Raw genomic sequence first — 288,358 nt, forward strand, 5'->3', positions numbered from 1 at the left:
ATTAGAGACGGAGCGCAAGCTCGGGTTAGGGAAGGATTGGGAAGGAAATCGGCCGTGCCCTTTCAAAGGAACCATCCCAGCATTTGCCTGAAACGATTTAGGGAAATCAAGGAAAACCTAAATCAGGATGGCGAGTCCAGTGTGCTAACGAGACATTTCCCACGACGCCGCCATTCTTGCATGGAGGGCCATCCGTGGTGATACGGAACTGCGATTCATCGCTGAATACAAGGAAGTGCCACGCAACAACAGTCCTTGCTCCTGGTCAAGTCACCACTTCAAGCGCATTCGTTTGAGTTGTGGTGTTGATGGCAGCCTACGGATAGGACGGTAATTCCCTCGTCCGGCTGGTGCTAGTCTGCGACCAATGGTGCAGAATAACACAAAGTGTTATAGGGAGTTCATTTCTTGCTTTTGGATAGTAGGGGTGTATGTAAAGGGGTTACGACATGCTTTGTTCGCAGTATGACGTTCCTGTCTACGATGGTGAGACGTGAGCGACCGGTACCTTGACTATTAGGGCCAATGTAACATCCGAATACCATACAAATCTGTATTTTGCACGATGCAGGTGGCCGGCATCTCCGTGTTTTCACAGTGATCAATCAACATCTGACGCTGTTCATCCTTGTATACCCTACCAGGCTTGGTAACGATGCTAAACACAAAAGAAGGTAAAGCACTCTAGCGGTCATCCTAACTATAACAGAGAATTGCAACTCTGATGATTTGCACACACGCCAGTGATGTGTGCGTGTACGAAATTACGTTGACATCCGACCAGGACTAATGGGTACTTGATTTTTTGACAGGAAATGTAGCTTTAGTTACTGCTTGTCAAGATTTTGTCTGGAGTCGAGTAGTCGGAGCAGAAGTGAAGTAAATTCGAACGTTACCAAAATGAAGTTTTGGCTTGTGAGAAACAAAAGAAAAGTTTTATTCTTTTTTTGATCGCCAAGACGTGTTTCACGGTCTATGTGTACAGAATATTTAGCATAACTTCGAAAGCTTCAGCTGTGCACTTAAAATAGCACACGTGCGTCTGTATTGTTGTTGTTGCTTGTCTTAATACATACCACTTATACGTCAGCTTATGGTATTAGTCAGCTTGTGAGTACTGACAGCGTATAATCTGTAATAAAGCTATGAAATAGTGCAACTATTATTTTTCCTCAAAAACAAATAATTTCACTAAGAAATTTAAATTTCTGTTAGGTTTTTTTTGTGTGTGTGTGAGAACATCTTGCCGTATAAGACTGTGAGCTTTAGTGTTAAAATTGTATCTTTCTATCTTTTAAAGTGCTTCCTACCTCTTGCAACTTCCGTATTTTCCACTTTAGAGTGGTATATTGTGTTTGAGAGTGTATCTACTCTATGGAGACCTCTTTGTGAATGTTCATCATACAGTGGGTCTTGATATTCTTTATCGTAACTATGGTGTGTTCTTCCTCTCCTTTCTGTTCGTTGTGTTTTACGTTTTTATGATGTATCCGCTTTTTAGGGATGATTTCTTTAGATAACTTTTAGCTCTGTTGTTATCGAGTTTTCTTAAAGACTTTGAGTTAAAAACATATAGCGTGAATGGTTATACGTTCGTGACTAATATAGAGCGGCTCAGCACGTTTTGTGGTTATCGAGTTCCAGTGCATAACACCAGTGTTTCTTCCGTGCATCCGTAAAATTAAGTTTTGTGTTTGATTATGCCACGATGGAAAAATGTGTTTTGTATGCTGGTTATGTACGAGCAACTTGGATTAGGTCACTAAAATTAAATGATTGGTTCGATCGAAATTAAATAAATACAAATGTATGACATGAAATGACGTGCTCCAGCTCATCCGTTTCCCTAGTGGTGCTATTCTATGCCCATATATCCCACGGAAGAACTTATATTAGTAGTGTTCGGAAATCATAAGCGGAAACATCAGTGATAATGGAAGTTTGAGTCAGAGCTCGAGACGTGCTCAGATCATCTAATGGTTAAAAAATAAATTAAAAGTGTAAAAAATAAACACCAAAAAATAAAAAAATAACTAAATAAACGATAAGTAACACACAAAAATGAAAATATAAAATTATAATAAAAAAAGTGGTTGAGGCGACTGCTCGAAAAAAGCAGGAAATCCCAGTTCGAGTCCTGGTAAGGCACAAATTTTCATTTGCCACCACATATTCATTGTATATATACCAGAGTGTGATTTTTTTTCGGGTTTTTGTTTCTGCTGCTAAATAATGTCAGCATAGTAGCACCAGAAAATTAAAATATAACTTGAATAATATTCTATTTTTAGCGTAGGCTAGAAATATATTGCTAAACAGGTAGCTAGTGCATGAGCCCATGTTTAAAACACATTCATATGGGTATAGCTTACTGTTCAGTGCGAAATAGTGTCTTTCAGAAGTTAAATTTACAACGTCTGGTATTTCATGTGAGTGTCTCTATGGAGCCTTCCCCCGTTCACTCAGTTCTTCTACAATTACGGTAGTGCTTTTGTGTACATGGACGTGATATCAAACATATGTTAAATGTGCTATTTCCTTTAAGTTACGGTTGACTGTGGAAATATACAGCTTGTATGTGTATGTGTGTGTGTGTGTGTGTGTGTGTGTGTGTGTGTGTGTGTGTGTGTGTGTGTGTGCTCATCTTAGAAACTCATATGGATGAGTATTTTTGAGATTGACCATTATCTTGGAGTTTTTGGTTTTTCTCTATTTGGCTAATCTTGCGCTAATTTTGCATGCTTTGGAGTTTTTCTTTCTTCCTTATTACCAAAAGGTGAATGAGGATGATGAGACGAGTTCTGATAGCGAAGAAATAAAAAACATTACTATGTACTTGGGGACGGATGGAAGAGATATCAGTGTTTGTTGAAGATGTTGGATGCAACAGGAATATGAAGGCGAAGCACTTGGCATACAGGAGAATGAAATTGAGAGACCGATAATACCAAAATGTAACAGGGCGATGTGGTGAAGAGGTGGGAACAATGAATTTCTATTCAAAAGGTTTCACAACGTCCTGCAGGTTTTCCAATATCATTTCCGGGGAGTGTTAGGATGCCTCTTCCGAGATGGAGTCTTGGGCCTCACTTATCCGCCTGAACTGGAGATTCCCTCCTTCTTATCACCTCATCCTAAACTCAATCTTATACTGAAAACTTTTTGTAATCACAGTAAACAAGATGTTTTCAAAATTGAGGATTGATCAAAATGTATTTCCCTTCTGTCGAGTAGTTTGTGTCTTTTATCTAGTAAGTTTTTTTCATTATCAGTGTGAAGAGAATGGAAACATAACGTTAGGATCCTGTCTATGTCCTCCATAAAATATTCTTGTAATATACTTTTCTGAAGAACACTGTGAATTGCATACTCACCAATGAGAGTCAGGAGTAACGCGATGACCCGACACTGGCGTTCTGGGCGAGGTCCTGTTGGTAGAGTAGTTGGCTTGCCGTTGAGTTTCACCTTTCTGTAGAGAAGTGTCGAGTGTTGTGGATGAGTGTGGTATGAGCAATTGCAGCATCAAATAGTGAAGATGACCTTTTTCTCCTCCACTAAGATTTGAAGCGACTACATCTTGCCCGTAGAGCCACATAACTAGTTGCATCTGCGGCCGTAATTGCTGGATCGCTTTTTCGTATCACATAAATAAACACTGCAGTAGTGCGGAATGAAGCGGAGAAGTGAGTTTCAGGTGATGACCAAATCGGCCACCATAATAAGATACTGGATGAGAAAATATGTATGTATGGCCAGACTAATCAAGCAGCTTTGCACTTGGTTTGGGATCCGGGAATTACGAAAACTCTTATTCACTCTCAGAAGGAACCCATTTATTGTAACACTAGTAATACTGTATACACAAACTCTACACAAAAACACCGTACATTGTTTCTGAAGAGTTGGATGTTTCTGCATTACGAATGCAGTGAGAGCTTTACACATTAACGTGATGATTACTGACTAAAATAATTTAAATAATAAACATAAATAATATTTCTAGGATGTTGTAATTACAACTACTAATTTTTTATACATTTTGACAAATAATAACTTATATTGAAAACACTTTTATACGTCCGTTAGAAAATATTAAAATTTCAAATTTTTCACTTAATTATCGAAGTGAAGTACATTCTAATGTATGACAAAAGTTAGATGTACTGAAACTTAAGTATACCTTCAATTTAGATATGGAATAACATTTGAGAAAAATAATCAGAATGGAGGTAAAGAGATCAATGTTCTTATAAGAAATACATCCATTGTATGATTGTAGGAAAGCATGTTATTTCGTAAATACAGAAATAAAATCTTAAAGGAAAGACGATTTTCGACAGTAAGTGCTTTAAAAATGTTGTAATGGGCAACATCTGAAATACGGCAAAATGTCATCTCCGTGCTTATTGCTTCACGGCAGAACTATAAGGTTTCCTTAGTCTTTAGCCGAAAGGTGCTACTTTTTTGTGGCCGAGAAACCCGACAAAAGGTTGTAGAAACAGCCTTCACTCAATTGAATTATGTATTTCAGAAGTCTAATTCTGCGTCCGTGTCAAAACAGAGAAGGGCCTCCTGCTGTCTGAAACCTCTCACTGGATGTCTTCGCAACGACAACTTTGTTCGATAGAGGAAGTCACGATACGGAGATCTAAAGCAAATTCTATGAAGTGAATGGTCTTGCTAGATTTTTAAGTCAGCCATTGTTAACACAAGCGATATTATGATAGAAACTTTAATTATCTGTGCAAAATGAAACGTCGCTTGCAACAAAACGGGGGCAAAATGTATCCCATTGAAAGTTTGCTGAAACAAAAAGGTTATTGCGTGATAATAAGAAGACAACGTGATTCCAGGAATGTGATTGGACTGCTAGCTGTCAGTTTACAGAAATATATATTGCGTCGACACCTTAAAGTATCTCCGTAAACGCTAAAATTATAGTAAAACCCAGCTATAACCCGAAGGATATCTGCTTCTGTAGACATGCAGTTTACTGTCCACTCAGTTCGTACAACCGAAACGACCACTACTCTGTCTGCCTTTCACGAACATTTTTATCACCGTTGGGAATCTTAGAGAATACAAAAAACATTCTGAGCAAAGCATTTGATTGAAGGATCATACAAAATCTCATAAAGTGGTGTTTTTGTATGTTAAATATTTTTATTAACCACAGCGCACATTTTCATAGAACGATTTACAGATAGCCTTGGGGAATCCCTAATATTCAGAAATAACAATGCTCTCGAGATATTTTATTGAGCTATACGTTAACAATGGATTTTATGAGGCATTCTTGACAACGAGGTAGCCAAAAGAAACATATCTACAACTCCCTTGGAGTCATGTTATTTCAGTATGTAATGTAATTCCCTCAAATCACGGTGAATGTGTCCAATCTTGACCTGCGCATGTTCTGTTTATCGCGAATCCCAAAGCAACAGATTGCCGGCATAATAAGTGCAAATCTTAGTACGCTCTATGGAGACATCCTTCATAGTGTTTTGGCTTAACGATCTAAGGGCTGGGAATATATTGTGCCCTTGTGTATAGATTTTTTTTGGATAATGCTGCAGTCAGAATTATTGGAGTACAAACCTCTGCCATGAAGCCACAGAACTTGGTTTTTATTGCCACGTACTTAGAGTTCTTCCAGAAGGGACTTTCAGGTCATTAGATACACTGGGACGGTATCTGTAGATGATCGACCAACATATAGCACAACTTTTATTTAGTTTTTGTGGAGAAGCACGAAACCAGGCGTTTGCGAGTTTACGTAAGTAAATGATTCTGCAGACAGAATAGTGTCAGGTATATTCTGAAACTTAAAATAATTATCGAAAAACAATAGTGTACTCTGATGTTGCGTGTCCGCCAATCGTGCTAGTTGAAACTGGGCGACATAAGAATGACGGAAATGTGTGAGCAATGAATAAACTCTGCCGAAAGACATCTTTACTCAGCACGAAAGAAACTTGTAAAACCTCACAATATACAAACCTTGCACATCGACTAGTAACTAAGGCATCACATCCTTTCTTCCGCCCCCCCCCCACCCAAAATCACCCACTGACTGTGCGAATATACATCGAATATGATGGAACACAGCGAATCATGGATTTCCTTTGCTCTGAAGAAATACCGTTTTACAGTTTACAGATCGTAGCTGTCCAAACTAGTAACTAAGGCACCACACCCCATCTATGATGTTGGGAAGAACTCCGCTAACAGCAGGTACAATTGTTGTAGGTGTTTATTAAAAACAAATGGTTTCCGGCTTAAAGCCTCATCATTACGGCCAACAACGTTAAAAGATCATAGGCATACCCATCGCTCATAGTCAAAATTTACTGTCTAAAGAATATCGTAAACACCTTGGCGAGCGAAAGGCAAAGAAGGCTTGGGAGCGATAGTTATGTCTATGATCTTTTAACATTGTTGCACCTGATGAAGCGGCTTAAAGCTGCGAAACCGATTATGTTATAATAAACAACAATTTTACCAGCTGTTAGCGGAGTTCTTCCTAACATCGAAATTACACTAGTGTAACGAAAGTAACATGCTCTTTCTTCACCCGCCTTCTATGTAGGTATAAACTTTAGTATTTTTATTTATACTGAAAATGTCTTCACCCATGTCCTTCTGGTTAATATTGAACTCGCTAAGCGTTGTGTTCTCATTACAACTGGCACTATAGAAAAATTGTGTTGTAAGACGTAAAGTACGTCTCTTTCCATTTGAATCTTAATTATTACTATGATGTCGGTGCTCAGAGGACATGAAGGAAATCTTCTGCGATGTCTATGACATTACCGTATTAACGTCGTAAAACAACTAAGTCCTGAAAGTGACAGCAGAGCACTGGTAGTAATGAGACTACGGACAATTCAGAAAACCAGGGAAATATGCCCCTCTAAAATGTATTTCAGTTATAAAAACAGGAAAATAACCAAGGACTCCATGATACCTATACATAGTTCACTTTGTGTCTGTACGGAATAGGTATTCAGACGTGGATAAGTTTGTACAAGTCTATTTGTTTGGCAGTTGTTGATTTAATGGGGTAAAATTCACGTCTATGATTACATTACAGAATTATACGCCCAATATGTTTCTGGTTCCCACCCGCAAGTGGTTTGGAGTGAAGGACCTCGTTGGGAAGAATAACGCACAGAGCTAATTCACACGTGTCCTACGACAAAATCTGTCGTACTAAGTATTCTTCGCGCTCCCTATTAGGTTCATAGTTGGAGGATGTATTCATCAACTTCACAAAGAAGTGAAACACCAAGACAGTACAACTGGGGAAAATTCCTCTACAGTAAGCTCATCATTATCACTTGCGATTATAGACTTTTTTGTTGTAAACATAGAATAATAGAGTCATTCGGAACCACTGTTCACGGCAGACAGTTTCTTCTGTTTGACCTATGTATATTGATTTCTCGCTAAAGTAGTGCTTAGTTTTCGTAAGTGATGTATTTTTTAGTGTTACCACTTTCTGTGATGAAACTTGCATCTTTGGTATTATATTCACCTCCGTCCAAAAATTACTACAATATAATTATTTTCGCTCCAAGTGCACATTATAAAGTGTTTATTCTGAAGTTAGTCTTTTTTGGAAGTAAGCAGCGAGAGGCGGACGCAAAAGATCGTGGAAAGTAGCTGATAATGACCTGTTTGTGGGAGAGGGTGGAGTGATAAGAAAGGAACCAGTACACACTGATGAATTAAAACTAAAAAGTATTAATACTGACGTTAATAAAATGAAAGTTTTCCTCACACCTGCAGGATACGATGGTAAGCTGTTACAGCTAATTAGCGATGTGGTTGACCATTACGGATGACTACCATTATTTTTACGCAAGTGGACGGACGTATCATGGGTTTACATATAAGCAAGGACATTCAGGTGAGAGACTAACACAAGAAGTCAATATTCGAACATTCGTGTATAGAATTTGTCATTAGTATCACACTATAGGTGTCTCACGCCGTTTTAAGATACGGAAAAATTATTTTGTAAGAGATTAGACACGTTACTTTCCGTCTGTCGCTCATCTGAAGTAGAAAAATGTAGGTCCTCAGAAGACATCAGAGAAATCTTGTGTGACGTCTACAAAGCTACGTTTGGATAATGTACGTCACCAGTCAAGTATTACGGTGGTAAAGCGACGAAGTCCTGACTTTAATTCTGTGCACGCCATTTACTGCCACGATGAGGCTAATTACTTCTGGTATTCATAAAATAAATTGCCAGAGGGCATCCCAGTTAACAGTTTTCGTTCAACCACTTCTGCATCTAACACCTGACGCATTCAAATAGGGATGTTTTCGAAATATCGTGGAAGGAAAATGGGAACATCAAGCCGGCTGATAATCACATAGACATGATAGTCGTTATTTTCGCGAAGAAAGCTAAAAGATCACAATACATAATTTTTGACACATTAGTATGGTGCTGAACGTGTTCCTATCCGACACCGAGATCTATGCACACACTTCGAAATGTTTCAACAAACGTGGTGGCTTGGGTACATGCTGTACGAAATTTTATGTTACGCTAGCCACTGAGCGACCGTGTTTTGGTTTTGGTTTTCATTGGAAAGTTGTGATTTATTCGCCGTTGTTGCTTTACTCTGCGTTTTTCTTATCAAATTGAATGGTAACACTTAAGGAATAATCCACACATTCCTAGCCATGCGGCTGAGAAGTAAGTTACCTGCTTCGAAAGGGTATTAGAACGTTAATGCATCGCGCGTCTCTGAATTATTAGAAACCTGTGGAAAGCAGATGTGAGGATTTGCCTACGGAGAAACGTGACGGTGAGCACGTTAGATAATCAGTGAAGATCTCGAATACATTGTATGTATTTAAGAAAGGGCCTTTGCGTGGGAAGTACCCCTCTAATTAGTGCGACAAGACGCGTTCTTCTTGTGGATTGTCGAGCGGCTCTCGGACACGCTCGGTTCGCAGTGGGGCGAGTACCGTCAGAGGCGGCGTCGCGTCACACACGACGACCTCGCAGCGTGCGCTGCAGGGACTGCGGTCAGCAGAGACGGGTGGGACTCCGGCGCGGCGTCACTTGCAGACGGTGACCCACTCCTCGATGGTGCAGTTCTGGCAGGCTACGCGGCAGCACCAGTGGAAGCGGCAGTGGCAGCGGTCGACGCGCCGCTGCCGGAAGACGTCGTAGCCGCGGCCGCAGCACAGCGAGGCGCAGCTGTCGGTTCCCGTCGAGGTGCGGTTGCAGCGCCGGCCCACCGTGCCCGGGAAGTCGACGGAGGGGTCGCGCTCGCAGAAGGTGGGCGACCGCTGGTAGTAGAGCAGGTCGCGCGACAGCTCGCCCAGCGCCGGGAACTTGCGCCGCCTCCGCCGACGCTTCCGCCGCCCCCGCGACCTGCCACCCCCGCCGCCGCGGCCACCCGCCGCCCCCGGTTTCGCCTCGTCGCTCCGCTCAGCGGACGACGGCCGTCTCGTGTTGTCTTCGGCGATCGTGAGAGGAGAACTGTTGTGGAAAATACTTAATCAGTTATGAGGTTTCGATACATCGTCTTATCTTCAGACACTTAAAGGAGCTTTTCAATCTCAAACATCTCTGATGTAGACATGTGGAATAATCGGGTCTGCTGCCGGATGTTTGTGTCGCTCTGGCACAATATTTCGGCCACGTAACTAGTTGCCTTCTTCAGGTACTACCTGAGACTGCCATGTTGACATGAAATGGCTGGATCTATACCCATGATGTGTTTGAAGAACCAGCGTCCTTGAAAACGCTCTGTCTTACGAAATGTTCCTCGGTGGTGCGGATTCGAGGGTTATACGGTATTGGCTAAGGGTCGGTTTTCCCCTGGGTTAGTGGAGGCGGCGTCGATGATGATGAAGTTTTATGTTTGCGTATGAATACGTATGACTATCGCCTGAATTGGTGATGGATGGTAGTGATTGGTGCTCTCTGGTCAGGGTTTTCATTCCTTCCCAGAGAGTTGATGAGTTGGTGTGGTGATGCGTAGGATGATTCATAGAATTTTAATGATTTTTGCTTTATGAGATGATAGAATGAGGGCTGTCCTAACATTGCTCTTATCTCATCATTGCTCGAGAACCACGGAGCGTCCGCAACGATTCGGAAGGCTTTGTTTTGGGTGATTTCCAACTGTTTGAGACTGGTGTCTGCTGCCATGCTCCACGCTTCTGATCCGTAGAGTATGGCTGGCAGGATGATGGTTTTCCAGATTTTGAGCTTGGCAGGTACTGTGAGTCCCCTGCCTTTTAGGAGTGGATATAACTGAAAGAGCCTGGTGGAGCCCTTGTTTCTAGCCTCTCTGATGTGATGAGTGAATGTTAGATTTTTGTCCAGTATTTATGCCTAGAGGGCTCTGGGTGCTCTCTCTGCCGTCCGCGCCCGCCTGGCGTTGCTTGTAATGTGTTGTCTCTTCCCCAGTGCTCCCTCGGACGTCCGCGCCCGACTTGGGCGCCATCTGTGGCAGCTCTCTGAGGCCTGTCCTGTGTCGGGCGTTCCGTTCGCGGTCCGCGTCCGCCAGGTGCTGCTCCTGATGTTTTGGCCCCTCCCTGGTGCTCCCACGGACGTCCGCGCCCGGCTCGTCCACCATCTGTGGTAGTGGCACCTGTCTGGGGCCGGACCCGCGTTTGGCGTACCGTTCGTGGTCCGCGCCCGCTTGGCGCTGCTCCTGAGGTGTTGGCACTTTCCTGGTGCTCCGACGGACGTCCGCGCCCGCTTAGTCCACCAAATACTGGACAAGATCCTCCAACACAGCTCGCTCTGCGCCTACCGAGGCTCTATTCGACCGCTCGGCTACACCGGCAAACCGTCATCCCCTTCCTCCGCGACCGATTTAAACAATCGGCGCGGGTCTTCTGCGAGCAGGCTGTACGGTCCGACAATAAGCTCATTAGGGACTTGGGCAATCCTATTCACCACAGGCCAACCACGCGTTGGCCTGACATGTTACGAGAATAGTATCTCGCGACAGAGAAAGGACAACTCCCCCTCAGAAAACACCTCAGGCCAATTCGGACCGTGAGGAAGCCACTCCACAGATTTAGGATTATGCAGGAATAGCAGCATATGCTTAGCCTGCTCCCAACACGAGTCAGGGCAGACTCGTATGGATAAGTGACAGTGACAGCCCCTCCCTGGTGCTCCCACGGACGTCCGCGCCCGGATCGTCCACCATCTGTGGTCGTGGCAGCTGTCTGGGGCCGGACCCGCGTTTGGCGTACCGTTCGTGGTCCGCGCCCGCTTGGCGCTGCTCCTGAGGTGTTGGCACATTCCTGGTGCTCCGACGGACGTACGCGTCCGCCTAGTCCACCAAATACTGGACAAGATCCTCCAACACGGCAGTTTCAGGTAGCACCTGAAGAAGTCAACGAGTTACGTGGCCGAAATATTGTGCCAGAGCGGCACAAACATCCGGCAGTAGACCTGATTATTCCAGATGTCAAGATCTCGCCGGGGAAGCCTGAAGAGTTACATCTATAATGTATATATGAAAACTGATGTGAAGAAGGGAAAATTTGTGCCAAGACTAGGATTCGAACCCAGGTCTCGTGCTCACTTGACAGATGCCCTAACCACTACGCGACCTTGGCACATTGGCTTTGCACCGCTGCACAGACTTCCTGGCACGGCTCCCTCCTCAAACAATGGGAGTACCAAATGGGCTGAGGGGTGAATGGGAATTTGGATGGAGGAAGGAGGCGTAATAGTTCAATCCATGCAAGTTATGCAAAGCCACTCAGCCAGAATTGCAAAGTGGTTAGCAAATCTACCTAGTGAGCAGGAGATTCGGCTAAGAATCCTGGGCTTGGTACAAATTTTCATTCCTCTCTTCAATCTGCATATGCAGGGTCGTCCATTGATAGTGACTGGTCCAAATATCTCACGAAATAAGCGTCAAAGGAAAAAACTACAAAGAACGAAACTTGTCTAGCTTGAAGGGGGAAACCAGATGGCGCTTTGGTTGGCCTGCTAGATGGCGCTGCCATAGGTCAAACGGATATCAACTGCGTTTTTTAAAAATAGGAACCCCCATTTTTATTACGTATTCGTGTAGCATGTAAAGAAAAATGAATGTTTTAGTTGGACCACTTTTTTCGCTTTGTGATAGATGGCGCTGTAAGTCACAAACGTATAAGTACGTGGTATCACGTAACATTCCTCCAGTGTGGACGGCGTTTTCTTCGTGATACATTACCCGTGTTAAAATGGACCGTTTACCAATTGCGGAAAAGGTCGATATCGTGTTTATGTATGGCTATTGCGATCAAAATGCCCAACGGGCGTGTGCTATGTATACTGCTCGGTATCCTGGACGATATCGTCCTAGTGTCCGGACCGTTCGCCGGATAGTTACGTTATTTAATGAAACAGGAAGGGTTGAGCCACAAAAAATGGTTCAAATGGCTCTGAGCACTATGGGACTTAACTTCTGAGGTCATCAGTCCCCTAGAACTTAGAAGTACTTAAACCTAACTAACCTCAGGACATCACACACATCCATGCCCGAGGCAGGATTCGAACCTGCGACCGTAGCGGTCGCGCGGTTCCAAACTGTAGCGCTTACAACCACTCGGCCACTCCGGCCAGCGTTGAGGCACATGTGAAACGTCAACCACGACCTACAACAAATGATGATACCCAAGTAGGTGTTTTAGCTGCTGTCGCGGCTAATCCGCACATCAGTAGCAGACAAATTGCTCGTGAATCGGGGATCTCAAAAACGTCGATGTGGAGAATGCTACATCAACATCGATTGCACCGGTACCATATTTCTATGCACCAGGAATTGCATGGCGACGACTTTGAACGTCGTGTACAGTTGTGCCACTGGGCACAAGAGAAGTGATGGAACGATGACAGATTTTTTGCACGCGTTCTATTTAGCGACAAAAGCGTCATTCACCAACAGCGGTAGCGTAAACCGGCATAATATGCACTATTGGGCAACGGAAAATCCACGATGGCTGCGACAAGTGGAACATCAGCGACCTTGGCGGGTTAATGTATGGTGCGGCATTATGGCAGGAAGGATAACTGGCCCTCATTTCATCGATGGCAATCTAAATGGTGCAATGTATGCTGATTTCCTAGGTAATGTTCTACCGATGTTACTACAAGATGTTTCACTGCATGACAAAATGGCGATGTACTTCCAACACGATGGATGTCCGGCACATAGCTCGAGTGCGGTTGAAGCGGTATTGAATAGCATATTTCATGACAGGTGGATTGGTCGTCGAAGCACCATACCATGGCCCGTACGTTCACCGGATCGTACGTCCCAGGAATTCTTTCTGTGGTGAAAGTTGAAGGATATTTGCCATCGTGATCCACCGACAACGCCTGACAACATGCGTCGACGCATTGTCAATGCTTGTGCGAACGTTACGGAAGGCGAACTACTCGCTGTTCAGAGGAATGTAGTTACACGTAATGCCAAATGCATTGAGGTTGACGGACATCATTTTGAGCATTTATTGCATTAATGTGGTATTTACAGGTAATCACGCTGTAACAGCATGCGTTCTCAGAAATAAGTTCACAAAGGTACATGTATCACATTAGAACAACCGAAATAAAATGTTCAAACGTACCTACGTTCTGTATTTTATTTTTAAAAAATCTACCTGTTACCAACTGTTCGTTACAATTGTGAGCCATATGTTCGTGACTATTACAGCGCCATCTGTCACAAAGCTAAAAAAGTGGTCCTACTAAAACATTCTTATTTCTTTACGTACTACACGAATATGTAATAAAAAATGGGGGTTCCTATTTTAAAAAAAACGCAGCTGATATCCGTTTGACCTATGACAGCGCCATCTAGCGGGCCAACCATAGCGCCATCTGGTTTCCCCCTTCAAGCTAGACGAGTTTCGTTCTTTGTAGTTTTTTCGTTTGACGCTTATTTCGCGAGATATTTGGCCCTCTAACGATTAATGGACCACCCTGTATATGAAGTCTGATGTGACGAAAGAAAATTTGTACCAAGACCAGAATTCGAACACAAGTCTCGTGCTCACTTGACAGATGCCCTAACCACTACGCGACCTTGGCACATTGGCTTTGCACCGCTGCACAGACTTCCCTGCCACGCCTCCCTCATCAAACAATGGGAGTACCAAATGGGCTGAGGGGTGAATGGGAATTTGAATTGAGGATGGAGGCGTAGTAGTACAGTCCATGCAATTATGCAAAGTTACTCTGTCAGGGTGGCGAAGTGGTAAGCAAATCTGCCTAGTGAGCAGGAGATTCGTCTAAGAGTCCTGGGCTTGGTACAAATTTTCATTCGTCTCTTCAATCTGCATACATACTTCCATCACTTGATACGAAAATTTTTTGTAAATTAACTGTATTTTCCGCCGATGCTTCAAAGAGTATGATAGTAATATTAAATTGGAAACTCTTTTCTGATGTAAGCTCGTGGACTTTCACGGCCACTCTCTAAATGAATGAAATTGGGTGTTAGGCCTCGTCAACGTTTCCATCGTCTTTGGAACGGTTGACTGCTAGAGTCTGGGAATGGCCTTCCCATACACAAAGTTTTCAAAGATACTTTCACAAACTTTGGGGACAGGTTCCTTACACCAAAAGAAGGAAAAAAGTTCACGTAAACGTATGTCCGTAAATCCTTCATTTTCGCGTTATTACAGAAAGTTGACAGTGAGCAGCTTTCCAACAATTTCACTTATATAAGCACCCGTTTGTCTAATTGTATAATAGGTGGCGTTGCGTTATCAGTTGTTTACATTCTCCATTAGTCTCTTGTCAACGTGTCCATTGTGTTCATGTACTACAGTTAGTGAGTTGCCTGAAAGTACTCCGTTCAAATATGGCAGGCTATTCATTTCTTGAGCAGGCAGACATGATTTTTATGTGTATTTTTATGTGTATTTTTATGTGTAGCCGCACCAATGGCAGTGGACATGAAGCTGCATGACTGTATCAGAGGGCGTTTTCAGGCCAAGGCAACTGTATCATCCAACCTCTGATACCTCTGTATCGTCGCTTTACCGAGTCAGGATCCGTAGCGCCACAGACTATTGACTGAGGAAAACTGCCTGTCGCTCGTACGTCTGATTAGGAAAAGCAAGTTCTACGGGCTGTCCAAAATTAGGCAGGCATTAGAGCAAGACAGGTGACCCTGGGACTTGGTACATCTCGAAGTTCAGCATGGAGGTAACTTCACGAGTACCTCATGTACCTTTACGCTCTTCAGCGGGTGGAGAGCCTCACCACTGCCTATCAACCACCATGGAAGAACTTTTTCCGATGGTTTGTTGCACAAACTGTCAATCCGTCGTTTACAGACGAGGCAACGTTTGAAAGAGAGAGAACAACAAATTTCCACGTTCAACACGTGTGGGCCGATAGCAATATTCATGCTAAAGTATAGGCTAGACATCAGCATCAGTTTAAGACTAAAGTGTAGGATGGAATTGTAGGTGACTGTCTGATACGGCCATACGTTCTGACAGCACGTGTTACACACGCTGTCTACAGAGACTACATTCAGAACAGACTGCAAGACCTACTGGAAGAGGTGCCCCCGTAAATAAGAAGAAACGTATGGTTTACGCATTATGGAGCTCCAGCACATTTCAGTCTGAGTGTTCTAGATGCACTGAATAGTATCTACCATGGAAAATAGGTAGGTAGAGGACAATCAGTTCCATGACCTACACGTTCCCCCGACATCAGTCTTTGGGTTTATTATCTCTGGAAGTACATTAAACCATTGGCCTATGCAGCAACTATCCGAAAACTTGCGAAAACATTGGAAACCGTCAGCGAGTATTTGAAAGGCTGTGACAGTCCATGTTTCGACGAGTGCATGCTTGTTTAGAAGTAAGAGTACTGTATTTCGGGCACTTACTATGAGTTTATGCGTTTATGAGCTCCATACACTTAAACTGCAAACGTCAGTCTGTTCAGTGAGGGTTTATGAGACACGAGGTACCGGTCCCTTCGGATACTCGTTGCTGAGAAGGGGTGCGTTGCTTGCCTCAGCGACACTGGTTGTTGCACTGTAGGTGCAACCGGAACGGAGAGGTTTCTATCGAGAAGAAAGACAAATCTCTATTTTCCGAAGAAGAGAAGCATCCTTTTTAGTCGTCGTACAGCAATAATCTGATTGATTCACTGATGTGACCTTATTATGCTTAGCCAACATGGCCTTGCTGTGTTGGTACTGCAAACGCTGGAAGCAAGAAAGCTGAAGCTGATATTTTTTCCAAGGACGTGTAGCTATGTATCTATAGCTTAATGGCATTCTTTTGGGTAAAATATTCCGGAGATCAAATAGCCTCCCCCCCCCCACCCCCCCACCCAATTTGATCACCGAGCAGTGGCTACTCTTAGGGACGGCCTCAACGGGAAAAACAAAACTGGTGCTCTTCAGAATGTTAGATGATAATGGATGAGTAAGTCTAATAATGATTAAGAAAAGAGGATTGCGAGAAAGCTACTTTGAATAGCATATTGAACGCATTATAGTAATCAAGGTAGACACGTAGCCGATACCTAAAACAATAGTACGTCTACTAGATCGACAGATGATGAAGAGAATGAAACAGTTAATGATGAGATAAAAGAAATTTCTCAAATAGTTAAGGAAGCCAAAGTTCAGTTGCGTTGGGTGACTGAAGTCCGATTGTAGGGAAGGAAGAAAAAATGGTTGGACCACATGCACTGAGAGAAAGAAGTGAAAAAAGAATCCATCTAGTAGAATTTTGCAATTTAGTAATTGCTAACGATTTTAGAATCATAAAAGGAGGTTTTGTACGTCGCAAACATCTGAAGAAAATGGAAGGTTTCAGGTTGATTTGTACAGTGGTAGTTCCAGATAAATTATATAATGGCAAGACAGAGTTTTAGAAACCAGATTTTAAGGTGCAAAATATTTCCAGTAGGCAACGATCGACGGAGAAAGAAAAACAACAGAAAACAAATCGGAAGACGAATCGGTATCTTTGGGAGCTGAAATAGTGAAGGCAGCAAACAGTCAAATTGGCAAAAATAGAAGCACGAGAAGAAAACCTTGCTAACAGAAGAGGTTTTGACTTTAACTGATGAAAAGATAAAATATCAAAATGCGGGGAAAAAATGGAAATGTCGTGTGACTAGGCCCTCCCGCCTGGTGCGGGTCTTTCGATTTGACGCCACTTCGGCGACCTGCGCGTCGATGGGGATGAAATGATGATGATTAGGACAACACAACACCCAGTCCCTGAGCGGAGAAAATCTCCGACCCAGCCGGGAATCGAACCCGGGCCCTTAGGATTGACAGTCTTTCGCGCTGACCACTCAGCTACCGGGGTGGACAAAATGCGGCAAATGAAGGAGGTAGGTATGAATACAGGAAAATAAAATGTAAGATTGATGGATAGTCCAAAATGGCTAAGCAAGTATGCCTAGAGGACAAAGGCATCGCTGTAGAAGCGTGCATAACTAAGGAAAAGATGGGTGCCACATATCGAAAAAATTAGAGAGGCCTTTGGGGAAAAGGGAAACAGCTGTATGAATATTAAGAATTCAGATGGGAAGTTAGAACTAAGCAAAGAAAAGAAAGCTGGAAGATGAAAAGAAGAATGGCAATGGGTAGAAAACATTTGTATAAAATAGAAATTCGTTAACAACGAATCTATCTATCGCTATCGCTTGCGCCTTCGTCCCGCATTTTGCGCGGGGTTGCCGCGGTTAAATCGGATTTGGCATGTTAATTGGAAGGGGTGGCCAGTTGCCTTTACTCCCGCCATCCCATACCCCCCGGGACAGAATCAGAGTACCCCATCTGTGTACGTCTAGTGTAAATCATGGAAAAGTGCGGATGTGTTGCAAATGTCTGTGAGTCGTGTAACTGAGGCGGAACGGGGGACTATCCCGGCATTCACCTAGAGGGATGTGGAAAACCGCCGAAAAACCACATCCAGGCTGTCCGGCACACCAGCCCTCGTCGTTAATCCAGTGGGCGGATTCGATCTGGGGCTGGCGCGCCTACCTGAGTCCAGGAAGCAGCGCATAAAAGCTCTTGGCTAACCTAGCCGGTCAAATTCTTTAACAACGAATATAAAATTTAAATGTTAGTATGTCTTTTCTTAAGGTATGTGCGTGTAGTGTAGCCTTGTAGGAAAGTGAAACGTAACAACAAACAGTTGAGACAAGAAGAGGTTAGAAGCTTTTGAGGTGTGATGCTACAGCAGAATGCTTAAGCTTGGATGGGTAGATCGAAAAAATAATGAGGAACTGGGCAAACCATTATGCCACACCTGACTAAAAGAAGAGTCGGTTGATAGAACACAACCTGACTCATCAAGAAATCGTCATTTTGATAATGGAGGGAATAACAGGAGGCAAAATAATTGTGGAAGGCCACTAAAGCTGGAACAGAGTAAGCAGGTTTCAATGGACTTTCGCTACAACAGTTACACAGAAAAGAAGAGGCTTTGCACAGGACGGAGAGATGCACAAACCAGTTCCTCCGGACTGAGGACCTCAACAACAAAAACAACCCCTTTAGGTACCACAGCAGAACAGTGCTCACAGTCTATTCGTTTTCCACCTAAAATTATAGCTACATTAACGGGGAGGATTGCCATTTACTACAAGGACGTCCTCTCTTTTCATTCGTATTTTGTGAGCTGCTTCCTAACACGTCAGCTAAAAGTGGTTCAAGTCCAGAGCTGAAGCGTTTTGCACAATTTCATGGTGCGAACCCGTGATCCATGAAGAGGTTGAGTCACCGTTCTGCAGTACTGTGTGGCATCGTGCCAGTTTTCGTTGCTTTGCTGAAGGCTGATTCCAGTTTAGCGTTGAATAACTCATTTGTAAACAGGTCTCTTTCAGGGCGCCAAACTCACTCAAACATCAGTTTCAACCCCACAAAGTTTAGGCGTTCCCCTGTTTATTCGACAGATGGCATCTACCGATGGTTTGTTAGGATGGTAATAATGAAGTCTCGTGTATTAGATGTAAACGTACACAATTTCTTTAGTTCACTACATGTTTTGCAGCAAGCGCGCCCAGCGGAGAAAGTAATGCAAACGCTGTAGAATAAACTGCTCCTTCTTCAACAGCAGTGGAAGCGTGTGTCTGTGTGTAGGATACCGGGTCACGTGAGAATGTGGGGAAGCGAGTGAACAGACTAAGCGAGCAAAGAGACCTGCAGAAAACACAATGCGACACAATATATCAATCCCTGCAGGCTGTCACTGTTCAGAAACACAGTGTCTGGTCGTGAAGGACAACGAGCTCAACTCGATAGAACCAAGTGTGCTGTCTTCGCATACCTCATAGTCGTCCCTTTGATGGGGTAAGGTGACTTGACCATGCTCTGAATATGACACTGTCCATTAACTAATGGTGTCATACCACGGTGGGAGGACAACGTAGTATCTGATGCCTACAACATGTCACATTGTAACTTAATGAATTTTATATTTTTTCGACAGGGTAGAAGAATTTTGCACAAAGCATAAATTAATCATAGCTAACACTTGGTTCAAGAATCATGAACAAAGTATGTACACTGGAAGAAGCCTGGAGATACTAGAAGGTATCAAATAGATTATATAATGGTAAGACAGAGATTTAGGAACCAGGTTTTAAATTGTAAGACATTTCCAGGGGCAGATGTGGACTCTGACCACAATCTATTGATTATGAACTGTAGACTGAAACTGAAGAATCTGCAAAAAGGTGGGAATTTAAGGAGATGGGACCTGGATAAACTGACTAAATCAGAGGTTGTACAGAGTTTCAGGGACAGCATAAGTGAACGATTGACAAGAATGGGGGAAAGAAATATAGTAAAAGAAGAATTGGTAGCTTTGAGGGATGAAGTAGTGATGGCAGCATAGGATCAAGTAGGTAAAAAGACGAGGGATAGTAGAAATCCGTGGGTAACAGAAGAAATATTGAATTTAACTGATGAAAAGGGAAAATACAAAAACGCAATAAATGAATCAGGCAAAAAGGAATACAAACGTCTCAAGAATGAGATCGACAGGAGCAGGGAAAATGGTTAAGCAGGGATGGGTAGAGGGCAAATGTAAGGATGTAGAGGCTTATCTCACTAGGGGGTAAGATAGATACTGCCTACAGGAAAATTAAAGAGACCTTTGGAGAAAAGAGAACCACTTGTATGAATATCAAGAGCTCAGATGGAAACCCAGATCTAAGCAAAGAAGGGAAAGCAGAAAGGTGGAAGGTGTATATATTGGGTCTATACAAGGGCGATGTACTTCAGGAAAATATTATGGAAATGGAAGAGGATGTAGATGAAGATGAAATGGGAGATATGATACTGTGTGAAGAGTTTGACAGGGTACTGAAAGACATAAGTCGAAACAAGGCCCCGGGAATAGACAACATTCCATTACAACTACTGACAGCGTTGGGAGAGCCAGTCCTGACAAAACTATACCATCTAATGAGCAAGATGTATGAGACAGGCGAAATAACCTCAGACCTCAAGAAGAATATAATAATTTCAATCCCAAAGAAAGCATGTGTTGACAGATGTGAAAATTACCGAACTATCAGTTTCATAAGTCACGGCTGCAAAATTATAACGCGAATTCTTTACAGACGAATGGAAAAACTGGTAGAACCCGACTTCGGGGAAGATCAGTTTGTATTCCGTAGGAATGTTGGAACACGTGAAGCAATACTGACCCTACGACTTATCTTAGAAAATAGATTAAGGAAGGGCAAACCTACGTTTCTAGCATTTGTAGACTTAGAGAAAGCTTTTGACAATGTTGACTGGAATACTCTCTTTCAAATTCTGAAGGTGGCAGGGGTAAAATACAGGGAGCGAAAGGCTATTTACAACTTGTACAGAAACCAAATGGCAGTTATGAGAGTCGAGGGACATGAAAGGGAAGCAGTGGTTGGAAAAGGAGTGAGACAGGGTTGTAGCCTCTCCCCGATGTTATTCAATCTGTATATTGAGCAAGCAGTAAAAGAAACAAAAGAAAAATTCAGAGTATGTATTAAAATCCATGGAGAAGAAATAAAAACTTTAAGGTTCGCCGATGACACTGTAATTCTGTCAGAGACAGCAAAAGACTTGGAACAGCAGTTGAACGGAATGGACAGTGTCTTGAAAGGAGGATATAAGATGAACATCAACAAAAGCAAAACAAGGATAATGGAATGTAGTCGAATTAAGTCGGATGATACTGAGGGAATTAGATTAGGAAATGAGACACTTAAAGTAGTAAAGGAGTTTTGCTATTTGGGGAGCAAAATAACTGATGATGGTCGAAGTAGAGAGGATATGAAATGTAGACTGGCAATGGCAAGGAAAGCATTTCTGAAGACGAGAAATTTGTTAACATCAAGTACAGCTTTAAGTGTCAGGAAGTCATTTCTGAAAGTATTTGTATGGAGTGTAGCCATGTATGGAAGTGAAACGTGGGCGAAAAATAGTTTGGACTGGAATAGAACAGAAGCTTTCGATATGTGATGCTACAGAAGAATGCTGATGATTAGATGGATAGATCACATAACTAATGAGGAGGTATTGAACAGAATTGGGGAGAAGAGGAGTTTGTGGCTCAACTTGACTAGAAGAAGGGTTCGGTTGGTAGGACATGTTCTGAGGCATCAAGGGATCACCAGTTTAGTATTGGAGGGCAGCGTGGAAGGTAAAAATCGTAGAGGGAGACCAAGAGATGAATACACTAATCAGATTCAGAAGGATGTAGGCTACAGTAGGTATTGGGAGATGAAGCAGCTTGCACAGGATAGAGTAGCATGGAGAGCTCCATCAAACCAGTCTCAGGACTGAAGACCACAACAACAGAAGAAAATTTTAGAGGAGACTCGGCCTCCACTTTCTGTAATGACATCTTAAGAGAGGCAATACTTTTAAAATTTTTCGTAAAGTCTTGACTCTCGCTGAAACATTTACACCGTCTGATCAAAAGTACCCGGACACCACTATGTATTGCGGAATTGTCCACTATTGCCACGAGACGCGGGCCTGCCAATACAAAAGCATGTGGGGAGTAATGTGTTGTCTGCACAGCAGTAGTAACAACAGAATAGGTTGGTCGGAAGAGCTCACCTGTGGAAGATCTCAATTAGGCACATTCAACCCTTGCAAAGCTGCTCAAGTCGCCTGTTGATGATGTGACGGTGAAGTGGAAACACGAAGGACCAACCACACCTAAACCGAGACTAGACTGACTTCCTGTACTGACATATAGGGACTGCCGAGAATTAGAGAGTGTGGTAGTAAAAAAAGTCTTACGAAATCAGTGGCAGGAATTACTCTTGTGTTCCAAAGTGCTATTATTAGTCCAGTACGGACTTAAGAAGTGGAGTACGATGCTCGAGCTGCTCCTCATAAACCACACATTTCTGTTGTCAGTGCTAAGTGACGCTGGAGGAGGAGTAAGGGTGGCAGTGTGAAGGAATGGTTTGAGGTTTGGTGAATGCATGGAGGACGTTACCTGCCGCCATGCGCAGTGCGAACAGTAAAGTATGGAGGAAGCATGAAGTATGGAGGAAGCAGTGCCGTGGTATGGAGGTGGTACTCGTGGTTATGATGTGGTCCACTTACTGCGCTTAAGCAAAGGCTAAATAAGGGAGGATATGAGCACAGTTTACAGCACTGTGTACTGTGCACAGCACAGCAACAGTTCGTAAGCGATGATTGTTTGTATAATGACAACAATGCAACGTGTCACAAGGCAGCATCTGTGAGGCAATGGTTTGTGGACAATAACATTCCTGAAATGGACTGGCTTGCCCAAAGTCCCGACCTGAACGCAACGGAAAACCTTCGAGATGAATCAAAACATCGACATCACTAACTTCTCTCAACCTCAGTATCTTGAGGAGGGACTGGCTGCCTTTCCTTCACAGACATTCAGACATCTCATTGAAAGTGTCCCCAGCAGAGTTAAAGCCGTCATAAAGAGAAAAGGTGAACGGACGCCATATTAATGTCCACTAACAGATGTCCTTATTCTTTTAATCTGATAGTATGTAGTGTAAACTGGAGGTTCCAATGTGCTGCAGAGTGGCTGGCTCATCTCATTTTATCAAGCAATCAACCAGCCACCCTTATCTCTTTTACTGTTTTATATATTTCTTATTTTAGTTTTGCATTTATTTCTCCTGCAGAATTAGGGCTCTGTGTTTCTCTTTTACATCTAACTGAACATTAAATTATATATTGTACATGTTCAATACATACTGCTACTACTACTATACTACTACTACTACTACTAATACTACTAAAATAATAATAGACACAGCAACCACTGAGCAAACACAACCGCAGACCTAGCCGTGGTGAGGTCTTGCTAAGTCACGTGGCCAGATACAAACACGTTCCACTTCAAACTTGTGCAGAAACGGCCAATCGAAAGATACAAGTGAAAATCTACTCAAGTTCTGAGGCTTGCGCAGCGCGCAAACTAAGGGACCCAACCTCCGAAGCCTGAGCACAACGTACGGTATTCCCACTGATTACCGCCCAGTACCCTCAGATAATTTCCAGTGTTGACGTAGTAGTAAAACCGCAAGTATTTCAAATACTTCAAATCCCATGTCTACAGTACAGTGATAATGAATTCTGTTAACCCGCATAAGTTTCACAAGCTGCTACGTGTACAACAGTTCACAATGGCGGCCCAGAGCGCCAATGGAGGCATGGCGTCGTAGCTCTAAGTCTGTCGTTCCCGGTCTAATATTCCCGGTCGCGTCGCAAGCAGCGAGCATTCTTTCCAGGAGATCTTTTTCTGTCTCGAAAGGCGTCTCGTACACAAGACTCGTCACATGGCTCCACGAGGAGAAATCAAGTGGGGTGAGATCAGGTAAACATGCCTGCCACGAAGCAGGACCTCTTCTGCCCTTCAGTTTTTCAGAGGATGTCTGAACCAGATATTCACGAACTACTCAGTCGAAAGTGAGGTGGAGCTCTATCATGTATGAACCACATCCGTTGACGAATAACAAATTGGGTATGTTCTAGGATCATGGGTAGTAGGTCTCTGACAAACACTGAGTACATTGGTGCGCTTAACTGGGGAGGAAGACGACACGAGCCTAGATCGTAACCATTAACTGTAACTGCCCACACGTTGACTAATAATCTCCGTTGATGGCTCTTCACAACTGTAGCGTGGGGATTCTTGTTGGCCCAAAACATGATCAATACGACTATTTAGCATTCCACCTCGGCTGCAAAGTACATACGCAGGAAATTGAGGATCGACTGTAAGGCGCTGTAAGAACCGTTGGGCGAACACGACACCATCGTGCCTCAGAGATGGTAACAACATCACGGGATCACCCTGTTCATAAAATTTTTTAGTGTGATATAACTTTGTAGTGCCCAGTGGACGAAATTAGATAACCTCTAAATCAGGGCTTCACAACACACGTGCTCGCGGAGCAAGCTGTGAGCAGCAAGGCGCGAGCACGGAGCAGCGCGAGCACGCTACCCCCACTACCGGACCAGAGCGGAGAGTGGGGAAAGTCACGTGGGGCACACAACAGCTGCCGCCAGTCAATGTAAATCCGCGGCCACCTGCAGGGAATTCACTCACGAATTATTATTGCGACAAATGAAGCAAATAAAGGAGAATGTACACATGCCACGTAATTTTATTAGCTTAGAGTATGCCTCTACATTCGTATTAATTTGTGAACTGTTACACAATAAAAGATGTCACTGAAGTGTGGGATTCTCGGTTATCTTGTACTTTTTGCCCTTTACAATTGCGTCTATGTTCGGAGTAATTGTTCTTGTGCATTTTAGGCGCAGCGTGCAGTTTAAATTTCGATCAGGCAATGCGTTTCTCAGGCGCGTCTTGTTACATATCATTGCAGAGAACAGTTGTTCACAAACATACGTGGAACCGAACATTGATATTATTGTAGCCGCCAGTTTGTGCAAACGAGGAAATCTATCCTGAGGGAAGTGTCTGTAGAATTCCAAAATGTGTTTCTTGTTCTGAAATGTGTCTCTGTATTCTCTGTCACATTGCAGGTCAATAATTTCTTGCTGCAGCTCAGGACGAATCTCTTAAATATTCGCTGAATATGGGGAGAACAGATCAAAATCACTGTCTAGTGCTGTCAGATCTTGAAAGTACTGATCAACTAAACTATGTGAAAAACGTTCACAGTCTTTGTGAACATCTTGCACAGATGATAATTTAGGAAAATGAGCTAGGTTTCCTGTTTCCAGCTGACTCACCCAAAGTGTCAGTTTCATTTTAAAAGCTCGTATTCGATCTATGAAATGAGTAATTAGCAGATCTTTACCTTGTAGTAAAATGTTCAAAGCATTCAGATGGCTAGTTAAGTCTGCTAAGAACGCGAGATCACATTCAAACGTGCTCGCGCATTTGCCCTCCCTCCCTACTCCACGATCTTGCACCTGCTCGCGAGCAAGTGCCTGAGCAGACGCGAGTACTCGCGCTCGAAACCGGCCAGTTGTTAAACCCTGCTCTAAATTATTAAATAAAGTGTTTATTTTAAAATAAAATAAAAATCCTCATAGAAGAATAATGTCATAGAAATAATCGTTTAACCTCGTCTCAAATATAGAGTGGTTCTGCATTAGACATCAGGCACTGGTTATTTTTTCCACAGTCGTATGGCTGAAATGAAGGATATGGAGAACGACTGAACCCAAACGTAGGTACAACCAAGATGCTGGTCGTTTGTGTTACAGTAATATACTGATGGTCTCTATCTGATTTGGGAGGAGATTTGTTGAGGACACCAGTGACTAAGCAGTCATTGCAGGAAACAGGATGTGTAAAAACATCGTCGCCTGTCCGGTCGCATCCACTTTAGATGACCACTGAATTTCCCTTTCTCATTGTTAACTTGAGAACTGTCTATATGCATGGTTTTAGTGACTTCCTAAACTTTCCCGCAAGTATAACTTGTGATAATCTTCATGAATTTGCAGCTGAATCTTTCATTCAGGTAGACACAATATTTCGACGGTCCACCTGGCCGTCATCTTCAGGTGAGAGCCTACTGCGCGGAGTCTCGTCGAGCTGATGTTATTTCGGATCTGGCGCCCCTGTGTAGGCCAGCAGCGTACGCTCGACACGCGACACTTAGTGAATCCACTGCGTTTAAATACGGGCTTTAAGTATTCAATTTGCTGTGGTAAACTTTCCGCGTGGGATAGAGTATACGCTCTTCGAATCAGCGTGCTAAGGATGCCAGTGCGTTGATGTGGTGGGAGGCAGTTAGTCACTTGCTGACACCCGTGAGTATGTCTAGGGCTGCAGTAAATGCTCTGCCACAGAGTATCATCATTGCTCTTTTAAACGAGAATTTCCACAAATGGGAACTTTCCATTATCTTCACTTCCATTATAAACTTAATGCTGGGATGAATAGAATTGAAATGTTCCAAATGTTAGATCCATTTGGTTCCGTGCCACTGTGGTAAAGCGTTCATTGGTCATTGTGGAGGACTGGTGTGTGGGACGCCGGAACCACATACGGTTACAACAGTCTTAAAAAACCGCGGTTGCAGAGCATTGCTTACGTGAGGGACACGCAACGAAATACACTCCTGGAAATTGAAATAAGAACACCGTGAATTCATTGTCCCAGGAAGGGGAAACTTTATTGACACATTCCTGGGGTCAGATACATCACATGATCACACTGACAGAACCACAGGCACATAGACACAGGCAACAGAGCATGCACAATGTCGGCACTAGTACACTGTATATCCACCTTTCGCAGCTGTGCAGGCTGCTATTCTCCCATGGAGACGATCGTAGAGATGCTGGATGTAGTCCTGTGGAAAGGCTTGCCATGCCATTTCCACCTGGCGCCTCAGTTGGACCAGCGTTCGTGCTGGACGTGCAGACCGCGTGAGACGACGCTTCATCCAGTCCCAAACATGCTCAATGGGGGACAGATCTGGAGATCTTACTGGCCAGGGTAGTTGACTTACACCTTCTAGAGCACGTTGGGTGGCACGGGATACATGCGGACGTGCATTGTCCTGTTGGAACAGCAAGTTCCCTTGCCGGTCTAGGAATGGTAGAACGATGGGTTCGATGACGGTTTGGATGTACCGTGCACTATTCAGTGTCCCCTCGACGATCACCAGTGGTGTACGGCCAGTGTAGGAGATCGCTCCCCACACCATGATGCCGGGTGTTGGCCCTGTGTGCCTCGGTCGTATGCAGTCCTGATTGTGGCGCTCACCTGCACGGCGCCAAACACGCATACGACCATCATTGGCACCAAGGCAGAAGCGACTCTCATCGCTGAAGACGACACGTATCCACTCGTCCCTCCATTCACGCCTGTCGCGACACCACTGGAGGCGGGCTGCACGATGTTGGGGCGTGAGCGGAAGACGGCCTAACGGTGTGCGGGACCGTAGCCCAGCTTCATGGAGACGGTTGCGAATGGTCCTCGCCGATACCCCAGGAGCAACAGTGTCCCTAATTTGCTGGGAAGTGGCGGTGCGGTCCCCTACGGCACTGCGTAGGATCCTACGGTCTTGGCGTGCATCCGTGCGTCGCTGCGGTCCGGTCCCAAGTCGACGGGCACGTGCACCTTCCGCCGACCACTGGCGACAACATCGATGTACTGTGGAGACCTCACGCCCCACGTGTTGAGCAATTCGGCGGTACGTCCACCCGGCCTCCCGCATGCCCACTATACGCCCTCGCTCAAAGTCCGTCAACAGCACATACGGTTCACGCCCACGCTGTCGCGGCATGCTACCAGTGTTAAAGACTGCGATGGAGCTCCGTATGCCACGGCAAACTGGCTGACACTGACGGCGGCGGTGCACAAATGCTGCGCAGCTAGCGCCATTCGACGGCCAACACCGCGGCTCCTGGTGTGTCCGCTGTGCCGTGCGTGTGATCATTGCTTGTACAGCCCTCTCGCAGTGTCCGGAGCAAGTATGGTGGGTCTGACACACCGGTGTCAATGTGTTCTTTTTTCCATTTCCAGGAGTGTATAATGAGACACAGATGGATGCTGTCGCTTTTCTTTGCTGGGATTGTGTTCTGAGGCATTTATTGAAATTAAACTGGCTGATAATCTTTTTAATTGGAACAAGAGCTATCCTCTAAGCAAATCGTGAAACCGTGCGCTGACATGCATAACATACGACGTTCTTTGACTGAAACGGCAGCATCTTTAAACGATTAGCTGCGACAGCGATGTTTCGTTTCTGTTTGCCATCACCGCCTGCAGCACTGCTGGTGTGTTTCGCAGTTGGGACAGTACTCACGCCACTTGTCGCATGCGCTGTATACTTTCAGATACCCTACACGGGGTATTTTCCTGTTATAGGCACAAAGAAAAGGGGCGAGAAGAGGACAATAACACAAGCAAACAATCCTAATAAATTTTGGTCCAGGCACAACTGCAGGAGTGCAGTCACGCCAGTCTTACAACACTTTTAATGTCCAACAATCTGGATGTTGTTCTTAATGGTGAAATGTGTATGTGATACATGCATGATGGTGCACCGTTAGAGTTTCATGTTGCTGCTCAGGAACACGTAACATAGCACGAATCTTCGACAGCGATTGTACTGGGTGTTCAAAAAGTCTCTCCGCAGTGTCGTATGATTGTCAGCCGCGCGTGCCGTATGCCGCAGTGAATATACCGAAATGAAATTCAGTGAAATACGAGTTATTAATTTATTGAATATTCATTTTCACATTAAATGTTGTAAGTGTCTCCCTTGATGTTGAATACACAGTTCAATTCGTCTAATCATGTCTCCAAACGCAGGCTGTAACATTTCTTCTGTTAACAGAAGCAGTGAAAGTGGATATTGCAGTTTTAAATTCATCGATGGATTTTGGACAGTTTTTATACACAGTTGCTTTCGCTGCACCCCAGAAGATAAGGTGAAATTATGCGATCACCAAAAACATCAGCAAGCAGTTGCATTGAAACGCGAACTGTATGCGCGGTTGTACCATCTTGTTGAAAATAACCGTTCAGTACTTTACTTAACACAAGTTCTCCCATGATTGGGCACATAAGATCACTGCAGTATCGTTGTGCGTTTATTGTTTCGTTGAAAAATATGGGACTCATAATCCGACGTCTAGAAATTGTAACCCAAACTCCCATTTTCACAGAATGAAGTGGTTCCTCATGAATACACAATGGATTTGCAGTACTCCATATGCGAGAGTTTTGCGAGTTCATTTACCCGGATAAATGAAACCACTCCTCATTAGTGAAAAACGTTTCATTAAGAATATCCCTTCCATTTTTGTTAAATGAAATTTTTGAAGCATTGACAATAATGCAGTCTCTTGCTATAATCAGTATTTTTCAGTTGTTGCACGATTCTCACTTTGTATGGGAAAAGTTCTAATTTTTTCCTTACAGCTGTGTGGGCCGTTCCGACACTAACATCGATTTCCTGGGCGAGTTTTCTTACTTGTTCGAACTCATAGACATTGTATCGGAAGTATCGAGTAGTTTATCCGCAGACAAAATGCTAGGACGACCACTTCTCGGTGCATTTGTCACTGAACCCGTACTTCGAAATTTGTTAATCAAATCTCGCACACTATCGCGATGTGGGAGTGTTGTCTCACAGAAAACTGAATTAAATGAGTGACGAATTGAAACTGAGTATTTATCTCCAGATTTGAACACTTGTTCGACCAAAAACACACGTTCTTCAATGGTTAGCATTTTAACAGTGACAAAAACGAAACAGACGAACAAAGGAACTAAACTTAAACGTTCACGTCAACACGTAACGACACGAACCAACGATACTACTGAGTCTAGCTGAGATAATCGAAGAAACAGTGAATGTTGGGAGAGTCCACATGAAGGGAAGTAACCCAGGCAGGCGAACAATCATACGGCACGCGCGGCTAACAATCATATGACACTGCGGAGAGATTTTTTGAACACCCCGTATAGGCTGTGCCTGTTTATTAGAGTTGTTTACTTCTTTCATTGTCCTCTACAAGCCTCTTTCATTTGCACCTATAGCAGTCTAACACCCTGTAGCGTTAGATCAACGAGACTGATCAATAGCAGCACCCGAAGATGATGGATGGCTTGGACCATCAAATGTTGAGGCGACTTGAAGACCCGGCTGTAAACCCAGGAGGAGTATCACACGATGCAAGTTTGTGTGCGCGAACGCGCGCGCGCGCGCGCGCGTGTGTGTGTGTGTGTGTGTGTGTGTGTGTGTGTGTGTATGCCAGCATGGCATTTAGTGCATATTTATATTTCATTTGTGGTTTTTTTTTAAGTTTTACCACTCTGAAGCAGACTCGTCTCACAAAAGATGTGACAACAGTTGTCGCAGTGGAATGAAGGCCTTACCCGCTGCCCAGGTTGGACTGGTCGACGAGGACTGCGGTGCGGAAGCGCGCCATGAGCGCGTCGCCGACTCGCCGGAAGTCGGGCACGGCGCGCCAGCACGTCTTCAGCTCGCAGCTGCCCGACATGCCGTGGCACTTGCAGCGCAGCACCGTGTTGCTCGACAGCGCCTGCAACAGCCGCAAGCCCGCCGCGCGCTAAAGTTGGCAGACAGTCTAACCGTGAGCAGAGCACAACTGGTCCTCTTTTCATCAGTCTAGATACGTGGGCCGGACAGAAATATGGAACACTACACATTACGAAGCCATCGGCATTCAAAGGAGTTTCCAGTCGTACCTAAAGGGAAAAATGCAGGTCCTTCATGACTTTCAAGGGAACCTTATACCATTGTTCCTGCAAAATACACTACTGGCCATTAAAATCGCTACACCAAGAAGAAATGCAGATGATAAACGGGTATCCATTGGACAAGTACATTATACTAGAACTGACTTGTGATTACATATTCACGAAAATTGGGTGCATAGGTCCTGATAAATCAGTACCAAGTAAAACCACCTCTGGCCATAATAACGGCCTTGATACGCCTGGGCATTGAGTCAAACACAGCTTTGATGGCGTGTACAGGTACAGTTGCCCGTCCAGCTTCAACGCGATACCACAGTTCATCAAGAGTAGTGACCGGCGTATTGTGACGAGCCAGTTGCTCGGCCACCATTGACCAGACGTTTTCAGTTGGTGAGAGATCTGGAGAATGTGCTGGCCGGGGCAGCAGTCTAATATTTTCTGTATCCAGAAAGGCCCGTACAGGACCCGCAACACGCGGTCGTGCATTATCCTGCTGAAATGTAGGGTTTCGCAGGGATCGAATGAAGGGAGAGCCACGGGTCGTAACACATCTGAAATGTAACGTCCACTGTTCAAAGTGCCGTCAATGCGAACAAGAGGTGACCGAGACGTGTAACCAATGGCACCCCGTACCATCACGCCGGGTGATACGCCAGTATGGCGATGACGAATACACGCTTCCAATGTGCGTTCACCCCGGATGCGACCATCATGATGCTGTAAACAGAACCTGGATTCGTCCGAAAAAATGACGATTTGCCATTCGTGCACCCAGGTTCGTCGTTGAGTACACCACCGCAGGCGCTCCTGTCTGTGATGCAGCGTCAAGGGTAACCGCAGCCATGGTCTCCGAGCTGATAGTCCATGCTGCTGAAAACGTCATCAAACTGTTCGTGCAGACGGTTGTTGTCTTGCAAACGTCCCCATCTGTTGACTCAGGGATCGAGACGTGGCTGCACGATCCGTTACAGCCATGCGGATAAGATGCCTGTCTTCTCGACTGCTAGTGATACGAGGTCGTTGGGATCCAGCACGGCGTTCCGTATTACCCTCCTGAACCCACCGATTCCGTATTCTGCTAACAGTCATTGGATATCGACCAACGCGAGCAGCAATGTCGCGATACGATAAACCGCAATTGCGACAGGCTACAATCCGACCTTTATCAAAGTCGCAAACGTGATGGTACGCATTTCCCCTCCTTATACGAGGCATCACAACGTTTCACCAGGCAACGCCGGTCAACTGCTGTTTGTGTATGAGAAATAGGTTGGAAACTTTCTTCCTGTGAGCACGTTGTAGGTGTCGCCACCAAGCTTGTGTGAATGATCTGAAAAGCTAATCATTTGCATATCACAGCATCTTCTTCCTGTCGGTTAAATTTCGCGTCTGTAGCACGTCATCGTCGTGGTATAGCAATTGTAATGGCCAGTAGATTAATAGCAAGTTCAGGTAACGATGAGGGAGGTACATAGCGATCATGCAACCTATTTCAAATGTACATCTACATCTATGTAGATACTCTGCATGCTAGTGTAAGGTGCATAGCTAAGGGAACCCTGTACCACTACTTGTCATTTCCCCTCCTGTTCCACTCGCAAATAGAGCGCGGGAAAAACGACTGTCTGTACGCCTCCGTATGAGCCCTAATTTCCTTTATCTTATCTTCGTGGTCCTTACGTGCGATGTACGTTGGCGGGAGCAGTATCGTTCCGTAGTCAGCTTCAAATGCCGGTTCTCAAAATTTTCTCAATAGCGTTTCCCGAAAAGGACGCCGCCTTCACTCCAAGGATTCCCATTTGAGTTCCCGAAGCATCTCTGTAACAATTAAGTTTTGTTCGAACCTACCAATCCAGAAGCTCTCCTTTGAATTGCTTTGATGTCTTCCATTAATCCGACCTGGTACGGATCCCAAACACTGAGCAGTACTGAAGAATAGGTCGCACCAGCGTCTTATATGCGGTCTCCTTGACCACAAAACCTCAACAATGCTGAGATATGGTGAGGGGAGATGCAACAATTCATCCTCGTGCTCACAAAACAAGTCGTGGACGATGCGAGATGTGTGAGCAGGGGCTCTGTCTTCTGGGAACAGAGAATCACCACTGGGGAGCAAACATTGCAGCATAGGATGGACCTGGTCAGCCAAAATGGTCGCATAATCCTTGGCAGCAATGCGGCCTTTCGGAGTAACCATGCAGTCCATGAAATACCACGATATGGCTGCCAAAATAATCACTGGACCTCCACCATGTTTCACTCTTGGAACGTAAACTTGGCCAAAATTTTGAAACGGTATGAGACAAGACTCATCCGACTATTTTTCAATAATCACAGTTTGATGCCTTCGGCAGCACGTTTTCCTATTATGGAGATTTATATCGCTGATGAGTAGTTTTGAAATTCTACCTAGCGCTACAGTTCCCTGGAGCTCTCGTTGTGATGTTTTGGTACTAACAACGTTCACGAGTGCTATATTCAGTTCTTCAGTGACTTTTGCAGTTACCGCCCTGTTGTTTTTTCGTCACAGAGTTTCAACGTTCGCGCTTGGACTTAGCGGGGGATGTTTCCCACTTTTCTTGTATGTGGTATAAATCTTCGACACGGCACCTTTTTGAAACACCGAACATTTCGGCTTCCTTGGTTAAAGAAGCATTCACCATACGTGCACCAAAAGTTTGCCCACGAATGAACTCACTGAGCTCCGACATAGTGATCTCACATCTACACAAAACACTTTTCTCAACACAACAGACATTTTCAACGTATTGAGGACATTTCACAGGTGCAATTCGTGATCAAATAGAACAGCGCAGCCTGCAGGCACGGCTAACATCTGCATTCATGTTCAAGCATGCACTTCCCGCCATGTTTCATTTCTGCGTACAGTCCCTGTAGCTGTATTACAGGCGCCACTAGAACGGTCACACAGTCACTTGCATTCAGCGGCAGATTGCCTTCCAGGGGCAAAGAAAAATTGATTTTCGTTGTTTCATATAATTATTTATACAATTAAAAACTGTCTACTCATTAAGACGTATAAACTTAAGTCAAAGGTTCAACAAAATAAATTAAAGTTGGAAACTATGTATGTGTCTTGAGACAGAGGAATATACAGTTTGCAAATTACCCCGGCTATATTCATCCATTATTTGAGAACTGAAGCAGTTTAAGACTTCCAACAAACTTACACATAATTTCAAACGCTTTGAAAACATTTTCTCCCAGACAACAGCTACCAAATAATGAAAGGAAAAATGTGTATTGCTTAGTACATTTTGCTGTTTATGCAGTAAAATTTCAGCATCTGTATGGCATTTTGGCTGATCAGTTCTTCGCTACTAAGTCGATTCGCAACCCGTTATGCTGACAGTACTAACATACACATATCACTGAAAGTACCAGCAGAATTGTACAACATATAGTTCAGGACATATGACGTCATAAAAGTTTTGGTTTTGGCTTTTCCGTTAGCCTCTGTATGAATAATCCGAAACTAATAAAACTAAGATAATTGGGGTTTTGCGTTTTCAGCCATAAAGGTTTTACATATTTAACTTTAAATATTCAACTCATTATCTCTTTTGAAAGATAGACATCTGAAGCTGTTTTGTACATGGAAGTTCGATTCCTCAGATAGTCGTAGGGGGGGGGGGGTAGAGGGGGGGGGGGGTGGAGAGAGTTTGGGGAAGGGGGTGGAGAGAGTTTACTGGTAGCCTAATAACTAATATGCAAATGATAGCTCAATTCTAAGCAACAAAAAGTAGAATATAGAGAGTGGGAAAGAGCTCTCTTAGTTTAATAAAAGGTTGTATGAGAAGAGGCACGATTAGAAACGATACAGTATCAGAAGAGCTACATATAGTCTAATTAAAAGAAAGAAACAGAATAGTTTGAGGTGGAATGAGGGTATCGGGAGAATGACCACATCCCAGTGCTATCTCAATGTTTTCTACTTCTTTTGACGATGACGATAATTTTGATCATTTCCTTTTCTTCTGGATGTTACCCTTGACTAGTATCCTTTCATCCTCATACTCCACTACCATCTTCCCTCATCTGCACGTGATGTTTTGTTAATGAGCCTAATTCTGTCCTGGAAACGTATGGCAGTTGGAAGTCTGAGTTTTTTATCTGAAAAGCAATCTGTTTTAAATCTCTGATTCCTGAATTCCCATTTCTCCCTTTGTATTTCTTGAATCCAGCGTTTTGCTGCTGATAGGAAACTTCTTTATCTAATGCGTTACCCTGGCCTGGTCAATTCTACAGACGTGGACGAAGAATATGGTCCCTTTCCTGACGGTGTCCGACATCCTTCCTACATGGATATACGGTTCTTGGTTCGCTCGGCTCCTGCTCTTCGACGTTCCAGTATTTTCCCAAGAATCCTCCGTTCCACAAATTCTGATCCTCTAAGTAATCTTGTTCTTATAAGGCTTCAGGGTGGTTGACTGTCTGGTAATTCGCAACTTTTCAGTTGTTCGAAAAATTCTTCTTCTTGTAAATCATAATGAGTTTGTTTGCGAAATTGATTTTGTTTATTCGTGGTCCCATAACTCTTTTCGTATCATACAAGTTCCTTTTCATGAGCACCTTTTCCGCGTTACACTCGATTTTGCTAAAAAGTGGCTCTTGCGTGTCACATTTTATCATAATATTGTACTGAAGTGAGAAATTATTAATGATAATAGAGTGAGGTGTTCCAGCAGAAAGCACACTGCTCATGTTTGTACCACTGAGTATTATACAAAAACATGAAACAAAAACAGTCCAGAAGTTGAACCGGTTTCACAATACAGTGCCGCACTGGTCACCCAGTATTACGAGCTGAGAATCAAGTATATAGACAACACGCATCTAAACACCATAAAGTATTCGGCCTCCTGTCACGAATCTCTTGCCCAAGTTTAAGCTCTCCAGAGCACCATTACCTTAGTCTTTTTATGCATGTTCTTGTTAGCTAAAATACATAATATTTCGTTAAAAACGCGACTCACAGTCAGTCTCTGTTCACTTTCGACGACCACTGCCGTGTACCAGCGAAAGTGATCACGCTTTTTTTGTCTGTGAAAAACAAATCAGACATCGCATTAGTCTTTCTTTTCCGTCATTGCCTGTTCTATATAGACTGCAATTAAATACTAGCGGTGACAATGAATAGCCCTGCCCTTCTTATCCTTTGTCTGCTTTCGGCCTCTCGTGCTGATTATTCCAGTCTACTTCTCATAATGAGCAATTCTGTAATCGATCGCTCTGGTACCAGGAAGGGAAGCAGAATTTTAACGTAGTTTGGGAGTATTTTTAACTTTTTAATTTACGTTCTTCTTCTTCGCAAGAACGATTATGTTCGTCAGAAGTCTGAATAGCCACTTTTTCAGGGTGGACCTCTGCAAGATGTGCAGGAAGAGAATCACTGATGTTCTGGGTGGAACGGACAGGGATGTGGAAACGTATCGACTTCTGTGCCATGTCAGCCGCGCTAGGTATTTATCTTACTGCCCTTTCCAGGATGCCCACACATCCTGACCACCCCGCTGATTGCAGGAGAGTTAATTACAATGGTAGCTTTCACCTTACAAAACAATACATATTAGATACACTGACAAAAAATAAAGATCACTTGTAAGAAACCCAATAATTGTCTATCATTGAGACTCATAAGTTTGAAATTTGGCTCAGAGATGCCTAGAAGCTTCCCGTGTAATGGTGTAAAGGCGTGGTGCCCTGAGACATCGCTATGGGGCTCGGCAATGCTTAAATGAGCAAGGTGTCGACACATTTAATTCAAAAGCAAAGGCTCGGAAATTCACGTGCGGTTGAGGTGGGTTAACAAAGTCACATCTCCACCAAATTTCACCACAATTCTGCGCAACGGCACCGCGGACATGTCATACGATGCTGAGGTCGTCACTCGCCGTCTTACCCACATCTCACTCCTTCTTTTGACGCCTGTGCTATGAAGGTCAGTACCACGACACCAGCCGTTGAAAGCACGCGGTTCTCTTACAGGTAACAGAGGAAAACATTTCAAACACACCCGCCTCAGAATCGACACGAAAGGCACTTAGGAGGTGGCATAAATGGCTTCTATGAAACCTTGGGGCATTGGTTCTCATGTATTTCTCTGTCGGAAATGACAATTTGTAGTATGATGGGGAACAGGACGACATTATCTACAATTTTCGACTCTACTGGCAACACCCAGGCAATTCCAGCAACACCAAGGACATCATAGGACTGATACCCTCTTGAAAACGATCGGATCCCTTTGGGGGTTAGTGCGACCACTATTTTTGCACTGGTATAAAGGGTGGAACCACTGGGGACCGTTCAGAACCATTCGTTGATATTTGAACGTGATTCGAAGCAGCAATACGTGATTATGCTTTTTCAGCCCTCTTGTTTCGCGCGTTCCTGTGGCGTGATCACATTGACATATGGTTGAATGAAATGGCAAAGGGTCCCTCTGAGACCACTCAGATTTGCAACAGCCTCGGTGCCACCCACACAATTGCTGACCACGTTAAAAAGTACCTGTATAGAGACTTCATCTCCCATCCACCTCAATGGCGATTCACTGCTGCTCAGGCGCACAGCAACCATCCCATTCGACACCCCTTCGATTCTGAAACTAAACTAAACCACGAGGTGGAATCCAAAATTTTCGGGACTGGTGTTGCCATCTGGAAAGTAGGATTACTAGATCTTTGCACCGCTAGGTGGCGAGAACTGCATATCTGATGAGTCAGTGTGCGGAATGGCATTCAGCTGGGAGGACGTGTTGCATGTCCATAGTGATTTCCGTAATATTCTGTGTTTGGTGTGTGGCGATTTTATGATGAATCCGCGAAACAGAACAGCGCGTGATGAAGTGTGCACGGGCCTTCGTCAGACCACATCTGATGATCCGACCTTCTTGTCAAGGGTTATCACCGGTGAGGAGAGCTGAATTTACGATTATGACCCAGAGACAAAGCGACAATCGTCCCAGTGGAAGAGCCCGGCCTCTCCAAGACCCAAAAAAGTGAGACAGGTGAAGAGCAAAGTGAAGAGCATGATCATCGTTTTCTTTGATACCAAAGGAACTGTGCACAAAGAATTCGTCCCACCCAACCAAACAGTGAATTCCGCGTACTACCGTGACGTTTTGAGACGGCTTTGTGGAAACGTGCTGCGACGACAGCCCGAACTTTGGCGTCAAGGGAACTGGCTGCTGCATCACGACAACGCGTCCTGTCACACGTCCTTGCTGACCAGGACCTTTTTGGCAAAAAACAACATGGCGGTTGTAGCCCACCCACCGTACTCTCCAGATTTGGCACCTTGCGACTTGGCACTATTCCCAAAACTGAAACTCAAGTTGAAAGGCCGTCGGTTCGATACTCTAGAGAGGATTCAAGAAGCATCGCTGGCTGTGATAAACACGCTCAAAGAACAGGACTTCCAGAAAACGTTTGACCAGTTGCAGAAGGGCTGGGACCGGCGTGTACGTGCGGATGGGAACTACTTCGAGGGTGATGGTGACCATTAGTCCAAAAGTAAGGTTTTCAACAGATGGCAGTACCAGTCCTGAAAATTTTGGATAGCAGCTCGTAAACTCCGTCCTAAAATGCCTCGGAAGGCCCAACGGTACCAAACGACCGCCGTACCATGCTCAGACGACAGTCGTCACTGAATTCGGATATGGAGGAGTATGTGGTCAGCGCCGCGCGGGATTAGCCGAGCGGTCTAGGGGCGCTGCAGTCATGGACTGTACCGCTGATCCAAGCGGAGGTTCGAGTCCTCCCTTGAGCATGGGTATGTGTGTTTGTCCTCAGGATAATTTAGGTTAAGTAGCGTGTAAGCTTAGGGACTGATGACCTTAGCAGTTAAGTCCCATAAGATTTCACACACATTTGAACATTTTTATGTGGTCAGCACACCGCTCTCTCAGGCGCTGTCAGTTTTCGTGACTGGAGCCACTATTTCTCAGTCAAGTAGCTCCTCAGTTGGCCCCAGAAGTACTTAATGCACCCCGTTTGCAAGCTCGGCAGACACGGACTGCCGCTGCTAGCAAACCCCGAGAGCGCTTAGCTTCGGTGATCTTACGGGAACGGATATTACCACTGCGACAATGCCGTTAGTCCTCAGGAACTGCCAAAAAGAAATTTAAAAAATTGTTCTTAGTTATCTATTCAAATGTATTCTCTGGAATTCGAAACAACAACGATATTTATAGTATGCTGCCGAACTTATGTTTACCTTTTCTGCACAATACTTCGACAGCCAACCCATCCATCTTCTGCTGTAGCTGCTAGTTCTGCTGCCGTGAGTACGCGCTACCTGGACTTCAACCAGGCTGTGAGCTACTGTTGGTCTCGTGCGGCTATTTGTAGCTTAGTTCGATTCCCGACGTCGACTACGCACTTTGATGCTCTGTTGTTTCACAGAGCTCGCACTGATATTTCGTGAGATGCAAATTCTCTGAGCATCTTCCCACTCTGGGACCCATGCGTTATTTACATCGAAACATTCGTCCCCTTTATCACGTTTTCAGACATCTTTATTTCTATAGGGTCCTTAATTACGCTGTCGCAGAAACGTGGCGTTTGCTCCACCATACTGGTCGCATGGTATTTCATCTCACGATTTTATGCGAGGCAGTGCTCGGTGACAGCTGATTTGCTTAGTTGTTTTAGTAGTGTGCGTTGCTGACGTTCCTTACGTCTCTCCTCGACTGTTCTGATAGCGCGCCCCACGTCAGAGACGCCATATTCGCACGGAATGCGATACAAGTCTGGCTTTCGGAGAAGAAGATTTTTTATGTTAGCTGATGTAAGCGATGCCATATTTCCGTAGGAATCTACCGATCTTTCTTTATATTGGACCAGTATAAGGTAGATAACCGACTTTTGTCTTGAGAATGAGATTTTCACTCTGCAGCAGAGTGTGCGCTGATATGAACCTTTCTGGCAGATTAAAACAGTGTGCCCGACCGAGACTCGAACTCGGGACCTTTGCCTTTCGCGGGCAAGTGCTCTACCATCTGAGCTACCGAAGCACGACTCACGCCCGGTCCTCACAGCTTTACTTCTGCCAGTATCTCAAAGGTCCCGAGTTCGAGTCTCGGTCGGGCACACAGTTTTAATCTGCCAGAAAGTTTCATATCAGCGCACACTCCACTGCAGAGTGAAAATCTCATTCTGGAAACATCCCCCAGGCTGTGGCTAAGCCATGTCTCCGCAGTATCCTTTCTTTCAGGAGTGCTAGTTCTGCAAGGTTCGCAGAAGAGCTTCTGTAAAGTTTGGAAGATAGGAGACGAGATACTGGCAGAAGTAAAACTGTGAGGACCGGGCGTGAGTCGTGCTTCGGTAGCTCAGATGGTAGACGAATTTTGTCTTGTTTACCTCAGTCTCAACATCAACCTCTTTCTCAGGCGTTCTCGGTTTAAACTGCATCGCCTGTTCAGTTTGACGAGTTGGGTACCTATTTCTCCGGAACGCATTTTGCAGGTATTGTAATTCTGCGGCAAAACTCTCCTTGTCTGAATTTGTTCGATCGCAATGGGCCAGGATCTCGAGTCAAATTGACGATCAGTAACCAACTAACTGAATAGGTCTCTGACTTCAGCTATCTTGGATACAATATAAGGGCATAACGGGTATAAGTACAGATGTTTTTATATATGATACCTTAATCTGTACATACATCAGTATGTTGGACGTGTTTTCCCTGTGTCGAATAGTCTTCCGACAAGCACGTCACGCTTTACGACCTGATGGTTTCTGCTTGGCCGTACGTGGGGCGCGAAGTGAACGACGCCTGACAGAATAGATTATCCATTTTGCGTTCGCACGTCCACAGTTCGACGCCTGACCTGCCTCCCGATGGAAAAATCAACAATAACGGCTAGCTCTTACCACATATATGTGGAGGTGCTGACGAACCTAAAAACTTACGACTGTAACAGTTGTAAGTACTAGTCTATAAATGACATAGATTCTCCTGTAATGTTGTTCACTACAGCGTTCTCAATTATTAGTGGAAATATCTTCTCTTACACCTGTTACCTACTGTATCTTTTGACGACAACAGAGACACAGATATTAAATTAATTAAGTTCCAAATGATATGCGGCATCATAAAGGGACATTAAAATACGATTCTCAGAATGACACCCTGCTCAGCTTCTATACTGAATGACTGTCCCTATGTTGCTTTATGGAAGTGGGTAATGGATAATGCGTAAGAGAGATGAAAGCAGAGCAAATGAAATTTCTAAGGTTGGTAAAATGATGTCCTAAACGAGATCAATTTAAAAATGAAGAGATTAAAGTAGAGTTGTAATTGTATAACGTAAACAATAAAAGACAACTACATAATACCAATATGGGAAGACCAACTAGAAAAGTGGGTCCCAACCTTTCTGAGACCATTATCCCTGAGTGTAGTCAGAAGTCAGCCGATGCCCCCGCCTCTCCCAACATCATCAACATTAGCGCCTAACTAAACTTTAGAATCGAAAAGAATTTTCTTTGAAAACTATAAGTTTTTAAATGACGAAAGTTTAATGATATTTAATTTTTGTATGTGTTTTAATAAACCATGAATTAATTAGTTCAAAAAATGGCTCTGAGCACTATGGGACTTAACTTCTGAGGTCATCAGTCCCCTAGAACTTAGAACTACTTAAACGTAACTAACCTAAGGACATCACATACATCCGTGCCCGAGGCAGGATCTGAACCTGCGGCCGCAACGGTCGCGCGGTTCCAGACTGTAGCGCCTAGAACCGCTCGGCCACACCGGCCACGAATTAATTAGTCAGTGAGACAATTGGTTCTGCTTATTTCTAATAACCTTTTGTTATAAAATGATGAATCAGTTCTCCTTTCCTTCAGGAGAGTTATCTGCAACTCTTTCTCAGAGAAGAAAGATAACTATCCACATTGAGGGTGTACGCTTAATACAAAACATGTTTTCTCTGCACCACTCCTCTCTCTAGCGATACTTGCTTCAGCCGCATCCTGCACCCTCATTTAACAACACATAGATTAAAATGTGTGTACTACAAAAGTCCCGTGTAAATCACTTGACAGCTGGCCTTCTTGCTTATGAACTGGAAGGCGCCAGGTTGCCCAAGCTATATATCTGACCATTGCCACTAATGATAAATATAATACAGTGTATAACATAGAGCAGTGTCACCGCTGGTAATTGGGGCTCTTTACGAAGCGCGACTCATCACTGAAGACATGAGGTTCCAGGCCGAAGAGGTGTCTGGAGACACCCCAGACGACGGTGGGATAGCAACCCGACGTCTGACCAATTTAATGCCGGACACCCAGGAGTCTGTGATGCCATTTACTTTCGTAACAGAAGCCCTTTGCTTATCATCCGTGGCACGCTTTCAGCACAACTGTACGTCGACGGTACTCCTCGACCCGGTTTGTTGCCCTTCATGGCAAGCCGTTCTGGACTTACGTTTCAGCAAGATAATGCTCACACAAACATGGCAAGAGTTTCTACTGCTTGTCTGTGGGCTTGCCAAAACCTACCTTGGCCAGCAACGTCACCAGACCTCTCCCCAACTGGAGCGTTATGGGCAGGACCCTCCAACCAGTTACGGATTTTGACGAACTAATGCGCCGGTTGGGCGGAATCTGATACGATATCCCTCAGGAGGACATGCAACAACTCTGTCAATCAGTGATAATCCAAATAACTGCTTGGCTACGAGCCACGGGTGGACAAATTCTTTATTGACTTGCTCAATTTGTGAAGTTCTTCCTCTCGAATAAATTATCCAGTTTTTCAAAAATTGTTATCATTTGTTTGTACGTGTGCATCACATTTACAGATTTCTGTCTCTACACCATCCGTCCAAAAAGTTACGTGATTGGTTTTATTCTTGGCGTATAAGAGACGTAAGCGCACCAAGGTGGCAGCTTGAACTAACGACTTTACAATACAGCTGCGCATTCGACCAGTCACACCGAGCGAGGTGGCGCAATGGTCAGCACACTGGACTCGCATTCCTGAGGACACGGGCGTCCTCCTGCCATCCTTATTTAGGGTTTTTTTTCGTGATTTCCTTAAATCGCTTCAAGCAAATGCTGGGATGGTTCCTTTGAAAGCGAACAGCCAACTTCCTTCAACCGACATTTGTTTGACCGATACTTAAGTTTTTCTCCTGTCTGTCGCAGACTTTAGGAACACGTTTTGCGCTTGCGTATCATGTCCGTCTCGAAAAGAGATTGTGTGATGAACATCAACAAAAGTAAAACAAGCGCAATTGAATATAGTCGAATTAAATCAGGCCCAGAGAATGAGAGACTAAAAGTAGTAGGCGATTTTTCCTATTTGGGCAGCAGAATAATTCATGATGGATGAAATAGAAAGGAAATAAAATGGAAGATTGGCTACAGCTAGGAAAGTGCTTCTGGAAAAAACAGAAATTTGTATTTCATACAAATTACTACATCTACATCCACATGGTTACCCTGCAATTCACACTTAAGTGCCTGGTAAAGTGTTCATCGAACCATTTTCATACTACTTCTCTACCATTCCACTCTCAAGTGGCGCGTGGGAAAGAGGAACACCAAACTCTTTCCGTTCGCGCTCTGATTTCTCTTATTTTATTATGATGACCATTTCTCCCTACGTAGGTGGGTATAAACAAAATATTTTCCCATTAGGAAGAGAAAGCTGATGATTGAAATTTCGTAAATAGATCTCGCCGCAAAGAAAACCGACTTCGTTTCAGTGACTGCCACCCGATCTCTCGTATCATATCAGTGACACTCTCACCCCTATTGGGCAATAACACGAAACGAGCTGCCCCTCTTTGCACCTTTTCGGTATCCCCCGTCAATCCTACCTGGCAAGGATCCCACACCCAGCTCAGCAATATCCCAGCATAGGACGGACAAGTGCAATGTAGGCTGTCTCTTTAGTGGGTTTGTCGTATCTTCTAAGTGTTCTGCCAACAAAGCGCAGTCTTTGTTTCGCCTTAATCGTTGGGAGGTCATTCCTGAAGGTATTTGTCTGTAGTGACTGGATTGAACTTTTCTCAGTGTGCATAAATAACATAGTTGACAAGATCGGAGGCTACATGAGACTGTTCGTAAAAGTACCATCGCTGCGAACACTAGAGCACTGTAGCGAAATGCGGATGTGTCTGGAAAGGATTGACGCTGGGTGCAAGGATTCGCAGTTGAGTCTCAACAAACACATATGTAATGTACTGTGCATAAACAATCGAAACGAACCACTGTCGTTTGATGACACTATTGCTCAATAATAAATAAACTACTAGCTATTAAAATTGCTACACCAAGAAGAAATCCAGATGATAAACGGATGTTCATTGGACAAATATAATATACTAGAACTGACATGTGATTACATTTTCACGCAATTTGGGTGCATAGATCCCGAGAAATCAGTACCCAGAACAACCATCTCTGGCTGTAATATCGGCCTTGATACGCCTGGGAATTGAGTCAAACAGAGGTTGCATCGCGTGTACAGGTACAGCTGCCCATGCGGCTTCAACACGATACCACAGTTCATCGAGAGTAGTGACTGGCGTATTGTGACGAGCCAGTTGCTCGACCACCATTGACCTTTTTAATTGGTGAGAGATCTGGAGAATGTGCTGGCCAGGGCAGCAGTCGAACATTTTCTGTATCCAGAAAGGCCCTTACAGGACCTGCAATATGCGGTTGTGGATTATCCTGCTGAAATGTAGGGTTTCGCAGGGATTGAATGATGGGTAGAGCCACGGATCGTAACACATCTGAAATGTAACGTCCACTGTTCAAAGTGCCGTCAATGCGAACAAGAGGTGACCGAGACGAATACACGCTTCCAATGTGCGTTCACTGCGATGTCGCCAAACACGGATGCCACCATCATGAAGCTGTAAACAGAACCTGGATTAATCTGTAAAAACGACGTTTTGCCATTCGTGCACTCAGGTTCGTCGTTGAGTACACCATCGCTCCTGTCTGTGATGCAACGTCAAGAGTAGCCGCAGCCATGGTCTCCAAGCTGATAGTACAGGCTGCTGCAAACGTCGTCGAACTGTTCGTGCAGATGGTTGTTGTCTTGCAGACGTCCTCATCTGTTGACTCAGGGATCGAGACGTGGCTGTACGATCCGTTACAGCTATGCGGATAAGATGCCTGTCATCTCGACTGCTAGTGATACGAGGCCGCTGGGATCCAGCACGGCCTTCCGTATTACACTCCTGAACCCACCGATTCCATATTCTGCTAACAGTCATTGGATCTCGACCAACGCGAGCAGCAATGTCGCGATACGATAAACGGCAATCGCGGTCGGCTACAATCCGACCTTTATGAAAGTCGGAAACGTGATGGTACGCATTTCTCATCCTTACACGTCACATCACAACAACGTTTCACCAGACAACGCCGGTCAACTACTGTTTGTGTATGAGAAATAGGTTTGAAACTTTCCTCATGTCAGCACGTTGCAGGTGTCGCCACCGGCGCCAACCTTGTGTGAATGCTCTGAAAAACTAATCATTTGCATGTCACGGCATCTCCTTCCTGTCGGTTAAATTTCGCGTCTGTAGCACGTCATCATCGGGGTGTAGCACTTTTAATGTGCCAGTAGTGTAGAAACAATCATGCTCATTTAATATCTGGAGTATGCGTACGGAGCACAACCACATAAAACTAAACGTTTGAAAGGTAGTTGACAGAATGAGACGCACTGGAATTATCCACAGGAATGGTAATGCACCCACGAAGGAGATAGCTTACGGATCACACTGTACTCGCATTCGGAAGTACGATGGTTCAAACCCGCATTCGGCCAACCAGATGTAAGTTTCCCGTGATTTCGCTAAACAGCCCCAGACAAATGCCGGGATGGTTCCCCTGAAAAGGCACGGCCGATTTTCTTGCATATCCTTGACACACTCCGATCTTGTCCTCCATCTCCAATGACCTCGCTTTCGATGTGACGTTGAACCCAATCTTCCTTCCTTTCTACCTTCCTTCCTTCTACCAGTCGCACGTGAGCAGACAGTGCTATGTAGTGGACGCGAGACAGTAAGAGTGTCAACGCTGTTGTATCACAAATCGCAATGGAACAACGTCATTAAATCGCGTGTGCAAGACATTCTCCTGAAAGAGAAAAGTGTGTGCAGATCTTGGCCCTCACACCTTGACTCCCGATCAAAAACAACGACACGTCAACGCCTGTCGCGATTTGACTGAAATGAAAAACGCGGACCATTCTATTCTAGGAAAACAATCATCAGGGATGTCGAGACTTGAAGTTATCAATACGAAGTCCACCAGAAAACAACAAAGTGCAGAAATTCACACGAAGGGTCACCGCTTTGACTACATAACCGATATTCAAGCCTATGTGACGCTTCAGTTGAACAACATCGTTGGAAGTTTTCTCATAATTCCACATGGTTGTATAAACCTTATGTGAGTTGCACTGATGTGGAGGAGACTATGAATAATACCTAAAGCATTAAAACCACAAACTTAAAGTTTCTCTTTAACCTAGTTTCGAAACTTTTTGGACTGACCAAACGGCTCATTATCAGACTTAACTTACATAATCTTCGAGAGTGAACTCCTTTTGAGTCAGGGATGGCTGTTGGGGCTGAAACAACGGTTTGCGGTTATACTGTTTTTTCAACGCCGGTTTAATAGGACTGTGAAAACTGCTCAAAATAACAGGTTCCTGAAATAACCGGTTTTCAGTTATTTATTTCCTATTATTTCCTGTAATAAACGTAAAAATCGAACAAATATCGAAAAATTTTGAATACCTTAATTTCGAAACACATAGGATCAAAATATTGAATTAAAAATATGCAATAAAATAGGCAAATAAAAGAAAACGTAGACTATCCACCATGCGCTGCTTTTGTCGGAACGTGTTAAGTGGTTGACTACTATAAAATATCATCGTTATTGTTCTATTGATTTTAATTTTTTGAAACTCTGCTCACAAATCAAGCTGTAATCGAGGATCATAACTCTATGTGGACGTTACGCATAGCAGTGCTAAAGGGTGAAAACTGAGGTCGGAGAACTTTATTTTTCATATTAATTTGCCCAGTTTCAAGAACTACAAGGAGATGAAAGCACGTTATGTGGATACAGACAGTAGATCGGCTGCTTTCTATTTTTACGGTAAACTATGGATGAATTGTTAAGCTTTAAGTTTTCTCCTTACATTATGTCATAAGTTTGTTGTGGCCTCTCCCGTTTTTAATCTTAAAAAGCAAATGGAACGTTGAACTCACTGATAATCGCACTTCATAAAATACTTCCAGACTAGCGATCTTGTCATTCAGTAATACAACTGATGTCTGACGACGACAGTGAGAAATTACTATACAGACCAAATGGGGCACGTTTTGTACACTACAGGTACGAGCGTACTATCTAATAGGCCATATCACATGGTAAAAGGCACATTACTGTCTCAGCAATGCTGTACCAGTACTTATACCATATGTTTGTAGCTCGTTTCTGTCAGCATTGTTATCAAAATAGCGCTGATCGCTTTTCCCATTTTCTATAATAACGCAATATTTCAAAGCAATGGAAGTTTTACGAATAAAAATTATTCGCTCTTTAAAAAAGGTTTGTTTAAGAACGAACCTAGTGCTACGGCTAATTGGTATTTCGTTGTTTTACCAACGAATTACTAGCACATATTAAAACCTGTTGTAACTGAGAATAAACAAATAGCAAAAAATACCGGTTATTCGGAAGAAAAACACCGGTAACAGTATATTCAGTCAGATTTTCTCATCGCTGCTCTGAGTTCGTCGCGTAACTTCCACTAATCCTTTAGAGCTTAAATATAAGAATAAGTACAGGGCAAATATAACTAAAGACTACTTTTTTTTTTACAAGTAAAAATATTATCATGAATGGTGATTACAGCAAATTGTTTCATTTCGACGGTGATAGACCAGTACAGCTATATGACAAGTACATATCTGTGTGGTGAGTAAAAGAGTCGGTCATCGCACCAAAAGATTCCGATTCGCAACCATTCAATGATTTAGCTACCTACTGCGTCGTGCTGCAGTGTCTTAGCAGTTACAAACCGCTCCGCCAGATGCCACCACATTCTGCTACCCGCTAACGCTTTAGTTGCCCACATCACCGTTGGGTGGCACATGGTACACTATTCCATGCCATTGACTCACTTGTAGCCAAGCTTATTCAAAGATGCCTTAACTGCCGACATGAAATCTTTTTTTAAGATCATTTATTGCTGTACATCTTGTGAGAGATAAATAACTGTTTAGAAAGTTTCTGCGTAGTCTTGATGACAAGCAGTGTGGGAGCAGTAGGTGTGTTACTGAATGGACTGTTATTATTCTCTGATATGTTACAGTGATTTTGGTTAGCCATCACTGTCGCCGTTATGGGACGACGCTATTTTCGCTTTAGAAACGTGGGCTTCCGCGAACATTGTCGACGACGATTTAAGTTGTTGGGTACTGGTACAGCGACATTCTTACAGAATCTCGCTGTCTTTTTCTTTAACGGCGAGGTAACAAGATTTCTGCACACGCAAAAAACCTTTACTCATACCATTAATACTTGCATAGGAATAAAAGAGACGACTCACCGAAAGATAGAAGTGCTGCGTCGTCGATAGGCACACAAACTACATACTCTCACTCATGTGCATACGCCTGTCTCCCTCCATTGTGCTCAGTCGATTGCCAGCTCTTGAAAGACAGCAGATTTAACTTCTCTCTCTTCAAGAAAGGGAAATGCAGTGACTGCAACGTGGCATGAATGATCTAACACTGCCTACAAACTATACTCTCAGACAATCAATAACGCCATGAAGAAATATCACAGAGGCTGTTATTTCTGAGTAACAAAACGAATTTAGATCAATTTATTCGTACACGAAAATCGTATTTGTAATTTAAAACATTATAAAAACATAGAGACTTCAGTCGAAAGACCCATATGGCCTTTACCGTCTTTCGTTAGTATGCACCGTAATAGCTTATTGAAGACTGTGTCTGAATGTGGGTATCCCTACGACCTAATTGAGGTTTTTATATCTTTATAAAAACACGTGCATTGTAATAACCACAGATAGAAATCAGCTGGAAGAACATGACATTAACAAAAAGAGACTAAGGCAAAGGTATCGACAGGTAATATAAATGAAAAAAAATAAAATCAGTCCAAATTTGCAAATTTTACTTTTTTTATTCACTCGATCAATATTTTCGGGCGGATACCCATTTTCATATCATCGTAACATAGTTAATAATGGTATTTCCGAAGAAGTGAAAACCACGTCAAAAATGTGCAACGAACAGTTAATGCGCATACAGATGCGCTGTAACTAATCGTTGCACATTTTTGACGTGGTTTTCACTTCTTCGGAAATACCATTATTGACTACGTTTTGATGATTTGAAAATGAGTCTCGGCCCGAAAATATTGATCGAGTGAGTAAAAAAAGTAAAATTTGTAACTCTGGGATCGTGTTTCGTTGTACTGGTTAACAGAAGTTGCTGATCCGCAGCTACTCCAGCACGCTGGAAGTTCGTCAATAGATACTATTCTTATGTTCTAAATATTTCAATATTAAAAAGGAAGTAGAATTTTCTGTATTATGAGTTGGATGATGACGGTAATAATATTATCCGTTTATATCGTCTCAGAATATAAATGTTACTGATACTGAACACATATAGATTGAAAACATCTTGTGATTGATTTCGATATATCGATATTTCTATGTACTGCAGTCTCATATCTTAAGACTAGTCTGGTGTAGTGTTATATCCCTAGCTTGATTTTTCTTGCTGTGTCCGATAGAACCTGAATGTGACTGAAGGGCATAGATTCGTCACTGAACGGTGTTGTTGGAAGTAACAAGGCGTGATAGATAATCGCGTCCTGTATATGGTGTATGCGTGACTGTTGGCTAGATGTTGCAGGGACAGGCGGCAGTCGATGAATAGAGGAAGGTGGCCGACTTCTGAAGACCTGTCACTGAGAATTGAAAGCACTGTGGACTTTAAAAAAAAGTCCTAATGAGGTCGACCAGAGAGCAGTGAGTTGACACGCGATGTGATAACTCAGTATTTTGGCGCCACAAGTACTCGTAATGGTGTGGCAGTGCCATTCGTAGCGGATATTTTTACGTATTTTGAAACTTCACAGGAAACAATCCTACATGCATTATTTACCTCAGCAAAGATCAGCAAAATTCTTTCAGAAAGAAAGGATATTTGTCATATCTAAAAGGCAAGCTAAGTACAGCGTGTTTCGTGGAGATTAATCGTAGCCTGCAGGACGATATCTTTTACATAAATTCTTTGGAGGTAGTTCCAAGGAGCCTCTAAGATACAGCCAGCTGGCACCCTCATTCATCAAACAATTGCGCAAACATGCCGAAAATTTCATTTTCATCTGACGGGGCATCACCACACTGGCGCCTGCTTGTAAGAGCATTTTTTAAGAATGAGCTGGCTCGACGCTGAATCGGATCTCACATTGCACTATTAACCCTAGCAACAGTAACGCATTTTCCATAAAGTGCTTTATCTACGGTGGGGTGGGGGTTAATTTATGCCCGCCCATAAACATTTTTAAAAAATCGTTAATTGTTGTCGATTTATATTAACAACATTCTTTTTAAAGCGATACTGGTTTGTAAGTGAGGTCCAGAACCTGAAAGTATCTTTCAGCACACCTTTACCAACATTATCGCTCTTTCATTATCGCTCTTTCCACCGACGGGGGTGGACTTTACGCCCAGCGTAAGGAAAAAAGAAAAGAAAATGCAATTTCGATTGTTGTTGTTGACTTTTACTCACAACATATTTTTAAAGAGATAATGATGAGTAAATAAGACTATGAACCTGAAAATATAAAATATGACATTCAACGGGAAAGTGACATCTACTACTATGAGTTAAATTTTTGGGTTAAGTTTAAACGAAAAATTTAAAACAGTTATGGAATATGGTAGAAGAAATCATTAAAAACGATAAATATTTTAAAATACAAAGTAACTGACTAGGTCTTCGTATTACGACGGTTAACCTCAAAGGTCGCCTGATCTTGCGGTCTGTGTTAGCAGTAAATGTAGACATGCTTGCAAAAGTACGGTACGAGTTTGACTATTATCTGGACATTTGTCATGCGTACTGAGAAGGGCACACTGAAAATCTGTGAAAGATAAAGGAAATTTTTTTATCATATACATAATTGTAAAAAGTACTACAAGCTTGTAAGTGCATGCATGTAAAATATATACCCTTGTAAAATGGGATGGTCCTTTTGAAAATAAAGTTTATTATACATTTCCCTCTTCATTAGTGTGGCAATGTTCGTATAACTTATGAAGCCATACCGTTTTTGAATCATACTGTGAGCTACCAAAAGAATTCTTCTTTTTTATACTCCATCACAGATGTGAAATATTTTTGGTCCACCACAGACGTGAAAACCAGTGCCGCACTGCCTGATGTAGGCTTCCACAGAGACGGTGTCAGCGAAACTATGTAGTCTGTTTGTACTCTGCACAAAATATATTTAACTTGATTCTACCTCATCACACAGGCTTCATCATTAGATGATTAATAGATGTGAATGAATCCTAATAGTCTACGTCTGCGCATGATTTTGCATTTACTCACATTTCAGACAAGATGACATCCGGTAGCCCACGTTAATTCCCTGTCCAAGTAATTCTGAATAAACCAAAGAGTGTAGCCGTTCTGTGCTGCGTCACGGGCGGTGTATCAAAGTACGTTGCTCGTACAACCCTGTAGGCTGTTTATATGGAGTGTTTCTAGAAGGGTCTAGTACACTATCGATAAATCGCTGGCAATCTGGGCAGCGATATCGCCGCAATCGGTTGCTCGGTTCGACCCCGCTACTCGTACAAACCAATTTCAATCTGTATTTCGTCCAGAAGTACTACTATGGAAAGTGAATTTCTGTGTGAGCGGCTGTAGCAGCTGGTCTCCGCATGTCGGCAAACGCTTACGCACAAAAAAAGGAATTGAAATTTATTAAACTTGTTTTGGAACGCTTCTTGGTAAATGTCGGCTAAGATCCAGAATACATTATATATTTCAATGACACCAAGTTTGTTGTGTAAATCTTTCACAAATACATTTTAAAACCCTCAATTCCTTCTTCATTTATTGCTGTTATAACATAACTACAAGTAATAAAGCAATTGACTTCCAAACTCGGTGAGCCTGTAACAATTTTCTCGCTAGCAGCGCTGCTGGCTTCCATAACTATTGTTGTATGCTGTATGAAGGATAGATAGATTGCATGAAATGGTAAGGAACTTAAGTAAAGCTCTAGAATGGCTATGCCATTAAATATTTAAAATGAAATTTACACATAATATTACCTAGTGCTGTTTACGAGTTAAAACGTTTAATTACACATATGATTCTACGGTTTGGATAGCCACAGCTTAAATGCATGAGAGATATGTTTTAATTTTTTTTAAAAAAAGCTTAAAATATTCTAAAAAGCTTTCTGGTACCCCGCATTAGCCGTTAATAGTTTCTTCCTTACAGTGTCATGAACTATATGGAATGAACCTGCGTTTGGATGGAAAAAATTAAAAGACTCACCAACAATGAAAAATCAACCCATGAACTGAAAAGCATATGATGGAGACGTGGTTGTGCCTGAAGCAGAAAAACCAGGCCTCCAAACAGTCCCGTGGACGTAGTGTTATTGAAACTGCCGGCGATTAGTGAGTCTTCGTCACTGCACCCTTTAGCGGCAAATTTCCATACTTACTGTTGGCCGCTTCTCTCGACCCCAATACGCGTCGGCTGTTTCAATAACACTACGTCATATGGGTTGTTTGGTGGTCTGGTATTAATACTTCTGGCATAGCCACGCCTCCACCATGTGGCTTTTGCGGCAGTCTGTTGGTTTTTAATCAATGGTAAGCCTTTGTATTTTTCTATCCAAATGCAGGTTCATTTCGCACCGTTTTCTTCCAGGGTCTTGTTTTAACTCCTTTTTAGGTCCATACTTGGGGCTCCTGATTTTTGCCACCATACAATTTAAGCGGTTCTGGCAGTTCGAAAGCTATACGAACATTGGGAGACATTGTATCTTTATTAACCCAATGGGAAATTAGTTATGTGAATATTTATTTCCATTTCTTTCTGGTTTAATTACCTTCTTAGCACTGTTTTACTTTTTAATTCTTATTCTATTTTTCTTAGATGCACGAGTATGTAGCTGGCAACGCGATTAAATCATCGCAAAGCCGATCGTGTATGATCCTGTAATAAAGGAACTACTAACAGCGAAACCTTTTTAGAAGATAGTTTAATTGCGCGTCAGGCTGTTTCATCAGTATATAAAACCGCCTGTTAAAGCCCTGTATATTGTGATTACTACTACTAACATAAATTTCTACTTCTACTGGACAAGTTTCCAAATGCTGATGACTGAAAAATCTGTAGGTACCGATGTTTTTACATGTGCATTCCTTCTTAACGTACTACGTGACAATTCATGTTTTGACTTCACTTTTCGTAGAGCTTCATGCTTCCTGAACAGCTCTCTAAATTCTGGCATCAAGTCCTTCTTCCAGGTAACCATAGCTAAACGAAACAAATCACACGATCACGTTTAATAGCTAGACAAAAGGATCGCAACCAGCCAGCCGTACTGCAACACATGATCGCTAGCGATCGTCAGAATGATCGGGACTTACGAGTGATCAGTGATCGATCACTTCACTCTGCGATTTGCCCATATATGTGGGAAGTACGAGCAGGCGGCACGACCATGGCCGGACTGCTGAGATCCGTCGATCATGCGTTGCGTTCTCAACATTCCAACACACACACTCGGACGGTAGAGTTGGGATCCAATAGGTATCATTATCAGCAGAACAAAAGTTCTGCCTCCTTCTTGCAGGATCATACACAGCCCAGGAAGAGATTCACTGGGGTTCTGGAAGGCACAGATATGGATGTGGAGCCATACCGATTCCAGTGTCGTACACAGCTGCGCTAGGTTTCTCGGTTGAGGATCCGTGGTATGAAGCCTGATTGAGGTGGTCGCACAGATTCTAGATTTGGTTTAAATCTGGGGAGTATGGTAGTCAGGGGAGTACGGTAATCTTACCCTGGTGCTCTTCGAACCACGCACGTACACTGTGAGCTGTGTGACACGTTGCATTGTCGTGCTTGTAGATGTCATCGTGCCGAGTAAAATCAAACTGCAGGGGTGGACATGCTCCTCAAGGAAAGGCGCAAACTTGTGTTGGTTCGTTCTGCCTTCCAGAATGACGAGATCACCTAGGGAATGTCCCATGGTCGTTACATTTCAACGAATGTTACAGGGAGTTTGCTTTCAGGTGTTTCACACCGTACACGCCAAGGGCCATCTGTCCGATGGAGCCTCAGTGGACGTCTACTTGTGGTATTGGAGTGCAGATTCCAGCCTTCGTCACCCATGAACCGCACTCAGGTGGTTGCAAGAACCAGGTGCCTGCCGCGGAGACCCCTACGCTGCACTGTTCGCTGAATGGTCGTTGAGAAGACGCTTTTGGTAGCCTCTTGGTTTATCTGGGCGGTCAGTTGCTCAACAGTTGCATGTTCGTTCCCCGGTACACATCTCCGCTGCTGTCGTTCACCCCTGTTATCCATCTACATCTACATCTATATCCATACTCCGCAAGCCACCTGACGGTGTGTGGCGGACGGTACCTTGAGTACCTCTATCGGTTCTCCCTTCTATTCCAGTCTCGTATTGTTCGTGGAAAGAGAGACTGTCGGTATGCCTCTGTGTGGGCTCTAATCTCTCTGATTTTATCCTCATGGTCTCTTCGCGAGATATACGTAGGAGGGAGAAATATACTGCTTGACTCCTCGGTGAAGGTATGTTCTCGAAACTTCAACTGTGGTGTCACCGCCAGACACCACACTTGCTAGGTGGTAGCTTTAAATCGGCCGCGGTCCATGGCGGAGCCGCGTGTCGCCACTGTGTGATCGCAGACCGAGCGCCACCACAAGGCAGGTCTCGAGATACGGACTAGCACTCGCCCCAGTTGTACGGACGACTTTGCTAGCGACTACATGGACGAAGCATTGCTCATTAGCCGAGCCAATAGTTAGAATAGCCTTCAGCTAAGTCAATGGCTACGACCTAGCAAGGGGCCATTAGTAACATTGCATGTATCTAAAGAGTCTCACTTGTATCGCCACAATCTCCAGATGTACCAAAAGGATCGATTAAAGTTAAGTATTCCCAAAGCTACGTACTTTTCTTTATAGCCTTCATTACGTATCCTGTTTCAGACCTCACGCATCCGGCTTTAGCTTAGCGCGTGCCTTTCGGCTTCCTCTCATTGTGTCTAGGCTGTCTTGCCTAGACACAACAACAACAAAAGCCCGTACCGAGTTACTGAGCGTCTCTCTTGCAGAGTATTCCACTGGAGTTCATCTATCATCTCCGTAACGCTTTCGCGATTACTAAATGATCCAGTAACGAAGCGCGCTGCTCTCCGTTGGATCTTCTCTATCTCTTCTATCAGCCCTATCTGGTACGGATCCCACACTGCTGAGCAGTATTCAAGCAGTGGGCGAACAAGCGTACTGTAACCTACTTCCTTTGTTATCGGATTGCATTTCCTTAGGATTCTTCCAATGAATCTCAGTCTGGCATCTGCTTTACCGACAATCAATTTTACATGGTCATTCCATTTTAATTCACTCCTAATGCGTACTCCCAGATAATTTATGGAATTGACTGCTTCCAGTTGCTGACCTGCTATATTGTAGATAAATGATAAGGGATCTTTCTTCCTATGTATTCTATTCTCCATTGGAATATGTTGTAACCAATACCTTCTGTTTTAATGTGTCGTCGCTGCAGAGATACCGAAGTATTTTTCGTAGAGTTACGCATCTATCCATACTAGCGCACCGTGAAGCCAGCTTTAAGCTTTTTCACTGTCAAAAAAATTACGAGCCGAGTGCCGCAAGTGGCTGGCAGAGTTCGGCCTGCAGCATTGTCCACCGTGCGCTCAGCGGGTGTCCAGAATACAGCGGCCGTTCCCACGCGGCCAGGCGGCGGTGTGATCGATTCCGGGAACGGGGCGGCTAAATCAAGCGGGCGTGGCGCGCCGTGGGAGGCGGCGGGCGGCCTCTCTCCCAGCATCGAGGCGCGGACGTAGACTGCGCCGCGGGGGGCCGCATCACAGCCGCCGCCGTTGCAGCCAAAGCCTCGCGCTCATCAGCCGGTGGACGCTGGACGCCGCAAGCAGCCAGCGGCCCGACAAGTGTTCCCTCCAGGGCTGAGCGGCCGTCGCCTGTCACAAACAGTATGGCCACGTCACCGACACACTCGATGGATACCGCCGCTCTCTTCTCTCGTATTGCCGACTTTCTGTTTTTCTGTGTATACATTTACTCTCGTATGGCGCTCGCATGCTGAACTGGAGATTCGAGAAGGGATGCAACCTTTCGCTTGAGTAGTTGCATCTGTTCTTTATTTACAGTGGTGACCAGACAAAACTACAGTCGTGTGGCCATAGCTGTGTGTTCTTTGACTGCTCATCTGAACAGTAACATATGAAATATTAGTTCACTTTATTACACGAATTATAAATAGATATAGGGTAATTCTGGGACAGTTGGAGCACTTTTTTCCTTCGACATAAAATTTGTGTGTTTTTCGACATTTTTTGACTTATGAAAGCGTGTTCGTATAGAGTGTCATGTAAACTTAAGTACGATATGTTACTGAGGCATTACCACTTAAAATACAGGAGATATGGTAAAATGAAAATGGTCCATCTCACGCATAGGTGTATGGGTGAGGTGGACCAGTGCATTGGGAGAAATGGCTGTACATGAAGAACAGAGTCAATTCCAAATTTCCTATTCTCCATTGGAATATGTTGTAACCAATACCGAATTATACTATTAAATATTTTATTCCAAAACAGTTTTATCAGTTTATTGTAGATCTGGATTGAGCACTGGCTGTTCTAATGAGTTGTCGGTTTTGCTCAAGCGTTAACCTGTCTTTCTCCCACCACAAAAATTACATTTATTTGCAAATGTTGAACAACATACATGTGACCGTCGTGAACAGGAGATACACTGAAGACAATCGTTTTTTTATTAGTTTCTTATAGATTTCACCACACCCAAAACACTCAATCCATTCATCAAAGTTATTTTTGTAATCTTCTACAATGTCTGCATCTGATGAACACGGTGAGCTAGTTGCAGTACTCTTTTTTTTTTAGCTTCTTCGTTCTGTTCTTTCTTCCTTTGATGTTATTTTTTTGCCTTTTTTCTGTTTACTTCCTTTTCTTATCCCTCTCTTTTCATTTTCAATATTTTCAGCAGAGTTTAGCCCTTTGGTTACAGTTGGTGCCTTCCTTTTAAAACTCATGGTTTTCTCAGGAGCGGGAACAACTGACATTTCTTCCAAAAATTTTGTCTCTGTTGGCTTAGGAGTAATTAGTTTTGAGGTGATAAACTTGGAAGTTTTGGGTTTAGTAGGAGTGGAATCCGAAGCTGCTTTTTTATATTCTTCGGATCAGCGGGTCGTTTGATGAGCTTTGAGGTGTTTGGTTGGTCTGTGTGTGAGAGGTTGCCATTCCATCTGTTGGCACAGACATATCTTCCGAAAAATGAGCATAGTCTTATACTGCGACCCTTTCCAGTGGGAGTATTGCACATACCTTGAAGATAAATTTAACTGTGCTCCCTCTCTCTCAAATTAAAACAAGTGGTCCACCTCTCCAAAATAATATTCGTTCATCTCTCTCGACTGCCTTGGAAAGATGGACCACCCCGCCTACTACCTGTAGGTAGCTAACTCCATTGTTATTTTAGGTTAGTTTCATGCCAACACATTGGTCAAGCTTGCAGTAAAAAAATTGCATCTACATTGTGCAAACTAAGCTTTAATACTAAAATAATTTAGCTACATTGTCAAACTTTTCGGTTTAACAGAACAGGGAATGTGATTTTTCTTCAAACTAACACACTTGTTCATAATGAGCTCCTTCACAGGTAGCAGGAGCTTGCCTCATGAGGTGCGTTTAAAAAATACGCCACTGGTCCGTCTCACTCAGTGGTCCCACTCTCCCGGACTTATCCTGCTTAACCTGATAAAATTCTTTTTCCATTGTTGTGCTTGATAATATACACCTGTTACTGACTATTAAAGCATCACTTGATGCATACAGTTACAGCTCTTCTCTTGAAGTATAATGTTCAACGTTTACAAAAGTACGTTTTCATCTGAGACTTGAATAAGTTTTTAATCCTACTCGATGATGATGATGGTAATGATGATGATAATGATGATAATGGTGGTGGTGGTGGTGATGATGATGACTGCTTTAGCTAAGGTCACGAACTGGGCAGAGCGCTTCCATGCTCAGTTCTATATTGATCTTCGTTCGAGGGTGCTGCTGTGCTGAGAAAGAGGGGGTGTTTTCTGTAGCTCCGCCCATTTGTCGTTGCAGACAGCAGCATGACATCGCTCATGTCTTTGATATCAACGTGCGTTGCCTACTTTGGTGTGGCACCGCGATCTCTGATACCACATTTGCCATTTGGAGTTAGCATTGGTTATTTATTTATTTAGCGTATGGCTCATAACATCACAGTAAAAATTACTGAAACAACACGATTTACAAAAAAAATCACATATGTATAAACAGAGCAATAAATAACAGTTTGTATATAAGGACACCGCCAATTGTAAATTTACACTCACAGACGTCCAGGTTAGATAATAAATAGTCGATTGCCTCTTGGGTCGCCATTAGGAAATCCTGTGGGTCACCCTCGTATGTCCTTAGTGGGCATTCCTGCACGATGTGTTTGACCGTCTGTCTCTCAGCGCCACAGTCGCAAGCGGCCGAAGGAAGTTTACCCCATCTGTGTAAGGAGTCGGCGCATCTCCCACAGTTGGTTCTGATGCGATTAAGATTTGACCAAACTTTGCGAGGGCAATCAAATCCTTTTGGTTTACTAAAGATGCATGGCATACTGTGGCAGTTTACTGCTGTTCTGCTCTCCCATTCCTTTTTCCATCGGTCATTTATTTTAAAGTTGGTTTGGTGCAGAGCCTGTGCGGTCTTTAGTGGAGGATGGGGTGTAAAGTTAGTTCGCCTCCACGTGGTGCACCCTGGGTAACGCTAAATGAACTAACACAACTGGCCGCAGACCGAACGAAGAATTCCTGTCCCACATCACAGTGAAACAGAACGACAGACAAAGCGCTATGCAAGATACTTACAACGGTCCTTTTAGGGACCAACTGACAAAGGATCTCGGACCATGCATCCGAATCTGCCATTTCAACATTGAGGGCATAAGCAGAGCAAAATGTCAAGTATTGCAGAGAATTTTACACGATAACGACATTGACCTGGTAGCCATACAGGAAACTCATGCTGAAAAAGTAGCATTGGTGTTCAAGAGGGAGAGAGGAACAGGATGTGGCTAATGCCCCCCATGCCGTTACATTGTCACTGAACATTTGGTGTTATACCACGCCCGACCACCGCTTCTGATAACAAATGGCACATAATCAAAGTGATACCATACCGAGTGGGTTTGGAGGGACCTTAGTTGATCGTGCTTGCAACCGTATCACTTTGATAATTGATTGATCGAAGCTAATCTTGGTGATTTATATGAACAGGAGCCACAAATTCGACTCCGCAACTGCGACGTAATCTGCACTGAAGATTTACGAAGCAACATGAACCGAATATTAAGCACTGAAAGCGAGAGGAAAGACAGCACTAGAGTTCAGTTTCAAGCTCGAGGATTATCAACCATAAATTAAAATTTCCAAGCACACACCGCAAGGGGACTGTGGAATAGTTCCACTCAAAAGTAATCAACACAGGCGTTAGGACATTTATTCCATGATCGATTTCTGTTTCGCAGAACGCTGTCGTCCATTGAAGGATCCACAACTGCATCCATTCTTGCAATTCCTTGTTCGACCGAAACCGACATTTGCGCATGTCCTGCTTCATGACGCGAAAGACAAGAAAATCACATGGTGAAAGATCCGGGCCGTACGGAGGATGTTGCAGTGTGTCCCTGGCAAATTGTTCAAGTGTGACCTTCGTTCTACTGACAATGTACGTGCGGACGTTATCGTGCAACACGACGATTCCACCCGTCAGCATTCTAACAGGGCTAAGGTCAAAGCCTACAGTGGAAACATCCCACGACTCGTCCTCCAAAGAGACTGAAATCTGTTCACAGCAGTTCCGGTAAGATCATGATAAATCTATTCTTCGACTGCCTGGGCCCTCTTCTCGTCGGGTTCCTCGAGCGTGGAGCCACAATCAGTGCACAGCGGTATGAAAATGCTTTGCAGAAACTGTGATGCGCTGTTAAGTCAAAATGCCCAGAAATGCTGTCGGACGGGGTCATCGTGTTGCACAATAATGCTCGCCCCCACACTGCCAATCAGACGAAGGCTACGCTTGAGCAGTCTGGTTCAGTCGAAGGAGAAACTGCAAGAGACCCGTATGGATGTGCATCTGTTAGCACCCGACCGCCTTCTACAAAACAGAAAATGACTGTCTCGATTCACCGTGGGATAAATGTCTTAACTCACGTGGTGATTACTTCTGAATGGAACTGTGCCATAGTCCATTGTGGCGGATGTTCGGTTTTTATTTGACTGCCTCTTATACAATCCATGAACCGCCTATAAGCTTGAGACTAGCGAGAGACAGAGAGAGAGAGAGAGAGAGAGAGAGAGAGAGAGAGAGAGAGAGAGAGAGAGAGGGAAATGATAACAATGAGCTGAAAGAGTGGAGCTTGAAGGCGCGTTACCTAGCTTGTAGCCCGCATCATCTCGCCGTTTTATGCCGCCGGAAGCTGACTGTCGACCACGAGGTCCTATGTGACGGAATCCACAGGCTGACCGCTTCAGGACAGCGACTAAGGTGAGCCTGAGTGAGCCGGCTGGCCCCTGTTTAAAAACTCGGCCCCAGCGATATAATATCAGACTGGTGTAAGGGTAGGCAATATTTTCTGTTGACACCCTAAACTGCCGTTCCTACAAAAAGCTATCGGTCTTGTCCGCTAATTTTGGGGCATCTCACCATATGTGTTATGTTGCCATTAGCTGGGTGGACCTAACCAAAAATTTTCAAATGTGTGTGAAATCTTATGGGACTCAACTGCTAAGGTCATCAGTCCCTAAGCTTACACACTACTTAACCTAAATTATCCTAAGGACAAATACACACACCCATGACCGAGGGAGGACTCGAACCTCCACCGGGACCAGCCGCACAGTTCATGACTGCAGCGCCCTAGACCGCTCGGCTAATCCCGCGCTGCTGGACCTAACCGTTAACTACCTCCCAGGAATATATCCCCACGCTCCTGCCATTCTTCTTCAAACCACGGAACTTGTCTAACGGTCGACGCCATCTTGGAGATCACCAATAATTATATCGGGTGTTTAAAAATGAATATCGGGGTTTTAACGTTTTGTAGCATTTATTGCAGTCAGCTTACAGTTATAAATAACACCTCAAATGAAAAAGCAACTCAAATAGATTTTCTTACAAGTGTTCAATTGGAGCACCATTCGTCACACTGCATACATCGAGTAGATAGGCGAGTTCTTCCCAAACTTTGATCAGATTGTCAGGCGTTACTGCTGCAACAACATCTTCAAGCCTGTTTCTTAGCTCGGACTGATCAGCTGCTAGCGGTGGCGCGTACACGAGATCATTTATGAATCCCCAAAGGTAAAAATCACGTGGCGTCAGATCGGGTGAAAGTGGAGGCCATACGAAACGTTTTCTGTCATCTGGCCCCTTGCAGCCAATCCAGCGGTAGGTACATCGTCGTTTAACCAATCACGCACTGATTTACGCTAGGGGGTAAGAGCACCATTTTGCTGCCAAATAAAGTTATGTGGTTCAGCTTCTTGTAACTGAGGAAAGAGACATTGTGCAAGTGCATCAAAGTAACAAACATCACTTACAGTTGCTTCGCTGAAAAAAAAAAAAAAGGCTCTGAGCACTATGCGACTTACTTTCTGAGGTCATCAGTCGCCTAGAACTTAGAACTAATTAAACCTAACTAACCTAAGGACATCACACACATCCATGCCCGAGACAGGATTCAAACCTGCGACCGTAGCGGTCGCTCGGTTCCAGATTGTAGCGCCTAGAACCGCACGGCCACTACGACCGGCGCTTCGCTGAAAAAAAAAAAGGCTCTTGAAATATCCACCGGGATAGAGAACAAAAAATTCAATTTATGGGAATCTCGTTGCAACTGTACCATCTCGTGGGGATTTACTAACCCGCAGATGCGCACGTTATGTGCGTTCACATTTCCGCTTAGGCGAAATGTCGATTCATCACTGCAGGCGACACATTCCATTATCTTGCAGCAACATTTCGTTTGCAAAGTTGGCACATAAACCGTAGTCTGTATACTTTACAGTTCGTAACAAAAACAAACTATAAGGACCTAGTTGCAAGCTTCTCCTTAAAAGTCTTCGCACAGACACCACTTGAATTAATAATTTTTGAGAACATTTCTCTTGGAGTACAGCGGTTTCTTTTACTACTTAAAATGAACATGAACAGTCATAACCGCAAGAAACTTTTTTAATGAGGTTACCGGTTTCGGTCTGTTTTAGACTATCTTCAGGCCTCATACCATGTTTGTAGAAGGTGGCTCTGAACGGAGCAGGTACTACCACTCCACGAACGCTAACTGTGAGACGAAGCGCCTGCTCCGTTCAGAGAGTCTAAAACGGACTGAAACCGGCAAGCTCATCAAAAAAGAAATTTCTTGCGGTTGTGACTGTTCATGTTCATTTTTAACCACTTGAATTGCTAATTCTCTGCCAGCCTTCTGAACTGATTCCTTGGAGATATGCGTGAATGACACTTTCATTTGTTTAACATGTTCTTCAGTCTCAACTGTTTGGATTGCTCTTTCGTTTGATGTATTATTTATATTTGCAAATTCAGTGTCATAAATACTACAAAGTCTTAGACCCCGATATTCTTTTGGAACACTCGTTAAAATTAAACAGGCCAAAAATTACTCCTGAACACTTGGACTAAAGTTAAGTAATTTCCCTCCCTCTCTACGTGATGACTGGGTGTTGTGTGATGTTAGTTAGGTTTAATTAGTTCTAAGTTCTAGGGGACTGATGACCATAGATGTTACGTCCCACAGTGCTCAGAGCCATTTGAACCAACCCTCCCTCTCTAGAAATGGGGACATATGGAGAATCGTGAGGTGGGTTTTTCTTTTATTTTTGACTGAAGATACCGACAGCAAAACAGAGTAAAATACACCTGAATCACGTTGCTGTTCCTGTAATGTATTTCATGCAAATTCATTCAACTGCAGAACACAATTAGTTAAACGGGAAACTTGGGGAAGCGTTTCATTGCTGAGAGAGGCATAAACATTCAAGTGATGTGTCATCCAAAAGATAGCAAGAACAGAAAATCTCAGTCTTTTATTAACTTCTGTTCCAGGTATTTTTTTTCAGATACCTGAAAGAGTTATATCATAGAATTTGTCTCATCGTCATTTTATTGCTAATTATCAAGCCACATCCTTTAGTTTCATAAATTTCAATACTTTCTACGTAAGAGTCATCAATGAGTAAAGGACTTTTACTTAGCTCCCCATCCCACCACGTCTTAAAGTAATCGTACGGACGCGTATGACATTTAGTGGAAGAGGCAGCCAAACGAAAACGAGGCAGATAAAAAAATGTAAGTAAACTGTTTATTATTCGAAAGGAATTTTGCATAATTGTTAATAAATTTATCCCGCTGCGAGACAAGACTGTCTTCATGGAAAAAAATACCTATTGCCCTCGGAACCATGACTGCAGGTAGCCGGCCGCGGTGGTCTTGCGGTTCTAGGCGCTGCAGTCCGGAACCGCGGGACTGCTACGGTCGCAGGTTCGAATCCTGCCTCGGGCATGGATGTGTGTGATGTCCTTAGGTTAGTTAGGTTTAAGTAGTTCTAAGTTCTAGGGGACTGATGACCTAAGATGTTAAGTCCCATAGTGCTCAGAGCCATTTGAACCATTTTTGCACTGCAGGTAACTGCAAGCATTTTTCCACGAAGGCATTGACCGTCTCATCTCACAGTTGGATAAATGTACTGAAAATTACGGCGATTACTTTTGAAAGAATAAACCGTTCGCTTACTTTTTTTCCATCTGTCTCGTTTTCATTTGTAGAAGAAGTGGCGCGTGACGAGGGCCTCCCGTCGGGTAGACCGCTCGCCTGGTGCAAGTCTTTCGATTTGGCGCCACTTCGGCGACTTGCGCATCGATGGGGATGAAATGATGATGATTTGGACAACACGACACCCAGTCCCCGAGCGGAGAAAATCTCCGACCCAGCCGGGAATTGAACCCGGGTCCTTAGGATTGGCAGTCCGTCGCGCTGACCACTCAGCTACCGGCGGCGGACCGTTTCCATTTGCTGCCCCTTCTAGATCATACTCTGGTCAGCCAGAACATGATGACCACCGACGTACTATAGATATAAACCCGTCCAAGCGACAGCAGCGTCACCCAACGATAGATAACTGCTAGTCAGACACACGGAGGGTGCATGTAGTATCAGAGAGTGTGCGGTCCGTGTGTAGAATGGGAAAGCCAGCGATCTATTTGAGTCTGACCGAGGGCAGACTGTGATGGCCCACGGGCTCGGCACGAGAATTTCGGAAACTGTGCGGCTCGTCGGTTGTTCGAGGAGTGCTGTGGTGAGTGCTTTCAACACGTGGAGCAACCAACGTGAAACCAAGCCCAGACATCGTGGGGATGGGCGGCCACTACTCATTAGAGATGTCGGACGTCGTAGGCTGGGCGGACTGGTAAAACAGGACAGGCGGCGAACTATGGCGGAACTAACAATAGACTATGCTGCGCAGAGTGCAAGTGTGTCTGAACACACAGTGCACCGAGCACCCCTAATGATGGGTCACCGCAGCCGACGACTCGTGCATGGGCCAATGTTAAAACCATGACATCGGTAGCTACGACTGAATAGACAAAGGAATTTGGTGCAGAGGCATAGCAGTGCATGATCTGATGAAAGCCGGCACCTTCTTCATCATGCCGAAGAGAGGGCGAGAATCCGTCGTCTTCCAGGGGAGCACCTCATTGATTCCTGTACTGACGGATACAAGCTGGCGACGGCTACAGTACGCTCTTTGGAACAATCACCTGGACATCCATGGGTCCAGTGGAGCTCGTGAAAGGCACCCTGAGGACCAAAGGGTATCGTACAATGGTTGATGATCACGTACAGAGCGCGGGGTAGCCGCGCGGTCCGAGGCGTCTTGCACGGTCCGAGCGGATCCCTCCTTCGGGGAAGTTCGAATTCTCCCTCTGGCATGGGTGCGTGTGTTGTCCTTAGCATAACTTAGTTTAAGTTAGATTCGGTAGTGCGTAAGCTTCGGGACCGATGACCCCCGCAGTTTGATCCCATAAGACGTTACCACAAATTTCCAAAAAAAGAGATCGCGTACACTCCTTCATGACGATCATGTTTCCTGACGGCAGTGCCATTTTTCAGCAAGATAGTGCGTCATTTAACAAGGTCATGAGTGTAATGGAGTGGTTGGAGGAACACAGTGGCAAGTTCTAATGACGTGATGATCCCAGACTCGCCAGATCTGATTCGATAAAACACGCATGGGATATGGTTGAACGTGGCATAAGAGCTAAGGCCCCCACCCTCCCTGCCCCGGAATTTTCGGGAATTAGGTGACTCGTGTGTGCAGATGTGGTACCAATCTCCTCCAGCGACTTACCAACGCCTTACTGCTTCCAAGCCGCGTCGTGTTATTTGTCCAAAAGGTGGACATAGGGGCTATTAGGTAATTAGTCATAATGTTGTGGCTGATCAGTGTACAGTGGTCTGGTAATATAAGAAATGGTTCTCCTCTTACTAGGCGAGGAAAGCAATGTGTGAGAAAAACACTGCTTGGAAGAAGGAACAGGTTGACAGGACATGTATTATGATACCAGGGAATAACTACGAAAAGGCAAAAAAAATTTAGCATATCGACAAAATAATTGACATCGTTGGTTTTAAGTGCGACTCTGAGACGAGAGGTTAGCACAGGTGAGGAAGTTGTGGCGAGCCACGTCAAACCACCCGGAAGACTAATTTCCCCGAAAAGAATGAATCAAGATGAAGGGTGCTTCTCATTCATAAACTTGAATTCTTAGAAACGTCGTAACAGGAAAAGATGAGTCCCACTGCACGATTAGGCGATAGCTTCTCGTCTGCAGAATATAAGATCGCGGTCGCACCAGATTATTTTGTATAAGCGGTCTAAATGAGGAAAGCGTATACGGTTCTGACCTATTCGGTATTATATGTTTTCAGCCACGGTTCCTCAGCCGCGTTGTAGCACTTTGCGTTTGGATATATTCCGAAATTTATACAGGTATCATTTCTTATGTCAAGTTTTCATAATATAAATTTATTCTTAAATATTGTATTCTGGAAAAAAAGGATACATAAAAATTTCGACAATCCAGTTCTTTATCACTACAGACCTAGTGAGATCGTTGATAGAGGAGCTGTATTTCTTTCCTTAGCAGACTGGACTATGGCGTGTGGTACATGTGTTCAAAAGATTTCATTTATCTTATTTTCGCTCTAGTATGAGTGATGAAATATTATTGATTACGTATATTTCCGTTTTTATAGTGCTTCTTTCGGAGTTAATACAAACGCAGCACTAATACTAACACAGTTGTGACTAGGATTATTCACTTTGTGCCTCTAATGGGACCAAAATAATATTGTCGTATTACTACCAAAATTGCAAAATATTTCTAAAAGTTTTGCTCCAAGATAGGGATGACCCTTGATGGAAGTCATACTGAAGACAAAAAAAAATGTCATTCTGACTTTTTTCAAGGTTCGTTTCGAACTTGAAAAAGAATGACGTGAATGCTTCGGTGCATATTAGTTTTGCAGGCACCTGCATGGGTTATTACGGTGTATTTCTGTTAAGAAAGTGTTTATTTCGATGGACGGTAGATTTAGAGAATGCAATATCAGCTTCTGAAAATTAGCCGACATGTTTAGCAATTCTGGGGAATACAATGATGCAGTGTAACGTAAAATGCATGTCTTCAATTTTGTGGGAAGGCACAGGAAAGTGTCAAATATATCGAAATAATATGCACTTTGTTATATAATTCACAAGTTTAAATCGAGAAATGCTGTTACGCAGAAATAGGGATGCACTCAATTAGTATAATCCGTTTACATTTTTGTTGCGGAAAGGCCGTAATACGGTTTTCGATCTGTATAAATATAAATGCTTTCCAGAGCTATAAACCTACATTTTGTGCTTTGCTTGCGCGATTCTTTGGTGATGCCATCAAGTAACTGTAAAGTTCGATTGCACTACCAACGGCGAGTAATAGAATCGTATCGTTTACGAGTTATAGTTTTCCTGTGTCGCATCATCGTTGGATCCACTAGTTATAGTAGTAAGTCATATTAAGACTTATTTTTAGCATAATAGAACTAATTCCTGGAAGAAAATTATCTAAAACTGAGTGTTACCATTTCATTTAAAAATTACAGAAGCCACTACGCCACATACAGAAATGTGGGTTGTCAACAAGAACATTTACAAATCATTTATCGAGCGTCCGTATCGCAAGTTCATCATTCACCAATAGTACAAAGTACAGATGAGATGACGTAAAAGTATGTGAATGCCTCTGTAGGAATAAAAACAATTAAGGAACATAAGCCACTTAAGTATCAAGAACAAGAGTCCATGAATGCAAACTAAAGTGAAATGAAAGGTTCGAGAACGCCATAGAGAAATGTTTCATTGACGCGCGCTTTCAGAAAAAAGATGTTAAGACATGTATTTTTAGATATTCGCCAATAGAAACAACTTACTTCAAGAATAGAGGAGGAGGTCATTGTCATAAAGACGAACAATCAGTGTATTTCCTATGTGAGGCCGACACATATTGTGTATACTGATTTTATGCCAACGAAAAAAGAGAGAAATAAGTTAAGTGTAAAAAATCAACGTACTGTCCGATGCATGACTTGCGTTAATCAGATACAAGACAGATAAAAATTCAGTTGTGAACAAACTTGACGAATGGACTGGCAAAGCGGAACGTCCATCACGATTTGGCTACAATTGCCTCATCTTCCATTGGTATTCATGAATGATGGAATAACATAAATAAACTTGAAACTGAAAGAAATAATTGTTTGGTCCAATACGTCAGTTACGTACAAGGTTACCGAATTAGCTGCGCTTTTTTTTTAGAATTTTCTTATATTCCTGAAACGATGGGAAACTACAGCAATCACTGTAATCGACTGCAGAATAATAGTCCTTCACATTCAAAATGTTTGGTTCAAAACGCAAAATATGGCGATTCAAATTCAGAAGTTAAAATAAAATCCGTTTCATGGGTCCCTTCACGTTTCATCTGCTCATCATGTCTAATCATTTGTCTGGTCCAGAATTACACATTACTCTACGCATCTTGTCGATTTGAAGTTTCACATTCACTTGATATTCATCAAAATTAATAAATAAAAGGAAGGAAAATCTGCCTGGGGAGGAGTTTTGCGATCATTGAAAACTAAAAGTACGCTGCTAATCTACTGTGTCTTTGGCCTTTGGCGTCCTGTGACACTCTTTGTACATGTGGTTTTGTAGCGAGGTGTGGTTAATCGTGTGTTCAAAGTGGAGCCGAGCACGGGCAAGAAACGTGAGAGGGGTATAAGGCGGGAAGACAACATCGATCAAGTGGAGAGACACCTGGTGATAAACAATTTCACGTTCCCCTCGGATGCTATTACGTGCCGAATTAGTTCGTGGGTCGACACACAGATGGCAGCCGTTTGCTCAATACCCAACGGCTCACACACTCATCGAGTGTGCTAGCGATTCTCCATGGTCTCACAACTTCCATAGCAACAAGACACGCTTCTCAGCAGGCAATTTGGAGCACGATGGAAGCTTTACTGCCGGAAACTATTTTTTTTTCACGTGCTGTGACAGCGATAATGGGCTGTTAGAGACAAACACTTTTGTTATTTCACTTCGTGGTTTGCAGCGAGGTGAGAAATGTGTGTCAATCTTAATGTACTGTTAACGACTTTGGAAAGCATTTGAAATACAAAACAAAAGTATTGATATTGTTCTCCTGAAATGATTTATTAATTATAATTAATACTAGATAAAATCGTGAAAGTAGAGAGAAGAATAGATGGAAAATGCATAAATAATAAACATCAAAAAGGTGGAAAATAACGAAAAGTGCCAAATGAAGTGGTGTGCAGGGAACTGGGGCCCAGTACAGATGCTAAACGGAAGAAAAGGATCTCTGTTTGGTCACATTATGAGGACACTAGAAATCAGGTTACCAAGATAACTTGTAGAGAAACTTGGAAACATGAGGCAATAAGTAGGGAGGACACGAAGCAGCTAGAATTAAGACTAGATGATCTGCAAAACAAAACAGAAAATTTAACCCTTAGCTCACGATCGGTGGGGCATCCCCGACCATGTAAAGACGGCAATAGACTATCACGTCTGGCGTCGCCCAACAGAAACCACAGTTCGCTCTAACTCGTATGTCGGGGCTCTCACGCCGTATTTCTCGTATTGAAGTATTCTGACATTTGTCAGTAAACTATACAACTACAAGGAAACGCATTTGTCGAACGCTATTGTTTGGAACAATTCGCAAAGCCAGAAGTTATTTGTCACTATAATAAAAAGATGGCTGGAGTGAATATATTTTATCAGTATTGTGAATCCTATAGTTTCATCAGGAGATCAAAAAAATGGCTGTAAGATGTGTTTCTGGCTGTTGGTGGTAGCAGTAGTCAGCAGTTTTATTCTGTAGTATCTGGATGGTACTTCCAACCAGAAACCAAAGTTGAGGCGCAAAATAGGGCACTTTCGAAAGCTCTGATTGTAAATGTATGGAACAGAAACGTAAGAAAGACTGGATGACCACCTACTTTCGATGACCAGGACAGATTATCAAAGCAGCCACACTTCATTTACTCCAATGAAAAAACTAACAGTAAGGATTTTGCTGTCTTCAGTAACAGGATGGTAAAAGGTGGTAGAAGGGAAAATATTTACTACTGTAATACAAGTTCCAGGAAACCAGCACTCCATCTGGACGAATCTTTGAAAAGTACCACTCCTTAAAGAAAGACATGAAATGAAAGACAAAATATGACATGTTTAGTGTTATAAGGTATGTGTAATTTTTTTATTGTTTTGTTTATAGTTAGCCTTGGCATAATTTCATTATATGTAATGGAGCTTACTTTCAGTGCAAATATTACAAGTGCAGTGGCAGTACAGGGTGAAAAAAAATCGAGTGGAAAGGATTAAAAAAACTGAAAGAAATGTTTAAACCGAAAATATACAAACTATGTACAATAAAGAAGAGTAGTTACAGATGAAGAACGACAAAAAAGATCAGAACGAATTAAAAGATACTGGGCAACTCGGAAACAAGACTGTGGTGTCACCGCCAGACACCACAAAGACGGCCAGAAAATGGCTGACTAAAGTCATCCAACGAGGTCCTAAAAGCAGCAGCAGGAGAAGAAGACGAAGGATTTGTACTACGCTGAAACACAACTTCAAAATAAATTACGTCGAGTAACAAGAACTTCAATTGTGAAAAATCTAGCATCTAAATATAGACAATTGGTCTACAGACAAATGTAAATAGACAAATAGGGCGCTGAAATAGAAGAAATGTGGTCTAATTATGTCGTGCAAAATCAGAATGCGAAATTCCATAAAATAATGACTTTCTTGATTGAAAAATCAGGACCGTTATCAGTTTGAGATCCGGGGAACTTTCCCGTTGACAAAATCGTACGGGACGACCGGCCCGCCACCCTCTTCCTCCCAGTGTCACAGGAAACGAAAGAATGCACTTTACTACACTGTGCCGGCAGTCAGCCAAGAAGCACGTTCATGGGTTGAGCGCCAAAGACTGTATAATTCGCTTAAAATAAGTGTCATCAGAGAAACTCAAGCACCGGAAATAGACACGATGGTAGAAAGACATGACCTGTTCGAGGTTTAAATGTATTTGATGGTCAGTACAAAATTAAAGTGTCAATTACAATGAAATAAAATGAATATCGTCAACAAAAGGTAAGAAAATTTTCCTTCCTGTTCCTTAAGATAAAAGTAGTGTGCACAGTCATACTTTTCTACAACAAGTAGGGCTAGCACTTATCGGTTGATATTTACTTAATTTTGAAACGTACACATTTTCAAACTTTCGAATACGTGATGGAAACTTATTGCAGGATAAAATCGTATACTAAAGACAAAAACAGGTCGGAGGCAAACTAAATACATCCTGTTATGTTGGTATTTGGATTCGATATTTTTTAACTGATTTAATTATTCACATTAGCAGTCTTAGTTGTGAAGATAAATTTTAGGAAAATAATATTTCTCATTATGGCTGTATAACATACTAGCGTAGAATTTTTCCTAATGTTAGAAGTGTCTGATTTTTTTTTCTGTCTTCATTTTGCGTTATCGAGTCATAGCAGTCCTAAAAACATTCAGCGCCAGTTTAGTAGTTGTTCTTCACCAATTTACGGTTAACTTTTAACGTTTGTTTCACACTTATTGGAGAATATACAGTTAGAGAACTTACACATAAGTTCAATGAACGTTGCTCCTAATATGCCTACCATCCTTCAAATGTCAGAGTAAAATAGAAGAGCGGGCTTGCAGAAAACTTTATCATTGATTTTTGTATTCTAAATGTAAATCGTATTTTAGAAGGATACCATCACGCTATAACTTTTCTGAAGATCATAGGAATTTGCTTTCGTTCGGTTGTAGGACAATAGCAAGCTGCTGACAAGCACTTATGTCCTCCAGTTTATATCTAAATTTGATCTCATCAGGTGACAACCGAGTACTCTTCACAAAGACGCTAATGAGCATGAATTGAGAAAAACTCTGAAAGCTGAAGAAATAACTGAGTACAGAGAACCCTTTAATTGGGGGTAGAAGACACTACATCCCTGAAAATACTAAACAATATTGTGTATCTAACATTGTTGTGAGTAAATTGCAATCAGTGATAAGTGGCTAATAAGTAAACTACTACCCACTAATCAGTATGTGGAATATGCCTTTAACGAAAGTTTACGTTATATTATGTCAGCTACAGGCCCTATGAGGTAATTTATTCATCCCTATATGCATTTTTGAGACTGATGTTAGCAGACAGTATTTCTAAAACAGTGAAATATGTCAACTAAATTTCTGGAGGACATCCAAATAGCATATGGCAATCCATGTGCTATCATCATGATAGATTTGCGACCCATTCGGCGCATAAAATAACAGAAATTCTTAACATATCATTTGGAGATCGTTGGGTTGGTCGTTCTGGAAATAAAAAAATGTCCTGCACGCTCACCAGACCCCTGACGTTTATGTGTTGGGAAAATCAAAACAAGAAAACACCGACATCTCCATAAGATAACAAATACAATAAAAGAAGAGCCTGTGCTGCGATAAATCCGGATGAAATCCATCTCTATGCCCGTCTATAATCGGCTTATAGATTGTATCAATACTCAAAGTAAACATTTTGACTACCTGACAGGAGAGTTACCATAACACACGAAGGTATCTGAGTTACGTGGTTGCTTACAAAATGTGGAACAATTGGGGCAACTGTTTGTGGCGGTGTTACTTGTAACTATTTGATCAGCTTCCACGGAAGTTATGTCGTTGAAGTCCACTTCGAAGGTTTTTCGAATTCCACAGAAAAAAATTACGTGATTCCGTTAAAAAAAAGTTTTGGTGTCATAATGGAAGACATTGGGTATAAACAAAGTCAAAGGAAAAGTTGGTTGTTGTGTGATATCACACAGTGAAATTTCAATAAAATGCCATAAGTAGGATATTTCAACTAAATCTCTTACGATTTTTTAATTCAGATATGTTATAATTTTCAAATATTTCTAGAGTAACGACATTTTTTAAGATGGTAAACTCTATCCGTAATTTTATTCTTAAAAGTACGTCAATGGGCACTTACTTGGAAACTGAGTGTACTTAACATGGATTAGCATTGACTTAACACTGTTTACTTGCTGAGTGAGTTAACTAACCAATAATATGAAACGTGTCAGAAACACAAAACTTAAGGTTCGAATTGTTTCACTTTATGATACTAAAATTTGCATTACGGCCAATTTTTTAAATAATGTAACAATCTCAAAAATCAGTCTACTGTTGTTGTTGTTGTTGTTGTTATTGCTGTGGTCTTCAGTGCAGCGACTGGTCGTATGCACTTCTCCATGCTACTCTATCCTGTGTAAGCTTCTTCATCTTTGAGTAACTACTGCAGCCTACACCCTTCTGAATCTGCTTAGTGTATTCACTCTTGGTCTTCCTCTATGACTTTTCCCCTCCACGCTTCCCTCCAGTACTAAATTGGTGATCACTTGATGCCTCAGAATGTTAATTTTATTGCCACCTTGCTACAGCAGTTAAAAATTTTAAGAACGACTCATAAGAGTTCTGTAAATTGAGGGTGCAACGGAGGGTGGAGGGGGAAGGTTTGGGGGTGGCGGGGGAAGGAAAGGAGAAAGTCAGGAACTAATGATATCAGGTACATCAGGAGTTTATGCGGAATCACCAGCAACGAGTGAAAATATGTGGCAGATGGGGACTCTGCTTATAAGGCAGTAGCGTTAACCGCTGCGGATCGTGGACACTGTGTTTATCACAAATGTGCGGACTGTTTCGCACACTATCTGGCTGACTCACATTCCCACCTAGCACTTTATGGACTCTGTCCATGTCCTTCAAGTTCGCTACTTCTAAATTCCCGCTGAAGGTCGAACATAAATGTGTATCCACAAAGACATGTCCAAAAGAACAAACACCACGCATTCATACAACTGATTCGCCTCAATGAGCAATGAATCCACAACCTTCTGTGATACGCATATTTGCGTTCGATCTCCAGTGCGAATCTCAGTTTAATCAGCACGGAGAACATCGACTGAGACTGCGGGCAGGTGGCGCCAGGTTAAAAATGTGTCAGCTGAGGAGCATGCTGAGATAAACCGCCCATTTGTAATAAACACACTGTTCGGGTGGGGCAGTGGTTAATGAGACTGCCTAGTAATCAGGAGATCTTAGCTTGAGGCCCGTTTCCGCTGGTTGCAAATAAAGTCCTGATTCAGCTGATAACATTAGTTCCCTCCCTTTCCTTTCCTTTCTCCGCTCTCCCTCTTCAGTTTATATAATATGCATCGCAGTTGCGGATTCCGCGAGGTGTGTGTTCCTTCCGATATGTCTCTGCGAATAATATTGTTTACATGCTTAAATAATTATTGATATTTATATGATTACAAACAATGCTTGAAGCGCATTTGCATTCAGGAGCATATACAGGATGTTTACCTGAGTCGTAACTATCCACACAGCCTAGGATTTGTGCAGACTGTCCCTAAAAGCATTTTTCTGGCGGGAACACCGCACACATTACTACCACAACTAGCTGCCATGTTTGTGGCATTTACTGTTGTTTATATGCAGACATCCTGAGACAAGTGTTATCAGTGAGAATCTGAAATTACAGACAGAGCTGCCAATTCTCAGTCTATAGTGAAACTTAACTAATATGTATACAGCAAATGACGTGCCATGGTTTATACGCATAAAGACTGTTTCTCGTCGACTGTCTCTCATCATTGTTTACATCCATTATCAATCTGGCAATAAGAAACGTTAAAATTATTTACGTATGTCATAAAATTTGTCAGATTGTCCGCTATAGCTCAGCAAAACCGCACCTCGATGTGTTGTATTAAGCCGTTATGGATATATTTAGCTGTCGTGTCTTAGCTGACTCGTACCCTACGCTGTTTACGGACGACCGAGTGTTTGATTCATTAAATTTCGTGCATGCAGGAGCATAAACCCTATTTCTTCTCCTAATATTTCGGTCGTAAATCTTTTGGCCATTCAGAGTGACTACTCGCTCCACCCTTTTAAATGTGCAGGTGATTGTCGTCGAAGATGAAGCAGTCAGAAGTTACTTGTTTAGAGCATTAGTGCCATAAGAACAATCTCAGGATTTATGCAACGTGTGACTAACAAAATAACATCAGCATCCTTTATGTACTTGGATAAAACGGCAGATTCCATATAAATTCAAACTGTTTTCACTAGTACCCCAGTGCCACGATGTCAGCATCTATGTGTACGTGGCGTTACGAATGCCAGATGTCCTTCTTTAGTCGGACGTATTTACGATCGCATCTGGCCAAATGTACAGGTGGGTTCGATTCCCGGCGGGGTCAGGGATTTTCTCTGCCTCGTGATGACTGGGTGTTGTGTGATGTCCTTAGGTTAGTTAGGTTTAAGTAGTTCTAAGTTCTAGGGGACTGATGACCATAGATGTTAAGTCCCATAGTGCTCAGAGCCATTTTTTGAAATGTACAGGTTGAAGAAAAATTCGCGCGTTCGGACTTCGTAGTTCGATTCCTCACATACTAGCAATACAAAAATGTCTGTAAGAAAATTTCGTTCTGGGCATATTTCGGGCAGTAAATGAACGTTAAAGACTGGCTATCTGACAATTCGGATTCGGATTCGATCCGGGGCCGGCGCGCCTACCCGCGTCCAGGAATCAACGCGTTAGCGCTCTCGGCTACCCTGACGTAAGGTAGCCGTTGAGAAAGAGACATATCGATCCCAGCCACGGTATGGTACACTTCTTAACCGGACACGGACCTTATCCCACGCACTTAAACCGCGTGAGTCTGAGGCAGACACCTACATGCACATGCGACGAAGAAGGTTCCCCAGAACACACTATCCTTTTCTGCGGGAAATTCGCGAACAATAGACATACACTACACTTAGACTACACAGATACAGTCACAGATATATGCACAGCAATAAGACACGAAGAACAATGGGCACAATTAAACGCACTGACAAACAGTATTTGAAAAACAACACATGAAGAGTACATGCGGACACGACATTACAGACATGCCTATGTGCAGCGTAACAACAATCTCCAGAGGATGGACAGAGATACCCACAGTGACAGCGAAAATAGTGAGAATGAGGAGGAACAGGAGGAGGAAGCTGAGATGTGACAGTAAATAAACAAAAGTGCTGGCAATGTAGCCACTAAAACATCAAATGCTGTACATGGATGGGCGCCTAAAGTAGTTAATACATAGGATTAGTAATAAATAGAATAAGCAACATTATTTCTCTACTAATAACCATTTGTGTGTGTGTGTGTGTGTGTGTGTGTGTGTGTGTGTGTGTGTGTGTGTGTGAGTGACTGGCGGTCAACGGCTCGAAGAAACCATTCCGAGGTATTCACCGTCAGTCACATTCGGTGATGGTACTAACAAATCTCTTATCTATCCTATCTTCCTTTTATTTCTTCTTAAAAAACAACAAAATTTTATTTATATTTCAACCTTAAATTATTGTTATTTTGAAAAGTATCATTCTTTGTAAATGTTGTAGATAAAACAAAAGATCTGTAAAAATATGAAAAACGAAAATTGTAAGATGTAATACCTGTTTTATACTTCAGGTAACAGGTCTATAATTTGTCAGTAAATAAATAAATAAATAAATACCCTCGCGGGTCTTTTAGGGAAGAATGTCCAGCTAAATATAAAGTCGAGTCAGTCTTTTGTATTTTTGGACCCGACAGCCCTATTTGATGTAAAGCATAAAGTGCCCATAAACACCCACCATCTAAACACGGGTATGCTGTAGCTCTGAAGCTGTCTTTTTTTTTTACGGTTTATTTTACGCATTACAAAGCGACTTGTCGCAGGGCCAATACAAAAGGCACACTTTCAGCAGTTCCAACACGCAGGATGAAACGGTACCGTAGTTTCCGCTCTATAAGCAGCAGGTTTCGCTGCTCGTTCGCACCGGAAAATAGAAACAGAGGCGGCTCCGCAGCCAATTTTATTGCACGACGCGGCCAGCCGCGGGTGCAACAGAACCCATGTGGACGGGTAGAAAGAAATGTGTCAGGCTTCATAATACGTATTTATATGTGTCGTGTATTATGCATTTCTTGTACGTGGATGTGAATCTGCAAATGAACTTTCCTAATCCTCCTCACACCTTTCCGTAAAGCGTGGCCAAATCATTGTTGGGAGGTAGTTCTGTAGTATAGTAGTGCCAACCTGGCTAGGGGATCAGAGAGACAGCACAGGCAGGTAAAAGTCAAAGACTTTCCAGTGTCACAAGATCTGGGGTGGAGAGGTTGGTCACGGCCAAGTGGTTCGACCACCCCCTCCACCGGGGCCCGCCATATTCTAGGTGGGTGTTACAGAAGACGGGTAAGTTCAAATGGTTCAAATGGCTCTGAGCACTATGGGGCAACTGCTGTGATCATAAGTCCCCTAGAACTTAGAACTACTTAAACCTAACTAACCTAAGGACATCACACACATCCATGCCCGAGGCAGGTTTCGAACCTGCGACCGTAGTGGTCGTACGGTTCCAGACTGTAGCGCCTTTAACCGCTCGGCCACTCCGGCCGGCAGACGGGTAAGTGAGCAGACGTGGCCTCAGTGCGTCTGTCTCAATGATCACGCATGGAAGAGAGGTATTTGAATATTTGTACTAATTCTTTTATTTCCAGCTTCGGATTGTGTAAGCTAATGAATGTGCTCGCTTAATTCCGGGAATTTGAACCCCTGTGTTAAAGTATCTGGTCCCCAGTTTGCCCGTTATCCTCCTCACATAGTGAATGTCCTATGTAAAATATTGGGAGACTTCGGTGGTATACATTTGGCCAACGCAATTCCGTCTTGCCCGTAGAAATGTGCGTGCAGATTAGTACATAATATTCCCGAGCTATAAGTTGTAAAATTGTTGTATCTGTAAACTTGGACAATTGCTGCTATCGCTGTAAGGTCGACTGATAATGTTTAAAATAAATAGGAAATCAACTGACATCAATCTTTAACATACCTTAAAAATCACAAAGAAGTCAAGTTAAAGGAATTTATTTGAAATAAAAGCTATAGAATGCAGGGACCCACACATCGGCGTGTGAGCCCTCCAGTCCCTTGCCTAGTATCGCACAGAAAGGACACGCTCTCTAGGTAGCGCTCTCAAACTCCTCTCCCCAGTTATCCGTTGCGCAATTTTGATTCAGGGCCTGACGACATCAACTTTCATCTGGCGTCCCTAGGCAAGGAGATAAGACGGTAAGCTTTCAAGGTATCCGGCGCTACCGAATCCACGTGCCTAAGCGCGGTCCGTGTGAGGTCTGGGCCAGTGGTGGAGGCTGCGATGCCCCCGGCCCTCGAAGTCGGTGCCGGAGCCTGCGGTCGGAGCCGGCCAGAGCGCGGGTGGTCCCTGCGCTGCAGCGAGCTGCGGCCCAGGCCTTGTTTATATCCCTTTGTGGGGCCCCGGGGTGGCGAGAGTGGGCGTGCTGCGGCGCGCCGCTCCAAAACTAACAATTTCGGCGGCTCTCGGCGCGCATAACGCCGGCCCGGCCGCTACCATAATTAACGTTCCCCGCGTGTGAAGCCGTGGGGAGGGGAAGGGGGAAGGGGGGGCGCCTTAAAAAAGGAACAGCCGGCCGGTCCGTGGAGGGGTGCCTCATTGTGTGCCGGCGTTATATTACACTCCGGCTCGACACCCGTGTCCAATCGAACGTGAGATTGCGGCGGGTCGCTTGTCCGGATTGGTGGCGGAGCAGGGGCGTAACGCTAACCTACATAGCTGCGTAGCCGGGAGTAAAAAAGGGACCATTTGACCCCCCTCTACCCCCCCCCCCCCCACTCCCCTCACGAGAACCACGGCGCACGTGGTGGTCCTCCTCGCCTCGGCTCTCTTCGGGGTCTCTCCGCGGCTCCTCCTGGACGGCAATTAGCGCACACACGCATCACCTCACAGCTCGTGTTACTTGCCTGCTCCGGGCGCGGCTACAGACCACCCGGAAAAGATCGACTGAAGGTGGTCTCCACAACCTCTGCTACATCTACATCAACATCCATACTCTGCACACCACTTTAAGTACATGACAAAGAGTACCAGTTACTAGGGCCTCTTCCTGTTCCATTCACGTATGGAGCGCGGGAACAACGAGTGTTAAAACGTCTTTGTGTGCTCTCTAATTAATTTTGTCCTGACGATTCCTACAGGAGCCACACGGATCTTTTCCACTGAGGTGAAAAAAAAATCGTGGGACTTCTTTCAATATCGTGTCGGACCTCCTTTTGCACGGCGCAGAGCAGAAAATCGATAGGACACGGACTCAGGAAGTCATCGGAAGTCCTCTCCAGAAATATTGCCACTGCCTCCATAACCGTCCATAACTGTTGCTGGTCCAAGATTTTGTGCGCGAACTGACCTCTCGGTTATGTCCCAGAAATATTCGATAGGATTCATATCGGGCGATTGTGGTAGCCAAATCATTCGTTCGAGTGGTCCAGAATGTTCTTCAAATCAGTCGCAAGTACCTGTGACCCGGTGGCTGGAGATGGTCTCCAAGCAGCCGAACGCAACTACACTAATGGCCATTAAAATTGCTACACCAAGAAGAAGTGCAGATGATAAACGGGTATTCATTGGACAAATATATTATACTAGAACTAACATGTGATTACATTTTCACGCAATTTGAGTGCATAGATCCTGGGGAACCAGTGCCCAGAACAACCACCTCTGGCCGCAATAACGACTTTGACACGCCTGGGCATTGAGTCAAACACAGCTTGGATGGCGTGTACAGGTACAGCTGCCCATGCAGCTTCAACACGATACCACAGTTCATCAAGAGTAGCGACTGGCGTATTGTGACGAGCCAGTTGCTCAGCCACCATTAACCAGACGTTTTCAATTGGTGGGAGATCAGGAGAATGTGCTGGCCAGGGCAGCAGTCGAACATTTCTTGCATCCAGAAAGGCCCTTACAGGATCTGCAACATGGGGTCGTGCTTTATCCTGCTGAAATGTAGGGTTTCGCAGGCATCGAATTAAGGGTCGTAATACATCTGAAATATAACGCCCACTGTTCAAAGTGCCGTCAGTGTCAACGTGACCGAGATGTGTAACCAATGGCATCCCCCACCATCCCGCCAGGTGATACGCCAGAATGGCGATGACTAATACACGCTTCCAATGTGCGTTCACCGCGATGTCACCATCCACGGATGCGATCTTCATGATGCTGAAAACAGAACCTGTACTCATCAGAAAAAATGACGTTTTTCCATTCGTGCACCCAGGTTTGTCGTTGAGTACACCATCGCAGGCGCTCCTGCCTGTGATGCAGCGTGAAGGGTAACCGCAGCCATGGTCTCCGAACTGATAGTTCATGCTGCTGCAAACTTCGTAGAACTGTTCGTGCAGATGGTTGTTGTCTTGTAGACGTCCCCACCTGTTGACACAGGGATCGAGACGTGGCTGCATGATCCGTTACAGCCATGCGGATAAGATGCCTGTCATCTCGACTGCTAGTGATACGAGGCCGTTGGGATCCAGCACGGCATTCCGTATTTCCCTCCTGAACCTACCGATTCCATATTCTGCTAACAGTCATTGGATATCGACCAACGCGAGCAGCAATGTCGCGATACCATAAACCGCAATCGCGATAGGCTACAATCCGACCTTATCAAGGTCGGAAAACTGATGGTACGCATTTCTCCTCCTTACACGTGGCATCACAACAACGTTTCACCAGGCAACGCCGGTCAACTGTTAGAAATTTTCCTCTTGTCAGCTCGTTGTAGGTGTCGCCACCGGCGCCAACCTTGTGTGAATGCTCTGAAAAGCTAATCATTTGCATATCACAGCATCTTCTCCCTGTCGGTTAAATTTCGCGTCTGCAGCACGTCATCTTCGTGGTGCAGCAATTTTAATGGCCAGTAGTGTATTTCCAGTCAATGATCGATTCAGCTGGACCACAGGATCCAGTCCATTCTGTGTAAACACAGCCCACACCATTATGGAGGCACCACCAGCTTCCGCAGTGAATTCTTGAGAACTTGGGTCCATGGCTTCATGGGGGCTGCGCCACATTCGAACCCTACCGTCGGCTCTTACCAACTGAAATCGGGAGTCATCTGACCACGCCAGAGTTTCAGGTCGTCCAAGGTCCAAGCGATTTGTTTGCGAGTCGGAGAGAGGCGCTGCAGGCTATGTCACGCTGTTAGCAAAGGTACTCGCCGAGGCCGTCTGTTGCCATAGCCCATTAACGGCGAATTTCGCCGCCTTGTCTTAATGGATACGTTCGTCCTACGTCCAACATTGATTTCTGCAGTTTTTCACACAGTGTTGCTTGTTTGTTAGCACTGACAACTCTACGTAAAAGTCTCTGTTCTCGGTCATTAAGAGGAAGCCGTCCACCACTGCGTTGTCAGCCGGCCGCGGTGGCGGAGAGGTTCTAGGCGCTTCACCCCGGAACCGCACGACTGCTACGGTCACAGGTTCGAATCCTGCCTCGGGCATGGATGTGTGTGATGTCGTTCGGTTGGTTAGGTTTAAATAGTTCTAAGTTCTAGGGGACTGATGACCTCAGATGTTAAGTCCCGTAGTGCTCAGAGCCATTTGAACTGCGTTGTCCGTAGTCAGACTACTGTCTGAAATTTGGTATTTTCGGCACGTCCTTGACAGTACTGATCTCTGAATCTCGAATTCACTAACGATTTCCGAAATGGAATGTTCCATGTGCCTAACTCCAACTACCATTCCATGTTCAGAGTTTATTAATTTCCGTCTTGCGGCTATAATCACGCCGGAAATCTTCTCACATGAAACACCTGAGTCCAAATGACATTTCCACCAAGGCACTAACCTCTTTGTACCTTGTCTACGTGATACCACCGCCATCTGTTCAAAAATGGTTCAAATGGCTCTGAGCACTACGGGACTTAACATGTGAGGTCATCAATCCCCTGGAACTTAGAACTACTTAAACCTAACTAACCTAACGACATCACACACATCCATGCCCGAGGCAGGATTCGAACCTGCGATCGTAGCAGTCGCGCGGTTCCGGACTGAAGCGCCTAGAACCGCTCGGCCACCGCGGCCGGCTATAGTTTGCAATAAAGAGTTTTTCCGTCTATGTACTCGCAATACGTTACATTTGTTTACGATGAAGGTCATCTGTCATTCGCTGTACCAAGCCGATCATCTATAGGTCTTCATGCGTTTCGTAACAATTTCGTAGCGTCGCAACTTCTCTGTACACAACAGTACCATCCACGAAAAACCTCATGGAACTTCCGCCGTTATCTGATAGGTCATTACTACATATTGTGAAAAGAAGTGGTTCTATAACAATCTCATTTGACACGCTCGAAGTTACTTTTATGACTGAAGACTTACTGTCGTTCAGAATGACATATTGTGTTCTGCTTCCTAGAATCTGTTTAGTCCAATTACACAGTTAATATTCCATACGCTCGTATTTTGTTCATTAGGATGCAATGCAGAACTGTATCGAATGCCTTCCGGAACTCAAGGAACGCTGTATCTCCCTAGGCGCCTATATCTACTGCCTTCTACGTCTCATGGACGAGCAGAACAAGCTGCGTTCACACGCTCGTTGTTTTCCGTACCGCTGTTGGTTCCTACAAAGGAAATTTGCCGTCTCCAAAAATATCATCATGCGCGAGTGTAGAACATGCTCCAAAATTCTGCAACAGATCGACGTCATAGATGAAGGCCTTGAAAACGGGAATTACTTGTGATTTTTTACAATCATTAGGAACGTTTCGCTCCTCAAGAGACCTGCGATACAATGCTGTTAGGAGAGGGCCAAGTTCTTTTCGCATACTCTGTGTAGAGTCGAACTGATATCCCGTCTGGTCCAGTGGCCTTTCCTCTGTTGAGCGATTTCACTTGACTTTATGTCCCTCTGTCAGTTATTTCGTTATCGATCTTTTTGTCGTTCGAGTGACGATTTATAGGAAGAACTACAGTGTGATCTTCAAGTGTCTGCCAGTTCAGTTTCTTCAGCGTCTCAGTGATACTCTCACATGGGGCAAACACACCTGTGACCATTAGTGCTGCCCTTCTCCATATACTGTACGTTGAATATCCACTGTCATACCTATTTGGTACTGGTTAAACACGGTTAGCAATATTCTAGAACGGTCGCACAGGCGATCTATAAGCAATCTCCTTTGTAGACTGATTGCATTTCCCGAGTATTCTACCAACAAAACTGCCTGCTCCATCTTTACCTCTAATTGAGCCTATGTGGTCATTCGACTTCATATCTCTACAAAGTGCCACACCCAGGTATTTGGATGAGTTGATGGATACCACTTGTGACTTGCTAATACTGTGGTCATGGGATACTACGTTTTATCGTCTGCGAAATCTATAGTTCTACCTTTATGAATATTTAAAACAAGTTTCCAAGCTTTCAACCATATAGAACCAAGATCCTATTAAATATTTGTACAGCTTCTTTCGGGCAGTACTTCACAATAGATGGCTGCAACGTCTGTGAAGAGTCTACCGTTCTAGTTTATTATGTTACCTGCGAGGTGGCCGGCCTCTGTAGCCGAGAGGTTCTAGGTGCTTCAGTCCGGAACCACGAGGCTGCTACGGTCGCAGGTTCGAATCCTGCCTCGGGCATGGATGTGTGTGATGTCTTTAGGTTAGTTAGGTTTACGTAGTTCTAAGTCTAGGGGCCTGATGGCCTCAGATGTTAAGTCCCATAGTGCTTAGAGCCATTTGAACTGTTTGAACCCGCGAGTTCATTAATATACAACGTCGACGTGAAGGAACCCACCACACTCCTCTGGGACGCACCTAAAACTACTTTTACGTCTGTAGGTTACTGCCCATATAAGAATGACCTCTTAAGTGCCCCTGTGAGGGCTATAATTAGTTTCAACCTGTCTTCAAAATCCCTACGGTTGTGTTAAGAAGACTGGAGTATATTTCTAAATTCCTCGCTTAATACTACTACTTAATACTAGTACCTTAAAATTTTCACAGGATTGTTGACCTTTTTCTTCAAGCGTTTGTCACTTCAGATTTTTCAAGATTGTCGTGACGCTCTTCTGTGAGACTGTGAAATCTCTGACAATTCGCAAAGCCTTTCTTTATATACATTCAGTGTAACTTACCCCTGGGTCTCACACACTTGAGCATCATTCTCAGACTGGATGAACAAATGATTTTCAACCGTCTTCTTTCTACAAAATGTACCAGGGGAAATGGTCTATATAGAGAGTCTATATAGGAGTGCGACAGGAACGCTCTTTTCAAGAGAAAAATTTCTTATGGGACAACACTACTTCTTCAAGACTGCATGGAAATCCAGCACTTCCGTGTGCATTTCTTTTAATGCTCAGACTTTGAGAAAAACACTACAATTTTACTGTGATGAACGATCAGGACTGCCTTTATGGACTGTGAGGAAATTTTAGCTTTTGACCAACATTGTATCAATAAGTGTATGCATTTGATTTCTTTGTTATTGTAATTATGAAATTTTTTTTCAAATCTGCATTGGCCACTGCCCAAAACAATTTGTAACATTTTTTGTGGGGAGCATGGGGGCTATGTAAGTAGGCTGTTTAGGTTTTTATACTGGTAACGCCACGTAGCGCTCTGTATGAAAATCACTGGCTGTGCTGTGTGCAGTCTGTGGCTGGTTAGAATTGTTGTAATATTCGCTATTGTAGTGTTGGGCTGTTGGCTGTTAACAGCGCGTAGTGTTGCGCAGTTGGAGGTGAGCCACCAGCAGTGGTGAATGTGGGGAGAGAGATGGCGGAATTTTGAGAGCGGACGATCTGGACGTGTGTCCATCAGAAAGAGTAAATTTGTAATATTGGATATCATGGACTGATATATACATATTATGAATTTTGAACACTATTAAGGTAAATACATTGTTTGTTCGCTATCAAAATCTTTCATTTGCTAACTATGCCTATCAGTAGTTAGTGACTTCAGTAGTTAGAATCTTTTATTTAGCTGGCAGTATTGGCGCTCGCAGTAGTTCGAATAACGAAGATTTTTGTGAGTTAAGTGATTCATGAAAGATATAGGTTATTGTTAGTCAGGGCCATTCTTTTGTAGGGATGATTAAAAGTCAGATTGCGTTGCGCTAAAAATATTGTGTGTCAGTTTAGTGTTGATCAGAGTAGGTAAGGAGCGGAATGTCTGAGTACGTTCAGTTATGCTCAGCTGTTTGAAAATCAAATAATGTAAGAGGTTTATCAGCACAGTAATTCATTAATTTTTCTAAGGGGACGTTACAAGAGGACTGGAGTATAATTCTAAATTCCTCACTTAATACTACTACTTAATACTAGTACCTTAAAATTTTCACAGGATTGTTGACCTTTTTCTTCAATCGTTTGTCACTTCAGGTTTTTCAAGATTTTCGTGACGCTCTTCTGTGAGACTGTGAAATCTCTGACAATTCACAAAGCCCTTCTTTGTATACATTCAATGTAACTTACCCCTGGGTCTCACACACTTGAGCAGCATTCTCAGACTGGATGAACAAATGATTTTTAACCGTCTTCTTTCTACAAAATGTCCCAGGGGGAATGGTCTATATTCAGGAGTGCGACAGGAACGCTCTTTTCAAGAGAAAAATTTCTTATGGACATATCCCTATTCCGAATTGTTTCTGGAAAAGGACACGTTTAGTATACATTTGTTCTTAGGTTAGCGGCGCGCACGTGTTCTTACTCACCCAATCTCTTCGAAGTTTTATTCTAGACGAACTACCTCGTCGCTTTCAGCTACTTTGTTCGGGCTGTCGTTCTGCAACTAAACCAGCTGGTTGAGCGTGCAGTCGTGCATTCTGTATTGTGAGTGAAGTAGTGTGAGGGACTGAGAGTGTACCAGTGTGAAGCAACGGTTAGCTGTGTCTCTACGTCCGCAAACTATAACGCCACACATCTACTTTGTAAAATGAATGTTGTAATGTTTACTGACTATTGTACACGTGTAAACCTTACAATGTATTGAATAATACATAGACTAAATCACACTGTATATCAAATATGTTCCTCGGAAACCATTGGGAAGTGGCTATAAGCGCAGATGAATTTTTTTGGTTCAAATGAATGTTCCTGAATTTCCTGAATATTGACCATTCCTCCTGGTACACCATGTAGACTGACAGCATTTTCGCTGTATCCTGTCAATGCAAATAAGTCTTATGAACACTGAATAAGTATTCAGCTGCCAAGATCCCTAAAATCGTTTATTCATATTGTGGCAACTCTCTGTTGCCATCTACGGATCTGCAAAAAATAAGACCGAAAATGCAATGATACAGCAACTGACATAACAGCACACATAATTATATCGATGATTTTCAGTACATAGAGTAGCAACGTACCTTTGTTAACATAATTACACAATCTTCTCCTTCAGTACAGTAAGTGGTCCTGTACAATGAATTTCCATATTGGTATCGTAAGCTACACTAGAAGTCGGCATGTCAGCATTAAAATGACCGCTATGTACATGCATGTTATTGCGCCAATTAAAAGTGCTCTCATTCATCACCACTTAACAACTGACAGAGTTCATCGTAAACATTCATAGTTATACGTAAGTTCATCAGATAAGGCAGCGCTAGTACGAATCGATATTATCATCTCACACCAGATTAAGGCATGGAGCAACTATTCCATATAATTACATATTCCTAAATTATTGTCATAACACGTAAGCCAATTCAGTATACTAAATTTCAAAAAAAGCAGTCTATAAAATCATGTGCAACATTCATAAAACATATTTTATACATAAAACTTTTTATATCATTATATAAAATTTTTAAAAACATTTTATAAAAATTATTAATAATTTACCAAATTCACCAAACTTCATATAAAATCACATTGAATATGACAACCTATACCCACTTAAAAGCTCTCTATGTACAGGTAATGTTATCGTACCTACGTTGATTTTAATACATGGAGCAATAGCTCGATATGTACGTTGATTTTAATACATGCAGGAATAGCTCGATATCTACAGACACATATACGATATTTCATCAAAAGTAGATTCATCATATGTGTACCAGCAATGGAGCTATTTGTCGTCTAAAGGCTCATGTGAACATCGTAGTTAAGAACAAAAGCACAACTATTAAATAGTTCCGTTGTTGGTACACATACCATGAATGTATTCTTGAAGAAATATGATGCTTTTGTCTGTAGATATCGAGCTATTCCTAGGTGTATTAAAATCAGACTACATATGAAACGATTAGCTGTCCGTAGAGAGCTGTTAAGTGATTATAGGTGGTCGTATTCAATATGATTTTGCGTAAGGAAAAATTTGATAAAGGATTTTTATTAATTTTTTTTAATTTTTCTAAAATTATATGAAAAGCTTTATGTATATCGTATGTTTTATGAACGTTGCATACGATTTTGCAGACAGTTTTTTAATAATTTAGCATACTAACTTGGCTTATATGCTACGATAATAATCCTGGAATATGTAATTATATAGGATAGTGGTAGGTGCCTTAATCTAATGTGAGATAATCATATCGATTCGTACTACCACTGAATCATCTGATGAACTTAAGTGTCACTAAGAATGTTACTCTGGAATCTCTCAGATGTAAAATGGTGATGAATGTGAGCACTTATAATAGGCGCAATAACATGCTAGTACATAGCTGTCACTTTATAGTTGACGTGTCGATTTCTAGTATAGCTCACGATAGCAACATGGACATACGTTGTGTAGCACCACTTACTGTACTGAAGGAGAAGATTGTGCAATGAGGTAAAAGTAGGTACGTTGCTATTCCATGTATTGCAAATATTGGATATAATGGACTATACTGTTATGTTAGTTGTTGTATTCTTGCATTTTCGGTCATATTTTTTTGCAGATCCGAAGATGACAACAGAGAACTGACGAAACCGAACACCTACATGAATAAATGATTTTAGCGATCTTCGAAGTTGAAAATTTATTCAGCCGCTATGCTGACGATGTCAAGAAATAAGTCTGCCACCTGCCTTACCGACAATTGAGTCCATGTCATCATTTCATTTCATGTCCTCACCTAGCTATTTGTATGAGATGCCTGATTCTGACTGTAAATTATTGGAATCGCACTGCAATTTTATGAAATACAGTATTTTATATTTATATGTATTTAAAACAGTTTGCCAACCTCTCACTACTTTGAAATCTCATCGAGGTCAGATTGAATATTTCAGCAGCTTTTTTAGGTTCTGAGGGTTGTTGTTTTTGTAAAAATACGGGTTGAACCCGAAATTTGGAGGCTGTCCAGAAATATGTTCCAAGTATTTTTTTTTTAGAAGGGACTCGTGGTCTCTAGTGACTAGTTACAGAGTAATAATGTTAATACGATACGGTTTCTTAGCCCCATTACCACTCTTTATGCGAAAATACTTTCACAACAATGATAAATCTTTCAACATGCCACCAAAAAAAAAAAGTTAAGTGTACAGATGCAGAATTACTGAATGTGACATCGCTGTGGGAAGAGCGCATCACAGCCTCGGTATGCTGCTCTCCCACTTTATTCAGAAAAGCCAAACATAACCTGCCAACTCCTCATCAATAAACATACACATATCGCTATCCATCCCTGTCACAGTGCAACTACAGTTGCGCTCTATGAAAACTACAGTTCGGTAGTTTTGGTATAGTTCATAAATGACGTAATAAATGATAGGATTACCAGTAATATGGGTAGCATTGGCAGGGGAAAGAAAACATTAATGAACGTGTGAGAGAGGAATTGGGAGTCGATGACTTCTCTTTGTGTTTTGTTTGTTTGTTTTGCACATAACCAGAACCGCACATCATTCAGCTTTAGTCCATAGTAAATTTTACATCCTGACAAAATATAAATTGCATTTTATAAGTAATAGCAATTAATTTACCACGTAACACCTGCGATTTTATGTAACAAATGCAATTACTTTCGATGTAGGTGCAGCTTATAGCACCAAAAAAATCTATATAATTATTTTTGTTATTCTGTACCCAGTGGAACGTCCTTCATCACCGTTAAAGGCTGACGTTTCCTGTTGTTATTGATACGAGGCGTATTCGGAAATTAAAAATATTTTATTTGCAACAGTTAGCTACAAGTTCCAGCTACTTACCTAAATAGTCGCCGAACCGACTTAGACGTTTGTCGCAGCGTTGTACCAACTTTACAATGCCCTCGTTAGAGAAGACAGCCGCCAGTACTTTCGGCCAGTTCTCTATGCTGGTCTACAGCTCGCTGAATGTCCCAAAATGTTGTCTTCGTAGCCAACGGTTCATGTGAGCAAAGATGAAGCTCAGAGGGAGCCAGTTACGGCTTGTGTTGTGGATAACCAAACACTTCCCTTTGAAAACGCTGCAGGAGCATCTTCATTGCCCCTGCAGAATGCGGCTGAGAATTGTCTTGAAGAAGAAAACGCATGACAGGTATGTGATGTGGGCAGCATAGCTTCAGGCGAAATGTCTCACCAGGCCCTTGTATTTCACGGGAGACACTATTTTCTAGGCATCTTTATGTGCTCACTGTGCACTCCAGAACTGAAATGAGCCACGTGATGCGATCGATGGGCGTACTAGAGACACTGCCCAACACATCCGTGGCAAGATTCGTCGGATTTTCGGGGTGGTTTCCATTTCGCGACCGATCAGACCTTACTTTCTGAATACGCCTCATAGATACGAAACTTATTGTATAAATAACAGAAACTTATTTTATGCAAGCTCGACAAAGTATTGAAGCGATGTTTGATATGTATTTTTGCGTTTTTTTTTAAATACTTTTCTTGAGGAAATCGCGTTTTCCAGCTCTATATCACATTTTTTTATTTTGGCTACAACGTTCCTCTGTTTCATGTTACAAAAAAATGGTTCAAATGGCTCTGAGCACTATAGGACTTAATATCTAAGGTCATCAGTCCCCCTAGAACTTAGAACTATTTAAACCTAACTGACCTAAGGACATCACACACATCCATGCCCGAGGCAGGATTGTAACCTGCGACCGTAGCGGTCTCTCGGTTCCAGACTGACGCGCCTAGAACAGCTCGGCCACACTGTCCGGCTTCATGTTACAGTTCAACATATTTCGAAAAGAACATAAACTGAACATTGACAATTTTAGTTTTGCTGTAAATACTGTTCATTTTCAGTAACAGACAATAGGATACTTATGTAGAACAAAGGTGTTTCGCAGGTTATGTGGTCCTTAATAGCTCCTCACGGCTTTCGGTTTCTAGGGGATCTAACTGCACACTGATAACGTACACAAACAAAGCGATCGAAATGAGGTAACGCCCGATAGTATGCCACACACCTAACGTACAGGTAATGCTGTGACCATCTTAACTGATAAAAGCTACTAGGAAAACTATTGAAGTCTATATTTACTTATGATAGCGTACGACAGTTTAACGACTCTACGTACAACTAAGACTGCCGGAAAACAAACCCGAGACAGAAGCGAATAGTACTGAATGCACGCTCGCGGACGTAGTGTAAAGTGGACATTGCTGTAGTCAGCAACAAGTACTGTGAATAAATGGAACAAATGTGTTTCCAGACAAGAGACACAGAGCATGTCGTCGACTTTGGCACTGTTGTGCAGATATTTTTAGTGCTAAACAAATACAAAGATAAATGGGGTAAGAAATCGAACGAATTGCAATTTTTCTGTAATGACTCAACGGTTCACCCTGTTAAGAGGTAGATGATGATGATGATGATGATGATAATGTCCCATACTCCGAGGAGCGTAGAGAACGCTGCAGGAGACGCGAACCGCTGACTAGGGAAGGTCCTAGCGGAGGTTGTTTGCCATTGCCTTCCTCCGACCTAATGGGGATGAATAATGATGATGATGAAGACGACACAACAACACCTACTCATCTTGAGGCAGGGCAAACCACTGACCCGCCGGGAATCGAACCCGGGACCCCGTGCGCGGAAAGCGAGAACGCTACCGCAAGACCACGAGCTGCGGATGTTAGACACAATATTAAATCAAACGAAGAGCTGCACGGTACCTTATAAAGATGGATACCAATTGTAATTTGGTTCAGTCCTTTTCTGTCTTTGTCATTCGAAGGTAGTTTGCAAGCACTTGATCTGCACCTAACTAATCGCAAAGACTGAAATATCTTTGTTCATCATAAATGAAATATCCACGTAATAAAAAGTTAGTTCTGATGTAGTATAACAGACGTTTTAGGCTACTACATTAAACTGCTTAAAATTATCCATCTACACTATGATGAGGAACATCCGTTCAAAACCATGTAATATGGAAATGGTAGAGACGCATCTGCCAGGTTGAAAGGATGTGGGTTGTATCGTGTTGTCAGCAGAAAAAAACAGTAACAGCGCAATGGGCTGACCATGGGAATTCAGTGACTTCGAACGTGAAGTAGCCACTGGATGCCACCTGAGTGACAAATCCACAAGGGACATTTCAACCCTTCTAAAGCTGCCAAAGTGATGGTTATGTGATTGTGAAGTGGAAACGAGAAGGAACATCCAAAGCTAAATCAGGAACAGGCAGAGCTCGTGTGCTGACGGACATGGACAGTGTAGTTGAAAAAGTCGCTTGAAAGCAGCAGGAAGAAATCGCTCTTGAGTTCCAAAGCGCTACCGGGAGTCCGGAGAACACAATGATAGTGCGTAAGGAATTAAAAAGAATGGGGTACAGTGGTCGTGCTCCTCCTCGAAAGACACGCACTACTGTAGTCAGCGCTAAGCGATGCTTGACGTTGCGTAAAGAGCGACACCCACTGGACAGCAGGTGACTGGAAACGAGTGATCTGGAGTGATGAATTACACTACACCCTATGGCGATCTGCTGGAATACTTTGGGTTTGGTGAATATCTGGAGAAATTAACCTGCCACTATCCGTAGAGCCAATAGGTGTGTTGGTCCTGCTTAACAGAGGAAGTAGCCCTATCCAGACGGTCGTGGCACCAGAGTGCTGAAGCATAATAGAGTGGCGGCTGGTCGATGTTGTAGCTAGGCCGGAAGGATAACCGGAAACTCTGAAAATCTTGTACGCAGCAGAGAGTAACAAGGAAGCGTTACTTCGGAAATCACGCAGGCTGGGTTATTTCCGAGGATTTATTTCTGAGAAGGGCAATTAACGAGGGTAGGTATTTCCTCGCGAACTTTCCTCGCTGGACGGCAAAAGAGTAAAATATGGTTGGTCGGCGTTCGGAAGAATCTGTAAAGAGGGAGAATATTACGTGGCTTCGAGAATATGATTTGCCTTCAGCAGTTACGTGGGAGGGGAGCCGAGTTTTGTTGGGAAGGCAGTGGTGGAGAGCATGAGGTCTTCCGTTTTGAGCGCCCGTGTTTGACGGTCGCTCACTACCACCTACTGTTGGTACAGACAGATTTGCTGTCTTTGCTCTTGGGAAATTTTATAGTTAGAACGGCTAGGAACTACAATGTATATGTCGTGTGACGAGGGCTTCCCCTCGGGTAGACCGCTCGCCTAGTACAAGTCTTTCGATTTCACGCCACTTCGACGACTTGCGCGTCGATGAGGATGAAATGATGATGATGATTAGGACAACACAACTCCCAGTCCCTGAGCGGAGAAAATCTCCGACCCCAGCCGGGAATCGAACCCGGGCCCTTAGGACTGACAGTCCGTCGAGCTGACCACTCAGCTACCGGGGCCGGACAGTTATAAGTATGAAGGATGGACTCACAACATATTAATCCCTATTAATAGGTGTCCGGATACTTTTCATCATTTGGTTTATTTCATAACAATCATTCCAATTGCACTCGCCTTATCATTTCCGATCATTTAATTCGAGTTATCGGTTTCGCTTTTCTTTTTAGCAGTTATAGGCGGTACTACTACTAGTGTCAAGGTTGGCAGAGACAATAAGATTTTCGGGGCAGAAATTCTGTAAACTAATCCCACGAATCACATCACTGTTCGAACTATTTGGCACTTTCTTTAAAAAGTGTTTTGAAACATTTTAGGCATCTCAGTCCAACTACAAGGCCGAAACACCTCGAGTCAAGTAGGTAGTTTCAAGTATCGATAAACCTCAAAATACGCTGCCTTAACAATATTCGATTTCTGGTTTGTACCCTCCTCATCAATTTCGATTATTTGTTCTGTATGTATATGTAACAACACAATTCTATTTAGATTTTTATTTGTTGATTCTTGCCTTTCTTTGTTTTCAGCCCTTCTGTCTACATGCCAGTCCTGTTCAATTAACATATTCTAAACATGATTTGCGTTCTAACTGAATTAGCAATGTACTTTGATGCACTGTACATTTCATAATTGAGTTTAGCGTAATTTGATGTCTATAAAAGATAATTTATATTAATAGACTTAAGCCGTTATGTCGTATATCTTGAGTGACGTTGTAACAATGACATTTTTGTATGTCAATCGTTTTGTCAGGAGGGCTTTGGGACGACGGCCGTTTACTATTGTGACAAAATAAAGCACGTAAGTCGTCCTTATGATTTTATTTTATTTTATTGCAACCAGTTTCAGCGCTTCAATGCGCCATCTTCAGGTTGTTTTTGATGTGGTACGGGTTGATATGATCCCTATCTGTATATATATATATATATATATATATATATATATATATATATATATATATATATATATATATATATATATATATATCACATCAGTTGCCAGAATAACTGGATACGCAGATAATGTGTCAGCATGGTTGGAGTGCTGCTTCCTCTTTTTTGTTGGTGAATGTATTTCCATTAAACCTCCGTTTCCTTAACGCAGTTTTTCCACCACCCATTATGCATAAATCTTGACTTCCACGTAAAGGTTTGAGAATTCAATATTTCACCTACTAATATGTGTCAGTATTGTCAAAACGTAAATAAACCACATGCAAAAAAGTTTTCAGGCAAAGATATGGATGTCAGCCAGAGATATAGATGTCAGCCAAGGATATCGAAAGAAAACAGCCTTCACACTGACAAAAATTCCTCTGAAGTAAGCAGGTCCCAAATGTCATAAAAGGTGGGAGTGGCCGCCAGTGCAGAGTTAATAAGTTTAACAATTTAAAGACATTTCTAAAGCTGCTATCACGATAAAATTCACACACAGATTAAACTATGTAGATCGAGAAAATAACATTTTTGAAAAATCTATTTTTTGGACCAAAATCCATTACATCCCCCCTTCAAAAAACGTCTGCAATACCTCTATCAGTCCCTTTTCTTAAGTAGAATACACTGCTTTCCACCATTCAGAAATGTTACATTAAACAGCGGCGGTCTTCTGTAGTATACACATTCCTCCGATTTTTTAAAAGGGTAATGCTTTCTGTGGCAGTGCCTCCTGCCACAAGTTTCACGTGCTGTTATTACTGCACACTGACAGTCGCACTACACATATGTATCTATGTATTAAAGGAATTAATCCTTTGTCACTTCCACTATGTAGCAAGAGTGTGTTTGTTGCGGTGTGGTAATTGTTATATGTTAAAACCATAGGACACCAACAAACGCTCACTAGCTGTTCACCTGCTTGTTTCACAGTGGCTGCGCTGCCTGAGGTAGCTTGACCTACCACACAGTGATGCGATATGGACGGTATTCGTGCGCACGACATCTTTAAATAATCTTTAATGCACTGTAATTGTGTATCTTGTTGCAGAATATACAGAATAACCAATATAGCTTCTAACTCCTTCCTGTGCAAATTATAACGTAGATTGATGTGCATAGAGTAAAACCGAAAAAAGACTAAAATTATCGAAAATTTTCTTAAAAATCCCAAAAAGTCCTACGATGTATCCTTATAACTGACACAATAGCCCAAGCAGCTGATTCTTCAGATTAGGCTGTGCATTTTAATACCGTCCAACTCAACTTTATCTGACATAGCCATAGATTTTTTTAAATATTTTGTTCAAATGGCTTCCAGCACTTCACTCTTAATTTTTTTTCCAATATCCCTACTGCTGATTCAGTAAGGAACATGTTTTGGGCAATAGGTCAGTTTTGTCTTGACATCATGTCTTTAGAATGCCCCGTCGTTCTACTATTAATAAACGTATATGTGGTGTCATTCCTCCCTTATATCTACCCAGTGGTTACACCTAAAGTCTTAAAACAAATTCTCAATACTCCCTCTCTAAGTGTATGAGTGATGTCATTCACCTCCTCTGTGTACCTAGCGCTTATGCCGCTAATTTCGATTTCTCCCTCTGTATAAATACAGAATATTGTGTATTCCAATTTCATATCCATACTTTTTCTATTTTTTACTATTTTTTATTTTATCAATATTTTCCATATTTTCCCGAATTTTCCCATATTTTTCCATAATTTATATAATTTTTACCATATTCAGTGTGTAAACATAGAAGAACATTTGTGCTCGTATTGCTTAGCATCCAACAGTGATTTGGATTCCCCCAACGAGTCAGAAACAATCTAAAATTTTTCTGCAAGATCAGTGATTCCTCCTCTTCTTCCAAACACCCACCAATAAAAAACTTTGTGTGAACACACAATGCTAACTAAGTGGCGATCCTTCTATATCTGCTATAACACTCGCACATTGATTGCTGTGGAGGTGGAGTGATGTCTTTAGCTAACGTAAATTTAGGTTTATGTATATTGATTCTTATAAAATATCACTCCATGACCACCTAACAACAATGATGCAGTCCAACTATGGCTGTCAAATGATCTTGTATACACTCTAAAGCTCTAACATGTGTGTAGCGGATGTAAATAATGTTCGGAATCCATGCAAGGTGTCCCATCTAACTCTGATACCTCATATATTTCCGAAACGAAACGAAGCATGAAAAATGTAATTGCTGAGGAATGCATCTATGTCAGGGGGCTCACAAAATAGGCAGGAATGCACAATCCTCAAATGTAAACATACAACACTTTCATTACTAATTAACGTTCCTTTAAGTGTACATGTACGCGTTTTCTACGGAAAACGACAGACTTTTGTTCTCTCTTTTCTAAACCTAAAATATTCTGAAATACGTATACTTTAAAGGAAGGCAAGGGCGCTATAGTTTCTGTCGTAACGTGCAGAGCAAATGTTGCTTACAGCAGGCTTTAGGACAGCGTAGGCAACCCGCATTACGGCATTGCAGCACTACGGCAAACTGTGCCGCTATTTAAAATCTAGGTATTCCAGAAGGTATAAGATTTAAAACCGAACAAGAGAGGTATACAAAACTTGAACAAGTGACGGTAGTAAGGAGCGAAACCGAGCCAAAGGCTGAGCAGTCTCGTGCGCTGTCATCTACGCTATGAGAACAACTGACAGTATTTGTATCAGCCGGGCCGCTTGAATTCGCGCACAGAGCTGTCCGATTGACTAACTTCAATGCTAATTAATTCGGAAACGGCGGAACTTATTGAATTTTTTCTGAACATTTATTTCTCAGTAGAAACTACCCTGCAACACCCTTACAAGCGTTTCAGACTGTTTCTGACCAGCAGTTCGTGTTCTGAGCTGTTCTGTAGTGGGCAATTGTTGCTTGTTGACCAAGAGCATATGAACGCAACATGTTAAACAGGAAATCGCATTACCTTTATGCTTATAGTGGAATTTACTTGTGCTATAGCACCGGGATGAGTATAGGTAGGCTCAAGTTCTTTTTTACTGGTACATGGTGTCGAAATAGCATTGGGTTCTTTTATATCAAAAACGTCGAACGACTGAGAGTTCGGTTTGCAGAAAGTTTGATTGATAATGTAGAATCAGAAAAAAAGTTGAAACAAGAGTATAATTTAAAAAGCTGGTACTGTAAATTCAAAGAAGTTTGCATTTCTGTGCAAGGGGAATCATAGAGCAGTGACTAGGACTCAGATTAAACGGAAGCTGATTTTCCTGTACTTCTTTATTTTTACTTATTGTAAGATTTCAAACGAAATGCACATAGAAATTTCCGAAAATACGCAAAAAAACTCTGCATCATTCGTTTTCCATGCTGTGGCATCAACTATCTTATTTTCTCCACGAATTTGCTTGAAAAGAAGTCATTTATTCCAGAGTTAGTGAACCACCTTCTCAGTAGCAGCGAACCGTTCAATGCACAGACTAACAACGAAAGACTTAGCCATTTTAAGGCTATAATCTCCAACAGCATGTTTTGCCCTCTCATTGACTAAGCCATTTCGGTAAGCATTCTTCAAGACGCAAGAACTTTCCTCGCTGATTTAACTTCCACCTCAGTACGATACGTCTTCAGCAATCTTTTCTTTCTTGGTTCAAATGGCTCTGAGCACTATGGGACTTAACTTCTGTGGTCATCAGTCCCCTAGAACTTAGAACTACTTAAACCTAACTAACCTAAGGACATCACACACATCCATGCCCGAGGCAGGATTCGAACCTGCGACCGTAGCAGTCGCGCGGTTCCGGACTGAGCGCCTTAACCGCGAGACCACCGCGGCCGGCTTTTCTTTCTTCTTCGTGGTTGTTTAAAGCGTGTAGGACAAAATCCTGAAGGTTTTCACTATATCCTTTTCTTCACTTCACATTCCATGACATCAACGATCTGATTTTTCTGCGGAAGTCAAAAAAACTTGTACTTTTTTGAAGCAGTTTCTGCAGCTGATTTATGTACTGTTGTATGTTATGCACTGTTGAGAAAACAAAAGAATATCACGGAGAGAGAGAGAGAGAGAGAGAGATAAATGACGAAACGATTTTTTTGAAAAGCTGATGACACTATTATAATTGCGAAGCGTTAGATGGCCACTCACTTAGAATTTAGTATTTGCAGGGCGATATGTTATGAAAATCGCTTTGATTTATGGAGTGTTGCCCAACGAAAAGATAGAATTTCTTCGATATATCGAGACATTCTTTAAGGGACTTGACAAATCGATTTATGGAGAAATTCGTTTGATCGATGTTCGATTCATCTAGAGCCAGCTGTACCGACATGGAAAGGAGAAAAACGTTTCTGTAAATGTTCGAGCACAATACAGTATAACAAAATTAGCACATCTTTGAAACAGGATGGCAATGTTTTACCAGTCAAGAATGACGATTTAAATAGGAATCAATATGAATTTCTGTTGTCTCTGAACGGCGAAAACAATAGAAGATAGGTGTTAAATGTTGGCACAACAGTGCTAATAATACAAATCTCGTGTGGCTCAATGCCTTGATGTAGGTCTTTCAATTGGACGTCACTTCGGCGACTTCCGTACCCGCAAGCTACCCACAACAGGGCAAAGGGGACCTACAGTTTAACGTGGGATCCGAATTCCGTGACGTTCCTGACTAATCTCCACATCACTGAGAGGTAAATACTAAGTTACAGGCATACTGAAAAGACCCTTGCTCCCACTGCGATTCGATCTCACCACGTCGCGGTTATGAGACGCACGCTTTACCACTAGACCACCATGTCCCAGTAGAGCAGTGGTTCTGATAATATATAAAAATAGAGAAGCTTATCATTTAAAACCTTACATAGCATGAGAAATTCTTGAGGAGACGAGGAGGCACCAATGATGGTTCAAATGGTTCAAATGGCTCTGAGCACTATGGGACTTAACATCTATGGTCATCAGTCCCCTAGAACTTAGAACTACTTAAACCTAACTAACCTAAGGACATCACACAACACCTAGCCATCACGAGGCAGAGAAAATCCCTGACCCCGCCGGGAATCGAACCCGGGAACCCGGGCGCGGGAAGCGAGAACGCTACCGCACGACCACGAGATGCGGGCACCAATGATGGAGCGGAGCATGAGATAGGAGGTATGTGAGTGAAGATAGAACTGGAGTCCATAGAAAGACATAAAGCGAGACAACTTACCATTAACAACAGGATACATAGTTAATAATGCAATAGAAGGATAGGAAGAGACAGAAATAATAAAGAGCTGTTACAAATGGGGGAGCGGGGAAACCACGATTTTGAGAAGTTGGTGTTGCTGAACAGTTCGTGCTGCTCCAATAATTTCGAAAATTTCTTTATTTATTTGGTTCGTCTTGACCTTTTGGAATCAGGAGCACATTTTACTTCCCAATAACTGCTCATTTTCTCGGTCTGCCTTGTTCTCTCTGTGTTTGCTTTGGTCCTGCAGCGCAACAAAGCACTATGGTGTCAAACCAACTTTGGGGTTGATAGTAGTCTTGAGTTTATCAGTTCCATGTAGCTAGACCTTTCCTCCAATAGTGTGTATAGATTTTGTTTTACCTATTTCCATTCGTCACTGACTTCGCTCAGCCAGTTATTCCCTGGTAAACACGTTGCGTGCCTTACCTTCTTGGCCAACATCTTGTTGCCCATCTATGTGACGGACGCAGCAAATCATCTCCTCTTCCGTATCTTGCTTGCAGTTGGCTATCTCTGGCCTTGATTTACGAATCCAAGCTTTCTTCACCGCGGTGTGGAATCACATGAACACTGTCGTCATCTTTGGTGCATAGAATGCAGTATTTCTGATTGTCGACAAATACTGTCACGATTTAACAACTGTCGATTTTCAGTTTCTATAGGTTCTCTTTGAAGTACGAGTACATTGTACTTTCTCCAGTATTTGTCGTATCTCCATTAGCTCACCTGTAGCCTACTTTTTATGTTCCCATACTGCCGACCCCATCAAGGTATCGGAAATTGTCTGCTTTTTCTACAACTTTGCTTGCAAGCTTCTAAATAATATCTGCATTCAACAGCTTTGTCTCACTGTATGCTGCTTTGCTGCCATGTTTTGCAGAAGCGAGGTTTTCAACAATTGACCGTGGGACTCATGGACAAAAAGTCAGTGTTAGGATGGAGGGGGGGGGGCTGATGTTCTTGAAACGGACCGTAGCGGGAGCTCCTTGTGTGGCGTCGCGGCGCGAGGAATGCGGCCAGTTATTAATGACGGGGCAACCCGGACCACAATGGGCGCCCGGCCTTATTACCGTCCATTTAAAAATTATGATAATGCATTTCGACACATTTAATTACCTATAGAATACGCCTCAAGTTAAAGAGCAGTTAAAGCCCGCGGTGGCCAGCATTCTGAACACTCATCCTGTGCATTAACATACTTGTCTCGCAGCTCTCTGGCCCTCTGAGCGCTGTCCGTCCGCTCGCCCCTCCCCTACATTCCCCCTCCCCTCCCCTCCTTCATCCCCTCCACCACCATCAGACTACCCCACTGTTACCGCAGGTGTAATTGAGCCAGGCGAGCAGCGAAATTGGCTGTTGCCCGTGGTACCTGGTGGATGTCCAACTGCCATTAATTCCTTCACGCGCTCTCGCCAAATTGCTTCGGTGGCGGACTAAAAACTGTCCATCTTGTAGAGTCTGTCTGGAAAACGCTGAGGGGGGGGGGGGGGGGAGAGGTGAGGACACTGTCTTATCAACTGTCGCAAAGCCGCCGGAAACGTGCTGCAAAACCCACGCGCCTTTCACACTGCCTGCAGACTAATCAGTACCGCAATTAAGAACTTGTAACCTATCTCTCTATTATGTTTGTACGAGTAACTATAACACCCTGCATCATCACTTTTGGGAGTTTTAGTTACGTTGGAATAATTGAATGTTTTTCTAAGAATGGGAACAATGAGAATATTCTCCACAAAATGCTAAGAAACTGTGTGTAAAATCTGTTAATGAATTACAAAGAAAATGTCTCTAAACACTATGGGACTTATCATCTGAGGTAATCAGTCCCCTAGACTTAGAAGTACTTAAACCTAACTAACCCAAGGACATCACACACATCCAAGCCCGAGGCAGGATTCTAACCTGCGACCGTAGCAGCAGCGCAGTTTCGGACTTATGCGCCTAGAACCGCTCGGCCACAGCGGCAGGCGATGAATTACACGTATAATTTTGAAGTGCTTATTATTATCAAACTGATGTCTGTAATGTTCCATTATAAAAGATGGGTAATTTACTTCTTAATATATCTGGTAAAACGTCAAAATTTAAGCTGCTAGACTCTTCCAGAATTGTAGCTTAAGTTAAAGCAACGTTGCTGAGAAAAATATACAGACGATTTCACTCGTCTTCGCAGTTCCATTTTGAAGGTAGCTTTTACACAACAGATGTAAGCTGAGTGTAACTTGGCTGCCTTAATAGTTATCTATTTTGTCGGAATTAGTCGGATTCATTATTTCACAAGGTCGACCATTCTGTCTCCGTATCATTTACTCAATTTATGTTGTGTTTTAAATGTGTTTCGGTGGAAAAAATAGCAGAGGCTGTTGGCAATTTGTTCGGAGACGGACGATCAAACACTATCAGTGTTCTTTCGTTAACTGCTTCACAACAGAAACCCAGAATTCCCTGAGATATTTTATCCTATAGTTTCGCTTGCTATGCGTAAATATTTTATTTTGAGAATTACGTAGATATGATCTGTTAATGTTTTCGAACAATAACGCCTGCCGGCCTGCTAACTCGCTTGTTGCAGTTCCAGTTATAAGAAAACGTTCTGATGCTGGACCCTAATAACGTAAGGTTTCAATAAAGCAAGAGTAGTTTCATTGAGTTGCACTTGATGGTGCTATCTAAAGAGATTGTCCGACATCAATGTGGGCTGCCTCCATGTTGCGACTGTTGAATTATGCAAAGTCATGTATCTTGTTAACTGCCAATTGATGTGGCCTCTTTCAGAAACGTTCGCAGTGAACGTGTCATTGGGAGACTGGAGCTAAAGCCACTATTTTCTGTACCTCCATAAGCCATGGACCTCGCCGAGGTCAGGTAACGTGCGTATCTCAACCATTCTAACAACCGTTTCGTAGGTGTAACCACATTGAACGGGTGTCGATAGAGAGGCCAAACTAACATATGGTTCCAGAAGAGTGGCTGTAGCCTTTTCACTAGTTGCAGGAGCAACAGTTTTGATGATTGAATGGCCGGCCGTGGTGGCCAAGCGGTTAAAGGCGCTACAGTCTGGAACCGCGCGACCGCTACGGTCGCAGGTTCGAATCCTGCCTCGGGCATGGATGTGTGTAATGTCCTTAGGTTAGTTAGGTTTAAGTAGTTCTAAGTTCTAGGGGACTGATGACCTTAGAAGTTAAGTCCCATAGTGCTCAGAGCCATTTGAACCATTTTTGATGATTGAATGATCTGGCACTGTAACAGTAGCCAACGACTCCTTACAATGTTGGTACTACAAATAGCTGAAAGCAGGTGGAACTAAAACCATTCTTTCTCCCCAGGGCATGTAAATCTGCTCAATGGTTGAATGACGATGGCATTCTCTTCGGTAAAATATTCTGAAGGTAAAATAGTTTCCTATTTGGATCTCCGAGCAGTGACTACTCAGGAGGACATTTTCACCAAGAAAACCAGAACTGGTTTTCTCAGGGCGGAGTATGCAATTTTCGATTCCATACTAGTGCAGTTAGAGAATCTAAAAATGAAAGTGGATAGTCTGAAGTTAGGTACAAAGGGAAACAGTGAAGTGGAGTGGCAGGAAGAATAGGACTTCTGGTTGGATGAGTAAAGGTTTATCGACACAAAGTCAAATATAGGTGTTACAGAAGAAGGTCTAGTAAAGAATAAGAAATAAATAATCTGGTAAACTACGACAAACGGATTATAGTAGCCATGATAGACACAGAGCGAATAGCCTACCACATTAGTATAAGTTTATAGGCCTACTAGGACCGTAGCTGATAAAGAGACAAAAGAAACTACTCGGCTGATTAAGGGAGATGTAATTTGAATTGTGATGAGAGACTGAAAATTCAGTAGCAGGCAAAGAAAGAGAAAGGGAAATAGTAGAACATGGTTTGAGGGAAAGGAATGAAACGAGCAGTCGCCTGATAGAACTTAGCACAGAACACAATTTAATGATTTTTAACGAATGATTTAAGAATAATGAAAGAAGGCTGTGTCCGCAGAAGAAATCTGGACGAACCGGAAGATTTCAGACTGATTATGTAAAGATAAGGCACATTTTTAAAAACCAGATTTTCAAGCTGCAGATTTGTTTCCAGAGACTGATTTAGACTTTGACCACAATTCCTTATTTTTGAGCTACAGATTAGAATTGAAGAAGCTGCAAAAAAGTAGAAATGAAGGAGATGGGTAGGCTCTTGAGAATTTCAAAGAGAGTATTAGGTGATGATACACTCTAAGAGTAGAAAGGAATATTACAAAAGAAGAATAAGCAGTTTTCGTATAGGAAATAATGAACACACGCAGCAGCTGATCTGATAGGCGAAAAGAGAAGGCCCGGTAGAAATCCTTGTGTAGCACACGAGAGTCTGAATTTAACTGAGAAAAAGAGAAAATATAAAAGTGAAGCAAATAAAGTTGGTCAAATGTAATATGGACGTCTAGAAAAGGAGACGGACAGGAAGTGCAGTATGGCTAAGTAGGAATGGTTAGAGGAGAAATTCGTGGCTGCAGAAGCATGCATTGCAATGTGAAAGATACACGCTACAGAGAGGAAAGTCAACGAAACTTTTGGAGGAACATGAGGCACCCCTATGAATATTAAGAGCTCACATGAGAAGCGAGTACTAAGGAAAGAAGGAAAGGCTGAACGGTGAAATGATATGTAGAAGGGTAGTACAAGGGAAACGAACGTGAAGACAATATCACTGAAAGGGAGGAGGAAGAAAACGAAGATGCGGTGGGAGGTATGACACCGTGAAGTGAATCTGACAGCTCACTGAAAGACCTACATCGAAACAATGTCTCTGAAGCAGACGATGTTGCTTCGGAACTGTTGACATACCTGAAGAGGCAGCCATTAAAACAGTTGCGCTTGGTATGCAAGATGTGTGAGACACTCCCCCAGACTGTAATTATTCCGATGCGAAAGAAGGCAGGTGACGATAGAAATGAATATCACCGAAATGTAAGTTGCATAAGTAACAAATTCCAAATGCTGGCACTCTTTATTTACAAAAGAATGGGAAAAAAATCGGTAGAATTCGAACTCGAGGAACATTAGTTGGGGTTCCGAAGAAACATAGGAACACAAGTAGCAATACTTGCCTGTGACCCATCTTAGAAGATAGACTGAAGAAAGACCAACCTACGCTTATAGAATTTGTTGAGATAGAGAAAGCTTTTACAGTGTTGACTGGAATACGCTCTTTGATGTTCTGAAGGCTGCAATGATAAAAAAGAGAGAGTGAAATGCTCTCTACAGCTTTTGCAGAAAACGGAGAGCAATTATAAGGAATTAGGAGAAATAAAAGAGAAGCAGTAGTTGGAAACGAAGTGAGGAGGTGTTATAGCGTATCCCCCGTATTGTGCAATCTGTACAATAATAGTCGCTGGAGGAAGCCAAGGAGAAACGTGAAAAATACACTAAAGAACAGAGAAAAGGAATAAAACTTTAAACAATGCTGATGACTGTGCGATTCTGTCACAGACAGCAATGGAATTGGAAAAGCAGTTGAACGGAATGGAGAGTGTTTTGACAAAAGATTTTATGTGAAAGAGAAACAGAATAAATACTGTGTTTTTTAAAGTGTTACATACTCTTTTCTGACGGTATTTATCCGGAGTGTAGCAGTGTATGCGAGTGAAATGTGGTATTACAAGAAAATGCTGAAGGTTAGATGTATAGTTAGAATAAATAATGAAGAGTTATTGAAATGAATCAGTGCGATATGGAATTTAAGGGAGAACTAAAAGAAGTGATCTGTTGATAGGACACTTACAATTTTGTACAAGGAGAGCATCTATAGTAAGCAGGTTCAAGTCGTCGCAGTGGTCAAGCAGCGATGTAAATGCTTGCACAGGATAGGCTAATGTGAAGAACTCCTTCAGAAAATTGTTGGAGAGAAAATCGGAGGGAAAACTTACGAAGTGTGAGTGAGTTTTAGGTACTGTTTGGTAATTATTGTTCAATAAGAACAATACATTGCAGATCTGAGTTACATTAACGATTACCGTTATAAAATTCTCCTTTGATTTAAGCTAAATGAGACTGATATGTATCAATATTCAATAGACACATTTTCGTGTAGTCAACATGGTTAGGGTTTTTATAAAGTGTGCATCCCCTCTGTTTTTACCTGTTAGCAAATTTCCCCCCGCTATCCTGTCTTGAACTAAACAAAGTTCGCAAGAACTTGGGTAACCACTCAAATACAGCTCAGGTACCGCTCAATGCCATTGTGAAAATGCTCATCTGAGGGTGTCGTGAAAAATATAAAAAGGAAAAGAACTAAAGTCAGTTGACCTCCAAGACAGTACATCATTTTTTCCAAACCTCAGACAGATTCAAGGAGTTTGATTGTCAGGTAATGCGATATTCTAAAACTCTTCGTCTTTTCTTTTTCATTCGTCCATAGAGCTGCTACCTGGCAACCATGAGGGAATCGCCAGAAGTCTCCCTGTTCGTGACATACGTTTCGAGCATAGCGTCGTCGACACTTTCCAGGTCGCTCTTCATATTTTCTCCCAGTTTGTGCTTCATCGTCTATAAGTAGTGATGTTTTGTGTGACAGAAACAAATATCATGATCGTGTAATTTCGTTGCATGACAGGCTTGTCTTATTCTAAACTGAGTGGCTGAAAGTCTCGGAAAAGATTGTCCCATACGACGCTGGGATGTTGTGTCTAGGTACTGGTACGGTATCAGAGTAGTCTATCAGTTAGAAGCGTGTAGTCTTTACAGCAGTACGTCCCGACTTAACCGACTTTGAACGTGAGATGATAATCGGATGGATCAATGCATATCGGAAATTACTCGAGAATTCCCGAGGTCAACAATGTTTAAGATGTGTCTTCAACACTGCAGAGGCAGTGTTTCTATGCGTGTAAACCGCCATCAAGTGTTTGGCGAACGGATTTCACGTCGCCTTCACAGAACCACTCGCAGCGATCGATGGTCTACCCATCCGTCGTCATCGGATACAAGTCGATTCCGAGTACGCGCACCTTCTTCCCGCATAGAATGACCATTTCAGCTCAACTTATGGATGTGTTTCTTGTGGCTGAACAGAACGATCCTGGCATAAAACATGCGTCCACACAAGTCGCACTGAATGTTTGGAGGAGGGAGGGGTTGCAACTGACGGAGCTTTCTTGCCTCTCGCTTGCCTTCTTGCCTTCTTTGTGTCTAAGGTGATCTCCTTCAAACAAATTGACACGGGTGGCTGTAGTGTTCCTCGGCAGCAAACAGTCCACACCACATTCTTCCCCTGTTTGTACTCTTATGCGAGCCGTCTTCATGGTGTGTTTTTCTGGTCCTTAAAGCGCTTGAGAGGGGCTCCGTGGGGTCTACTGCCAGAACTGAAATCGCCGCAGAACAATTGGCGGGGAAGCCTTATATCACTCATCCGCTGAACATGGACCAAACACGTGCTATGATGGTTGCCTCAAAGCTGTTTAGATGCATTTTCTGGAGATCACGTTGTCCTCCCATTTAATATTCAAGATGTATCTCATTTTTTGTTGGTGGAAGCGCTCAAGTTTTTTGACATCACGGCGATAGAGTGTCCACGTTTCACGGCCATATGGGAGCATAGAAATGACAACAGCTCTATACATCATGAATTTAGTGTGCAGCTTTAGGTCTTTATTCATGAAGACTCTACGTACGAACCGCCCAAATGCTGCATGGGTAGCCCCAATTCTTTTATCAACGTGTTGTTCGCATGGTAGATCGTTTAGACAAGATGCTTCCATACTGTGCCAAGTCACATAAAAAAATATTATTTCACTTCAGTTCGAAACTGAGCGAGGTGGCGCAGTGGTTAGCACACTGGACTCGCATTCGGGAGGACGACGGTTCAATCCCGTCTGTAGCCATCCTGATTTAGCTTTTCCGTGATTTCCCTAAATCGTTTCAGGCAAATGCCGGGATGGTTCCTTTGAAAGGGCACGGCCGATTTCCTTCTCAATCCTTCCCTAACCCGAACTTGCGCTCCGTCTCTAATGACCTCGTTGTCGACGGGACGTTAAACACTAACCACCACCACCACCACCACCACCACTTCAGTTCGAAAACTGACACGAGCACTTAGAGGCTCCCGATTTGCTTGCTGTGTAGAGAAATGCAGAAGTGGGCAAACTGTACAACCTCGAAATCCATAAATCTCGTGTGTACATCTACGATCAGAGCTATGGAACGCAGGAAATAAAATATACAGAGACCAAAACCTGAATGAGGGCATTCTCGTTTCTATTGTCTTAGCAGAATATCTGCAATACTGAAACATAATGTTATTATACACAGGTTCTGAAGTCATCTAAACTTTTTGAACCTACATCACCTGTGTTTCATGGAAATAAATTTCCCAACTGTTTCATTTAATTTTTTTGTTACTGTTTTGTATGCATTACTTTTGTCGTCCCATAACTCTGGTAATCGATTTAGCGCATTTATGAAATTAACAGCACTGTACCTGTGCATAATAATAATAATAATAATAATGATAATAATAATAAAGTATTAACCTAAACGTTTTATTGTTATTTCGAACTACTTTAACAAATGCCTTGAGTCCTTCCACCAAAGCGCTGCACTCTCCTTGTACCAAGAGGCATACCGAAGAGAAGGACACTTGAAGGGGTACCTCAGATTTCGCTACGGAGCACAACTAGGCCAAAACTGAAGGGTTACCAGTCTGATTCTAACTGGAATGCAGCCATTCTTACTGGTATTAAACTTACAATTCTCGCACGACTTACTTTTAAACGAGATATTCAAAATAGTGTTTCTGGAAAAGGTATACAATTCAGTGTCTGTTTACTAAAAGTTTTGAAGCAGCTCGCTCACTTAAAAAAGAACGCATCCACGAGGCCCGATTTATCTTTTCCTTGCTAATATTTTTCGTTGTGGGATGCAAATGCAGGTAAGCCGTACCCAGTTGCACTATGTCGCTTTCGTCCATTTCGCGACGAAAGTGTGGTGCGTGTAAATACTCCTGTCCGGAGAATATATTGGCGCAAACATTGCCGGGAAACAGTGGGAGCAATGCTTTCGTACATGTGGCAATTTTTATAGCCCGTGTGAACAAACCTTCAGATGACTTTTACTATGCCTATCGGAGAATCCGTAATTAGATTGTAGCATGGACATAATAGTCTAGAAGCTCACCATGCTATACTGTCTCTTTTTGGGACAAACCAGGTGGTTGGATAGTGCTACTGCTGTGAACAATATGGACGGTCAGACAGATCGGGTTAATGCTGTGACAGGAATCTTTACGTGGCCGGGTTGATAGCAGCGGGAATATAGTCAAAGCAGTATCCAGTGCCGTTCTGAAATGGTACATGATTATGCAGCGAGTAAAGAAAACTAGGAATGCAAAATTTTTGTGGACATGAAAATAAACACTCTTTATATGACAAAAATGTCGCAGGGGCACCATTTCCTTTCTGGGGGTGCCCTGAAGTTTTGACGCTAGTGGTGTTCACGGACTGTGTTTACTTTACCGTGTGACGAATATTGTTTTAGAGATGTTGCTGTAAATATCGCCCGTTTACATTAATGCCCAACTAACACCTGCACGTTAATAGTTGTCTAGCTCACTCAAAACAACTAAATCCTGTAATAATGGTTGCCTCTTCAGCCAAGCGGCCAACTAGTTCTTCCGGAGTGTCTATCAGTGTTCATTTCATTTCCCTCCACCAAAAGAAACCTATAAGAGATCAGCAACATCTATGAAACAGCATCACCCAGTACTTTGAACACCGTCTCTCAACACTAGCGTGAAAATTTAACTCCGAAATATTGTGTACGCAATTTTTTTACACCCTGCAGATGGATTTTGGCTCCTATTCGTTTTAACCAGTTTAGCACCATTGCTTATGGGATAAGAGCTTTGTGTACTATTGGTCCCGCGTTCGATCCCAGATTTTGAATAACAAATTATCTTCTATGGCGGCCGAAGACCTTCGCAACAAAGACCGTCTAACTAAAGAGCGGTTATTCTTAAGAGGCATGTGTAACTACTGAGCAGATTAATGTAAAAAAAGAGAGAGATAAAAAACTGAAGGCGAACAGGACGACCAATTTTATTTTATCAAGAGAACCGGTGTCGGAGAAATGTAATTGACAGTGTTCTTGTTAGCAGAATGCAGACTGAAGAAAAATCAGATTGCCTTCTTGGCATGTGTAGACCCATAGAACGCCTTCGACAATTCGCGTTGCAAAGGGCATGAGGCATTAGTTGCAGCTTACTGTCACGTTTGTTCATCGTGTACATCGAAGAACCCATTAAGAAAGGAAGGAGAGCACATAGCAATGTTAACCTTCGCAGGTGACGCAGACCTCGTGGCTGCCTGTAAGGAACACTTAGTACTGTTGAAAGGAATCATGGACTAGTTAGCAAGTAGTATATGACTTAAGAGTACCCAAAGCGAAAAGGAGGTGATGAAAAGCAGTAGAAAGGAGAAGAAGGACACGTGTAACATAGGAATAGAGAAAGACACAGTAGTTTATTAAAAATAAATCTCCCATGCATCGAGCAAGTCCCCACATGATGGCCGAAGCAACGGACATACGAGAACCACATTAGCAGAGGCTGTGCTACTAATATGGGAATGAGGAAGTTAATTACGTCCAATGTTCAGCCTTGTACGGAACTGAAACTTGGACCACAAGAAATCCAGAGATGGAGAAATTGGGAGCTCTTAACTTAGATGCTGTCGAAGATAATGTGGGCAGATAAAATACACAGTTAAGAGTTGTTGAAAAGAATAGCTCACCAAAGGAGACTGGAACGTCCTTACTAGAACAAGGCACAAGTTACTGGTATAGCTGCTTCACCGATCAGGACTGGTTAACTTGACCCTGGTAGGAGGAGCAGAGTAGTCAAGCAGTAGGAGCATAGAATATACCCAATAGCTTGCACAGGATGAGCAAAACAAAACTTGTTCCGAAAAAAAAAGAGATGCCCCATAAAGGAATTAGCTGAATGGAACTGGAAACGGTAGATGTGATGTACCTGTACAGGCAAACAATTACAATTTAAAAAAAATGAATGATTTATTCACCAGGAAGAGGTTAAAAAAAACTTCTGACTTGTGCAAGCAGTTATTCGGCTTGGTTCAAAAAATGGCTCTGAGCACTATGGGACTTAACATTTGTGGTCATCAGTCCCCTAGAACTTAGAGCTACTTAAATCTAACTAACCTAAGGACATCACACAACACCCAGTCATCACGAGGCAGAGAAAATCCTTGACCCCGCCGGGAATCGAACCCCTTGAACCCGTGCGCGGGAAGCAAGAACGCTACCGCACGACCACGAGGTGCGGACTATTCGGCTAGGAATTGATTGATAGAGTTGTTGGATGTCATCCTGGTGGATATCGTGCCACGTTCTGCCCATTTGGCGCGTTATATCGTCAAAATCGCGAGCTCATTGGAGGGCCCTACCCATAATGCCCCAAACGTTCGCAACTGGGGAGAGATCGGGCGACCATGATGTCCAAGTAGAGTTTGACAAGCACGAAGAGAAGCGGTATAAACCCTAGCCGTGTGCGAGCGGTCATGATCTTTCTAAAATGTAAGCTCAGGAAGGTTTACTGTGTAGGGCAAAAAAATGGGGCGTAGAAAGTCGTCAGTCTACCGCTGTGCTAAAAATTATGTTACATCCACCATGATCTGTAGCTCTTGTACATAATTCCTAGTTTTCGTGAAAAAAGAAAAAAAATTGTTTTACTGTTGATGCACTGTAGAGAATATTGATAAAATGTGACAAGTGAATATTATGTATACTCCTACACAGCTTGCGACATATCAGAGACAGTATTGCTCCATTCCTCAAACCTTCAGCTCGTTACTAGCTGCTGGGTTCAAATGGCTCTGAGCACTATGAGACTTAACATCTGAGGTCATCAGTCCTCTAGAACTTAGAACTACGTAAACCTAACTAAGCTACGGACATCACACACACCCATGCCCGAGGCAGGATTCGAACCTGCGACCGTAGCAGTAGCGCGGTTCTGGACTGAAGCGCCTAGAACCGCTCAACCATCACGGCCGGCACTAGCTGCTGGGAATCTACTGTCCAGAATCAGCGATTCGATTCTGGCCCCCCACAGTTCTGAGCAGCTACAAATATGACACGGCGCACACGATTGTTTTAAACGCTGACTTGCTCCGAGAATACCGATCTCAGATTCAGAAAGAAAAACTGTCGGATCGGGGGGAGTATTTATTTGCTTGGTGAATTGCCTGAAGAGATTAAGGTCGTAAAACAACGACCAAAACTGATGAAATCAATTTCTTCCATATTTTGATACGTTCTAAAAGAGAACAGTACGTCATAGCGTTTTTTGTACGCGCAGTTTTCGTCATGGGCCGGTGTTCCTCGGGCGCACTGGAAAAGCTCGCAGAAGCAGATGGTATCACCGTCTTTATTTCTGAGCGAAATGCATTTATAATGAGGCGAATAGTTGACGCTCGCGTCAGCCACCGGGCCCGTTCGGGGAAGGCTGGCGAGTGCGCATGTTTAATACATGGGGCGTCTCATGTTTTATGTCAGCACGTGTCCATAAAGAACGCGGTGCCCGCCCGCTGGCGCAAGACAGATCGATAGCTTTCTCCCGCGTCGATCTCCGGCCTTCTGCCGCGCTCGACCACGACTTTTTTCGCCCCGCCTTCCCCCTCTCCTCCCCTCATCGGGCGGCGTGTCCCGCCGTTTTTCTTCCCCTTTCCATTTGTTGCCCCATTTCTCGATTCAGCCGCAGTAGATATATGGCGCTACGACATGTGACGCCACAGCGGGTGCAGGTAGCAGGCAAGCGGCCCACAGGTGCGTGGCGTTTCCTTTTTCCCCCGCCCGTCGATGTATCGACTGCGAATTCAGATCGCCTCCTCGACCATAAATGGCCAGACACGCCAATGATCCGCTGAATTCAGTCGCACTGTTTTGTCGTCGGCCCATATGCGCCTCGGTCGCCTTGTAAACTGGCAGATTTAGAATTCTCGGACGTTGCGGCACGACGGGCATGTGTGCAAAAACCACACTGCCGATTATGATACCCACGCGGTGCACGCGGATGCCCGAAATATCCTTCACTGTATAAAATTATCCACCGCGGCCATAAGTGTCCCGTGCTGTGGGGTCTCACCAGCCAGACACAGCTCTCACAGGTGCGTTAGGACTGACGGCATTGCCCTAACGCTTACAAGGGAACCTCCCCATCGCACCCCCCCTCAGATTTAGTTATAAGTTGGCGCAGTGGATAGGCCTTGAAAAACTGAACACAGATCACTCCAGAAAACAGGAAGAAGTTGGGTGGAACTATGAAAAAATAAGCAAAATATAGAAACTGAGTAGTCCATGCGTAAGATAGACAACATCATGGCTAATGTGAACACAGGAGCGCCGTGGTCCCGTGGTTAGCGTGAGCCGCTGCGGAACGAGAGGTCCTTGGTTCAAGTCCTCCCTGCAGTGGAAAATTTTAATTTTTTATTTTCAGACAATTATCAAAGTTCAGGCACTCACACATAATCAACTTCGCTCTCCAATATTCCAGGACATATTCAGATTTCCTTGGACATATGCAGGATTTGGTGGTCTACACACGGAAAAATTTGAAAACGTTAAAAACATATGTTCTGACAGAGCACAGGGAGGACTGTGCGACTGTGAAACTGTTGCATTCATTTGTTGCAGTTTATGTGATAAACTTATGTTTTCATCACTTTTTTGGGATTGATTATCACATCAACAAGAAAAACAAGAAAACCTAAATCGGGCAACGTAGAAGAATCTTTTTACCCATTCGCCAAGTGTACAAGTTAGGTGGGTCGACAACATATTGCTGTCATGTGACGCACATGCCGTCACCATTGTCGAATAGAATATATCAGACGTGTGTTCCTGTGGAGGAATCCGTTGACCTATGACCTTGCGATCAAATGTTTTCGGTTCCCATTGGAGAGGCACGTCCTCTCGTCTACTAATCGCACGGTTTTGCGGTGCGGTCGCAAAACACAGTCGCTAAACTTATTACAGTGAACAGAAACGTCAATGAACGAATGGACAGATCTTGACTTTGCGAAAACAAAGAAAGTAAACTTTTCACTCAAGGGAAGGTTTGAACCAAGGACCTCTCGTTCTGCAACTGCTCTCGCTAACCACGGGACCACGGCGCTCCTGTGTTCACATTAGCCATGATGTTGCCTATCTTACACATGGACTACTCGGTTAGTATATTTTGCTTATTTTTTCATAGTTCCACACAACTTCTTCCTGTTTTCTCGATTGATCTGTGTTCAGCTTTTCAAGGCCTATCCACTGTGGCAATTTATAACTAAATCTGAGGGGGGTGCGATGGGGAGGTTCCCTTGTTAGTAACAGTACTACTGCTTGGCTTAGACAAAGTTTCACAAAAATATTTCATATGTATGTATATATATATATATATATATATATATATAATTTCGTAATTTGTAATGCATACTGCATCGATACGCAGGCGCCGGCCAGAGTGGCCGTGCGGTTCTAGGCGCTACAGTCTGGAACCGAGCGACCTCTACGGTCGTAGGTTTGAATCCTGCCTCTGGCATGGATGTGTGTGATATCCTTAGGATAGTTAGGTTTAATTAGTTCTAAGTTCTAGGCGACTGATGACCTCAGAAGTTAAGTCGCATAGTGCCCAGAGCCATTTGAACCATTTTTTGATACGCATGCGCTAGCATGCGCTACGTAAAGTATTCCAAAACGCCACGCATAAATACAGAATATTTCTGGGGCTCATACCTCGGGTTCTGTTGGTGACAGAAAGGTAGCGTAATGTGTTTTAGATAGCCCTTGGGCCAGGGATCCAACAGAAGAATCTCTCCCTAAGTGTCCAACAGCACAGGGTTAAAGTTTGAATTTTACACACTTCCTCCACCTTAGGCATATGGAACAAATCGATTGGTTCTTTTTGCATTAGATGTGATCTACGGTGGGCCTAAAGGGGCTTAACGAGGCACCATTCAGTACAGGGGGGTTCCTGGAAAAACTCGAAGAACATGATTTTTAGGTACCAAAACAGAGCCGCGGATTCCAAGACAGCTATGCACAGTAAATGGCTGTAATTTTTTCGATAAGTTCCTAAGATAACGACTTTGAATGGCCTTGAAAACTTTCTTGATATCTTTACCCATTTCCGACATACAGAGATCCAAATTTACCCTACTCGTACACGTAAAATACGCATTAAAATCCGATGTGAGGCGAAAACGTAGTTTACAATGTGTCCTAGCACGGAGAAATACGGTGTAAAGCGACGGCAAACCTGTTTATGACCCCCAACATTTCTAATTTTCTCGTCGTGCTCATTTCACGAAACGTATGTGGAGTCAGTAATATATTGTCCGTTTCTTGCCGTATTGTACGATCGCAGAACTTCGTCAGTAAACCTCTCCGTAAACAGATGGTTCGGAGATGTTTCATTCTGAGAGCGCCAACCTTCTTTGGAACTGGAATAATTGCATAGTTCTTGTCTAAAGTGTATCGCCTGTCTCATATATCTTGCGTATCTGAGAGAGTAGTTCCGTCATGGATGGTTCTCAAAAGGAAGGCTCTAATACAAACATCAAAAAAAGTTTTGCATCACCTCGGTTCCGAGAATTCCGGGACCTGTGCAGAAATTTGGAATATAGATCAACATAAGCATCATTTCCGTCTTTTTTATTGCTCATGAAAACCAAACATTGCATGTTGTACCACCATACAGCGATGGTCCAGATTGCTGCACACAACGATACGTCTAATACCCAGTAGCACGACCTCTTGCATTAATGCATGCCTGTATCCATCGTGGCACACTATCCACAAGTTCATCAAGGTACTGTTGGTCCATATTGTCCCACTCCTCAACGGTGATTCGGCGTAGATCCCTCAGAGTGGGTGGTGGGTCACGTCGTCCATAAACAACCCTTTTCAATCTATCCCAGGCATGTTGGATAGGATTCGTGTCTGGAGAACATGCTGGCCACTCTAGTCGAGCGATGTCGTCATCCTGAAGGATGTCATTTACAGGATGTGCACGATGGGAGCACGAATTGTCGTCCATGAAGACGAATGCCTCTCCAGTATGTTGCCGACATGGTTGCATTATCATTCGGAGGATGGCATTCACGTATCGTACAGCCGTTATGGTGCCTTCTTTTGTATCCCGCCTGGAAAGCGGCGCGTGGGTCTGCTCCTGTAAAACTGAAGGGTAGGCCGAATGTAGGAAGTGAGTAGGAGCAGGAAAAGGTGAAATGCTTCGGTACTGCAATTACATCTGGTTTTGCTATATCACCATACAATAACTTGAATACATCAATTGTACTTAACTTTGGCTGAGATGAGCACGTAGGTGCGAAGCTGTACATCAAGTTACAAAGGCAAAATTTGTAGTGGCTCGCCCACTGTGAAACAGAAACAATGTTGCTTGGTCGTCTACTCGGAATCAAATGGGCTGAATCTGGAGCGGGGCTTTTAGAGCTGCACAGCGCCGGCTAGAGGGCGCTGTCGTCGGTGTCGGAGTCTTAGTGTCAACGTAGCAGAGCGCACCTACGATGTGGCATCGTAGCTATCGATACCACACCTTCCATGACCACCAGCGCTGTACGTCGGCTCCACATAATGCCACACGAAAACAGCCGGGAACCTCCACCTTGCTGCTCTCGCTGGACAGTGTGTCTAAGTTGTTCAGCCTGACCAGGTTGCCTCCAAACATGTCTCCGACGATTATCTGGTTGAAGGCACATGCGACACTCATCGGTGAAGAGAACGTGATGCCAATCCTGAGCGGTGCATTCGGTGTGTTGTTGGGCCCATCTGTACCGCGCTGCATGGTTGCAAAGATGGACCTCGCCATGAACGTTGGGAGTGAAATTGCGCAACATGCAGCCTATTGCGAACAGTTTGAGTCGCAACATGACGTCTTGTGGCTACACGAAAAGCATTATTCAACATGGTGGCGTTGCTGTCAGGGTTCCTCCGAGCCATAGCCCGTAGATAGCTGTCATCCACTACAGTAGTAGCCCTTGGGCGGCCTGAGCGAGGCATGTCATCAACAGTTCCTGTCTCTCTGTATGTCCTCTATGTCCGAACAACATCGCTTTGGTTCATCCCGAGACGCCTGGACACTTCCCTTGTTGAGAGCCCTTCCTGGCACAAAGTAGCAATGCGGGCGCGATAGAATCGCAATATTGAACGTCTAGGCATGGTTGAACTACAGACAACACGAGCCGTGTAACTCCTTCGTGGTGGAATTACTGTAACTGTTAAGCTGTCGGACCCCCTCCGTCTAATAGGCGGTGCTCATGCGGCGTTGTTTACATCTTTGGGCGGGTTTAGTGACATCTCTGAACAGTCAAAGGTCCTGTGTCTGTGATACAATATCCACAGTCAACGTCTATCTTCAGGAGTTCTGGAAATCGAGTGATGTTAAACTTTTTTATGTGTGTATAACGTCGTCTATTCCAGTGGCCTTGTTGCCACTTAGGTCTTCGAGTACTCTGTTAAATTCTTCACTTTCTCTGCCTCGTTATGACTGGGTGTTGTGTGATGTCCTTAGGTTAATTAGGTTTAAGTAGTTCTAAGTTCTAGGGGACTGATGACCATAGATGTTAAGTCCCATAGGGCTCAGAGCCATTTTTGAGCCAAATTCTTCACACAGTGTCATACCTCCTAACTCATCGTCATTTACTTCTTCTTCCCATTCTTTAATATTGTCTTCTGGTTCGTTTCGCTTCACTACCCTTTCTACATACCTTCCATCTTTCAATCTTCCATCTTTGCTTGATACAGGTTTGCCATCTGAACTCTTACTGTTCATACAGTCGCACCTATTGTCTCCAAAAATGTCTTTAATTTTCTTATATGTAGATGTCATCTCACTAGTAGTCATACATGCTTCTACAGCCTTGTATTTCTCCTCTACATATTCCTGCCTTATAATTTTGCATTTTCTGCTAAAACCATCTTTTAATTGTCTGTATTCCGTTTCTTCTGCGTCGTTTTATTTTTTTTTATTTTTTTATTTTCTTCTTTTGCTGCATGTATCTCAGTATTTCTTCCGGGTCTTGTCGTTTTGCCTGTTTGATCTACTGCTGCTACTAATACATCTTCAGAGGCTACCTACAGTATTTGCATTCTGTTGCATTTCTTTCCCTTGCTTCAGTCAATCGTTTCCTTCTGCAGCTTTAAAATGCAGATCATAACCAATCAGTAACGGTCAGAATGTTGTACATTTGCCCGTGGAAATGTTTTGCACTGTCGCATCGTGTATTCAAAGTATACACACTCTCTCATGACTCTTAAACGAAGTGTTAGAAATTATTAAGTTGTGTTCTGTACAAAATTCTGCCCCTTTGATTCGTTTCTCCCAGTCTACGTTCTCCTATTATTCTTCCTTCTCTTAGTCATCGTACTACCGACTTCCAGTTCTCCAAAACAATTGGTTTATCGTACCTTTTACTCATCGAAAAATCTTCCAATCTCTTCTGCGCCTGCGGAGCTAGTGGACAAATAAACGTGTGCAATTGCTTTGGATTTTGGCATTACTTCGAATAATTGTTACCACGGTTTCTGCCGGCCGCGGTGGCCGTGCGGTTCTACGCGCTGCAGTCCGGAACCGCGGGACTGCTACGGTCGCAGGTTCGAATCCTGCCTCGGGCATGGGTGTGTGTGATGTCCTTAGGTTAGTTAGGTTTAACTAGTTCTAAGTTCTAGGGGACTGATGACCTAAGATGTTAAGTCCCATAGTGCTCAGAGCCACCACGGTTCCTAGCGATTTATCTTCAATAAGGTAACCGAATGGTAATGAATATCTACGTCTATTTTTGTGCAATACATTATGTATATTAAATAAAAAAGTGGATTTTTTTAAAATTACTACGAGAATGGAGTACAGCATTTATTATTTTTCAACGCAATCCTCCTCACGTTCTGTGCCAGTGCTGGACGACTTTCTCAATTCAATATGCAAAAAACTCTTGGGAGCATGTGCGTAACCAGTTATGCACTGCTTCCAGAAATTCCTCATCTTCAACGTACCTTCTACAGAAAGATCTTCTTTCAGTGGTTGAAAAATATGAAGGTGTCACATCCGGAGAATATGGTGAGTGAGGCAATTAGACGAACATGCGGCCTCCCTGCACACGTCCATGCGCCTTTCTTTCATTTATGATGTTTTGGAGTCCACCTAACACACACTTTCTTGAACGCCAGTACGACATGGAAAATATGATGGGCTGATCCGACTCTAACGTTCATCGCTAGTGCAACATCGCTCATTGCAATACGCCTATTTTCCTGAATCTCTCATCAACTCCCATAAAGTTTTCGTCCGTAACTACAGGCAGAGTGTCCTGGGAGTGGCGAATCTTCAAACCTTGTTACAAGCCGTTTGAATTTATCTGTCAACTCGTACCCTTGTGTTCGATTCAAACAACTTTCGCCATGTTGCACTACCATCCGACAGTGAATTTCGACTGGTTTCAACACTTCAGTTAACAGGGATCTAATGACACACCGCTGCTCCACGCTTGTGCAAACCTGCAAGGATGCCACCGTCTTGTTTCACAAATTCTCAGCATCCCGTTGGCGAGGCAGGCGTGTCATCCCCATCTGATGATAGTTCAAGGGCACTCTCAAAACATAAGAAAGAAGTACAAGACTTTGTCGACGTTTTCTTTTTTTTTTATAAAACTTTTCCGTTATTCATTGAATGGGCCTTGTATACAGGATGAAAAGTATTTAAACCGACATTCTCTGGGAGGTTGTAGGGGACATCAAAACAAGTATTTTTCCCTAATGTCATTTTTTCCTATGAGGTTTATTTAAACCGGTGGAGGCCGTATTACGCTCTTCATATGATTGGTGCGTACTACGTAGCGCACCACAACGGACGAGCTGCAGAGCTGGTTTATCAACAACAATATCCTAATCACCGTATCCCGCATCATACGACCTTTGATGCTGTTTACCAACGTCTGCTTGGGACCCGGGTCATTTAGCAGATTACCGGGACAAGGACGCCGTCGCACGGTAAGAACGCAGCAATTTGAGGAAACTGTATTGCAGCATGTGGAGCGGGATCTTTGAATCACCACTCGTGCAATTGCACGTAACACGGGGACGAATCGGACGAATGTAAGAACAGTCCTTCGAGTGCAACTGTTACGTCCATTTCACTTACAGCGTGTCCACAACCTGGAACCAGTTGATTATCCACCCAGAGCACAATTTTCGCAGTGGTACCTGGAACAGTGTGAAATGCATCCTACATTTCCATCCTCTGTGTTGTTTACCGATGAAGCAATGGGCGTGATGAAGTCTTCGACATGCACAATTCGCATGTTTGGAGTGAGGATAACCCACATGCCACAGTTACTAGCGCTCATCAAGTGCGGTTCTTCGTTAATGTGTGGGTCGGTTTTGTTGGGGTCTGTTTAATTGGGCCGTATCTGCTACCTAGGCCATTAAATGGCAGGCAGTATTACAATTTCCTCGCCAGAGCATTGCCAGAATTGCTGGAAGACGTCCCGCTCCCTACAAGACAACGCATGTGGTTCCAACATTACGGGGCGCCGGCAGATTTCAGTCGTCATGTGCGTCGATTCCTGGACCGATGGTTCCCAGAAACGTGGATTGGCAGAGGTTGTCCTGTACCATGCCCTGCTCGATCCCCAGATACGTCCCCTCTGGGCTTTTTGTGTGGGGAAAGATGCGTAACCTTGTTTACGCAACTCGTTGCATCAGAAGAGGATCTGGTTACCCGCATAGTAGCAGCAGGAGGAGCAATTCAGGATACTCCTGGGGTTTTTGCCCGTGTCAGACAGAACGTGATCCGACGGTCTAACCTTTGCTTACGTGTCAATGGAGGCCTTTTTGAAAATCTGCTGCAATTGAAATTGGGTTGTGTTAATGTGTTGTCTCTCAGCCATAAAAAAATGGAAAAGTGTTTGTTGGTTTAATTAATTTGCCACCAGAGAAATATTCCTCTACCGGTTTAAATACTACTCATAGGAAAAATGACATTAGGGAAAAATATTTGTTTTGATGTCCCCTACAATCTCCCAGAGTTTGTCGGTTTAAATACTTTTCACCCTGTATAGGCAACAAGGACGGTCGTATCACAATCCACTTGGTGTTTTTGGAATTTAGTTTCCACTCCTTATAATTGTATTGTATTGTATTGAACTGGGGACCTAGAAACGACGGTGTGGCTTCGTCCCCGCCGTAGCCCGCAGTGGTTCACAATCCCACAACAGGCTACAGCAGTCCACTCACCCCACCGCCGCCCCACACCGAACACAGGGTTATTGTGCGCTTCGGCCCCCAGTGGACCTCCCCGCGGGGAACGTCTCACACCAAACGAGTGTAACCCCAAATGTTTGCGTGTTAGAGTAATTATGGTGTACGCATACGTGGAGACAGTGTTTGCGCAGCAATCGCCGACATGGGTGACTGAGGCGGAATAAGGGGAACCAGCCCGCATTTGCCGTGGCATCTACATCTACAGCTACATCCAGACTCCGCAAGCCACCTGACAGTATGTGGCGGAGGGTACTTTGAGTACCTCTATCGGTTCTCCCTTCTATTCCAGTCTCGTATTGTTCGTGAAAAGAAAGATTGTCGGTATGCCTCTGTATGGGCTTTTATCTGTCTGATTTTATCCTCATGGTCTCTTCGCGAGATATACGTAAGAGGGAGCAATATACTGCTTGACTCCACAGTGAAGGTATGTTCTCGAAACTTCATCAAAAGCCCGTACCTAGCTACTGAGCGTCTCTCCTGCAGAGTCTTCCACTGGAGTTTATCAAACATCTCCGTAACGCTTTCGCGATTACTAAATGATCCTGTAACGAAGCGCGCTGCTCTCCGTAGGATCTTCTCTATCTCTTCCATCAACCCTATCTGGTACGGATCCCACATTGATGAGCAATATTCAAGCAGTGGGCGAACAAGTATACTGTAACCTACTTCCTTTGTTTTAGGATTGCATTGGAAAACCGCCTTAAAAACCATCCACAGACAGGCCGCCACACTGGACCTCGGCACTAATCCGCTAGGCGGATTCGTACCGGGGACCGGCACACCTTCCCGCCCGGAAAGTAGTGCGTTACACCGCACGGCTAACCGGGCGGGCACTCCTTATAATAATTGGTCTTACTTATTATTATCTAAACTTATCTTTTCGCTACACAGCCATGTAGCCCCCACATGCACTCTCGCACATGAATTAACATATAAAAATTGTCGCTATGTATCTACACAACTGGCCATTAAAATTGCTACTCCACGAAGATGACGTGCTACAGACGCGAAAATTAACCGACAGCAAGAAGATGCTGTGGTATGTAAATGATTAGCTTTTCAGAGCATTCACACAAGGTTGGCGCCGGTGGCGACATCTACAACGTGCTGACATAAGGGAAGTTTCCAACAGATTTCTCATACACAAACAGCAATTGACCAGCGTTGCCTGGTGAAACGTTGTTTTGATGGCTCGTGTAAGCAGGAGAAATGCGTACCATCACGTTTCCGACTTTGATGTAGGTCAGATTGTAGCCTATCGCGATTGCGGTTTATGGTATCGCGACATTGCTGCTCGCGTTGGTCGAAATCCAATGACTGTTAGCAGAATATGGAATTGGTGGGTTCAGGAGGGTAATACGGAACGCCGTACTGGATCCCAACGGCCTCGTATCACTAGCAGTCGAGATGACAGGCGTCTTATCCACATGGCTGTAACGGATCGTGCAGCCACGTCTCGATCCCTGAGTCAACACATGGGGACGTTTGCAAGTCAACAACCATCTGCGCGAACAGTTCGACGACGTTTGCAGCAGCATGGACTATCAGCTCGGAGACTATGGCTGCGGTTACCCTTGACGCTGCATCACAAACAGGAGCGCCTGCGATGGTGTACTCTACGACGAACCTGGGTGTACGAATAGAAAAACGTCCTTTTTCGGATGAATCCAGGTTCTGTTTACAGCATCATGGTGATCGCATCCGTGTTTGGCGACATCGCGGTGAACGCACATTGGAAGCGTGTATTCGTCATCGCCATACTGGCGTATCACCCGGCGTGATCGTATGGGGTGCCATTGGTTACACGTCTCGGTCACCTCTTGTTCGCATTGACGGAATTTTGAACAGTGGACGTTACATTTCAGATGTGTTACGACCCGTGGCTCTACCCCTCATTCGATCCCTGCGAAACCCTGTCATTTCAGCAGGATAATGCACGACCGCATGTTGCAGGTCCTGTACGGGCCTTTCTGGATACAGAAAATGTTCGACTGCTGCCCTGGCCAACACATTCTCCATATCTCTCACCAACTGAAAACGTCTGGTCAATGGTGGCCGATCAACTGGCTCGTCACAATACGCCAGTCACTACTCTTGATTAACTGTGGCATCGTGTTGAAGCTGCATGGGCAGCTGTACCTGTGCAAGCCATCCAAGCTGTGTTTGACTCAATTCCCAGGCGTATCAAGGCCGCTATTACGTCCAGAGGTGGTTGTTCTGGGTACTGGTTTCTCAGGATCTATGCACCCAAATTGCGTGAAAATGTAATCACATGTCAGTTCTAGTATAATATATTTGTCCAATGAATACCCGTTTATCATCTGCATTTTTTATTGGTGTAGCAATTTTAATTGCCAGTAGTGTAGATTACTCTTAATGTACTGAAAAGATTGCAGTTCGTTTTTACCTGCCTTTTGTTCTTAGCTGACACTCCATTTCACGCTCCACTCAAGACGAATTCAGTACAAAATGTATCTAGTGCTATAAGGTGGCCACCACTACGACTGCAATCTGATACTCACCAAAGATTAAAGTGCCCAGTCAGAATCTTTCCTTCACGGCATGTGGAATAGACTGCCATGCGCTGGAACGCAGACATCTATCGCAAAAAGCCACGGAGAGGGAGTCCGGAAAGGGCAAGATAGCCAGCGCAACAAAGAAGACGTTTTTCCCGACTGCGCCGCCATCGGTAACCGAAGCGCACGCGGGCCCTTCGGCAGGTCCTGACGACTCAATCGGCGACGTCCGGAGCGCAGTACGAGTCCCGATCGAGGTGCAGGGGTTTTGTCGCGCGGAACCAGACCGCCCTGGGAAAGCACCGGTTCTTACGTCAGCCCTGAAGGGGGATTTATATCTAACATGGCATAATAGGTGCACTGCAAGTACGTACAGTGTCGGAGGATGCAAGAACACAAGTCGCTTGATGCAATATACAAGTGCACTGCTAGCCGGAGCTAGGCGACCAGCATTCAAAAGTTGGTGTGGTAAACTAGCCCCTTCTTTGTCCTGATATCGCAACTCCGTCCTTCGTTCAAATACAGCTATAGCTGTGCTCCACGAGCCTCGCTCCATGTACCGCTGTCATCGTCTCACCACTCCGATGCCCCTCACCACAGGCCGTCCATCTTGCTTTACTATAGTGCGCGGAAGACAAACTGTCCGTAAGTCTCTGTACGACAACCAGTTGCTGGCTGCTTTTATCTTTTTGGTCATTTCACGAGGTGTGTGGTCGGAGGGGGGAGGGGTATAAGTGCAAATATTTCTCTTGGTGATTGAGGACGTTGTACTGAAAAACATTACGCCAGTATTAACATCATATGCAGATTAATAATTATAGCCATTACAAATCGTATGTTCTGGATTGGTTAGTACCTCCAGGCACATGTGACAAGGGCTAGCCATTAATGCTTATTTTCCCCTGGACAGCAGGTAGATGTTGAAGCGTGGACGCTTGTCATACCGATAAGCGTAGTCCACTTAGTGGTGCAGTACGACCATGCAGAAAACATCAGGTCACAAAGTTTGTGGCATGTTTGTGGGAAGATCGTTCGACGTAGAGAAAAATCAACCAACAGATTGGTATAAGCACATACAAGGTGGTTGGAAATTCCCGTTACAGACTTGTAAGACTTGTAGAGGGGAGTGAGTATATCGTATTTTGATTAGGAACCCATGTCCTGAAACGTCATCTAACGAGACTACAGAACGTCAAAGTTATAGGCACGGGCGTCTGTAAATGTACGTATACACGGGGTGATTCCGTGATGATGTTACAGACTTTCTAGGATGATAGAGAACGGTAGATGTATTAATTTGAAGTAAGGATCCCTGTGGCGGAAACGAACGAGCCGAAAGCTATAAACGAAAACTGTTCTGATACCTCTGACAGTTGAGTACATGTACCGGTTCTTGAGTTGTGAATAGTGTAGGGTTGGTAACTTTCAGTGGTTGTAGTGTGGACAAAAACGAGAAAAAATGTCCAATAAACGCGGGCTGTAAATTGCATACCTGAGGAGCTATGAGCATTCGTTCATCTTCGCTAATGTGAAACACATCTCCTCTACTGAGCAAGTGTTCATAGCTGTTAAGGTACGCACTTTAGAGCCCAGGTTTATTGGACATTTTTTTCTTGTTTTTGTCCACACTCACATATTCCTGCACAAACTCGCCAATTCTTTCCATTAACAACAACCACGTAGGAGACCAATTTCCACCCGGAGATTATGGTTAATGATCTAGACTAGTTTCACTTCATCCATCCTTGCTAGAAGGGAAAATAGGACGACAGCCGACATATGTACCAAGCAGAAAAATAAACCAACATGTGTATTTTTATCTCTGATTTATTGCGAACTCAATCAGTTTCGGAATTCCCTTATGCCGTCGTCAGACCCTCTGTGGTAGCATAGTGGCTACACATATTTTATCTGACAATATAAACGCCCTCCGTATGTTACCATAGAGGGCCTGATGATGACATAATTCCTCTGATATAAATCAGAGATGAAAATACAGCTGTTTCCGCGCGGGATTAGCCGAGCGGTCTCAAGCGCTGCAGTCATGCACTGTGCAGCTGGTCCCGGCGGAGGTTCGAGTCCTCCCTTGAGCATGGGTGTGTGTGTTTGTCCTTAGGATACTTTAGGTTAAGTAGTGTATAAGCTTAGGGACTGATGACCTTAGCAGTCAAGTCCCACAAGATTTCACACACATTAACATTAACAGCTGTTGGTTATTTATTGCTGGTTGTATCTAATCTCATATGTGGACAGAGTAAGACTTCACGACTGACACAGTGGTATACCAGGTCAGTCCATCTTACACGCCCCCCCCCCCTCCCCCAAATTGAATACAACGCACAAAGCGTTGATACAATCATGTGAAACTTTTAGGAAAGTCCTTCTTTGGAACACTCAATTTGCGCTCCACATTGACTTCAGTGCCCGTTATGTCGTCAAAGCGCTGGTCCTTCATGTGAGTATCTGTATTTTGTCGTTTTGTTCTATGTTCCTATCGATGACACTTTGTCCGGTCGCCCGTGATATATTTTTCCAGAAACGAGTGCGTTTTGAATTTCAGTCAAGCAGTGGCAGACGTCCCCCTGTCGATGTCTTCCGTTCTGGAGTGAAGATGTGCGAGACAAACTTTGCAGACACTTTTCTCTTCTTATAAACATTCTGGAGAATGTCTTGAAAACTTCATATGGAGATGTTCGTCTGTAGCGATTTGTGACACAGCAAGATGACACCCTACTCCCGCTACTTAGTATTACCTGCTGATATCTGACAGGTTGAATGCCCATTTGTTGTTGACAGTTGTTAGTTCAAGCTGCCAACGTAGTTACTGCACTAACGTCTCTTGTATGCCTGTAGTAAAATCAGTAACAGATCATTTTGAATGGACAATCACAGACCTCAAATCATAACCCTTAATGAATGTAAATGACATTTCGAATTCTTTCTCGTTTTGGCGTCAGGTATTTTGGTTTCTTTTGACTGTCTATGAGATTTAATTTTATTTTCGTGTTGTTGTTGTGGTCTTCAGTCCTGAGACTGGTTTGAGGCAGATCTCCATCCTACTCTATCCTGTGCAAGCTTCTTTATCTCCCAGTACCTACTGCAACTGAATCTGTTTAGTGTATTCATCTCTTGGTCTCCCTCTACGATTTTTACCCTCCACACTGCCCTCCAATACTAAGTTGGTGATCCCTTGATGCCTCAGAATATGCCCTACCAACCGATCCCTTCTTCTATTCAAGCTGTGCCACAAGTTTCTCTTCTCTCCAATTCTATTCAATACCTCTTCATTAGTTATGTGATCTACCCGTCTAATCTTCAGCATTCTTCTGTAGCACCACATTTCGAAAGCTTCTGTTCTCTTCTTGTCTAAATCATATATCGTCCACGTTTCACTTCCATACATAGCTCATTTACTACTTTAAGCGCTTCATTTCCTAATAGAATTGCCGCAGCATTGCCCGATTTAATTTGACTACATTCCATTATCCTCGTTTTGGTGTTGTTGATGTTTATCTTACATCCTCCTTTCAAGACACTGTCCATTCCGTTCAGCTGCTCTTCCAGGTCCTTTGCTGTCTCTGACATAATTACAATGTCATCGGCGAACCTCAAAGTTTTTATTTCTTCTGCATGGATTTTAATTCCTACTCCAGATTTTTATTTTGTTTCCTTTACTGCTTGCTCAATATACTGATTGAATAACATGGGGGAGAGGCTACAACCTTGTCTCACTCCCTTCCCAACCACTGCTTCCCTTTCATGGCCCTCGACTCTTATAACTGCCATCTGGTTTCTGTACAAATTGTAAATAGCCTTTCGCTCCCTGTATTTTTCCCCTGATAACTTCAGGATTTGAAAGAGAGTATTCCAGTCTTTTATTTTCGTATATTATTTAAAATTGCGTTAACGTATCCTGCATGCATGTCAGCATGTAGCGCAGCGCCTTCTGCGAGTCTCGCACGGCAGCTTGTCAATACTCACGAGGCGGCCGGCCTGGTTGTTGTGCAGGTTGATGCGCGACTGCAGGTCGCCCGCGCGCTCCCTCACGTCGAGGAAGAGCCGCGAGAAGCGGACGCCGAAGTCGATGTTGTGCGAGCAGCCGCCCCACTGCCACTGGCTGGTGGCCGCGCCGCCCAGCCGCCCCCGGCCGCCGCCGCCGCCGCCGCCCCCGCCGCCTCCGCCGCCGCCGCCGCCCCCGCGCCGCCTCCCGCCTCGGCGCCGGCCGCCCGGCGCGGCGCATGCGCACTCGAGCAGGCGTCCCAGGCTGCAGGCACGCGCCACCGCGTGCGCCACCCCGGCCGCCGAGATGGCGTACGCGAACGCCGACTCGCGGTACCCTGCAACAGGTGCGCCCGGGGTCCGTACACGTTACTGCGCTCTTGGCAAGCAGGCGGCTTCATTTTTTCCAGAAAAGTACTGTTTTGAAATTCCGTTTCTTGAGTGGGTGTACCATGTGTGCTGTGTACAAACCATCGTTCACCTGTGTGAGTTCAATATCGCCTATAGACTACATTAGAGGTATTCATATCGTAGACAGTGCACACATTTACTCTTCAGCTGTTTCATCTTACTGTTACGAAAATGCTGCTTTTTTTCGAGCCTACTTACCACTCCGATACTATGTCCTAATCCAACTAAGCGAAGATTTAGCCGAAAAGTTGAAGGAACCAGTTACAAAAAAAATGGTTCAAATGGCTCTGAGCACTATGGGACTTAACATCTGAAGTCATCAGTCCCATAGAACTTAGAACTACTTAAACCTAACCAACCTAAGAACATCACACATATCCATGCCCGAGGCAGGATTCGAACCTGCGACCGTAGCGGTCACGCGGCTCCAGAATGTAGCGCCTAGAACCACTCGACCACCCTGGCCGGCGAACCAGTTACAAAACAGAAAGGTGCCAGACTTACACCCAGGCAAGAAGTTGGAATATTTCAATGATTATAATAAGCAAAATAAAAGTTTTCGCGTACTTCGGTAAGTAATGCTGCTCAAAACAAAAAACCTACCACTAGAAATCGGAAGCAAGAGGGAGAAAGCGCAGTGTTTCAAGTTATTACATTCTAGAAGTGGCTGTATTTCCATAGACGAACCTGTCATCATGGACTCAGGAAGTCTCAGATCGTCTCCACATGGGAGCGGAAACAATGGCCGCTACTAGAAAAGAAAAAAAAAATCGGACGATTTTAGAGGACTGGAACGAGAGAGATGCATTTTCAATTTCAATTGGAGCCATAAACTTTGTAATGAAGCCATTGCTGAGTGAAAGATATATATTTGGTCTTCATGTCTCAACAGCTTACTTTAAGTCATGGCTCATTAACTAATCAATTTGGTGTAAATATATCATATACGAAGTGTGGCTATAAAATGACGGGGCTATTACTGTAAAACATTTTATTTCAAAAACATACACATATAGTTATTGTCATCCTCAGTATACTCCCCTCCTCTATCCATACATCGCTCCATGCGAATTTCTATAGTTGGTAACAGTACTGGAGGTCTTCCTCAGCGAATTCCTAGATGAAGCGTGCCGTTTTCTCTTTCACTGCTTCAACTGACTGAAATGTTGTTCTTTTAATGCAGATTGACTTTGGAGAAAAAATAAAAGTCACAAGGTGCTAGGTCAGGAGAATAAGGTAGATGGTCTAACTCTGGGACGCTTCACTTCGCTAGAAACCTCTTAGCAGACAGCGTGGTGTGCTTGTGCGTCGTTGCCGGCCGAGGTGGCCGAGCGGTTCTAGGCGCTACAGTCTGGAACGCGCGACTGCTACGGTCGCAGGTTCGAATCCTGCCTCGGGCATGGATGTGCGTGATGTCTTTGGGTTAGTTAGGTTTAAGTAGTTCTAAGTTCTAGGGGACTGAGGACCTCAGAAGTTTAAGTCCCATAGGGCTCAGAGCCATTTTGTGCGTCGCCCTGATGTGAAATCCATGACATGTTTTTCCACAATTTAGGTCGTTTTTCCTTATTTTCTCACAGAGTTGAGCAATAAACTCAAGGTAGTAATGTTGATTAATAGTCTGACCTTCAGGAACACAGAGAAAAACCACAATGTCATGAATACCGAAAAAAAAGGATCATCATGATTTTGAATCTTGAGTTGCTCATTCGACTCTGTTTCGTTGTCTGTGAAGTTAGGTCTTTACAATGCATCGACGTGCGACTAGTTTCTGGATCATAAGTGAAAAACTAAGAATTATTACATGGTATCACTATGTCCAAGAAATTAGTATAATTTTTAATGGTTTTGAAAATGTCAGTACAAACATTTCAAGAACTTCTTTTTGTTGGATCGTGAGAATTTTCGGTAGCGGTTTCGCACACACTTATGGCATGTTAAATTGTTCACGTAAAATTTGGCTTACGCATTCTTTGTCAATTCCTGCAATTTCAGTGATAGATCGAACCCTCAACCGATGGCCACATAGAATCAGATCGCTTGCTATTTCGATATTTTCATCCATTTTCCAAGCTGAAGGGCGTCCCGGGCGTGAGTCATTTTGGGAACGCTTAAACCAGTCAAAAACTGGCGTACGTCATAAACATTCTTCGAGATACACGCCTTTTAGTAAAAGATAGGTTTCAGTAGCGGTTTTCCCAAGTTTCATGTGGATCTTCACGAAAATTCGCTGCTCTGTTATGACACTTACCATTTCTCCGGGAAATCACAATAAGACCTTTTACACAAATGAAGGCCACGGTAGCATCTGATTTGTCTACAAATACCAGAGATGCCACATTCGACTAAGAAGACATCACGCTTCCCAGCTATTGGTCGTTCATTTCTGGCGCATGCGTGCTTACTATGTGGCGGCATCGGTCCCGTTACTCTAGAGCCACATCTCATATACGAGAATAGATATTAGCACTAAAAGGCTTTTGTATTCAAACAAATGTTACATATAATTACAAACGACGTACGACAGCTAATGCAACGGCAATAAAGAGTTTTTTAAACGTCATTAAGATATAAGAGTGGCAGAATGTTTATAGTACCGATAACATAATGATAAATATAGTGCTTTCCTTAGCAAATTTCTCATGCTATTTGAGAGACGCTTTCCATTAGAACATTGTAAACACGTTACCAGCAGTAAAAGGCAGCCTGGGTGGTTGCCTAGTGGGATAAGGATATCATGTAGAACAAAGCAGGCATTATATCAAAATGTTAGAAGTAGTCACAATCAAGCTACAGTAGCCCATTACAGCAGGCCGGTGTGGGCGAGCGGTTCTAGGCGCTTCAGTCTGGAGCCGCGCGACCGCTACGGTCGCAGGTTTGAATCCCGCCTCGGGCATGAATGTGTGTGATGTCCTTAGGGGGTCAGGGATTTTCTCTGCCTCGTGATGGCTGGGTGTTGTGTGATGTCCTTAGGTTAGTTAGGTTTAAGTAGTTCTAAGTTCTAGGGGACTGATGACCATAGATGTTAAGTCCCATAGTGCTCAGAGCCATTTGAACCATTTGATGTCCTTAGGTTTACGTAGTTCTAAGTTCTAGGGGACTGATGACCTCAGATGTTAAGTCCCATACTTCTCAGAGCCATTTGAACCATTTGATTTAGCACGTTACAAACAGTATAATAAGGTGCTTCAAAATGTTATTAGGAATGCAAAGAGTATATAGTACGTAAACAGAATAGCTGATTCTCAGGATAAGATTAAAAACATATGGTCATTTGTGAAGAAAGTGTGTGGTCAACAGCACAAGGTCGACGATATAAAGTCAGTTCGTAGTAAAAATATTTCTGTTACTGATAAGTCAGATGTATGTACAGTATTTAACAACCATTTTCTGAGCATTGCCGATGAATTAAATGAAAACTTAGTTTCTACAGGGGATCTTATAACTCTCTTGGAAAATTCCTTTCCGAGATTATTGTCTGAAATACTTCTCTCCGATAGTGACAAGGGGGAGACTGAGTCAATAAATAAATCACTAAAGACTAAGGACCCTCATGGATATGATGGAGTGACTAGCCGAATATTAAAGTATTTTGATGCACATGTTAGCCCTGTACTTAGGCATATTTGTAATTTTTCCTTTAAAAATGATCCGCTTCCTGAATGCTGCAGTAGAAGCAGCTTGAGCACATGCACTCTGCTACTATAATTTAAGATGAACCCCCTTCAATAGATCACAAGTGATATTCTTGGTTTCGACTTATTACCAAGTCCTCATAAGATCGTGTGTTTAATTTACTGACTGATCAATTTTTTATACTAGCTGTTTAGTGTACATTTGCGACTGGGAATACAAGTTCATGGATCGAATCTGCAAGCAAGCGTCACCCGCTGACGGCTTCCATCCGAAAGCTGCAGGCATAATTCTTTTTAAATTTATTGGCGTAAGGAATGTGTCTATACAGCCATGTCAACAACGGAAATGTTATAATACGGCTTGTTTTTGCCACTTCAGCGTATACATTAGTTTAAATGTCCTGGTACCAAGTTACAACGGTTTAGCAAGACAGATTCCGAAATAAAACAAATTTCCACATCCAAAGTATACTAAAATGAGTAAACAAGACGAAAATGTAACACTGGATACGCAGTGGTCGTATGCTATGAAAATCCTACTGGCAACACAGTAAGAAGTGATAAACTGCCGTTGGTACGGATTTGAGATATGCCTAATTTCTGTAAGAATTGTTTCAAAAGCAGCAGATAGATAATTGAATTTTTGTGTAGATCGTTAAGTATTATCTAGACAGAACATGAGAACAGTATACAAGAGCCAGAATTTGATATTACAGCCATACGTATAGATACACTACTATGCAGACACATACATATAGGAGGGTCACAGTGACATTCATACATACGCTGAGCGCTCCTTATCCTCCTCAGTAGCATGTGGGAATATAGTACTTTATAAATTGCTGTATCGTTGAATGCTAAGAACTTTTGGAGGCTTCTTGCGAACTTGCAAGTATTTGCAAGTACGTTTGTGCGATTTGTGTTACGACGACGCTGTAGGAAGAGATAGTTTGCATCTTCTTCCTTTCCACAAACACGTGCTTAGTTTGGGAGGTGTTTGTTAAATTTCCAATGATTAAGTTTCACCTGCGCTGTAACTATCGTGAGGCTTCTCGAAGTTTGTGTCTTATTATGCAATGCCATTCTTAGAATAGTGGGATCATTTAGTGCTTAGTGATTGCCTTTGATTCTGGATGTCCTTGACCAATCACCTTGCCAGTACGACGACAACACTTTCTAAGTATGGTAATCACATGTATGAGAGGGAATTTATCATATTTAATAGCTCCATGTAGAGGTTCTTTCTTTGCTAGGACATCTACATGTTCACTTCCAAGTATCCCAGAGGGGCCTTTCATCCATACCATCAGGAAGTTGCGATAGTTCGTCTGCACTCTGAAACACAACGTCGATAATCTGCTGCAACTATGGGGTTGGTAAAACTACTATGATGTCTTCTAATCACTTGTAGGGCTGACATACTAACAGAAATCATGACTGCTGTATCTGCTGTGGTCGTCTGTGCGAATATCAGGACTTCCAGATGGCAATCAGCCCGGCTGCCATAATAGTGGAGTGTGCTCCAGCTCCTATATGCCTTGTCGTTTATTTGTGGGTACCCACTAGACACTACCACCGCCGTTAGTAGACTTGGACCGACCTGAACACACACCGCACTCATCGTGATAGTGAGTCAGTAATTCCATTGCAGTTGTGATTTTTGCTTTCTGATTATGAAATGATAAACTGGTCCTGGCATTAATCTGCAGGGTCGACATTTCTTGTGGCCCATTGTAGTGCGGTATAAGAGGACTTTTCCACACCTTGCCCGCATCTCCATATATTCAGCTGCGACGGCTGGAAGCTGCTTATTTATCCAATATATTCTGCACACACAGTTGGGATTTTTTCTGCAAGATTCCCATATTCGTCGAAACAGAGCCGCAGGAGGAATTTATTTTAGATGAATTCTCCTCGCAGCTTTACCAGTGGTTTATTCGCTTCAACTTGTAATGCTTTGGGTGTGGCTCACATGAACGCCCTAGTAGCTGAACACGAGATTTTTTACTGTGCACTGTCAAGTCTTTGGAGTGTGCTGTCTGACTCTGAGACATATTATGATGCGGAGAGAGGTCAGGTAACGCATGGTGACGCACCGCGAGCAATTTATGACCTGCAGCTGACTGTCGACTGTATGTCATCTGCCCCAGACAAATCAACAGCTTTCACAGGCATGAGTGTGCGGTAAATTGTAACTTGGAATATGCTGAAGCAGCGTTGTATTTTCTGTTAAAGGTGGCTGCTGTGGTAAGATATATGCGCATGTCAATGAGAAGTTGATCGGAAATTCCACATTTCTCATATGTTTTACAGTACTTCGTACTGAAGTTAGTGGTCGCTCTTCACCACATATTCTCCGTCATCTCTTAAACAGTTTGCTTACAGACCAATGTTTACCAGAACGTGCTCGCTTTTATTATCATATAAAGTGGTTCATGTCAGTTTTCGCTATTAATTATGGTACCCCTTATAGATACCTAAGACCTAATCATTGTTTACAATAGGTGGAAGCTAACACTTAACACTACAGTAAGCAAACTGTAACCTCTGTCAGTGATATCATAATGGTATACATCAGCTTAGATCGATTATTTATAAGAAATCATTTGTGATTGTGACTGCAAATAATGAAAACAGGAGACACTTCCTTGATGTTCTGCGGCTGTTATCTAATTGATAACTCTAGAAAATCCATGAGGCTTTGTGTGGACAAAGCTATTTGCTATAGGGTGGCAGCAAACGCCAGAAGACTGTACCCAAATGTAGGAAAAAATGCAGAGGATCGATGATTAATGCAGACTGACAGCTGACGCGAAACGTAATTAAGTGTAACGTGTGCACATAAATCGGCGAGACCTATAACATCACTGAATACACACACCTGTTACATTTTCATCTACCTAAAAATGCTAGAAACAAAGATGTTAGTAAAGATAGTTCTGTGTAGCATTGATAGAAACATGTTTAATGGTGAGATTGATTATTGCGACAGTATAGTTTATACTGAATCAATGAAACTTACAGGACTGTCCTTCCTTTATTTATATTTTGAAGTAATGTTCAGTACTGCATCCTGAAACAAATTGTGATGAAAATTGGGTTTAGTATTAAACATATAAAGACAATAAATACTTGTTATCGAATTCTTAATCATATGGCCCTGTAGACGACCAGCCTAAGTAATTTGCCAAAAGCAAGAGACCAGCCTAACAAGTATGTTCGGTATCAGTGGCACTATTGGCAGTTACTCTGTGTCCCCTTATCTGTAATATTAGCTGCTATTTTATTTCAAGTTGTTACAACTCATCTAGGCTTATCTAACCGGTTCTGTTGCATGTTATGTTTTGTATGTTCGACTATTCTCATATGATTAAATTTAGTCATACGCATGTAAAATGTTAGCTCATGATGGTTCGAAACTCGTTCTTTCACAACTTGTATTTTATTTTGTGATCTATATTCGATTTATGTTTACATTATACTAAACCAGTTAGCGGTTGCAAATATGTCTTCTGTTTTGATTACTGACTAATCTCTGCTGCGACGTTCACAATTTTACCTTTCGACGCAAGGCGGATTAATAAGGCAAGGAATGAGAAGGTTCTTCAAAGAATCGGTGAGGAAAGGAATACATGGAAAACACTGACAAGAAGAAGGGACAGGCGCTGGTTCTGCAAGGTTCGCAGGAGAGCTTCTGTAAAGTTTGGAAGGTAGGAGACGAGATACTGGCAGAAGTAAAGCTGTGAGGGCCGGTCGTGAGTCGTGCTTCGGTAGCAGTCTGCCTTCGGCAGTGACACAGTGCGGACCGTGTTGCCCGCCAGCCGCGCTGTGGTGCGCGCGCCTGTTTGTTTACGCCTGAGCGGCTTCGCGTGTGCGGTGTTGTGAGTCTAGAACGAGATGGCACACTCGTACAGAAAAACGACTTTGAAGTTCAGTTTTGCGAACGACTACACACGACCAAAGGCACACGAGATTGAACGTTTCTTAAAACAAGAGGTACAAATCGATCCACAGGAAATCGTGGGAATCAATTTATCGATCGTTTCTTGTGTCGTCTATGTCAAGCTTGTTGACGAGGCTGCTTGCGAAAGACTTCTACAACGATCACCGAACGGGTATCGTTTCTGTCATGCCGACGGGAATGTTGGTGCCGTTACAGTCGATCACGCGGGAATGGGGATCCGCACTATACGAGTCTTCGAACTTCCGTTTGAGGTCCCGTCTGAACTTGTTACTGACGCCTTTCGACCATACGGTACAGTTCTATCCCATGTGGCCGAAAAATGGACGAGTTTTACCACGTACCCCGTTTTAAATGGGGTGAGACAAATACGGATAGAACTGCGAAAGCACGTCCCCTCTTATTTGTACATAGGAGGTTGTCGAGCAATTATAATCTATGATGGGCAACCTCGCACTTGCTCGGGGTGCGGGAAAAAAGGTTACGTCCGCTCGGAATGCCTCCAGCGACGTTTAGTGCAAACTCCACGGGATGACGTTCAGGCGCCACAACAGATGACTGTCTTACCGTTGACCTTTGTGGAAGCCCTGAGGGGCGATGTGAGGGAGATTTCCGATGGGCACCAGCAGCTGCCCCCTATAGAGAACATGGACACCAACGGACTGGAACTCCGACCACCGGTTCCACCACAGCAGACGCAGGACACCACACAAGAGATGCAGCTGACGGCCGCTCCAGGCTCATCCGTGGTGGCTGCCAGTGCTTCCACCGAGAGCGTGATAGGCCAGGCCCAAGACGGGCGATGCGGAAACAAGGCAACGGAAACAGCGTTCACCGAAGAGAAGAAAGAAGCGTCGGCTGACTTCTGCTGACGATAGCCACAGTCCCGAGGGGACAGTGGACGACAACGACAGTATCGACCTGAGACCAGTGGATTCAACAGATACCGAGATGACGATTGCAGGAATTACACAGCGACGATAACTTGAACTTTCCTTCTGGTGACCGGAAGGCAGAAGTGGAGATGACAACTGTCCAACATCAGAGCGGTGACGACGTTGCCTTCCACCCTTCGACCAGTTCCGGAAATATGCTGGGGGACTGGGCGCAAGCAATGGACCAGCAGGAACAGAATGAAACTACGAACGCGACGATTGAGGACAGCCCTGGCCAGAGGCCGGGAGGAATCGGGAAATGTTGAACTACTTAGTGTTGGGAGGAGCGCGGGGGGGGGGGGGGGGGGGGCAGATAGACGCGCTTAATGACACCGGCCTACAACTGATGAACACACGCCAGGCGTACCGCATTGCCACGATAAACATTAATGGAATTCGGACACCACTTAAAATTCAAATGCTGAAAGATATGTTACGCGCTGCGGACGTGGATATTGTATTCCTACAAGAAGTGCGTTTCACATCGCCGCCAGAGTTCTACGGCTACGAGGCACATTATTCAGTGCACGATGAAAGTGGATGCGGTGTGGCGATTCTCACCAGGGAAGGAATAGGACTGGAGGACGTCACGTATCTCCCTTCGGCACGTGGTATAGCGATCACTGTCGACGGCGTTCGTTTCATCAATTTATACGCGCCATCTGGCTCCACAAAACGAAGAGAAAGGGCGACCTTTTACGCCGAAGAGATAGCACCGTTGTTCGCTGGACGCTATGATAACTATATAGTGGGCGGCGACTTTAATTGTGTCGTCGACAAAAAGGACCAAGTACCTCATTATGTGCCATGCATGGAACTGCGTGCGTTGATTCCCGAAATGGCACTTCTGGATACCTGGGAACTGCAGCATGGCGACAGACCGGGTTATACGTTTGTCACGGGACACTCGGCGAGTAGACTTGATAGAGTGTATGTGACACGAGCTCTACGGGCGGCGATACTGGATGCCGAAATCTGGCCAGCGGCTTTTACGGATCATATGGCGTACGTCTGTACGATTTCACTAACGCGTCAGAAGATATGGCAGAGTAAGTGTCACTGGAAAATGAATTGTGCACTTTTACGTGACACTGAATGTCGCCGGACGATAGAGGCGGCCTGGGAGACCTGCGTTCGCCGCCAACGAGCATACACCTCGGGTCTCCAGTGGTGGATTAAATGCGCAAAACCAACGTTACGGAGAACGTTGATACGATACGGGCGGGACAAATCGCAGTGGAACCGCACGACGACTGATTTTTATTTTACAGCCCTGAGGGAGCTGATGACGCAACAACCATCGCCGGAAAGGCACACTGCCATGCGCAGGATAAAAGCCAAGTTATTACAGCTGACGAGACTAAGAATGGAAGGTATAATGGTCCGGGCGAGATTGGCGGACACAGTTGCTGCCGAAACCCCCTCCATGCACCACGTAGTACGTGAACGCCAACGACGACGCAGGACATTGATCAGGGAACTAATTTCTGAAACTGGCCAGCAAGTTGTGCACCAGCGTGATATTGCGCATGTGTTTACTGACTATTTCTGCCAGTTATATGGACCTGTACAAGTGAACCACGAGACACTACACGATGTCATCTCGGAAATGCCAGATAGAGGACCACCACTGGATAACAGAGGACGAGCTGACGGATGCAATTGCCAGGGGGGCTCCGAACAAGTCCCCAGGACAGGACGGCTTCCCAACTGAATTTTACCGCGCCTTTGCATACCTCATGGGACGGACCTGGATTCAGATGTACAACGAACTCCTGTTACCGCAGACTGAGATACCTGCCGAATTCACGGAGGGTATCATCATCCCAATACCCAAACCACGCGGTGGCAGAAGGCCAGGAGATTATAGACCACTCACTCTCTTGAACTGCGATTATAAGATTTTCACGCGCATCCTTGGGGCTCACCTGCGGTCCTCAATTTCTGATAGACTCCTCATCGATCAAACTTGCCTCGGCGGTAAGAGTAACGTACATACCGCGCTCGGTGACTACCATGATATCCTCGCATTAGCAGCGGCATGCCGAGTGCGTGGGGCACTCGTCGCTATTGTCTTCGATCATGCGTTCGACAGAGTGGATCATACCTTTTTGCATGCGGTGATGGGCAGATTGGGAATCCCACATGCCTTCATTCTAGTGATCACGCGACTGTTACACGGCGTGCGATCAAAGGTCTCGGTGAATGGGCGGGGCACTGACTACATTGTTATTTCAAGGTCAGTTCGTCAAGGTTGCCCCCTTTCGATATTTTTGTATGCAATGGCTTTGGAACCCTGTCTACACTCCTGGAAATTGAAATAAGAACACCGTGAATTCATTGTCCCAGGAAGGGGAAACTTTATTGACACATTCCTGGGGTCAGATACATCACATGATCACACTGACAGAACCACAGGCACATAGACACAGGCAACAGAGCATGCACAATGTCGGCACTAGTACAGTGTATATCCACCTTTCGCAGCAATGCAGGCTGCTATTCTCCCATGGAGACGATCGTAGAGATGCTGGATGTAGTCCTGTGGAACGGCTTGCCATGCCATTTCCACCTGGCGCCTCAGTTGGACCAGCGTTCGTGCTGGACGTGCAGACCGCGTGAGACGACGCTTCATCCAGTCCCAAACATGCTCAATGGGGGACAGATCCGGAGATCTTGCTGGCCAGGGTAGTTGACTTACACCTTCTAGAGCACGTTGGGTGGCACGGGATACATGTGGACGTGCATTGTCCTGTTGGAACAGCAAGTTCCCTTGCCGGTCTAAGAATGGTAGAACGATGGGTTCGATGACGGTTTGGATGTACCGTGCACTATTCAGTGTCCCCTCGACGATCACCAGTGGTGTACGGCCAGTGTAGGAGATCGCTCCCCACACCATGATGCCGGGTGTTGGCCCTGTGTGCCTCGGTCGTATGCAGTCCTGATTGTGGCGCTCACCTGCACGGCGCCAAACACGCATACGACCATCATTGGCACCAAGGCAGAAGCGACTCTCATTTGCTGAAGACGACACGTCTCCATTCGTCCCTCCATTCACGCCTGTCGCGACACCACTGGAGGCGGGCTGCACGATGTTGGGGCGTGAGCGGAAGACGGCCTAACGGTGTGCGGGACCGTAGCCCAGCTTCATGGAGACGGTTGCGAATGGTCCTCGCCGATACCCCAGGAGCAACAGTGTCCCTAATTTGCTGGGAAGTGGCGGTGCGGTCCCCTACGGCACTGCGTAGGATCCTACGGTCTTGGCGTGCAACCGTGCGTCGCTGCGGTCCGGTCCCAGGTCGACGGGCACGTGCACCTTCCGCCGACCACTGGCGACAATATCGATGTACTGTGGAGACCTCACGCCCCACGTGTTGAGCAATTCGGCGGTACGTCCACCCGGCCTCCCGCATGCCCACTATACGCCCTCGCTCAAAGTCCGTCAACTGCACATACAGTTCACGTCCACGCTGTCGCGGCATGCTACCAGTGTTAAAGACTGCGATGGAGCTCCGTATGCCACGGCAAACTGGCTGACATTGACGGCGGCGGTGCACAAATGCTGCGCAGCTAGCGCCATTCGACGGCCAACACCGCGGTTCCTGGTGTGTCCGCTGTGCCGTGCGTGTGATCATTGCTTGTACAGCCCTCTCGCAGTGTCCGGAGCAAGTATGGTGGGTCTGACACACCGGTGTCAATGTGTTCTTTTTTCCATTTCCAGGAGTGTATATGGTCTCCGAAGACGGTTGGAGGGAGTGCCGTTGCCACAACTGACCTTTCAGTGCCGCGCTTATGCTGACGATGTGATGGTGGTGGCACGGACAGGCGAAGAAGTACGTACGGCGTTGGCATGGATACAGCGATATGGGATGGCAGCAGGAAGCGTGCTCAATCTACAAAAATCACGCTGCATGAATGTCGGTCGAGGATTACAACCGGGGGAGGAAGGCCCGCTCATGTTAGTTAAGACCATAAAATGCCTAGGTATTACGTTCCACACGGATGTGCAGCGGACAGCAGCGTATAACTACCGACGCATATTGAAGCTGATGCGGACAATGGTGCTGTTACAGAAATTAAGAGCGTTGGATATGATTCAGAGGGTGACCTATGTTAATGTATACCTAGCACCGAGACTCACTCACGTAGCGCATGTCCTGCCTTTAACGCGCACAATGGCATCACGGATACAAGCAACTTTCAGAACCTACGTCAGTGTGGGACACCTGTTTAAGATCCAATACACAACGCTTACGCTACCACCTGGAGAGGGTGGACTTGGTCTAGTGAACGTATATGAAAAGGCACGGGCGCTATTCGTCAGTACTATTTTCCGACAGTGGCGCGGTCAATTTCGCAATATCTCGGGTGCGTTGGCCGGTGTACTAGCGCCCACTTCAATGCTGCCCCCAGTCAATGTGGGCCATATTTCACCGAAGCTGTCACATTTCAAGTCTTTTTTTTTTTTTTTTGAGTTTAGCTATGTCAGAGATTCCTTCCCAACAACACGACTACCGACGACGCGAGATGTATACCAACTCTTACTGCGCCGGTGTCCCAGGACTTCCCTGGGTCCGCAGCTCGTGGTCGTGCGGTAGCGTTCTCGCTTCCCACGCCCGGGTTCCTGGGTTCGATTCCCGGCGGGGTTAGGGATTTTCTCTGCCTCGTGATGACTGGGTGTTGTGTGATGTCCTTAGGTTAGTTAGGTTTAAGTAGTTCTAAGTTCTAGGGGACTGATGACCATAGATGTTAAGTCCCATAGTGCTCAGAGCCATTTGAACCATTTTTGAATACCCTGGAAAAGAAGTACCCAGACAAGAACTGGCGACAGATATGGCGCGCTATAAGGAACGTTTACCTCCCAATGTCGGTACACTCAGCATGGTATGTGGTGGTAAATAGGAAGTTCGCAACGAATCAACGGCGGCAATCGATTCATACGGCAGACACTCCACTATGTTTAGGCTGCGCAACAGTGGACACTAATGAACATCGTTTAGCATGTAGTGGGACGGCTCCAGTGTGGAACTTGGCACAACAGATATTGGCGTTCCTGTTACGCTCCGCCCCTCACACAGTTTCATCAGACACACTTTTTTTCCCCCAAGAATCTTATTTTCCGGTCCAAAAAACCAATGCAGTGACATGGGTACGGGGAATGGTGGTGGACTACGTGTATAACGAATCGGAAAAGGACAAAATTGATTTTTGGCATTTTCTCCTGGATGGACACACGTAGCTGCAACAGCATAAGAAGTATGGGCGAGACTTCGCTAATTACTTGCGACTTACATTTACCGACCCGCCGGCCAGATGGGGTGTGACGGGTGAGAGATGAAATAGACGAAGAAGCCGAAATAGACATCGATCACACTTACGGACCCTTAGTTAATTTCGAGAAGACGACCAACGTCTGGAGAACGAGTCGATAGATGGCTCTCTTGCTCTATCGAACGTCGGGTCGTGAGCAGGTGTCGCCCCCGACACGAATTTCATTTCATTACTACAGGAGCATGTTTCTTTTGCATTTGTACTATCCGCAATGTCCTCATGTCTTTTATTTGGGCATTTCCAGTTTTATTCATTTCCATAATTCATTAATTTTCTAATTAGGCACTACTTGTCAACATATGGACATTGTAGACACTGTTTATGCGGTAGTACAACAAAATGTATGTCAGCAAAGGTGGTAAGCCTGACATTGAAAAATAAATAAATAAATAAATAAAGATGGTAGAGCACTTGCCCGCGAAAGGCAAAGGTCCCGAGTTCGAGTCTCGGTCGGGCACACAGTTTTAATCTGCCAGGAAGTTTCATATCAGCGCACACTCCGCTGCAGAGTGAAAATCTCATTCAGGTGGCGGGACGTCTGTTAAGACATCGCGATCACGGGTAACTTCCATAGTAGCAGGGGGATCTCTAGAGTTAAAAGACTGATGTCTAAATATATAAATAAAATACAATAAATAAAATAAAATAAAATAAATAAAATAAAATAAAATAAAATAAAATAAAAAACAAAGATGTAAATTTTATCTAATGTCATTTTTCCTTCTCTATATAAGTAACGAAAATTTTATCTTTGTCAAACTGTTCACTATGTTCTGACATGTTGTTCATCGTTATGCATGGCTTCATCGTTAAGTTACTCTTTGATTTCATTTCAATTGTCAATGCCCCTAGAGCAGACAAGAGCACTGCCAAATGTGCCTTCAAGAGATGAGATCTGTTTTATATTCAGTATATGGGCTCACTTTTGGTGCGTCTTTTACTAAAGTCTGATTTAAATGTGAGTATAATATTAATTGATAATTCTGTGTATAGACCACTAACATAAAATTTTATGTTGGTGTGTATATATTTGCTATTGTTAATTACTTTGCACGCTTTATTCCGCATATTCTGCTTGATCATGAAATTTTGAAATGAATAACGCTTTATAACGAACTGTGCGATGAAGACCTTTCGACACTTCAAAGTTCTACTCTATGTTCGTCACTGCATAAACTCACCACAAACTCAGAGGGCTCAACGGGGTGGAGAACTTTAAACAGTATTCACAGCTAACGCTGATTAGACATTCTTATAGCATCGCCGAGAAACACTGTCACTATTCAAGCAGTATTCTTAATTGTACTATCCTGTATCATGGTAAACGCTCGATGAACAGACAGCAGTACTGATGCAGCTAGAAGTTGACGTAAGAGTATGTGAGCCATCAATAGAATCGAGTAAAAAGTTAGCGCAGAGTCCTTTGTATTTTATATGTGGAAAAGCTCCTTAAAAATAAATTGTCACAGCAGGAGACTAGAACTCGATTTGTAACAACAGAAAAAAACAAAATGAATTTTATCACTCATACAAAAGGTATAATTCGTAAACCTTTTTTCTCTCAGTAGCCTAACGCATCGAGGATTCCAATTAATTGCCTGTCTCACTACTTGTGCTAACATACTAATGACGGCACAGCATCAACATAAGCCATAATTTCCGTCATGTAGTTGTAGGGTTTTAAGTACGTAGAGTAATGGTAGCCAACCAATGAACTGATTATCACTCCCCACTACTCCGCAGGGGAAGGGATGTGGATAATGGCAACCTCACCCTGTAAACTGACGATCATTATCGAATAGCATCAATTTTTATTTTTTCAGATGGTTAGAAAATGTATGAGATAGACAGAAAATATTTCAGAGGGTTAGAAAATTTATAAAAAATCAAAGCTAAAAGAACTGCAGAAGATTTTTAAATAGCAAAACAAGCTGTTGACGAAAGTTTATCGAATAGAAAGGCTACTGAAAATTTTAAAATACCTTCCAGTAGACTGCAAATCAAATTAAAGAGTGTAAATGAATCAGATCGAATCTTAGAAAGGAAATATGGCTATCCTCTTCCTGCACATGAAGAAGCTCTAGTTGACTATGTTAAAACACCTGAAGCTACATTGTGTCTGCAGAGACAATTCAAGAAGCATCAACTATAACTTCCAATCAGGCCCGTTTCTGAACAGCTACAAAGACTAATCATGAATAGCTATTTCGAAAAGAGAGGAAGAAGAAGGAGAAGAAGAAGAAGAAGAAGAAGGGGGAGAAGGAGGAGGAGACACACAAATATGTAGCAATTAAGGCTAGAGAAAACAAGGTTTTCATTAAATAGAGTGTAGAGAAGGAGGAGGAGATGATGACAATAACAATGATCACATTGATTATGATAGAAATAAAGAAGACTTATGCAAGGAAATTATAGCAGAGACATGAGGTAGACTGGCAGCATGATTTTGTAGTAAAACAATAGCCAAAACATGTGGTACTGCACACAGCACCAGATGTGATCCGATATCAGAAGTGTGACTGACAGGTGATTCATCAATAGATATTGATGGGGATGATTCAATGAATCACAGTGTAAGAGGGGCTAATATTATCAATTGTTTAAAATTGAAGCCAATAAAAGGATTATGTAACACAAGATCTTCAAAATTATGCTCAAATTGTCAGGGCTACCTATGCTCAGAACCATCTCTCTTATAGACCAGTAGGTTCCAATGGATGCCAGTATTGTTAAGCATGCAACAGATAAGAGAGGCAGATCATTATTGAGAGATGACAAAGATTGGCATGGGAGAGAGTGAAAACGAAATTTACTTTCATAATTGGAAGACATTGTCCAACAAATCATCAAGTCATATCGACTAAGTCCATTGGACTAATCCATATGAATTAGCAGACCAATTAGTTTTCTTGCAAGCTTTGAAGGCGGCAGTTGATTTTTCAGATGATAATCATGTAACATCTATTGAAGAGGAAGATCATGAATCAGGCAATTAGAGCTTGAAGTTTACAATAGCTGTCGGAAATAAAATGACACACTCAACTACAGAATGGCAAGTTTTACACGAAAATGTTCCATCAGTTGCAAGACATCCACATTCATCAGTGAACCGTAAGAGAGGAGGAGATGGGATTTGCTGACAAGTCAGTACCATATTTGATAAACAGTTATTACGTGTTAGAGAAGTATAAAATGCAGAGAGATGAAATTTACTGATAAGATGGTGCAGTATTTGACATAAACGTTTTTAGAGAAGCATCAAACAGCACATGTCAGAATGAAATATATTGATGTGGTAGAATGTTACATGCTTCTTATTTTTGATAAATAATTACAGATGTTAAATCATCACAAATTACACCCATTAAGTAAGTTTTGATGCTGTGTACACACACGTGAGACGAAATTTGACGAGACAGTACAGTACAGTATATGACACAAAACAGAGAGAGAGGAAATACCGGAGGTGGAACGTACGTGTGTGTGTGTGTGTGTGTGTGTGTGTGTGTGTGAGAGTGTGTGTGTGATGCTAATTTATGCAATTCATGTTAAGAAGTTTATGTCATTTTTATATTGGCAATAACATTTTATGAAGATGGCATAAAAAAGATGGCATAAAATTCAGATACTTTTGGCTATTCCTTTTTAGGCAAAAATACTGCACTGTGAGAGGCTGTTTCATTTTAATGAACGCTATGGAAAATTTTATAAATTTTCTCGACAGTGCCATCTTGCATTTTTATAAAATATTCCTGCCGCCATCATGGACATAATTTTTAAATTTCCCACCAGCACCATCTTGAAATTTTAAATCTCTCGCCACCGCTACCTTTGATTTTTCGGCGACTGTATCGCCGACTAGCGGCGAAAGTTAGAACTGTGCACCAATGGCGGCACAGCCATACTACTCATGTTAAGAACCTCTTCGTCAACAGGAAGTTAAACGGTAGTCTTCCTTCCGTTTTAGTACTATTAACACTTGTATGACCTGAAGTATTGATGTAAGAAACGCTTTCTGAATGGACATATTTACCTTTTGAACTGGTAAATACAAAGACACAACGTCTATTGAGGTTGGTGCTGAAAGTTTCCGTGAAAGTATCTGAGAAATTTGTTATAATTGAGAAGTGAGGAGACAGTAATCTACTATTGTGAACACAGCCAAGCAAGGGCCTCCACAGTTACGCGCCGCAAGGTAATAGACCAAGGCCATCAGGACGAAACGTATTTCCTCTGGAGCATACTGTATATGAAAGAGGTGAAGGACAGCTTCGATTCTTGTAGATAAAACCGAATGTTGACATTTAATGTATCAGATAAAGATTAGAAAAGTATTCTATTCCTGTGCTCGTATTTGTGTTTGTACACTACTGGCCATTAAAATTGTTGCACCAAGAAGAAATGCAGATGATAAACGGGCATTCATTGGACAAATATATTATACTAGAACTGACATGTGATTAGATTTTCACGCAATTTGGGTGCATGGATCCTGAGAAATCAGTACCCAGAACAACCACCTCTGGCCGTAATAACGGCCTTGATACGCCTGGGCATTGAGTCATTTTTAACAGAGCTTGGATGGCGTGTAGAGGTACAGCGACCCACGCAGCTTCAACACGATACTACAGTTCATCAAGAGTGGTTACTGGCGTATTGTGGCGAGCCAGTTGCTCGGCTACCATTGGCCAGACGTTTCAATTGGCTAGAGATCTGGAGAATGTGCTGGCCAGGGCACCAAACGAACATTTTCTGTATCCAGAAAGGCCCGTACAGGACCTGCAACACGCGGCCGTGCATTATCCTGCTGAAATGTAGGGTTTCGCAGGGATCAAAAGAAGGGTAGAGCCACGGGTCGTGACACATCTGAAAAGTAACGCCCACTGTTCAAAGTGTCGTCAATGCGAACAAGAGGTGACCGAAACGTGTAACCGATGGCGATGACGAATACACGCTTTCAATGTGCGTTCACCGCGATGTCGCCAAACACGGATGCGATCATCATGATAGTTGTAAACAGAACCTGGATTCATCCGAAAAAATGTCGTTTTGCCATTCGTGCACCCAGATTCGTCGTTGAGTACACCATCGGAGGCGCTTCTGTCTGTGATGCAGCGTCAAGGGTAACCGCAGCCATGGTCTCCGAGCTGATAGTCCATGCTGCTGCAAACGTCGTCGAACTGTTTGTTCAAATGATTGCTGTCTTGCAAACGTCCCCAACTATTGACTCAGGGATCGAGACGTAGCTGCACGATCCGTTACAGCCATGCGTATAAGATGCCTGTCATCTCGACTGCTAGTGATACGAGGCCGTTGGGATCCAGCGAACCCACCGATTCCATATTATGCCCGACAGTCATTGAATCTCGACCAACACGAGCAGCAATGTCGCGATATGATAAACCGCAATCGCGATAGGCTACAATGCGACCTTTATCAAAGTCGAAACGTGATGGTACGCATTTCTCCTCCTTACACGAGGCATCACAACAACGTTTCACCAGGCAACGCCGGTCGACTGCTGTTTGAGTATGAGAAATCGGTTGGAAACTTTCCTCATGTCAGCACGTTGTAGGTGTTGCCACCGGCGCCAACCTTGTGTGAATGCTCTGAAATGCTAATCATTTGCATATCACAGCATCTTGTTCCTGTCGGTTAAAGTTCGCGTCTGTAGCACGTCGTCTTCTTGGTGTAGCACTTTTAATGGCCAGTAGTGTATATGCTGCGCGAAACGACGGAATCAAGAATGAGAACCCACCTTACCTTTAAATTTCAGAACATTTCTCAGTCACTCCAGCGATAAAATTTCAACGCTTTATATCACTATACTTGTCATTTCAAAAAAGTTTCAAATCACTCCGGCAGGTGCTGAGCTCTTATTGCGGTGAGGCAGGGTGGGTTTAAGACCGCGCCGGGCCCTAGCACTGATAAAGTTAGGGGGTCCTATTCAGCGATCTGTATTGTACTTCTTAAACATTTTCTTTTACTTCGATATAATTTGTGAATGTAATTTCATTAACTGAAGCAGTTTGATTTTAGGACGTCTTTCTGACTATCATAACACATTAGTGAGAACAGTAAAGACGCCCATCACGGTTGACTTTTATAAGCCGTCATTTTCAAGCAATGGAAAACTACTATTCCATTACCTAAATATACTACCAGACAAATACAGAAGTGAAGTACTCAGAAGAAATGGTCAGATGTCAATGTAGCTTCAGCCATGTGAACACCATCATCGAGTAAGTAAATGATAAGAGTTGCAGTCCTCTGTAACATGTAGAACAGCCGCCAGAGTGCTTTAGATTGGTTTAGTGTTGTTATCAGGCCTGGAGAATATACACGGTCCCGTCACATTGTGACCACCTGTCAAAAGCCTGAATAACCACATATTGCAGTGCTTACGTGCAGGAAGAGAGTCACTGAGGTTCTGGAGGCTACCGACAGTAATATGGAGCCATGCCACCTCCAGTGATGGCCAGCTGCGGTAGGTTTCTCGTTTGAGGACCCATGGTGCGAGCAGCCCGATCAACGTAGTCCCACAGATTCTCGATTGGGCTTTATATCCGGGATGATTGGTGGCCAGGGGAGTCCAGTACTCTTCGAACCATTCACGTACACTGCGAGTTTTGAGACACGTTTCATTGTCCTGCTGGTAGATGCCATCAAAACGAGGAAAAACAAACTGCACATAATGGCGAGGGAGGGGGAGGGCGGAATGGTCCCCAAGGGTGTTGATCCATTGTGCTGCCAGTATGTCGTTGTTGAGGAGGTACTGTTGGTAGCGCCTTGGTTCATCTGGGTGTTCAGCTGCTGAAGGTTGCATGTCTATTCACCAGTATACCTCTCCACAACTGTCACTCACCCCTGTCATCTATGGCCGTGGTACACCACAGTTGCCTCGACGCCAGTTTTGGATAGCTACAACTTAGCCGTTTCGGAAATCATTCCGCGCATTCGGGAGGACGACGGTTCACTCCCGCGTCCGGCCATCCTGATTTAGGTTTTCCGTGATTTACCTAAATCTCTCCAGGCAAATGCCGGGATGGTTCCTTTGAAAGGGCATAGCCGACTTCCTTCCACGTCCTTCCCTCACCCGATGAGACTGATGACCTCGAAGTTTGGTCTCTTCCCCCAAACAACCCAACCCCAACCCAGATCATTCCGCCCTTGGCTCAGGAACTAATGGTTTTGCCGTTTTGGACGACAACGACTGCACAGTCATCCGCATCCATCGACGCGCTTTATATACCCTCATCTCCTAGTGCTGCCACCTTATTAGAAGATAATGTCGAACGTAGACGGTAGTCTCATTAATATGACTGGACCGTGTGTAAGGGGTGTGAACAGCGTTAGCTGTTGAGTGATCACTGTGAAGAACAGTGCCTGGCCACCTACTCGCTTGAGACAGCATTATCAGCACCTGACAGAGTTTCAAAAATGCCTGACTATGGGTCCCCATTTAGGTGGCTTGTCGAATCGTGCAATGACCATATTTTTGTCTGTGGCCAGATGTTGGATGCATGGGAAAGTGAAAGCAGGAATACTCGTCGTCAAGATTCTTGTCGATCATGTCTCACCACCAAAAGGGAGGATGGCCATACTGTGCTCCAAGCAGATTGTACACCCTTTACACCTCCATCTGCCATCCGGGAACAAACGAAGGACCCTCTCCAACATTCTGTGTCATCCTGTACCATTGGTCAGTGACTTGCAGCAGCCGGCGTAGGGAATTATTGCACTATTCGTAGGTTTGCCGTTAATACCAGATTACAATCGCCTGTGTTTTAGAGTGATACCATTACCTTGAACTGAAAGCATGGGCTACTGATGAATGGCGTAGCACTGTGTTAAGCGATGAGTTGTACATGGTAACGGGTAATAATGGCAAAATTTTTTTATTGTGTTCCACTTCCATCATTTTAGCTTAGCCCCTGGCAGTGACGTGAGTTGTTACGTAAACTACTCCTCAGTACTTGTGGCCGGCTACCACGTGCTATTACGCTGAGCTTGAGACGCCACCACGGTATTGCAGAGTGAGAGACGCCACCTTATTGCCACACTCCAGCCAATTGGAGGAACGTGTGCCGTCAAGTGAGGTATGAAAGAAGGTCGGCGAGATAACGGCCGCAAATGCGGATCGCTCTGTTGCCTGCCAGCTTCCTTACTTACACTTGTCCTTTCTATTGAGGGCAAAATGCTCTTTCCGGACCATGTGTGGTTCTCTCCGCGGCCGTAGCCAGTTCCGTAAATAGTGTACCCCTCAGTGGTAGTTCTTGGGAATAAAACCCATGTATCTTTGAATTCTAGTATTTAACATTTTACGTGAGGGGAACCCCCTCCGCCTCCTGAATACCACCTGAGCTGCTGATACCATCCTGAAATAGACAGGATCGTGTTTCTGCCCTGTATTTTGTGTCACTTCCGAACAAGTAATTCGTTAACTGACTGATCTACCTACTCAGTAACGTATCTAGATTATCAGATCGTGCCGACTGACGTAGCTACTCAGTAACGTATCTAAAACGTGCTGTCTCAATTCCTTCTGAGTCGGTTCTGACGCTCAGTTTTCTTGTGGTTTTCAGGTCATCTAAGCAGTAGAGGGCTGGATAAGCTTTATGTGTAAGCTGCGCTTGACGGAAACGCGAATGATATGGAAAAAAAGCCACACCTCTACACTAGAATAATTAGATGTAGACGGATTTCAACTCCCATTCATTCTCTTTTACATTTAATCAGTAGCCACCTCGTTTTGAGCGAACACGAACATTTATACGGAACACTATAGGTGGAGACATCGGATTGTGTATGTCTGCAATTTGAGTAATATCTCTCAGCATTCTGATGAGGATTATTCCCTCCATTATAAAGCTTAGACGTCTGAATGGAGCAAAATATCGTGACACACTTCTCAGGATTATGCTGGATAGTAAAAAGTAGAAAAGTCGTGACACGCCGATTAGAAAAGTCTGATCTGCGTAGCGCTTAGCAGTACTGGTGGAAATCTAACACTGCGACATTCTAAAGGAGATAATAAGCACGTTGGCTCATTTGAATGCGTTTTAAATCAAAGTATACGTGAAAGCATTACAGTAACGCCTGTAAAGACGCATTGTGGCTGTAGTTGAAAGTGTCGAAAGACACATAAAACAAGATAGCAAAAACAGCACTGCGCGAGCTATATTATCGCTAACGGTTAACTGTCAAACGTTGGTCCGCATTATGGCTGTCCGACAGTTGCGCTTAGCGGCCTGCATCATTCTTAGACGCCGCTGTGGCCGAGAGGTTCTAGGTGCTTCAGTCAGGAACCGTGCTGCTGTTACTGTCGCAGGTTCGAATCCTGCCTCGGGCATGGATGTGTGTGATGTCCTTAGGTTAGTTAGGTTTAAGTAGTTCTAAGTGTAGGGGACTGATGACCTCAGATGTTAAGTTCCATAGTGCTTGGGGCCCTTTTTTTGGTTCTTAGACAAGCTCTGACGTCACCGTGAAGCACTGTGAGGCACAAGTTGCAACTTGGTAATACAGGACAGCAGACTAGAGTAAAACAGTACATGGAAATAAAATGTGTAATATGTTAAATGTGGTGTAGTAAAATAGATCCATCATGATTGTGTTCTTAAAACGCTGTGGAGTACTCACAATTTTATACCATTTTTCTGTATTTATAGTGATTTAAACCTGTTTCTCGATCATGCGAACATAGCCGTAAAGTGTATTATTATTGTCAATATATCATCATCTTCAGGTCAAGTATTTGACCTTTTCTTTGTTTTGCCTGTTACGGTACTCATTGCTTCCTCTCTCTTTCTTGCCTTCTTCTTCCAATTGGTTTAAATCTTCTTACCTGTAGAGGTAATCTTTCTTCAGTCATTCTTCCGATATGTTAATTCCAGTTTCTCCTATTTTCTTGTATTTTTATTGAGGATGTTTATTATGTTCAGTTCTGCACTAATTTCCGAATTTGGAATCTGTCGGTTCTTGTGCATCCCTTTATGCCCATACAAACGTTGCCGGGACAGTTCCTTAGAAAGGGCTCGGCCGACTTCCTTCCCTGTCCTTCCCTAATCCGATGAGACCGATGACCTCGCAGTTGGGTCATCATCTCTGTTGGTTGTATTCGACTTTCATAACGTTGACCTTCAAGCCACGATTCACTTCCGTAAACAAGCACTGGAACTGCCATTGTCTTAAAAAATTTCAGTCATGCTTCTTTCCTCATTTTGTTTTTTAGACTTGTGTTTATAGTTTCACATATATATTCCCGAACTTTGCTTATTTCTTCTGTATGGCTCCGTCATATATACGACGTCACAACCTAACTAGTGAAAACGTTTGGCATATTCTATTGTTTTATTGTTGATCACAATTTTTGTTCGAACAGGTTATTTCCCTTTGAAAACCCTTGATTTTGTCTTTTCTGAAACCGTCAACTTGTACTTTTCACAGACCTAACCTAATAAATGTATTCCTCTTTAAGGTCACCTTCATTATAAGCCAGCATTGTCAATTCAAAACTGCTAAAGCGTAGTTTTTCCGCAGAACAACTGCGCAGTGTGGCAGCTACATGTACCACATTGGTAAATCTCTTGTACGATGAGGAAAGCTACATCCCTTCTTTACGGAGACGCCATGCAAAGATACGTAGACAGTGATATCGTATGCAGAACTGGGACTCTGATAACATGACGCGGTCCTCTCATTTATCCAGTGTTACTGGAGACACAACTATCGGTGGTCCTTTCTTTGCTGCCATATGGAGTGAAGCCCCAACAGTGGTTTCTGTTGTGAGTGAGCAACTCGCTGTGCTATATTTGCTTTTTTACCGAATTTAGATGAGGTTACCCCTACCTATTTTGTTCAGACGCGCTGAAATACATAAATTTTTGGGTAAATAGCTGAGATCATAAGCGCTCAATAATGTACACACTCTGATCACAAGCATCTGGACACCTATTAGTGGACATTTATACGGAATCTGTCCAACCTCTGCCTTTATGACGGCTTGAACTACGAACTACGCTGGAGACACTTTCAATAAGACGTCTGAATGTCTTTGAAGGAAAGGCAGCCCATTTTCCTCAAGAGCCGAAACTGGAGAATGCAGTGATGTTGGAAAGCAGGCTCTGGAGTGAAGCAGACGTTCTAATTCGTCCCATTGGTGTTCCACTGGGGTCAGATCGGGACTCTGGACAGCCTTTATTATTCCACGAATTTGAAGAAAAGCATTTTTGTAGCCATCAGATGAACGTCTTCAACGTTATTCTTTACCAGTTCCGATTATAACAAGCATCATAACTGGAAGAAATGCGGTGCATCCCAAGAGACTTTTCTTCCAGTTATGATATTCATAACAATCGAAATCGGTAAAGAATACAGTTGAAATTTACAGGTGGTGGATATTAAAGTGCTTTTCTTCTAACAGTTAGCAGCTGTAGTAAGTTATATATATATATATATATATATATATATATATATATATATATATATATATATATGAAGTAATAATTTCATTTATTATCCACAAACCATTCCATCACAGATGATGCTTAATGAAAAGATACATTGTCCTCCTAATACAAACAATCATTGCCTCCGAAAAGTTTCTCTGTTGTATGCAGTGCAGAATGCTTTAAAATGTGTTGATATAATATTTAGCATATTACTAAGAGCAGTAAGGGAACCACACGCTAACCACGAAAAGCACTCCCACACCGTAACACCAGCCCCTCCGCACCTCACTGTTGGCGTTACACATGATGGCAGGTAATGTTCTCCGGGCATCAGCGAAACCGACTTCCATCGGATAACCACAGGGTACAACGTGAGTCATCACCCCAAACCACTCGTTTCCAGTCTTCCACTGTCCAGTGACGTCACTGTTTACACCTTCTCAACCGACGCTTAACATTGACGACAGAAATGTGTGGGTTACGAGGAGTTGTCAGACCATTGAATCCCATTATTTTTAAATCTCTGTGCGTTTTCATTGTGCTATTTGGACAGCTGGTAGCAGTTTGCAACTCACGAGTGAGTCCTTCCGCTGAATCCACGTGATTTTGAAGCCACTCTCCGCTATTCTGGAAGGTGCCTGTCCGTCAGGGGTCATGTGGTCTGCTTGGCCTTGGATTTTCGTTGAAGTTGCCACTTCACAATCACACATTACCAACAGTCGACTTGGGTAGCTTTAGAAGGGTTGAAATGCTCAGGTGACATCCAATGGGTAGTCCACGTTCGAAGTCACTGAGACCATCAGTTGTGCTCTTACTGACTCTCTTTTTGTAGTTGCGGATCAGCCTCTCGTGACATCTGGTGGTCAATTGCGTCTTAGTTAGGGGTGTCCGGATACTTGTGATGAAAAAGTGTATGTATCAAAGCACATAGCACAATGCATGATTATTCATGGTGTTTTAGATTTTAATGCCCAGAACAATATTATTAGAAACATCACTAATTTTAGTAATGCATGTTAAAAAAGTCCTCCCGGCTACCCGCGCGATCTAACGCGCGGTCTAAGGCTTGCCAATCCCCGGCACGAATCCGCCCGGCGGATTACTGTCGAGGTCCGCTGTGCCGGCCAGAGTGTGGATGGTTTTTAAGGCGGTTTTCCAACTGCTTCGGCGAATGCGGGCTGGTTCCCCTTATTCTACCTCGGTTACACTATGTCGACGATTGTTGCGGAAACACTGTCTCCACGTACGCGAACACCATTGTTACTCTACCACTCAAACATTTGGGGTTACACTCGCCTAGTATGAGACGTTCCCGGGGCTGGGGCCGAACCGCACAGCGGTGGTGCGGTGGGTGGACTGCTGAGGCCTGTTGTGGAGTTGTGAAGCCTCTCCGTCGTTTCTAGGTCGCCGAATTAATACACACACACACACACACACACACACACACGCACACACGAGGCATGTTACGTAATACAATTAAAAATAGCAAGAAAAATCTAATTAAATTAATTTTACGTACATTCACGCACACTGAGCAAATATCGTTGCCCCTCTGGTTAGAAGGGCAAATAGAGTGCTGTATTATTTATAAATCGCGTTCCTAGCCACGCGTTGCTGTGAGTCAGTTTGATGAAATGGAAAAGAAAGAAAACAGAGAGCACACGTTTCTAACATGTTTTGAGAATTGGTTATAGGCCCAGATCTTCTTCTCCCTCTCTGACTCTGTCCATCTCCTCCTCCTTGCTGCTCTTTCTGTCCATCACCTCCTCCCTCTTTTTATGTCCATCTTCTCCTCACCATTTCTCTTTACCTCCTTCTATCCCTCTCCCTGTGCGTATTCTCCTTTCCGCTTTCTGTCTCCATTTCCTCCCAGCTTTCTGTCCATTTCCAACCCCCCCCCCCCCCCCCCCCACCACCACCACCACCACCCACTCCCGTCTCACCCTCCTTGAGCCTTTTTTTTATTGTTACTGCATGTCCAGATTCCGTAGTGGTATTCTAATCATAAACTGATAAGCCATAAATACAACTTTCTATGTCTGTTCGAATGTTCATTAGAGTATTGCGTAGAAATTTAAAGTAAATCGATCAAGAATAATAATCTTTCCCCTTTAAATATTACATATTTATTTATACATTATATATATTAAAAACATGAACATACAAAACATCAGCATATTTCGATTTAACGTTGTCTCATAATTTCAAAGCAATCGTTGAAGAACTTTCAGAGATTTAAGACTTTGAACAAATGAACAATTACATTTTTAGCCAGATTTCCCCAGTAATTATTACATATATGATAGTGTACTATTATAGTATTCTAGCAAGTATATGAAAACACGCTTTATTCGAATGCAATCAGCAGCAGTAGCACTCCTTCTACAGGCCACAAGTAGCCCATCGGGACTATCCGACCGCCGAATCATCCTCAGCAGAGGATGTTGATAGGAGGGGCGCATGGGGTCAGCACACCGCTCTCCCGGTCGTTATGATGATTTTCATTGACCGGAGCCGCTACTATTCGGTAGAGTAGCTCCTCAATTGCCCGAAAAATGGCAACAGCGCATGGCGGCCAGGATTGTCACCCGTCCAAGTGCCGGCCACGCCCGACAGCGCTTAACTTCGGTGATCTCACGGGAACCGGTGTATCTACTACGGCAAGTCCGTTGCCATTCAGATGCAAAGTTGTGCTGAAATTTCAAAGCAATCCGTGAAGAACCTTCGGAAATTTACGATTTTGTACAATCGAACTTTTACCTTGAGTTTATATAGATGTATGTAAGAATATAATGGTAATATGTCCTCAAACACGTTTAACAAATTTCTGCGGGTTATTTCTTTATATCTTTGATACAGTCGATAACTTAACGATAGTAAAGTCATCTCTTCCAGTCTACACTGACGCTTAACGTAAATAATGTATACATATATCTTTGCATCTTAGCTGTTTGTGCTATCAGTACATGTTGGAATTTATGACCCTAATGTAAAATACGGTATTTCAGCGTCACACTGCTAATGGTGACCTTCCACTCGAAGAATCATGACTGTGCTGATAATAGTACTCGCGACCGTGTCAAGTTATGTAATTAGTATTATACGCCTGTTAATGCTGAGCAGGAAGCATATGACAGAGGTACAGCGTCCTAGAGAAACCGTAGCCGCTGCTAACGATACGAGCTCTTATTATACAAACGATGGTGAATGAGTAGGATGTGATCTAGGGAAAATCAGGAATTGGTGAGGTCGGTGCCTAGCTTACGTACGATTAGGATGGACGTCTCACTTATGGGAGAAATTTTATATTACACTAAATGAAGTACGGTTTGATGTATATTAGTCAGTTAAAATAGTCACAGATAACAGACGTTATTCTCATTTATGTTGTTTTTGTCAAAAATTAATTTTATTGAAATTCGTCGTGTAATAAATCAGTCTGACTAATCGAAAAGTGTGGTCGTCAGTCAAGCAGCAATATTTCATACGCGTCATCAGGAAGGTAGTTAGCGGAGCGAGAGAAATGCAATGTGAATCAACGACATACGGCGCCCTTTATGGAAAGTGCACGATTTCTGAAATACTTGGAACATTTTAAATTGCATGTACATGGGCAATATGTATTTCTATCGTTTCTAACCTAAGGCAGTTCTTTCTATTTCCAACATCTTTTAACCAAAATTCTTGTTCACTGAAGGATATCATGGCACCAAAGACGCAACAGCTGATTAACAATTTGTCATGTGAGCCGTCTAAAGATGATGAAAATTTTCGAAACCGGTAATGGCAAGGAAGAATAAAATGTTTTTAAATATGTCATTTATTTACTAGCTATTTAGCTGTTACGAAACCTATGGGTCGTTGTAAAACACTTACCCACGCACAGGCAAGGGGCTGGTTGCTCAGTTTGTTACAGCCTACCCCTCCCCATATCTATGTTGCAGTCACTCCCACTATAGAGTGTCACAGATGCATACGATTGGTATCTCCCAGATAGCTAAGCGTGTTAAATTGCACTCTTCCCTGACAAGTCGAGTCCGCGTGGCGGACATGGACGTGGTTTTTAGTAGGTTTTCCACATCCACCTAGGTAAATATCTGTCTGGCTCACAAGTCTTACAAAAGTGATACGATTCGCAAACACTTTGAAAAATGTTGTAACATCTGACCATGCAGTGTACAATAGGCGCAGAAAAAATGGATTCCTCCACCAGGGGGGATGAGGTAGGGCAAAGGGAGCTGGAGGCAGCTTTAACTGCTTTTGGCAATATCGCCTCCGTCGTAATAATAACCAGTATATAGGTACGCTTGTTCTCCACGTATTTTGGATAAGTATCAAACCAGTCTCGACCCTACACTGGCTGGATAAAGTGTATCTGAATAGATAGACGGAGATGTCTAAGGATATGATAACACTAACAAGAAAATTAGGAGTCATACAACATTTGATAAGCATTCGTGTGAAAGGTTGTGAAATGCATTTTTCACGCAACTGCTTTAAGAAACCTGTAAAGGCAACATACATTCACAAATTCGTTAATATCAAAATTTACACAATATAAAATCAAAGTTTGCAATCAACGTGATCAGCATAATGGTTGTGAAAACAGATCTGCTGACTGTGGCTTTTAGAATGTGTAAATAAAGGGGATGCTTTTTCAGTCACTTCCTCCTTCAGTCGAGAAGTCAGTCCTTCTATACTTTTATCTTGTTGGGGAGAGGAGGGCGGGAGAGGGGTCTTTCGTTATCAGTCTTGGCGTATTCAACTTTCTGTGACTGGCGGGTCCTACCTGTGGAGTCCTCAAACCGTGTCGGGTTTATTGTAGGCTGCAGGTATGGTCATCCTGTGAACGCGCGTCGATATCTGCCTGGAATGTTGTAATATCATTTAAATTTCATGATATAGTTTCATGTTCCTTTTTGTTCTCTTATTTTAGCAATCAGTCAATGACATAATTTAACCTGTCAGATTAATATACACATCGCACGATTCAAAGAGAATATTATCAAAATTAAGATTGCGTCCGTTACTCTATTATTTTTTGGTTAAATGCATGCAAAGCCAACGGCCTTGGCACAGTGGTGACACCGGTTGCAGTCATATTACTAAAGTTAGGCGCTGTCGGGCTTGTCCAGCATTTGGCTGGGTGACCCTCCGGGTGTAATGAGCGTTGTTGGCAAGTGGGACACATTCAAACTTTGCTTAAAATACGCTGGGAAATATTGTGCGATTGAAGGTCGAGGCGGTCGGAAGCGGCTGCAGACCGTAAACGCGCCTCGCGCGACCCGCAGGCCGAGTTGCCGTGCTCTATGCAGCATGCACGGCCTACACTACGTAGGTACATCCTCATCCGCCCTCTTTTAAGCAAAGTTTGAATCACAATAGCAACATGCGTTACATCACTATACGCGTCTTTTCCAGAGCGTTCACATTGTGGTAAAAAAGTATAGCGTCCCATTTAAAAACATGTATTTGCCTCATTATCTCGGTCAATATAAACGGAGTGATTATTGTGCATGTACCAACGCATGTGCCCCACAGTCACAGTCCCCTATGATTCGCCGAAAACCGCATGCCGATACGTGCAATGCCCCCCCCCCCCCCCCCCCCCGCCGGAATAAAGGGGGTGTTACGTCTTACGCGACTCACACTGTATACCACATTATCCCCCACGCTTTTGGCTACAAAACATTTTTCAACATAATCTCCGTTCAATGCGACGGCCTTACCCCGCTTACTGGGAGGACCTTTATTCCCCGCATAGCAATACTCCACTCGTCGACGTCGGAAACAACATCTGACTGCATGAATAACCTCCCCATCATCCACGTACTTCTTCCAGCGGAGTGATTACTCATTGGACGAAACACATGGAAGTGGGAAGGTGCGAATTCGGACTGCAGGATGCATGAGAAAGAACGGTTCACCGAAGTGTTGTGAGCTCCTCTCGGATGCGCATACTTCTGCGAGGCCTCGCTTTGTCATGGAGAAAGAGAAGTCTGTTTGCATTTTTGTAGCGACGAACACGATGAAGTGGTTTCTTCAGTTTCCTAAGGGTAGCACAATACACTTCAGAGTTGGTCATTGGGAGGACATTAAGTAGTACAGTTCCAGAAGACCGTCGCCAAGGCTTTAGCGGCTAAGGGTGCGGTTTGAACTGTTTCTTCGGGGGAGGGATGGTGTGGTGCCACCCCTTGGATTTTGCTTCCGGTTCGAAGCCATGAACCCATGTTTCATCGAGCCTGTGACGATGTTCGACAAAAAATTGTCACTATCAGCCTCGTAACGAGTAAGCAATTCAAGAGGTTTGCGCGACCTTCTTGCGATGGTGACATGCCCGCATCTCGTGGTCGTGCGGTAGCGTTCTCGCTTCCCACGCCCGGGTTCCCGGGTTCGATTCCCGGTGGGATCAGGGATTTTCTCTGCCTCGTGATGGCTGGGTGTTGTGTGCTGTCCTTAGGTTAGTTAGGTTTAAGTAGTTCTAAGTTCTAGGGGACTTATGACCACAGCAGTTGAGTCCCATAGTGCTCAGAGCCATTTGAACCATTTTTGATGGTGACATACGCTTCGCCCAACTACTCACCTTGCTTTTGTTCACTGCCAGGTCTCCGTAGACATTCTGAAAGTGCTTATCATTGTCTGTGATGCTCTGGTCTTCCGCTAAATGAAACTCAATGACAGCTCTCTACTTGTAACACGGCTCCGTTACAGATTCCTTTTTCAGGGCTACGTATGACGTCACTACCTGTCAGAACTTCAAGAAACCACAGGAGCTGAATTGGAAATATTCACGATGTCCCACAAAAAATTTTGCATTTTTTTCAACCTAAATTGGCTGAGAAAAAAAATCTATTGCATTACTTATTGAACGCCCTTGGTTCTCATTGCTCCCCCTATCCCCGACACTGCCAGCAATCCACACAGCCTACAATGCAGACAGATGCTTGGTACACCAGGTGGCTCTATGACACGTAGTCGTAGTGCCAGGGCAGTGCAGACGGTCCGGCTGGCTGCATTTACTGCGCGCGCCCCCTCCCTCCGTGCCGCGGGAGCGACCGGGTGGCGGCCACACCCTGTTCGCTGTGCGCATGTGTGGCGGAATCGCGCCGTTGCCATGGCGACGGACGCTGCCGCGGCGCAGGACCTCCTCTGGCCCGCTGATCTCCGGGTCGGTTTGCAAGTTTTCCCTGCAAAATTTCGGCGAATTTCCCAAAATTCGGTGAAGTTTTTCCTGCTGCGATTTTTCACTCGGCAGTTTTCCGCACTTGGCGCGTATTTCAGTCGTTCGTTTTGCAGGGAAAAATTTTGTATGCCTTTCGTCCTCGTCGAGCGCGTCCACCTCTCGCCACTTCTCACAGCCTGGCACAGAAAGAACGCCGCACAGCTGCTTTTACCTAAAATCGCAAAATTTCACCAATTTTGTTTTCACTTGCCTGGAACAAACTTTGTTTCTGGGAGCCATCAGTTCAGGAGATGACACATATTTCATCAATTATGAATATTTGTGTCATTTTAAAATCTGTTATTAACACTTACTTAGTTCTTTATTTATGCTTTTATTTCATCTGGCAATATTAGGGCTTCTGGCCTTCACTTACACCTAACGAGACATTCTTGACAGCCCAACACTGCAGTACGCATAACACATCAACAGTACATAATAATAATAATAATAATTGTTTATTGTTATTATTTCAATTTTTCAATATCCAACACAAAATTACCACCAGACACACAGACATGGAAATCATAGGCCAAACACCAACAAAAAACTCCTTACTTTACAAGTAAACTGCCACAGTCAAAAAACCATAACAGAAATGAAACAAATCTCTCCTCTCCCTCCCCATCGCCTCTTAAACACACACAAACACACACACACACACACACACACACACACACACACACACACACACACAGAGAGAGAGAGAGAGAGAGAGAGAGAGAGAGAGAGAGAGAGAGACGCGCGACTTAATTATTAAAAAAGCGTAGTTTCACAGGTTAGCAACGCTCACAACCTACACGAAAACAAACGAACAAATATAAATACTGTAATATTGTGCAGAGTGAGAACACATATAACCATAGTTGGATTAACAAGCGCGAGGTTAAGTGTAAATAACGAAAATGCAGCGCAAGAAATACTGCAGAATGGCAAAAACTTCCAATCGTATATGTGAAACGCACACTTTCGACGTTAGCCACTGCTGACAAGGAGGGGGGAAGGAGTGGTCTGGAGAATATGTGAACTAGAGGCAACTACACCGTAAGTAATTTGCATTCAACATCATAACCAAACGCTGTTTTTAATCTAAAACATCCAAAAACGTACAAACATATATACTCAACTTCCAGAATAATCACGGAAGATGCTTTATAAATAAAATCGAAAGGCATTTGATGTAAAATTCTCTTTGGTTAAAGTGCAGTAAGCTTACGACGGAAAAACCCTTAACAACGTATAAAATTCAACCACACGAATATATCACCAACTTATCCTTCTGAAATGAAGAAAATTATACATTATATCATAAATAAAAGCTCATTTGATTTTGACGGTGGTTCCAGCAGTGTGCTAAAGAGTTGTTTACGCATAATGAGCCCAGTCTCATCTAGAATACGCAATACATAAAAAATTCAACGCGTTTTTCCAGAGAGACTGAAATATGCCATCATTAAACCCCTCTTTAAGAGGAGTAATGAGAGAGAGATGTTAGTAACTACCGACCTGTTTCATTGCTGACACCATTTTTCAAAACCTTTAAGAAGGTGATATATTCTGAAATAATATCTCACATTAGCAACAATAATATCCTCAGAAGATCACAGTTCCGGTTCCAGCAGAGTTCACACATCAAATTTTACAGGCATTAAATAGTAAAAGAGCGCCTATTGATCTTTTCTGCGCCCATTCTATGATTCTGACTGTATGAATCGCAGTATTCTCCGAGATAGATTGAAATTTTATGGGACTGATGGAACAGCCAACCAATGGATAATGTCATATCTAACCAAAAGACTACAGAGAGTTGTACTTCGAAATTCAACCAGTATAGTATGGGGACGCAATACTGACTATGGGAAATCATGTACTGGATTCCCTAAGGCTCACTCTTAGGTCTATCATTGTTCCCCATATATGCAAACGATCTTCCATCTAATATGCAACAACCAGAATTATTTCTTTTTGCAGATGACACCAGTATTCTAATCAATGCAAGCATACATTCAGAAGAGGAAGAAAGGGTAAAAGATGTTGTTAAAAGTATCATTGATTGGTTTTCGGCAAATGGTCTCAACGTCATTTTTAAAAAGACACAACATATTCAGTTCTGCACATCTAGGGGCTACACCAATGTTAAGTGTAACACAAGATGAGGAAATGGTAAATAGGCTGGAAACTCCAAAATTCTTAGGTGTCTATATCAACGAGAATTTAAACTGGGAAAACATATTTTGAAACACCTAAAACAACTTAGTTCGGGTACAGTTTCCCTTAGAATCATTGCAGATCTTGAGGAAAGACAAATCAGTAAGTTACCATATTCTGTGTATCTTCATTCATTAATAGTATACGGAATAATGTTCTGGGGTAACTCATCTTTAAGAAAGAAAGTCTTTGTTGTTCAAAAAGTGCGAGAATAATAATAATGTTGTGTTCACCCTTGACCATCACTATTGCTTCACAGTATATTTATTCCCTCATGAAGTTTGTTGCAACTAATCCACTACAGTTAAAAAGAAATAATGATGTACATAATTACAACACCAAAGGGAAAAATAACATTTATTACTCCATGTTATGGTTGTTGTTAGCACTGAAAGGCGTACACAATGCTCCAACAAAAAATTTTAATCAATTTTGGAACATAGAAAGGTCTTGGTCTCCTAATTTCATTTCAAAATTTCATCAGACTGAAGCTGAAGCACAAACTGTACAAGAAAATTAATGATAGCAAATGCGTACATAAAAACATAAGTATTCATGTTACTATTCTATATTCAGAAATTTCCATTATTATTGTGCTTACATTAACATCAAACTTTTGTACAAATCTCACGAAAGTGGGCAAATAGACTGTACACAATACAGACCTCGCTTCATGTAGGCGTATTTGACAGTGTCGTTGTCTATTCGCATGAAGCCTGAGCCAAACAGAAAGCATTAAGCACAGAAAGCAAGCCAAAGAGTAACTTTACACACAACTGTGCACTGCGATTAAGTACATGTCAGAATCTCGTGAACAACATGACAAAGATACATTTACGCTATTTTTATGGAGGAGAAACTCATATGATGACAGCATGAAATGTGCGTCGTTAGACAGCATCGAAAAGAACGTTACAGAGATAGTTGTTAGTCAGTAATCAGAACAGGAGGCATATTTGCAACCAATAACTGGTGTGGCATAATGCAAACATAAAACCGATATAGATAAGAAATAAAATGTAAGTTGTGAAGGAATAAGTTTACAACAGCCACTAAATAATATGTTACATAGTATCACCAAATGTAATCATATTTCAATACACGCATTTATAATAAAAGACTTAACAGACTCATAAGTGAGCCCGTATTAGTGGCAAAAACTTGAAATGAAACAGAACTATCGTGCAATAAAAGGGATTTTTAATTTTTTTTTATCTTAATCATGTAGTATTAGATCACACAACTGTCCAGCTGTTATCAGTTTGCAGCCATCACAAAATGAAATGTTACATGAGTATGAACAATTATAATCATTCCAACAGTAGAACAAATAATGGATGATGTACCATACAACCATTTAGGTAAGCCTAGAAGAGTGGCAACAATTTGAAATAAAATAGAAGCAAATATTACAATTTTTTCTTTATTTTATCAGAAGGTGCAACAGATCTGCTTGAAGTAGATGCTTGAGAATATCCAAAAACATCTTAGCGTATTGTTTCTGGGGATGTAAAGTTACGATCACTGGTTGACAAAAACTGATGCGTAGGTTGTTGTGCAGTTGGCCATAGTCATAAAACATTTCATTTTGTGGTGGTTGTAAACTGGTAACCGCTGGACAGTTATATGATCTAATACTACACCATTAAGTGAAAAAAATTACGAAAATCCATTTACTGTATAATAGTTCATTATTTATTTCAAGTTGTTGCCACTAATCTGGGCTCACCTAAATTGTTCTTTTACATGCCATTTATTATATGTTCGTCTATTGTAATATGACTATATTTGGTGATAGTATGTAACACTTTATTTAGTAGCGGTCCTAAACTTATTCCTTCACAACTTACATTTTATTTCTCATCTATATGGGTTTTATGTTTACATTTCACCACACCCGGCACTGGCTGCAAATAGGTCTCCTGTTTCTGATTATTTATTAACTATTATCTCTGTAACCTTGTTCACGATGTTACCTAATGAAGCAAATTTGGTGCTGTAAGTTTATGAGTGTCTGCTCCGTAAAAATAGCATAAATTCATCTTCGCAAATGCAGAGTTGTTTGTAAAATTATTTGCCTTGCTTTCTATGGTTAATGTTAGCGCCACGTACAGGTCAGTTTGGCTCTCACTCTATTCGAGTAGACAATGGCACCGTCAAATACATCTACAAGACATGAGATCTGTATTGTACTCAGTGTATGTGCTCACATTCGTGAGTTTTGTACTAAAGTTTGATTTTAATGCAAGTATGATACTAATTGAAATTTCCGTATATAGAATACTGAGATGCATACTTAAGTTATTATGTACATATTTGCTATCGTTAATTTTCTTGTAGACTTTATTCCACAGCTTGAGTCTGACGATGAAATTTTGAAAGGCGTAATGCTCAATAAAGAATTTTGCGGTCAAGACAATTCTGTATTTGAACGTTTTTCCAAATCTGAATGGTCGCCTGCTACTACTATGGATGCATTTCTCCATCAAGTAATGCAATTTTAATCATACCCAGTGATATAAAATCTCAGACAGCAAAGTAAAATCTGAAAACAAACTGAAAAAGTTTCTCCTTGACAACTCCATCTATTATTGCAATTTGTAAAAGGTGGTGGGTAGGAATTACTAATTCGCGTCTGTGCATTTAAGAAAAGTAAATTAATAAAATAAAAAATAAATAAAACACTTATAGTTTTAATCGATAAAACATGATTTGGGATAACACATTTATTTCCTAAATAACTGGATGCGAACACAATGTTCAGCATTTAGCTATATTTACAAATTAATTTGCGATGTGAATGTATAATGACTCTTTCCACATCATTACGATTTATTGTGCAAAATTATCCATGGAACATAAAACTATTCAACTAGAAATGCGATAACCTATAATTTTTCATTTTTTTATTTTATTTTCTGGTCATTACTTATGCCTCACATTAATAATAGCAAGTATATTGCTATTGTTATTATTATTAAGTCCAGGAAGTCCACACTGAAATCCTAATAACGTATTGAAACTATATAGAGCTACTACCATAGACTACTATTTGGAACTATCTGGGGATTTGTCTGCAATTAATTTGGAAAGTAATGGATGATTCCAAAACATATCTTATCGATTAAAACTGTAATCAAATATTTCTTAGGGTTTGAAATTGCTGCAGACCACAGACCCACCATTACAATATAACATCCAGTAAATGTACGATCCATTACACCAAATGTAAGCAGACATGTCATTCAGAAAAGACTCTCTAACGCTTAAATTTATTTAGATGTTAACAAATTTTTCTATTGGAATTCTGCATTTTTATCATCCCTAGCTCGCCTATGAATTATTTTGCTGCTCAAATAACAAAACTCGTTTACTACAATAGTACGTTTCCTGATATTAATCGATCAGTGTCTCATATTTTAAATAGATACATTTTATTCTCTTGTTTTAATTTTGTTGATATTTGATTTATCTATTTTCAAGACATTGTTCAGTCCGTTCATTATTCGCCTTCAATGTCCTTGCGGTCTCTGACAGAATTACAAGTGTTATAAAAAATAGTTATAAAATTCGTCCCACGTCCCACGCTGAGAAAATTACGCAACAAGAGAGGCTCATTGTCAGAAGAGAATACATGTTCTGAGTTGTCTGCAAACACAGTTCTGCTGCGACACGGATAACAGGTGCAATGGTGCAGCAACTGGGAATACCCTACAAACTTGAAGTACATTGAACATTACGATTCTTGTGGGTTAAACGGCTAAAATGCACAAGGATTCACAGAGAAATGCTGGCCGTATATTGACCAAACGCAGTGTCACGTCCACAGGTTGTGAAATGGTGCGACAACCTGTCAAGACCGCACAGACATGAGTGATACTGATCGGGAAGGAAGGGCATCGACATAGACCAAGAGGACAATGTCCAGGCAACTAATGAACTGAATCGCATCAGTCGCAGATTTTGCAACGATGAGGATGTTCACACAACGGTTCTCGAAAGCCTCCGTGGCCAAGTAGCGGTTTTCTATCGGGGAGAAACTGAACAGTTGGTAGAATGTACCGAGCGATGTTTACAGAAGCTTGGTGACAATGTTGAAAAATAGTGCCATAGATCTGTAAGGCGTAGCGTGGCAAACAGTAAAAGTTACTTGGTCTGCCAAAATACTCGTAATGTGTAATTTAATTTCCGAAATTCCTTCGTAGAATGTCATCGACAAACAAACTGCAAAGCTTTTATTTCTACTACTTGCACTTTAATTACTTTTCGAAATCACTTTTTAGTTTAGTTCACTACTTACTCAGTGCACAGATTGAACAACACTGGGGACAGGTTGCGATTCTATCTCACTCTGTTCTCAACTACTGCTTCCCTTTCATGTCGTTCGACTTTTATCAATGCAGTAAGGCTTCTGTAAATAACCTTCCGCTCCTTGAATTTTATAACAGCTGCTTTCAAAATGTCAGAGAATGTACTCAAGTAACACACTGTCAAAAACTTCCTCTAAACCTACAAAACATTATAATTTGTGTTTTCATCCAGTCTGTCTCCTAAGTTAAGTTATACGGTCAGTACTATCTCGCATATTCCTACGTGCTTTCGGAAGCCAAACTGACCTTCCTCAAGGTTGGCTTCTATATAGCAGAATTCTTTTGTAAGTAATGAGTGCCAGTGTTTTGAATCCATCATTTATTACTGTGATGATTAGGTAGTTTGACACCTGTTAGCACCTGCTTTGTTTGGAACTGGAATTATTACAGCCTTATTAAGATTTGCGGTTATTAGGCCTGTCTCTTAAATCTAGCATATTGGCAGGAATACTTTTATCACGGGAAGTTCTCCTAAAGATCTCAGTTATTCTGATGCAATGTCATCTAATCCATTTTCTTTGGTCGTATTTAGGTCTTTCACTGTCACATTCTTCCCAAGTATCAGGCATGGCGTGTCTTCATGTACTTCCTCTACACTATTTCATCTCTCAAAGCTTCACGTTTGTCTTCCATCGTACTCCTTTCTCCTGTTTGAGCTAATGCTCTCTTTGAAATCCTAAGACAACCTCTGGTTCTCATAAATTATCCATGTTCATCTTTTTAATTTGATACCTTGCTACAATTTCTTTAGCTTCAATCTAACCAGTAGATTAAGGTCAGAATCCGCAATTAGTTCTACTAATATTTTGTAGAGTAAACTATAATTTCTAAAGCTCCATTTTATCATTATACAGTCTTTCTCAAAAGTTCCAGTGTCTCTATCACTCTTCCGCGTTTATAGTCTTCTTACACAATCCTTCAATAAATTATTAGTAATGATTAGAAATTATGCTGCATGCAAAATTTTAGTAGCCAGCTTATAAGTAGCCTGTTTAGGTATTTATATTGGTAACGCCACGTAGCACACTGTATGAAAATCATTGGCTGTGCTGTGTGCAGTCTGTGGCTGGTTGGCATTGTTGTAATATTCGCTATTGTAGTGTTGGGCAGTTGGATGTGAACAGCTCGTAGCGTTGTGCTGTTGGAGGTGAGCTGCCAGCAGTGGTGGATGTGGGGAGAGAGATGGCGGAGTTTTGAGAGCGGATGATCTGGACGTGTGTCCATCAGAGACAGTAAATTTGTAAGACTGGATGTCATGAACTGATATATATTTATACAACGACTTTTGAACACTATTAGGGTAAATACATTGCTTGTTCTCTGTCGAAATCTTTCATTTGCTAACTATGTCTATCAGTAGTTAGTGACTTCAGTAGTTAGAATCTTTTATTTAGCTGGCAGTATTGGCGCTGGCTGTATTGCAGTAGTTCGAGTAACGAAGATTTTTGTAAGGTAAGTGATTCATGAAAGGTTTAGGTTTTGGGTTATTGTTAGTCAGGGCCATTCTTTTGTAGGGATTATTGAAAGTTAGATTCCGTTGTGCTAAAAATATTGTGTGTCAGTTTATTGATGATGTGAATAAGTAAAGAGAGAAATGTCTGTGCACGTTCAGTTTTGCTCAGCTGTTTGAAAATCAAATAACGTAATGGTTTTATCAGCACAATCATTCATAAATTTTTCTAACGGGATGTTTCAAGCTAACCCTTTTATTCCTTTACCCCAGTCCATTATCTTTGACTATTTCTACTTCTCTTTCGTTTCTTACTAACGAATTCGAATTCTCATAACAATTATACTCTCATTCCCGTATATGATCTGAATTATTTCTTTTATGTCCCCATATATTCTCTCAAGTCTGCGTTTGTAGCTGAACGTTCAGAGTAGATGGCTGCCATGCGGAGGACGCGGGTCCGAATCCGGAACTGGATTTTTCCCTTGGTGGAAGGACTGGTACGGGATTCACTCTGTGTTGCGATGTCATCTGAGAAGCTATTTGATTGAGGAGTAGCCGTTCCATTGTCTGGAAAGTCGGCAAAACGGCCGGGGGAGCGCTGTGATAATCACATGCCCCTCCGTACAGCATCTCTGTGACGCCCTATGGAATATATTCCTTCAATCTCCTCATCAGCTAATGTTGTTGTTGTTGTTGTTGTCTGCAGTCCTGAGACTGGTTTGTTGCAGCTCTCCATGCCACTCTATCCTGTGCAAGCTTCTTCATCTCCCAGTACCTACTGCAGCCTACATCCTTCTGGATCTGCTTAGTGTACTCATCTCTTGGTCTCCCTATACGATTTTTACCCTCCACGCTGCTCTCCAATGCTACATTTGTGATCCCTTGATGCCTCAGAACATGTCCTACCAACCGATCTCTTCTTCTAGTCAAGTTGTGCCACAAACTCCTCTTCTCCCCAATTCTATTCAATACCTCCTCATTAGTTATGTGATCTACCCATCTAATTTTCAGCATTCTTCTGTAGCACCACATTTCGAAAGCTATTTATCGTCCATGTTTCACTTCCATACATGGCTACACTCCATACAAATACTTTCAGAAACGACTTTATGACACTTAAATCAATACTCGATGTTAACAAATTTCTCTTCTTCAGAAACGCTTTTCTTGCCATTGCCAGTCTACATTTTATATCCTCTCTGCTTCGACCATCATCAGTAATTTTGCTCGCCAAATAGCAAAACTCCTTTACTACTTTAAGTGTCTCATTTCCTAAACTAATTCCCTCACCCTAACTTGATTTAATTCGACTACATTCCATTATCTTCGTTTTGCTTTTGTTGATGTTCATCTTATATCCTCCTTTCAAGACACTGTCCTTTCCGTTCAACTGTTCTTCCAAGACCTTTTCTGTCTCTGACAGAATTACAATGTCATCGGCGAACCTCAAAGTTTTTATTTATTCCCCATGGATTTTAATACCTACTCCGAATGTTTCTTTTGTTTCCTTTACTGCTTGCTCAATATACAGATTGAACAACATTGGGGAGAGGCTACAACCCTGTCTCACTACCTTCCCAACCACTGCTTCCCTTTCGTGCCCCTCGACTCTTATACCTGCCATCTGATTTCTGTACAAATTGTAAATAGCCTTTCGCTCCCTGTATTTTACCCCTGCCAACTTCAGAATTTGAAAAAGAGTATTCCAGTCAACATTGTCAAAAGCTTTCTCTAAGTCTACAAATGCTAGAAACGTAGGTTTGCCTTTCCTGAATCTTTCTTCTAAGACTAGTGGTAGGGTCAGTATTGCCTCACGTGTTCCAACATTTCTACGGAATCCAAACTGATCTTTCCCGAGGTCGGCTGCTACTAGTTTTTCCATTCGTCTGTAAAGAATTCGCGTTAGTATTTTGCAGCTGTGACTTATTAAACTGATAGTTCGGTAATTTTCACATCTGTCAACACCTGCTTTCTTTGGGATTAGAATTATTATATTCTTCTTGAAATCTGAGGGAATTTCGGCTGTCTCATACATCTTGCTCACCAGATGGTAGAGTTTTGTCATGATTTGCTCTCCCAAGGCCGCCAGTAGTTCTAGTGGAATGTTGTCTACTCCCTAAGCCTTGTTTCGACGTAGGTCTTTCAGTGCTCTGTCAAACTCTTCACGCAGTATCATATCTCCCATTTCATCTTCATCTATATACTCTTCCATTTCCATAATATTGTCGTCAAGAACATCGCCCCTGTATAGGCCCTCTATATACTCCTTTCACCTTTCTGCTTTCCCTTCTTTGCTTAGAACTGGGTTTCCATCTGAGCTCTTGATATTCATGCAAGTGATTCTTTTTTCGCCAAAGGTGTCTTTAATTTTCCTGTAGGCAGTATCTATCTTACCCCTCGTGAGATAAGCCTCTACATCCTTACATTTGTCCTCTATCCATCCCTGCTTAGCCATTTTGCACTTCCTGTCGATCTCATTTTTGAGACGTTTGTATTCCCTTTTGTCCGCTTAATTTACTGCATTTTTGTATTTCCTCCTTTCATCAATTAAATTCAGTATCTCTTCTGTTACCTAAGGATTTCTACTATCCTTCGTCATTTTACCTACTTGATCCTCTGCTTCCTTAACAATTTCTTCCCTCAAAGCTACCCATTCTTCTTCTACTGTATTTCTTTCCCACATTCCTGTCAATTGTTCCCTTATGCTCTCCCTGAAACTCTGTACAACCTCTGGTTCTTTCAGTTTATCCAGGTCCCATCTCCTTATATTCCCACCTTTTTGCTGTTTCTTCAGTTTTAATCTACAGTTCATAACCGCTAGACTGTGGTCAGAGTCCACATCTGCCCCTGGAAATGTCTTACAATTTAAAACCTGGTTCCTAAATCTCTGTCTTACCATTATATAATCTATCTGATACCTTTTAGTATCTCCAGCTAATAGGCCTATAAATTTGTACCACTGTGATTCACAGAATGACTGTGATGATACAGTGTCTGTATATTACAGATACAGCTGCCGTAATGTTTACAACAGCTGTAATGGTTGAAACAGTGCCTGTTCCTTCAGACATGGAGTCATGTCTAAAAGACATTGTAATATAATATGCAAACACTGTATAGACACAGAAATTGTGTAAATCATTGGTAGATATGCCTCGATGGGCTAAAACGACGATAGTAAAAATTTGTCTCCTTCTGCGGAAACACAAAGTGCGAGCATAGGGTATATGGACAAGTATATGACTCATGGAAGTTTGGGTCGGTCCGGAAGGCTCGCAAAGATACCCGCAGCAGTTGCGGCGACCGCTCCTGAAAAGCAGGAAATCCGTATTAGAGTCTCGGTCCAGAAATAAAATTTTTATGTGTCAAGAAGAAAATGTGCAGTTGACGTCCAACAGTACTCTCAGTTTCCGAATCCATTTCGCTACTACGTTGGGAGTTAGCTTTGTCTCTGTCTCTAAGCTCTTAATGGTTGATCACATGCATTCCTTTTTTCTTATTCATTAGTAGTGTTACTCGTGCGTTATTCCTGTTTTACTCGTAATTTATATTGATAACCCTGTATTTGCTTGACTAGAAGTCCTGTTTCTTTGTTATCACACCTCACTAATCCCACTGTAAATGATTTCAGACTCCCTATTTATTTTTTCAAATTCTGTAGCGTATCTATCCCATCAAATGGTCTTACATTCTGCACCACGAACTGTGAAACGACAGTTTTGTTTCTCCTAATAACAATATCCACCTGAGTAGTCCCGGTATGTTGATCAGACTGGGGGTCTACTTTACCTCCGGAATGTTTTACCGCATATGATGCCATCGTCAATGAGCCATTCATGTAGAGCTGCATGTCCTCGGAAAATACGTCTGCCTTTCGCAGTACCAGCATCGCCAAGGACATTTTGGATAAATGTTACAAGGCCAGATCAGGCAATCATCCAGACTGGTGCCCATGAAACTACTGAAACCGCCGGCCGGTGTGGCCGAGCGGTTCTAGGCGCTTCAGTCAGGAGCCACGCTACCGCTACGGTAGCAGGTTCGAATCCTGCCTCGGGCATGGATGTGTGTGATGTCCTTAGGTTAGTTAGGTTTAAGTAGTTCTAAGTTCTAGGGGACTGCTGACCTAAGATGTCAAGTCCCATAATGCTCAGAGCCATTTGAACCATTTGAGCCACTGCTGAAAAGGCGACTGCACCTCTTCAGGGACAATATGTCAGTCATATCTGTCCACATACATAGACACCTCGGATGTGGTTGTACCTGCAGTACAGTTAATCGTATCGTTGAGTTACATGTAATGATACAGCACACTGCACTACGGTGCCCATAAAATTTTTTTATTGTTTCCTTTCTTAGCAAATTTTCTGAATCCGTGAGGCTGCGACGAAGTACCATATGGGTGTAAACCAAAAAGTACATTCTCATGCAACTGGATAACTTGTGTGCCATAGATTACACTGCTACAAGACATATACACAGTTTCTAACTTCAACACCTGACTTATTGTTTCGAACATTTAACGTTAGATTGTAATAATAAGTATTTTAAATTTTTAAATTCGGTCGGAGATTACATCAAACACTGAAAATGATATTTAACAACTTTGAAAGCCGTTAGGTAGCCAACTGGCAACTAGATTTGGTGAGTGTTTTAGCCGTTTAGTAATACAGGTGGATATATACACTGAAAATTCACTTCTCATTTAGAAAAAATAGGTAGTTACCTGTACATTTGTTATATAATCTGTTACGAAATTTTGCGATAGTGTTATGTTATCAGATAAATAATATAATAAATGCTATTTGGTCATATTTTTGTAAAGTTAGTGTGTTACTCTGGGTTTTATACACGCAAGCCACGCTACAGTGGGAAGTTCTGTGGTTCGTGGGAAGAGAGATTGTCATAGTAGCTACTGTCTATACCAAACAATGAAAACACTCCCGTCGAAATTTCAACTTCATGTCACTATTAATTTAAGTAGTATATGAAGCACATAACACTGAAATCGATAAGAAAACATTTAGAAAATTCAGTGTGTGAACTGCAATGAAAACATGTTGGATGATGCAGCTTTGTTACACACTGTGTTAACTGGTATGTGGAAAACCTCTGAGGAACTGATAGAGGACTTAAAAAGAAACAGAACAGTTCAAACATATATATGGTCAATTTTTCATTTTCATAGTTACAAACAATTTTTTGTTGTTAATTGTTTGCTTCGTTTGTCTTTTGGATTCAAATTTGTAGCTTGTTTCTATAGACTTTTTTCCTTGCAAATGTCTCCCGATGCTAAATGAAGTGCTCAAAATAACTACCATTAACTCTAACACAAGCTCCTAAACACTGCGTCATGAATTGTCTAACTAGCTTCCACGTTTCAGGTATCTGCTGAAATCCAATGGACTGAGATCAAAAGATCGTGTAGACCAAGATATTGCCAACACTGTCTTTTCATTTATTTGGGAAAAACGGATTTAAAATTATTCTTGCTTGCATCACGCATGAACCATATTCCCTGACGTAAGTGTGGTGGTACGTCATCGACAAAACATTTCTGTGTTTCATTAGAAATCCTCTGCATGATGGTCCTGCCAGTGTTGCATGGGAAATGAAAGGTTCAGTTCATCTGCCTCCAATTACTCCAGCCTATACATACATGCTAAACTGTTGTTGATGTCGTCTTTCCACAATTGAAGAAGGATATACATCCGCCCATATGTAAGAGTTCTGAAAATTCTACATTACATTTCTGGTGAACTTTGCATCATCAGTGAATATGGTAGACAGAAAGTGTTGGTCTTGAGCTTTTCGGGACTGAAAACCTGTTTCAATACTACCTTGCACTTCTTGAAGATTGTCGGATAAAGAAGTTGCTCTCGTAACTTTTTCCACTCGGAAATCTCCGATTCGATCCCTGCTGGGGAGTGATTGTTCAGTGCACATTAAAAACTAATCCAGTACGGAATGAAGCGTCAGCTCCCACTACTTGTTGCTTCTGAATAGTAAAAGAATTTCTTTAGTAACTAGTACCACGCCAACTGGAACATAAAAGCTGTGCCTGAACGCTTCCAAAAATAAACAATATTTGAAAAGAAAAAAAAAAAAAACCTGTAGATCCAAGAAACCTGGAAGCAAAAGACAGAAACGGAGCAGATACGAAATAATAAAAAATGACTGTAACTAAGGAAATTAAAAAAAATGATCGTATGTACAATCATGTACGAGGAGCTTTCAATAAGTAATGCAACATGTCTTTTATGAAAGCAGGTTTATTTATTTAGAATTCCAGTACCCACACTATTCCCCACTTTTTTCGCTACAAAACCGTATTGTTAAACACTAGCTCCGTTCAATGCGACGACCTGTTGCCCCATCATCCATGGAGTGCGTCCTTCATTGGACCAGACAGGTGAAAATCGAAAGGTACGAGATCCTGGCTGTAGGATGGTTGAGGAAGAACCGTCCAATAAAGTTTTGTGAGCTGCTCTCTGGTGCGCAGACTTGTGCGAGCCCTTGGTTTGTCACGGAGAAGGGGAAGTTCCTTTCCATTTTTGCGGCGAAGAACAAGCTGAAGTCATTTCTTCAGTTTCCAGAGGGTAGCACGATTCACTTCAGAGTTGATAGTTGCACCGTGTGGAAGGACAAAAAACAGAATAACCCCTTCAGAATCCCAGAAGACCATGACTTTACACGCTGAGCGTGCGGTTGCAACTATTTCTTCGGAGGGGAAGTGGTGTGGCGCCACTCCATGCACTGCCGTTTTGTTTCCGATTCGGAGTAATGAACCCATGTTTCATCGCCTATCATGATGCTCGACAAAAATTTGTTACGATCAACCTCGTAACGCGCAAGCAATTCCGCACAGATGGCTCTTCGGTGCGCTTTATGGTCTTCTGTTAGGCGACGAGGTTTTGGCACACACGTTTGGGTATACCAGCTGATGTACGAGTGTGTCAGCACTGACAACAGTTGTGTAGCGAGGTGTTTGACTGATTCCGCATTTACGTCATTCCAATATTGCATAAGTCGCAGCCGTGTGCGGCCGGTCGGCACACGGAAGATGCGAAAAGTTAGCACGACCTTGCCGCCATGATGACAGACTCCTCGCCCAACGATTCACCATGCTTTTGTTCACTGCCAAGTCTTCGTAGACATTCTACAAGATCCTGTAAATATCTGCGATGATCTGGTTTACCGCCAAAAGAAACTGAATGACAGCTCTCTGCTCGTAATATACCTTCGTTACAGATGCCATTTTAAAGGCCACGTGTAGCTCTGCCACGTAACGGGACTTGATGAAACTGTAGGGGCTGAAATGGGAATAGTCCACAACGTCATACAACAAATTCAGCGTTTCCTTCAACCGAAATTGGGCGAGAAAAAGAATGTGCTGTATTACCTACTGAACATCCCTCGTATATTCACGTACACTACTCATCATCATCATCATCATCATTTAAGACTGATTATGCCTTTCAGCGTTCGGTCTGGAGCATAGCCCCCTTATAAAATTCCTCTATGATCCCCTATTCAGTGCTAACATTGGTGCCTCTTCTGATGTTAAACCTATTACTTCAAAATCATTCTTAACCAAATCCAGATACCTTCTCCTTGGTCTGCCCCGACTCCTCCTACCCTCTACTGCTGAACCCATGAGTCTCTTGGGTAACCTTGCCTCTCCCATGCGTGTAACATGACACCACCATCTAAGCCTGTTCGCCCTGACTGCTACATCTATACAGTTCATTCCCAGTTTTTCTTTGATTTCCTCATTGTGGACACCCTCCTGCTATTGTTCTCATCTAGTAGTACCTGCAATCATCCTAGCTACTTTCATATCCGTAACCTCAACCTTGTTGATAAGGTAACCTGAATCCACCCAGCTTTCGCTTCCATACAACAAAGTTGGTCGAAAGATTGAACGGTGCACAGATAACTTAGTCTTGGTACTGACTTCCTTCTTGCAGAAGAGAGTAGAACGTAGCTGAGCGCTCAGTGCATTAGCTTTGCTACACCTCGCTTACAGTTCTTTCACTATGTTGCCATCCTGTGAGAATATGGCTATTAAAATTGCTACACCAAGAAGAAATGCAGATGATAAATGGGTATTCATTGGAAAAATATATTATACTAGAACTGACATGTGATTACATTTTCACCCAATTTGGGTGCATAGATCCCGATAAATCAGTACCCAGAACAACCACCTCTGGCCGTAATAACGGCCTTGATACGCCTGGCCAAACAGAGCTTGGGTACAGCTGCCCATGCAGCTTCAACACGATACCACAATTCATCAAGAGTAGTGACTGGCGTATTGTGACGAGCCAGTTGTTCGGCCACCATTGACCAGACGTTTTCAATTGGTGAGAGATCCGGAGAATGTGCTGGCCAGGGCAGCAGTCGAACATTTTCTGTATCCAGAAAGGCCCGTACAGGGCCTGCAACATGCGGTCTTGCATTATCCTGCTGAAATGTAGGGTTTTGCAGGGATCGAAAGAAGGGTAGAGCCACGGGTCGTAACGCATCTGAAATGTAACGTTCACTGTTCAAAGCGCCATCAATGCGAAGAAGAGGTGACCGAGACGTATAACCAATGGCACCCTCATACCATCACGCCGGGTGATACGCGAGTACGGCGATGACGAATACACGCTTCCAATGTGCGTTCACCGCGATGTCGCCAAACACGGATGCGACCGTCATGATGCTGTAAACAGAACCTGGATTCATCCGAAAAACTCACGTTTTGCCTGCCATTCGTGCACCCAGGTACGTCGTTGAGTACACCATCGCAGGCGCTCCTGTCTGTGATACAGCGTCAAGGGTAACCGCGGCCATGGTCTCCGAGCTGATAGTCCATGCTGCTGCAAACGTCGTCGAACTGCTCGTGCAGATGGTTATTGTCTTGCAGACGTCCCCATCTGTTGACTCAGGGATCGATACGTGGCTGCACGATCCGTTACAGCCATGCGGATAAGATGCCTGTCATCTCGATTGCTAGTGATACGAGGCGTTCCGTATTACCCTCCTGAACCCACCGCTTCCATATTCTGTTAACAGTCATTGGATCTCGACCAACGCGAGCAGCAATGTCGCGATACGATAAACCGGAATCGCGATAGGCTACAATCCGACCTTTATTAAAGTCGTAAACGTGATGGTACGCATTTCTCCTCCTCACACGAGGCATCACAACAACGTTTCACCAGGCAACGCCGGTCAACTGCTGTTTGTGTATGAGAAATCGGTTGGAAACTTTCCTCATGTCAGCACGTTGTAGGTATCGCCACCGGTGCCAACCTTGTGTGAATGGTCTGAAAAGCTAATGATTTGCATATCACAGCGCCTTCTTCCTATCGGTTAAATTTCGCGTCTGTAGCACGTCATCTTCGTGGTGTAGCAATTTTAATGGGCAGTAGCGTATATTCATTCTCCAGAGGTTCCGCATGTATGAATTAATACGCTGTATATTCTGATCAGCCCATTAAAATCCACAGGAATAACCCAGCTTCATTGACGTGTGTTATGAACCGGGGGTCCAAAAATCGCCCAAGTGACAGACCGAGAACAACAAGCCCCCATCGGTTCCCGTCCCCCCTCCTAAGCCGACTGCGGACGCGTCTAGAGACACGCAGGCCGGCCTGGCACCTGCACAGTGGGGGCTGGCGGCTGGCGAGCGAAATCGACGCCCGGCAGGTGAGCCGGCATGAATAATGCAGGGCGTCGGTGGCGGACCCCCCGGCGTCGCGGTGGCGTAATTCCCAGCCTGCCTCCCGCCAGAGGCCAATTAAACGTTTTTCCGCGCTCTCGGCACTCGGCACTCGCCGGCTGCGGCCGGCGGGACGCAACAATGGAATTTACTGGTCGCTCCGCGCTGAGATATTTGCCGCGTTGCGCCGCCGCGCATTTCCATAGCGACGGGTTGCCGACGCACCGAGTGGCGCGGTGCGGCGATGCCAATCTCTGGCGTGTCGCGGAGGCGGGGGCGTCAGCCGCGAAGCCGGAGGTTCGACATTCGCAAGTAGCAGCACTTTACGCTTGCCCTCTCTCTATTCTCTCCACCGTAAGGGACAAATATCCTTTACGTTTGTAAACTATAGGAAAACACGTTGAATGTGCAACATGTACGAAAACCAGGAGGTTACAACAAGAATGGAAGACGAGAAGCGATGTGGTCAGATTAAACAAGGTGTAAGACAAGAGTGCTTCTTTCATCGCTACTGTTCGATCTACACGGCGATTTCGAGATGAAATCACAAACTTCCAGGAATGATGGAGAAAGCCCAATCAGTTTGAGGTAAGGGACTGACTCTCCGGGAACGACCGAGTCGTGAGGGAAAGTCATTCTGATACCTCTGACAGTGGACCACATGTACCGGTGATTCAGAGGTGGCAGTATAAACCAAAGCAAGAAAAAGTGTAGTAAAAGTGGGCCCTAACGTGCATACCTTAACAGCTGCAAGCATTTGTTCGTCTCTGCCATCGAGAAACACACCTCTACCACTGAACAAGCGTCGATAGGTCTAAAGGTACGCATTTTCAAGCCCAGGTTTACTACACATTTTTTTCTTGTTTCGGTCTATTCTACCGCATCTGAAAGCTGCCTGTCCTATAGCCTTAGCAGCAACAGTAATGGTACATGAATTTCACAGTCAGAGGTATTTGAACGATTTTCATTTACAACTTCCGAGTTGGTCGTTGGCGGACTAAAGTACGTTACATCAAATTGTTACATTTACCCTTCTCCACCATCCTTGAAAGTTTATAACACAATCATGAAATCACCCTGCATAGATCAAAGAAACAATGACTGAAATAAAACACAGGTTCTAGAGTGGGATTAAATTTCAGGATGAAAGCATATCATTGTTAACATTCGCTGACGACATCGCTATCCTTAGTAAAAACGCGAAAGAATTAAAAGATATAATGAATGAAAGGAATGGTCTACTGAGCATAGAATAAGACTAATGCGACGACAGACGAAAGTAACGGGGAGCAATAGGAATGAGATTATTTAGAAATTTAACGTAACAATCTGGATCAATAAAATAGACAAAATAGTCAGAGTTAAGGGATTCTGCCACGTTGGAAGCAAAATAAAGTGTTTTAAAACGAACAAAAACAGTCTCGACCGCAAAAAGTTTTTCTTTTTCGTGGTTACCGGTTTTGGTCAGTTTTTGACATCTTAAGACCTTATACCATGATGGTAGGCGGTGGCGGTGAACGGAACACCTGTTATGACTCCGTAAACATCAACTGCTCAGTTGATCTTCATGGAGTCCTAACATCTGCTCCGTTCACCGCCACCCCCTACCAACGTGATACGAGGTCTGAAGATGGTTCAAAATTTGCAGAAACCAGTAACCACAAAATAAAGGTTTTTTGCAGCCGAGACCGTTTGTGTTCATTTTAAAGTTCTAAAGATATCTATGTTCTCCACCAGAAAGCATCTCAAATATTACTAAAATAAGTGTGACGGACAAAACAGGAGGGCTATAAAAAGCCGACTAGCAAAAGCAAGAAGGCATTCCTGTTTAAGAGGGTTCTACTAGTATCAGCAATTGGCCTTACATTGAGAAAGAAATTTCAGAAGACGTACCTTTAGAACAAATCATTGCACGGAAGTGAATCATGGACTCATGGAATATGGAAAAAAAAGTATTAGATGCAATGGTATTGAAGTATGTTGAATACTAGGTGGAGTTATATAAGACAGGGAATGAGGAGGTTTTGCGCAAAATTGTAGAGAAAATAGTCCTATGGTGAATACCGAGAAGAGGGAGGTACAGGATGATAGGAAATATGCCGAGACATAAGTTGATATATTACAGCTACTAGAGGGAGCTCTAGAAGTTGAAAGCTGTAGGAAATGACACAGACTGGAGTATGTGCAACAAATAATTGTCAGGTATTATTCTCAGGTGAAGAGCTAGGAACAGGAGAGAAAGTTGCGGTGGGCACTCTCAGACCAGTCAGCAGACCGATGACCCGAAAAGAAAGGGTACGGTACAAGACAATTGGCATGAAGGCTTTGCTGACAGAAGAAGTACTGCAATTGATAACGAAGGCGGAAAACACAACAAAGAAACTCTGAAAAACAGTAGCCTATATAGCAATAAAAGCCAATATGGTATGGAGTCAAGGGGAAGTGCAAGCTAGGTGAGGTCAAATGGATGCGGAAAAAAGTCAAGAAATAGAAAATGGTCCGCGGAAGCTTGAGTCAAGTACAGAGGAAAGTCAAAACAAAACTCGAAAAAAAGTAAAGCAGAGCAGTCTGCATTATGAGTGCGAGGGGAGAGAGCGTAGAGGTGGAAATATTAGTATGTAGGGGGGGACTCAATTTGGAATACATAAGGGATCCAGTATTAGAGTCAGACTTTCAGATGGCTTTGGAACACTTGTCATTGAAACAAAGAGAAAGGTATGGATAATAGTTCTTAGCAATTTCTAAACTCAACTGGGACTGTGGAAAGTAAATGGTTATTTACGTTAGTGCGTAGAATCTCCGAGACTGGGGATGTAACGTGAGACATACCGGAGGAAACCATCCACATTATACCGAAAATAACAAAGGCACATTAATTCGAGATCTATTGCACAGTCATTTAAACAGCTCATGTGTCCGCCTTGATGATAATAGCACTATACAGAAGAATGGAAAATCAAACTGAAAATCTGTTAGGTAACTGTCGGTTTGGCTTTAGGAAAAATAAAAGTCACCAGAGAAGCTTAACGAAAAGCAGCTTCATGAGATTTGTCAACATATAAAAAGCATCCGACAAGATAAAATCGTGTACGACGTTTGATTTTCTCAGATAAATACATATAAGGTACGGGAAATGGCAGGTAATGTACAATATGTACAGGTACCAACGGGGAACAGTAACAACTGAAGCTAAAGAGAAAAGGATACTGATAAACAAGTGTTTGAGGAAGGGAAGCAGTCTTCCTGCTTTATTGTTCAACGTGCACATCGAAGAAGCAGTGGCGGGAATAAAAGAAAAGTTCAAGAGTGGGATTAGAATGCAGGGTGAAAAGAGATCAATGATAAGAATCACTGATGACCTTGCTGTCGTTAGTGCAAATGACGAAGAGTTACAGCACATGTTGAATGCAATGAACAGGCTAATGAGTACAGATCATATATTGAGAATAAATAGAAGAAAGACGAAAGTAATAAAGAGTTGCAGAAATGAAATTAGAGATAAACTTAACATTAGAATGAGAGCTCACGAAGTGGACGAAGTAAAGGATCTGTTGTAATTGAGAGGAAAATAACAAATGACAGACGAATCAATGAGCTACTAAGAAGCAAACTAGCACCGGTTAATAGAACTGTCCTTACTAAAAGGAAATTTCTTAGCGTATGATTCTACGGAAGTGAATCATGAACTATGGGAAAACCGGAAAAGAAGACATTAAAAGTGTCTGAGATTTGATGGTACAGAACAGAGTTGAAAATAGGGCGAGGGGTGATAAGATAAGAAATAAGGAAATATACTGCAGAATAGTAGAAGAAAGGAGCATTTTGAAAACACAGACTAGGAGAAGGAAGAGGACGATCAGCCATCCTCCTACTAGAGCGAGCCCCAGGTGCTACAACATATAAAGAAAATGTAAGGAAACAGCAAGATCTCATGAGTACCGACTCTTGATTCAGAGATTACCAGTTGACGTTCAACGCTAGCATATGTAATGTACTGTGCATAAATAGGCAATAACATTCATCATTCATTCGTCACCTGATCGCCGAAAAATCGTTGGAAATAACTCCATTTATTAAGTGGGCCTTACTACAGGTATTAGAAGTCGAATGCTTTTGGGCTGGTTAATATCTCCTAATACGTGTGCAAAGAACAAGTCACTAACGGTTATTTTCCCCTGGTTGATTGGTGTGGGGAGTACAGGGACTTAACTGCAGGTTTATCAGTCCGTATTTATTTTCCCTGTGCAGTAGATCAGATGATGAAATGCGGACCCGTGGATGGAAAACGGTTAGTCTATACTGACAACTGTAGTCCATTCACTGGAGCAGTTACAACCATGCAGAAATCATCTGGTCGTAAAATTTGTGAGGTGTTTGCGGGAAGACTGTTTACGCAGTGAGAGAGAGAGAGAGAGAGAGAGAGAGAGAGAGAGAGGAGAGACTGTGATTCATTGGCAGAATCATCAGGTGTCGTCCACTCTCGAGGGATGTAACTTATAAAGCTACAGATCGAATTATACTTCCGATTCATTCTTAATGTGAGAAACTTACCAGATGGAATTGATAGAGGAAACAGACACTATCGAAAGAAGAGTAACGCATTTTGTTACGGCTTCGTTTAGTAACCATGAAATCTCCAAGGAAATGCACATATACCTCGAGTGACAAATGGTTCAAATGGCTCTAAGCACTATGAGACTTAACGTCTGAGATTATCAGTCCCCTAGACTTAGAACTACTTAAACCTAACTAACCTAAGGACATCACACACATCCACGCCCGAGGCAGGATTTGAACCTGCGACCATAGCAGCAGCGCGTTTTCGGACTGAAGCGCCTAGAACCGCTCGGCTACACCGGCCAGCAGCCCTCCAGTGGCAGACGGTACCCGAGATGCGCTGTGCGTCAATGTGTCGTTTTCTGTCAAAAATCCGAATGAATACGTTTCTAGAAGAGTCAGCTAACAATGCTGCGCAAACACTGTCTCCCATTACGCGTACACCACGCAAACATTTGGGCTTGCACTCGTCTGGTATGAGACGTTCACGGGGGTGGGGAGGGGGGGGGGGGGGGCGACCGCTCGATAACCCTGGGTTCGGTATGGGGCGGCGGTGGGGCGGGTGAACTGCAGTGGCCTGTTGTTGTGGGGTTGTGAACCACTGAGGGCTACGGCGGGCCGAAGTCGATACATACAATACACATACCCAGCTAACATAAGCCCACCCGAAAAAAAATTAGCGACCCGTTGAAAAGAGCACGTTAGTCGCTTTGTAGGAATGGCGGATACCATTATGATTCATCTGAAGAATTCTTAAGTGTAGTTCACACACAAGGGACCATTTGTACCATAATTAAGTATACTGATTTTGATGTTCTCTTTTTCCAGTGATAATCTGAACGGATAGTTTATATGCCAGTCGATTACATGGGATCAGCGCAGATGGGTCGACAGAAAGACGTGCGAGAACGACGGAAACGAGCTAACGTTTTTGGACGTGCACGTGGCGTCGTCAGTGAAATTGCCTGATTTGTTGTTGTAGCAGCGCGGACTTTTTAAACGTGTCTACAAGGGACAATGCGCCACTCGCAGCCATGTAACAAGATGTAAAAGCAGTCGACGTGAAACGATCCTAACCGCGACAGCGATCGGTGACAGCCATCACGCCGTTTCAATGAGAATCAGTTTGAAACACGACAGCACTTGCTGCTGTCAGTGAACGCATGTACGTGTCAACCAGTTTCCGAGAAAACATGCCGACGAGAACTTCACGCAATGAACAGGCAGTTAGAGTGGAATATCTCATTGCGGCACATAAAGCTGAGCGTCTGCAATGGGCCAAATAACGCCGAAACTGGACAGTAGCTGAGGGGCGTTGTCTGACCAGACAAGTCACGATTTTGCCACTTTTCAAATGACTGAAGGCGTCGACTGCACCAGTGGCTCAGTAAGTTGTTCAACCTGCAGTGTGTAGTTAATGCTACAGGCGGTTTTGGGGAAAGTTTTTCCTACCACGACCTGGCCCCACTCATTCAGGCTAACATGGATGTATTTACTTACACACTATCGATGACTAACTACTACACGGTCCAGTGACATTAATGTGACCACCATCTATGTTCGACGTGTAATTACTTCTTACAAGCGACGGGTGACAGCACTATCAGTGAATGTGACCGGGCCGAATATCTCACGAAATAAGCGTCGAAGGAAAAAAAATACAAAGAACGAAACTTGTCTAGCTTGAAAGGGGATACCAGATAGCGCTATGGTTGGCCGCTAGATGGCGCTGCCATGGGTCAAAAGGATATCAACTGCGTTTTTTAAAATAGGAACCCCCATTTTCTATAGTATATCCGTGTAGTACGTAAAGAAATCTAAATGTTTTAGTTGGACCGTCTTTTCCGCTTTGTGATAGATAGCGCTGTAATGGTCACTAAAGTATGGCTCAAAATTTTAGACGAACAGTTGGTAACAGGTAGGTTTCTTAAATTAAAATACAGATCGTAGGTACGTTTGAACATTTTATTTCGGTTGTTCCAATGTGATACACTTACTTTTGTGATCTTATCATTTCTGAGAAAGCATGCTGTTACAGCGTGATTACCTGTAAATACCACATTAATACAATAAATGCTCAAAATGATGTCCGTCAACCTCAATGCATTTGGCAATACATGTAACGACATCCCTCTCAACAGCGAGTAGTTCGCCTTCCGTTATGTTAGCACATGCATTGACAATGTGCTGACGCATGTTGTCAGGCGTAGTCGGTGGGTCACGATGGCAAATATCCTTCAACTTTCCCGACAGAATGAAATCCTGGGACGTCAGATCCGGTGAACGTGCGGGTCATGGTATGGTGCTTCGACGACCAATCCACCTGACATGAAATTTGCTATTCAATACCGCTTCAACCGCACGCCAGCTATGTGCCGGACATCCATCATGTTGGAAGTACATCGCCATCATGTCATGCAGTGAAACATCTTGTAGTAACATCGGTAGAACATTACGTAGGAAATCAGCATACATTGCGCCATTTAGATTAACATCGATAAAATGGGGGCCAATTATACTTCCTCCCATAATGCAGCACCATACATTAACCCGCAAAGGTGGCTGATGTTCCACTTATCGCAGCCATCGTGTATTTTCCGTAGCCCAATAGTGCATATTATGCCGCTTTACGTTACCGCTGTTGGTGAATGACGCTTCGTCGCTAAACAGAACGCGTGCAAAAAATCTGTCAATGTCCCGTAATTTCTCTTGTACCCAGTGGCAGAAATGTACACGACGTTTAAAGTGGTCGCCATGCAATTCCTGGTGCACAGAAATATAGTACGGGTGCAATCGATGTTGATGTAGCATTCTCAACACCGACGCTTTCGAGATTCCCGATTCTCGCGCAATTTGTCTGCTACTGATGTGAGGATTAGCCGAGACAGCAGCTAAAACACCTACTTGGGCATCATCATTTGTTGCAGGTCGTGGTTGACGTTTCACATGTGGCTGAACACTTCCTGTTTCCTTAAATAACGTAACTATCCGGCGAACGGTCCGGACGCTTGGATGATGTCGTCCAGGATACCGAGCAGCATACATAGGACAGGCCCGTTGGGCATTTTGATCAAAATAGCCATACATCAACACGATGTCGACCTTTTTCCGCAATTGGTAAACGGTCCCTTTTAACACGGGTAACGTATCACGAAGCAAATACCGTCCGCACTGCCGGAATGTTACGTGATACCGGGTACTTACACGTTTGTGACTATTACAGCGCCATCTATGACAAAGCGAAAAAAGTGGTCCAACTAAATATTCATATTTTTTTACGTACTACGCGAATATGTAATAAAAAATGTGGGTTCCTATATAAAAAAACGCAGTTGATATTCGTTTGATCTGTGGCAGCGCCATCTAGCGGGCCAACCATAGCGCCATCCGGTTTCCCCTTCAAGCTAGACGAGTTTCGTTCTTTGTCGTGTTTTCGTTTGATGCTTATTTCGTGAGATATTTGGCCCGGTCACTATCAATGGACCACCCTGTATAAGGCGTGCAGGGGACGTGGAAAACTGTGCAGTCGTGTCGTAATACGTAAACAAAGCGATTTACTTGACATCCAAAAGGGCGATGATGACTGACTTTCCGATCAAGGGTGGAAGCTGTAGTGCTGGCAGAAGAGCCAACACCGCGTAGCTAGAGGAGGCCGAAATGCACGCGTTTAATTTCAAGCTGACTGGCGTGAGATATGCTTCACAATATTAATTATCAATTGAATACGGCGCCTTGCTAGGTCGTAGCAAATGTAGCTGAAGGCTATGCTAACTATCGTCTCGGCAAATGAGAGCGTATTTGTCAGTGAACCATTGCTATGAACGTCGGCTGTACAACTGGGGCGAGTGCCAGTACGTCTCTCTAGACCTGCCGTGTGGTGGCGCTCGGTCTGCTATCACTGACAGTGGCGACACGCGGGTCCGACGTATACTAATGGACCGCGGCCGATTTAAAGGCTACCACCTAGCAAGTGTGGTGTCTGGCGGTGACACCACAGAAGCATTTACGACATGGCTAAGTTTGCAAAAAGTTTGTGTGCCGCTGTTGTTAAAATACACCGTACGTGGCGTTATCCAAAACCGGCACTGAGGCAACTGTGACGCAGCACGGGCTGTAAACGACAGTGGTGAACAACGGCTGCAGAGGTATGTACGAGCGAATAGCTGTGCATCTGTGGAGCAGATGAATCAAGGGGCTACCAACAGTGTCTCCTCAACGACCAATTAGCGAAAGGTGTTACTTATAAGCCTCCTAAGCAGGCGCCTGGTTCATGCACCCACGCTGATTTCTGTTCATCGGCGTCGGAGGCTGGAATTTGCAGGCAATGGACGCAGTGGACGTCCACTGAATGACGAGAGGCAACCTTTTCAGATCAATCAGGTTTTATCCTCCAATGAACAGGTGACCGTTGGCGTGTACGGTGTGACATTCCGGCTCCTCATCGGACCTCTACTGGCTCGCTACGTCATTCAGTGCTAATCCCATTGACACTGACTGCGACTACGTGGAACAGTGGATGAAACGGAGCAGTTAACATCCCACCGCTTTGGTCGCCCAGCAGGACTCAATCAGCAATGTGTCTGTTCAGCTGGATGTCGCTTACCTGAAATAACTACAGGCACTTTCTTGCAGGACTGGGGGCATTAGGAAGTCTATGGAGGCTGTATATTGGTGTATAGTCTCCTGGGCGACTAGTTTTTCGTTCGGCGTGATCTCTTCCTTATGTAGTGTAGGAAAATCGGTAAGGTTAGATTCTATTTCATATGAAGAATTACCAATAGCAGTTTTTTCCGCGCACCATTCTCGGGAAAGGTGATAGCGGGGGGGGGGGGGGAGTTGTTGGAAGTGACAGGAGTGCATGACGTATTCTATAATTCTCCGTCGCACTTGCTGACGTATTTTGCGTAACACAGCACAGATGTAGAGCTAGACTTCATCTATCGCACCTATACCTAAATTGGACGGCGAACTGCGACAGTATTAAGATGCCGGTCAAGGATTATCGTGCTTCTTAGGCGTCATGCTGAAAATAGGCAAAATACGAAGTGTACCCAGACATTACAAAAGGAAACATTTTCTGTTCTATGCCAACTCAGATCTTACCGGCTTAAGGAGATGAACAAAATGGGCTGTTTGAAATCCAGCGCAGGACAAGGTGACAGTTCCGTTATGCTCTTACAGAGGCACTAGCCTGTCTAGGGGTCAACACATTGATTTATCTGAGCAGCAAATGAAATTCCGAATGACTCTCGTTGCATTAAGGACATTTTAAAGTTATTAGGTTATGCGATATTGCTATTAAGAAGAACGATGCCGTTTCCTTCAGACATGCATGCATACAGGCAGTGACTTCCAATTAAAATGTCGTCCCCTGCAGGGGAATTACATATTGTGTATACGATTACGGGTTGTGAAGTGGGAACAACGATATATGGAAGTTTAGGTTTGGCCGTGATTCGTGCACGGATAGAAAAAGTGGTTAACGCTTACTAGTCTCGGTCTGGCACAAATTTTCACTGCTGTCATTTCCTTACACGGCTGATGGGTGTTCGTATTCGCAGCTACGAATACATTTGATATATTATTAGATTATGTTTAATAAGATATTCTTCTGTTTATAGGAGCTGAAGATAGGTAGGTTTTATATAATGAATCTTGTGCTGTATTGTGCATCACATTTGATTCTTGTGATCTGCACAGACCCTATTGCAGCATTTTGATAGCATCCTTGTGAGACTGTTAGTGGAACTGCGAACGACGCAGAGTGTCAGATAACCTTGGTACAAATTATTCAATCCCAATAAAGGGTTGCATTTTGATTTAAACTGTATTAGGTAACACAACCACGTTGAAATATCAGTTACTTCGCTAGCAGCGGTTACAGGAATATATCATGCAAGTCACAACTTTTACTATAGGTTTCATGCCTGTATTCTAAAAATTGTTTTGCCAATTTTTTATTTTAACGACAATGAGCTAATTTTGTAGAAGAAAAAAATACATTTATTTTTAAACCTCATACATATTTTCTTTTTCTACACCCTGATCATTCAAATAACTATAAATTAAGATTTCAAAACAAAGGTAATGATATTTCTCAGAAAGTGTTATTGAAACTGACAATATTTCCTATTTTCATATGAATTTGGTCTCCAGCCAACAATAATCTAATTTGCAATGCTTTCTATTTACAAAAATTGACGTAAATGATGATGTTTGCAAATAGAACGTTTTAGACACCAGAGGCAGTTGATGCTCCACTCTCTAACGATGTACTTCTGTTAAGCCACATAATATATGATTTTGATTACACAACTTGCAAAATATGAAACAAGCTGGCTTGTAAGCCAGTATGACGTTTTTGTGTTGTTTAAAAATTAAGCATTTGTTAACGTAATTATGTTCCTTATATTACTGAGTTCGCCAACGGTCTTTACTGAGTGGTAACACCGGTTCCCTTCAGGTCACCGAAGTTAAGCGCTGTCGGTCTTGGCTAGCACTTGGGTGGGTCACCGTTCGGGTATGCCGAATGCTGTTGGCAAGAGCGGTGCACTCAAACCTTGTGAGGCCAACTGAGGAGATACTTCAATAAGCAGTAGCGGCACCAGTTACAAAAACTGATTACGGCCGGGAGAGCGGTGTGTTGACCACATGCTCCTCTGTATCCGCTTCCGATGACGCCTAAGGTCTGTAAGGGCTGAGGAGGGCACGGCGGCCGGTCGGTACCATTGGGCCTTCAAGGTCTGTTCGGAAAATGTTTGTATATATCCGAGTTGACATCAAAAGAAACCAGCAGTTCTCAAACAGAATTTTCAACTCTTATGGAGACGAACATTTCTGTTCCTTGACAGATATACAGGGTATTTCAAAAGATTCATCGATTTCACAGTACGACATCTCGTGCATGAAAGAAGGAATAAACTTGGGGCGCACTGTATGTTACGCCAAGATGGGGGTAATACAGGAGCGAAAGGCTTTTTGCATTCTCCATTTCAGCTGGTACAGCTGTACAACAACATTGTCGTCACTGGCACTGCAGCTGCTGCAGTTCAGAGTATTTCACGACCGCGCCAACAGTTTCAATACACTAGTGGTTTCTCTAGGGGAAATCCACACGTCGCTTCCATGTACTCGTTCAAGACGTAGAGTGATTTAGACATGGGTTCGAACATAATCCACAAAAGTCTACTCGTCACGCCAACCAGTAGTTATCCTTTCCTCATCAGTTTGGCAAGTTTGTATTCCAAACCACACAGGATCCAATCGGCACTAGTCCACCATCATGATGATATACTAAAACGTGTAGAATTTTATGAATTACTTTGGAGGTTTCACGTTTAGTATACAGTTATAAGGCTACGCCTTACGTAAGAGGAGAAGTGAACTGTCACAACGTAACAATATCGAGAACAAAACGGCCACACAGCACAGTTGAATACGTGGGAGACCCTCCATAGTTTCATGATAGAAAATCAGAAACAGAAGTGCTACTTTCTAATTGCAATTGTTAATGTGTCCATGGATTTGTTAAGAACTGATACTCACCATAACAAACACTGCCGTTGGTGAAAAACAAAAATAATTAAAAGCGAGAATAACAGCGAAGATCTGCAGCAACCTGAATCAGCTGCTTTTCGTGGTATTGTGGAGTAAGATGAACAGAAGGTACCTGAGAGTACTATTTAACCTTTGACCAGCTATCAGATCTGGCCAAAATACTGAAGAAATATTTCAGTGCTTTCGAAGACAGCAGTGCAATACGAGGATACGAGTGGGGCTTAGAATTTATCCCACATGTGACTTACTTTGAAGGTGTGTGGGCGAGTTCGTACAATACTGTGATTTTAATTCTGTCATCGAATCACCGTGGAGACTGCTCCGTGTTCTCAGCTGTAAAAAGGAAAGAAGAAATAATGTTGTCCCGGATACACACCCGATAGATGTTGGAAAATTCTATCCGCCAGGAAAACTTTAAGAAACACATCTTTGATTTGTATTTGTGTACGCAAATGTTTCGAAAGGTATCACTGTTACATGTATTTGTTAACTGGTATGGGCACGTAGACCTCACGTCCAACTTGGAAATAATATAACAATAACACATGCTGAGTATTTACCCCTCGTTTTTTCAACTATTTCATATGATTTTAGTCCCCACAGTAAACATAATACACTGCCGTTTGTGAAAAGTGCAACACCGAGAAGGAATTATCCGAATAGCGACACACTTGGTGGAAGTGGCGACGGGTGTGCAACCAATACGTTATACATTTTGCAGCGAGCTGGGGTACATGTAGGCCGAGCAGAGCCCTCTCGTGTCGGTCCGACAGTGTCGGTGTTGCGCCTAGCGTAGTCTGTGCAGAGCTGTCACACAAGGTGGAAACAATACAGTGAGTGCCAGTATGCCTCGTCGACGCCAAAGGGAGCCATATCGGCATGTGAGCGACTTCGAACGGGGCAGAATGATCGGTCTCCCTGAAACGGGGTTGTCATACTGTGAAATTTCGGATCGCACAGGGCATGCTGCTACGACAGTGGTGCGTGTGTGGATGCAGTGGATACAGGAAGGTTGTACGCAGTGACGAGCGGAAACTAGACCATGGAACATGCCTACAGCACCGGATGACAGTCGTCTTGTAAGCATGGCAGTTACGGAGCGTAAGCGTCATCCACAGTGTTAGCTCGTCGCTGAAGCACTGCAACAGGTGTGAACGTGTCTGCATCGACGGTTTGTCGCCGTCTGCTGCAGGTTGGACTGGCTGCACCATGCCATTACATCGGCTTCCATTGTCCGGAAATCACAAGCTCCTTCGACTGCAATTGGCATGTGAACACCGTCACTGGGGTGCCGAGTGGCAACATGTAATCATGAGTCCCGCTTCAACGTGTCCTACAGTGATGGCCGCATACGTGTCCGGCGGTACCGTGGTGAGCGCAAACTGGAAGGCTGCATTGTGGAGGGGCATAGCGGACAAACACCAGGTGTGATGGTTTGGGGCGCCATTGGTTACAACAACCGATCTCGCCTGGTACGTATTGTGGGCACTTTGAACAGCAACCGGTACCTAACGGAGGTTGTGGAGCCTGAGGTACTCCCCCTGCTTCACGCATCTCCACAGGCCACATTTCAGCAGGACAATGCCCGGCCATATCTTGCGAGGAATTTACAAGCCTTCTTCGAAGAGCGACGGGTACCATTGTCTCCCTGGTCTGCACCTTCGCCAGACTTGTCGCCCATCGAACATGTCTGGGATATGGTTGGTCGGCACATGGTGCGTCACGGTCCTCAAGTAACTGGCGTCACGGATTTGTGGTCTCGGATACAAACTGCGTGGAGAGAAATCAAAAATGGTTCAAATGGCTCTGAGCACTATGCGACTTAACTTCTGAGGTCATCAGTCGCCTAGAACTTAGAACTAATTAAACCTAACTAACCTAAGGACATCACACACATCCATGCCCGAGGCAGGATTCGAACCTGCGACCGTAGCAGAGAGACATCCCTCGGGAAAGTATTAAGAACCATATTCATTTAATGGCACGGCGTACGGCAGCTCTAATTGCAGCGCATGGTGGCCACATGAGATACTGAATAGTAGGGCTCAAAGGACATGTACAGATTTGAAAAGGTAATCATTTGTTACTTGTCATGTACCTGACCTGTGGTATTAAATTAATTGAATTCATGCTTTTCCTTGTTCGTGTTGCAATTTCTGCAAACGGTAGGGTACTATCAAAGGCGACACGTCTCCTTGTGCACTTGGGTTAAGACACGGACAGCATAGAAAAGATAATTCTTGGCAAAAAGGCAGGGAGTCTCTTAACAGCACCACGTGAAATACTTTAGAGAGGACAAATTTTATTAAATGTATTTAGTGGCGATTTAAGCCTGTTATGAAATTCTAAAATGTAGCTCAATCTGAAGTGCGATAATTCATCGTTCCTTTTCAGAAGACTGAAGTCTTCGTTATTTATATAGGAGAACATAGCACTTACGCAATAACTGCTATCAAAACCATATTACCCGAGCACATTGTTTTCTAATTATACAAATCGAACATGAGGACAGTGTCCTCTTAAAACGGTCGATACACTTACGTACCTAACAGTGATTCATCACTTGAAAATCGTATAACAGACTGAAATAGCTATCATGGCGAATCAGCACATTTCACTACAGTTCCTAAAACAATTGCAGGACTATGGATCCAAGTAAACAGAAAATTACCACATGAAATGTCTAAAATTACTACAAGTATGTGGATACGAATTTCAGTTCGTGACCAGATAGCGAGAATTTTTATTGTGTGGAAAGTTTTGTAACGCTCGAGTTACATTTTTTTTATCTCAAGCAAAAATAAAACTTAAAATATAGGAAATACTGATTTCAAACTGTTGCTGAGTGGTGGCAGAAGAGCGACAAGTGTGGAAAAATCAATTTATCAATGATTTTTAGAAAAATTTGTTTCCCGTAATCGACAAAGTATGTCAGAGCCGCCACCCTGCTTCGAGTTCAAGGAAGTGCAGTAGCCGAAAGTATTGACAGGCATGCGACCGACGGGTGGCAAAGAGCCCACAAGCCGCTGTTGCCGTGCAGAAACAAGAAATTAGTGAAATACTGGTTCGGTTCCATCATTGGCTGTCTGGTATAGCCACCGGTTACGAAATTTTTTGAATAAAGACAGTCACGGTTTCAAAATTGTTTTTATTTACACCAATTACGAGTACGGCCCTAGTGAGGAATCATCAGATTACGTAAAAAGGCAGCAGAAACTTTATTCGGCAACTGCCGAAAAGGCGATTAAGTAAGAATAAAAGACATCTGATGATGCCTCATAAGGACGAAACGCGTAATTGGTATTAATAAAACAATTTTGCAAACGGGACTGACTTCATTCAAAAAATTAATGAAATCAGTTACTCAGTTATTTCTCTGTAAACATTCAAGACTGATGTGTTTACATTTGTGACTGGCTAGGGCTATTGCAGTTAACACTTCTATTTTAAAAGACAGCTAGGAAGTATAATTCTAGGAGGCGGAGTGGTGGTAATACTGCTTCAAGAATTTTATTCTCAGGAGTGCGATGTTGCTTTTACAAAGTGAACGAAATTAAGACATATTCTAATTTTGTTTGCAGGAATTTATTCTAGTGTGTCATATTTATTATAGTTTGCTGCGAGAAGCTTAGAGATTTATTAATTGTTTTGCCATTTAGTATTCTCTGGTCGTTGCCGGTTCACGAAACGGAGGGCCATTATTACAAGAAGTCAGATGCAAATTCTAGGACTCCAGTTATGATTCTTATGCTGGCAGCTCAAATTTTAGAGGGGGCTACTATTTTACTTCCCATTTAGTGGTGATTCAGCCGAGGTAGACTATACAAACTCCAATTATATGAGCCTTAACGCTCGGGATTCAATCGTCAGTTATTCAGCCAGAGAGCGGCCACAGCGATAACGGAAAAATGTATAGGAAAAGAAATTTTTCACGCTAATTTACTGAATTAATGCAGCGTCTTAAGGTGTTTTATAATTTTGATGTCTCGATCAAAGTATCTTCTCGGTATCGAACCATCGTCTCCAATGTATTCAAAGTTGTCTGCCCGAGTGTAGCGTCGGAAGGCGCTACACAGAGTTGTGTTGGAGCCAGCCACGACGGTGACGCGAGCAGATTAATCGCCAGCCGCGTGCACTGCGGGCTTGTATCCGGCCTGTCTGCAGGCGCGCCCATCCATCTTACGGCGCGTAGCGCAGCGACGGAAAGCGCAACAAGTCGTCGCCGTCTTCCCCCCCCCCCCCCCCCCTCCATTCCCCTCTCCGCCCCTCCACACACACAAACACTGACGCACCTCACCCCGCCCCAGACACTGTCTTGCTCTCCTCCCCCTCTCCACCTCCTCCCCTCTTTTCCTTCTCGCGACAGCGCGCGTATAAGGAAGACGCGATTTATTGCGGAACTCCTCTCAATACAGACTTGCATAAGCAGACGGTAGCTGCTGGGGCGTCCCTTATACGGCGCTTCGTCCTTAATTTTTTATCGACCGGTCGGGTCCTCCTTATACGTTAGATATGTGGCTGGACTCGACTTGGAAGTAGGCGGAGAAAAGCGAGTGGTGGCAGTGAAGACGGTTGCGGAGAGATTGCCGGGAGGAGACCGCGCTTACCTAGGGGTATTTTCACGACTGCTATCGGAAATCTCGCCGGCTACGAGCGCGCATAATTTTCCACTGTCGGTTATCGGCCGCATCCATCCGCGTTCGCTAGAGTTGCCGTTGACCTCGAACGGTGTAAGCTGCTGTACCACAGAATCTAGATTTACTTGTTCTCGGAAGAAATCTTCTTATATTTGAACTGGTAACATAAAGGCCATCAAAAGTTCAAAATGTTTTACTTCTCACATATTATGATAAGCGTATTATAAGTTACATATAACACAGAAGAGAGTGTTTAGAAATTACTATAGTGCAAGAAAAACACAAAGTTTAGTTAGAAAAACAACAATAAATACAAATTATACGGAAGGTGGACTTGAACTATGGGCACTAACAGGAATGGAGATCAGAGAAACGGTGGAAGAAGAGAGGAAGAAGAACGTGATACAACGAGACTAATGGAGACAGGGAAAAATGAGTTGCGACTGACTGAGAAATTTAAAGAAGAAGAGACGTAACCGGGAGAAAAGGGAGCTTTAGCTTCACTGTTTTACACAGAGAAAGCTGCCTATATGGGATAACTTTCGGAGAATCGTTATTAGGGTAACAGTGGAAAGAGCTTCAGCTTCTTGTTAAAAACAACAGGGCATTTAACGATGCTCAGCGAGCAGAGTTGCATGTTCCAGAGGAGGACAGCGGCAGTAGAAAGGAGTTAGCGAGTTTTTTTTGTTTTATGCGTAGTGACACATTACTAGATTCCAAGGCAAGTGTACGGCAGACAGATGGTCCTCCTCGTCTCTTCATGGTTCGGTTTCAGCAGAAGTTTATTTTTAGGGTTCCGTACTTCAACCGGTAATAACGGAACTCTTGTGGATTCTTTGTTGTTCGTCTATCTGTCTGTCCGAATATTAAGACCCCTTTATACGAAGGACGGGTGGAGGTGTCAAATTGAAAATCCCTTGACGATGCGAAAAATGTAAGCTTGTAAGTTAATGCAATCAAAAGATACGGTCTATACACACTTAAAAAAAGATGCACTATGAAGCAATTATGTGAATGTTACGGAAATCAGTAAATGCAGTGAAAATGTACGGACAAACGATGGATTACAGTTTCTGAAAAACTGGATAATTTATTCAAGAGTTACAGCTTCACAAACTGAGCAATTATGTGTTGGTCAACCTCTGGCCCTGATGCAAGCAGTTGTACGACTTTGCACTGATTGACAGAGTTAATGGATGTCATTGTTAAGAATATCGTGCTAAATGTGTCCAATTGTCGCTTTAGATCATGAAAACCTAGAGATGATGGAGGGCCCCATCCATAATGCTGCAAATGTTCTCGGTTGGGGAGAGATCCTGCGACCTTGCTGGCCAAGGCACGGTTTGGCAAGCACGAAGGCAAGTGTAAGGACGGTCATTATCTTGCTGAAATGTGAGCCGAGGATGACTTGACAATAAGGGCAACAAAACGTGGCGTAGAATATCATCGACGCACCACTGTGCTGCAACGGGTACCTCTGATGACAACCAAAGGCGTCCTGTGATGAAATGAAATGGCATCCCAGACCATCACTCCAAGTTGTCGGTTCAAATGATTCAAATGGCTCTGAGAACTATGGGACTTAACTTCTGAGGTCATCAGTCCCCTAGAACTACTTAAACCTAACTAACCTAAGGACATCACACACATCCATGCCCGAGGCAGGAATCGAACCTGCGACCGTAGCGGTCGGGCGGTTCCAGACTGTAGCGCCTAGAACCGCTCGGCCATACCGGCCGGCCCAAGTTGTCGTGGCGTATGGCAGGTGACTAGCAGGTTGGTACCCTACCGCTGTCCACATCTTCTCCAGATAGTTCTGCGGTCTGAAATCTCGTTGATTGGAGAAGAACTGTCTTCAGTGATGAGTACCTCTTCGAACTGTGCCCTGATGACCAACGACGTCTTGTCTGGAGATGCCATGGGCAGTGGTGGTATACCAACATGGTTCTCGCCCGCCATATGACCCGACAGCCAGAAGTGATGGCCTGATATCCCATTTCATTTCATAGCAGGACCCCAATACGTCGGCGATATTTTAAACCTCGTTGCATTTCATGGCAAGCCATCTTGGCCTTACAATTGAGCAAGACAGTGCCGGCCCACACACGGCGAGAATTTCTGCTGCTTCTCTTCGTACTTCTCTAGCTTGGCCAGCAAGGTCTCCGAATCTCTCTGTCTGGCGCGTTATGGGCAGGGGCCTCTAATCATGTCGGGATTTTGACGATCTGAATCGTCAGTTGGACATAATTTGGCACTACATCCGTCAAAAGGACATCTAACTATTCTATGAATCAATGACAATCGTAATAACTGCTTGCATAAAGACCAGAGGTGGACCAACCCGTTAGTGACTGGCCTGGTGGTCTAGCCGTAAATTACATGCCAGGATACCTAGCCTTCTAGCCGTAAATTACATGCCAGGATACCTAGCCTTCCCCTCTCAACGATAGGTGGGATCGCCAGAAAACAATAAGTGGATCGGATTCCACGTTAAACTATAGATTCCATTCTGCGGGTGGATAACTGAGGTAGGCCAGGAACACGCAAGTGGCCGAAGCGGCGTCAAACAGGCCACAAGGCCACTGAGGCACACGAAATTATTACCATAACCTATACACATAATTAAATTTGTGCACAACCCCCAGAGTTCGACTCGCTCTTGTCCTGTTTTTTGTATGTCACCAGTCTTCTGACTGGTTTGATACATCCCGCCATGATTTCCTCTCCCATGCCAAACTCTTCATCCCAGGCCAGCATTTATACCCAACCTCCTCAATCATGTGTTCTGTCTATTCTAATGTCTGAAATATCTCAATATCTTCTGCAATTTCTGCCTTCTGCAGCCCCCTCCAGTATCATGGAAGCTTTCCACTGATGTCTTTGCACATGTCCTGTCATCCTATTCCTTCTTTTAGGTGTAAATGGCTCTCAGGACTACGGGACTTGACACCCGAGGTCATCAGTCCCCTAGAACTTAGAACTATTTAAACCTAACTAACCTAAGGACATCACACACATCCATGCCCGAGGCAGGATTCGAACCTGCGGCCGTAGTGATCACATGGTTCCAGACTGAAGCGCCTAGAACCGCTCGGCCACACCGGGCAGCTCCTTCTAGCTAGTGAATGTGGTATATATCTATCTTCACGAATTCCGCGCAGAATCTTCTCATTTCTTAGCTTATCAGTCTGTATAACTTTCATCAATCGTCTGTAACATCACGTCTCAACCGATTAGAGTCCATGTCTTTTCAATTTTTTGATCTTACATAATTCGCTTCAATAGAGCGCCGAATTTCAGATATACATTCTTAGATTACGTCTGAAGTCAAGACCTGTCTTTGACGTTATCACACATCTTTCAGCGAGGAGTTCTTTCTTCCCCTGTGCTATCCTGCTTCTTATATTGTTCTTATGTCTTACGTCATGTGTTATTTAATTTCCAAGATGACTTCATCTACAACGTTGCCTTCTGTTTCCATGCTTATTTTGTCGCTGATGCAATCTCGGCTGCTTCTTAATACTTTCATCTCTCTTTAGTTTACTCACAATTAACGTTCTGTGCTCAGCAGATTTTTCACCTCATTCGAAAGGTCCTATAATTGTCCCGTAGTTTCACAGATGACAGCAATATCATTACCCTGAGTTTTAATCACACTTCAAAAATGTGATCTCTCTACGAGTTGTTTCATTCTGTTGTCAATGGTTACCAACAGTGGGAAACAAAAGTTCCACGAATACCTTTCGTATTCTTTCCGCTGAGGTCTGCGTAACTTTTTCTTAGAACGTATTAACGTGATCCGATATTGTAACCTCAATTTCTGTTTTTCCCTGCGAGTAAACGACAAGCATTCACGCTCCGTTTCCATTTCAGTATAGAGCAAGCAAGAACCTAAAAATCATCCAGGCCTGCATAATATTTACTTGTATATCGTTAAATTACTACTTATGGGAGGTGTTTCTTGGAACCACCATGACAAAAGTTTACAGTAGATAGCGGGGAAAAATGGCCTATTAACAGACACATTTGGATGTTACTCTTACAAATAACACTTTCTTAGAACATATATTTATATTGAAATTGACGTTGTAGAAGCATTCTTACGTTTTTTTTTAAATAATGTGTGATTACTTTTCAATAGTACAGTTATGCCAATGGCCGAGAGGTACGTTGCATATCTTCTAGTTATAGTTTTTCCGAAATTTATGTAAATAATGAATTTTATTAAAATGCTCAGCAGAGAAGTGACGAATAAAGGCATGACTACTAGGAAAGAACTTTTCACTAAAAGTAGGAAACGAAGCGTTGGCACTGGAGAAACCACCACACTACTGGGAAACCAGATTTATGTTTTCGTGGTTTCGCTATACAACTTAAAGTGAATACCGAGAACGCCGCATGATCACGTTGACAACGTAAAGGTAAGCTGTAACTTACTTCCAGAACAAATGCCCGTTTTGAATATGAGTACAAAGAAAGTTATAAGTGTAACAACAAATTACAAATAAATTTAATCTTTGACATGAGCCACGTTTAACTGCTATTATAATGATTTTACTGAAATGAATGAAAAACCTTGCTGTTGGAGAAATACTCAGCGAATTTGCTCGTGCAACACTTTATATGGTCTTATTTATGCGTCAAATCTTGTCAGAATAGGCGGTTGATTTCCTATTGCTCTCGCCTTATGTTTTAAATAATGAACGATTATAGGAGATATAGGAGATATCGTCAGCGGTTGGCCATTTTTAATAAACTTATTTTTGGATATCTTTTTTCTTTGAATGTTAATAGAGAAAGAGAGATAAAGCTTTAATTACCATTTAAAAAAAACGTATTTCTTATTTTGTTTGTTTGCATTTAAGTCTGCAGTCCTAGTACACACTACAATCCCGATGCCAAATTACCATAGCCACCGCTACAGGGTCAAAACAAAATGGCACATATTACCTTCACTTTTTTTAATGGGTTGCGCCACATCGTTTTGGCCGATCTAGTGTCGTGGTACAGTACTTTGGCATCGGGATTTCAGTGTGTACCAAGACTGCAGACACGTACCTGTAAACAAGCAAAACTATTCTGACATATGTTTCGCCATGTAAATGAGACCGGATAATGTATTTGCCCCACACGAGGACAATCTGTTTGCACCACACCATGGCAGCTACAATAACATCAACACGCTCGACAATGTTTCAGTCATCGTCCTTTTCGGCGGTGGTGTTCTATTTGCTCCCGTAACTCGCTTTGCTTCTTTGTGTCATACCTGTAGCCATGGTCATACATCCAGCTCTTGTCCATGGTGACTAGATAGCTAATGAATTCATCTGGATTGAAGTGATACTTATCCCTTGGTTTGGTGGGTATTTTGAAAGGTTATAAGCACTCGTGGAGCCCACCGGTCGCCGATCTTTTTCATGTTCAAAACTTCCTTTCAGATTGATTTTTAATTTTTGATTTATCTCTTCGACCGGTTTTCAGGCACAAGATCCTTCGCTTTTCTTGCTATTTCCATTTCTTCAGAAGGGAAATGGTCTGCCACTTCATTTTTCGTTATTCAGACTAATTTCACCACATTGTAAGCATCTGCACCACTCAACAGCCGCGTCGTATGATGGTGCACTGTTAATGTACGCTATCATCAATTCAGCACGACTTGTTGCAGCGTTGACCTTTTCACACACAGAAAAGGAATCATCGCACGACACTCTACTTTATTTGTGCGCTTCACCCATTTTTGGGCCTTTGATCTGCGTGCTACGTGTACTGTGGTCTTCATTAGTGACACTTTTAACATTCTGCGGAACAGAACGCGGTCCAAGTGTGTCAGGTAATTGAAGCGTCTAGAGCAGGGAGGAGCGACGGTTGTCTCAGGCGGGCGTCACAAAGCATCAAATGCCGCATGACACAGGGTATTTCTGTCTCCAGGTTCGTTCACAATATATACGCGCACAGTCATCTATGAAGTACAAAACTGAGTGTCTCATTGTGTAGGGATACGTGCACTGAAAATGAATGTCGAATCGGTCTGTAAAGTACTGGCCGGTAGTGAGTAAAGGTGTTAGTTTGTCCACGGTCATTAGACTGCTGGCTTCAGTGCTACGAAAAGAGATTATTTTAATTTTTCACTCTTGTGGGGCACATTGAAAGGATAATTTTTGAGAAGACAAATTTAGTTAAAATAGATAAAACATTAGCAGTAAACCAGTTAAACGCTGATAATATCTAGATCCCTTGTTCTCGGAAGAATCAGTTCAGAAGAGTCATTTGCAAATGGAACCTTAGCCTACTCCTTTTCGTCTTTTCAGGCGATGAACAGGTCTATCTTCATAACAACAAATTTTAATCCATTCAGAGGTTTTATGAGTCCTTTATCAAAGGCTAATGATTCAAATGGCCCTGAGCACTATGGGACTTAACATCTGTGGTCATCAGTCCCCTAGAACTTAGAACTACTTAAGGGGAGCCGGAGGTGGTCAAATCCAAAAAATAACAATTTTTTTTTGCTACCGAAAATTAATTGGAACATTCCTCTTTAATGTAAACTTTGAATTATTGTTCTACTCGCCCTAGAAGTGGAGTTATTACCATTTTCCCCCATGCCTGCAGAGGAAATGGGCGGCCGCTGAATGCATCTAACACCCTCTCGTGACTTCCTGGCGAACTGCTTGGGATTTTCTTGGCCTGTTACGCATACAGCGCCTTATGTTACGCATACAGCAAGTGTGCTAGGGTTGGCTACATTGTTTTCTGTGACAAATGAAGCGCTAAGAGCGCGGAACATCGTCTCTTTGCTGTTTACCGTTTCGAATTAGTTCAGTGTTGCGCTGTTGTTGGTAGTATTATACTTCTTGTGTAAAGCGTTGTTCTGGTTACGATGCCACGTTTTAGTAACCGTGTATATAAGAAGAGGAAGAACGTAGGGAAAAGAAAATTAACACTAATACCAAGTTGCGATACTACAATTACTGAACAGTGCATTCTTCTACTAAGCAACACATGGCCGGCCATAGCCCTATGACATCTTCTAGCAAGAAGCTGACTGGTGGAAGTGACAGATTTCATGAATATGTTAGTGACAGTGATGATATTAACGAAGTACTGAATATTGGATTATTATCTTCTGTGCTGAAAGAAAGTGTTCTGTGCAAAATGTGTTCAAGTGTAGGAGTGGGACTAGAGATAACAAAGCACTTTGGTTTAGCTTGTGAGATGAAGATAATCTGTGCATGTTGCAAGTATCAAGTGACTTTCTACAATTCACATGCCAGTCTTTTTGTTGAAAATGGACGATCTAGTGTGTTTGATGTGAATGTTCGACTTGCGTATGGTCTTCGATCCATTGGAAAAGGGTCTGCTGCGGGTAAACTGTTTTGTGGTATTATGAACTTGCCATCGCCTCCAAACAAATTTGGGTACTACTGTGAACTGGTAGGATCCTCTGTTGAAGATGTGGCTTTGAAAACCATGAAGGAAGCAGTGGAGGAATCTGTAGAAATGAATGGTGGTTCTAGGGATTTGGTAGTGCCATTAGATGGTTCCTGGCAAAAGAGGGGTCATAAATCCCTGAATGGGGTTGTAACTGCTACTTGTGGTGATAGTGCAAAAGTGATAGATGTTGCAATATTATCAAAACATTGTAGGTGCAAAAATAAAATCAAAGGAGAGCACAGTGGAACCTGTGAGGCAAATTTTAGTGGATCAAGTGGAGCAATGGAAGTGGATGGACTGAAACAAATTTTTGAACGTTCAGTTCCCAGATACAACGTTAGGTACAAATACTACCTTGGGGATGATGACTCCAAAGGTTTCAAGACTATAGAGGAGCTGAAACCATATGGAAATGAATTTGTAGTTGAAAGTTGGAATGCATTGGGCATGTGCAAAAGCGTATGGGTGCACAGCTTCGAAGGCTCAAACAAACTTTGGGTTCAAGTAAGTTCAGTGATGGAAAGACAATAGGAGCGAGAGTCAGGCTTACTGACGAGGTGATTGAACGTCTACAGAGATATTATGGGTATGCTATAAGGCAAAATACTAGTAATGTTAGTGACATGCGAAAAGCAGTGTGGGCATTGTTCCTTCATACTGCCTCTTCCAATGAATACCCTCAACACAGCCTGTGCCCAAAACATTCCTGGTGCAAATATAATGCAAAAAAGGACTATGATCACAAACATGGTTTGCCAGCAGCTGTGATAAATGCAATAAAACCAATTTTTCCTGACTTAGCACAGCCAGAATTGTTACACAAATGTCTACACGGAAAGACGCAGAATTCTAATGAGAGTGTAAACAATTTGATTTGGAAAGTGATTCCTAAAAGGGTGTTTGTAAGCACAAAAACACTGAACTTTGGCATTTATGATGCAATAGCAACCTACAACCAAGGGGACGGTATGAAGTGTGAAGTTCTGAAGGCATTAGGATTTCCAGCTGGGGTGAGCACTGTACGAGCACTAAGAAATATTGACAGAGAAAGGATAAGAGGAGCAGAAAGAAGAGAAAGGCATATGAAGTATGATGGAACAACAGGCCAGAAAAGAAGACAGAAGAGGAAGCTTTTGGAGGATGAAGAAGAAGACCCTGATAATCCATCCTATAGTGCAGGAATGTATTGAGAAACTTTGATAGCCATTTCCTGTAAATTAGAATTTTTCGAATATAAGGAACATTTTCTCAAAATCCACTCAAGCTAGAGAGATGAAATTTTTGTACAGCACTCCTAGTGGTCAAACTTACATTGTGACACAGCCATTTGGCAATATGTTCAGTAGTTTCATTTCAGTTTAATTGTAAAGCAATTATTTGTAAAAAAAATTTGGGTCATTAATAAAAAAAATAATGGGAAGGAAACCAGAGAAGATACTCCAAAATCCCTCTGTCATAACTGCAATACTAAACCACTCTATATGCAAAAAAAATTCAAATTTTTCTATTTGGTAGTTTATTCATAAATGTTCCTCAAACTTAGTGATTTTAACATGGGCAGCAAAGGCACCTCCGGCTCCCCTTAAACCTAACTAACCTAAGGACATCACACACATCCATGCCCGAGGCAGGATTAGAACCTGCGACCGTAGTGGTCACGCGGTTCCAGATTGAAGTTCCTAGAACCGCACGGCCACACCGGCCAGCAAAGGCTAATAGAAATGGAAACATTAGTTTTACGATTATCAGAGGTACTTGAAGACTTGTAAACATATGTTCTGTTTTGAATATTTATGAGTCTTTCAGTACTTCCGAAGCATTTTTGACTCTGTTCGATATTTACGCGTTCTACATGTTAGTAGTTTGTAACTAGATAGAAAATTTACTACAAGACAAAGTAGAGTTTGGAGCTCTTCTGGGGTCTATGCTAGGAGCGTTGTTGTCCGTGTTTGATGTTAATCTAATTTGTAATCTCAGAACTCACCACTGAAGACGATATTATATATGAGGAAGAAAGAAGAGAAAAACTGCAATATGAATCAGATTAGATAATGACAAAATGTAGCAAGGCGCCAAGACGGGCAACTAGTTCTGAATGTGGAGAGATGCAAAGTTATTAGTATTAAGTAATTTAAAAGTGAGAAGTAATTTGAGTAAATAAGTTAAAAGTCAGTAGTGTATTAAAAGTATTTGAGATCAACAACGTCTCGGCCTTTGGAGTGGAACGACCTCTTAGACTCAGTTCTAGACGATACGGTTGGTGTACAAAAGAGACTGCATGCGAAGTGCCTGTACGGTTCTTAGTTGAATGATTTTCAGTTGTATAGGACCCACGCCAGGCCTGTACTGATGAAAATCTCAACTGTCAGACACTAGAACAGAGACGTTGTACTCGTCACAAGAACTTGCTAGAAAATTTAAGAGCTGGCCTTAGGAACAGGAAGCACTAATATGGTTTATCTTCTGTCACGTAGCCTGTAAATGAAGCGCCGATAACAGTAGGCAAATGGGAGCTTCCGTAGAAGCGCGCAGGCAGCAAATCTTTCATCGATGCTTCCGTGAATGAGACAGGAAGAACCCTTATTATACCGTACAGATATAAAGCATCCTCTACCGGATATTCCATACTGATTCGCACAGTACTGGAGTAGTTACGACTCTCTTCACTGAAATATACTTCGTCGCTGCTGTGGCACACTTTCCATTCTCGAAGTGCTGAAAAGGTGGCAAGTATCACACTATTTGTTTTTTCGTTTACACATTTCCAACATTACTGTGACTTATTGTATTACTGTAGTGTATGACATCTGCATTCTTTGCTTACAACATATAAGAGAAGCGTTGCAAATGGCATGACATAACGTAAATCTAATAATCAATGAATAAAAATTATGTTAAGAGAAATTATGCCCAATCCTTTAAAGCTTTGAAAAAATGATTAAAATTCCGGTGGCTGCTAGACGCTAAGACGGAAAGGACTGACGAAGAACTGTGATACAAAATAATATATGCAAAATTCAGTACGATAGTATACAAACCATTCAGGTCTTTTAAGCTCTATTCAAATCCTGACGTTAAGGAGGTAATTATCTAGGTAAACTACTACGGTAGTCTTATCCCTTGCCACAAGTCAAACACTAATCGAGTTGATGTGACTTCTTTCCGGGTTGGGGCAGTGAATAAAGAGTCTTTTTCCCATTTTGGTTCACATACTCTCTGGGTAATCTTGTATTACCTACGCTACTCATTATCCGACTGATACAGGACTTTCGTGACGGTTGTCTCTTGTTTGCACGCTTTAGTGAATCGTAATAACAGTGGCTTACAGTGAACCATTATCCACATTAAGCGTCGTGATTGGCTTCAGTCACTATACAGATACATGAAGTAATAAACTTCTCCGTGATGATAGACACGATAAATAAACTGATCAGCAATCAGACTAGGTCAGTAGACATGACTCCACTGTCTCCCTGCCTCTAAGGCAGGGAGGCTGTACCAGAGGGCTCCGACTTATCACCACTGTAGATTAATTTGTACATCGAAGAAGCAATGAAGTGAGGGAAAATCTGAGCGCAGGAATGAATTCTAGGCTAACAGATACCTATGCTAACATTTGCGTACAACACAGAGGTCAACAGAAGTAAGGAAGTCTTCTTCCAAGGATTCCACAAAATACTTGCCACTAAATACTGATGAAGGATGAAGAAAGCAAAGACGAAGGTAATGAAGCTAGTAGAGAGGAGAACAGGGACTTTCTTAACATCAGAAATAGGAACAGCACAGTAATGGAACAAATCAAAGAATTTTTCTACATAGAGATCAAGATTATGCAGGATGGCCGACACAAGAAACGCATGGGAAGCCGATTGACACAGGGGAAAATAGCTTTACTGATATGGAAACTATGAAGATATTCCTGAAATTGCACGTCTGGAACACAGCATTATACAGAAGTGAAACGTGGACTATCGAAAATGCGGATAAAAAGAAACCGAGGGTCTTTCAAATGCGGTGTCATCGAAGAGCGTTAAGAATTGAGTGATTACATAATAAAGGAAATGAAGAGACACTAAAAAGAATACCTAATACACATCTCTCCCTGGTTCGCCGAGCAACATTCACTACTGAATGGTTTTCTCATTAAAAGTCGGTGAATCATTACCATGAATAAAAATTCGTAACGCACATTGCTATTAAGCTTTCTGTTTCAAACAGGCCCGAAACTTAGGCTCGAAAACTGTGCTCAGTTTACCAAAACCGGTCCAGGCCATTTCCGACTCTTGTGTTTATTTCTTCTGTAATCCTTAAAGCCGCGACATCACTAATAAATTATAGCAACTTGTCTTATTTTTTAATTCCTTTTATTTGTGAAATTGACAAATAAATCCTTGTATTCTAACACATTTTTCAGTCATTGGAGGAATAACTTCTAGTACTAAGCTTCGAGACAAAATATAATTAATTATAGGCAATACACCAATAATATATTCTCACACAACGAACTTGGCAACATTTCGGTGAAACTTTGCTGGTAAATATCCATAATTTTCGAGAAAACATAGAATCCATTCGCCACAACTTGCAGCTGTGAGAAAGACAATGATAGCAGTGAAATTAAAAGCAAATAATTATATAATGTACTCGTGAGGGCATGATTTAGGTTTGCACTAGTTGACTGAAATCAGGTACTCGAAAGATTATTAGAAATAGGCGTCTGACTGACTCATCTGTTCTTCGTTTACTAAAAGCGGTACAATAACACTCAAATTTTATTTGGTTGCAACTTGAAAATATTATTTAACTATGTTACCTGGATCTTACGTCAGTTCTTGGTACAACAACAATATAATAAATGAAAAGTGCTAGTTTACTTTTGTTCTACAGTAGACCAATAGCAAACTAGCCCTTTTCATTTATTATTTATCTACTTTTCTTTTTTTTAATATATCAAATATAGACGTTAATTTTCTTTCAGTCTGAAGTTCAGTTAGGTATTACACTTTGTTGACGTCATTAGCTGATATCTAATCTCATTCACGGTAACTGTGTCAGAAAGGTTGGGGAATCACTGCACTAAAATCTCTTTGTTCCTTTGTCTGTTTAGAATCGAACCAGTAACGCCACCATCGATTATTTAAAGACTCGATATGCCCTGTACAAAACAGTATGAAATGGCTAATTACTTTACAACACTGGAATCGCATTCGGGAGGACGACGTTTCAATCCCGCGTCCGGCCATCCTGATTTAGGTTTTCCGTGATTTCCCTAAATCGCTCCGAGCAAATGCCGGGATGGTTCCTCTGAAAGGGCACGGCCGACGTCCTTCCCCCTTCTTCCCTAATCCGATGAGACCGATGGCCTCGATGTTTGGTCTCTTCCTCCAAACAACCCAACAATTACTTTACATTAGTGAATGTGTTTAATCTATGACCTCAACCATGTAAACTTTTATGACTAAAAATGGCAAACCCTAATTATGTTCGTTGTATTAGTTTCGGATTATTCACCCGTAGACTAATGAAAAAGTCGAAGTAAAAAACAACAAAAATTTTTACTCGTTCCAATGTTTATGACATTATACCTCCTGAGCTATAAACGTACCGATGCAATTGTATAATTTCGCAGTTGCATTCAGCGGTATGTGTGGTTACTGTCTGAGAATGGTTGCCAATAGAATTAAAACATCGTCACTGATGCTAAAGGTTTACTATGTGAAAAGCGAAAATGTATTAACAGATAAACTTTTTTGATTTCATTACTTTACGTGAGGTATCAACGAGAAAAAGTCTCGAAAAAGTTTGAAATTATGTGTATAGTGTGCTGTAAGACGCTATGTGGTCTCATTCTCAAATATTACATGATAATTGTCGGGGTAATTTGCTGCCTGAAGACATATAACCAGTTTCTAACTTTAATACTTGAATTATTGTGGTTAACTTTTACCATAAGATTATTCTTCTTTCATTTGAAAGCCCCTGAAAGGCATTAGATAGGCAACCTGAAACAGTAAGCAAGAGATCGTTTTAGCAATTTAGTAGTATACGTCTAGTTGTTGATAACTTCAGTGATTAGCTTTTACATAGCAGAGATGTGTGTGCTAGGTCTGTAGTTCTTTTTTTATGTCTTGCCTGTCCTTGTTCTTGTGTAGGAGAATAATTACAACGTTGGCCCGTTGCAGGCTCGGCTCTCTGCGGCCCTAGGCAGCAGGCAGCGGCAGCGCGCAGCGGCAGCAGGTAGCGTGCTGGCGGCGCTGTTCACATCTCCTTCTGCGCTGTCCTCCTGCTGTCGCTGTCGCCGCCGCAGCGGCGGCCCCTGGCGCATGCGCGTCCCGCGCCGCATCCATATTCATTGTGCTGTCTGCGACAGACAATGGGCCGCCCCGCCATCCCATTATTCTGTTAAACACTTCATCAAGTACTTTGCGACGTTACACTAATCGTCCGTTTGACTGCGGCCTCCAGTAAATCCAGCCACTGCAGCAGCAGCAGCCTGCCTCACCGATTGTTTTAGAGGGCTCTGCTCTGTGTACAGTAAACCAGCAACCACTCACCAACTATCGCTAAGCTAGCAGGAACTTAGTGCCAGGCACAGAACCGTTACTAACTGCGCAGGAAGGAAACTAAATTATTTGTCACTACTATCATCGTCATCACTGGTTACATCGTTAAACAGTCCCTGTCTCTAAAGAAAAAGAAAAGGACCACCACATTCGCACTGCGTCTTCCTAACGGAATTTAGGAACGCTACTACCGTTACTTCTCAAAACGTATTTTTTACGATGCTACGGGAGTAACTGGCGTTACAATGGTATTCATTATTTATTTAATCTAATCATCTATTGTCCGTCTCCTCCTTCATCCTCTCTCTGTCCATTGCCTCCACCCCTTCTCTCTCTCCATCGCCTCTGCCCACCTACTCTCTTTCCACCCCCTCCATTCCTTACTCTCTGTCCACTCCTCGTGCCCCTCTATCTGTCCATTCGCTCCTCGCCTCTCCCATTCCATCTGCTATTGCCCATCTGTCGATCTTCTCCTTCCCCCTCTGTCCATCTCATCCTTCCCCTCTATGTGCATCTTCTCCTTCCCCTCTATCTCCTCATCACCCCTTCCCAGTCCATCTTATCACCTGGCTCTCTTCCATCTCTTCCTCTCTCATCTCCCAGTCTATTTCCCTCCCCCTCTCTCTGTCCACCTTTGCGGACTCCCATTAACTGTCCGTCTCCCCCACTCTAATCTCCCTGTCTTTATCCTCCTCCCCTAGTCTCTCTCCATCTCCTCTTCCCCTTTTCTCTCTCCAGCTCCTCCTCCATGTCTGTCCATCTACTCCTTTCACCTCTGTCTGTCTTATCCTTCTCTAGGCTCATCTCCTACAGCTCTCTATACATTTCCTCTTCCCCCTCTCCCTGTCCCTCTCCTCCCATTTTCAGTCCATCCCCGCCCTCTTCCTATCTTCTCCTCTTCCATTTCTCCATCTGTTCTCTCCTTCACCTCCTCCTGTCCATCTCCTCCTTCAGCGTCCCTATCTGACCATCTTCTCCTTCACCCTCTCTTCCCACATTATCAATCCCACCTCAACATGAACTTGCTGGTTTTTACCCCCTTAGTATTTCTTTTCAGGCAGTAAGTAATATGTGTACCAAATTTGTCTGATATCGATCCAGAGGTTTAGCTCTTTATCCACTGCTTTCCCTGAGTATGCACTTCTCACATATATTTTCTATGTACTGAACATATTTCACTCATATTTGTACACAAATTTCACCTGTGCCCATAAAGAATTTAATTCTGCAGTTTCGGTATTATTTAGCTCAATGTTCATGAGGCCATATGTCCTGAACTGTGTGACGTACAATGATATAGCATTGCATGTACATCCAGTGGTATATTTGGCTACTGTCTGAGAAATCTGTGGCGAATAGAGTTAACTGGTACAGAAGTAATAAACAAAATAAACTAGTTTTCTTCCGACATTTCTGGGGGGGGGGGGGGGGAGGGGGGGCAGTTAGAAAATGTCGTATAAAGATTTGAAATTATGTGTTAAGTTTGTTTCAAGTCACTAACTGCTCTCATTGGAAAATACTGGATGAATGAAATATAGCTATTTATGCATAGTGAGCTATGATACTTTTTATCCCCAATTTAGGCTACATGTGTACCAAGTTTGGCTGAAAGCGATCCAGTGGCATTAGAAGGAGATGTGGAATATACATATGTACAGATTTATAATATGCATGCATTGATTAACTCTGGTTCTCACTGTATGGATATTAGTTCCTTTCTGATCTTCATTCCCCACGTGGTCTTTCTATGAGCATACCTTGACTTCATGTACGAATCTCATTAATTTTAGGGTATCGTAGAATCCATATTAGTAATTGATTAAACCGATCGTACACTAAAGTTGCAGGTTGCCTGTCTAACGGCTTTCAGGGGCAACATGATTTTCAGTGTTTCCCATAGTTAATTTTCGACCGAACTTAAAAATTTTTAATTCTGTCATGATGTATTCATTAAGGTGTATAATCTAACGTTAAAAGATTAAGACGATAAGACAAGTTACAAACTTTGTGTATATCTTGAGGCAGTGTACCTCACAATGCACAAATTACACAGATTATATTCCTCCAGTTTTTAAGAACCAAAGTGCTTAGTGACTTGCAACAAGTTTTACACATAGTTACAAACCTAAAGGAAACTTTTTCTCACTGGCACTCCAATAAAACAATTAAAGAATAAAAGTTGATCGCTTACTACATTTTCAGAGTTGAGGTAGTAAATCTTCAGCGTCAGTTATGATGTTTTAATTTATTATTTCTTTACTAATAACCTTACTTGCAACAAACTTGTTCACGCTATATGCCTGCAAAACACAATCACTATACGACACGTAGTTCAGGGGATATCATGTTATGAACACTGAATTACGTCTTCAACCGTTAAGATTATACATGTTCAATATCAAATGTTTAACTCATTAATTACATTGTAAAATAATCAGATGTTTGAAGCTGTTTCATACATTGAATTTAAATTCTTTGAAGAATCGGGCTGGGGGCTACTGGTGGATGCTTGCCTCTTGTAGGATATTCTTTCTTTTGTTGTGACTTGAAGGCAGTAATTAACTGCAAGAAGGAATCTCACTTCTACTGCTTGGATCTGGGATTCATGTTTAGTTGAGTCTATTTTACGTCCTTTCGTTTCACCGTCGCTCACGTCCTTTCACCAACCACAAATTGCAATTTGATAAATTTCTATTTCTCTGAGTCTGTGGCAAATAGATCGATGGTGCACTAAGTTCTTCGATGTAACAGTGCTGCTGATGGTAAAGCGTCTTCGGTGTCGCTTCCACCATATGTTCCATGGGGGAACGTGGTCAGTGAAGCAATCTTTCCTTGGGTCTGGTTGAGTATCAAATGGCTCTGAGCACTATGGTACTTGACTTCTAAAGTCATCAGTCCCCTAGAACTTAGAACTACTTAAACCTAACTAACCTAAGGACATCACACACATCCATGCCCGAGCCAGGATTCGAACCTGCGACAGTAGCGGTCGCGCGGTTCCAGACTGTAGCGCCTAGAACCGCTCGGTCACACCGGGCGGCTGATATTCATCTTATATCCTCCTTGCAAGACACTGTCCACTCCGTTCAACTGCTCTTGCAAGTCCCTTGCTGTCTCTGACAGAATTACAATGTCGTCGGCAAACCTCGAGGTTTTTATTTCTTCTCCCTGGACTTTAATTCCTAATCCAAATTTTTGTTTGGCTTCCTTTACTGCTTGTTCCATGTACAGATTGAATAACGCCGGAGGTAGGCTACAAACCTGTCTCACTCCCTTCTCAACCATGAATGTGTAGAGAAAAGCTAACAGCAGCAGCTCGATTCACGGACACAGCTTTATTTTATGCTAGCAGGTAGTTAAGATGACTAACTGTGGTGATCCTCAGTAGTGAAACTAGCGAGCAGGTGTGATTGTCTGAGGACGGCGGCCGCTGCGGTGGCCCTGCGGACGACTCCGGCGGCGGCTGTGCGCGGCTGCCCGCTGCCCGCTGCTCTTTGCGCTTCTTCTCCTTATCGCGCATCTGCCGGCGCTGCCGCTGCCGCGGCCGCTGACAGTCATACAGATCCGTCAGCAGAATACGCGAGCCACATAAATAATGTAAAGCGGCGGCGGGCCTTGGCGGCGCGGCGGCGTGCAGATGTGGCCGCCAGATAGCGGGCGGCTGACGCGCCGCAGCGCGGCCGACCCCCGATCTCTAAGCCGCTTTTAATTTTTCATTGAAACTACGACGGCAAATAAACAAGCCCGCGTCAAAGCGCCGTGATTTGTTGCGGGCCCGCCCCGCTCGGGATCGATGCATTATTCAGGAACATTTATCCTTTACCCGTGTGCCGTACCGGGGTCCCGGATAACAATCGTCACGACGTTCGTAATTAATAATTTGGGGGCAATTTGTCTGCTCGCGCATCTCGCGCGTCTCCGGGCGGGCGGATGATTTACGAGCTCGCGGACCAATTAGTCTTATCCGTCATCGGTCCACGGCGCCTGGCCGGCCAGTTTTTGAGGGTGCTGCGCCTCTCGATCGGCGCGGCCCGTTTGATTTATAGAACCGGTAAGCGACGCTAATTTGCTCTGCTCCGCGAGTGCGCGGCCGTTTGCTTCTTGCGTGCGGTCTCTGCCATTTGTACGCGCTCTGACGCGACATTTGCGAGCGACGATTGTCTAACTGCGCCTTCCGCTCGCTCGACTCCCGTTTGATTGATAGCGCGTAACGAGCGTCTTTCCAGTAATATACAATGACTTTGTTTATGGGGAAGGTAATTTCAATTTGTGTCCAAAGCACTGGTATTAACCTTTGCAATACCAAGATGCAGCATATTCTTTATGCCCACCTTTTGAAAATATTGTAATCTGTTCAGGTTTTTCACATTTTAAAATATGGAAAAATAGTTATTGTTGTTAAATATTTCTTATACTAGATTCCGTAATTGTTTTACATTTTTCAGTCAAACATCATTCAAAAATTCAAGTAGTAGTAGTGAATGTGGCATTTCGCAATAAACGTCATATTCATAATTCCAGTTCAAAAAATGGTTCTGAGCACTATGGGACTTAATATCGGTGGTCATCAGTCCTCTAGAACTTAGAACTACTTAAACCTAACTAACCTAAGGACATCACACACATCCATGCCCGAGGCAGGATTCGAACCTGGGACCGTAGCAGTCACGTGGTTCCGGACTGCGCGCCTAGAACCGCTAGACCACCGCGGCCGGCTAATTCCAGTTCAAGAACCTTCTTACACATCTATATATCCTTACGAAGTATGTTAGGAATTAAAGTGACGACAGTTAAAACAAGTGTTGGTTGTAGCTATAAAGAACACGTCCTATCTGTATACACATTACGGAAAATGTGCTGGTAGTGTTAAGACTGCGCTAAAAAAAAATGTTCAAATGTGTGTGAAATCTTATGAGACTTTACTGCTAAGGTGATCAGTCCCTAAGCTTACACTCTACTTAACCTAAATTATCCTAAGGACAAACACACACACCCATGCCCGAGGGAGGACTCGAACCTCCGCCGGGACCAGTCGCACAGTACAGGACTGCAGCGCCGTAGATCGCTCGGCGTACCCTGCGCGGCACTGCGCTAAAAGATATGTCAAGTTCTGTACCCTAATTACACTTCAGCACCTATTTAAAAATGATGTTGAAAAAAAATGGTTCAAATGGCTCTGAGCACTATGGGACTTAACATCTATGGTCATCAGTCCCCTAGAACTTAGAACTACTTAAACCTAACTAACCTAAGGACATCACACAACACCCAGTCATCACGAGGCAGAGAAAATCCCTGACCCCGCCGGGAATCGAACCCGGGATGATGTTGACATTTGAATGGTTTCATATAGACACAATCACCTATTACTATCTTCATTTGACTACCCTAGCTTCTGCTATCAAGACAAAACGGTGTGAGCTAGATATAGAGCACGGAAATATTTGGCGGTCAGAGAAGTCCAGAAGCGTGAAAGGAACCGAACAAATGGTTCAAATCGTTCTGAGCACTGTGGGACTTAACATCTGAGGTCATCAGTCCCCTAGAACTACTTAAACCTAACTAAACTAAGAACATCACACACATACATGCCCGAGGCAGGATTCGAACATGCGACCGTAGCCGTCGCGCGGTTCCACACTGAAGCGCCTCGAACCGCTTGGCTAGTCCGACCGGCCGCGGGGTTCCGGAATGAAGCGCCTAGAACCGCTCTACAACTACGGCCGGCGCAGGAACCGAACATCACTGGGGAAGAAGGCTTCAGATCAATAAGGTTGAAGTGGCTCATCGGCTCACGAGCGATTCGTGTCGTCTAAGTGCATTTTTACACATTACCTGTAGTGCATAATGGGGTCCGGGAAGTGCGCAGAATGCGTAAGGTCGTTATTCCAATCCTGTTGCTGCATATTGCACGGAAGGCAAGTCGGTATAAGTGCGTGAAAGCGCATACTATGCTACGCGAATAGTGTCGGTACAAACCGGAGTGCTCACTCACAGATGTGCTTCCATGAAGCGAATACGCATCCATATGTGCACTCCACATATCCCGTGAAGCACCGACAAAATGATGTCGAGAAAAACAAATGAATGTAGAATATGGCAGGCACTAAGTGGCTGTTTTATGTGAGCAACATGTACCGAAACCGAGTCTTTTTGACATGAGAAGTAAAGGCTATCTTAAAAGGAACAAAGAGAATACGGCATTAAACGATGTATTCTCTACGTTACAGGCGTGTCGTTCGCCTCCGTAACTGAGTGGCCAGTGCGACTAGTTGCGATGTGGGGGACCTGGGTTCAATTACAGGTACTCTTAGGGGTTTATCTTTAGCGGGAAATTATTTATTAGCCGAGTTATCAGAATCTGAGGAACATAGCAAATTATAAGAAGGGATGGGGCGCAAACACTATATTTAAATGCTAGTACTGTTCCGGCGATTCGTGACAATACTATCGATCGAAGACAATATTACGAGTGGAACAACACTTTATTTCAATGAGATAGTGTGCCGACGGTGACGCCTGTGATGGTATTCGATGACTCGCGTTGAAAATAAAGTCTCCACATCTGTTACACATACATTTCAGATAGTGATGCGCCTGCCGTTCTTTCACTGCTTTAGGAGAGGGTCTTGGAGCTGTGGAACTGCAATTCCACAGTCTGCACAATTTGATACACACAGTACTGACATATTTACTGGGCATACTCGCTGCAGAAAAAATGTGGCACTTGGAGGTAGGCATGCTATTTCTCATTCCATCTCAAGACAAAAGTGTACCTTGAACACCTAATCATGTCAATAGATTTAATAAAAATGTGGTTTAAAAAACGAAGCCCTGGCAAAGCTGTGACTGTGTGCAGCGTGGCCAGTAACGGATAGCATGAACTGTACACTGAGCCAGGGCTGTCCCATTAAATTACAGCCGGCCGCAGTGGCCGAGCGGTTCTAAGCGCTACAGTCTGTAACCGCGCGACCACTACGGTCGCAGGTTCGAATCCTGCCTCGGGCATGGATGTATGTGATGTCCTTAGGTTAGTTAGGTTTAAGTAGTTCTAAGTTCTAGGGGACTGATGACCTTAGAAGTTAAGTCCCATAGTGCTCAGAGCCATTAAGCCATTTGAGCCATTAAATTACTAGGACGAGGAAATGCGGTGAGTAACGGATACGCAGCCTCAACAAACTTCGAGTCACGTTCGCGCCAAACTTTTTTTTTCAGTTAAAGTATCAAACTGTATCCAATTTATGTCTTCACAATGTGGTATCTTGTGTTTCTGCTACTGGTACGGTTACCTTTATTTAAACATTAAAACATAACATGAACTTCTTTCACACACAAACGACAACTTTGTTTCGTCCATGAAACAACTAAAGCCAATAGAAAAAAAATCTAATGAGGTACAAAAAGCGCAATAGGTAGGCTACACCTAATTGCACATTATACCATGCAAAATAATTCTATTATGTACGTCTGACATCCAGGCTTATCTTCACAGAGCCAGTACGTAAACGTAGGAACAACGTTCACTTTAGAGATCAAAGCGTCCATCTTGCACTTGCAAACACTTGACTGGACCCTACACAATACACCTGCATCCACCAATACTGAAGCGGCACGCACGCTAACTATTAGATCGTATTTATCCATGGGTGGAGTACTATAAACTTGTCACTTTAAGTGTCCCTGAAAATAAACGGGGAGGCCAGAGTATTGGACTTCTACCAACAACATATTTCCCTGCATTTGCTTCTTGTAAATAGTTATACACATTCATTCTAAAGCGTGGCGGTGCGCCATCATGCTGAAACCATAGATGTCGCAGAATGTGAAATGGAACGTTTCCTAATGCGTGAGTCAAAGTATTGCAAAGAAACGTTGGAAAAAGGGACGCGTTCAACCTGCCCATAAATAAATAGGTAAGGGTACAAAATCACTCATATATGTTCATATGTGTGTGAAATGTTATGGGACTTAACTGCTAAGGTCATCATTCCCTAAGCTTACACACTACTTAACCTAAATTATCCTAAGGACACACACACACACCCATGCCCGAGGGAGGACTCGAACCTCCGCCGGGACCAGCCGCACAGTCCATGACTGCAGCGCCTAAGACCGCTCGGCTAATCCCGCGCGGACAAAATCACTCTTTCCACGATTCCAGGCCACAAGTTTATGCCAAAGCGTGCCTGAAAGCCACGTTCGTGGGTGACATGTGGGTTGTGTTCCGATCAATAACACCTGTTGCGGACGTTGAAAATACTTTCACGAGTGAAAGTAGATTCATCAGTCCATACCACATTATTTATGAAATATTCGCTGTCTTCCACTTCGTGCAAAAGTCATTCACAAAACTGTACTAGTCGAATGCAGTTCTTCGTCGTGCAGCGCCTCAACTACCAGTCTTTCAGATACTTGAAACTGCCTTTCAATATCACGGGTACTTCGCCAAGGTGATTCAAGAACTGCCTCCGCTGTGGAGTACGTCTAGTCATTGGACGACTTCTGTCCATTACTGTGTACGAAGATCACTGGATCCCAGATGGAGTTGCTTCAGGCGATGGAGAATATTCTTATCGGTATGGCGCATTTGAGCGTAGCTTGCAGAATTCGCACAAGTAGCCGGAGCAGCAGCTTGGTTATCGGAAGCACCTAGCACCAAAAGCATATCGACTTATTCATAGTTCGTATATTCCGTAGGGAACGAATTTGATGGTAGCAGTTATGGTTACGCACTGTGCGGTTGGTAAACACATGCATTCAATTTAATGGATCCCACTCTCATATGACAGGCTATTGCCATGTGACAAGATAACGTGCTGCTTATAAACGACGAGAACTAGGGAACGGACTTCTAAGGAATAAAAAAAGTAACCTGATATGTATTAATATCATATCTCCATGGTGGACGTGTGTTTGATGTCAGTGGGCTACGATAGCTCTGCACATTCCAATGCGCTGCAGGATGTAACACAGTTGCCATCGCCTCGTTTTCATACATTTTTCAAAATGCACCCCGTTTAATTTTGCTAGATCAACGCCGGCCAGGACGGCCGAGCGGTTATAGGCGCTACAGTCTGGAACCGCGCGACTGCTACGGTCGCAGGTTCGAATCCTGCCTCGGGCATGGACGTATGTGATGTCCTTAGGTTAGTTAGGTTTAAGTAGTTCTAAGTTCTAGGGGACTGATGACCTTAGAAGTTAAGACCCATAGTTCTCAGACCCATCTGAACCATTTGCTAGATAAACTTTTCTTTTGAATCTGGGTGAGGAATAGCATGCAGACCGCCAAGTGCGGCATTTTTTCTTCACCCTGTATCTGTCTATACGATGTTCTACTCCGTGGCTCCAGCGAAACAGTTTCAGTTCAATGAGTGACACGACACAGGTCAAATCTATGTCACCTACGTCCTCATAATGTTCAAATCAGATATCGTGTACAAACATTGTTTCACGAGCGATCCATCGATTTGTTTTCTTTGTACACGCGAATATTTAATTTATTTAAGAAGAACGGTACAGTACACTGTTTATTCAGTAGTAATTGCTGTCTCTCTGCAGTTCACACTGGTAGGCTGCACATTCTGATGTAAATCTCTTATCCATGTCCTCATACACAGAAATCGGCTCAGCTGTCATGCCGTCATATAACACTTCGCGTCTCCTTGTCACCGACCCTACAACTCGATTGTTCAATTTCGATAGTCAAAAGAGGCTCTCTTACAGCAATGATACATTAAGAGACTCTGAATCATTAATGTTTCAACAGATGAATTTATAATGTTGAAATTACTGACATTTATTACTATATTCTATAAATAATAAAAGATAATGTAACGATAAAAATACTATTTGGGCTCCCAAGAGCTATTCTTTGCAGATAGAGAGAAAAATGAGAAAATACTGAGAACAGTGGGAGAGTAGAGAGTAACAAAAAAGTGAAAGAAACTGGATAAGACACATTTTGAGTCCTCAGTCTTCTGACTGGTATGATGCGGCTCGCCGCGAATTCCTCTCCTGTGCCAACCTCTTCATCCCAGAGTAGCTGATACAGCCTACGGCCTGAGCTATTTGCTGGGTGTCTTCCAGTCTCTGTCTTCCTCTACAGTTTGTACCCTCTATAGCTCCCACCACTAAAGTTATTTCGTGATGTCTTAACACATGACACACCATCCTGTACCTTCTCCTTGTCACTATTTCCCATTTATTCCTTTCCTCGCCGATTCTCCGGAGCACCTCTTCATTCTTTATCTTATTCTTCTCGAGCACTACATCTCAAATGCTTCGATTCTCTTCCTTTGGCGGTCGGTGTGGCCAAGCGGTTCTAGGCGCTTCAGTCGCAGGTTCGAATCCTGCCTCGGGCATGGATGTGTGTAATGTCCTCAGGGTTAGTTAGGTTTAAGTAGTTCTAAGTTCTAGGGGACTGATGACCTCAGATATTAAGTCGCATAGTGCTCAGAGCCGTGTGAACCATTTTTTTCTCTTCTTTTCCGGTTTTCCCACAGTCCATGTTTCACTACCAATAAATGCTGTGCACCAAACGTACATTCTCAGAAATTTCTTCTTCAAATTAAGGCCTTTTATTGCCAGTACTAGTCTGACTTTTATGTCCATCACGTATTATTTTGCAGCCTAGATAGCAGAATTCCCTAACTTCATCTACTTCCCAATCACCAATTCTGATGTTAAGTTTCTCGCTGTTCTCATTTCTGCCGCTTCTCATTACTTTCGTCTTTCTTCGATTTACTCTCAATCCGTACTCTGTAGTTTTAGACTGTTTAATGCATTCAGCAGATTCTGTACTTCAGCTGCACTTTCACTGAGGATAGCGTCCGCCCCAGTAGCTGAGTGGTCAGCGTGACGGATTGCCGTCCTCTGGGCCCGGGTTCGATTCCCGGCTGGGTCGGATATTTTCTCCGCTCAGGGACTGGGTGTTGTGTTGTGTTCATCATCATTTCATCCCCATCCGGCGTGCAGGTCGCCCAATGTGGCGCCGAACGTAATAAGACCTGCGATATGGCGGCCGGACCTGCCCCGCGAGGGGCCTCCCGGCCAATGACGCCAAACGCTCATTTCCATTTCCACTGAGGATAGCAATGTCATCGGTGAATCTTATCGTTAACATGCTTTCACATTGAATTTTAATTCCACTCTTGAATCTTTCTTTTATTTCCCCCCATTGCTGCTTTGATATACAGGTTGAAGAGTTGGGAGAAAAGAATACACCCTTGCCTTACACCCTTTTTAATCCGAGCCCTTCGTTCTTGGTCTTCCAGTCTTACTGTTCGCTTTTGATTCTTGTACACATGGTATATTACACGCCTTTCCCTATAGCTTAAACTCATTTTTCTCAGAAGTTCGAACATTTTGTACCATTTTACAAAGTCGAACCCTTTTTACGGGTCGAGAAATCCAGTGAATGTACCTTGAGTTTTCTTAATTTTTCGTTCCATTGTCAACCGCAAGTCAAAACTACCTCTCTGGTGCCTTTATGTTTCCTAAGACCAAGCTTCCGTACACCATCGGTGCCAGCGACTTGGTTGCATGACCTATTAAGCTGATTGTGTGATGATTCTCGATGTTGTCGGCCATTGCAATCAGCGGAATTGTGTGGATGAAAGTCTGATAGTACATTGCAGTCTCATACATTCTACACAAAAACGTGAATAATTCATTTGTTGCCACATCCGTATATGATCTTAGAACTTCCGATGGAATGTTATATATCCGTTATGCCTTACTAAACTTTAAGTCTTCCAAAGCTCTTCTGATCTCCTTTCTCTTCTAAATCGACTCCTGTTTCTCATTTTATCACGTCATCAGCTAATTCTTAGATCTCATAGAGGCCTTCACTCTACTCTTTGCACTAATTCGTTTTTTCCTCACCATTTAAGTGGAATTCGCATTGCGCTTTTAATGTTAAAGTCCGTGCTTTTAATTCCACCGAAGGTTGTTTTGAACTTTATGTATGCTGAGTCAGTCCTTCCAGCAACCATTTCTTTTCCGATTTCTTCAAATTTTTCATGCAGCCATTTCGCCTTAGCTTCATTGCACTTCCTATTTATTTCATTCCTAAGTGATTTATATTTCTTTATTCCTGAATTTCCCCCAACATTTTTGTACTTCCTTCTTTTGTCGATCAGCTACAGTATTTCTTCTGGTACTCATGGTTTCTTCGCAGTTACCTTCTTTGTACCTACGTTATTCTCTCCAGCTTCTGTAACTGCTCATTTTAGGTAAGTCCATTCCTCTTCAACTGCCCTGCCTACTGAGCTCTCTGTTATCCCAGAGAAAATCAAACGTTTCTCTTCATTCCTTAGTACTTCCGTATCTCACTTCTTTGCACGTCGATTCTTACTTACTGGTCTCTTGAACTTCACCCTACTCGTCATTACTACTAAATTATGATTTGAGTCTATATCTGCTCCCGGTTGCAGCTTAAAATCCAGTATCTGATTTCGGAAGCTCTGGCTCAGCTTGATACGATCTAACTGATATCTTCCCGTACCTCTCGGCCTGTTCCAAGTATATTTCCTCCTTCTGCGATTCTTTAAGAGAGCACGCGCTATTACGAGCTGAAATTTATTGCAGAACTCAATCCATTAAGAAAAAAGTGGACTTATAAAAGCAGTGTTAGGTAGGAATGAAAGAGGGGTCGAGGGGGAGGAGGGAGAGATTTCAGATGCCGGACTATATGATGGACGGCAGCACATATCACAGAACTAAGAAGGAGCAATGGAGCGTATGACTGAAGATGCAAAGGACCTATTAACACAGCATAAACTGAATGATAATTGCATATCTTTTCTTCGTACGTGCAACAACACTGAATGCATCTAAAAAGCATTAGTGACACAGAGTAAAATCAGGTTTGTGATCAGCCTGTCAACGTCCTGATCAATGTGGACTTCTGAAATAATGCAGTAGTATTGACAAGAGCACTGCAGCCGCGGGGCTAATCCGCGTGAATAGCGCTCGTCTACATCTCTCGCTATGCACACGCACGCGGAAACACGCGGCTGGCAGTTCACTCACTCGGTATCCCGTGGCGCGCAGTCACACAGTAGCGGACAACAGCCGTGTGGTCTTGCCTATGCAGCTTCGACGGACTACAGATCTTAGGCTTAGGGTTCTTTCATATATAACAATCACAATTATATCAAGTTAAGTGGCGGCGTATTTCGGAGTAAGTGTTGAAATGGAGACTCCCCTCTAACTGGGTGTGTCTGCTCAAAGATGGGAGGAAGTTAAGGGCACACCACCATGCCTAGTAAAACACTTTAGTGCTGAAACCTTCGTTCAAGTTGAGCACAGCTTTACTCGATTTACAAATGAAATACAAAAATGTTTAAGGCAGACGGCCATAGCAGTTTGGGGTACTAGGCAGCCGCAATGTTAAGGAGACAGTTTAGTCAGCCAGCCGACGGTCAGTCGTGACCGATCAGCTGACTGAGATGGACTTGTAATATATTATGCTTTTTTTCTCATAACAAACGTACTTTACCATAATTGTTGTTGTTGTGGTCTTCAGTCCTGAGACTGGTTTGATGCAGCTCTCCATGCTACTCTATTCTGTGCAAGCTTCTTAATCTCCCAGTACCTATTGCAGCCTACATCCTTCTGAATCTGCTTAGTGTATTCATCTCTTGGTCTCCCTCTACGATTTTTACCCTCCACGCTGCCCTCCAATACTAAATTGGTGATTCCTCGATGTCTCAGAATACGTCCTACCAACCGATCCTTTCTTCTAGTCAAGTTGTGCCACAAGCTCCTCTTCTCCCCAATTCTATTCAATACCTCCTCATTAGTTATGTGATCTACCCATCTAATCTTCAGCATTCTTCTGTAGCACCACATTTCGAAAGCTTCTATTCTCTTCTTGTCTAAACTATTTATCGTCCACGTTTCACTTCCATACATGGCTACACTCCATACAAATATTTTGAGAAACGACTTCCTGACATTTAAATCTATACTCGTTGTTAACAAACTTTTCTTCTTCAGAAACGCTTTCCTTCCCATTACCAGTCTACATTTTATATCCTCTCTACTTCGACCATCATCAGTTATTTTTCTCCCCAAATAGCAAAACTCCTTTACTACTTTAAGTGTCTCATTTCCTAATCACCCGACTTAATTCGACTACATTACATTATCCTCGTTTTGCTTTTGTTGATGTCCATCTTATACCCTCCTTTGAGGACACTGTCCATTCCGTTCAACTGCTCTTCCAAGTCCTTTGCTGTCTCTGACAGAATTACAATGTCATTACCATAATTATAAAAATTATTTTCCCATCGTATTACTTGTTTTATGCGCTGGTGTTTGTAAGATGACTTCATAGATGTTGGAGCATACAAAAAAACATAGTGACTCATCTTCTACGTATTATGGAATCAAAAATTACAAAAATCAGAGGAAGGCCCCCCATTAAACAAGAAAATACCGATGCGTGCGTCATTGTCGGAGACGAAGCGTTTGGTATAAAACTTTCTGGCAGTGCTCTTCCACTTGCCGCGAAAGGCCAAGGTCCCGAGTTCGGGTCTCTATTCAGCACACAGTTTTAATCTGACAGGAAGTTTCATATCAGCTCATACTCCGCTGCCGAGTGGAAATTTCATTCCGTTTGGTGTATCTGAAAAGTTAACGCGTCCATAAGAAGGAAAGAATTTAATCAACAATAGAAGAACCTCTAAATCCGGCTGTCTCGGCCTAGGCGGTTTATAGAAAACTCTCTGGCAAATAAGTGAAGAACGGAGAATTTTTCATCACCCAACAGATGCTTGAAATGAATTTGCAATTGCCGAAATATGGATGCTGAGTTTTACAAAATAATTCACCGGAAAGAGATGGCTTTAAATTCGAAGACAAATTGTACGTCCCTCCAGAATTGGAAATTCCTTTAGTCCTACAAGCTACAGAAAGTCATCATCAAATTTTTTTCAGGGTGCAAGGCTGCTTCGACAAGTGCACGGACACTGAAGGTAGCCACACACACACTAAGTGATCAAAAATATTCGGAAATCCCTAAAAACTTACGTTTTTCATATTAGGTGCATTGTGCTGCCACCTACTGACAGGTACTCCATGTCAGCGATCTCAATAGTCATTAGACACCGCGAAAGAGCAGAATGGGGCGCTCCGCGGAACTCACGGGCTTCGAACATGGTCGGGTGATTGGGTGTGACTTGTGTAATACGTCTGTGCGCGAGATTTCCGCACTCCTAAAGATCCCTAGATCCACTGTTTCCGATGTGATCCTGGAGTGAAGGGATACGTACAACACAGAAGCGTACAGGCTGACCTAGTCTGATGACTGACAGAGACAGTCGGCAGTAATGTGTAATAGGCAAACATCTATCCAGACCGTCACACAGGAATTCCAAGCTGCATCAGGATCCACTGCAAGTACTATGACAGTTAGGCGGGAGGTGCCAACAGTAAAATTCGGAGGCGGTTGTGTCATGGTGTTGTCGTGTTTTTCATGGAGAGGGCTTGCACCCCTTGTTGTTTTGCATGGCACTATCGCAGCACAGGCCTACATTGATGTTTTAAGCATCTTCTTGCTTCCCACTGTTGAAGAGCAATTCGGAAATGGCGATTGCTTCTGTCAACATTATCGAATACCTGTTCATAATGCACGGCCTATGGCTGAGTGGTTGCACGACAACAACATCCATGTAATGGACTGGCCTGCACAGACTCCTGGCCTGAATACTTTAGAACACCATGTTTTGGAATGCCGACTAAGTACCAGGCGTCACCGCCCGACATGAATACCTCTCCTCAGTGCAGCACTCTGTGAAGAATGGGCTGCCATTCTCCAAGAAACCTTTCAGCATCTGGCTGAACGTATGCCTGCGAGAGTGGAAGCTGTCAAGTCTAAGAGTCTGCCAACACCATGCTGAACTCAAGCATTACCGATGGAGGGCGCCACGAACTTGTAAGTCATTTAAAAAAAAATGGTTCAAATGGCTCTGAGCACTATGAGACTTAACTGCTGAGGTCATCAGTCCCCTAGAACTTAGAACTACTTAAACCTAACTAACCTAAGGACACCACACACATCCATGCCCGAGGCAGGATTCGAACCTGCGACCGTAGCGGTCACGCGGTTCCAAACTGACGCGCTTAGAACCGCACGGTCACACCGGCCGGCATAAGTCATTTTCAGCCGGTGTCCGGATACGTTTGATCATATAGTGTATGTTCGCCACGAGACCGCTTTAATACAGCCGACCGCGCGGTGCCAGCTGGCTGTCACAGCGCCGGGCAACAATGCACCTCACTTTTTATTGGCTGCCGCAGACGTCCAGTGCGTCACAGCCTTGCTACACTATCGACTGGCCCTCTTCATTTGTCTCTGCACGTGGAAATACGTCCCCTCTCACTTCTAGCATGGCTCAAGAAGTCTATGTAAGCTATCAACGATGAGACTGCAGCTGACAAAAACTCTCAATCGTGAATACATTTCTTAGATTGTTGACACTATCAGATGTTCGTATCTCCTTAGTATAATTACGCAGTCCGTGATATAGTGCTACAAAATGAGTCAACCAAGAAATAACTCGGTGGTTCCTAACGATTTACATCATAAGACGTTTAATCTAAAGTCTCCTATGACATTTATGGAATTTTGCTGGACGTCCAGAGTCACCCAAAGTACTTTAGAATTAATTATGAGTGAGCATACCATTAGAATATGGAACAGTTGTTCGGTCTGACATCCATCTATGCAATTACGTAAAGCTTTGTGAATCAAAAATTTCAGAAGACCCACTGGATTCAAGTATATAAAAGAGTTTGTAATATTGCTGCATACTTGTAACTTGTGTATCGTGAAAGCGTCAAGAGAGGAATTTCTGTACCAACTACAGTTGTTGCAGCTAAGTCGTACCCACGATTTAAAAAACCTTTATTGCTGTCCATGAAAAAGGGAGGCCTATAACAAACGTCAGATGCATAATACCCAAAGAAATAGAGTAAAAGAGGTAAAAAGAAGTCTTTTTTTTAGAAATGTGATTTGAGAACAACGAATTATTTTCCAAAACAACAGCAGAATTCATGAGTTCTCAGCTATTACTGAAGCAAATTATGAGCCGACAGTCATAGAGTGACATGATGATGAAAGGCGAATTCACGAGTGCATTTGATATGTAGAACGTATTTTCTTTAGTGTCAGAACGGTAAATTTCCGTAAATCAAATAAAGTATCCGGCCCCGGTAGCTGATTGGTCAGCGCAACAGAAAGTCAATCCTAAGGGTCCGGGTTCGATTCCCGGCTGGGTCGGAGATTTTCTCCTCTCAGGGACTGGGTGTTGTGTTGTCCTAATCATCAGCATTTCATCACTATCGATGGGTAAGTCACCGAAGTGGCGTCAAATCGAAAGACTTGCACCTGGTGAACGGTGTACCCGACAGGAGGCCCTAGTCACACGACATTTACATTTCAATCAAATAAAGTTCCTGATGACACGTTTCAAAAGAAGAGTTTTTCTGGAAACTGATTTAAAATAAACGGAAAGTACATTCGTTTAATAAATGACAAATAACTGGAGCTGTAAATGAATCTGAATTTCAGATTTATTTATTACCTTTAACATTTTTTATTCAGAGATGATGAATAAGTTTTTTTTTTTATTCAAGTTAGTGAATAATCCAGAATGAGGTTTTCACTCTGTAGCGGAGTGTGCGCTGATATGGAACTTCTTGGCAGATGAAAACTCTGTGCCGGACCAAGACTCGAAGTCGTGACCTTTGCCTTTCGCGGGCAAGTGCTCTACCATCTGAGCTACCCAAGCACGACTCACACCCCTTCTGCATAGCTTTACTTCTGCCAGTACCTCGTCTCCTACCTTCCAAACTTCACAGAAGCTCCCCTGTACTTGCGCGTGAAAGGCAAAGGTCCCGAGTTCGAGCCTCCGTCCGGCACACAGTTTTAATCTGCGAGGAAGTTTCAAGTGAATAATGTTTCGAATAGTATTTGTTATTCGCGAATAACGGTTAGTAATTTATATCTGTATTCGTTATTCGTTGTTCGCATAAATTTCGCCGAAGTCTGGTGCTAAGCGAAGCGCATCGCGCTTGCGCACTGTGTGAACTCGCAGCCTGTGTGCTTAACGAGTGCAGGCGCGTGAAATCCGCGTGGCTAATGCGGCTGTGCCAGCCGCGTGTACATGCGCTCACGATGCCGTCATCAGCGTCGACAATCTTCGACACCTTCCGCCAACGTTCACGAAGCGTATCAGCGCTCCCACTCGCACAAAATAGGGGCGTGCGAGCCACTTGGATAGACCACGCAGGTGCAGGGCTCTAGTATTAACACTATTTTCTTCCATAGGTACTTGAAACATCCGACGTAGTTGTCTCATGTGGCTCAGAATGGGAAGGTGTCGTAACGAAACTCGCTGGACGTTTGGCCGGCGCATCGCACTCAGACAGCTGCAGCTACACACCCTGAGCCTTCCTTCCGCGAGCAGAGGCAGTTTTTACCGCACCTGCTGCAGCCCCTGCCCCGTCATTACCCGCACCTTTTTACACATCTCACCCGTGTTTTGTTTATTTCGTCATGCTTCTCCGACGCCCGTAATTTCCCATTTTCCATCCACCCGAAACTACGTTACACCGGAGAATAAGAGAAGGACGTGTTTGATAGTTGTTGCGTGCTTTCGTTTTGCTTAAAACGTACTGGGGCAGCTGAAAAAGGAACGTTTGTTGATTCCACTAGTTAGTTCCGCTTGGCTCATTTTCTCTTACTTATGACTGTGTTGTAACAAATAAAGGAACCAACGTAAATAGTACACACCGAAAAGTTTGCAGACTTAAGGAATATATTCACTTGAGGCACATATATTGTAAGAGGTATGCGATGTATGCACTGCCTGCAACAGGCAAGACTTAGGAGAGTCTCTGACCAGAGAGCAGTATGTAGTTAGTTGTTGCTTGTCGCTAGTCGGCAGTAGTCTTGAGTAGTCTGCAGTAGTAGTCTGCGTGAGTCGGCAGTAGTCGGCAGTAGTCTGCGTGAGTCTTCAGTAGTCTGCGCGTGTCTGCGCGTGTCGGCAGTCTGCTCTGGTCGGGACTCTGGAGGATGAGTATTATTGTAGAAGGTAAAGAAGCAGCCTTGCGCATATCTAGTAATGTATGTTAACTGTCATCCAATTTCTTTTAAAAAATGCCCCAATAATAATTTTTATAATATAAAGTAATTTTTTTAAGGCGTTCATTTCAATTTAAAGAATATATCCAATGGATAATTATTCCTTTCATGAATCACAAAGCATAGGCCAGCATTGTACGGAGCTGTGCCGAAAATTTTTTAGGTAAGAGCAGGTATATTCGCAGTTTTTATTGAGGTAAGATTTTTTTGCTTTTTTATTCAGAATACAGGGCCGAGGCGCAGCGCTGCTGTCGTCATAAAATTTACCAGGTTACTGAATTTTTTTTATTATTTTGGGTTTAGGAATTAACATTAAATGAGAAATGAATTTTATGAGTACATCAAATGTGAATGCATTTCTGCACAGAGATCATAAATGGGAACCAATTTTGTTCAGAGGTTACAATATTTAAAATTCATTTAATTCTTATTTTTGTTGGGAGGTTACACTTGGTTCATTTTAATTAATATTTCCGTGGGGAGGTTACAATATAAAACTCAATCTATATAATAATAGATGCTGCTATCAAAATATGAGGACCATTTCTGTGGTACCTCGATTCATCCACTACAATGCAGTTTGTAGAACAGAACAGAGCTGCATACATTTTTCATTTTTCATAGCAGACATCACATAATTTTCTCAAATAACGAACAACTGCTTACAGTAACAAATAGTGGTTTTATTTCGGTGCACTTTAACTCCTTTCGACTTGTGTTTATAAATGTGCTGTAGAATAAAAAGTATATACGTATGTAGATAAACATGGTCCCGTATGCACTAGAAAACTATGTATCTACTGGAGGAAGCAGACCATAATTAACCACAGTTCGGAAAGAACTGATCTAGACTGTCAAAGTCCACAGGATTCGAAATGCATCATGCATTCAAATAAAGTCACTATTTGTAACTGAAAGCATTTGTTCTTTATGTTACGAAAATCATACAGTCACGGAAGAAAAACTGACAGCAGTGGGTAAAACTAAGATATTTTGAGTCTGTCTCGGTGGCACGGACTCCTTGTTCAAATACAACAATCTTACATAACACATAGCAACGCTGAAAAGTTGTTTTTAATAAAAGTTGCTTCTTTTTGTGCTTTTTGTGCTGAATCCCAGTATCAAAACAAAAGGCATTATAACCCACAATCCTTTTTTTATAGTTAATACTTAATATTTAAAGAAATGACTTTCTGCTGATGTTAGTGATAAATATTTGATACACCATTTCAATGTTGTGAATTCGAAATTTCAGTATCAGTACTTGCACTGGGTACTTATTCCAGATCATAACTACTATTTACAGCTGTGTAGTTCACAGCAACCTCTCTTTCTTGTTTATAATTGCATGTGTTTAATACAACTACTAATCGTGACTGTAAAATCTGTTGCTACAGATTTTGATACATTTGTGTTATGTTAGTGACTGACGTACGTCAGAGGAATATTATACGTTTCATAAACAATGTATACATCTCATACATCATAAATTAACTTTTTCACCAGGATAAAAAGTTAAGGTCGAATCAAACATTGTATTGTATTGTATTGAAAATTAGTGTGGGTCAGAAAAAGGCTTATATCATTGAAGGATGTCGATGCGAACAAGGGACTTATGGCAGTCCCAAAGAGGATAGCAGTTGTCTTATTTACTTGGACCTCCATCCATGGGCCACCAGAAGGACACACATCTGTGTAACTAACGGCTAAAACGGTCAGCCGGTCACTCAGTCACAGTTGCATGTCGCTATGCAACACCTTCCAGAGCCGAAAAAAAATAGATTTTTAGTATTTCATGCTATTATTGATCGAATGCAAAAATTTAAAACGCTGTCACTATCTACCCACTAATAAGTACAATGTTAGTTAAAGGTTTAATGCAATAACACAAGTCTTACAGTAAGGAATTGTGTATACTTCATGAGGTAGCGCAACTCACGGAGCGCAAATTACCCAGGCTATATTCATCCAGTATTTGAGACCTCCAAAAAACCTTGCAAGTAAATAAAATCTTTTCTAAACTTTATCTCGATCAAATCTCCCAGAAAATAATGAAAGGAAAAAAGTTCACCACTTAATAACTTTTCGCGGTTCAAGCAGTAAAATTTCAGCATCTGGCATTATGATCTAAATATTTTAATTCCTTTCCACTAATATATTATGCGGACGGTATTGACATATATTACTGAATGTACCTGCAAGTATTACATAGTTGTATGGCACATAGTTTAGGAGATATGACGTCATAAACACAGAGATACGTGAAAAACTAGATTAAGACATTAGCTCATTTGTAAACCAATCAGATGTTTGAAGTTGTTCTATACTGAGAGTTCAGTTCTTTAAACAACTGGAGACGAAAGCTTACACGGTGTATTTCTGTTATAACCAACACGCTAGAAGGGTCCATAGGTTATGTTTGTTTCATCAGACACAAGGTTTGAGTTTTCAGCAGTGACCTAGACTTTCTAACTGAAAAGTTGGATAGAAATTTCAGGCAATAAAATACTGAAATATAGATCTGAATCTTCATGATTACTCTCTAATTCGCACTTAAGTGTACGGGAGTCGATTTACAGAATTAGTTTCGCACTATTTTCCTATCGTTCCACTCTCGAGCAGCACGTGGGAATTGTGAGTTCTGATTATTATTGTATTATTACAGAGGTTATTCCTCCCTGTGTCGGTGTGAATCAACAAAACATTTTTTGCATTAGGAGGACAAATTTGTTGCTTGAAATTAAGTGAAAAGATCCCACCTCTACAGAAAATGCCTTTCTTTTAACGAATGGCACCCCCTCTCACGTGTTATATCCGTGACACTCACTCCATCTTTCGAGATAACATCAAAGGAGCAGCCCTTCTTCGAAATTTTCGAAATCCTGCGTTGGTCGTATCTGGTAAGGATCCCATTCCACTTAGCAATACTCGGAAGAGCACGGATAAACATAGTGTAGGGAGTTTCTTTAGATTATTTGTTGAACTTTCCAAGTCTTGTGTTAATAAAACTCACTCTTTGGGTTCTCTTCACCCGCAGCAATTTCTATATGATGGTTCCAATTTACGCTATTCGTAATTACAATCGATACTTATTTCCTTGAATCGACAACCTTTAAATTTATCGTGTAACCGAAATTTTCTTAGTGTTCGTATGGAGAACGTGTCTTTTTTTTTGTTCGGGTTAACAGCCATTTTTTGCACCATGCAGATGTCTTGTCTAAGTCATTTTTTAATTCATTCTGATATTATTATGACTTTACTAGGCGGTAAATGATGCTATCATTGTAAAAAATCTCAGAGGGCTGCTCAGATTGTCTTTTAAAAGTTTATATAGATTAAAAACAGCAGAGAGTCTATAACACTTCCTTGGAGAATCCTAGATATAATATCGGTTTCACTAGATGACTTAGTTGCTACTAACTGGGACCTTCCTGACAGGGGAACACGAATTCAGTCGCACAGCTGAAGCGTCACTCCATAGGCAAGCAATTGGATTAAAAGCTGCTTGTAAGGAACAATGTCAAGAGTCTTCTGGAAATCTAGACATGTGGAATTAAGCTAAAATCTCATGGCGATATCAATCAATACACAGTGAGAACAATAATAAGCCAGTTGTGTTTCACAAGAACCACATTTTCTGAATCTGTACTAGTTGTGCGTCAGCTGGTCGTCTTATTCGAGGTGTTTCATAATGTTGGAACGAAACATAAGTTCCACAGTCTTAATTTAAATGGCTGTCAACGATATGGGTCTACAATTCAGCGGATTCTTCTATCTCTTTTCTCGTGTCTTGGAGTGACCTGCGCCACTTTCGAGTCGTTAGGAACGGATCTTTCATCAAGCAAGCGCTTGTATGTATCAGCTGAAACTGGGACTATTTCATCAGCTACCTCTGAAAGGAATCTGAGGGGTAAATAGTCTTGACTTAAATTTATTAAGTGACTAAAGTTATTAAAAATAAGTATTTAACATTACATTGCTATACGAGAAAATGCTATTCTCGCATATATCTAGCACTAGTTTAAGGGAAGAAGGGTTTATCGACCCTCTGGAAACGAGATAATTAGAGACAGAGCAAAAGCTCGGACTGGTGAAAGATGTGAAGGAAAATTAGCCATGCCCTTTACAAAGCAACCATCCCCGCTTTTACCTTAACCGGCTGAGTTAAACAGTGGGTGGCAGGACAGGATTGGAAGCGGCGTCCTCGCGAATTTGAGTTCAATGTCTTACCACTGCATCACCTCAAGATATCGTGTTCGATTTCAATAAAATGTACCTTGTTTATGTAATAAACATAAGGAACGACTGACAGCGCCGGCTGATTGGCCAGTCTCAAGGGCCTGCGATTCAGAGGTAAAGGACATCGGATTCGATAGTTCTGCCATATAGTTGCGCCATGCTTTGGAGGGTAACACGTGTTCTCGCTGCAGTATGAGAATGAGAGGGTTTGGTTATGCAGTAAATTTTGAATTGTGCTATTAATGTCTCATGAGTTACGTGTTGCCGCACCCCTCCCCCATGCCCTCGTTAGGGACTTCCAAACGAAAATGTATCTTTTAAGTGGGTTTTGTGTGGCTGGTAATAGTGTTCCCACAAACCAAGGACCTCTCGTTCCACAGCTGCTCACATTAACCACGGGACCACGGCGGTTCTGAGCTCACACTGTCCTTGATGTTGCCTATCTTACTCATGGACTACTCAGTTTGTATATGAGGAGATTCTCTACCTTCGTTTCCCCTAAAGGACTATTTCGGCAAGGTAAGAGACAGAGATGTCGTCAGACAAAATGCTTAATGGCTTAGGCTACCTCGTATTGCATGACGTTTCAGCGCTTTCAGTCGTGAACAAATCGTTCGGCGATGTTAATAGAGGACTCTGATACAATTTCAAACAAGCACTGGACTTTCCACTGCCACTGTAAGAATAGTGGTTCATAGATACATCGATTCGTGGAAACCTGCCTTTGCTGGGGTCAACTGCAGGGTGAGAGGCCATCACCAGTCAGCTCGGACTGAAACAGGGATCGACAAGCTGTAGGATTATCAGATTAATACAAAACGGGTGTCCTAAAACGGCATCAACAACAAAAACACGGGACTATGTTAAGAATATGGTAGTAGGAGGGCAAAGCCGGCAAGAGCACAGTTTTGATGCCAAACTGATATGCAAATTAATTAAATGATCAATTATTTATCCCCCACCCCTCCCAGATGACGTCATGGATTTTCTGCAGATGGCACGTGGGTCCCCGCACCCCCCTCCCTCTCCCTCCCACTCCCCAACCCCCCCCCCCCCCCCTCACCGCTACCACCTCAACCCAACTGCCCTATTGGCAGCAATTTCGAATCTTGGCGGGAATATCGAATTTTGACAATAATTTCGAATTTTGCCGGAAATTTCGAATTCTGGCGTGAAATTTAAAAAAATACTGGGGTTTTTAAAACGACAGGAATTTCTTTGCTTCAATGCTGTGCTGACGTCCCATCCCACCACTCACCACGGAATTGGTCGGAAATTCAAAATGGCAGGTGCCCTGTCAGGGTCTTGAAACCCAATCCTTCTGAGCTGAAAGCCCAAGTGCACACCCCTACATGGAGAAACGTTCAGTCTCTGTCCGGCTGCAAGAGAGAAAGGTTAGGTTAGCGTCCTTAATTATTTTGAGTAATAAACTGAAGTAAAGATCGGGCCTAATTACGTAATTTATCGTAAAGGCCAGTCCTAGTTAGACAACTATCTGCATAGCGCTACATAATGGGTGACTAAAATCGCAACACAGCTCAGAAATTAACGATGTCATACAATTGGTGTTATACTGCCGGGAAAAAATTCACAGTAACACTCGGAACAAGTAGCAGATGTGCTCTGATAGTAACTCTACATAAGACGGTCGTTTTACCTACAAGGCGAAATAAATCTCTCTGCTCCACTTGTGAATTGGCGGGTAAAACGCAAGGGGGAAGGTATTGTCTTTATTTGGAGAGAAATTTCTCAACTGAAGAGATGTTAGTGTTGGAGAGAGTGGAGTTTAATAAGCATATTACATGTAAGCATACAGCTGAGGACTGTATCCATATACTTCTACACATGGAATGGAAGCAGGTTATAATGGATGAGCATGGGGGAGTACTTTTCAACAAATAATGGTGGTGCAGTGGGATGGGCTGAAGGTGCATTTCACAACCCATAGAGGCTATTGCTTGTGCTGGAACTATCCGTGTTTCTGAATTAATGGCCTGTGCATCCACAGTGCAGAAGATGATATCACGCGCCCACAGCCATCCCTTTTTACCAACTGCATGTGTATCTCGCTGTTTAACTTCAAAGTTCGCTACAGACGTCTGCATTGCTCGACAATCACCCTGCAGCCCAGGTGCTCGAAATTCAAATAAATGCTACTTTCTTTATATCTTCACAACTTAGTAGTATTCCACTGTCCCTGAGAGCTCAGCTTCGTACAGCTGCTATGTAACTTGTACATTGAGTCATACTAAGTAGGGATAGTGCAGCAAACCATCATTGAAGTGTAGGAAGGCCACTACCCACTACCGCAACTGAAGGAAAACGCTTCATTGTTCTAATTACACACTGAAATTGTCGTGAAAAGAGCAGTTCTCATAAACAATGTGTCATAATGTAACACAGTTACTGGGAATTGAGAAAAATCATTGTAGTAACACAACTACTGCAAAAACCGACCCAAAGAGATCAAACAAGGAGAGAGAGGCGCCAGGTGAACGTATGTTCACCTCGATGTGCAGCCGTAGACCAACCAGCCTAGGTCAGTCTTACCTCCACCCCACCACCTCTCATCCCTCCCTTTTATCACCGTCAGTAGGGACAGAGGAATGAGCTACACTACTGGCCATTAAAATTGCTACACCGTGAAGAGGACGAACTACAGACGTGCAATTTAACCCACAGGAAGAAGATACTGTGATAGGCAAATGATTAGCTTTTCAGAGCATTCACAAAAGGTTGGCGCCGGTGGTGACACCTACAAGGTGCTGACATGAGAAAAGTTTCCAACCGATTTATCATACGCAAACACCAGTTGACCGGCGTTGCCTGGTGAAACGTTGTTGTGATGCCTCGTGTAAGGAGGAGAAATGCGTACCATCACGTTTCCGACTTTGATAAAGGTCGGATTGTAGCCTATCGCGATGCGGTTTATTGTATCGTGATATTGCTGCTCGCGTTGGTCGAGATATAAAGACTGTTAACAGAATTTGGAATCGGTGGCTTCAGGAGGGTAACACCGAACGCCATGCTGGATCCCAACGGCCTCGTATCACTAGCAGTCGAGATGACAGGCATCTTATCCGCATGGCTGTAATTGATCGTGCAGCCACGTCTCGATTCCAGAGTCAACAGATGGGGACGTTTGCAAGACAACAACCATCTGCACGAACAGTTCGACGTCGTTTGCAGCAGCATGGACTATCAGCTCGGAGACCATGGCTGCGGTTACCCTTGACGCTACATCACAGACAGGAGCGCGTGTGATGGTGTACTCAGCGACGAACCTGGGTGCACAAATGGCAAGACGTCATTTTTTCGGATGAATCCAGGTTCGTTCTGCTTACAGCATCATGATGGTCGCATCCGTGTTTGGCGACATCGCGGTGAACGCACATTGGAAGCGTGTATTCGTCATCGCCATACTGGCGTACCACCCGCCGTCATGGTATGAGGTGCCGTTGGTTACACGTCTCTGTCACCTCTTGTTTGCATTGACGGCACTCTGAATAGTGGACGTGTAACGTCCCCTTTGAACAATTATACAAGACTGTGCTTAACCTGACACACAATATTTTTTAGCGCAACGCAATCTGACTTTCAAAATTCCCTACAAAAGAATGGCCCTGACTAACATTAAACTATACCTTTCACAAATCACTTACCTCACAAAAATCTTCGCTGCTCAAGCTACTGCAATACAGCGAGCGCCACTACTGCCAGCTAAATAAAAGATTCAAACTATGGAAGGCACTAACTACTGATCGGGATAGTTAGCAAATGAAAGATATTAGTAGAGAACAAACAATGTATTTACCTTGATATCATCATACATAAATATAGCAGTTCATGACAAATTACAAATCTCCGCCATCTCTCTCCCCACATCCACCACTGCTGGCGGCTCACCTCAAACTGCGCAGCGCTACGCGCTGTTAACAGCCAGCTGCCTCTGCCCAACACTACAGTGGCAGACAACAATGCAAACTAGACACAGACTGCACACAGCACAGCCAGTGATTTTCATACAGAAATCGTAACTGCGCGCTGGACCGTTGCGTCTCAAGTTATTCTGTCTCCCGTAATAATAATTGTTTTGGTTCCCATATTGTCTGTTTCTCTGATTGTCTCTGTGATAGTCATTACCGCGGAGAGGTGATCTTTCCCTGTAATTATTACTACTCTGCCAACGGTTGTCATACGGGTGGTGTCTGTTTTGGTCACGATTTGTGTTGTGAGAATAGCCTTGTCGCGTCCAGTTATTATCGAGGAATTGTGACGGATGTGACCTGTAATTGTTGTGTTCCTGTTTCCGCATTCCGCGATTGTCAGTGTCAATTTCTAATTCTTGTAAGAGTCCCTGAAATGCTTCAATGTCGTCTTTGCAACGTCCTGCCAAAATAGTATGTCGTAAATGTTCAGGCAGTTTGATTAAGCAAATGCGGATGAGTTCTGAGGGGCTGTATGGGTTTGAAAGATACTGATTCTTATGCAACATGTCTTCAAAATATTTCATAAGACTGGAAAATTCAGATTGTTCGAAACGTTTCATCATTATGATGCTATGTTTTACCCGGTCTTGTGTGGCTTGAGACCAATATGCTGAGAGGAAGGCATGGTAAAACTCTCCTTCACTGTGGCAATCGTGAATTACCGATCGCATTCTTACAGCTGGTTCATTCTCCAAGTAGCCACACATAAATTCTAATCTGTGTTCTAACGACCAGTTGGGAGGAAAACAATGCGAGAATTGATGGAGCCATGCTTGTGGATGAATGTCGTTGCCAGAATTCTTAAATGTTTTGAATTTACGTGTAGTAATGAATAGCTTATAGTCAAAATCATCATGTCGGCGAGTCGCATATCGGTCATTGTTAGGTCGTGTCGGCCGTTCCATCTCAAAATTCGGTGCACATTGCCAATTTCTTTCATAACTTCCGAAATGCCCTGTGTTATTATATTGTGGCTGTTCCGTATTTCTGTGTCCCTCTTCCCGTATTGGGGCGCGAGTATCCTCTGAAATACGTAATTCTTGTATTACCTGTGTCAGCTGATCTTGTACTTCCCGGATTTCTCTTTTGTACTGTGTATTGATTTGATTTTGATTCTGTTTGAATTTTCTAATTTGTTCATACTCTTCTGTGTCAGTGAAGGCTACAGGTCTTGTGTCATTCAGATCATCATCTACCTTTGTAGATAAGTTAGTGACCTGATCCGAAAGTTCGGCTACTTTCTCCGATAGTGAACACATTTCCTCAGTGTGTTTTTCTGAACCAAGTTTCAGAGTGTCCATTTGTGTTGAAATCGAATCTACTGTGTCCTTTAAGTTTTCCTGAGTTTTTGCAAGTTGCGTAACCGAATCGGTAGATGCAACTGAGTCAATTTTAGCCCACAAGGTCTCATGATTTTCATGAACAGTGGTTTGCAGTTCTTTTATGGCTGCTTCGTGATTCTGTAATGCATTTTCATGCCGCGAAAAAATAGGTTGAAAATGCTCACAAATTTGTGTTTTTACGTCATTACAGACTTTTTGACATTTCGATTCAATGTTATGTAACTCAGTAGTTAAGTCTTCACGTGTTTGTTCAAGAGTTTGTTCCAATGAGTCTAACTTTTTGAGATTTTGTTCCACTGTGTCTAACTTTTTGAGATTTTGTTCCACTGTGTCTAACTTTATGAGATTTTGTTCCACTGTGTCTAACTTTTTGAGATTTTGTTCCACTGTGTCTAACTGTTGCTGTGTTTGTCTCTGGTGTTGTTCCATTGTGTCTAACTTTTCAAGCTTTTGTCCCATTTGTTGTATTAATTGTAATAACAATGCACTGGTGTCTGAAACATGTTCCTCAGTGCTTTTCGGCAGTGAATTTGCACCGGCAACATTCACATTTTGACAAGCGGAAAATGTGTCTTGACTCATTTGAAAAAACGGTGAGGACGCAAACCCTGAATGCACAGTATTTACAAAATTGAGTCCTGTCATTTCGGATTCCTGAGGCGAGCTGTTGCCGAGCGATCGATCGATAATGCTTCCCTGTTCACTACCTGTTTCACTGTCTATACCATTATTTGACGCCCGCTCCATTTCCCTATGCACAGTTACCAAATTACTACTTTGAACGTCTGTTAATTCATTACACAGTGGTGCTGGTAAGCTACGCTCGTCGTCACTATTATTTCTCATTTTACTTTGGAGCCTAGTGTTACGTTTTTCACACGCCATTATTGTCACAATATTTCACGCGATAACACAGAAAAACACAATTTGAAGATCAAAAATAAGAGAACACATTAACATAGCACTGAAAATAATATCTAGTTAATTGCAGCTGCGAAATACTTGGTGCAAATCTACATGCATGCCACAACTGTTTTACTGTACAACAATGAAAGACTGCAACTACAAAGGAGATTTTCTCTACAATTACGCGCTAGCAATAAAGAATAGCTACACTAATTACACAAACTACAAGGAAAAAAATCAGAAGATTCCAGTGAGGTATCCTAGGCTAAGGGTCGACATATGTAACGTCCCCTTTGAACAATTATACAAGACTGTGCTTAACCTGACACACAATATTTTTTAGCGCAACGCAATCTGACTTTCAAAATTCCCTACAAAAGAATGGCCCTGACTAACATTAAACTATACCTTTCACAAATCACTTACCTCACAAAAATCTTCGCTGCTCAAGCTACTGCAATACAGCGAGCGCCACTACTGCCAGCTAAATAAAAGATTCAAACTATGGAAGGCACTAACTACTGATAGGGATAGTTAGCAAATGAAAGATATTAGTAGAGAACAAACAATGTATTTACCTTGATATCATCATATATAAATATAGCAGTTCATGACAAATTACAAATCTCCGCCATCTCTCTCCCCACATCCACCACTGCTGGCGACTCACCTCAAACTGCGCAGCGCTACGCGCTGTTAACAGCCAGCTGCCTCTGCCCAACACTACAATGGCAGACAACAATGCAAACTAGACACAGACTGCACACAGCACAGCCAGTGATTTTCATACAGAGGTGGCGTTACCAATAAAAAAGCCTAAACAGCCTACTTACAGACGTTACATTTCAGATGTGTTACGACCCGTGGCTCCACTTTTCATTCGATCCCTGCAAAACCCTACATTACAGCAGGATAATGCACGACCGCATGTTGCGGTCCTGTACGGGCCTTTCTGGATACAGAAAATGTTCGACTGCTGCCCTGGCCAGCACATTCTCCAGATCTCTCACCAACTGAAAACGTCTGCTCAATGGTGGCCGAGCAACTGGCTCGTCACAATACGCCAGTCACCACTCTTGATGAACTGTGGTGTCGTCTCGAAGCTGCATGGGCAGCTGTACCTGTACACGTCATCGAAGCTCTGTTTGACTCAATGCCCAGGCGTATCAAGGCCGTTATTACGGCCAGAGGTGGTTGTTCTGGGTACTGATTTCTTGGGATCTATGCACCCAAATTACGTGAAAATGTAATCACATGTCAGTTCTAGTATAATATATTTGCCTAATGAATTCCCGTTTATCATCTGCATTTCTTCTTGGTGTAGGAATTTTAATGTCCAGTAGTGTATCTTGTCACATGTTTCACAAAGAGACCCATCTGGTGGCAGGGTTTTACTGTCTCCAGCCTGTGGAAATCAGTCAGAACAGGATGTTTCCTGCAAGCCGTCAAATGTGTTTCTCGAAAAGACTCCCCCCCCCCCCCCCCCCCCCACGCACACACATAGGAACAACAACGAAATCTTAAGAGTTCAACTGAATGCTTTTTCTAACATCCGCTGATTGGGAAAAAGGCAGGTGCCACCGCTTCTGCTGGCCGTAGTCCCTGTTGTATCTGGGAGCAGAGTCTTCGGGCAGCTGTAGCCAGAGTCTCTATGTCTCCAGCTGAGCAAGTGTTCCGGATCGTCAGCGGGCCAAAAAATAAAGCGATATAAACGATTGCTATCCTCACCATAAATAGTTTGTATAAAAGTGCAGCTGCTATGAGAGATTGCTCCTGCTGGCACCCACCATTCTGTGATAAACATTTCGGTGAACAGTTGTATTTAATGTTAACATTAACGCACCCTTTATAATCGAGCATCTATTAAGAAACCATAATTGTGCTGACAATCGCCGGCCGAAGTGGCCGTGCGGTTCTAGGCGCTGCAGTCTGGAACCGCGAGACCGCTACGGTCGCAGGTTCGAATCCTGCCTCGGGCATGGATGTGTGTGATGTCCTTAGGTTAGTTAGGTTTAACTAGTTCTAAGTTCTAGGGGACTAATGACCTCAGAAGTTGAGTCCCATAGTGCTCAGAGCCATTTGAACCATTTTGCTGACAATCCAAATAGTGTTGTTTTCACAAAACGTGGCCCATCCCGTTTCCTTTTAGTTTTGTGAACATAACCAGTACAGTTTGAGAGCGTTACTCAGGTTCAAATTATAAACTGTTGTGCACGAGGGCATTTCATTCTTTTCAGACGATTGATTTATCAACATAGAACGGCATCTATACCGTCATTCTTTTACATTTGACTGCAGGATACAGTTCGCATCCCTCTCTCTCTACATCCCCTTATTCTGTGACATCCAATGATACGAAAAAAAAACTGCAGCACTCTACTGATTACAGATGACCAAACTACGGTGGTCAGAGCTCTCTAGTGATACATTTGACAGATATATTAACTCATCTCACATCTCCTGTACACGTCCACCATGTTTAAAATCGAGTAAAATTCCACTCTTTTGCTTCGAAAATTATCGACCACTGTAAAATGTCCTCGTTATTTCGAAACTTACGTCAGAGTAAAGAAAAAGCGAGAATTTAAACTCCAAAGACAAAAGAAACATACTGTTTAGCAAAACATTTATGCTAAGCGGTTTCTTTCAGTTTGACGGAAAAAATTACATGGTTTGAAAGCGTCCCTGGCATTCCAATCAGTGTCCGTAAATAAATTGTCATTCACAGGTGTATTACAAACGTTTCAGACACATGAAATAGTATCACAGAATATAGTCTTTCATGTTGTCTGTTCACATGTTTGAAAAAAAAAAAAAAAAAAATTTGCGTTCGGCAAAAAATAAAAAAAATGCTGTAATTCAAGAGGATGTTGTTTTGTACACTGTAGCAGGTTCCGTTTTACCAGTGTGATGCTATATTGTGCTGGCGTTTATGAAACATAAAAACAAATGGAGAGCATGCCTTGTAACACAACCTCCCAGCATCACCTAGTGCAGAACCCAATAAGATTCCTCTAATACATTGAAAACAAATACCGTCTGCATACTGACATCTGACATTTTTGCTCCATATCTCGCTACTACCGACTTGTGTGTAAAGTTTCTGTCACCCATACCAGAAGAAGGAGACCACACCCAGCAGACCAGCATTCACCGATAGCAACAGATTCTTGTGTTGTAGCTTCGTAATCAATTTAGACATCACAAAACAACCTGTCTTACCCAATCTACACACATATCGGAAAAACACTAGCAATTCTAGATTCCACAACAAGCTGGAACTCAAATGGTGGCTACTTCACAATTATAGATTATGAAGTACGAAATAATACAGGACGTGCAGTAATACATATTTTTAATATGCAATCGTTATGATAATAGTAAAGACAGTCATGATTCCATGAGAATAGATTGTGGAGTCCCGCCCACTCGTCGCTTGTAGGGTGCCTAAAGGATGCTGCTATCTCGGATAGCTATACAACAACTCAAGCAAACCACATTAATGATTTTTATTACAAAAAGTATATTGACAATACTTTGAATTTACAACGGTGTCGCAAGCGATGGGCGAGATGCAAGCAGTCAATGTATTTCGCTATAGACAATGTCCATACAATCAATGGATATGGATCACTAATAACTGCTATCGTAGCGTTCGCTGCTAGTCCGGGTCTAGTACTGTGAGGCCACTCCTTTCGTGGTGCGGTCCTAGTCAGCAGGCTATTGGCTGACGTCGTCACACAGCCTTCTCTGCTCTTTTGGTCTTCTTCGTGCTGGTGCTTTTCGTTAACCCGGAACATAGATAGTCGTTTTCTATTAGTTTTATGAGCAAAATCGGTTTAGTTCAAATTAAAAACTGTCATGCACGAGTGTATTACATTCATTTCAGACGTATGAAATACCAATACAGATCAGCATCTCTATAGTTATTTATTACATTCGAGGGCATGTCTCTTCATTATTGTGTAACATCCAGAGTAGGTAAAAAACAAAAAGCTACGAAACTTCTGCATCCAGACTTTAACCTGCCATACCACTCCTTCTAATAATTCTTTTATAGCACTTTTACTGCATCTCTCCTCCCATATATCGAAAAACAAATACCATCACCATGCTGACATCATCCATAATTGCTACATAACTCGCTTGCATGGACCTATGTGTGCGTGTAAAGTTTTGTCACCTGTGCAGGAAAGAAGAGCATATCAAGCAGGCTATCACTGGCAGTAGATCACTCTTGTGTTACAGAGACATGTGACAGACAACCAGGTGTTCCGTGCTGAAGAGGCCAAGAGCACTACATCCTCATATTAGGCATGTACGTGATCACTGTTCCGGTGTTGACAGTCCCCAGTCGGATCTGTTCACAACACATGCGGGGTATTAGAAATTAAAAGAGGTGGTGTTCTCTTGTTGCACAAAAATGAAAGTAGTAATGATAATTAATTTAAACCCTCAGCTACCGACAGGTGTTGTTGATATACCTCTATGGGGACAGCTGAAAATGTGTGCCCCGACCGGGACTCGACCCCGGATTCTCCTGCTTACATGGCTGACGCTCTATCCATCTTTTTTTTTTTTATTCATTTTGTTCGATATAGTTTGTTGTGTTTGTTCTGAGCGGACGTCACAAGACATCCGTTCAAGTTGATCGTTGATTCCTTGACAGTTTTTTTATTACAGAGAGCGCGCAGTCCTCTGACCGAACAATCTGAGCTACGGTCCGGCGTCCATCTGAGCCACCGAGGACACAGGTTAACAGCGCGACTGCTGGGACTTATCCCTTGCACGCTTCCCGTGAGACCCACATTCCCAACTGTTCACAATCTACATACGTAATGTTCCTACTAGATTTTTGTCCATCCACTCGTTACTCGCACCCACTAAGGTGACGATTCCCGTAAGAGTTCGGGCAACCTGTGCGCGTTCCCACAGACGAAGGTCAATGGCCGGGTAACCATTTAACTGTGTATGAAGATAGTAACTGTTCTCGAAAGAACAGATACCATTGATGACCGTGCAGCTTCTCTAGAATAAATTCAATTAATTATCATTTATTCTAGAGAAACTGCACGGTTATCAATGGTATCTGTTCTTTCGAGAACAGTTACAATCTTCATATATAAAGAAAATAGTGGCGGGCTTTTCAGCATATGGAAATAGGACGAGTCTGCAGCATCGAGGAACGTCTCCAAAAGCAGATATCCAGTGTTTCGCAAAGGCTCTATTCATCTCAGACAAGTGGTAACCAACACCATTTCAGTAGACGGATGAGATGGGAATACACCGTCGATACGTGATGTACTGTCATAAGTACTGCAGTTTATGGCACGATCATTTTTGGCAATTTCACCAGTTTTTCCGTAATTTCAACGCCAGTCAATGGTACAGCATAATGCTTCCAAATTTCTGTATTATCGCTAAACCACCCCTCCATTACTTTGCGAGTACCTGTACTAGACTGCGAATGTAGATAGATGACTGTGCAGTATATCCCTTTGGCCATATACACTGACGTATATCATACAGCGTCCTACACCGATGCAGGTAGGTTATCTACATTTTTTCTAGCACATCGACCACAGAGCGGAATTTACGATTACGACTGACCGCCTTTCCCAATGTGGATTGGAATCATAGAGTATTCTTGTATTCATAGGATAAAGTCGGAGATCGAAAAATCTCCCCGCACTGTCCTTGACCAACCCTCCCAGCAGCGCAGCCGCAGATTTAATCTACAACTAACTAGAAGTAAGAGGATACCATACACACTACATTCCACGACTCATGAAAGCGAGCTGAGTCCATAACTGCTTTTCAGAGATGACTATTCCACACCAGTCTTACTCACGGCACCCATCCAAGTCCAGAAGCCTCTCAAGATGCGTGCATGTCGAGGAGGTTAATACCCGTTATCAGGCCGGCCGCGGTGGCCGAGCGGTTCTAGGCACTTCAGTCTGGAACCGCGCGAGTGCTACGGTCGCAGGTTCGAATCCTGCCTCGGGCATGGATGTGTATGATGTCCTTAGGTTAGTTAGGTTTAAGTAGTTCTAAGTTCTAGGTGATTGATGACCTCAGATGTTAAGTCCCATAGTGCTCAGAGCCATTTTTGAACCCGCTATCAGTATGTAGTAGGTTTGAGTATGTTGTGGTGATGTAAGGGTCGGTTAAGAAGAAACATGTAGTTTATACATTATGAAGATCCAGATGGATGGAGTTTGAAACATTTTACGTAAATCGACTGTGCTATCAATTCTGGAGTACTAGTGCAGTGTCTGGAACCAGTACCAAGGAGGTACTAGCAAGAGAGTAATGATTGTAAAGTATTCTGGTGTCCTAGGAAGTGAGCGAGCTGTCCCTCACTACGAAGGTATCGTAGGACGTATATCCGCCGCTCAGACTAGAATCAAGTCGGAAGACTGTTGTTCTGTCTCTTAAGAAATTGACGGGTTTTATACATCTTTTTAAGCCTGAAACGTATGTACCCTCGTTCACATTTCCCATGACAGTCGTGATTATTAACAAAAAATGGCTCTGAGCACTATGGGACTTAACTTCTGAGGTCATCAGTCCCCTAGAACTTAGAACTACTTAAACCTAACTAATCTAAGGACATCACACACATCCATGCCCGAGGCAGGATTCGAACCTGCGACCGTAGCGGTCGCGCGGTTCCAGACTGTAGCGCCTAGAACCTTCGGCCACCCTGGCCGGCGATTATTAACAGTAGTTGACGGATGTGGCCATGCCTCACTAGGAAATAGAGCGAGGAAAAACGACATAAATACAGTGATACATTGAGTTACCATCCACGCCCTGTTACACAAAGATGCACACGAAGAAATAGCGACTTCTTACGTGGGAGTAAACATCATGATCGGTAGCCTAAGGAGATGTGACAGTCTTATTACCGTTTACAGTCACATCACCACGGCCCTGGTAGCCTCCCTCTTGCACACAGGTAATTTAGCTCGTGTGTAGGATAATATGGCAGTTTCGTCCTAACGCCACATCTCTAGAGTACCTACTCCTCACACTAATGTGGCATCAGTCCACTCTCATCCAAAACACGCTAGGATATGGCTTAAATCCGATAAACACACTGATTCCTATGCTTAATACTTATGGAAAAACATTGCTTGTGAGAATCAACCCTAATTTCGTAATATCTCTACTTGACTGAATGTGTGAGAACACTTTCCTGGACTGGAACACATATGTTTCGCTTTCTGTAATATAGGGCTTTTGTGTAATACTTATATCATATTTGTTGAAGTATGTGTTACAAAATCCCACATAGTTCATAGTTGAGGGGGATTAAAACTGAGTGCAGACAGAGCATAATTTTTAAGTTTTTCTTGGTCTTGAGAGTTTTTGTACCTCAAACTGACCTCAATTCCCCGCATTTCATGGTATCTTTTCTCTAATTTTATGTATTCTCACTCAATTTACGTAATTTTGCTAGGTTTTCGCGATTTCACAAATTTCGTCATATTTACCTCAAATTTACATATTTCCGATCAGTTTGTCCTAATTATACCAGGTTTTCCTCTTTTTTACCGATTTTATGTAACTATTCATATTTTTCGATAATTTTCCATATATCTATTGTCATATTGCTGACATATCCATGCGTTGTTTGATTTTATATGAGGATATTTACGTGTCTTATACATCAGCCTACTGAAAAAATCCTAATAATTACTCTCTTCCCGATGATCTACATGCATGGATTTTGGATAGCACGATCTTGAAAAGTGTAGTGACACTCACTTCGTACCTTGATGAGGCTCAACAAATGGTGCAGATAATGGATACATTGGAAACTCTAAGTCTGGAAACAATTCTTGTACTGTTACATCCGAGAGCTTGTCAACAGACTCAAGTAGTGATGCACTTGATGGAAACTCAAAGTCTAGAAACAGTTCTACATGTTTACTTGACTTCCACTATGTCGTGCAGGGATCTGCAACAGGAATGTGACATGTGTACAGAGCTGATTTCTGTTGCTGCTCGGATATTTTTCCTGTAAATATATGCCCATATTGCTTACCAGATGAGCTTCGCTGCTTATAGAATGAGATTTGCACTTTGCAGCCGAGTGTGCACTTATTTGAAACTTCCTGGCAGATTAAAACTCTGCCGGACCGAGACTCGAACTCGGGACCATTGCCTTTCACTGGCAAGTGCTTTGCCATCTGACCTACCCAAGCACAGCTCACGACCCCTCCTCACAGCTTCGATTCTGCCAGTACCTCGCCTCCTACCTTCCAAACTTCACAGAAGCTCTTCTGCGGATCATGCATTACTAGCACTCCTGGAAGAAAGGGTATTGCGGAGATATAGCTTAGCCACAGCCTGGTAGATGTTTCCAGAATGAGCTGTTTTCACTCTGCAGCGGAGTGTGCGCTGATATGAAACTTCCTGGCAGATTAAAAAATGGCTCTCAGCACTATGGGACTAAACATCTATGGTCATCAGTCCCCTAGAACTTAGAACTACTTAAACCTAACCAACCTAAGGACATCACACAACACACAGTCATCAAGCCTGGCAGATTAATACTGTATGTTGGACCGAGACTCGACCTTTGCCTTTCTCGGGCAAGTGCTCTATCGTCTGAGCCACCCAAGCACGATTGACGACCCGTCCTCACAGGATAGAGCACTTGCGTTCCTGTATATCAATCGAGAAAAACATATAAAGAGCATTACAAACTTAAACTGTCGCTAAGCTGCTAACAGATGTACAACTTGCGAAAACAGCTCACATAATAAAATGTCACATACTCATATAAAAACATTTTTAACATGATAGGTACTAGACAATATAAAATTAATGACGTCACATAACAAACTCTATGAATTCGTCACTGGAAACAAAAGTACAACACGCAGAATAACGCAATGTACCATGAAAAACCGTATCATGAAAAACGTAGCTACATCGCATTTGTACAGAGTTACCTGTTGTCATGTAGTACTTAGTAATATAAATTATACCGTCAATCATAAAATGTGACAAACAGCACACTTATTCAAGCTATATCAACATTGAGCATGCATATACGAGCGGGGGCATTCTGCGTTAACATATGAGGCATGACATATACTGTCATGATATACTAGTCTCCGGAACTGTAAAGGAATTATCGATATGTACCAGACCTCTAGATGATCTTTGGTTCAGATGGTAAGCCGTGAACAGATATTCAGTCGGCAGTGCGTAGAATGCTTACGCTCGTATCGTCAATGTTGGCCGCTTATACCTCATGAATGATTGCGTTATTTGGCACATTTTACGACTGACGATGTAATTTACATTATTTGAATATTTTTAGCATGGTGCAGCAGTGTCAGCAACTGTGAAATGTAATTATATTAAATTTCAGCCTCCAGTTGTATAAGCAAAGAAACTTTACCTAGATTTCGGCTATAATAATGTAGCGTTCTTCAGATACAAAGAGCATTTACCCACAAAAAGTGGAGATGGCACCCCTTGGCTCGACATTTGCAGAACGTCTAATCCAAATGGCCCGTGCCTCTAAACCACCTATGAACACAAAGCTCTTAAACCAAGAAGCTAAAGGATGCAGGCTAGATACACTCGAAGGAATGCAAATTTTCAAAGACCTTCTTTACGATAAAGACTATTTGCTTAATGACCAATTGAAGTTGAAGAATAAGAACTTCTTCGAAGGGTTTCAACCATTGCTTAGTCTATTATGATGATGCGGGACTTTCTATGTCGCCCGATGCCATTGCCCTCTTTATGTTTACATACGCATTTAACGTAATCGTCGTTATTTTCTATAAGGTTAAGGCTGTTTCACAATTTGGTACATGTCAAATGATGTATTTCTAATTGTGAGCTTAATAAACATTGCACACAACACGACTTCTTATAACTGCCTTTATAATGACTTGTTGCGTGGTACAGCCCTATGTACTACTTATTAACCCGTTAAATCTAATACTGTATAGTGCTTATTACCCACGCCAATACCTGGCTAATACATACAGCCTTTTTGTTCTTATTAGTAGTTTCGAGTATTTCCCGATTATACACTGCATATTTAATACACTCACCTATGTTCAATGGTGCTTCACAGTTTGTTACACATGAAATGGTGTATGTATATTTAAGAGCTTCATAAAGTTTGCATATAACTCCACTAGTTATACTGTCTTCATAATGTTTTGTGGCGTTGCGCGCACCCATTATCCGATAACTCCATTACTTCATATGTCTTCTACATATATCAGTAGCTGGTTATGATATGCAGCCTACTAGTTTTCTTATGCATTACACTACTAGTCACTAAAATTTCTACACCACGAAGATGACGTGCTACAGACGCGAAATTTAACCGACAGGAAGAAGACGCTGTGATATGCTAAAGATTAGCTTTTCAGAGCATTCACACAAGGTTGGCGCCGGTGGTGACACCCACAACTTGCTGACCTGAGGAAAGTTTCCAACCGATTTCTCATACACAAACAGCAGTTGAGCGGCGTTGCCTGGTGAAACGTGGTTGTGATGCCTCGTGTAAGGAGGAGAAATACGTACCATCACGTTTCCGACTTTGATAAAGGTCGGATTGTAGCGTATCGCGATTGCAGTTTATCGTATCGTGACATTGCTGCTCGCGTTGGTCGAGATCCAATGACTGTTAGCAGAATATGGAATCGATGGGTTCAGGAGGGTAATAGGGAACGCCGTGCTGGATCCCAACGGCCTCGTATCACTAACAGTCGAGATGACAGGCATCTTATCCGCATGGCTGTAACGTATCGTGCAGCCACGTATCGATCCTTGAGTCAACAGATGGGGACGTTTGCAAGACAACAACCATGTGCACGAACAGTTCGACGACGTTTGCAGCAGCACGGACTATCAGCTCGGAGAGCATGGCTGCGGTTACCCTTGACGCTACATCACAGACAGGAGCGCCTGCGATGGTGTACTCAACGACGAACCTGGGTGCACGAATGGCAAAACGTCATCTTTTCGGATGAATCCAGGTTCTGTTTACAGCATCATGATGATCGCATCTGTGTTTGGCGACATCGCGGTGAACTCACATTGGAAGCGTGTATTCGTCATCGGCATACTGGTGTATCACCCGGCGTGATAGTATCGCGTGCCACTGGTTACACGTCTCGGTCACCTCTTGTTCGCATTGACGGCACTTTGAACAGTAGACGTTACATTTCAGATGTGTTACGACCCGTGGCTCTACCCCTCATTCGATCCCTGCGAAACCCTACATTTCAGCAGGTTAATGCACGAGCGCATGTTGCAGGTCCTGTACGGGCCTTTCCGGATATAGAAAACGTTCGACTGCTGCCCTGGCCAGCACATTCTCCAGATCTCTCACCAACTGAAAACGTCTGGTCAATGGTGGCCGAGGAACTGGCTCGTCACAAAAAAAAATGGTTCAAATGGCTCCGAGCACTATGGGACTTAACATCTGAGGTCATCAATCCCCTAGAACTTAGAACTACTTAAACCTAACTACCCTAAGGTCATTACACACATCCATGCCCGAGGCAGGATTCGAACCTGCGACCGTAGCGGTCGCGCGGTTCCAGACTGAAGCGCCTAGAACTGCTCGGCCACACTGGCCGGCGGCTCGTCACAATACGCTAGTCACTACTCTTGATGAACTATGGTATCGTGTTGAAGCTGCATGGGCAGCTGTACCTGTACGCTTCATCCAAGCTCTGTTTGACCCAATGTCCAGGTGTATCAAGTCCGTTATTACGGGCAGAGGTGGTTGTTCTGGGTACTGATTTCTCAGGATCTATGCACCCAAATTGCTTGAAAACATGTCAGTTCCAGTATAATGTATTTGTCCATTGAATACCCGTTTGTGATCTGCATTTCTTCTTGGTGTATCAATTTTAATGGCCAGTAGTGTAATTGCTGGTCACAAACTGTATGTGTAATTGCTAACCTGTATGAGACAATTGACCTTATTATCATTCACAGGCGTTAATTCTTAGCTAAGTTCCACACATTTCAGGTACGTTAACCTTAACTTATGGCCTTTTCTTATTAAAAGGTTCCTTTACGCTATATAATGTTATTTGCCTCTCATTGATCTGTAACTTAAGTTATTATGGTTTATTTCCCAGAAACATTTCTAGTTATTGTAACAAATAATGTTATCAATTAATGTTTATGTACAGTACAGTTTTTATATGTCTTTTTCCTTTTATGGCACGGTAATTTTAGTGACTTAGGGTTTCAATGCCATTAATAGTCTGAACTACTGTAATAAACTATTGTCCATAGTAGTCTCAGTTAACATTTTCTGGTTTTAAGTCAGTATTACTCGGCACGCGCGTGCGCGCGACCACCAGCTCAGTTCGTTGCGTCGCTGTCCGCGGTGCTCAGTTACGCCCCAGCGCCCGCGGCGCACCTGCTTGGCCCGTTAGCGTGATCTACCGGCAAAACATTAGTAGAAGTGACGCAGTCTACATCTACATACATACTCCGCAATCCACCATATGGTGCCTGGCGGACGATACCTCGTACCACAACTAGCATCTTCTCTCCCTGTTCCACTCCCAAACAGAACGAGGGAAAAATGACTGCCTATATGCCTCTGTACGAGCCCTAATCTCTCTTATCTTTGTGGTCTTTCCGCGAAACGTAAGTTGGCGGCAGTAAAATTGTACTGCAGTCAACCTCAAATGCTGGTTCTCTAAGGTTCCTCAGTAGCGATTCACGAAAAGAACGCCTCCTCTCCTCTAGAGACTCCCACCCGAGTTCCTGAAGCATTTCCGTAACACTCGGGTGATGATCAAACCTACCAGTAACAAATCTAGCAGCCCGCCTCTGAATTGCTTCTATGTCCTCCTCAATCCGACCTGATAGGGATCCCTAACTCTCGAGCAGTACTCGAGAATAGGTCCTACTAGTGTTTTATGAGCGGTCTCCTTTAGAGATGAACCACATCTTCCCAAAATTCTACCAATGAACCGAAGACGACTATCCACTTTCCCCACAACTGCCATTACATGCTTGGCCCACTTCATATCGCTCTGCAATGTTACGCCCAAATATTTAATCGACGTGACTGTGTCAAGCGCTACACTACTAATGGAGTATTCAAACATTACAGGATTCTTTTTCCTATTCATCTGCATTAATTTACATTTATCTATACTTAGAGTTAGCTGCCATTCTTGTGACTATGTAGTGTAGTACTAACATTTTAAGTTTGGCAAGGCCAATATCTGGCATGTTTTAATTTTAATTTTATATTGTGGCATTTCTGAAGAAGGCTACATTATAGCCGAAACCTAGGTAAAGTTTCTTTGCTTATGCAACTGGAGGCTGTAATTTAATATAATTTACAGTATTGTTGTGACAATAGGTAACTTTGTATAAATGCAATCTATTTGTGTTTCTCATGGTATGGTTTGTCATAGTCGGTTACATTATTCTATGTGTTGTACTTTTATTTCCAGTGACGAATACAAGTATTTCATTACATGAGGACATTGATCTTCAGTGACGAATACCAGTATTTCATTACATGACGACATTGATTTTATATCACCTAGTATGATGTTGTAAATGTTTTTACGTGGATGTCTGGCATGTTATTACGTGAGTTTTTAACATCTACGTCAGTTATCAAGATAGCGACAGTTGGGTGTTCTAATTCTCTTTACGTATTCTTTTGGTTAATGTAAAGGAACCTGATGAGGGTTCGTGAACTGAAAGTGGTTGTTCAATAAAGACATTTCAACTCTTGGCGGTGAATCATGGTGTTTTTGTAAAATGAGACGTGCACACATTGAAACCATATGTACAGTACATGGCAGGATGTTAAAGAATTACTCGTCACTTTGAGCAGCGAATTGTAGTGTGCCACTCACGTACGCTGTTATCACTGCATCATGGGTTGCAGAGACAGTCACTACAGACCAGTCACTACCATAACAACACTTCATCTGGTGTGTGGGAAAGATCGCCACCAGTGATGAGTGGCAACAGAAAACGCGTCTATATCTACATCTATGAAGCGCGGGAAGAATGACTTCTTAAGTATGTCTGTGCATGCTGTAATTAGTACAAATTTGCCTTCACACGTCTTTCTGTGGCACTAGTTAGAAGGCTGCAGACCAGCTCTAGGTTATTCACTTAACATTGGTTCTTGAATTTTTGTAAGTAGGCGTCCGCGTGAAAATTTGTGTCCATCTTCAAGGAGCTGTGATTTTAGGGTTCTCAACATCCCCGTGACTTTTCCAATAACACACAAACCTGCAACCGTTCGTGTCGCCCTCATTTGTATCCGTTCAGTATTCCGTGTTAATCTTATTTGTTATGGGGTCGCACACACTTGAAAAACATTCTAAGATAGTAGGCTGACTGCTTTTTGCCAGTATCCTGCCAACGAATCGATGTCTCCTACCTGCCTTACCTACGACTGAGGCTGTGTGATCATTTGCATTACATGTTCCTACAAATAGTTATATCCCGGTATTTGTATCAGCTCACTGATACTGCAATCATACATTATCACGTTTTTGCGCTTCGTGAGTTGTACGACTTTACATTTCTGCATATTTAAAAAAAAGTTGATAGTCTTTGCACCACTTTGAAATCTTACAAACATACGGTTGAATATTACTGTAGGTTTTTGAGACAGTACTTCGTTATAAATAACAAAATCATCAGCGAGAAGTCCAAGGTCATTCACTATTATTATTTTCTGCTAGATCGTTAGCGTACATAATCAACAACAAGGATTCCAACACACTTCTCACACGAATCACAGTACTTATATACGGTCGATGACTGTCCGTCCGCCGGCCTGCTGTGGCCGAGCGGTTCTAGGCGGTTCAGTCAGGAACCGCGCTGCTGCTACGGTCGCAGGTTCGAATCCTTCCTCGGGCATGGATGTGTGTGACGTCCTTAGGTTAGTTAGGTTTAAGTAGTTCTAAGTCTAGGGACTGATTACCTCATATGTTAAGTTCAAATGGTTCAAATGGCTCTGAGCGCTATGAGACTTAACTTCTGAGGTCATCTGTCACCTAGAACTTAGAACTACGTAAACATAACTAACCTAAGGATATCACACACACCCATGCCCGAGGCAGGATTCGAACCTGCGACCGTAGCGGTCGCTCGCTTCCAGACAGTAGCGCCTAGAACCGCACGGCCACTCCGGCCGGCTCAGATGTTAAGTCCCATAGTCGTTAGAGCCATTTGAACCATTTGACTGTCCATCCATAAATGCTACGTTCTGTCTACTAAGAAATCTTCAACCTAGTCAAAAATTCTGTTTAATACCCGTCGTAATCATATTTCTATTAATGAACATGGTTCTAAGTCAAGTGCTTTTCGGAAGTCAAAAAATACTCTGTCTCCCAGATTTTAGTGATCTATAACTTCCAGGAAGTAATGTGCAAGAAGTGTAAGTTCGGTTTCGCAGGATCAGTGTTTTCGGAATCATGACGGCTGGCATGGAGAAAGTGATTCTGTCCGAGATACCTCATTATGCTTCAGCTAAGAATAAGTTCTAGGATTCCAGAACAGACTGACGTCCGTCTGATTGGACAGTAGCTTTGTGGATCGCTGCTGCCACCCTTTTTTATAGATGAGTGTGACCTGACTTATTTTCCGATTACTGTTATTTTTCAAATGATCCTCAGTATGTGATGCAGTACAACACTGTAACGGAACCTTATGAGGAGACTGAACCGTCGCGACAGTTACCTCACGCTAGTAACTTATGATGAAGTGACATCGATCGAACAGGAGCCATGGTTTAAAAATATACAGGTATATACGCGTTTCAAAAAAATGGTTCAAACGGCTAATAGCACTATGGGACTTAACATCGGAGGTCATCAGTCCCCTAGATTTAGAACTACTTAAACCTAAATAACCTAAAGACATCACACACATCCATGCCCGAGGCAGGATTCGAACCTGCGACCGTAGCAGCAGCACGGTTCCAGACCGTAGCGCCTAGAACCGCTCGGCTACAACGGCCGGCTACGCGTTTCATTGCGGCTGTGCGTTCAATAAGACATCACAACAAATCAATGACCCCAAACTTATTTTTAGTGCTTCAATACACACTCTGTAGCAATGAAGGCAGTTACCTCGATTCCGAAGTGACGCGTCCTCAGTATAAAGAAATGCATATAGGCATCTCCAGATAAGGAGCAAAGTGTCTTTGTTTGACCTTTTTTTCCAGCTGCAATTACTGTGTCTGCTAAAGCGTAAAAAACACGCTAACATCTACTAGTCAAACAGTTTTTGAAAAAAGATGACGATTTTTCTGAATTTCACAAAATGTCAACGTATTCTCTGCTTATGAGACAACAGGGCTACCGGCAAACACTTCATATCTGTAAACTAAAACTTGGTAATTTCATAGTTCATCATAATAATTTGAAGCGCAAACACTCGTTTTTCAGAACGAGAGCATCTTCCTATGTCCGAATATAAAACTAAGATTTGTTAATAAAATTTTCAAGACTTTTCATCTTGCTTCTGATAATTCCAACTATCTAAAAGCACTTTGCCAAAAATATGAGAGAAAAATAAGATGCGGATGTTCAGTACGGATACCATTCAAAAACTCAGGCATGCTCAGCGTGCAGTGTACAGATGCATGCTGGGAACAACTAAGGAAGGAGCAGATAAATGAATCCGGCAACAATCTTGAGTGGAATATGTAATTATTACTGATACGAAAATGTAGATGAAAGCATGATGGGGCGGCATGGAGGCTTATAGCAGAAGGCAATATAACAGCCAGAGGACGCCTTTATCCAGCACATGATTTCAAATGACTAATGATTTCTTCTGAATGTGTTGATGACAACCGTTTGGACGGCATTTAGGTGAAACGTAGCTCCTCAGAAAGGTGCACTGCTGCTGGGCTTAATGATGCCACATTCTCTTGCGTCACGATGCCTAATTAGATGGTGTAAACGGGGAAGTGGAGGAAATGCCTCGCCCTCCGCTTAGCACCGCACGCACAGGACACTCTTTGGTTATCGTACAGTCTCCATTTTAAAATATCAGTTTTACTTCAGCGAATTTCCGCACGAAGACGACTGAGTGATCTCCAGGTCGGTCAAGGAAGTCTTTTGCTGGGGGTAACTCCTCTCTTGGTGGTATCCATCACTTGATGCACTAGGAGAGCGGTACTTGAGATACAGCTGTTCGCTGCGAAGACACCGAGCAACATGTTCACGCCAATAAAGTGTTTGCTATCATCACTTATTGACTTTGCTCCTTTCGCATTTGACTGTTATTATACGTGGATTGTCCAGAAAGTAAGTCCCGATCGGTCGCTAAATGGAAAACACGGTGAAAATCGAAACTGTTTTACTTGCAACAGTTAGCTACAGCTTCCAGCTACTTATCTCCATACTCGCCGATCCGACTTCGACGTTTTGCGTAGCGTTGTACTAACTTTCGAATTTCCTCGTTATAGAAGGCAGCCGCCAGTGCTTTCCGCCAATTCTCTACGCTGGCCAACAGCTCGTAGTCTGTGCCATAATGTTGTCTTCATAGCCAGCGGTCCATGTGAGCAGAAACGAAACTCAGAGGGAGACAATTACGGGCTGTATTGTGGGTAATCAAACATTTCCAATTGAAAACGATGCAGGAGCATCTGCAGTGCCCCTGCAGAATGCGGCTGAAATTGTCTTCACGAAGAAAACGCACTACAGTTATGTACTGTTGATGCATAGCATTTAGCGAGTGACCGGAAGACACTTACTGTCTGGACGACCCACGTACGTATCATGTGGTGTGGTGCTGTTCCGACCAGAACTTGATTATTTTCGACTGGATTTGATATCAAACATGTGGTGTCACCGCCAGACACCACACTTGCTAGGTGGTAGCGTTTAAATCGGCCGCGGTCCGTTAGTATACGTCGGACCCGCGTGTCGCCACTATCAGTGATTGCAGACTGAGCGCCGCCACACGGCAGGTCTAGAGAGACTTCCTAGCATTCGCCCCAGTTAGACAGCCGACTTTGCTAGCGATGGTTCACTGACAAATTACGCTCTCATTTGCCGAGACGATAGTTAGCATAGCCTTCAGCTACGTCATTTGCTACGACCTAGCAAGGCGCCATTACCAGTTACTATTGATGCTGTAAAACCTGTACCGTCAAGAGCGATGTTCACCAATTATGGATTAAAGTTAAGTATTCCAGAGGATACGTACGTTCTTTGCTACTATAAATTCCTTGTCCTTTTCCAGACCTCACGCCAGCCTGCGTGAGCTTAAATGCGTGCCTTTCGGCTTCCTAATAGTGGATTGGTTGTCTTGCCAATCCACAACAAAACATCCTGTCACATGGTGGTAACTTTGATGGAGAGCAACATCAAATGGCTCTGAGCACTATGGGACTTAACATCTATGGTCATCAGTCCTCTAGAACATAGAACTACTTAAACCTAACTAACCTAAGGACATCACACAACACCCAGTCATCACGAGGCAGAGAAAATCCCTGACCCCACCGGGAATCGAACACGGGAACTCGGGCGTGGAAAGAGAGAACGCTACCGCACGACCACGAGCTGCGGACTGAGCAACATCAACCTGTTTCGATTGGCAAGACTGGTAGCAAATGGGGGAAGCACAGTCTTCCGCCAAGTAACACAAGGCTAGAGCTGACTTCCGAAGCACACTTGGGCTTGCTCCTCAACTCGTGTCTTTGAGCCTTCTTAAGACTTTTTCGTTCTGCGACCTTCATTCCGACGGTGTCGCCATTGTTCCTTGAATATCAGACTCCTGTCAACTATAAACACAGAGGTTTTAAGTGGTAAATCTGTTATTGAGAATAGTTCCCTGTCTGAGACTTTTAACTCGTACCTGGCATGTTTGTAGAGAAGGTGGGAAGCACTGACTGCAGTTTTGCTAGGATCTGGCTTCAGGGTTTGTCGTCGTAATACTCACCCAGGTCGTTATAAGCAAAAGAAAAATGACGTTCGACGTCTTCAAGTGTATTTTGCTGGGTCTAGAGGGCCAAACAGTCGGAATAGGTAGTTAAATGGTTACTTGGTTGGTCTTGGTGCACAAGTTAAATAATATAGAAGCAAGAACGCTTTTTCTAAGAACATAGTTTTTTTCTTTTCCGCCACCAAATTCCGGTGTTTTTAAAGCTAACGTAGTATCTTCTATTGCTGCGTAGCTCTGCATTAATCTTCAGGAAGCCATAATCTTTTGTAATGTTGCACATAATTGGGAGAAGCTTCATGGTGACGATAATGTCAATTATGATGATGATGATGATGATGACGATGATGATAATTGTTGTAGAATGTCTCGAATACTAAAAAATATATAGGGTGCTCGGAAATACCCGTTACATACTTCTAGGACTTGTAGGGGCGAATGAGTACCTAATAATTTGAATAGGAATCCATGTCCGCAAACTTACCATTTCCGTAGTATAGCCGTTCGAAAATATATTTGCTAGGTAGGTATGCAACAGTGTAGCCATGGTGGATGGGATGGAAGGGTGGGTACGACGGATGTCATTTGACGTCCATCCTGCTTCACTTACCTTATTCACGTGACTGTGAGTGTAAGAGCAAAATGGTTAAATATTCCCTTGCGGAATACACCGACATGATATTTCTGAATGGCGAAGCTCGCGGTACTGAAATAGCTGCTCGTCGCCTGCTCGTCGTTCTCCATAACTTCCGACTCCATCGAGTACCCTTATCGCCGCGATTACGCAACGCCTTTGAGAAAGGGTACCTTCCCCACAAGCAAGCGTGACTATGGTGCCCCAAACAGATGCCGTACACTCAATTTGGAAGAGGTCATACTGCGTCACGTTCAAGAAAATGGTTCAAATGGCTCTGAGCACTATGGGACAACTTCTGAGGTCATCAGTCCCCTAGAACTTAGAACTACTTATACCTAACTAAGCTAAGGACATCTCACACATCCATGCCCGAGGCAGGATTCGAACCTGAGACCGTAGCGGTCGCGCGGATCCAGACTGTAGCGCCTAGAACCGCGCGGCCACTTCGGCCAGCCACGTTCAAGAAAACCCGTCGATGAGCATACGAGAAATTTCTTTAGCTATTAACAAGTGATATACTGGGTCACGAAAAATCAGTTACTTGTACAAGTGGTCGCGTTACCAATATGTTTTCAAACGGCTGTAGCACAGAAACGGTAGGTTTCCGGACATGGGTTCCAATTAAAAATATTTTCTGTTCAGTTCCCCATAGAAGTGCTAGAAGTTTGTAACGGGAATTTTCGACCACGCTACAGAGAGACAGGAAGATGATAATCTCTGTTCACATTATGTGATGTGAGTCATGAATCCTGAGTGAGTGGACGTAGACACGACCATCAGTCCCACATTGTGGCTCTCTCCTCCTGTGTTCACTGCGGTTGGCGGAGAAGGCACGTCCTCAGACAGTTGTCGGGGCTTCCCCTCGGCCCATATTGATGGTAAACGTGTGCTGACACGGCTGTGCGTGGTATATTGCTAACCAGAAATTAGCCTAAGCAGCCCGAATGACCGCTGTTAGGAATCCCCCCACAGGCCCACAACTTAAGCAGCCAAACGAAACACAGCAGGGCCCTGACAAGTTAGTGGAGTGAGAGCCATGTTTACGACTGCGCGAGGAACCGAAGTAGATGCTAATGGACTTAATATTTTCCCTGAGTCGCGTCCGAGCCGTAAGAAACAGAGACGAGTGTAATTGTTACTTTGTACCAGACGAGGTGTAGGTTCCGGAGGCGACGGCGGTCGAGTCGCGGGTCCTAACTGCGTGTGACGTAGGGCTTCCGCCCGGACCAGTCCTGCTGGCTGGCTGCGCATCCGGCCCGCCATAACGCCAGGGCAGCTTCCCAGCCGCGTCTTACAACACCTGGAGTTAGCTGTCAGCTTTGTCTCAGCTTATAATGACACAGCTCACGCATTATGTTACATGATACCATTTTGTAGGACAAAACAAATACTTTACGCCATTAGTAATTTTGAATTACACTACTGGCCATTAAAATTGCTATACCAAGACGAAATGCAGATGATAAACGGGTATTAATTGCACAAATATATTATACTAGAACGGACATGTGATTACATTGTCACGCAATTTGGGTGCATAGATCATGAGAAATCGGAACCCAGAACAACCACCTCTGGCCGTAATAACGGCCTTGATACGCCTGGAAATTGAGTCAAACAGAGCTTGGATGGAGTGTACAGGTACAGCTGCCCATGCAGCTTCAACACGATACGATAGTTCATCAAGAGTAGTGACTGGCGTATTGTGACGAGCCAGTTGCTCGGTCACCATTGACCAGACGATTTCAATTGGTGAGAGATCTGGAGAATGTACTGGCCAGTACAGTAGTCGAAAATTTTCTGTATCCAGAAAAGCCCGTACAGGAACTGCAACTGCGGTCGTGCAGTATCCTGATGAAATGTAGTTTTTTGCAAGGATCGAATGAAGGTAGAGCCACGGGTTGTAACACATATGAAATGTAACTCCACTGTTCAAAGTGCCGTCAATGCAAACAAGAGGTGACCGAGACGCTTAACCAGTGGCACCCCATACCATCAGCCCGGGTGATACGCCAGTATGGCGATGATGAATATACGCTTCCAATATGCTTTCACCGCGATGTCGCCAAACACGGATGCGACCATCATGATGCTGTAAACAGAACGAACCTGGATTCATCCGAAAAAATGACGTTTCGCCATTCGTGCACACAGGTTCGTCGTTGAGTACACCATCGCACGCGCTCCTGTCTGTTATGCAGCGTCAAGGGTAACGGCAGCCATACTCTCCGAGCTGATAATCCATGCTGCTGCAAACATCGTCGAACTGTTCGTGCAGATGGTTGTTGTCTTGCAAACGTCCCCATCTGTTGACTCACGGATCGAGACGTCGCTGCACGATCCGTTACAGCCATGCGGGTAAGATGCCTGTCATCTCGACTGCTAGTGATACGAAGCCGTTGGGATCCAGCACGGCGTTCCCGCCGGCTGGAGTAGCCGAGCGGTTCTAGGCACTACAGTCTGGAGCCGCGCGACCGCTACGGTCGCAGGTTCGAATCCTGCCTCGGGCATGGATGTGTGTGATGTCTTTAGGTTAGTTAGGTTTAAGTAGTTCTAAGTTCTAGGGGACTGATGACCTCAGATGTTAAGTCCCAAAGTGCTCAGAGCCATTTTTTGAACGGCGTTCCGTATGACGCTCCCGAACGCACCGATTCCATATTTTGCTAACAGTCATTGGATCTCGACCAACGCGAGCAGCAATGTCGCAATACGATAAACCGCAATCGCGATAGGCCACAATCCGACCTTTTTTAAAGTCGGAAACGTGATCATACGCATTTCTCCTCCTTACACGAGGCATCACGACAACGTTTCACCAGGCAACGCCGGTCATCTGCTGTTTGTGTATGAGAAATCGGTTGGAAACTTTCCTCATGTCAGCACATTGTAGGTGTCGCAACCGGCGCCAACCTTGTGTGAATGCTCTGAAAAGCTAATCATTTGCATATCACAGCATCTTCTTCCTGTCGGTTAAATTTCGCGTCTGTAGCACATCATCTTCATGATGTAGCAATTTTAATGGCCAGTAGTGTATTCACAGATAATATTTTGCCTGTATTTTGTGCTTATTTTACAACTGTTCATGTTTATTTCAGATTCTGTGCCAAATAAGAACTATTCCTACACTTTAAATCTGCGAAAACATCTGTCAAGTGTTGGTAGAATTGTAACGATGGGACAGGAAAAGCGAAGCTCCACTGTGTGCTTAAAACGCACTAACTGGTATAAAATAATCTCTGATAGCCTCATACAGATTCTGCACCCGATAGATATTGCCATAAAATTTTGTGCCTGTGCATTTGTAATAGCTATGACAATACATGTAAATAGTATGAAGGCTTTCACGACCGGATGACATATCTTCTGGTAAACCTTCCGGGATGTAAGGTCGTGGTCCATGAAACTCTTCAGCTCCTAACGTTTCGTCCAGAGCTGCGCTGGACATCTTCAGAGGGGATCTTTATGGGATTAGGAATCCGTATAGTGCTAAGAGAAATTACTTTATACTTTTTAGTCCGGCTTGAAATCGTATCACATTAAAAGCTTTCTGTTTAAATAAGTTTTTCTGATAATTTGAAATACCTTGCGCTACCTTACATTCTTGAACGCGTCACCTGTATTTTCACTATAACTGTCAAAAGGTTCACAAAGAGTATGTCGTGCGATAACTAATGTCACGAGCTGTTAACCAAGTTGGATATCTTTGTGACATCATGAACAGCAATGTTTGCTGCCACATTGAAAACTCAGCATCACCAAAACAAAATTCTCATTCGAAACATGAGTTGTTACATACTTTATCCAGAAAATATGCTTCCTGATATCAAGCTATTACACATTTAAAATAACGTGCCAAAACTGGCACTAAAATGTTACGTGGTACGAAAGCAATCTTGAAAAGCAATGCTTGTAATTAAAGATTTACTAAATGGAAAAGAGCTCCTGACGCTGAAACGATGTCTAGAAACGACTCTTCGGCGAGGAAATAAGAGATGAAACCGAAAGATTCCAGTGTAAATAGGTTTCAGCCATAAAGAGACGCTCAAGAGACACCAACTCTCTTGAGCGCACCGTAGTTTACAATGTCCGGTGCTTTCCTAAATCCCTTTAAAGAAGACTTTTTCCCTCTACACTGCTACCTGCGTGTTATATCGTAATGTAGCCACCCTGACGACATTTTAAACACCAGTACTTTAACAGTTTTTTTTTTGTATAACCCTCAAATAACCGTTGCTTCCATTGCCTAATGAACGTTTATGGTTTCTCATTTACCAGATTACCGTAAAAAAAAACGAAAGACGACTATATTAACATAACTAACGTTTTTGCTTTCCTCACGCTATAGCTAAGTCGTTGTGTAACGGGACGAAACTTCTTAATTTTTTACGATTTTTATTCTTAGACTTATAAGTGCGTTTTTGTGACACTGCCTTGAACAACAAGCAGTATTGCCTCCTTTTTAAATGATTTACTCTGAATATTGTGTTTCGACGAAATGATAATAGTGCAACGCAGAGCAACAACTTTACTAAAGAAACTCCCTTTTTTGTAGGGCATTTCATATATACAAATACGCCGGTCTGTATATTTGATAGCCCTTTTTCCTGTTCTACACTTTCTGAAACGGGCTCGATGAAGTAACAACTGCCAGTTAGTATCTGTACATTACGTTCCACGGCAGATTAGCTGAGAGGCATTGGAGGAAATGTTTTTGAGGCTATTGAGTTGCTGTACAATCTAATCTGTATAATAGTGGTTCCATTAGAGACACCCATGTGGATAAAAACTTATGGTGATACTCTCATGTTCTATCAGCTGTTTTAATGCTTTATCGTTGCTAGACTCCTGAACCTAAACGAACAACAACCGACTCGACAGATTTGGGAGTAGGGCGGATTCGATCCGGGGCCGGCGCGCCTACCCGAGTCCAGGAAGCAGCGGGTTAGCGCTCTTTTTATATATATATATATATATATATATATATATATATATATATATATATATATATATATATATATATATAAGGGAGAGGCAACAGGAAGGAAACATTGTACATTGCAATTTTTTTGTTAGTAACAATAATATTTTATTGATTCATTTAATTTTAATGTCCCAAAAAAAATCATATATAAAAAAGAAGGGAAAGAAATATAGGGCTGAAGTGACTTCCTCGTCACTTCACTGGGAGTACATCCTATCCCTCGAAACAACGTAAACCTGGGACTCCCCACCGCTTCGGGGGTTATGAAACATGCTGCCTAGAAAGTTCGCAAAATGCGTTTTATATTTAGAGTGGCGTCGGATGATTTCGTGTTGTTCTAACAGATAATGCCAATAGTCCATGCCCGATATCAAGGTCCGCGAGAGCACGTAGTGCGATGCGTGTCCTCCAATCCATCGGATTGCCGAAGTTTTTTGTGAGGGGAAAAATACAGCGTCAGGGAAAAATAAAGCGTCCGTCGTGATCGTTGATTCGTCGGTGCGTCGGAGGAGGGCCATGATGCGTTGCGTCAGCCGCCAAGCATCCTTTGCCTCACCGCACTGCAGAGAATGTTCGTCGGTGTCCCGCATGCCACATATAAGGCAGAGGGGGGAATCTACCATGCGAATGTCGTACAATCGTTGGCGGTTGACTGTCTTGCGGTTGATTAGTGTATACCACGACGATCGCGCTGCTGTGGTGAGGAGAGGTGTATGGACAGCTCTCCAAATCTGTCGCCAGTTTCGTGTTGGGTATTTAAGTTCGACAACATTGCTGCAATGATGACGACGCAAGTATCTATATATCTCACGGGTAGTGGGGATTCTTGTAGAAGGTATCTGTAACTGAACATAACTAAAATCAACAAAAAATCGCGCGACGTGAGAAAAAGAGGGCGAGATTGTGCCTACCGCCACCGGTGGTTCAAAGGACGTGGGAAGAAGCACATCCAGGATGGCCGACGTGATGGCGTGTTGCCGTTGGTTCCAAGTGCGTAGCGTCGCTCGCAGGTATAGAGCTAGAGCCTTGTTCCGCACATCCGTGAGGTTAAGTCCTCCAGAATGGTGTGGGAGAGTTAAAGTCTTGTATTTGACCTTAAACAACATTCCTTGGCTGACATAGTATCCAAAGGCCGCCATTAATCTGTCAGCAATACCATGTGGCATTGGCAGTACCTGTGCCAAGTGCGGCAGTCGCGAGGCCAGATGAACATTAGTGTAGTCCACCCTTCAAGTAACAATAATATTTTATTGATTCATTTAATTTTAATGTCCCAAAAAAAATCATATATAAAAAAGAAGGGAAAGAAATATAGGGCTGAAGTGACTTCCTCGTCACTTCACTGGGAGTACATCCTATCCCTCGAAACAACGTAAACCTGGGACTCCCCACCGCTTCGGGGGTTATGAAACATGCTGCCTAGAAAGTTCGCAAAATGCGTTTTATATTTAGAGTGGCGTCGGATGATTTCGTGTTGTTCTAACAGATAATGCCAATAGTCCATGCCCGATATCAAGGTCCGCGAGAGCACGTAGTGCGATGCGTGTCCTCCAATCCATCGGATTGCCGAAGTTTTTTGTGAGGGGAAAAATACAGCGTCAGGGAAAAATAAAGCGTCCGTCGTGATCGTTGATTCGTCGGTGCGTCGGAGGAGGGCCATGATGCGTTGCGTCAGCCGCCAAGCATCCTTTGCCTCACCGCACTGCAGAGAATGTTCGTCGGTGTCCCGCATGCCACATATAAGGCAGAGGGGGGAATCTACCATGCGAATGTCGTACAATCGTTGGCGGTTGACTGTCTTGCGGTTGATTAGTGTATACCACGACGATCGCGCTGCTGTGGTGAGGAGAGGTGTATGGACAGCTCTCCAAATCTGTCGCCAGTTTCGTGTTGGGTATTTAAGTTCGACAACATTGCTGCAATGATGACGACGCAAGTATCTATATATCTCACGGGTAGTGGGGATTCTTGTAGAAGGTATCTGTAACTGAACATAACTAAAATCAACAAAAAATCGCGCGACGTGAGAAAAAGAGGGCGAGATTGTGCCTACCGCCACCGGTGGTTCAAAGGACGTGGGAAGAAGCACATCCAGGATGGCCGACGTGATGGCGTGTTGCCGTTGGTTCCAAGTGCGTAGCGTCGCTCGCAGGTATAGAGCTAGAGCCTTGTTCCGCACATCCGTGAGGTTAAGTCCTCCAGAATGGTGTGGGAGAGTTAAAGTCTTGTATTTGACCTTAAACAACATTCCTTGGCTGACATAGTATCCAAAGGCCGCCATTAATCTGTCAGCAATACCATGTGGCATTGGCAGTACCTGTGCCAAGTGCGGCAGTCGCGAGGCCAGATGAACATTAGTGTAGTCCACCCTTTGGAGCAGGTCGTGCGTTGTTGCGTATGTGCAGTCGGACGTTCTGGAGGAGACGTCGATAGCTCGCCGCCGCTGATTGCCGTAGCGATCGGGTGAACAATACACCTAAGCATCGCAAGATGTCCACCGTCGTAAAAGGACTGTGCAGAGCGTCCAGCCCTCGACCGATGTGCATGATCTTGGTTTTGTTCATGTTGACCCTGCTTCCCGCAGCTACTCCGTACGTAGTAAGAAGGGTAACCACCTGACTTACTTCGTTCTCCGACCGGACGAGTATCATCTAGTCGTCGGCATATGCACGACACGTGAAGGAGCTCGCACGGAGGCGGACGCCTGTTAGAGTCCGTCTGAGAGTCTGCATCAATGGTTCGAGCGCTATTGTAAACAGTATCATCGACAAGGGACATCCTTGCCTAACTGAGCTGCAAACAGGAATCGTTCCTACCTCCCTGCCATTGACTCTCACCGTCGAAGAAGCGCCGCGAAGGAGGCGCATGAGGACGGTAATAAAATCCTGTGGTATCGCCATGCGTCGCATGGTCGATTCAAGGAAATCATGGTTGATCCTGTCAAAGGCACGATCAAAATCCACTGATACGAACGCCGCTCGCATGCGACAAGCTTCCGTCAGGGAAATTACGTCACGGTATTCGCCGAGGACAGAATGTATGTTGCTCCGAACCCCTAGACAAGCCTGGTCTGGTGGTATTGTCTGGGATATTACAGTCTTGAGCCTTGCCGCCAACATTCGAGCAAAGATCTTATAATCAGTATTGAGCATCGTGAGCGGTCTAAATTGATGGGCGCTGACACTCGCTGTCGATTTCGGTATTGGTATAAGTATTCTCGCCATGAACTGCGACGGAACGTCCGTGGCAGGGCTCAATAACTCATTATACATCAATACCAACTGGGACATCATTAAATCCGCAAATGCGCGGTAAAATTCGAGTGTCACCAAATCCGGCCCAGGGGATTTATGCTCCGCACCCTTCGCGAGTGCGCCCCGGATGTCATCTTCCGTTAGGGGTTCCAATAGCGCCTCTGCATCCGGACCATCCACCTCCGTTTGCATCTGTCGCAAAATATCTTCTCCTGTCCGATTGTCCGTCGGCGTCCCAGTGAAAAGGAGGCGGTAATGCTCCAGAAACTCAGCAGCAATGTCCTGTTGTGACGTCAAGGGCCGACCATCGTCATCATGGAGGACTGTGATTAGGGATCGGCGATTACGCGCATGTCCCTTGGACACATGATGTATGCCAATACGTTCTCCATCGACGTTGTCCAAGCACCGAGCACGGATCGAAAGTCCCTCCAGTCGACGTCTCGTGATCGATAAAATGCAGGCCTGAATGCGATGGACTTCCTCTTGACGCTCGGGCGATGGGGCCCTGGAGGACAGGTCGCGGAGCACCATGTAGTAATAATCAAGTGTATCTCGGAGCCATTTCGCTTTTTCCTTGCCATACGTGATGAGAGCTCTTTGTATCGCCGGTTTTGCACACTGCAGCCACCACGAAAGAACCGTACGGTGCAGCGGCAGACGGCGAGTGCAAGTCTGCCATGTTTCTTCGATCCGCTGGCGACATTCGAGATCCACCAATAAGGATGAATTAAGTTTCCAGGAACTACGACTCCGCCAGACCCTCTGCCGTGGGAGGGTTAACGTGCATAAATATGCAAGGTGATCCGTAAAAGCCGTGGGCCAACGTTCAGCAGCCAACACGTGATCTCTTAATCCGTCAGAAACATAAATCCGATCCAGCCTGCTCGCCGAGTGGCTAGTAAAATACGTGTAGCCCTCTCGCTGCCCATGGATCTTTTCCCACGTGTCCATAAGGGCCATGTCCCGGCAGATCGTGTTCAATGCGTGGCAGGAGCTGAAGTTAGGAGTTTGATCCTTCGGTGTGAGTACACAGTTAAAATCCCCCCCTACCAAGATGTGGTCATACCTCCCATGGAAGAGAGGGGCAATCTCCTCCTAGTAGAATCGTGCACGCGCCTGTCGATTGTCAGATCCGGAGGGTGCATAGATGTTGACGATACGGATGCCGTTCACGGTCATAGCCAAACCCCGAGCCGAAGGAAGTTAATCGAGGTCACACATCGGAATCCCTTCCCGGACTAGTATCGCTGTGCCACGTCTTCCACCGGGAGTCGGCGCTAGGTAAGTGTTGTATCCATGCACGTTGGGAAAAGCAGAACTGCAGGTTTCCTGCATCAGCAGAATATCACCGTCAGTGGCGTAAATCATGTCCCGGAGAAGTTGCATCTTTGCAAGCGAACGTGTGTTGTTAATGTTCACTGTGCCCATCTTATATGCTTGGTTCGTTGTCGTTGTCATGCTCGTGTCATGTCATTGAGAACTCCAAGGTCTTTAGTCCACTATTCGTGCTCAGAGGGGTGCCCGCCAACGGGCTGCCCTCCTTTGTTGTCGTTCCGTGGTGTGCATCCTGTAGGTGAGTGGTCATCATCAGGGGGTGGCAATTCCTGTATGTCTTCGACTGGTTCCGCCCAGTCGCAGTGGTCATCCATCCGAGAAACGTCCTCTAATGTATTTCGACGTGGCTGCTGGGACATTTGTATCCCTGACTCCTTCGTCGGCAGCGCTGGGTCAGTCGGTGTCAATGAAGAGGGACCATCTGAAAGGCAGGACATCCGGTCACCATCTGACGGAATCCTGTCGGCGTCCTCTAAAGGCACATGTTCTGTGTCAGACAGGTCTTCGGCTAGGATACCTTCCGTGTCCCCTAGGCTAGGGGGCGACGCGTCACCCGAACAATGGCGACGCTTTTTGCGACGCTTCGGCTATCGCTGTTTGCGTGCCCTACCCTCTGCCGCCTCACTGTGTTCGTCGATCGTTCGTTGGGCCGTTGCCGGCGCCACTGTCTCGACCTCTACTTCCACGCCGCGTGCTTCATGTGAGTTTTCGGAAGGTTCCTCCCTCAACTGACGTGATGTGGGTGTAGGGACATTCTCCGAGTCACCTCCGTGCTCCCGTAACTCGGTCTGCTCTTGCATAAACACGTCCTTGTCACGCTCCGAACTGGGCAACACCTCCCGGCGAGCCACCGACACGTACGTCATCGGCAGTTGCGTGGGAACTTCTCGCTGTGACGCTTCCCCATGTGGAAGTTGCACGACGCGGCGGTGTATGCACTCCGAGCGGATATGTCCTTCTCCACCACAGTCAGAACAGGTGCGTGGCTGGCCATCGTAGATCACAATAGCTCGACATCCGCCAATGTATAAATAAGACGGGATATGTTTAGTAAGGACGATCCGCACCTGTCGCACGCCGTTAAGCACAGGATATGTACTAAAACTTGCCCAGCGTTCAGGTGTATGACTAAGTACCGTTCCATATGGTCGCAGCGATTCAGTAACCATCGATTCTGGCACCTCAAACGGCAATTCAAATATCCGAATGACCCTCACACCCAGTTCGGAAGGAGCTACTGTTACATCGCTGATATGGCCATCAGAGTGTCGAAATTTAAATCCTCTTTGAGCAGCGGAGAGAGTTCTTTCACACGCAGCGTCATCGGTCATCTTTACGTACATTGTACTGCTTACAATGGACAGGTGTATTCCAATTATGTCTGCAGCAGGTAAACGAACTTCTTCCCTCAAAAAACGCTCTATTTCGAAAGCTTTGGGTCTGGAAAATTCGTTGTCGAACGTAAATTGGAGCGTAGTCTTTCGAAAATTGTGTGCCATGGCGATCGAGTCAGACAACAACACGCGCGAGTACCGGCGGTGTAAACACTTCCTCGTCCACGCGCGCCCGCGGCCGGGACAGCAGGTCCGTGCCGCGCCACCGCCTAAAGCAGACTGCGCTCTCGGCTATCCTGGCGGGTAGTGATCTAGTAAACACAACATATCAGTTACCCATAGTAGACATGCTAAAATTTTTCATTTTTAAATTAATCTATTTTAGAGATCGATTAATTTTTATTCGTAAAATTTGCAATGGTTTGAAATATTGCGTTATCATAGAAAATTGGAAAAGCTGTCAGTGCTATTTTAATAACATTGCCGACAGAAACGAGCAACAAACACATGCATGAGACATCTTGTCTAGGCAGGTATCAGCATACATGTACTGTAGGAAATGCATTACACAATGCTGACTTCAATGCAATTTATAAACCGCCCGGTTTCAGATCAGGACCAAGTTAACGGTAGTCAAATATGCAGTTATAAAACCAACAACATTATGTATCATATTTGACTACCTCGACTTAAACCGCTCGGTTTATAAATTGCATTATAATTAGCATTTATGACATGCGTTTCCTAGTGTACATGGCATAAGAATTGGTACAGAACTGTTGAGACGGTAATGTACTGTTACGACGTGGAATGGCCTATTACATGGTACGCATATACATGCAGGGTGCAAGAGTTGCCCCATCTAATCAAGAAGTTAATTTTTCACTGTCGTCGTAGGACATTAGTTACATAACAGTATGGCACCATCCCTAGTCTGGAAGTATTTTGCGAAGAGCCGCATCAATGAAGTAAAATGCTAAGTTTGCTTTCAAAGATTAAAAACGGGAGAAGCCACAACCAGCTTGTGATAACAGAGGAAAACATGAAGCATAACGGTTCATTCATACTTTACAACAAAAATAGAAAACAGCTGATCAGCTGCATGTGTCTGCACAACATAATATGCCTTTACCTGCTTGCAGCCCTTGAAAACGGACAAATTAACTCGAAAAGTAGAGTTCTTCAACCTCAGTTTTCACCTTTTAGGCCGGCCGTAGCAGCCGAGCGGTTCTAGGCGCTTCAGTCTGGAATCGCGCGACCGCTACGGTCGCAGGTTCGAATACTGCCTCGGGCATGGATGTGAGTGATGTACTTAGGTTAGTTAGGTTTAAGTATTTCTAAGTTCTAGGGGGACTCATGACCTCAGATGTTAAGTCCCATAGTGCTCAGAGCCATTTGAACCATTTTTCAGCCGGACGGAGTGGCCGAGCGGTTCTAGGCGCTACAGTCTGGAACCACGTGACCGCCACTGTCGCAGGTTCGCATCCTGCCTCGGGCGTGGATGTATGTGATGTCCTTAGGTTAGTTAGGTTTAAGTGGTTCTAAGTTCTAGGGGTCTGATGACCTTAGAAGTTGAGTCCCATAGTGCTGAGAGCGATTTGATTTTTGAACCATTTTTCACATTGTAGCACTGACTATTCGTAATGTCCAAATAGTGGTATGATTCCCGGTAACAACATGTTTTTTGAGCAAAGTTTCAAAAAAATTGGAAACATTAGGAGAATAATGATGATTTTTTGTAGTAGTCAACCACTCATCACTTTTCGAGAAATGCGGCGAACGGTGGAAGCTCTAAGTTTCCTTTTATTTACCTATTTAATTTAATATTTTGATTCTACGTATTTTGAAACTGAGAGAGTCAAAATATTTCAATTTTTGTTCGATTTCTACGTTTATTACAAAAAGGAATAGGAATAAAAAACCGAAAACCGTTTATTTCAGAAATCGATTATTCTGAACCCTGGCATTGAAGAAAAAAACTATGTAACCGAAATTTGTTGTTTTAGCGATAAGCGCCATCCCAAGCTGGGAACCGATTAAAAGAAGGAAAAGCAATTAACAGGAAAACGTATGCATTAATGTAACCAAATGCATTATTAATTTGTATTTTCCATAAAACAGAAAGACTTAAATTTGTCCTACACCTCTCAAGTCAACTGCCATCCGTGTAAGATATACTTTACGTTAATTATTCTACGTGGGTGCCTGAATGCACTTGCATTGAAATGAAATGAAATGATCATTTGGGATTTGTTGACCAGGAGGCCCCATCTGGGATTGTTCGGCCGCCTGGTGGAACTCTTTCCATTTGATGTCACTTCGGCGAACTGCGCGTCGATGAAGACGAGATGATGAGGACAGCGCAAACACCCAGCACCCGAGTGAAGTAAATCTCCGACTCAGCCGGGAATCAAACCCAAGACCCCCAAGATCTAGAGACAGTCAGGAGTTGCTTACTACACTGTATTGATACAATACAAAACGTTTGTCGAACAGGTAAGAGAGGTCAGATGTGATTAGTGACTCGAAAAAGAGTGAAGACCGATTGGTGACTGAAACCTGGACCTTTGAAGAGATAGTCTTATAGGTACCCTCTTCACCAAGTTCTCCATTGTCTGATCACTTCGTTCAGTACTATGTTGAACTAAATTGGTGATAATCTGTGTTCCTCTTTGACCCTACACAGGTCCTGGTCTCGAACTCTTCCGACAGTGCAGCCGGCCAGAGTGGCCGAGCGGTTCTAGGCGCTACAGACTGGAGCCGCGCGACCGCTACAGTCGCAGGTTCGAATCCTGCCTCGGGCATGGATGTGTGTGTTGTCCTTAGGTTAGTTAAGTTTATGTAGTTATAAATTCTAGGGGACTGTCCCATAGCATAGTGCTCAGAGCCATTTGAACCATTTGAACCGACAGTGCTCATCGGAATGACACACATTTGGCGTCAGTACAAAGTGAGAGTTCCATACATGACAATCTGCTGGAGGTATGACACAGCGAGTTCCTCATGGGGTCACAGCACGTTACATTGTTCGCCGTGTCAGTAAACTGATTAGGCCATACATATTTATTATGTAAAAAATGTGAATGGATGAAAATGGAGAAGAAATGGCTTTAAATATTTTTGTTATTTACTCTTTCAGTACGAACTTTGTTGTAGAACCCCTTATTTACGTGTGGTAATAAAAATTCATTTAGACAGAATTAAGCACATTTAAAATCACGTGAACCTTAGCAACCTTTTCATGCTGATAAATTCATACTAACTGATTAATAACATTTATTTGAATATTGTATAAATTAAATCTTTTGCGTATTTCGGCCTTGGCACACATTTTCTAAATGCAATGGTTTTTTAAATAGTTACTGAATTCTTTCCCGGCGTTAGCTATGGAACACAAGACTGTCTCTGTTAGCATAAAATGGTTAAATATTGCCAAGCCGACCTGAACGTTTAATTATCATTGACAAAACACACTTCACTATACGTTTAAGTTATTTGCTTTAGAAATTGAAAGAACCAACAGATTAACAACTTCAACGTTAATTATCCGCCTATGAATGCACAAATGTAAAACCAGTAATAAATTCCGTCAGCCTCAAGATCGCTGTAAAAGAAAAATATTCAGTAATTCACTGCTAATTTATTCTGCTCCCGATTTACGGGTTTGGTTAATTTTTTAGCCGAACAATTTTTTAAATGTGCCGCCGCTGCAAATCGTTCGGTCGCGGCACAGCCCAGCAACACCAACGATAATCGCTAAAAATGCTGAAAATTCTTTAAAGGAGTATTATAGATGACATGGGCAAGCTAATTTACATTAGTAATACACAATTTTGATAAATTATAATGTATTAAGACCACAACAATAATTAAACTTACATTACTTTGTAATTTCTCCTCTAATGGCGGCTAAAGATAGATATAGACAAAAAAGTCTACTCATTCGTAAAATGCCACGTCACAGGTTCCTCTCTCTCTCAGCTCTCGAGGAAGACGACAAAGAATGCACATTATGTATTCCTATTTATACTATTGCGGATTGTGAATGTCTCTTTGTAATCTTACAACATTATTTTCCTCTGTGGCTGTATTTTACATTTTTTTTTATCGCTGATATTAACATACTTCGTAATTACATTATGAGTATTGAAATATTACAATCATAAATACATCGAGAATATTATTACAGAAAATATTACCATAATAACGAATGTCCTTTATACAAAATTAAATAATATTTTTTTGCTAAACAATTACAGTACATACGAATTGCTTCGTAGTGGCGTACATGGTACAATTAAATGTCATTTCATTTTATTAATTGTGTGTGTGCTGCCAGGGAACGTTACAGCTGTCAGTCACTCGTCATTTCGGATCACAGTAAGAACCATCAGTTGGCTAAGATGAAAGCAGAAACGTCAGGTGTCCAGGTAATGGAGGAATTCGTGGATCACGTACGACGGCATAACAAGGGAACTTCTTAAGTGTACTTCTCTCACTAAATTTCTCGGTCTCCCCTCTTCTGTACTTTATGCAACATCAGATTTTCTCCGTTTTTGTTCCATGGGTCGTAAGTAGCATGCTAATCCGTCAATGATGGTCGCAGTTATTTGTAATTAAATTTTCTAATATCCTCCTAGGTTATCGCCGATTCTCATCCGCTATACTATTTCATCCTAGTGTATAATAAAAAATCTACCTTTGGTGGTTTCCATCGGTTCCCAGGCTTCATATATACTGAGGCGTCAAACAAATTGGTGTAAGCAAGCGTTTCCAAATACAGAGATATGTAAACATGCAGAATACGGCGCTGCGATCAGCAACGCCTATAAAAGACAACAAGTGTCTGCTACAATGGCAGGTTATCAAGATTTAAGTAAGTCTGAACGTGGTGTTATAGTTGGCGCACAAGCGATGGGACACAGCATCTCCGAGGCAGAGATGAAGTGGGGATTTTCCCATACTACCATTTTACGAGTGTCCCGTGAAAATCAGGAATGCGGTAAAACACCAAATCTCTGACATCGCTGCGAACGGAAAAAGATCCTGCAATAACGAGACCAACGACAACTAAAGAGAATCGTTCAACGTGACAGAAATGCAACCCTTCCGCAAATTGCTGTAGATTTCAATGCTGGGCCGTCAACAAGTGTCAGGGTGCGAACCATTCAACGAAACATCATCGGTATGGGCTTTTGGAGCCGAAGGCGCACTCGTGTACCCTTGATGACTGCACGACACAAAGCTTTATGCCTCGCCTTGTTCCGACAGCACCGACATCGGACTGTTGATGATTGGAAACATGTTGCCTGGAGGGACGAGTGTCGTTTCAGATTAGATCGAGCTGATGGACGTTTACGGGTATGGAGACAACCTCATAAATCTAATTACCCTGGATGTCAGCAGGGGACTGTTCAAGCTGGTGGAGGCTCTGTGACGGTGTGGGACGCGTGCGGTTGGAGTTTTATGGAACCACGGATACGTTTAGATACGACTCTGACAGGTTACACGTACATAAGCATCCTGTCTGATCACCTGCATCCGTTCATGTTCATTGTGCATACCGACGGACTTGGGCAATTCCAGTAGGACAATGCGACATCCCACACGTCCAGAATTGCTACAGAATGGCTCCAGGAACACTCTTGTGAGTTTGAACACTTCCGCTGGCCCAGACATAAACATTATTGAGCATATCCGGGATGCCTTGCAACGTGCTGCTCAGAAGAGATCTCCACCCCCTCGCCTACTCTTATGGATTTACGGACAATCCTACAGGATTCACGGTGTCAATTCCCTCCAACACTACTTCAGACATCAGTCGAGTCCATACCACGTCGTGTCGCGGCACTTCTGCGTGGTCGCGGGGGCCCTGCACTATATTAGGCAAATATACCAGTTTTTTGGCTCTTAAGTGTATCTTCATTTACAGAAAAAATAGGTTACAGCCTTTACTCAGCTTCAATCAGTCCCTACAACGTCTGATTTCTTGATATCGCTCGTACGAACAACGGCTGTGAGATTAAAAGGCTTCTACAGAGTGGACAAAATTATAAATACGGCCCAAAAAATATTTCATGCAATTTAAGTTAGGGAAACTAGCTTACATCATCTACCCCAGGTGTAGATATAAGCTGGGTTGCGTTATCTTGAGGTGCGTGGAATATTTCCTGGGCCAGCTTTATTTTCCCCACTCCGTAGCAAATGTCCTTGGGTCTGAACAGTCGTTGGTATCGGCAGGTACTGTGGAAAGAACGTTGGCGAAAAGTAGCTTCACGGTTTTGTAGTTAAAGAGTCCTTAAAGGAGAGGTATTTACTGGTACGCTGATAAAGGCACAGCACACACAACAAGGCGTACCATCTCCAACATTCGGGTTGAGGGAAGGCTCTGAGCACTATGGGACTTAACAACTGTGGTCATCAGTCCTCTAGAACTTAGAACTACTTAAACCTAACTAACCTAAGGACATCATACAACACCCAGTCATCACGAGGCAGAGAAAATACCTGATCCCGCCGGGAATCGAACCCGGGAACCCGGGCGTGGGAAGCGAGAACGCTATCGCACGACCACGAGCTGCGGACGGCTGAGGGAAGCTTTACTTTAATATGCTTCCCAGCTGAATTGTAGGCACGAACAGTTTTGTCTATTAGCCATAAATTATTGAGTTGAAGAGAAATTCACTTTCTGAACGGGAGATGTTTCAGTTTTGAGGACGAAGGGCTAGTGCCTGCTCCTCAGTACTTACCTTACACGAAACAGGTTTTTGCTCTCTGACACTCTGAATCTGTATGATAGAAACAGTACTTTCGCATTCTTGCATCTACCAGTATTTGTCTGATAGGAAAGGTACCTTTGCATTCATGCATCTACCACCAACGCAAAAATCACGAGAGTTGCAGACGTACGAGGGGCATTCAATAAATAATGTAACACATTCTTTTTTCGGCCAATTATGGTAGAAAAATGCAGAATTTGTTGTGGGACATCGTGGAATATTCCCGTTTCATCTCCAATAGTTTCATGAAGATCCGACAGGTGGTGGATCAATACGTAGCTTTCAAAATGGTGTCTGTAACTGTTGTACGTTCCAAACGAGAGATGGATTGAGCTTTCTTTGGTAGAAAATCAGAGCAGCGCAGATACTCATAAGCGCTCGCAAAATGTCTACGGAGGCCTGGCAACGAACAAAACCAATGTGAGTCGTTGGACGAGGTCTCTGTCATCACCGCATCAAGATCGCACAAACATGCCCCATCTTCCACGTGTCGGCCAGACGCACACAATTGTGATTCCTGCAATGTTGGAACTGGGGGATACTCTCATTCGAGGTGATCGACGGACCGCAATCAAACGGTGGTGTTCTGGGACTTTAAAGAGGCTATTCTGTTTGATATCGTCCGTCATGGTGCAACGATGAACTCTGAAGTGTATTGTGATTCCCTCAGGAAACTGAGTAAACGACTTGAGCGTGTTTGCAGCCACGAAGAATGTAAATGAAGTTCTCTTGCTTCATGACGACGCATGACCTCTCACGGGTCTGCGCACCCGAGGGGAGCTCACAAAACTTCATTAGACTGTTCTTCTTCATCCACACTACAGCCCCGATCTCGCACCTTCCGACTTCAATCTTGGCCCGTTGAAGGATGCATTCCGCGGGAAGAAGTATGTGGATGATGGAGAGGTTACTGATGCAGCATCTACATCTACATCTATACTCCGAAAGCCCCCTGACGGTGTGTGGCGGAGGGTACCCTGAGTACCTCTATCGGTTCTCCCTTCTATTCCAGTCTCGTATTGTTCGTGAAAAGAAAGATTGTCGGTATGCCTCTGTATGGGCTCTAATCTCTCTGATTTTATCCTCATGGTCTCTTCGCGAGATATACGTAAGAGGGAGCAATATACTGCTTGACTCCTCGGTGAAGGTATGTTCTCGAAACTTCAACAAAATCCCGTACCGAGTCACGGAGCGTCTCTCTTGCAGAGTCTTCCACTGAAGTCTATCTATCACCTCCGCAACGCTTTCGCGATTACTAAATGATCCTGTAACGAAGCGTGCTGCTCTCGGTTGGACCTTCTCTATCTCTTCTATCAACCCTAACTGGTACGGATTCCAACCCGCGAGCAGTATTCAAGCAGTGGGTGAACAAGTGTACAGTAACCTACTTCCTTTGTTTTCGGACTGCATTTCCTTAGGATTCTTCCAATGATCATTCTTCCAATGATCGGTAGAGTGATACCATTTGGGCATACAAGCTCTCCCAGTAAGGTGGCGGAAGGTCGTCGCCCTGAACAGATTGGATTGGATTGTTTGGGGGAAGAGACCAAATAACGAGGTCATCGGTCTCATCAGATTAGGGAAGGACGGGGAAGGAAGTCGGCCGTGCACTTTCAAAGGAACCATCCCGGCATTTGCCTGGAGCGATTTAGGGAAATCACGGAAAACCTAAATCAGGACGGCCGGACGCGGGATTGAACCGTCGTCCTCCCGAATGCGAGTCCAGTGACTGAACGTAGATTATGTTGAGAAATAGGGTTTTATAGCCAAAAGAGTGAAGAATGATATGGTGTATTGGACCCTGCCTTCCAATAAAAATGTGATACATTGCATATCGAAAGCGCGTACCTAACCTGAAAGATAAAAGGGAACTGCGGGGCCATCGACGTTTTCATGTTATAAAATTGCTGTATTACAGGAAAAAACACTGCCCTGAAATAGACCTTCTTTCACGCTCTTTGAGTACTATCATTATTTTCGTTCATGTTGTAACGACGCAAACGTTGGTCACATCTCACTGGATATACAGAGTGTATGTATGCAGAATAGCAGAACAGGAGCACAAAACGGCTTGCTAGAAATGGAAAGACTGAAAACATGACGAAAATGGCTACGACATGTGACTGCCGCTATGGATATTACTGATGTAGAATTCTCCCATCCGAAAGGATACGTTCATGTGCGGAGTAATGGACGCAGCTTATTAAGCTGGGATGACAGGAACACCAGGTGTGCGGAGACTTAGTGTCACGGCCATTGCCACGCAGTTATTCTGAGAACGGGGTGACACACGCCGGGCTCGTGGCTGTTGACTGACTTCACGCAGGAGTTGCTGTGACGTCACTAGCCCGGAAGGAGATGCCACTGCCAGTGCCACGCCTTCGTCCTTCGGGTCATTCTGCGTTCCCCAGTTGTTTGTAACTCATGGTGGGACTACATGGTGTTTCAAAGATGATTCATTCGATTTCATGTGACTTAACCTCTTACATCCATAAAGTTCAATTTCAACTTGAGCTTCAAATATAAATGTTTACATTTCCCATAGTTATAATTTACCAGTTCATATTGAGATGACGGTAGGGGTTTCCCTTATGAACTGGCTCGCTCACTCATCAATTCCCCTTTGAGCGTCGAGCCGACATGGCGGTACCACAGGAAAAAAAGTCGTTTGAATCAGGTGCAGTTCAACTACAACTCTTTGTTGAGATTACGGCACTGCACCTCTTACAGAGAAGGGCGTAAGGACCTCACACTGCGCCATTGATTCCCAAGACCACCTGATCTCATGGTATTTGCCTCCCCTTAAAACAACTTTGGTGAACTTTTGCGCCGCACAGCAACATCAGTAAATGTAGTAGCTCCGAACACGTTAGCAAACGTATGGGACGACTTCGACTATTTCTTGGATTCTTAACGTGTGCCCGATGAAGGGTAAATTGAACATTTGTGAACGATATGTCCAAGCATATTGAAGATATAACGTTCTAAAATCCAATGATTCTATTGAACACAAGAAGTATGTAGTGCCACGCGCAAGTTATAGTTTACCCAAAGATTCCATCTTTACTCACTACAGTCTTTTCAAAATGAATGAATATTTTAAAAAATCTATTAAACTTTCATGTATAAACAGCTTGAGACATCTTATTACCTTACAAATAAGTTAACGTGTTAAATATTCGACATTATGGATGCGAAAGCTTTATGGTTGCAGTCGTAAAACTAACTGTTGTGATTTCATTAATTTATTATCATTCACTCACAGACTAATGAGAAAGTCAAATCCGAAACTGATAAACCAAGAAAGTGATAACCCCCTTTATTTGTACATGTATGGGTAAATTATACCTCTTAACGAGCAGATTATGATAACATTTAAAGTTTTAAATTCGGTCAATAATTATATGAAACGCTGAAAATAAAATTTTTGTTGCTCCTGGAAGTCGTTAGATAGGCAACCTGAAACTGAGATGGGTGATCGCTTAAGCTGTTCAGTAATACAGATATATTGAGACCTACGCGCTCAGCCACGCTTATTCAAGTGACTTCGGGTAAATGACGTCTATGCATCATTAAGTGCCTGTCTTTGGGGTTAATCCATACTTTACTCGAACTACAGCTTAGGGCCACTGATGAATACTCGTTATTTTGCTACAGATTGTTTGAGAGAACTGTCATGCGAAGCTACACCATCATAGATTACATTCAATGTGTAAATGCTCGTCAGCCACGTAGACCAATGTCAGTCATTACACAAACCGTGAAATCCGCTCATTAGGTTGATGACACGAAATAAGCGAGGTGCAGAGCAATCCCTACAGGAGGTATTGAACCGCTGCTCAATGAGTTTATGGAGAGGAGCTTTCCTTCTAAGCTCATCAAAATCCCAGGTCAAAGTGGAACATAAAAGAAGAATACATAGATAGCTTTAAGCTCAAAAATTTACGTACTGTACTATATGAACGTCACATTCATATAATTGATTTGCCTCGATGGACAATGAATCCACAACCGTGAGTGTGGATGAACATTTATTTACGTTCGACCTACAGCGTGGATCTAAAATTAGCAAACAAGGACATGGGTAGGGACTATGGGCAAGTGGTGGTGTTCGATGGGAGTGGGAGTCTGGCGGGTAGCGTTCCGAGATAGACAGCGAACTTCGATTAACAATGTATCCGTGTGGCACAGTGGTTAATGCAAACGCCTCATTAGCGGGAGACCCCATGTTCGAGTCCAGTCTGGCAGACATTTTCACTCGTAGCCACTGATTCCGCATAAAGGCCCAAACAGCTGGTAACATGAGTTCCTCTTCTTTCCTTTTCTTCCACCCCCAGATCTTCGCCACTTTACATAATTGCATACTATACTGGCCCCAACATAACACAAGAAAACGGTTTCAGCTTCAGGAATCAGTATACAATAAACGTCAAATAGTCATTTGAGGCAACTGTAAAAGCAGGTAGGAGTAAAACAGGGAATTTATCATTGAGCAGTGGCTTCTGAATGTTCGTTGATTGTGAGAAGATAATTTTATGTCTCGTGTAACAATGAGAAACTTCTAGAAGCATGGATCGGAAATCGACAACAGAAGGAACATGGCCTGTCAACACTTCGATTAATCATTCCCCAATAGTTATGCTTGCTTTGGTCAGGAGCCAACGACTGTGATGCGAATATGAAATATATGAATTTGGGGAGGTCATACTGAGCGCCATGTACGTTTCAAATGGTCCCACGTGAGTACTGTCTGAGAGGTGTCACACACTGTTCGCTCATTCATACTAAATCTTCCACCAAGGTAACATATTTGAAGTAAGAGAATGGAAGTAGTATGGCAATGTATACCTAGGTGCACTTTGACTTTCTAATGTCTACTGAAGGTCATGGAGGACATACATGTGCCTGTCATGTGTCCCCCACACATGAAATGACAGTCATGATCAATTATCAATGACGTCATCACTATCAAGAGACAAGCCATACCCTCCTTATATGTCAGATCATTCGCAATCCAAAAAGCAGACGCCTCATTTCTTGGAATGCCAGCGGCTGTAAAAAGGAAACAACCAATCACAGTATAGTATTTTAGCGGTCATTAAAATGAAACAGCCAATCACAATGTAGCTCTGAAGAAGCCATCTTGGCAATGAAAAAGAGTATGCGAACGTTCTGAATTTTTTGCGCTATGTTCAAAAGTATTTATTAAAAATTACACAAAGGGTGTAACTTACAGTATTTCCACATATAAAATACATATGCTTTGCCGTTAGAAACACGTACACACAGGCACACACACACACACACACACACACACACACACACACACACACACACACAGTGTTTATGCCATGAACTCGCAGATTAAGGAGCACTTGTGTACATCCAAAGTCGATGCCTGTACCATATGTGGTGCAAGGCATAATGGGCCTTCAAACTGAATATTTTTGACACCTAAATTGTTCAACAAAGTTCATGAAATGTTACTTCAACTCTAAAACGTCTGCAAAAACACGCCAGCAACAAAAAACTGCAATGCTTCTGTCAAGTGTCACAATGCTATCTTCTCCCCCCACCCCCACCCCACCCCCAATACACACAAATATCCCTCAAAACTGTTGCCTAAACCATGACTGTGGACTCTCATATTAAGTACCCTCATGCTGTAGCCATGTCGAAATATATACAAAATACATATAGCTCAAACATAACATCCTAAGCAGGCAACTGAAATTCCATTCTACGCCTGAATGAGGCGGTGTACCAGAACTAACTTGACCACAAGTCATGTTGGCTAAAATACTGTGCTACACAGGCAAACACAAAACTAAATATACATTTTGAATTACTATCAACTACTGGAAGTATCCAATTAATATGATTATGGGACTAAGTGAGAGTATGAGCAAAAACAATCCTGTACATACACCATTTTAGGGGGGAGAAAGACAGAACCAAACACAATGTAAATGTCAAGTGTCACAACATGATTTTCACTTTTAAAATGTCCATCAGACATGATAATATTGCTTTGCATCTAGGCATCGTCTAGGTTTGAACAAAACCTTTCGAGGAAGGATCTATAGTTCAGGTTCTCTAAAACGTTTACAGATTGAATTTCCTCAATGAACTGCTGTGTAATACCAAAATCTAATTGTAATGCTGTAAAATACAGAATTTAAATCATAACGACAGAAACGGATGAACTGGCGAAGCACCGTTTTAGGATGGGAATAAGTTGTTTTACCACTTCTTAATTGCATTGTAGCACTATATTCTCGTAATACGCAAAGGGACCTTATAACACATGGAATGCCAAATGTTTACATGTCCGAAGGCAATGGTGGAACAAGGTTCCACACTCACAAAGATGAAAAGTTGATATCTCAAAAATACCATCTTTGCACCACACACACACACACACACACACACAGGTTGCTTATCATAACAGGACCAATACACGCAGTCAGCTACTGGTGTTACAATACAGTTTTTAGCTACAGTAGCTGCTACTAGTAGCTGACACAACCAGTAACTGACACCCGTAGTAGCCAATACCCCAAGTAATTAAATTTACAGTAGCTTACATTACTTCCTCTAGTAGCTAACTCTCCCAGTAGCAGATACAAAATTGGGTAGTTTGTTGCCAATAATACTGTGCACGCTATGAATTGAGGATCCTCCCTCAGGACAAGTGGTTGTCACTTTTTAAATTGATCATCATTAACCCAGAGATGATAATGAACACCTTGTAAGTTAATCATCATTACCTCAAGTGCCAAGCTAATCACCATTGCCCCCCCCGCCCCCCTCTCCCAGGGGTAACAATAGTCATCCATTAGGTTGGCTATGGTTGCCCTTGTAAATTGACTATTGTTCCCCAAATAGTGTAATGGTGGTCATCTTGTAAACTAACCATCGTTGCCCAACAGATAATGATGGGCACACACTAAATTATCATCATTGCCCCACAGGGGTAATCGTGATCACCCTGTGAACTGACCATCATTGCATCCAGGGGTTGGTCACCGTGTAAACTATCATTGCCCCAGAGATAATTGTGGTCAGTTTGCAAATGAACACTTTAGAGACCACGTGCCTAGAATAATATCGGGTGTAGGAGACCGGCCATTTTTGCCATTATTAAACGCGTTAATCTTCAAGATTAATACATACTAACGATGCGTTTCCGCAATAGGTTTGTTGAGAGGAAAGCAGAAGAGAAAAACGTCCTGTGAAATGCTGTTTTGTAGGTAAAAACCAGACTAACTAAGAATGTTCTCTTCACTCCACTCGGAAGTCACACACAGATTTGAAACCACAATGTTTCGACTGTTAAATAGATTTCGTTTCACTGTCCTCTATGCGGCGTTAGTACAACTATGGTCCACTCTTCATCAAAAGCGAGAATTTATTGAAGTTCCCACTAATTGGCAAATTAGGTTGGTTAGCACGTTTGTCTTCTATTAATATAAGCCATCAGCTACTTATCACACTTGCTCCAATTTTATCAAATCCATTTTTGTTGGGGGTTCTCACTGTAGGTACGCTTTTCACTGAACATACTTTTCTGAAAAAGAATCACTAGATCTTGATATGTCTTGGGCCCGAGACCACTCTCTCTCCAAAGCTCTACGACAGCTGCGAGAGGACAGAGTCGCAGATGGAGCCCTACGTGGAGTTATCTGGTGTAAGTCAACAGAGGCAGAATCTCATTCAAATGATTTTTTTTCTATCGGAATTTACTTTCATGTTTGTATAAATATAGTAATTACTAGTAGTGAGATTCTACAGGTGCGAACGATAATTTTTCACAACGGCTGCAGTGGTGTAGAGGAGGTCGAGACGAACAATAGGAGACCTGTAGTTCATCAAGCCGGGAAAGATCAGGAATTGGCTACAACAACAATCTAAGCTTTAGTGCAATTGAGTGTGAGAGGTTTTCAATGCTCTCTGGCTCTCTGCGCACAAATTGTTGGTCCTAGACAGACAAGTGAATGGTATCTTCTTAGTAGGAAATTTAATACAGTTAAATCTTTCACTAAGATAACTTTTCCTTAGAGTTCGTGGTTTTCGAGTTATTAAGGAAAAACGTACAAAAGCGACCTTCAAACGCACCATACCTCCACTTGGTTCAGACTATAATGGGATGCATCTCGCACACAGAATCCAGAATTATGGTCAATCACCCCCACACATACCGCGCACCTTTCCATCGAGGGCTGAGATAAGGATGCCCGCTTTCGATGACGTCATATACGCTAGACATTGAATCATTTCTGTGACACCTTCATTCTATCCTCTACGGCTTTACGTTACTTCGACATAAATATGGAGTTCAGGAATATGCAGATGACGTCAGCGTCAGCCTTGCTAGTGAAGCATGTCCTCGTCTCGCGTAACAACTCTTACAGGAATATGAAGAGGCAGCGGCGCCATCCCCACTAGACAAAAATCAGTCTTGCTACACGTGAGCCGTGAACAAGTCATCCGCCAATGGCACTGGCTACTGCTACGTAAGCAACTGGGTTTATACGTATCAGCCAACTCCAAGGATATGTTACTCAAGAATTGGATGAAAAAAATGCAATTCTTTTGGATACTCCTACGACAGCACCGACTGACATATTTTGACAGACTGAAAATGGCCGATTTCATTACCACCTATGCTTTACATACGCTGCACCACGTCGCATCAGTACATGTCATCCTGGTCAACATAGCGAAACAAATTCTTGCAGCCGCTGTTTGAGCACTCTGGTTGTATAACATCTTTAAGTTACCCTGTCTACCCAGCGGCGCCCATTTCCGAAGATAGCTTGCGCAATCATTTAATCCATTTCAATATTATTTACGCCAGATCTATTTTCAGTTTCTTACTAGTTACTAGAAATTCTGTAACTGAATTCTTGTTCAACGCCTCTAGCCCAATTGGCATGTATCCGCCAATACTTAAGGCTAAACAGGACCCCCATCGCGTTATATGCGATCGTATTTCATGATGGTAAGTTACACGGTGGAGGAATTCTTCCACCGTTCCACAATATTTTATACCAACAAGCGTTTCAGCATCTATCAGTACATCCACTTTACAGGAGTTACCCATCGACAGAATGGAGCAGAGTTTCCCACCGTCAGATGTCAAATCCACGTCGTTGGATGTAATCTTTGGAAGGGTTCCACGCACAATCTAACACCAAATATTCTCTGCAGAATGTCTCATACACATAGATGCATTTGTTCAGATAAAAATGCAGTGGGATAATGGACAAAGAAGAAATTGGTTTTAATCTCCAGTACGAGCCCTACGATCATTGAATGGAATGTCATTTTTCAGCCGATCTGACACGTTTTGCCAGGGACAAAACACTTGCCCTATACTTGGTACGTGGCCCATTTCACTCGCGACTGGATTACCACAGCTACTCCCGAGATATTAGACTACCAATATTATTTGTGATATTAACATTCGATTGTGCGACAAAGGTGCAGCAGAAATTATGTTGAAAGCTTCCAACATTTTTTAATCACCTGTCTTGCATTGACGAAGAGCACAAGTAGGAATTCAACGAGGATGGCTTTTGGAGTGCTAATGGAGTTTACTGGAGCAGACCGAATATCAGAAATCGGAAGACAGGGTTTTTATTATTTTTGTTTTACTTTTCGTCTAATTTAGTCGTGAAGAAATTTAATTTCCACAATAAAAACTAGATAACAAAATAGATGAGGAGAAAAAAGCACGTTAAAAAAATCCTGAGAAACCAGCCAAAGAGGACATTTTTGGAGAGACACATGAGGGGGTTGTAAGGGTAGACGGGAGGCCCAAATTAACATATATTAACGTGCGGTGGTGCTTGACTCGGAGGTGAGCCAGTTCCAATCCTGGTCGTCGAAAAAATTTTAAAAGCCAGTCTTTGGCCTACGTGGGGAGGAGAGGTGCTGGTATAGAGTTCCTGTCGTCAGCGTTTGCGACAATGTCGTGGGTTAAGCGCCAATATTGTGAGTGGAATACCAAACCTCTCCACAGCGTCTCATGCAGTGGGAGCACGTGACATTGTTAATAGCGATCCGTCCTTCGGATCGGGACGTTGAACTAGGCGACCTCTGGTTGTTCTTCGTGAGGAGCAGGCTACGTACCGGAACCTACTTTTACTCTCTCCCTTTTCTCACCATTATTCTACAACACAAACAAACGTAACACTACACTACACTCGTGTCCACTATACTAACTTACGAGGGTCACTCCAAAAGAAATGCTCACTATTTTTGTAAAAATACAGTTTTCATTCTGCATGTGTGGAGGTTTTACAGTGTGTAGATACAACCTTACCGCTTGTTTTCAAACTTAGTATAAACTGTTCCCGTGAGTGGCGCCGTCACAGCATGTCTTCAAGATGACTGAAACACTTGACGCTCGTCAGAACCAACGTGCTGTCATAGAATTCCTGTGTTGTGAAAACGAGACAGTGGGAAACATCCACAAGAGGTTGGAAAAGGTGTATGGAGACGCTGCTGCCGATCGCAGTACAGTTAGTCGGTGGGCAAGCAGGTTACGTGATGAAAGCGGGCACAGAAATATTGAGGATTGTCCTCGGAGCGGCAGGCCTCGTACTGCACACACTCCAGACAATGTGCAGAGAGAGAGAGTTAACGAATTGGTAACTGCTGACAGACGCATCACAGTGAACGAATTGTCAACCTACGTTGGGATAGGGGAAGGAAGTGTTTGCAGAATACTGAAAGTGTTGGCGTTAAAAAAGGCTTGTGCCAGGTGGTTTCCCAGGATGTTGACAGTGGCTAACAAAGAAACAAAAAAAAAAACGATATGCAGCGTACTTTTGGAACAGCACTAGAATGGTGGAGATGAATTTCTTGGAAGAATTGTCACAGATGATGAAACGTTGCTCCATCATTTTTGACCAGAGACGAAGAGGCAATCAATGGAATGGCATCATGCAAATTCACCCAAGAAAAAGCATAATTCAAAACCACACCCTCTGCTGGAAAAGTTATGGCTACGGTGTTTCTCGATTCCGAAGGACTCTTGCTTGTAGACATCATGCCAAGTGGAACCACCATACATTATGATGCATATGTGACGACACTGAAGAAACTGAAAGCTCGACTGAGTAGTGTTCGACCACATCGGCAAAAGCAGGATGTTTTGCTGTTGCACAACAATGCACGGCCACATGTCAGTCAAAAACCGTGGAAGCGGTCACAAAACTTGAATGGACAACACTGAAACATCCTCCTTACAGTCCTGACCTGGCTCCATGTGACTATCATCTTTTTGGGAAACTCTCTTCGTGGAACAAGGTTTGAAGGTGATGAGTCCTTTGTGCACGCTGCCAAACAGAGGCTCTAACAGGTTGGTCCAGAATTTTATCGTGCGGGTGTAATGGCGCTGGTTCCAAGACGGCGTAAGGCAGTTGAGACGGATGAAAATTATGTGGAGAAATTAAAATATTATTCCTAAAGGATGTATGTACACACTATAAAACTTTCAAAGATGTAGAATAAAAGATGGATTTTAAAAAAAATAGTGTGCATTTCTTTTGGAGTGACCCTCGTACATTCTACCTATTCACATACGACCCAACTTCCACATATCCGGAAAGAAAGGGACCAATGTGCGCCCGAGTGAGGTGGTGCAATGGTTAGCACACTGGACTCGCACTTGAGAGGACGACGGTTCAAACCTGCGCCTGGCCATCTAGATTTACGTTTTCCATGATTTCCCTAAATCGCTTCAGACAAATGTCGGGATGGTTCCTTTGAACGGGCACAGCCGATTTCCTTTCCCATCCATCATTAGCCCGACCTTGTGCTCCACCTCTAACGACCTCACTGTCGACGGGACGTTAAAGACTTATCTCCTCCTCCACCAGCCTCCCGTCAAGCGGCTGAACCCACCATGCCAACAATACCATACGACGATATGTGTTTTACAGTACACATGACACTGTTGATGGCCATCCGCCCATCAGATACCGGCATTAAGCTCGATGGCATCCTAGGTGTCATTTGAAACGTGAGACCTGCGAGACAGTACAGTACTTCATTCCCCCATCTTTTTGGCCTATATTTATCAATAGCAGCTTGCTCAGAATTTCTGTGGGCTATTATCAGTCATTTCCACGTTGCAGAGACACGTATAAACCTCAGCGTCAGATCAATGGGAACCTTTGACAAATCAAGGGTCTGTATGTCGATCTTTTCAGAGATGTCCAGTATGGAATGTCTAATCAAACACATTTGAGCTGTCTAATTTCCAAACTGTTATTTTATTGAGCTACCAATTTCGGAGATATATTACGCCATCTTCAGGCCCCCTGACCGACTTGTAGGAAGATTCAAGCCTCGGTTCCGGTCAAAATAGAGGCCATCGTTCAAAAACTAGTATCTGTATATTTTTGCTTGACGCAGCTATCGCTTCAAAGATCGTCTGCACCTATTTTGACAGGAACCGAAACTGGTAGCCTGATAAAATAACAGTTTGGAAATTAGGCGGCTGAAACGTGTTTGATTTGCCTTTCTGTAATGACAAATCACTGCGCCAAATATGACGAATCACCACGAGGCTTTGCATTAACCACGTCAATAAACTTTTTTTAGCAAGGGTTGTAATAATAGGACAACTATTGCCGTTTTTCACTTAACTGTCGATCCAAGACGACTAAATTAGTAGCTTCCTGAGATTTGTGCCTACGCAAGCATACGCCAGGAGGATTTACTTTACTGCCATAAACTTAGAGCCTGATGTCACTAGACCAGCTTCCTCGGCGTCGCTACAGAATGTTCTTGCAGAGCAATACGCATGTTATGAGGATGGGTAGCTACTAAAACATCACGATAATGTATATGTGATCTGTTAACTTGGTGCGTAACAGATGTGAGTGGCTCAGATAGAGATCTAGCGCTGTCACTGAAAACAGCGGCGGTTTGTTTTGGGAGTCGAGTTTCATTTGGTTTAGAGGCGCGCGAGGCGAAGAAAGACTGCCCACCCTCCAAATACCCCCTCCACAAGATGCTGCCACGGCGTGCAGGCTACTGGAAGAGGGCACCGACCCTGCTGGAGTCTTGTAACCAAGAGAGCGATTCCGAAACCACAATTCTCGGTAAAATGGAATCGGAATTACAGGTAAAGTGGTGAGAATACTTCAATGACTGTGTACAATCAACAACTCTAAAACCACGCAAATACCCTAAGCATTTAAGTATTAATTTTTCAGTACCACACACAGAGTAATCAGTTCGTGTTACACCAGAAATCCCTTAGATGTGGATGACTTTCATTTAACCCTTCCCCAGTTCTCGTACTTTTCATATATGTTTCTTTACCCTAAATTTTCCTACCACTAGTTGCATATCGCCGCATTGTATCACCGTTGCATGTTCAATGAAAAAAGAGAGCCATTTTTCATCTTGTTCCATTGTCATGTACATTTATCTGCTACATGTACCAAA

The 288,358-nt window shown here is 43.2% G+C and overlaps 1 protein-coding gene across 1 annotated transcript; it reads right to left on the reverse strand.

The window, feature by feature from the left end:
• Positions 1–6,073: 6,073 nt before the first annotated feature.
• On the reverse strand, positions 6,074–202,742 carry LOC126455875 (protein Wnt-10b-like). Its single transcript, XM_050091635.1, has 5 exons — positions 202,727–202,742; positions 159,289–159,627; positions 126,531–126,886; positions 30,364–30,530; positions 6,074–9,508 (listed from the first exon to the last, which is right to left on the reverse strand). The coding sequence occupies exons 1-5, from the start codon at positions 202,740–202,742 to the stop codon at positions 9,082–9,084; spliced, it is 1,305 nt and encodes a 434-aa protein (XP_049947592.1). The 3' UTR covers positions 6,074–9,081.
• Positions 202,743–288,358: the final 85,616 nt, after the last annotated feature.

The sequence above is a fragment of the Schistocerca serialis genome, chromosome 2 (genome assembly GCF_023864345.2).
Source record: "Schistocerca serialis cubense isolate TAMUIC-IGC-003099 chromosome 2, iqSchSeri2.2, whole genome shotgun sequence".
Taxonomy (NCBI): Eukaryota; Metazoa; Arthropoda; class Insecta; order Orthoptera; family Acrididae; genus Schistocerca; species Schistocerca serialis.

What these genes read in the sequence shown, in the direction of transcription:
- LOC126455875 (XM_050091635.1), bottom strand. An exon ending in GGAGGGAGGGGGCGCGCGCA is followed by an intron (nt 126,887 to 159,288) that starts GTAAATGCAGCC and finishes CACCTGTTGCAG; the next exon opens with GGTACCGCGAGTCGGCGTTC. An exon ending in CAGTCCAACCTGGGCAGCGG is followed by an intron (nt 9,509 to 30,363) that starts GTAAGGCCTTCA and finishes TTTCCACAACAG; the next exon opens with TTCTCCTCTCACGATCGCCG.